Source organism: Denticeps clupeoides, chromosome 5 (assembly GCF_900700375.1).
Source record: "Denticeps clupeoides chromosome 5, fDenClu1.1, whole genome shotgun sequence".
NCBI classification, from domain to species: domain Eukaryota; kingdom Metazoa; phylum Chordata; class Actinopteri; order Clupeiformes; family Denticipitidae; genus Denticeps; species Denticeps clupeoides.
In genome coordinates this window covers 27,582,885-27,819,979 of record NC_041711.1, presented here as the reverse complement: position 1 = coordinate 27,819,979, position 237,095 = coordinate 27,582,885, and the positions used below count along the sequence as shown (strand labels likewise).

The 237,095-nt window shown below is 42.5% G+C and overlaps 15 protein-coding genes across 48 annotated transcripts; 10 read left to right on the top strand and 5 right to left on the bottom strand.

The window, feature by feature from the left end:
- The first annotated feature begins 2,078 nt into the window (after positions 1–2,078).
- Positions 2,079–9,538, top strand: brd2b (bromodomain containing 2b). 3 transcript variants are annotated; one of them, XM_028979328.1, is made up of 12 exons: positions 2,079–2,195; positions 3,017–3,320; positions 3,404–3,541; positions 3,617–3,764; positions 3,858–4,042; positions 4,237–4,689; positions 5,715–5,843; positions 5,960–6,223; positions 6,347–6,588; positions 6,695–7,011; positions 7,109–7,237; positions 8,232–9,538. In XM_028979328.1, the coding sequence occupies exons 1-12, from the start codon at positions 2,164–2,166 to the stop codon at positions 8,354–8,356; spliced, it is 2,466 nt and encodes an 821-aa protein (XP_028835161.1). In that variant the 5' UTR covers positions 2,079–2,163; the 3' UTR covers positions 8,357–9,538. The 3 variants fall into 3 exon arrangements, with proteins under 3 accessions (XP_028835161.1, XP_028835160.1, XP_028835159.1); XM_028979327.1 differs by having other exon boundaries at positions 8,229–9,538; XM_028979326.1 differs by having other exon boundaries at positions 3,404–3,764; positions 8,229–9,538.
- Positions 9,539–10,553: 1,015 nt separating this feature from the next.
- tap1 (transporter 1, ATP-binding cassette, sub-family B (MDR/TAP)) lies at positions 10,554–16,277 on the bottom strand. Its single transcript, XM_028979181.1, has 13 exons — positions 15,871–16,277; positions 15,286–15,642; positions 15,008–15,200; positions 14,408–14,522; positions 14,172–14,302; positions 13,607–13,812; positions 13,286–13,483; positions 12,967–13,095; positions 12,432–12,620; positions 12,134–12,307; positions 11,538–11,697; positions 11,326–11,462; positions 10,554–11,237 (listed from the first exon to the last, which is right to left on the bottom strand). The coding sequence occupies exons 2-13, from the start codon at positions 15,607–15,609 to the stop codon at positions 10,977–10,979; spliced, it is 2,217 nt and encodes a 738-aa protein (XP_028835014.1). The 5' UTR covers positions 15,610–15,642; positions 15,871–16,277; the 3' UTR covers positions 10,554–10,976.
- An 830-nt stretch (positions 16,278–17,107) lies between these two features.
- On the top strand, positions 17,108–23,114 carry notchl (notch receptor, like). 3 transcript variants are annotated; one of them, XM_028979180.1, is made up of 11 exons: positions 17,108–17,388; positions 18,094–18,238; positions 18,331–18,657; positions 18,857–19,083; positions 19,350–19,665; positions 20,063–20,235; positions 20,484–20,542; positions 20,620–20,749; positions 21,748–21,845; positions 21,928–22,259; positions 22,345–23,114. In XM_028979180.1, exons 1-11 carry the CDS (start codon positions 17,337–17,339, stop codon positions 22,853–22,855), a joined length of 2,370 nt encoding a protein of 789 aa, XP_028835013.1. In that variant the 5' UTR covers positions 17,108–17,336; the 3' UTR covers positions 22,856–23,114. The 3 variants fall into 3 exon arrangements, 2 of the variants coding, with proteins under 2 accessions (XP_028835013.1, XP_028835012.1); XM_028979179.1 differs by having other exon boundaries at positions 18,857–19,101; XR_003749723.1 differs by lacking the exon at positions 22,345–23,114 and having other exon boundaries at positions 18,857–19,101; positions 21,388–21,845; positions 21,928–21,974.
- Positions 23,115–23,237: 123 nt separating this feature from the next.
- Positions 23,238–27,842, bottom strand: LOC114789792 (pre-B-cell leukemia transcription factor 1). Its single transcript, XM_074933623.1, is given in 9 exon segments — positions 23,238–23,948; positions 24,531–24,625; positions 24,814–24,955; positions 25,041–25,176; positions 25,284–25,474; positions 25,860–25,919; positions 25,921–26,105; positions 26,460–26,533; positions 27,509–27,842. Coding segments are annotated over 9 exon segments (1,203 nt in total). The 5' UTR covers positions 27,748–27,842; the 3' UTR covers positions 23,238–23,867.
- Positions 27,843–28,345: 503 nt separating this feature from the next.
- gpsm3 (G protein signaling modulator 3) lies at positions 28,346–31,849 on the top strand. 4 transcript variants are annotated; one of them, XM_028981295.1, is made up of 6 exons: positions 28,346–28,709; positions 28,892–28,972; positions 29,299–29,845; positions 29,960–30,116; positions 30,713–30,963; positions 31,297–31,849. In XM_028981295.1, exons 3-6 carry the CDS (start codon positions 29,303–29,305, stop codon positions 31,435–31,437), a joined length of 1,092 nt encoding a protein of 363 aa, XP_028837128.1. In that variant the 5' UTR covers positions 28,346–28,709; positions 28,892–28,972; positions 29,299–29,302; the 3' UTR covers positions 31,438–31,849. The 4 variants fall into 4 exon arrangements, with proteins under 4 accessions (XP_028837128.1, XP_028837126.1, XP_028837127.1 ...); XM_028981293.1 differs by having other exon boundaries at positions 28,347–28,709; positions 28,858–28,972; XM_028981294.1 differs by lacking the exon at positions 28,346–28,709 and adding an exon at positions 28,752–28,775.
- A 1,208-nt stretch (positions 31,850–33,057) lies between these two features.
- dnase2 (deoxyribonuclease II, lysosomal) lies at positions 33,058–36,301 on the top strand. Of its 2 annotated transcripts, XM_028980048.1 has the most exons (7): positions 33,058–33,142; positions 33,248–33,371; positions 33,744–33,897; positions 34,214–34,307; positions 34,490–34,654; positions 35,256–35,483; positions 35,568–36,301. In XM_028980048.1, the coding sequence occupies exons 2-7, from the start codon at positions 33,277–33,279 to the stop codon at positions 35,993–35,995; spliced, it is 1,164 nt and encodes a 387-aa protein (XP_028835881.1). In that variant the 5' UTR covers positions 33,058–33,142; positions 33,248–33,276; the 3' UTR covers positions 35,996–36,301. The 2 variants fall into 2 exon arrangements, with proteins under 2 accessions (XP_028835881.1, XP_028835880.1); XM_028980047.1 differs by having other exon boundaries at positions 33,140–33,371.
- Positions 36,302–36,386: 85 nt separating this feature from the next.
- rgl2 (ral guanine nucleotide dissociation stimulator-like 2) lies at positions 36,387–51,555 on the bottom strand. 7 transcript variants are annotated; one of them, XM_028980040.1, is made up of 20 exons: positions 50,965–51,543; positions 50,416–50,599; positions 45,547–45,594; positions 44,618–44,695; positions 44,377–44,543; positions 43,814–43,867; positions 43,498–43,691; positions 42,403–42,512; positions 42,062–42,277; positions 41,059–41,162; positions 40,757–40,841; positions 40,517–40,576; positions 40,319–40,405; positions 40,017–40,049; positions 39,606–39,727; positions 39,178–39,258; positions 38,956–39,049; positions 38,293–38,532; positions 37,605–37,719; positions 36,387–37,478 (listed from the first exon to the last, which is right to left on the bottom strand). In XM_028980040.1, exons 2-20 carry the CDS (start codon positions 50,572–50,574, stop codon positions 37,297–37,299), a joined length of 2,229 nt encoding a protein of 742 aa, XP_028835873.1. In that variant the 5' UTR covers positions 50,575–50,599; positions 50,965–51,543; the 3' UTR covers positions 36,387–37,296. The 7 variants fall into 7 exon arrangements, with proteins under 7 accessions (XP_028835873.1, XP_028835874.1, XP_028835872.1 ...); XM_028980041.1 differs by having other exon boundaries at positions 51,274–51,543; XM_028980039.1 differs by having other exon boundaries at positions 50,416–51,543.
- Positions 51,556–53,084: 1,529 nt separating this feature from the next.
- Positions 53,085–62,840, top strand: phf1 (PHD finger protein 1). Of its 5 annotated transcripts, none has more exons than XM_028981799.1 (15): positions 53,085–53,330; positions 54,987–55,065; positions 55,163–55,244; positions 55,556–55,642; positions 55,876–55,970; positions 56,209–56,357; positions 56,606–56,701; positions 57,148–57,216; positions 57,519–57,642; positions 58,274–58,341; positions 58,554–58,685; positions 59,348–59,426; positions 60,544–60,659; positions 60,829–60,912; positions 61,121–62,840. In XM_028981799.1, exons 2-15 carry the CDS (start codon positions 54,988–54,990, stop codon positions 61,377–61,379), a joined length of 1,518 nt encoding a protein of 505 aa, XP_028837632.1. In that variant the 5' UTR covers positions 53,085–53,330; position 54,987; the 3' UTR covers positions 61,380–62,840. The 5 variants fall into 5 exon arrangements, with proteins under 5 accessions (XP_028837632.1, XP_028837631.1, XP_028837633.1 ...); XM_028981798.1 differs by having other exon boundaries at positions 54,984–55,065; XM_028981800.1 differs by having other exon boundaries at positions 53,085–53,334; positions 54,984–55,065.
- A 4,107-nt stretch (positions 62,841–66,947) lies between these two features.
- On the top strand, positions 66,948–142,599 carry syngap1b (synaptic Ras GTPase activating protein 1b). Of its 13 annotated transcripts, none has more exons than XM_028982135.1 (22): positions 66,948–67,064; positions 86,775–86,911; positions 93,078–93,183; positions 107,248–107,342; positions 108,910–109,031; positions 111,578–111,731; positions 112,376–112,474; positions 113,601–113,840; positions 114,261–114,596; positions 115,050–115,194; positions 115,314–115,458; positions 116,279–116,515; positions 116,668–116,869; positions 119,619–119,821; positions 119,917–120,130; positions 121,000–121,578; positions 121,982–122,431; positions 122,536–122,706; positions 124,801–125,012; positions 129,624–129,696; positions 131,698–131,759; positions 139,814–142,599. In XM_028982135.1, exons 1-22 carry the CDS (start codon positions 67,043–67,045, stop codon positions 139,929–139,931), a joined length of 4,122 nt encoding a protein of 1,373 aa, XP_028837968.1. In that variant the 5' UTR covers positions 66,948–67,042; the 3' UTR covers positions 139,932–142,599. The 13 variants fall into 13 exon arrangements, with proteins under 13 accessions (XP_028837968.1, XP_028837965.1, XP_028837959.1 ...); XM_028982132.1 differs by having other exon boundaries at positions 120,958–121,578; XM_028982126.1 differs by having other exon boundaries at positions 107,248–107,699; positions 120,958–121,578.
- A 494-nt stretch (positions 142,600–143,093) lies between these two features.
- On the top strand, positions 143,094–158,419 carry smg5 (SMG5 nonsense mediated mRNA decay factor). 2 transcript variants are annotated; one of them, XM_028981525.1, is made up of 23 exons: positions 143,094–143,856; positions 144,570–144,668; positions 144,881–145,004; positions 145,805–145,961; positions 146,795–146,884; positions 147,009–147,098; positions 147,369–147,447; positions 147,595–147,720; positions 147,814–147,882; positions 148,011–148,222; positions 148,632–148,769; positions 149,135–150,016; positions 150,103–150,272; positions 150,368–150,443; positions 150,911–151,086; positions 151,580–151,738; positions 151,977–152,036; positions 152,636–152,795; positions 152,945–153,035; positions 153,166–153,240; positions 153,334–153,472; positions 158,124–158,214; positions 158,307–158,419. In XM_028981525.1, exons 1-22 carry the CDS (start codon positions 143,792–143,794, stop codon positions 158,205–158,207), a joined length of 3,321 nt encoding a protein of 1,106 aa, XP_028837358.1. In that variant the 5' UTR covers positions 143,094–143,791; the 3' UTR covers positions 158,208–158,214; positions 158,307–158,419. The 2 variants fall into 2 exon arrangements, with proteins under 2 accessions (XP_028837358.1, XP_028837357.1); XM_028981524.1 differs by lacking the exon at positions 158,307–158,419 and having other exon boundaries at positions 158,124–158,218.
- Positions 158,420–160,290: 1,871 nt separating this feature from the next.
- paqr6 (progestin and adipoQ receptor family member VI) lies at positions 160,291–174,084 on the top strand. Its single transcript, XM_028980034.1, has 9 exons — positions 160,291–160,428; positions 160,919–161,011; positions 165,155–165,405; positions 166,111–166,238; positions 166,465–166,670; positions 170,077–170,203; positions 170,633–170,729; positions 171,288–171,432; positions 171,587–174,084. The coding sequence occupies exons 2-9, from the start codon at positions 160,990–160,992 to the stop codon at positions 171,865–171,867; spliced, it is 1,257 nt and encodes a 418-aa protein (XP_028835867.1). The 5' UTR covers positions 160,291–160,428; positions 160,919–160,989; the 3' UTR covers positions 171,868–174,084.
- Positions 174,085–176,284: 2,200 nt separating this feature from the next.
- On the bottom strand, positions 176,285–193,780 carry ntrk1 (neurotrophic tyrosine kinase, receptor, type 1). 2 transcript variants are annotated; one of them, XM_028980031.1, is made up of 17 exons: positions 193,293–193,779; positions 190,242–190,316; positions 189,518–189,589; positions 187,739–187,807; positions 187,474–187,628; positions 187,217–187,359; positions 186,978–187,116; positions 184,872–185,204; positions 184,719–184,736; positions 183,044–183,102; positions 182,851–182,953; positions 181,340–181,504; positions 181,078–181,208; positions 180,675–180,847; positions 179,244–179,484; positions 178,714–178,872; positions 176,285–177,910 (listed from the first exon to the last, which is right to left on the bottom strand). In XM_028980031.1, the coding sequence occupies exons 1-17, from the start codon at positions 193,484–193,486 to the stop codon at positions 177,725–177,727; spliced, it is 2,415 nt and encodes an 804-aa protein (XP_028835864.1). In that variant the 5' UTR covers positions 193,487–193,779; the 3' UTR covers positions 176,285–177,724. The 2 variants fall into 2 exon arrangements, with proteins under 2 accessions (XP_028835864.1, XP_028835865.1); XM_028980032.1 differs by lacking the exon at positions 184,719–184,736 and having other exon boundaries at positions 177,725–177,910; positions 193,293–193,780.
- Positions 193,781–205,028: 11,248 nt separating this feature from the next.
- On the bottom strand, positions 205,029–206,114 carry LOC114790367 (type-4 ice-structuring protein LS-12-like). Of its 2 annotated transcripts, XM_028980380.1 has the most exons (4): positions 206,046–206,114; positions 205,760–205,819; positions 205,531–205,654; positions 205,029–205,367 (listed from the first exon to the last, which is right to left on the bottom strand). In XM_028980380.1, the coding sequence occupies exons 2-4, from the start codon at positions 205,803–205,805 to the stop codon at positions 205,166–205,168; spliced, it is 372 nt and encodes a 123-aa protein (XP_028836213.1). In that variant the 5' UTR covers positions 205,806–205,819; positions 206,046–206,114; the 3' UTR covers positions 205,029–205,165. The 2 variants fall into 2 exon arrangements, with proteins under 2 accessions (XP_028836213.1, XP_028836214.1); XM_028980381.1 differs by lacking the exon at positions 206,046–206,114 and having other exon boundaries at positions 205,760–205,927.
- Positions 206,115–207,060: 946 nt separating this feature from the next.
- On the top strand, positions 207,061–209,676 carry rbm8a (RNA binding motif protein 8A). Its single transcript, XM_028980379.1, has 6 exons — positions 207,061–207,218; positions 207,642–207,701; positions 207,801–207,878; positions 208,118–208,254; positions 209,051–209,187; positions 209,298–209,676. Exons 1-6 carry the CDS (start codon positions 207,152–207,154, stop codon positions 209,341–209,343), a joined length of 525 nt encoding a protein of 174 aa, XP_028836212.1. The 5' UTR covers positions 207,061–207,151; the 3' UTR covers positions 209,344–209,676.
- Positions 209,677–210,192: 516 nt separating this feature from the next.
- otud7b (OTU deubiquitinase 7B) lies at positions 210,193–235,530 on the top strand. Its single transcript, XM_028981667.1, is given in 12 exon segments — positions 210,193–210,378; positions 226,794–226,989; positions 227,353–227,523; positions 227,680–227,907; positions 228,502–228,603; positions 228,923–229,050; positions 229,147–229,253; positions 229,401–229,528; positions 229,768–229,919; positions 229,922–230,124; positions 231,085–231,169; positions 231,264–235,530. Coding segments are annotated over 11 exon segments (2,871 nt in total). The 5' UTR covers positions 210,193–210,378; positions 226,794–226,904; the 3' UTR covers positions 232,746–235,530.
- Positions 235,531–237,095: the final 1,565 nt, after the last annotated feature.

The following is a 237,095-nucleotide window of genomic DNA, read 5'->3' as shown; positions in this document are numbered from 1 at the left end:
TAAAACCCCAAACTGCCAAGGTGCTACTGAGCAAAGCACCGTCCCCACACACTGCTCCCCTTTCATGGCTGCCCACTGCTCACCAAGGTGATGGGTTACATTTACACTTGACATTTATCAGCATTTATCAGACGCCCTTATCCAGAGCGACTTACAATCAGTAGTTACAGGGACAGTCCCCCCCTGGACCAACTCAGGGTTAAGTGTCTTGCTCAGGGACACAATGGTAGTAAGTGGGGTTTGAACCTGGGTCTTCTGGTTCACAGGCGAGAGTGTTACCCACTAGGCTTTTTTTTAATTGCAGAGGACACGTTTCATTGTGTGCTCTATTAACTTTTCTTTCACAAGTTCGAGATGTACTGTTGTATGCATTTAAAATGTGATTGTTTCTAGTGGTGTACATTCCATCTAAAAAAATATCCCCATTACCTATTTTTTTCCACATTTTATGTTCAACCTGGATTAAATTAATTTTCACCCCAAAATTCCACACACAGTACTCATTAAGCAATTATCTCCATAATTAACAAAGATGAAAACATTTGCAAATTATTAAAAAACAAAATAAACAGTCATGGCCAAACGTTTTGAGAATGTCGCAAGTAGCACTTTTGTGTGGCACAAACAATATTTTTTTGCTGGTCCTCCTCAGTGGTTGCACCTACGTGCCAGGGATGTACCATACCACCATATTTCCTTTTTCGATCCGAAGTAAAATTCAGGTTGATAGATACTGATACTTTATACAAAAACTAAATGTGTTTGGAAAATAAATAAAAGGGGGGGACCACTGCTCTAAGGCTCTGACAACAGTGAATGAACAGGTTATAAACGTTTTGTGTCTCCGTGAAAATGACTCTGATGTTAAACAATATTTCTGTGTGGCATTCCACAAAGTCTCTCATGCCCCACACTTTGAGAATCACAAATCACAAAATTAACAAATAACTTGATTAAATTGATTCTGGTGAGGCCCTGAACAAGGAAGTGATGTTGTTAGTGAAGGCCCGTCTTGATGAGCGGCCGGACAGTTTGCGAAACGATTTGCAAAACTGGTTGCAATACAAAATGCATTTTTTTAAGAAACATATAATAAAGGATTGCATCAGCACTTTGGACATTGAATTGCCATTTGCAAAGTGAATTGCCATTTGAATAAATGTGCAGAAAACCCATTGCAAAATAGAATGCAAAATAGAATGAAAATATCAGAGAACTAAGGTTGCCTTCAGAGTAAAATGATTCAGGAGAGTGTAGGTATCCGTGGCCCTGCGATGCTACCAGCTCAACTCAACACGGAAACGAACGAGTCATTTTGGGAAGTGGATCGGTTCGGAACGGTCCCTTAAAAGATTAGTTTTGAACAAATCATTCGCGAACGACACAACACTTGTCTTGGCCCTTCAGTGGTGGAATAAACCTCCCGTAGAGGTCAGAGCAGCACGGCAGCTTATGACCTATATCTTCAGACAATGCTTAGACTAACTTGTAAACGCTTTATTTTAAGAAAAACTACAATAGAGTACATAAAATGACTGTATTCATAGTTGGGGTCCTAGTGAACCACAACTGGTTACTTTCACTGATGGCCACCTAAAAGCACGTTGTAGTTCGCTCTGGAAAAGGGCATCTGCCAAATGCCGCAGTGGTGGCCTAGTGGTTAAGGAAGGTTGTAATCAGAAGGTTGCTGGTTCGAATCCCAATCCGCCAAGGTACCACTGAGGTGCCACTGAGCAAAGCACCGTCCCCACACACTGCTCCCCGGACGCCTGTCATGGCCGCCCACTGCTCACTCAGGGTGATGGGTTAAATGCAGAGGACAAATTTCACTGTGTGCACCATGTGCTGTGCTGCTGTGTATCACGCGTGACAATCACTTCACTTTCTTTCTTTCTAAATTTAATTGTAACGTCCACCGCAAATGACGCTTTCCTAGTGGGACACGATGCGGACACGATGACAGACAGCAAAATAAACCAATTACATTTTGGAAGTTGGTGGCGGCAGATGAGGCCCCGCCCACCACCGAACGCTTGATAATTGTCCCACCGGAAGTGACGCGTAGTTAGTCACGGCGCGCCGGGAAGGAATGAGCTGGCAGTGAACTGCGGCGACGAACGTTGCTGGGAATTCGGGTTAAGTTGTCAATCCGAATCCATCCCGATGGAGGCGGCGGTCACTTCGCCTCTGGACAGGTATCGCTCGGAAGGCTTTCCGCGCTCGCCTCCGATTACGCGTGTTTTCGTAGCGCGTGGCAAGAAATCGAATCTCTTTGTAAAAATCTCGGCGTCTGCGTGGAAGTCGCCGCGGAACGGCCTGTTTTGTTTCCTTTAATCCCATAAAAAAAAAACGTTGTTCGGCCCCGGGTGGAAAACCAGGCTGGCCCGCCCGTCCAAACTACGTTGCCGCCATTTTCCTCCCGTCGGCATGGCGACTGTGGCGGCGGCGGCGACGTTCCCGGGATGCGGGGCCGCGCGTCGTCCTCCGCTGTTAATTGGCGCGTTGCCGTCGCGTCGCGTTTACGCGTGACGCTGCATCGGTTGTAACCGTGGTGACGCAGCCGCTGCCCGCGCGTCCGGTGGCGCGTTCACGTTCGTGTTTACAAACACTCCGTCCATGTGACGACCGGTTCGCGACACGACTCGGCGTTACGAGTCTGCTGCCACCCACGTATGCTTGTATTTAACCATTTTTAGCCTCAGATATGTTAATGTCTAGCGATGTGACTTGGCTTGTGTATTAGACGTTTTCCGGCCATGTGAAAGTGAAGGGATTGTCAATGTGATGCTGAGCACACGGTCCACTGCATTTAACCCATCTCCCTTGGTGAGCAGTGGGCAGCCATGACAGGGGAGCAGTGTGGGGACGTGGCACCTTGGTGGGTCCAGATTCGAACCGGCAACCTTCTGATTACTGGGGCCGCTTCCTTAACCGCTAGGCCACCACTGCACCCTAATGTGCTAGAATTCCATTATTATTCCTACAGTACAAATTCTGGGTTTTTCATTATCTGTAGCTGCTCCCTGGGAACAGGCCTGTCTCCCGTTGGTGGCCTGGAGATGAGCGTGTCCAGCTCAGGGAAGCGCATTCGTAAGCCCTCGCTCCTGTTCGAGGGCTTTGAGAGTCCAGCTTTGCTTAATGCACCGCCCACCCCTGGGCCGACTCTGCCCTACCAACCCCCTGTCAGAGACCCAAGCCGGCAGGGCCGCATGACCAATCAGCTGCAGTTCCTCCAGAAGGTCATGGTGAAGGCACTGTGGCGCCACCACTTTGCTTGGCCCTTCCATGAGCCTGTGGATGCCGTGCGGCTCAACCTGCCGGTGGGTGACCGTCGCGTCCACGTTTCATTTGCAAATGAAGCAAAATTTGCATTTTAGTTCTTTTAAATTTTTTTTTTGGACAGGACTACCATAAAATAATCACACAGCCAATGGACTTGGGCACAATCAGGAAAAGGCTGGAGAACAACTTCTATCGAAACGCTAGCGAATGCATAATGGACTTTAACACAATGTTCACCAACTGCTACATCTACAACAAGGTAGGCATGCGTCAGCAAAGCCAGCTTTTTTACTTCTGCCTCCTTTTTGCCGACTTTGCTTGTCTCTGTTTGCAGCCGACAGATGACATTGTGATGATGGCTGAGACTCTGGAGAAGGTTTTCCTGCAAAAGGTGTCTCAAATGCCAGATGAGGAGATGGAATTGCCCCCTCCAGCGCCCCGCAGCAGATCATCCAAAAGCTCGAAAGGCCGCAAGAGCAAAAGTAAATTGCTTGTGGAGCGTAAATAGATTTGCGTGGTACTCGCCAGAATCAGAAATGTGCGCCTCACGTGGGGTCCCTGCCGTTCATTTCCAGGTGGATTAAGTTCAGCTCAGCAGGTGCCAGCTGTGTCTCAGTCTGCTTACTCGTCCTCCTCACCCGACATGGCCGACTCGCGCTACTATACACCTCCGCCGCAGACGATGCCAACCAAGAGCCTGCCGCCTCCAACCGTTCTCGGGGGCCCTGGCATGCTTGTACTGCCCCAGCTCACTGCCAAGGTGACTGCTTTGCTGTGTCAGAGTTTGTCTTCTGACCAAATTAACCCAAAGGGTGTCTTCACTTTGACATTTTGAAGGAACCACTGCCTTTTTTTTTTTTTTTTTTAAATAAGACAAATTTTAATTTTCTTCTTTTATTGTTTGGCCTAGAGTTCTCCTGTCATTAGAAAAATCTCTTTATTTCCCTTCCACAGAAGAAGGGTGTGAAGCGTAAGGCGGACACCACCACCCCCACCACCGTGCCATATCCAATGGCAGTCTCGGCCACGGCTGCAATGGGCGGAATGGGTAAGGGCAGAGGACTGGGTATGGATGGGCAGCTCTCCCTCATGCCCATCTCTGTGGATTGCCAGGCCGGCCTGGAGCCCGTGCTGCCGGGTAAGATCCTGGCCCGTCGGCGGGAGAGCGGCAGGCCCATCAAGCCGCCCAGGAAAGATCTGCCGGACTCCGTGCGACAGACCCAGCTGTCTCGCCGCGGGAAGCTCGGCCCGCAGCTGCGCTACTGCAGTGGAATTCTCAAAGAGCTGCGCTCAAAGAAGTACACTGCCTATGCCTGGCCCTTCTACAAGCCTGTCAACGCCTCCGCGCTTGGAATTCATGACTACCACGACATTATCAAGCACCCAATGGACCTAAGTACCATCAAGGTATGAAGAGTCTGGAATCTGATCTAAAGCATACGGTTTAACAAGTGTTTAAAAATGAGAGAAATTCGTTGGTTCTCAATCTGATTACATGACACAACCTCATTGGGCACATCACCCAGATATTCATGGCGCTGGTTCCCCGTGATGCCCTGAATCAATTTCTAGCAAGGATCTCCCAATACGATACGTATCATTATAAAATTTTATCACAATATATTGGGATGCTGCACATACTGCCATAGTTCACTGAAAATGTTAAAACTGAGATGAAGTACAAGATACTGAGATTCGTCTGTCATGTTTTGAGATTTCAAACATTGAGGTGCCTGAAATGCTGAGTAATTCTGAGCACCCAGCTGTACGGTGCCATACAGTGGGAGAGGGGATTTACAGTCAAACTGTATGGCTGGTTCTCTTCTCTGTTACAAAAGAAAATAGCACCACTAGGTTGACTAAATTTGCATAAAAAAAATATGGACATTTGATGTGCCTGTATCAATAGAATATCACCACGTACAATATTGTGGTATATTGCTGTATTGATAATAGGTGGTAGTAGCCTAGTGGATAACACACTCGCCTATGAACCAGAAGAACCGGGTTCGAATCCCACTTACTACCATTGTGTCCCTGAGCAAGATGCTTAACCTTTCCAGGGGGAAACTGTCCCTGTAACTACTGATTGTAAGTCGCTCTGGATAAGGGCGTCTGGTAAATGCCGTAAATGTACTGAGATAACTGAGTGTCATGTAGGTCTGCACCCGCCTACTAGTTCCCAGTTGATAACGAGATAAAACCCGAAAACAGAACATTTCTTGTCTTCAGTTAACTCAAAATGTGCGCTTATCTGAAACGTCTATGTACATTTTATGTTCTCACACTTTTAATTGAGAAGCACCGCAGTCATGCTGAGCTTGAATGTTAGTCCTCATCTGTAATTTGCTCCGTATAATTGCTTGTAATGCGCTGAAAATGCTCGTAGTGTGGGTGTCATGGTTGTAATTAAAGCCCTCCCTCCCTTCCAGAGAAAGATGGATGAGAGGGAGTATAACGACTCTCAGCAGTTTGCTGCTGACGTCAGACTCATGTTCTCCAACTGCTACAAGTACAACCCTCCTGACCATGAAGTGGTAGGCATGGCCCGCAAGCTTCAGGTACTCGACGTTTATTAAATTGCTCTGCCAGATTGGAGCTTTTCGTGAACTCGTTGAGGATTTTTGTATTGCGCTGCTGTGTGAACAGCATCCTTCTCCTGTGGTCCCATCCTCAGGATGTCTTTGAGTTCCGCTTTGCCAAGATGCCTGACGAAGTTCTTGAGGAGGACATGGTTCCTGTCTCTGTTGGCCGGGCAATGGGGTTGCTGGGCAGGCACTCCTCCTCCACCACCTCTTCCTCGTCGTCATCTTCCTCGTCGTCGTCCTCGTCTGAGAGTGAGCCTAGCAGTGAGAGTGAAAGTGAGGGCAGCCCAAGTTCTGACAGTGAGGAGGAGCGAGCTCAACGACTGGCCCAGCTTCAGGACCAAGTCTGCACACAGGTACCCTGCTGCCTGTAGAGTAAATTTCACACGCACATCTTGGTATTTTCATTAACATCAGGCGTATGATTTCCACAGTTATGAATCATTGACCGCTGTGTAATAATGTGCTCCCACCCACAGCTCAGAGCCGTACACGAGCAGCTGGCCGCCCTGTCGCAACCCATCATGAAGCCCAAGAAAAAACGGGAGAAGAAGAAAGACAAGAAGAAGAGGAATAAGAGCGACAAGCGAAAAGTGAGCCGGAGAGGCGCGCTGGAGGACGGCGAGAATCCGGCCAGTCTCCCCAAGGCCAAGTCGAGCCGAGCAGCTCCTTCCTCTCAGGGCAAGAAGGCAGCTGCCAAAAAGAGCAGCAAGAGCAACAGGTGAACCGTGATGACGGAAACTTCCTCCTTCCTGCCTCCTGTCCATTTAGAATTCGAGTGATGAGGGGTTTTCATGTGGTCTTTCTCCCCCCCATCTGTATGGCAGGAACTCCAAGAAATCGCACGTGGGACATGCCGCTGCTGCCCCCTCTATGCTGCCGCATTACGACTCTGAAGAGGAGGAGGAGGGCGGCAGCCCCATGAGCTACGACGAGAAGCGGCAGCTCAGCCTGGACATCAACAAGCTGCCGGGAGAGAAGCTGGGTCGCGTTGTCCACATCATCCAATCCCGCGAGCCCTCGCTGCGTAACACCAATCCGGAAGAAATTGAGATCGACTTTGAGACGCTCAAGCCATCCACACTGCGTGACCTGGAGCACTATGTCATGGCATGTCTGAGAAAGAAACCACGGAATCCCAATGGTAACTTCCCTGGCGGTGAATGTGTTCATGTAATTGGGGAAAAAAATAAAAGTTAGTTTAGACAATGAAACAACTTGAGAAATGTTTGTATTCGCAGTGGTGAAAAAGACTAGTGGTGGGAAGTCAAAAGAGGAAATTGCTCTGGAGAAGAAACGAGAGCTGGAGAGGAGGCTGCAGGATGTCAGCGGCCAGCTCAACTCTGGCAAGAAACCCCCCAAGTCCAAGGGTGAGAATTTTGCCATAAACAATTTGGGACTAAGTACAAAGCGTAATTTCCAGACCGTAGAGCACACCTATATAGGCTGCACCTACTCATAAAAGAAAAATAAGTCGCAACTGTCCCAGTTTAAACATGAGATTTTACAGGAAACGTTTTTTTTTTTTTTTTTTATATAAATGCTGGTAATATCCACCACTACATCACAACCATTCTTTTAACTGTACTAAAGTTGTATTAGAATAGAATAGCCTGAAGGTATGCAATTACTCAATCACATTTTCTCAGCGAAAATACAGGAAAAGCAAAAGTTATTGATCACTATTCCATGCAGCACCTCTATTTTCTTTTTTGACAGCCGTACTGATTTGCTTTTTAACTGGCTTATCTGAAGAATTAAGTGTGAGTGAGTTTGCCAAATCCGTTTCATTCATCCGTTGCACTCTGACCTGTTCAGTAATTCCATTGGTCTCTTTCAACAAGGTTAGGAAGCTAGTTAGCCCATAAAAATGTGTAAATTATCTGCAGTGGGGGAAAAGTAGCGGCTTATATGCCGAATGACGCTGTTGCTCTCACATCCACAATGTTTTTATGACCTCTGTAGCCATTCGTGTTGTGGCAATGCGTGAGTATGTTCCTTCCTCTTTAAAGAATATTTAGATTAAATTGTAATTTTCTTGTTGTCGAACTTTGTGTACAGAATCTACAACAGAGTGAATAAAATAGATGTATTCATAGTTGGGGTCCTAGTGAACCGGAATTGATCTCTTCACCGATGGTAACTTAAGCACGTTGTAAGTCGCTCTGGATAAGGCCCTAAATGTAAAATGTAAATGGTGTGCTGGAGGACTGGGTTTGGAGCTTCATTCAATAATTTGTATATATTTATTAGAGCCGTTGTGTGAATGGAGTCACAGAGTGCGTTCTGTCTAGACTGCTCATGATTTTCGCCCTCTTGATGGTGTAATGTGGGTTGTTTCTCCTTTTATCTGTTCACCAGTAGAACAGCCCAGCAGTGAATCTCATCCTGTGACGTCTCGTCTTAGCGCCAGCAGCTCCAGCTCTGATTCTTCTTCTTCATCGTCATCATCCTCCTCCTCCTCTTCAGACACCAGTGACTCTGACTGATAGGTCATGGCTAAGGGCTGTAAAAGACAGGAACATCTCAGGGACCAGAGGTTGCTGAGAGCAGCTTGGGGGAAAAACAGAGGAATAATTTCCTTCGTTCCTCCATTCAACCCTGCTTCTATCTGTCTGCTTTGAGGAAGACAAAAGCAGATATGGCCTTTGGATGCTCCCAATGTGTGATTTGTTACTGTCTCACATTTCTGTGTAAATTGTACAGATATTATTATACTTTTTTCTTTTATAAAGAAGCATTTTACAGAAGCAGCCCATAGTGGGAGACTTTAAGGAGAGACTGTGGTTATGGGATCAGTTGTAATAAGCTTTAAAGTAGCATCTGCAGGATGTGGTGCATAAATGGATATTAGTTTTGTTTTGTACATCCATATAGACACTTCAGCTTTTTTTTTTTTTCCTCTCCATTTTTCTTTAATAGTTTCAGTTGACCACTTTGTGGTTATTAGCCATCCTTTTACATCCGTGGTTAACTGATGTGACACTCACAGAGTAGTGGCATCCTCCCTTAGTTTTCAAATATTTTAGGGTGGGGAAAACCTCTCCCTGTTGTAGCGCTAGGTTTTTTTTTTTTTTGTTTTTTTTTTTAAATAGACCCCTGCAATATGCACGTACAACAGGGCTGAGCAATTTCGCCTCAGCATGATGTGGTGAGATGTGTGCGTTTTTAATGGTATGAAGACTACAGGAGAATAACACTTGAACTCTTCTGCTACGCAGCAGTATGAAGGGGCATATTTGACTGTTTTATTGTCCAGCCTTTTCTCTCCGTAAAACAAATTATATCCTACTTATCACAAATGGGCCTAAATAGTGGCCTGTTGAACGTTGTTGGTATTAAACATTTAAAAAAAAAAAAAAATCTATATCTTAAAGGAGATGTGAATACTTCGTTAAACTCAGGAGAGATCTTGCTCGCAGAGGTGCACATTAACAACGAAACCTGCAGAACCCATTTCAAATGCATGTGACATAGTAGAGTGTTGCTCATGTGGCCAGTTGTGGGTTGACCCTGCCCACCGCCCCAAAGTTTTCTTTGGCTTCTAATCCGTTCTTCACGTTTTTTTCTCAACATCGCTGAGCTTACGAGTCAATACTGTACCAACCCCTTGCTGTGGCTACAAAGCATTATCTCTGAGCTGTACACATTAAAGAGATTTGTTCCTTATACGCATGTATTGTCTATTTTGGTATCTGGAAAGAGCAGGGCGCTTTTGACACACGCATGTGAAAGAACCCATTGCTTGCATGTTTTATAAGTGGTGACACTGAGCAAAGCACCGTTTCATGGCTGCTCACAAACGGTGATGGTTAAAAGCAGAGGACTGTGCTTGCTGTGCTTCACAATGAGACACAATTCCAAGTTCTTCCCCAATAATAGTTTTTTGCAGCGATTGTACAGATCCCAGAGAAGAATGTTGTAATGATGCGAGGCGCAGTGCCCATTCACCGTGTCCCTGGAGCTCATTAGGCAAAACTAAGTGAAACTGATGCTGAACGGCTTCCGACTGTCCCTGTCGAATGCAGCCTCAGCTCATGATTCATGGAGCGCTGATGAAGTCATTTGCGTATTAGTAGGCTTCACCATCTGTGTTAGGACATAGCTCAGATATGCTTTCCCATTTCTTTCATTTCTCATTTTTAAGTCAGGTCGGAGAGGAAGTCTACAATTCTTATTGCTGAACATTTGGTATGTATGAAGAAATAACAGTTTACACTGCAACGTGTATATTTTATGAGTTTTGACAGGTTTATATTCAGATTTGTTAAGTTTTAAATCATTTTAGCAGTCTTGGATATTATCTTTCCAAAGCAATTGTGTTTCTTGGTGGAGCCAGCAGCTTGTTTCACTTCACTTGACTGGATGCTGCGTCCACATCACTAGGCATGTTAAATCAACTGTGGTTTCATTGAAATTGGCTGTAAAAATAACAAGTTATTGTTTTGTTTCATGAAATAATCTAGATTTTTTTTTTTACCCTGGTTCACGTTGACCATGGTGTCAAATTCAAAACTATGACAATCTGACCCTGGCTCTGGTATTTATGGAAAGAAGAAATTCAATACAACTTCAGATATCAAACAAGGACACGTATGCAGCATCCAATGGATTACAGTTCTCAGAAAGCAAAACCCTTTACATTCAAGGGAGGCCAGATAAGAAAAGAAAAATTCAAGCGGGTGATACAATTCTACATTTATTGAAAATGAGAGATGGGTGGAGAACAAATCTGCTTGGACAATATGATGAATCTGAATATCTGGGCTCAAGTGACAAATTTGTGATTGTCACCGCAATCACGCTAATTCACTGCGAAGTTCATCAGTTGATTACATAGACATAATTTAAAGAGCATTTCTTAGTATTCATAAATCCTTTTAATAGATATATTTAAAGATTATACAAGATATTTAGTCTTAAATTCACAACAAGTTAAAAAGCTATACAGAACTGAAAAATATAAATATGAATATATCAGCATTAAAACAGGTAAATGATAAACGTTCTATAAACACCCAGTTGAGAAACACCTAATGTGAAATATGAATCTGTGCAATACAGACCAAAAGTAATGCCCGGTTTCAAAGTACGATGTCTTACGGCCTCTTAATTCACCCCAGTAATCTCAGATGACCGCTCCTCATTGTCGACCCCGGTGTTGCGTTGAAAGGGCATGTTCTGCTTCCGCACCAGCTCTGCGTAGAGTCCATCTTTCTGCACCAGCTCGTCGTGGGTGCCCTCTTCCTTTATCTCTCCCTCTTGGAGGAAGATGATGTGGTCGGCCTGTTTCACTGCGCTCAGCCGATGAGCAATCAGCAGCACAGAGCATTTTTCAGTCTTCCTCAGGTTGTCCAGAGCCTGATGCACCTATATGAAGACGTGAACACAGTACAGCAAATATCCCAGACCAGATTTTCTGATAATGCTAAGCCCAGACCATGACAAATCTTCTGACCTGGAATTCAGTCTCTGTGTCCAGGGAACTAGTGGCGTCGTCTAACACAAGGATTTTGGGGTGTCGAATGAGGGCTCTAGCTATGGCGATACGTTGCTTCTGCCCCCCAGAAACCTTGTCTCCTTTGGACCCAGCGTCTGTAAAAGCCCAGTCAAATTTTCAGCAGGATCCATCAGATATCAGGCCCTGGCCTTGTGATTTCTGGAACATACCTGTTTCATAACCATCAGGCAGCTGACTGATGAACTTGTGAGCGCTGGCCAGTTTGGCTGCCCTGTATACCTCCTCATTGGTTGCATCCTCTTTCCCATATTTGATGTTGTCCTTCAAAGAGCGGGCGAAGAGCTTTGGCTCCTGGCTCACCACGCTAATCTGAGTTAGGACATATTTGTTACATTGCAATAGCATTATAGCAACAACAATAACCTTATGACCAAAAGCACATATAAATACACATCTAAAAAGTCTTTGCAATTTAATCTCCTCTTTAATCCCTTGTGTGTGTGTGTGTGTGTGTGTGTGTGTGTGTGTGTGTGTGTGTGTGTGTGTGTGTGTGTGTGTGTGCTCTCCCCGTGGTGGGGCTGGTTTCCTCCGGATTCTCTGGTTTCCTCCTGCTGTCCATGTAAACTATGTGAAATGGTGACTGATGTCTCCATAGGTGTGTGAGTGAATGGTGTGAGTCTGTGTTCTGTAGTGGTCTGCCACCCCCCGACCTGCATATTTTTTATGATATTCCTATTTTTGGAATAGTATACACTTTTAAAACAAATGAAAAAAAAAAACTTATCACACAGGAAAGTGACAGAACCTTGTCATGTAAATACTGGATCTTGTAGCTCTGCAATGATTCTCCGTCTAAAAGGATGTCACCTTCTTTAGGTTGGTAAAACCTCTCAAGCAGGTTCACCAAGGTGGACTTCCCACCGCCAGATGGGCCTACTACTGCGGTCATCTGACCAGGCTTCAGCTCCAGAGACACACCCTGCAGAGAGAAAGATCTTTCTCTGTAACTGCAGCATGTATAAGTGGACAGAAAGCATCAACAGTCTTACAACTCTGTTACGTCACATTGCGGCTTTGTTTCATAAAACCTTCAGTACACTTGCCTTTAGCACAAGTGTGTCTGACCTCTTCGCATAAGCAAAACTTATATTCCTGAAGTGGACATGCCCCTTAATCTCCTGAGGAGCCAAAGATCCCTCAGGAGGAACCCGAGGCTCTCTGTCCACATATTCAAAGATCTTCTCTGAGGCACCAATAGCCTTCTTCACATGGGGGTAGTAAGACATCAAGACCTGCATGTAGTAAGAACAGCAAAAAATGTCTGAAGCAGCGCAATGAAACTGTTTAAGTTAAGTTTGTTAAGTTCGTTTAAAATTTTACTCAGGGATTGCAGCAAAAGTGCAGCCATTGCAGCTCTCTGCATGCTTCTCTTTCTATACCACAGCAACAGGGATTCTGATGTCTGATTCAGTAGTAAATATTACTTCACATGCTTCTAATGAGATGATTTAGATCTGAAATTTTGTGTCGTAAGATTAGACTTTAAGAAACATTCTAGAACAAAAACGAATGACGCCAGCCTTCACACAACATTCTATGGTCAATATGAGCTTTACTTATAACTTCATGGTTCCATACCTCCACTGCACTGGAGAACTGGAGCTCGTACAGCACAAAGGACACCAGATCTCCACTGCTAACGGTACCACCGGTTACCAAGCGCCCACCGTAGTAGAGGATACTAACTTTCAGAGCCAGGCTGGACAGCTAGAAGGAAGCATTTAAGACGATGACACTCATTTATCTATACCACAGGGTATAGACATTCAGTTTGCATTTTTATGTCATCAGAGCACCTACTTGTGTTAAAATGACAGGTATACCATCAAATCTGCTTGTGAACTCAGTATTGTTTGCATTTTTTGTAAAAATGTTATATTGGTTGTGATGAACTTACACTGTTGGTCCATGTGGAGGCAGCGTAGGCTGCTGCTTCTTCTTTGTTGAGAGAGTATGTCTCCTCTAGCCGCTTCTCGTACCGCTTTGTCTCACCGTCCTCATTTGCAAAACTGCGCACAGTCTTCATTGATGAAAAGGTCTCCATGGCAACATCATTAGCCTTAGCAAGTGATTCTTGGACCTTCTTCGACAGTGACTAGGAGACAAGCGTTACATCACTAGTCACACGACAAGACAGATATGCATTGAATAAAGTCCCAACATGCCAAACACTTCCAATGTCCCGCTTCATTCGAAAAATACAAGCAATAAGGGTTACCTGATAGAACTGGCCAGAGAGTTCCGGAACAACCCAGATGACAGGCAGCCCCAGTGCAGTGAAGAGGGACAGCTTCCAGGACAGATTTACCATGAAGCCAAAGAGGAAAACGACCCGCATGAAGTACCACATGAGCAAGCTCAACTTCTCACTCAGGGACTCACTCATGGTGTTTGTGTCCGTGGTGATGCGTGACACAATGTCACCTGGAGAACAAACGAGTGCCAGCTGCCTGAAAATGTTCAGTGTGACGATTGTACATTTCCCACTTGTGGGACTAATGAAGGATCATCTTATAACACTGATCCATGACAGGTTTTAGGATACCAGATTGGCAATATCTTATTGAATGTAAAGCACACCTTGCATGACAAATAACAAGGGGACAAATGTATGTTCCAGTTACCTAGCAACATCTCTAAACCCAAAACACTGCTTGATACATGAACATACATAAGTTGGCTTTCAACATCACTCAGGAACGGATCAGCTCATCTTATTTTAATAAAATTCACATTCTATCATTCCCTCTGCTTGTATTATCCTGGTGAGCATACTGCTTTACCTGTGTGGGACACGTCAAAGAAACCAATCTCTTGCTTCAGCACAGACTGGAAGACGTGGCCCTGGATGTACATGTGTATTTTGCTCATGGTGACATTGTAAATGAGGTCACACACAAACTCGCACACAGCGCTGTGAGCAGAAGAAGGAAAGGGGGGCAGCAGTTATACTTGGACTCTATTAACTGTTGTGGACATTATGTATTACGTACGTATGTTCAGGTACGTGCGCTCTCACCTCATGACAGTGATGACAGACATGACCGTGATGGCGTAGGTGAACGCTTCAGGCTCGTCTTCATTCATTATCCAGTCTGTCATTTTGCCGGTGTAGTGAGGAATCGCCATCTCACCTGAAATGATTACATCGGCAGCATCGGTATCGTTTGAGTCCCACCCCACGCGCAACGTCCCAGGATGAACTCCTGATAGAGGGTGGTAGTAGCCTAGTGGGTAAGACACTCGCCTATGAACCAGAAGACCCGGGTTCGAATCCCACTTACTACCATTGTGTCCCTGAGCAAGACACTTAACCCTAAGTTGCTCCAGGGAGACTGTCCCTGTAACTACTGATTGTAAGTCGCTCTGGATAAGGGCGTCTGATAAATGCTGTAAATGTAAATGTAAATGATACGGATTAAGGGGTCACAGGGCGTGAACTGTGTTGAACTGCGTGGTTCTTTTGGTTCAATCAACTTTCACTTTCACTTCAACACACTCTTGATATGACCCAGAGCCAGGATATCTGCGAACCGGGGGAATTACGACGACTACAGCCCGTAAGCGTGGAAGTTTACCACTTTGTAGAGGTGTGTAGAGGTGATGAAAGGTGACCTACCCAGCGATGAAATGGTAACAAAGCAGACGACGGCTACAAAGTGCTTTGTGTATGGCTTCATGTAGCCCAGCAGCCTCTTCAGAGAAGCCCCGTTCTTTTGGGCCGGCACTTGCCATTTTTCCGCCAGGAGAGATGGCATGTACCGTTTCCAGAACAGGAGCGCCACAGCTACCACCGCATAACCCTGCAGCAACTACACACCAACCACAAGTTATTCCATCACTCGTTATCATTCCTCAAGTCCTCAGCACTTAGTGGAAAACTACATAAACACACACCCCCTGCCATGAGTGCCACCCCCAAAGAAGCTCCACGGCAGACTGTCCTGTGGCCCAGAGGAGGGTTATGTAGACCGGGGAGAGGAAGCTGAGGACTCCCACAGTCTGCCTCCCCTCGTGGCTCTTCATCCACTGCGGGCTGCCTGGAGAGGTGAAGATGAGGAGGTGGAGGACACAGGCCCTGAGGATCCCACCACCCCAGAGGGCTAGGAAGGGGTGAGAGGTCAGGCGTGGGGACAGCTGGGCCACGCCCACCACCTGCGCCACAACCACGTCCACGGCCAGGCAGAGCAGGAGGGACGACAAGGACGACATCTTCCGCATCCCGCCACGTCCCGACACGACCTGCAGCCTCGACTGTGGAGCAAAAAACGAAATGAATGAAAGCCAACAACAGAAAATGTCTTGGGTTGTTTTACTTTCACTTTCTAGTGTAAGGCGCACAAAACGGGTTTATTTGTAATATTTGGTGCTATGTCGGTGTTAGAAATGACGATAGGTCACACTGCTCGAGTGTAACACTTGATCAGGTAATTGGTGAATAATTAAAGTTAGAAGCACCACACGAAACGCCGCGAAACTTACTGTTGCACTGAGCTGCAAGATTCGCACCGGCCGCAATAATAAAACGTCCGAGAAAAAGCTGATGAACCGACGCTCTCCGTCGAAGTCTCGTTACTAAAAAAAAGTCCGGACTTTCCATCGGGTACCAAGCGAAACTGAAACTGTGACACTTCTCTCTTTACGATGACATATTCACGTGGGATTTAATTTTTCTTCCATTTGGATCATTCATATATGTATTTCAAAATCAAAAATAAAATTGCATGCATCATCAAAACTGAGGACTCCTAAAAGCACGAAATAAGAGTCTACACAACACAGTAGGCGCATAAACGCAGATTTACAGCAGCTCTGTAAACACGTTGTTCCAGATGATTTGCAGATCGGCCACTCTCCTCGGCCGCGCCACACGCCCCTCCTCCGGTCCCAGAAATCGCGTTTAGAGTGCGTGTATGGAAGACGCCCACAGCGGATCCCAGCGACAACGTTTTAGAGCGGATTCCCTTCCTGAAGCAACTCTTCCTATTTAACCGGGCTTGGGACCGACACCAACAAACGCACGGTCACATCTGTCCCCAGTGGCTGGGCTCTTTACTGAGATGGAAAAGTAGTCGATTTTAGTTAAAGCGACCCCGCTAAAAATACACCTGAATGCATTTTTCTAAAACAAACGTTTATTTCCTGGTGGGGAAAAGAAAAACAAGGAACTTCTTAGGACCCGGAAGTGTGTGATCTAACCTGTGACTGACAGATCGGACAACCAATGAGATCGCAGCTTTCAACAACACGCGTAGAGACCGAGTGTGTAGACAAAAAAAAGTACCTGGCTGCGTTAAAGCGCGACACTGTGTGGAAGAAAACCGAATCGTTTTACTAACCCTTTCTACAGAAATCCGGCCCTTGATTTTATTATTTATGCCATTAGAAACTGCAACATTTAAAAATGCACACTATAGATACCATGGCCATTCATTAAAACTGGCGTTAACCAGTTACGGAGGGCAGGTCCTCCACCTTTCTTTTTTCCAGGTTTCATAGCCGCTGATGCCTGGAGTTTGCTTGTTTGGGGAGGTTAAGACATATAACTTGTAATACCATCCAATGATAATAGATATTACAATGTTATTATAATGTTTTGATTAGTTGAGGAGACTGAGATATATTTTTAAATGTTGCCATTTCCTGTTACCTCATACCATGTACATACAACACATAAATATGCTCTGCTTCTATTCTTTTCCACACAGTGGCAGGAAGTTGTCCAGATATCCGCAGTGCTTCTGAAAAAAGAATGAAAGCGAGGTCTGGGGTGGGTGTTGATAGGGGTGTAGGCATGAACATTCACTCTGTTCCTAAAACTTCAGACCACAGTACTCGGGACCTAGACGAGACACACTTGCACACAAGACAGAGCAAAGCTGCTAAACCCTAACATTTTGGAGCAAGGAACTAGTGTGTACTGGCGCAAGGCACTCTTCTCTGGCTCCATGCAGTTAAAACTGACAGTACTGGTGGGCTGCTTCATTGCCATGAATCAAGGTGAGTCAGAATGTCACTTTATTTTATTATTATGTAGTAGCCTAGTGGGTAACACACTCGCCTATGAACAAGAAGACCCAGGTTACTACCATTGTGTCCCTGAGCAAGACACTTAACCCTAAGTTGCACCAGGGTAAGGGTGTCTGACAAATGCTGTAAATGTAAATGGATTGTCAAACTTTCTCATCATGTTAACACCATTTGAATTAAATGCAATTTATAATCATTTTAGAAACATTGTATTCCTGAAGAGGAAAAAAATGTCTGGGCATTGCTTATACCGTTCTTGCTCTGATTACAATGCAGCCGCACTGAGAAAACTTTATCTCTATGTTCTGAGACTTTGCTACATCGACGGTTCTTCTGCACTTCACACACCTGCCAAGCCTATTGTCTTCCTGCAGAACACGCTTTTATTGGCACGGCAACGACCTTCCAGCTTCATCCACCCTCCTTCCCATCCATTTCCTGTTTCTGTTCGGCTCCCTGGGAAACTTCCTGTTTGTGTCAGACCCCCAATTTCCTGTTTCCAAGGAGGTTAATTCAAAAGACACACTACCTTGCTTTAATCAAATTGTTAATGGCATAAAGCTCTTCTAATGACAAATGAAACTTCTAATGCTACTGAGACAGTCAAATATTTGTGTTATTTTTAGAAGCATGGTGGATCTTATTTCAGATCAACTTTTCTTTTTTTCTGCAAAGCTGCAACCTCCACAAATCCATGGCACCAGTGTAAAGAAAAATCATGTGCAACAAGGTTTTCAGATGGAAAATGTGACCTTGACTGCAGTGAACCGGAATGTTTGAGAGATGGCTTCGACTGTGTCAGAAATAAAGGAATATGCAGGTAACATGCTCTTTATATGGTCAAAGTGAGAAGCTAGAAAAGTAATTGATATGTCGTTCATATCCTTTATTTCATGTGTTATTTTCCTTCAGACATGAGCACGTTGTCTACTGCCGAGACTACTTTGACAACTCACACTGCGACCAGGGCTGCCACAGCCCCCACTGTGGCTGGGATGGAAGTGACTGTCACCATAGCCCCATCTGGGCAAAAGGCACACTGATCCTGCAAACAAAAATCCCTTTCCTGCTGGGTGAGTTCCCTAAAAAAGCCATGCTCTGGGCGGTCAGCACGCTGCTGATGACCACAGTGAAGCTGCGAGGTTGGGCTCCATTCCAGCACGACCTTGACCTCTACAGTCTGCAGCCTCAGCAACTTGCTGACCTGTTGAAAACTACAGGGTCGTATGCAATGAACGGGTAAGTGCACTGTTTCTGTTTTATTCATTTCTCTCATTGAAACATGTTTAAATTAATATTGTAGTTCCAGCATTACTTAGATCCTACAAAAATCAATCAGTACAAGAATAAAAGAAAATGCTGTAGTCTATTCATCAGTTAATTAATAATGAATAATTTCTGCAGGAAATCATGTTTTATTCCTTTCCCATCACAACAGATCTGTGCTGTTTCTCCAAGTGGATAACCGCCCGTGCTCCCAGCTGCCTGATCCCTGCTGTTTCCCATTTGCCACCGGGGCGGCTGACTACTTGCAGGCAAAGATGTCATCGGACCCCTTACCCTCTTTCCTTCCCCCTGAAATACAGGCCATACTCACCATACGTGGGGTGAAAGAGGAAATAGGAGACAGAGAAGTGGAAAAATCGGACAAAAAACCGACCACAGGCAACGAGAAATCTGACCGTATGCACCATGCCTAATTCACACAGCCATCATGGTCCTGGAGTCAAAATCCTGCCAGGTATTCGTGTCCACATCATGTTCAATCAATCTTAGCTGACGGATTACATACAAGCAGGTTACCTCATTATTACATGAACACTCCAGGACCATGATTGCCTATTCCTGACTAGTTTTAATTCGCCATTGTGCAGACAGGAAGTATTACTGTATTAAGAACATTGTTTTCTTGCTTGCTTACCTCTGTACAGATTCACCGCCGTGGTTATGGCCTGTGGTCGGTGTAGGCATCGGTTTAGGACTTGCTGTTGTGTCAGCGGTCCTGCTTGTGGTCTGGGTGAAAAGGAGAAGGCAGCCAAGAGACGAGGGAGAGAGGGTCCGCCACAGGTCCACAGCAACCGACAGCGACAGCAGGACCAAGGTCTGGACCCAGCGTTCAGATACGAGGAAGGAACGGGGACAGGGAAGAAAAGACAAAGAGAAGAACGGGGGGAGGAGGAAAAATAAAGGCAAGGAGTCAGGGAAGAGGCGCAGAGAGCCGCTGGGGCAGGATTCCATCCGCCTACGGTCAGTTCTCCATCTTATTGTGTCTGTGGGATTTTGTTTCAGCAGGTGGCTTAGAAAGCATCTAGATGGCAAACTCATGTGTAAATGGGGCAGTGGTGGCCTAGCGGTTGAGGAATCGGCCCCGTAATCAGAAGGTTGCCGGTTCGAATCCCGATCCGCCAAGGTGCCACTGAGCAAAGCACCGTCCCCACACACTGCTCCCCGGGCGCCTGTCATGGCTGCCCACTGCTCACTTAGGGTGATGGGTTAAATGCAGAGGACAAATTTCACTGTGTGCACCGTGTGCTGTGCTGCTGTGTATCACATGTGACAATCACTTCACTTTATTTTATTTATATTTTATTATTATTAAATGCTAAACACGAGTCGAATATTATATTCATTATATTCATTTCAGACCTTTAAGAAAAGATCTGGACATAGCAAGTGACACAGACATGACCCAAAGTTCCATGGAGGACGTTAGCATGAGGGGTTCACAAAGGCAAGACACCTCCATCTGTGACCACCGTCCACAAGAACAGAAACATTTCAGGCTCTCTGGTGGCCACCATCAAAGCCAAGTTCATGGTAAGTGTCTGTCTAACTGCTGCTCCCGTCGCCATCTGATTCCGCCCCCTCACTTACACACACTGCAGCCCTTCCTGTCATTGTCCCACTCAACCCATTTATAATCTTACAGTCACAGCGTCCCCGCTAAGACTGCGTGCATTCAAAATAAAGCCCTGTCTCACGGAAATGTTGCCAAGAAAAGCAAATGCATTTCACATGTATTAAAACACATTTTTAAAAAAGGGATTATCTTTGTTCGTCCACAGCTTCTCCTAGAGGCTGGGACCGAAACGCAAGCGCTTCACCTCAGAGGAGTCAAAACCCGGTGAGGTTCCCCATTCGTCACACATTTCAGCATGGCTGAAGGGTAACACTTCAGCTGACCGGAATCCTTGTTCATAGTCCAGCCCAGTCCAGTGGTGCGGTCCTGACGGCTCGGTGGTCCTGATACGTGCTGTGCGGAGTGGACTGGATCGAGTGGTTTTGGAGCTGCTAAGGGCTGGAGTTCCTGTCAACAACACCGATCACACCGGTACGACTTCCCTCGTCCATTCTCAACAACCGAAATGCAAACCACTGTGTCAGATTTCATATAAACACAGCTGCCCTGTATTAAAATAAGCCACGTGAGGTCATTCTGGTTGTGTAATTTCCCCATGATGAACAACCCCACTGCTGCATGGTAGTAGCCTAGCGGGTAACACACTCGCCTATGAACCAGAAGACCCAGGTTCAAACCCCACTTACTACCATTGCGTCCCTGAGCAAGACAGTTTGAGACCTTGAGTGTCTCCAGGGGGACTGTCCCAATAACTGCTGATTGTAAGTCGCTCTGGATAAGGGCGGCTGATAAATGCTGTAAATGTACCATGACTGTGTAATTAAATGTAACAAGAACAATGACTTAGAATTTAAGTTATGTATCATTTTGATCGGTCCAGCCTGTGTTGGCTCTAGCTGACCCTCTGGGTTTTGTAGCTGTGCAGGGATTTTGCAGATGCACCATGCAACTGTGCAGTTGTGTATGTGTAGTAGGGGAGTTAACCTGCATAACATGTTCTGCCTCTCTCTGGTTCCCTCTCATGTCTCCTGCTCTGTTCTGTGCTCCTTCTCACACATGCACTGGTGAACCCCCCACCCCGCTGCTCTGCACTTTTCTCCTCACACCAGCACCCCTGCTCTCCAACTCGCATTCAGACCAGACTTAATTTATGCCGTTAATGTCCATGTCCATGTACATGTACAGACTGAACCTGCTTTGCTTCTTTTCTCTTATTCGCATCTGACTGATGGATGAGTTGCTGTTCTGTTGTTCTAAATTCCGACCCTGTGACACTATTTCTGATCAGTTGTTCACTGTAAAAATTACATGCCATGAATCGCACAATAAATCCCCTTTCACTATTTCTCTGACCACCATGTTTTCTTAATAATTTTGGCTCCCATGATTCATTGCTGTGGTCCTCTATTTCCGGATTTCTTCCTGCCACACTGATCTTTACTCCACTGTAAACCCATTCCTAATGCCAGGTAGATCTGCTCTCCACTGGGCATGCTCAGTGAATCACCTGTCCATGGCTCGGACACTCATTCGGTATGGTGCTGCTGTCAACCTGCAAGACCACAAGGTACCAAGAGTATTCTTCAGATTTCATGAACAATAAAAATTATGACAAGAGAGGTAACAGATTTAATGAATGCCCCCTGCAGGGTGAGACACCTCTGTTTCTCTCAGCAATTCATGGCTGCTACGACACCGCCAGATTTCTGCTCATCAGCGGTGCAAATCAGGATTTGACTGATCGCAGAGGCCGACGCCCACATGACATGGCACGAGAGGGAATGCATCATCAGGTTCTGGAGCTCTTATTGGCTCACAGGATGCAAAGAGGGCCTCTGCCTGTAGAGCCAGCCAGTGAGGTCTTGTGGGACGATCGTGGCTACCTGTACTCACCCTGGGCTGGAACTCCATGCCTTCCTGGAAGAAGTGCTTCCTTTTCTGGGGTCATAGGACACAGACAGTTGCCATCGCCTCAGCCCAGGTAATGCACAGCCTTGTGTAGCCACTTCGTAAAAAGTCGATGTTGTTTTAGGATTTGTTGACCTATTTTAATTTCTATTTCACAGTGAGTGGTCAGTAAGTCCACAGCAATGCGACTCTCCCCAAAATTGGCACCCTGCATCCAGTCAGTCTACAACAGCTTTGGTCACCCCAAGAATCTTTGGTCGTCCACCTCGGCCAATCAGCACTCTGCAGGAAGTGACCTCAGAAGCTGAGGAAGAGGACAGGGAAGCAATAAAAGAAGCCCCTCGAGCTGTAACCCCTCACTGCCTGTCCCCTCAGCCTGCTCCGCGACAGCGCTCCTTCTCCTGCACCCAGAATGCCCTGCAGCACCGTTCCAGCGGCAACCAATCACAGCTGCTTAATGCAGTCTCAATAGAGAAGCCACCAACAGAGCACACGGAGAAGCTAATGTCACCACTGTCTAAATTCCCTCCCAGCCAATCAGAAAATAAAGCAGCAATTAGTATCCCCCTGAAGGCTCAGACAGACTCTGAGAAGGAAATGGCAAAAAACTCCAGTCAGAAGAGTGATAAAGTCAAAAGTGATATCAATTCTGCACAGTGTGCCCAGTAAAAAGGAAAAATGTTCAACTTTATTTGTTTAAATTATTTCATATTTTGCTATTTTTTCTCCAATTATTTAAAAAGAAAGTCTTCAAATGTTTGTGTTTAAAGTAAAGTGCAACAATGCATTAGGTATTTAATTGGCAAATTTAGATGCCATAAATATCATGATCAACATTAAACAAATCTGACCAAGGACACGTCTATAAAATGAACATCTGTAAAAAAAAAAAAACAACATACAAATAAAAACTTTGCAAAATCTAAAACGACCTTTATCGTTATTTAAGAGTGTTTAAAACCCACAAATACCGCACATTTCAACAGTTCCACATCATGAGCCTTCAGCTTGCAGCTGTGGTCCACAAACAGCTCCATTCATAGCAGCCATGTGAATGTGTACACAGACAGTCTTTATTGTAAAAGAGGTAGAGAATACAGGTGTTTCACTGTACAGAAAATGACAGCACTGTTGATATACTCATTCAAACCATTTATATGGACAGCAAACACACCTCGTTCAGGTAATAGATACACACACATGCCCAGTAAAAAAAAATATATGCGCGCACACACACACACACACACACGGAAAAAAAAAATCTTTGGATTTATCTCTATTGTCCCCTTTGCAGATACATTTCTAACTTAGCTTTTCACAAACAAAAGGTAATAATAATTATATCATTAACAAAAACAGTCATGATGCATTTCCCCCTGCTACCCACCAAGCACCCAAATGTTGCAGTAACTAGTAGTTGTAGCAAAATAATCAAAGCATAAAAAACACTTTTCAAAGCCCAACCCCCACGCACTCCATCATTCATTCGTGCTTACAGCCCAAACCACATCCACAGCTCAAGCATCAGTCATGAAGAACATTAACCGACTTTAAAGAGCAAAACTAAAAAATATGGTAAAAACTGCAATGCAATGGGGAGAGAATAGTAACCATCATTCTTTCTGTCTTACATCAATTCTATTCTTCACAACTGGACCTGGACCGGAGAGTCACTGCTCCTTCAGTCAGAGTTCTCAGAGTGGTCACTACCGGGTGGAGTAGCAGATGGAGGAGTGTGCTGCTCTTGCCAGTTGCCATTAGTCTGAAACACAAAGAACAGTAAGATTTTGTTATTAATTATTCTTGACAGTTGTGACTGCAGTTCAGACAAGTTCTGAACAGGCTAGAGGACCGATGCAACAGTGTTACAGTTACTGTAATATCCAACAAATGCCAAAAATTTACAGCTTTTTTTAGTAAACATAGGCACAAATGTTAGTTCAATGCAAAAGAGTTATGCCAGAAAGCCTAATGTCATGTGCACCCAATCTAAGAGTTGGTGAGGGATGACTAAGGCAAAATACATCATGCATGTATTAACTTCCTCACCCGGCTCTCTCTGGGACTATAGAGACTGTCTGAGAAACCGGAATGAGATAAAGAATCCTACCACAGAGAGAGAGGAGAGGGGAGTTTAGACAGAGGTTGATGAGAACATATACAAAGTCTGGCCATTCCTTCAGTGGAAACCAATTGGAAGTGAAGTGATGTGCGCTGACACGGAAAGAACCAGGAAATCACTAGGGTTCAACTGCACATGCAACCACCACTGAACTGGGATGCAGTGGAGATGTTTCCACAGGCAGTGCATGATCACAGAGATGGCATGTTATACATGGGCTACCTGATTTCCCATGTGGTAGGCAGACTGCTCTCCATTCATTGGTGGGACTCCTAGGAAAAGGTCAGCTGACCCCGAGAGTGAAAAGGAGCCTGAGCCTGAGAGAAAAGTGGAAAGGAGCAGACGCCCTCACCAGTTACCAAAAACTTCTCATGACTGGACAACGTGTGTTGCTATGGTTGTCTTTTGTGAGATGCTAACATGACAGTTTTTTTTTTTTTATTGCAAAAGCAGAAGCAAACTTTAAAAAAAAATGTATATTCCACCACCCAATGTAGAAACTAACCAGTTGAGTTGGGAGTGTGAGGAGAGTCTTCGTTCTGTGTTGCCCCCATGGCAGTCTTCATGGCATAAATATTGGCTTCTTCCTGAAACTTTCCTATGTTTTTCTTGTAACGGATTCTCTTGTTGCCAAACCAGTTAGACACCTGTTGGCGTGAAAATCCCAAATGAAATCACTGCAAAATATTAGTCCAAGGAGCATGCAAATTATTTGCAAGATGTTATCTATACCTGTGATACTGTGATGCCACATTGCTTTGCCAGCTCCTCCTTGGCCTCCTCACTGGGGTAAGGATTGGACAGGTGGGAGTAGAAGTACTCATTCAAGACCTCTGTGGCCTGCTTGCTGAAGTTACGTCGTTTGCGCCTGGCAGTGTTGACAGCAGACATGATGAAGGAAACAGGCTCTTGTCTGGGATCAAAAGGCACCCCAACAACGGAAAAAAAAAAAAAATAAAAAAACCTCACACACACCTGGCATCCAGAAACCGGGAGCGCAGAATCATGACAGCCTCGCAGGTGCTCTGCTTGAGCTGGGTCTGGATGGAGCTGAACTTGCGGTGGATGATGGCCACCATGCGCTCGATCTCCCGTGGTGACACGGGGCGGGTGCGTGACTGCTCCCGGAGCAGGTTAACCACGTGTGTAGTGAATTCGCTGCAGGCCTGTCAGATACAAATCCGAACATATTAATTTTTAATAAGTTGTCATAATTATTAAACATTTATTTATGTATTTACTATTAACCAAAGAGTATGAAAATAAAGCAAATGTTTGCCTTTAATTAATACAGTACCATGACCAACCAAAACAAATGCATCTTTACAGAACTATCCAATGATTTAATAATTGCGTCCATTGCACTTTCTTTGCTTTTAAACTTTTGTGCAGTTTTAATTTTTCATTGGTCAATGAACATCGCGGAATGTCAGAAACCACATGAGAAAGTCTGAAGGCACTGCCCAATCAACTCAGACTGTATTCAATTCTTCGGGTCTTGGGGTACCCTCCAAATATCTGTCTGGCACAACTGTTGGACAGAAAATATACCTGCTCATATTTCTCCAGCTCAGTGTGATATATGTTCCGAATCTGGCTCAACTTGCTTTTTGTAGTCCGAGTGCTCCAGCGAGCTGTCTGGGGACATCCCGCCTGAACTTGTGGCTGCGGACACCGCAGCTGCTGCTCCGCCTCCTTTTTCTGGCCCAGCAACCCCCTCAGCCAGCAGCATGTTATCCAATCGCACCAGCTGCGGGTCCTGTGGCTCCTCCTCCTGGGCATTGCGCATTGACAGACCTGGAACAAAAGTTTGGCCCCGTAAATAACTTTATGCACACATAGCAATATGTACTAAACGTGTATGATTTGTCGTAATATGAAAGCGATCAATTACAATACAGAGCAACTCCACATATAAAAAAAAATGTCCTTAGAAATATTGCTTAGCATAATACCCTTATTAACTCATGCATATTTACTGGGATATCAGAGCTGTACATATTTAATATGAACAGCTCGATGTAAGGACGTTTTGTTTTTTAACTTGGCTTGAAGTGATACTGTGCACACTTACCAAACGCTCTGTGTCGTTCCTGTTTATACGTAACGACGTTTCACGTCGCACTAATAACATAAATGGAAACCACTCACCAGTCTTCTCCTTGATCTCACACAACACGCTGAACAGCGCCGGCTTCATTCGATGACAATTCAAAGCATGTTTTCTGTTTGGGCGCGAACAGACAGAGAGGTGGCGGTGAGGCCGGCGACAGTGGCGCAGGAGTTCAAAGTCAAAACGTGGACCTTTAAAGTTTTAAAGCGCTTCTGCACGTCGTCGCCTCCGGTCCTGCCGCGACCCGCGCAGTGAGGGGAGTTCGCGCCGAGTTACTTGCCCTGAAGTTACAATCCCACAAAAAAAAAAATATATATATATATAAAAATATATATATATATATCGCTAATGGCTAAAGTCGCGCTTTTACACGGACAACAACTGAAGAGTTACCACAGCGAACAATCTTCTCCGCATATACTATTCACAAATACGGTCCTTTTTTTTTTTTAATATACACGACTATACACACGCCGGGAGTGTGAAATTATAAAACACCAGCATCGTGCCAATGTTGTCGTTGATGTCGTCCGACGAATAACAGTAAACTTGTACCAAATCGCACGCTTTCGTTTTCAATGGATCGCCTGTTGTGCATCAGGGGCGAATCGTTTCCTTGCGACAAGTGTACAAGTGCCACGATACAACGCGCAATTACCGCGAAACTGTGCGGGATTAAATTAATAGCGCAGAGCTACAATTTACGTTTTACTTGTGTGTAAAAAAAAACACCGCAGCCCCGCTAGCGCCTTGCGCTCGTCGTCGTTAGCACTTCGCTGCTAAGGTAACGTTAACAGCAGCGGGGGATAGTTTTGTCTACGCGGTCGTTTTAGCACAATAGCGCCGAAAAAGAACGTCTAGAACTCACAGCGTGACCTAAAGTTAAAAACGTCCACAACCCGAGCACGTTGCTGGCTCAGTTTAGCCCGGAAAGGCTTTTAGCTTCGCGGCGCTAACGCAGGCTAGCGGGCGGGCGAACTCCCAACTTTTCCCGTCTCTCCCCGAAACTCTCCAGCCGCGGACGCGACGCCGGGCGCGGCGTCCGCCGGGCGGCCCGCGGCGTGCGGGGTGCGCGTCCGCGAATTACTTTGCCTGGGCCTCGTCCAAACTTTGGTCGGTGATGGTCATGATCTGCTGCAGGATGTCGCCGATGTCCCTGCGTCCCTCGTGTCCATTCTCCGCGCCGTCGAGGCCCGGGTCCCCGTCGGACCGGTGGTGGGAGGGCGGGCGCGCCGAGCTCAGCGCGTGCATCCCGGGGTGCGCGTTCAAACCGAGGCCGCGGCCTGGGCCTGGGCCGTTGGCCGCGGTAGGCTGCTGCTGTAACATCCCGAGCGGTACATTAGCGGAACTGTACGTGGCCGTGAGATTACACAATCCGCCCAGCGGAACGTCCACACGCACGGTCCCCTAGCGATTGTGGCTGAAACGGTTGATTACATTGCCCCAGGTCACTACGTCATGGTAACATAATAATAAGCATAATAATCATTATAATAATAAATATACGGATATTGGCACAATTGTGTAACATATCTGATTATGCCATGTATAGTGAAATACTCTTAAACGATGAGTTGTAGTGAGGACTGTGATCAAAATTCACAGCGCAACATAGAATTAAGTGGTTTCATTCACAACTGCATTCAAACTTGAAGGAGTTCTCAGAGGTGTTTAGCACTTGTTGGGGTCCAGCTCACCCCAAACCACCTCGACTGGGTTCAGGTCCGGTGACTGTGGAGGCCAGGTCTCCACTTTTTGTTAAGTACATAACTCCACATGTGTTCATTCGTAGCTTTGATGCCTTCAGTGAGAATCTACCAACGTAAATGGTCATGAAAATAAAGAAAACACATTGAATGAGAAGGTGTGTCCAAATTCATGCATATGGACTTTTGAACTACATTAAAACTTTGAGTAATTTTAAAATATTAACCCAAGATTGTTGTGTGTTCAGTGGTGAACACAAGTATACAGATAATAGAGTCTAGTCTCAGCCCACTTTCTTGTCAGACTACCTCTGTCTGCTTCGCTTTTAGCTGCAAGTCAACAGGAAGTCTGCTAAACCACAGATTTCAATGTGACACAAACGTCTAGTTTCAACACGCCGTGCGTGTCCGACAAGTTCAAGCGGATTAAGATTCTTGCCGAGCTCAACCCCATCGGCGCAATACGCTCCACATCAGTCATTTTTCATCAAATTCTTTCCCACTGCTCTATTGTGGACAATTTGGAACTGTATGCCTTTCAGTTAGATTAGTACGTTCCTGGAGCTCGACAAATACGGGCGAGTAAGTAGGGGTGGGTCAGGGTAGAAGTGAGGAACAGGAAGAGAGAGAGCTGTCAGCGAGAAGGAGGTGTTGCAACTGCATGTTCGTTTTACACTTGTTAAATACGTTTGAAGGTTGTTGTTGTTGGCTTTTTTTTTTTTTTGATAAGTAAAATGAATGTTGGACTCGGTTCGTTTGTGGAGGTGATGACCATCAAAAGCAGATGAGACGGTCAAGTGAGAGAGAGGAACTGCAAGCCATCTACAAGTGAAGAGTGGGGGAAGGTAAGCACCGCTGCATTACATATTTTACATTAGTTACTGATTAATGAGAGAGGTGTTCATACTAAAGTCAACCGTAGTTAGGAATGGCTTAGATTGTTATTCGGTTGGCCTTCAGCAAATAATTACATGCATACTGGGACATTAACGTGGGATTTCATAAAATGGGCAACTGAATCGTCTATGGCAAAATGTAATAAAAAGTTCATCTTGTTACAAGTGTGACTTCCGAGCTTATTGTATCAAACACGTTTTTAAGCATATTAAACATGGTTGGACAAATACATGTCTCTGAAATGTATTAAGTTCTCTGACTCGATAATTGGCAGAGCAATGGAGACGAGCACTGGGACCACAGGAGAGGAGCGTTTCGGGCCCCTTGTCATCGTGGAGGAAGGGGATGACACTCTGGTCAGTGTGCCAAGTGTCAAACATCTGCCACAAGTTAAAAATGAGGACATGGGAAATGAGAGAGAGGGGAGGGCGACCTCAGCAGAAGATGGAGAAGGTAGATGGAATGTTGAAGAAAGCACTGAGAAAACAGAACATATTGAAAACAACTCGGGACTGGTTGTGGAAGACGTGGACTCGGATATGCCAGAGGAGGTGAACGCAAAAGTTACAGACGAAGGCAACGTTGAGGGCAAAGAAGACGTGACACAATCGAATGAAAACTGTCCAGATGGACCGAAAGAAGATGAAGCAGCTCAACCTGCAGAGACGAACATGCAGCTAGGACCAGAGACAGAAGGACTAGCCGTCACAGCAACAGATATCAAATCAAAGGAAGATAAACTACCGGATTCAGACGCTGAGTCAACTCGACTTAATCTGAGGCCAAAAGACACTCTGGATCCAGATGATGCCTTGAAAAAGGTAAAACAGCAATGTACCAGAGCTGAAACCCTCAGAGAAAATTGTACTATGAATGTATTGCTCTGTGACTTTGGCGTCGGGTGCATTTCCAACATTTTCATCGATTCTTCACAGGTAAACAGGTTAACCCCTGATTTCCCAGATGCGTTGTATGAGCTGCTGTACACGCTGCAAGAAGGACGGAGACTGAATGACCAGCGCTGTTCTTTCAGACTGAAACAAAGGAGGAGGTGCTATTCTGAGCCCAGCACTCCGCATCACAGTAACAGAGGTGAAGATCCACTTCACAGATTTGCAAGTTGTGAAAATGCAAGACAGCAGATGTGCCAGACGTCCTCTTAAATAGATGCATGATAATAAAACAAAATCTCACATACACACACTACTGTTCGAAACACTTCGGCATTTCAAAATGTCATTTTTGTTCTAAAACATTTTTTTATTAATTAAAATAAGATAAAATTGGTAATAACTCATTTCCAGACATGTTCAGCATTGTAAACTACCATGGTAGCTGGAAATGTTATGAAGGGAAGAGGAGCATAAATGTAGAGAGGCCCATTATCATCGACAATTAGTCTGCAAGTTTGTCAGTTTAAAAGGTTCATCATTAAGGTTCATTGCAATTATCTTACTAGATTTGAAGATCTTAGCACAGCTGGACAGGTGCACTGATAAAAGAAACAATAGAAGTCTGCTTCACACTGTATGTGATGCATCAGAAAAGTCTGACTATAGATAATTTTTCTGATATATATATATATATATATATATATATGTGTGTGTGTGTGTCTGTGTGTGTGTGTGTGTGTGTGTGTGTGTGTGTGTGTGTGTGTTTTTCATTATTATTTATTTTTCTTTGAACAGTGACATTCTGCTCGATGACATCCCTACAGCGGGAGGAGTTCTTTGAACTGTTGGCCACATCTCAAGGCCGGCGGCTGGATGACCAGAGAGCAGAGCCTCAGAACATTGTGTCAGGCTCTCTCCAGGCAGCTCCAGCATCTCAGACCAAAACCTGGTTGAGGAGGAGCAGCTGGAAGGCCTTGGAGGTGAAGAAAGTCAAGTCTGGCCCAGCTCCGAAAGAAGATCTCTACAACATGATTCTGACTTCACAGGTGAGTATCAAACAATTTGTACCATTTTTTGGAAAATGGAAAAACAGAAAAGGAAAAATAGATAAAACTAGATACATACTCCATTATTCGTAATCCCTCTGAAAGTTTAACTTATGCCTAATATAAAAACAGATGACAATGTATGGTGTAAAATACATTAATGATTCTTGTTTTACAAGCCATTTTACTGGGCTGTACAGGTTTGAAAATGCATTCGTTTTTATATAACTGTCTCACATTTATCACAACTACACGATAAATAAACCTTTTGCCATAATTGTAAATCACTAGTAAATTAACACTTGAATGAAATTCTTCTCATCTTCCTCCCAGGCCCAGGGCAGACTGGAGGACCAGCGGAGTGCAGCTCCTGGTCCAATGGATGATGAGGATTTCTTTTCTCTGCTCTTGAGAGTCCAGGGTGGAAGAATGGATGAACAGAGGACTGAGCTCCCTGTAGGAGTTAAATACTAAATGAGGTCCTTTTAGAGAATATACAAAGATATACATTGCAGGACAGGCCTTTCTGTGCATTTTTTATTGGACCTACCTACATGTATATTAACTTATATTATCTGAACAGCACTTTTTCCCTGGTTGCTTGTAATGCTACTTCATTTTAAAGCTCGCTTTTCAAACTCATAACTTGCTCAACTGAAGCTTGTTGTTTGCTCAGCAACCAGCATATCTAAGTGTTCATGTTGTACTATTAGCACAAGTGGTCCAGAATGAAATGTTGTGTATTCTGTTCTTTTTGGGCAGGGCATCTCTTGGATACTTTTGTAAAATCTTGTTATTTCCTGTGTCTGATATTCTTTGAGCCTTTTTTCCTTGCATACATAATGTAAATAAATAGATTTCTGTAAAATAAAATGTAATCTGAGAACTATGCTTAATGTTTCTAAAGGGCACATGTTTTACAGGCAAATAACAGTTTAGATTAAATGCTTATAAGTTTAACTGCAGTAATGTCAGCATGTTGTTATCTTATATTTAGGTTTAGGTCTGATGAAAATGATTATATCTACTGATTCTACTGTTTCACTTGTTTTGTTAGTAAGTGAAGTGTTATGGAGATTTCGTTTTTGTACCTTTTCTTTTTAAAACTTGTTCCATTACACGAAATCAATATGTACTGTATTCATGCAGACTCATATTTGCTTCAGCACTTTTGGCTGTGAGCTTTGAAAATAAATATGCAGAATAAATATGATCTGCTGAATAAATGTTGTTACCATAACTATCCATATTGTAGAGAGGTAATGTTAAATATATGTACTCTCTCAGCCACCTCTGCAGAACTTGTTAATTGCTTAGGAAAGTGAATGCTACAGCAGATACAGTGGTCACACCACACCTTCTTGTTGCATGGCACAAAGGAAGACAAGAATAAAGCAAGAAAGGAAAATAAAGCAGAGAAGGTCACAACTTTTTTTTATACAAAAATCTGAAAGTGAATGACAGTGTCGCTGATTCACGGTGGACATTTTGAACAGTGGGACTTGAAGCAGGCCACAAAAGTGTGACACTGAAGTGTATAAAACACAGAAATTCAAACGAATGTGTATCAATCCATTTATAAAGTAACGTTATAGTCTAGCACTGGCCTGTAAGATCAGTGTCTGAATCAGAACAGCGTACGATCACAACACAGCATTTACTGAGTGCAGCCAAATTCAGAGAGCATACACGCCCCTCCCTTCCTTAAATCAGCATGCCATTTATGCTTATTACAGTCCTTTATTTTCTAATGACTGTCAGTGAGTCCTCTTAAAGCAACTTGTACTGGTTTACTATACAGCACAACATGGTGAATAAACTTTACAAACCATTCTCAATCACGATTTTCAATTGTTATAATACAGATATATAATGACATATTGTCCCGTTTGATGCAATGCTGCATTTCTTGTGGGGTTGGACCGACCCCCATGCAGGTGCTGCACTTTCCCGCTGCCTTTAAAAGCCTAAAGAGTTCAATTATATTTAGACAAAATGTAAACGCGTAAGCCGCTTCCAGCAAACGCAGGGTCAGCTGACCTGATGCGGTCTCTTAACACCCGACATGTGATTTTGTGAAAGTATCTGCTGTCACGTGGTGCCGCTCCACAGACTTCAGTATAAAAGTGTCGCCGGAGCTCCAGCACTCATACAGAATAATTCCTCTGATTAATCGCAGGTAATTTTTTGAAGATGGGAGCACGAGTGACGACCGGATCGGTACAGACACACGCACAACGTTGAAGAAAGAAAAAAGTTCGCCTAATGAATTTGTTCCGCGTAGGTCTGTTTGAGGTCCTCGCCTCCTTCAGGATGATTGCGCTGGTCCTGCTACTCCTTCATCAGCCGCTAGGGGGAGTTGCGGCCCCGGTGTCCTGTTACAATGACGACGGTGGCGCTGTTGACTGGTTAGTGGCCTTGTCTGGATGTACAGGAGATGTGTGCAGGAGATGTGTGCTGTTCTGTGCCTGAGCCTCTATCAATTGGACAGATGTGAAATCATGTCTTTTTCTCACTTAAATTTTAACCATAAAATTGTTTGAAATGTTTTTCCTTTTCTTTAATGTCACGGGTTTCTTATAGGCAATGGAATATTGGTAAATGAAATCCTAAATACGAAAATGCTTATACAGCAACCATGTGGTCTCTGTTTCAGTTACAGCATCTAGCAGCATAAAGAACCACTTTTACATATTATTTACTGATCGTAGTTTTGAAATGTGGATTAAGTAAAAAATGAATTTTTGGTGATTGTTTTCTGTTTTCTTTTGGTTGAATAGGTTTTATCTTTATAAACTTCCCCGTGGCAGGAGCCATGGCGAGGGTTTAAAATACCTTTTCATGGAGCGAGGGAGCGAGGGATGGACGGAAGGGAAAGGGCTGGTGAATGACAGCACAGGAGCGTTGGCGAAGACGTTGGGGCCATTATATGAGGTTTGCTTCTACTCTTTGTCCTACCTGAAACCCGCTCCCCCATTTACTGACAGAGGAAACGCACAAAAGAAGAATTAGGTTGCAGAACAGAGATTTCTTTGTGGTTAGATTAGTGATATTTCTGTTTGCTAGAAATCTCATCTGTTTTTCAGCGATGCTACAACGTTATTGTAATGTTTTTAGTCCACCAGTGATGGATGAGGGTATGAAAAATCAAACTGTGCAAGAATATGCAAATAAGAAGCACAGCTGTGCATCACACAAGCTATTAAGAGAGTGTGTGTATGTGTGTGTGTGGGGCTGTGTGTGTCTTCAGGACAATGAATTAGCATACATATTGTACAACGATCAGCCACCAAAAACACAAACTGATGCAAAGGATGAGGAAGTAGGCAGCGGCCACACTAAAGGTAACCACTGAAACGTGGAGGTTATTTTACTTTCTCTCCACCATTTCTGCATATTTATTTAACTGAAGAACTTCCCCAAATTTCTGGTTTCAGTTCTCAAAATAGTAATAGCACTATCATGTCATGAATAATTTTAGTTTGTGCTTGGCCTCGGCTTTGTGTTATTCTGACTGTGGCTCTAGGTGTTGTCCTTTTTGACCAGACCCAAGGATTCTGGCTGGTCCACAGTACACCCCTGTTTCCTCCAGCCAAAAGCAAGGGGCCGTACTCATACCCCAGCTCGGGAATGATCAATGGACAGAACTTCCTGTGTGTCACCTACCCACTAGAGCATTTTCAGACGATAGGTAATGAATTAAACATATACATTTGTTTATTCTCTGAATGTCTTCGCGGCCAAAATTGTTGTCATATGCTTTAGTTTTCATCAAGATGCCGTTTTTAACCCCTCCATAATGAACGCTGGATGTCCATGTGGCCAGATAATAAAAGGGATTGTAATAGTTGATTGTGTTCCAGGTTGGAAATCTTCCAAAAGTCACTCAGGCTGCAATAGGAACTGGTACAGCCATACCAGCAAATCCATGTGGCGCTGTTGCCATAGTTACAGGGGGAGTAATCTGTCTAACTGGCAGCGTAACCATAGTGACAGCCATCTTCACACTGTGCTGTATTTGCTCTGCACCTTGTTGTTCCTGTGATGTTTGAAGCAACTCTACTGTGTCATCGCTGATGTGGGCTTCCTCTTTTAATGCAGTCACAAAACTAAAAGTGTCACTAGGGCTTTGTCTTGTATGATATCTACAGTAATTTCAGCGGGCAGCCATAGAGAACCTTCCACACACAAAATTAGAAATCAGCATGTCAAGGTGTTACATCTCCGCACCTTGGGTGCATGATGCAGATGGATGAGCAGCTATATTGTCACACTCATGTGGGCTTTTACAGGCGACCAGTTACAGATAAACCAGCCACGCGTGTATGACTGCCACATTCCCGCCTCCCTGGCCTCCTCGGTGCCCTCTCTGCAGGAGCTTTGTAGACAGAACCAGAGAGAGAATGCCAGTGTCAGCACCCACCACTCTCACATCTCATCAGCCAATCGCAGCATAGCCCTCACTTCATTGGCAGGAACGCAGTTCATCAGCTTTGCCAAAGGAGCAGACTTCCAAAACGGTACGAGCTAAATGTACTTCATGATTCACCTTCACTCATATGTGTGTGTGTGTGTTTGTGAGCCATATTCTCTCATGGGAGCAGATCTCTATCACTCCTGGGTCGCGCCAACTCTGCAGTCGGACCTGCTGGTACAGTTCTGGAGACGGACCAGGGGAGTTCTGCCCTCTGACTGCACACTTGGCTGGAAGGTCCTGGATATTCAGCTTGTGTCACCAGGCCAGGGCTACACCTACAGAGCCACACAGGACCACTCCAAATGGGCCGTCAGCCCAAACGCAGCAGCTTGGGGTGGAGCAGGGAGTGGGAGTGGCTGGGTTTGTGTTGGGGACATCAACCGGGACCGGGCAGAGGAGAGAAGGGGAGGGGGGACGGTGTGCCTTCAGGACCCTGTTGTGTGGAAGGCCTATCGTGCCGCCGCGCTTAGGTGCTACTCCTGCAAGGGAGTGGTGAGTGACTGTGGCACTGCAGTGAGAGAGATGGAACTTCAGGGACAGACCACAGGACATTGAGCATACAATACTCGATAATTACATTTTCTATATCTGCTCAATGTGTTTTAAATGATTGAGTATGATACATATTATATTGGATTATTGACTGGCATTTCAAATATGGCCAGTACAAGTACAAAAACACAATGAGAACGTGAAACGATATATACTCTTTCAATGTTTCCCAGATCAATATTCTAGGGGGTTTGATTTTTGATGTTTTGTTTTTTATGCAACTAAATGCAGTTTGTACCAGTACTTAAATTAAATCTTAATTTCTGCATAATTTTGTTGAAACAATTTTTTTTCTAAATAAAAAGTTAATTGTAATACAAAACTGTTTATATAGCCCTAACCCTATATGTATAGACTGCATATATTTGCTTTCAGTTTCTGACTCACACTCAGCCTCTATCAAAAACACAACTTTATTATACATCCACACTAAGAAGTACATGTTTGATGGTATAGTGCATATAGTGCGTGATCGTGAGTAAGAAGTCTTGTTCTGTACAGAACTGACAAGTGCACGACTCAGACTTCGTGAAGCGTGCAGAAAGGCAGGGACACCTGAGAACACAAGGCACTTGATAATTCCAGACTACGAGCAAAGGGTAAGCAGACACTCAGCATACCAGCAGCATATCCCCTCCTCCTGGCCCTTAATGCCTTTGTCTCATCTGAGACATCACTGGCATATAGTCAATAAAACCAGGGATCACCAGAGAATAACGTCTAAAGTCTTTGAACAGGATAACTCCTGTTAACACAGACAAGTCACTATATATACATGAGCTTATCTTACTCTGAACAATAAGATTTTTTAAATTGCAGCAGACATTCATAGTGTTCTCTCTTAAATATATTTAGTAGAAATATACTTCATTCTGTTTGGGAATAATGGTTTTCCTACAGCCATTAGCATATTGGGTGTTCTTTGTTGAGTTTTCAGGCCTCTTGGTTGAATAGTCACTAGTGCAACGTTGAAAAAGTCTGGAAATGCCTGACGTACCTAAGTCCTCAATATTGGCTCTCTGTAATTCTTTACGTATTGCACTTGTGCTACAATGCAACCTCTGAAAGAGAGTGAAACCTATATGTGCTATGTAAACTGAAATTATGCAATAGCGCCTTCTAAGCTGCAAACATCCACTTTGGATGTCTGAATAGAAACAGGGCCTTAGAAATGTCTTTGTTAAGCTGCTCCACCAATGTTTGGCTGCTCTTGAAACATACATTCATTTTGAAATACATTTTGACCTTTGGATTTGGTAAGAAGTACTTGGACTGTGGTTGTAGAAGAAGAAAAAATAAGGCTGTCAAAAGAGAGTCCGGACCAGTTTGCGTCCCTTGTCTTTGATTCGTGGGAAAGTAGCGCTGGGTTCTTTGCTGTTCGAGGAAGAGCCAAATGGTGTGCTTCCCCCTTGCCGCCGCAAAAGGAACTCATTGCTGGCTGGAGTCATGGCATAGAATACATTACCCAATGCAGGTATAGTCAGTTCTAGAGCATAATGTGAAAAGAGCATAAAAAATAATGTGAATTATTAACATTTCAAATTTGATGATAAAGCATAAAACCAGTTGAATACTTCCATTAAAATGCACATTTGGTAACAACAATATCTACCTTTTCCTTCAGGTAGAAGCTGTATCAGCTCGTATTTGGCAGCTTCTTTGGTGTCTTGGTTATGTTTCTGTAAGGCTGAGATGATTACTGAGGGAGCTTTGTCATTACTTGTCACCTAGGGGAACAGAAAATCAAAATAATGTTAATTGCACATTCCATGCTAAAACATATGATACTAGTAACTTGCTGATGTAGCAAATATGTGAGGAATAAACCACAATGAGGTACGTCTTGCATTTATTCCATTATCACTAGTCACAGTAGCCTAGTGGGTAACACACCTGCCTATGAACCAGAAGACCCAGGTTCAAATCCCACTTACTACCATTGTGTCCCTTAGTAAGACACTTAACCCTGAGGGTCTCCAGGGTAACTACTGACTGTAAGTCGCTCTGGATAAGGGCGTCTGGTAAATGCTGTAAATGTTAATCCTGGTTAATTAAAAGAGCTATTGAATTCCTTTTTGATTCCTTAGGGCTAATTTATTAATTGAGGTCAGAGATTAACCTTTACTTTACTTTATTTTACTTTATTTTGCAGACGCATTTATCCAAAGCGACTTACAAGAGGAAGACACCAGCAATTCTTGTTTGAGAGCCCTGATAACTTGTCAGATTAACCGACCTTTGCATTAAGCAATGTTAGTTAATACCCTCTAATCAGAACTGAGTATAATGCCAGAAGTTACCATAATGCTTCGGTATAAATTTCCATCCTGTAAATCCATCCGTATCCTAATGATTCGGATATCAGGGCCCACACTTTGATTGCTATTGGTGGGATTGTTGCCACAGGAGACAGAGCGACGGTGAGATTTCACAGTGGTTGGTGAGGATGGTGTTGGGGTCAGTGCAGAGTTTGTGTGGTCATTAGGTGTGGGAGGAGAGGATTCCACATCCAGGCATGAAACAGAGGGTGACTTCATATGCTGGAATAAGAAGCAACAATAACAACGTTAGCAACTCAGGATGGTCCATGAAATCACCATCCAGTTCAGAAATGAAGAGCTGATGAAGTGAAAATGAAGTGATTGTCATTGTGATACACTGCAGCGCAGCACAACACACGGTGCACACAACGAAATGTGTCCTCTGCTTTTAACAATCACCCTCGCTGAGCAGTGTGGGGACGGTGGTTTGCTCAGTGGTACCTTGGCGGATCGGGATTCGGCAACCTTCTGATTACGGGGCCGCTTTCTTAACCACTAGCCCACCACTGACCCCTGTGCTAGGCCACCACTGACCCCTATGTCATAGTGAGGACATACTAGTCAAATGCAGATGATATATATATCTCATATATGTAATTACAGTGCATTGTGAATCAGTGAAGCTCAGATCATTCAGTATACCTTTGTGAGTTTGGACAAAAGGTGATTGACAGGAGAGGGGAAGTCAAACATGCCATCATTTTCAAGTGCTGCCCTGTTCACGGACATGCTAGCACTAAGAAAGACAAAAATATGAACGCAATATGAACATTCCATGCAGTGTTCCACACATTGTATCTTAGTAATAAGGATGACCCCTAATGTACAGTGTATGTCATGTATACTGAGAGAAGGTGACATTACTCTGGACATTGGGTGATGACCACAGTGGGACGTGCAGGGCTTGGATCACAAGGTGCTTCAATCTGATTGGATAATCTGTAACTGCAAACCAAACACACTGGAAATGATCTTTTAATGAAAAATTATATACAATCCTCATATACTAAAACAGTACAGTGCATCTCCCCACAAGTACTGAATTCGGATCTTGATAGTACTGATGCATGTGGGGTGGTAGTAGCCTAGCGGGTAACACACTCGCCTATGAACCAGAAGACCCAGGTTCAAATCCCACTTACTACCATTGTGTCCCTGAGCAAGACAATTAACCCTAAAAATGCTCCAGGGGGACTGTCCCTGTAACTACTGATTGTAAGTCGCTCTGGATAAGGGTGTCTGATAAATGCTGGAAATGTAAAATGTAATGTAATGCATGTGTAGGGACTCACCACTCCTCCTCGGTCAGTGAGGGCACACTGTGGTACCAGCGAAGGAATGTCTCGTCTGTAGTGAAAGTGCAGTTTTTACAGGACGATTGCAGTAGTCGGATTTGAGCCAGAACCTCAAACTCCTGTTGGTGAGAAAAACATTAACTTGCCTTAATAATACAAATGATCTTGTTTAAATGTTCATTAAAATTAATGAACTCATATTCAATTCTTAGAATGCGCTCGTACTTGCAGTAAACTGCAACAAACAGTATGGCCATGAGTAAAGACCACACAAACCACATCATATATTCAATATGGTGAATAAAGGATGCATTATACTAATGCAACATAAAATCCATACTGGATATTACTTATCAGTAAAGCATTTTGTCAGGTGGGATACAGATTCATTGTATATGTTGTACATACCCTTCTTCTTTTATCAAAGTTTATATAGCCATTCTGTCAAAAACAAAGAAAAACACAGTTGATCTGCTATTTTAAAAATATGGATTTCACCATACTGTATTTTAATTTAGTTTAGTTGACAGATTGCTGAGGCAACATAATGTGTCTGAGGAAAAGGTAGTCACATCTTCTCCACTAAACTAACATCAATTCAATCAAGTCATCAGAACAGTGGTCATGGGTTTATTTGTCACTAGCTGTGAGTGGCCCTTCTCATGCACACAGTGTGTTGCCAGGCACCGCTGAGAGTGCAGATTTCACACCTCCAGTTTGTCCTTGACTGCAGTGTCCAGCATGGTGAGGTCAGTAAGAAAGATGCCCAGGTAAGGCACTGTGCCCTGAACACTCGTCTAAAAGAGAGAATAAAACACAGGCTATTAAATTACAGATATATGTGATTTATTAGATGCTCATTAATCCCCTCATGGGCAAATGCAATCTGAAATAAATAAACATGTTACCCCAGTATTTTTCCGGTTATTGATCCTAGAGTCCTGATTAGCAAATTTGGATGTTCCCTCCTGGGAAAAAAAAGACTTACTAGTCATGTTCTGTTACATTTTTTTAAGTATTGAAAGTACAAAAAAAAAACATATTTATCATTACAGTACTTGTAATACTTGTAATTTATCACATTGATTGTAATGAATCAAATTAACTACATTGCTACAGCACACACAAGCCAATTTTGTGTGCCTCACCTCTTTAAGCAGCTCCCGGCTCTGTGAATAGTTGTCCTTCTCTGAGAAAATAGATGACAGCTCCTCATACCGTCTCACCGCTTCCCTGTGCATGTCAGAGCAAAAGGAGGATAAAGTTCCACTTCTCTACCCTACTACAACGGTCAGCACTTCACTTCTTCTCAACCCCGTTTTTCTGATTCAGCAATAAATGCTCATGTGCTTCAGCCCGGGCTTGACTGCTGCCAAACTAAATACAAAACAAACTGACCGGTCACATGTCAGCATGAAGAATCATACCAGTAATACTTCCTTCAACAGACCTGTCTGTTTCCTGCCACGTCCGCCTGAGTCTGTGTATTGGGTTGCTCTGCAGAGCAGAGATGATGGCATAGAGAGAGGAAAAATTTTTCCTGGCCCGGCAAGCCTGTGAAAAAGGTATGGCAGATGATTTAATTAGCTTTGTATATAAATCAGTAACTACGTGCAATAAAAATGAGTCTGAATTTATGGTTGTGGGTAATCAAGATAGAGATAAACTAAGAGTTTGCAGTTGAACCCAAAAAACTGCTCTGGTCTTAAATTATTAAAATACTTGAATGTAGTACATTGTCTCAGTTTAGTGCCATAGAACAAATCATGTGAGATCAGGAGATTTCCAGGCAGGTTCCCCTAAGCCACACTGCAGATTTGCACAATAGGACAATTGTACACACCACTCGCTGTGTTAGTAGTATTATTGTTTTGTATGACAATTATTCTTGGTAGCATAACATTCAAACCAGCTTCATCATATCTCATGTAATCTTGTAAGTCCCTTTAATCATGTGCACATTCAGCCTCAATGGGTGGAAGCAAGCTGCAGGAAGCAGCTGATCCATGAAACAGACTTTAGTGCTTTAACTGCTGGCTAAAGAAAAGAACAGGTTCCCAGGGACGCAATAAATTACCTAGTTTTTGAATTCATAAGCAAATAAATGTCTAACATGTATGAAGCTGAGCCTGAGCCATTGAGTTTGAAAGAACTGGACCGCAACATCAGCAAACCAACTTAAAATTACTGACAATGTATTTTAAAAAGTGCTTTTCAACCAAAAACATTCTATTGCATTTTATATTCACTGCCATAGAGCCGATTTAAAAAGAAGATTTATTTTCTGTTGATGTGCTTTAGTACTCTTCATAACGGACATTTTAATATAAATAAAAATACAGTATCAGCAAGTGATCAGATATTATAAATATAAGCGTAGCAATTTCCATTGTGCTGTATTTGATCAGTAAACAAAGGTTTCACGTTATTAGGACTATGGATTTTGTGCTTACCTCTGCCACACTGATCCATTTCTCCAACAGCCTGGCTCTCTGCTGACTCCGCAATTCCTTGATCCACAGGCAGGAGGCTCTCACTGCGTTTGCCAGGCGGTTAAACTGCCGTACTGTCTCCTTAACTGACCAGCACTGGCCCTCCCTGCCTTTCTTATCCCTCTGGGACCAGAGGGAACCCAGGCAGTGGTACGGCACCAGCTGCAGAAACAGCTCCTGAGAGATATGCAGAAGAACAGACACACAGAGGGACAAGAGAGATAAGCACTTATGTTACAGGGCACATCTTAGCACAGTAAGCATTGAGAAAGTTGTCAACTTAAAAGTTTGACAAGACTCACCGTCTCTATCTTTGTGAGCTGTTCAGCAATCACATCGGCTAGGAAGCCCAGGATTGTGGTGGCATCAAATTGTGTGCTGTCACTTGTATAGTTCATATTGTTGCTCCTGTCTGGAGAAAGGAAATGGCTCATTAGCTTTCAACACTGCTAAATCAGTAAAAAATATGTTATAAGAGTATTTAAGAGTAAGCAGTAACATGTAATTATTAATACTCAAAATTGTGTATAATTGTCATTCTAAATTGAATGTATTTATTATTTGAGAAAATACATTTATGTATTAATTGATTGTTTTTGATATTATGAAAACTTTTTCATCAAACAGATTCATAACTGAAACAGCTATTAAGGATTATGACACGTACATAACTATGTCATAAGGTGTCATAACTCTATGACACAGACAAATAGGATTAAGGACACATATGCACAAATGCTGGTCACCCAGCTCTGACCACATCATCAAGTTTGCCGATGACATGACCGTGGTGGGTCTCATCAGAAAAACGATGAGTCAGCATACAGAGAGGAGGTGCAATGAATGATGGACTGGTGTAAGGTCAACAATCTGTTTCTGAATGTGGACAAAACTAAAGAGATGTTTGTTGTCCACCCTCCACTGAACATCGACGGATCTTGTGTGGATTGTAGAACCTCTCCTGAACTCTCCTGAACACCAGCTAAACAGCCTTTACTTCCTGTGGAATGTAGCCCAGTTTGTCTGTTGCACACATGCACATTATGTCAGGATGTAACTTTGTTCAATTGTTTAAATGTTACATGTAGCACCAGGTTCCGGAGAAACGTTGTTTCATTTCATGTACTGTCTAACATGTATATAGCTGAAATGACAATAAAGCTCAACAATAACTTCAACTACAATGACACATTCTTTTTCCAAATATCTGCAATTACTTCAAATCAGAATTCTCTGACCACGTGCCTCAATAAATACAACAGGCTGTCTGTAATCAGAAAATCCTGCTAAAGATGGGGTAACAGTGATGTGACTGTTCTGATTGTCCATGGTCTCCTCAACAGGTACGTGAAAGTGGTGGGGGTTTGGCCACATGTGTTAAGAAGTGAGATGCTGACCTCTGGGGGGGCTACAGAGCAAGGACTTCTCGCTGAGTTCCTCAGCTATCTGCAGGACACGGCTCTTGAGCTCAGAGCCAGGTGAGTCAGTAGGCAGAACGGGGGCCAAACACAGCAGACATGAGGGGTCCGGCAGGGAGCAAAAGTCTTCTGGATACTCTGTCAGCCACGTACTGAAGACTGTGCATACAGCTCTGGGTCAGGAACACAAAGGGAATAACTAATTGAGAACTCAAATCAAATATTACAGCATTTCTCACTCGTTTATACATATGTGTTCACAAATTAAATGTGCTCATTCATTTGGTAGTCCTACTTGTTGAATGCATGTCTTAGGTGACTCTTGGTTTCTCCAGGAGGATGCTCCAGCCTATCTCCAGCCCAGAACAGGATTAACACAAAGAGAAAGAGAAATAGAAAGTAAGAGTGAGAGCAGCTATATTAAGAGACAGCAGTCCAAAGCATTACAAAGAATAACAACATGCAATACTTTCACACATGAAATAACATATCCGGAAAAACATCAGACTTGTATAACATTTTTTTTTCATTCCCACTATTTTTACATAACATGAAAGTAATGGTTGTGTATTCCTACATCACTGTGTTTAACAGGTTGCTATGAATGTAAAAAGTTGTGATATTTGTGACATGCCATTTGTCTGTAAAGAAGTTGTTTTATAGCGGGGTTGTAGATGTATTTGAATTGTGTTATCATAGATCCAAAGCTTCCAGTGCTTGTGGAAATGGGGTACCGCATGTTAAATATTAAATACATGAAACGGCAGTTTGGTAATAAATCCAGGTTATGTCCATTAAGCAATGTTGCTTTGACTCACTACTTTTGTATTTGTTTGACTGGCTGAATGAAATCTGTACCTGTCTCTCAGGACATTCAGCACTCTCTCTGTAGTAGTAAAGGAGCGGTATGTGGAGAGGAAGATAGAGACAAAGGATGAGTCTCCCATGGAGAAGGCATGGAGGAGGTGAAGGACCAGCTTCTCTTCAGTGCCTGCCTTCACACACTGGGAGCGGAAGACATAGGGCTGAGAGTAAAAGAAGATATAGGCTATTATTATCCAGCAAAGAACACTGAGTCAATAAACGGATTCTGTCTTACCCGTGAACTGGGTGTATGCTGTGGTTTCACCACTACTGTGTAAATGATACCATCCTCTTCCTCTTCAAACACAGTAGACTTGGAAAAGAAAGATCACAGAAAACACATAGTTCAGTACAAATTTGAAATACTGTACTTTTTAAATTCATATCTCTATGAATCATGGTTTTCTAACATTCAAGTAGATATTTTTATATTGTTACATTTAATTTAATTTAATAATACTAATTTACACAAAAAATTTATCCTGCCTTAATTGGACCAAACAAATATTCTGTCAATATGGAATCGTAAAATCATTCAGCTGTCTCATCGTCACTGCGCCATCTCAACCTACAGCGCCATCTACAATAGTGGAGATTGTAGTCGCATGCTCATTTCTGCTGACCTTGACAGTACCACCCGGTGGACTAAATTTCTATAAAAAATATATATATTTGATGTCCCTGTATCAATACAATATCACCACATAAAATATCATGATATATTGCTGTATCAATGTTTTCTAATACCCCTACTTTAAAAGATATAACTGAGTTCTGTTAGGCCAGTTCCCAGTCTGTCAGTTGAAAGAATCACTAGTCTATACAAATAGATCTGGATGTCAGAAACTGTTTATCTGGAGAAAATATGCAACTGTATTATTCATCCACTCTTCAGGTACTCACATTGATTAGCAATGTTTCAATTGATTTTGAATGTTTTGCATTGGCTAATTGCTGCACAATGGAAAGAAAAGACTGGTAAACACATAAAGATGGTGAAATACAGCAGGCAGCTTTATTTTATTTGTTGTCGCCAATAAAAAAAACAATGAATACAGCCTCACTTTCTGAACTGAAATTTTTGTTAAAATCTGTTTTGATGGGTTATAAATCTACGTGTTGTGTTCATTTTTGTTGGATTAGTATGAGAATCAGAAGACTTACTAGATCCAGTGGACAGTACCACGTGGTTTTCATGGGTGAAAAATCCGCCTGAGGATAAAACAGAAAGTAGAACTTTATTTCATAGTATGTCAACAGGTATTATGCAAGAGTGTGGGTGTATGAATATAATTTTGACTCATGTTGCAATTGTGAATCGTCTTGTTGGTTATGTTGTATTTGATGCTGTGTTTCATATTGTAAAGGCCTTCCAGGGTCTGAATTTATTCTTATGCTATTTTAATCATCTGTACTATTATAAATGTAGAATAATGCTCCTAATAACCTCTATTATAAGTTATATATACTGGTAGTGTTAGAAATGTTTTCAAAATCAACTGCAGTGCGTGCTTGAGAGGTGCTGGAGGCCAGAACTGGCAACACAGCAGCGAACAGCCAGCGGCTCAAAAGCTCGGAGGACAAAGGCACTTTATGCAACGACTCCTATAGCCGAAGGCGCTAACTGTGATTTTCCATTGTCAAAGATGCATGAGAACAAGCATGATATCATTGTGTAAGCCCTAGCTCAAGCGTGACATCATTGCCCAGCGACCTCTCCATCTGTATAAACGCTCAGTTACCGTACAGGCCATGACAACACCAAATGAATGACCTGAAGGCTTTTAACGCGTCGTGTTCGAACGGAACAAATAACGCTGCCGCAAACGCACAGTGGCCTCACTGCTTTGTTGGAAAAGTCCAGATAATATATGCAAGATCATTAGTGTAAGGTTCAGAGAGTAGAGGACAACGAGACACATAAGCATTCTGAATGACCCGACCCGGCTATAACTCCAGCGCTACCAGTCCTGTTTCTTACCCAGATACACTGCAGAACTCAGAACACTCCGAATGAAAGGAAATCCAGGTCATGTTCGTTTTCTATGATAATGAGTTCCTCATCTTGGCATGAAGCGGTGGTGCTGTGAACAGCCGTTAGCTCTGTCTCCCTCATGCTGCATGCAAATCCAATATAAAAAGCCCCCCCCCAATGAAATGTAACAGTACCTTTCCACCCAACAAGCCCAGACAGGCGGGGAGCAGCCAACTTCCTGGAAATACTTCAAAAGCGGTGAAAATAGAACATCCCCTCCAGTTCCTCTCATCGGCCTTCTTCTCAGCGTCCCTTATTCAGGCCCTAGCTAATTTCTTTCCCCTGTCATCGGCCGTGTTCTCGGTCTGTTTTTGACACACGCACACTAACGCACCTGAAGTTGTCACTAGTCCCACCCCTCGTAGCCACATCACATGGTCACACCCATAACACACACAAGTCAGATGTCCTCCGGCTATTGGCTGAACTACACTTTCCGCCTCTCTCTCTCTCTCTCTCTCGCTCTCACACAGAAACACACACACGGGACACGGCCGACTGCGCCACACGATAAACCTGTTTGACAGTTCGCCTGAAAGAGACTAAGTGAGCGACAATTACAGGGTTCAGCCTTCCACGGACCTCGGCTTTCCGCTAGCGGCTCTGCGCTAGCTGCGAAACTCCACGGCCCTGGCACTTCTTACACTCTCTCCATTCCGGGACAGAGTCCCGCAAAGAGCTCCAAAGTAATAAAACCTGGGATTTAGCTTTGTTTGTTTAACCCCAGTGACACAGAAAGCAGAGGGTATGTTTACACGCAGATGACCGAAGGCGGCACTCCAATCAAGTTGGTTCATATCTGTGTTGATAGCAATCTATGTTGTGACAAGAGGGACTTTATTAGATATTACATTTCAGACAGGCCCATTCCACTGCAGCAGAGTCATGGCCGATATGGAACATCATCAGAATAACATCAGAAGGGCTGAAATCTGTATGCAATAAACACACCAACTACTTTGACTGTTGTCACAAGTTTCTGTCATAGCTTCTCGACTGTTCCAGCAAGTTATTAATGTGTGGGAACTGCTTTTTTTCCCATGTTTTCCTGACATTCCTGATCGTAGAATGAAAATAATGCAGAATTAGATGAGTCTTAAGCGTTCAGCAAAGTTTTGTCTTTTTTGTGTGATGCTTTTAACATTAGACCAAATCCTTTGCGACACTTCAGCCTTTCCTGTGCTGCTTCGCATCCACAGGGCTCTTTCCCCCCATGAGCAGGAAGTCCATAATGAGAGTGGACAAACACAGGAAACAGGAACACGCAGCCCGTGTCATGCTGCTGTATTTCCCTCAGCGTTCAGTAGCTTTGAGCCTCCCACACTGCCACCCTGCAAACTAAAACTGAACAAAATCAATCTCAGAATTTTCATCTGTCACTCAGCTTTGAATTTTGTCCCGATGTTTACACATATGGACACTTTAAATGACTTTAGGTGTAAGACTTTAGATGTTCTGTGCTTCTATTTTTGCATGTGCACCAAAAATACATCTTAGGGAGGTTTGTGTAAAGGCACCTATTGTTTTTGGCCAATTCTTTCACTTATTCTTTTCCCAACCCTTCCTTCCGTACTCTCCAGCTCTTCTGTTTACCCGTGTTTCTTTTCTCATGCTTTCATCCATCCACCGAGTGCATGCTAGCTTGGCAGAACATCCATGCCGCTGTGGACTTCATTAATCAGAGGTGAAAATGTATCCCGGCGGAAGCCCTACCAGCCGCTGACAGATCATTGTTCGGAGCTGTACGTATGAAAGCAGCCTGTTTCGTCCCAGACGGAGCAAAGCCGGGGTGTACGGTTCCACCCCCACAATGACCAAAACCGATTCAGCGAACCCCTCTGAGCCTCCGGACACCTGAGCGGGCCGCTGATACAAAAGAATAAGTGTATTAGAAACGGCCCCCGTTGCATTATTTACCAGAATACTGTGAGGGGATCATGTGACGCTACGCCATGAGGAAGCTAGCAGAGAGACCTCTCTGAGTCAGTGCGAGGTCTTTTTTTAGGCTTCTCGAACCAAAGTTACATATTCATTTTAAAGAACATAAGCATACAACTTTCAGTGATATAGCCGAGGCACGTTTTAATACGAGTGTGTTGTGAGTAGACGTTATATTTTAAAAGCAGCAAAAGTAACTCCTTCTCAAAACTGATGAAAAGGACGCGAGCAACATTGACCGTTCAACCATGTCAGGAACATATGACCAAAGCACAAACTCAAATAAGTGCTGCAAGGAGCTTGTGCGATTTGAATTTTAAAAACAAAATGCTTCTTGGAAAGTACCTCCTCTTAAAGCGCTTTGTCCCCAAGGCTTTCTGAAAACCACCCATCTGCATCTGTTTACTCAAGGCAGTACCAAAGGCCTACTTCGATATCCTTACATAAATCTTCTTTCACATTAGAAATAAATTGGCAAAAGAGCCCTATTTTCCTGCTCGACGGGGCTGTGGGATTGAGTCCACGGTTCAGACTGGGACTCGAAATCTAGAAGGTTGGACAATTTGAATTAGGCTTTATCTGACTTGGACCAATCTCTAATGTACATTAGCGTCCATCCACCTTTCCATTTACCCTACATGCTTATTTCAGCACAGGTTAAAGAATATCCCAGCAACTACAGGCGTAAGCGCAGAAATGCCTGAATGGTGTAGTGACCCAATGTAGGGGATGGGATGATTTAAAATGTGACTTATGTCAAGATGTATAATAGCTAAATTTGCATTAGTAAATTGTTTATACCTACGCTATGAGACATATTATGTACAATATATTCCCATTTACCCTTTGTTGTCTGAATGTGGAACATAGTTTAAGCAGAAGAAGCATGGGCAGGGAGCCTAAGCCTTGGTTGCAATGGTGGCAAACATTTTTTAAACCATGTGCATCATGAATGATATGCTTTGGACATTTGCCAAACAGTTAAGGTCACTGAGGTCCCCTTAAGCAAGGTACCGTCCCCACACACTTCTCCCTGAGTGTCTTTCAGGTCTGTGTATAGAGATTGTATGTATACAGATTTGAAGCAATCCAGGACTTTTGCTGGGACAATTCCATGCTACATTGTGAAAAGTTCCTTCTAGGATCCACACTAAAGTATTCTGTTACATTCCAACCTTTTCATTAGTGTAGTTTGTCTGACTTACACTACTAAACCTAGCAACGTCCCGTATAAATGTCGCACATCATGCATAATATTTCTTTACAGTACTGTTTGCAGTTCGTTTTTAAAAAAAAATTTTTTGTGACGTGATTGCCATTATGATGCACAGCAAGCACAGCACACGGTGCACAAAAGGAAATGTGTCCTTTGCCTTGATCACCAATGGAGGGCAACCACTGGCTATAATGTACAACTCCACCTTTCCTCAGGTTTACATTTACATTTACGGCATTTATCAGACGCCCTTATCCAGAGCGACTTACAATCAGTAGTTACAGGGACAGTCCCCCCGGAGCAACTTAGGGTTAAGTGTCTTGCTCAGGGACACAATGGTAGTAAGCGGGACTTGAACCCGGGTCTTCTGGCTCATAGGCGAGTGTGTTACCCCTAGGCCACTACCATTTGATTACGCTTGGTTGTATTTTAGTCACTATTTAGTCACTATTGCCTAGCTCCTTACCTACTGTAACGCGGACTGGCTATACAGGGTTATTTTAGGCAGAGAACAGTGACCCCTCTCAAACCGTGCAGTCAAAATGTTAATTACGGTGGGAGGTACGTTTTATTTCCCCTACCATGAACTCATTCACCTTACTTACATTTACAGCATTTATCAGACGCCCTTATCCGGAGCGACTTACAATCGGTAGTTACAGGGACAGTCCCCCCTGGAGACACTCAGGGTTAAGTGTCTTACTCAGGGACACAATGGTAGTAAGTGGGGTTTGAACCCGGGTCTTCTGGTTCATAGGCGAGTGTGTTACCCACTAGGCTACTACCACCCGACAGCAGGCTTTTTACAGAACCGTGCCAGGTGTGATGTTGTGACGGGCCTGACCTGTGCTGGGTCCGTGTCCTTGGAGTCCACCGCTCTGCTCGTGTCGCTGTTTGAGATCCCTTCGTCCGACTGCAGCGCGCGGTAGCCGATGAGGGGGACATCTCGGGATCCCACTCCGGGCAGGTCCACCGCGGCCGTGCGCATACTCCGGGGCAGCATTGTGTGTGAGTGTGTGTGTGTGTGGCTGAAGGGCAAAAGATGAGACCGGAGGATATTCAAAGCGTATGCAACGACACACTGAAGTGCTGCTGCGCAGAGTTCATTTGTTTACATCATTTACATTTCCCCTTTGCTGCCAGCGACAAGTTCGAATTTGAATTGCGACCCCTCCTTCCCCTTCCCCTTCCCCTCGGGGGTATTTTGATTACCGTGTAGATCCAAATCTTCTACGGGAACAAGTGCCCTCCCCGAGTTATTTACACAGAAATATTTCCACCCAGCTCGATTTTTTGTCGTGTTTAACGACGGGCCCCTGCCTCACACCGGTCGTTTAAAGAGGACCAGCCGAACCAGGAGTTCCACGGAAACCCCTTTTCCCGGGACCCTCACCGCACACTCCAGTCGGGCGCCTGGTTCCGAGTTCTCTGAACGGTGTCTGTCCACGCTGAAAGATGGCTTCCACTGACGGGTCGAGTCACACCCGGCCGAGCGGGACGTTCCCTCTCACGACGGGAACACAACGCCGCGTCGCACGACGGAAATGTTACAGCGGACTTTCGCGGCACTTTAAAAAAAAAAAAAAGCCCGAGAGCCGCGGCGGGGGGAGAGATGACGGGATCGCGGCCGGGCCGTCTCCTGCCGGACCGCCGCCCGAAGTTGCGCGACGCGGCTCCCCTTTCCCGGTCGGGCCGGCGGTACCTGCTGGCGGGCGCCTTCGCAGACGCGCCTGGGGAGGGGGGGGTTCAGGGCCCCTCGCCCTCCATGTCTTCGGCTCCCCGGCAGCCTTTTATCGCTCGGTCGCAGCGGCGCGGCGCGGCGCGTCCCTCCCTCCTCCGGTCCCTGCCCGACAGCCAGTTCCTGTCCGCGGCTGGGTCGAGCTTATTCCGCTTCGCAGCGCCCGATCTGTCCGTCTATACACGCGTCACATGCAACACATGCACACCAGCAGCCGCGAAAAGCGCCGAATTACCGAAAGGCGTCGGTCCGCGTGACGCGCAACAGGGCAGCCAATTAACATGCTATACAAATCATCTTACATCATTCCCTTTCATTTCAATAAACGCTGTAATTATAGTGTCGCAGCAATTTGTTTGTTTTAATATTTTTTTCAAACGAAAAGCAGCAACAGCGATCACGCTGGTGCAGTGTGGAAACAGTGAAGTGAAGAAAAGTACGGATGAGATGCAGGAAACAGGGTTTTCGAACCCTGTTCGGGAGCTTTTCAGGAGGCTTGTTTTGATGCCTGGTAAAGGGACACAGGAAAACAAGAAACGTGTTCAGAGTGTGTTTGGTGTGTCGGTGGCTGTCACGGGAATGAAATCGTGACAGCTGAGTCTTTGATGTGCGTGCTTTAAACTTGTCTGAAGCTACGCTGCCAGTCAGGTGATTATCAGAGACTAATCCGCGACACCATGGCAACAGGAATAAGAGGAAAATAGATTCATAAATCAAAATGTTCAGCCATACAATGGAAATGCCAAATATAACAGTGCCACAACACAATTACATGCATGCATGCAACAATATGGAACACTTAGGTATGCATATGTAATAAGTAATCAGCTATGTTCACTTGATTCTGCATGCATCATGACTGTGGCCCTGGTGACCCACAACAGCGCTGGGAATGGGGGCGTCCTTCTGAACCAGGGAGCAATGGATGAAGGTGGCCTGGTGAATCTTGCTCACTTGAGGTCAGTTGGGTTCGTGGTCGCCACAGCAACCACCACCGTAACAACTAAAGCTTCAGGGATTTTCAAATGGACCAGCAGCATCATAATGGACACGTAATGTACACCACGACAACGGGCTACACTTTGGACTTCTCTATATCTACAACTGTAGGACTCTTCTTGGAGAAATCATCACCAACCCGGCACTGACACCACTTGCAGGCTCACTCTACCCTGGAAGGGCATCCCTCTCTGTATCACTCCTTCCCAAGGTTTCTTCCTTTCTTCTTTTTCTCTCTCCTTATGTTTTTTGTGTGTTTTTTGTGGTGTGCAGAGGGGTCAAGTGTGGGTGGTGTCAACTGTAGGGCCCGTCAAAGTCCATTGAGACATACTGTATGTGATTTTGGGCTATATAAGAAATACATGTTGTTGTTGTTGTGGTTCACTATGAGGAGCAGCCAAGCTGGCACAGGCAGCGTGCTCCTCTGTGAATTTAAAAAGTGTAAGAGGTAAAAGTTTTACCTCTATGGTATAACCTTGCGTTATAATGTTAAAATGTATTTGCAGATTTATGCCAAGCTAAACGCAGTTTCATACAACCGATGTCAAACTCTGGAGGAGGGGGATTTTCGGTTCAACATCCCCTTCTATAAAAACGAATATAGCCTTAATTGTCTTCAGGCAGGTGAATGATTTATATTAAAAGCTAAATTCGTTGTTGTTGTTTTTTCTGGAAGTCGTGCGGGATTTTTAAAAAATCCAGCTGCACTCTTCACTATAAGCGCCGCCTCAGCGCCACCTAGCGTCCAGGCCGCAGACGCGCTCCCTCCGCTCGGAAACGAACCCGTCCCACAGTAGCCATTTTACTGACACCGCGAACGCGGGCCCGCCACGCCGCCGGCCCCGGAGGGCCGAGAGCGGCTCGTTTTTTTTCCCCCCTCGCTCCTCTCTCGACCGGCGAGCCGGCTGCGCGGACGGCGCGTCGCGCCCGCTTACCAGCCAGCCGCGCGGCGGAAGAGAAAACCCGGAGTGGAGCTCGACTCGGCGGCTAGCAGCGGAGACGCGGGACCCCCCGGTGCACGGGCAAGTAGGAGAAAGTCCGCGCAAATGTTTTCTTGCCCCGTTTAAACGTCAACGCCGGCGCCGGCGGAGCGACCGACGGGCTCCGTCGTTGTTTGGTCCCTGGAGATATTAAAACGGGCCCCGCTCCGGGGTTTGGAGGGGAAGCCATTTTCACATTAGCCGTTGGCACAAAACAAAACAAAACCGTTTTATTTTACGTCACCATTTTTTTTTTTTATCAAGAAGAGGTGAAATACGTGTTTTTTTTTTCAGCCTTCACAAATAGGCTTTTTTTTTTTCTCTTTTTTTTTCTAATGTAAGTCGTCCGCGTTGTGCGCGTGTTTTTAAAAAGATATTCAGGAACTTTAATGGGGAGTCCCTGACAGGACTCGCCGTCCGGTGAATAAAAGCGGCGGCACGTCCACGCTCGTCCCGGGGACGGGAAGATGGCCGGAGGGTGGGCTCGCCGAGCACGTTGCTCCGCGGGCGGAGACGCGTTTTTCAAAAACTTTCCCTCCAAAGTCCGACCGCGGCGCGCACGTCCGCCGGACCAATTATCGCCGCGGACCCCCCCCCCTCTCCTCTCCCGCTCTCTCCCTGCCCACTCCCCTCTAATTAGCGGCGCTTATTAACCATTAATCGCCGCCGCCGGTGGGGGAGCCCCAGCAGCACGTGGGGCCCCGGCCGGAGACTTTTTTTTTTTTTTGTCCTCTCCCCCCCCTCCAACGCGGACGGGGCGAACCGTCGCCGAAGTGCGCGCCGGTTTCCGCTCGGAGGTGCAGGGTGTGGGGGTCCTCCGTCTCCCTCCCTCCCTCCCGCTCCATCTCCCTCTCTCTCTCTCTCTCTCTCTCTCTCTCTGTGTTTTATGTCTGCGTCACAACAAGTCGGCCGAGAGAGAGAGAGGCGGAGATGATGGCGTCTCTGGCGGCTTGATTCTCACGCCGCCCCGACAAAAAAAAAAAAAAAAACGGGCTTAATAACATTAAACGGGGCGCGGGGGAGTGGGGGTCGGCAACCTGACGAAACGGCATCGCGGGAGCCAGACAGACGGAGAGACGGACAGACGCTGACGGCTTGACTGACGTCCCCCGTCTTTTTTCCCCCCTGACTCCCGCGCATACGCAGACGCAGAGGCGGACAGTAATTGACGCGGAGGGGGGTGGGAAGGAAGGAAGGAAGGAAGGAAGGCAGGCGTTTCGTGTCAAGTGACCCCAGCGGAGAGGAGTTCGACTTCACAGGTAGCTCCGGTCGCGCTAATTGATCGGCGCGAATCGTCGTTTTGGTCCTGGCGGTGGTTGTGGTGGTTGTTGTTGTGTCATGTCTTCGCGCGTATTTTGCGGCGGGGGTGGACGACATCGCTGCACGCACACCGACAGATGCATAAAGACCGAGCCCGCTTTTAGCGACGACGCGCAGACGCCGCAGGTCATGATTATGGTGATGATGATGATAATAATAATAATATTATTATTATTATGCGGAGCGGCTCCAACGTCCTTCTGCCATGAATACTTACTCCCGTCATTCACCTGCGCTCTACTGTATACCGTCGCCATGCTCTTAGTGTGAAGTTAACCCCTTTGTCCCGAGGCGCGGTGAAGCCCCTGCAGCTCGGGGTTCCTGGGAGGGTCTGAACAAGTTTTCTCTCTCTCTTTCCCTCTCTCCCGCACGCAGCAGGATGGGGGTAGTTAGCGAAGGGGACGATGTTTTGGCCCGGTGGAGTGATGGGCTGTTGTACCTCGGCAATGTGAAAAGAGTGAGTCCCATGCAACGTTCAAGTTTCACAGAGCAGCAACTTAAATACAAGTACCAAAACAGCCGTGTGGTTTATTTTTTTTTTTTCCCCCTCACAGGTAGATGGAGTCAAACAGTGCTGTTTGGTCCGATTCGAAGACAACTCAGAATTTTGGGTTTTGAAGAAAGACATACATTCATGTAAGTGGCATCACTGGAGAGGCTGCAGCCAGATTAATAAAATATTTTACACGAAAAGGGTCGTTTTGGTGAAAGGCCATTTAGAAGTCTGATCGTTCTTCTTCGGTAATCTCTCAGTAGCAGTCCAGGCGTCACGGAAATCATTGAGGTGCCAGCGATAGGAATCAAAATAAATAATGCTCACTCCCCCCGTCCCCTGCCTTCTGTCTCTCCACCCCCCCTGTCAAATCCTGCATTCTTTACTCCCCACTATTATCATTATCACTGCCATCTATTTATCCTTCCCTTCTCTCGCTCTGTCACACCATCAGTCTCTGTTGGAATAGAGGAAGTTTGCTGTGTCTGTGATGCCCCGCCTCTTAAAGAGCCACTGGTAAACTGTCTCAAGTGTCGCCATGGTAAGCAGACATTCTGATTTCCCTGTGGCTTTGTGAATTATGGACGTAACCGCGGACGCGGCGTTTTCCTTTTGAAGTGCATTGTGCGTTTCATGTTTTTCCGGAGTGTATGAATTTTTCATTTTGTTTGGTTCAGTCTGTGGCCTAATTGTGTGCGCAGGACTGTGTGGCATACGGCATGTAGAGGTGGTTCAGACCAACTATGGTTTTAAGCAAATGTTTTTAAATTGCAGGCTATCATCCACAGTGCCATACTCCACCTATCGAACCTGAGGCCGACAGTACTTCCTGGATTTGTCGCCAGTGTGTCTTTGCTGTTGCCACCAAGGTTGGTTGATGCAGATTTGCGATTTTATTATACTCCCCAGAATTTGTTCGTTTTTCCCCTTGCCTACTCTGATTTCTTTTTTCTTTTTAAAAATGTTATTCAATTGACCCTAATTAAATCAACATTAATGCTCCTTCTCCAGACGTTCCTTGCAGACATTTTTTCAGTGAAATGCCCTTATGTGACAGGAGAGTCTGAGTCTGTCTTCATTAACATGACAAGTTGTGTTGTGTCTCAGAGAGGGGGAGCCTTAAAACGTGGCCGTTTCGCCAGACTCATGCAGCTAATGAAACTGCGGCTGCCCTATCAGCTGTCGTCGTTGGACTGGGACCCACAGCATCTGACCAACCAGCAGCAGTGCTATTGTTACTGTGCTGGACCTGGAGAGTAAGTCCTGATGTCCGCGTTTTTTGCATAAGAACTGCTATACATATAGCCGCCCTTCCTGTGAATACCTTTATGAATACTCCTGAAATGACTACTCCTGAAGTCTGTAGTATATTGAAAACCGAAGGCAAATTTATTCAAATTGTGTTAATGTCTGCCTGGGTTATATTATTCAATATTATGCACCTTGAATTGACATCAGTGTTCAGCATTGTGCTAGACGTGTCATTACTTTCTGTCTGCTATAGGTGGAACCTGAAGATGCTGCAGTGTGGCAGCTGTGGTCAGTGGTTCCATGAAGCATGTACACAGTGCCTGACTAAACCATTACTGTATGGAGACAGGTGAGACTCACTTGCCCCCTAAACTATTGTTGGAGACGCATGGCATCAAGGTCGTAACATGACATTTCTCAAATGAGCCCCATGGTACAGTGCTGTTTTTAATTTGCGACAGATGGCTTTGGCTGTTAGCCTTCTGGTAGCATCAAGAAAAATTGGACATATAGTCAGGGTTTGAGCAGATTTTTAATTTTTCCCGCCATTGGCAGTTCTGGTTTATGTATCACAATTTGAAGAAGCATCTAGTCAATAGAGAGCAGAGAAGGAAAAGCCTCAGATTCAAAAGGTTAGCAGTCATTCAAAAAAGGCATTTTGGTTTTTCATTCCATTTACTTAAATGCAATTGATGCCTTATTTCTCGTTTTGCTGGGGCATTGTGCCTTGCCACGGTGCTAAGGTATATTAATGTGGTGCCATGTTTTTTTTTTTTTTTTTTACTGCTCTGTAAGGTTCTATCAGTTCCAGTGCTCTGTCTGTACAAATGGACCTGAGACAATTCAGAGGCTACCTATGAGCTGGTAAGGTCAACAGAATTTTAGAAAAGTACTTTACATCTAGCTAGCATGCGGCATTGGAACGCTGAAATGTAGATGAAATTTTATCACCAGGGTAGAATCTGTTAGAATACATCAGCATTCTTCTTTGTAAAACTTTATTATTACTGTGATTCACTCCAAAAGGACTAGGATTAATGTTGATAATTCTACCATGTGGCATGATTTCTAATATCAGATAGTTTTTTTCCTAATGTCTATGTCCTGTGGTATTGAGTGATGGTCAGCTGTGTTTCTGTGTGCTTATGGTCTTTTTGTCCTTCCAGGGTAGATTTGGCCCATTTGGTGCTTTATCACCTTTCTCTGTGCTGCAAAAGGAAGTACTTTGATTTTGATCATGAAATCCTGTCGTTTGCGAATGAGAATTGGGAATCCTTGCTTTTGGGCTCGGTAAAGTATCATGCTATTATCAGAATTGTGTTTCAGTGATACTCCACTGGCTTAAATCTAATCTCATACATTTTTCATTTATTCATTGCTAATTATATTATTTAGTACCTCCTACATCACATAATCGTTCCCAAGAAGATGCAGACTTGTTCAGAGAAATGTACCAAATTGTCACCTTCTGCATTTTTCATCATTAGGTTCACATTAAGGCCACTTTTATGTTCACCTGGAACATTCCTGCGTGTTTAAACACCAAGCTCAGTATCAGTCTCATGAGATCAGGCCTCTTCTTCCACCTAGCTTTTGGGTTCACACAAAGTTCAAAGGATAGTTCAGGGCATTTTGAATATTTCCTCCAGCCATTAACATAGTTTTCATCTTTTAATTTGCTCATTTTTATGTGAGCCGGGGGACACCAGTCAGGGGAATTACCTACAATTTGTAATGTAGCATGTAGGTGGTTAACAAAGTGAAATGTGACCTTTGCCACTTACACTCTTTCATTCTTTTCTCTCTTCTTTTGTTACTGCTTGGTTACTGCTTACCCATTTTTATGCATCCATTTATTTATGTAATGTATAATTACCATTAAATTCTTATTGTTTGGATTTTTTTTTCCTCTGTCCTTTAGCTGTCAGACACACCAAGACAAGATAGATGTCACAATCTTCTCAATGCACTGAATTCCCATAAAGACAGGTGAGGCTGGATGCAACGTGCGTTTTACGTGCTGCAGGGAACATTTACCAAAACATTATCTAAGCACCTGAGTATTTTGTTTTTCCACGTCTGTATTCCTGTTGTCACAGTGGCAGATATGTAACGCACAGTTCAGAAACCCAACATGCATCATAAGGTGGTGCAGTTCTATTGGACATCTAATTGTGCTTTCACATTTTTTCTCTGTGCAGGTTTGTCTCTGGTAAAGAAATAAAGAAGAAGAAATGTCTGTTTGGACTTCAGGTCCGAGCACCTCCACCACTGAGCTCTGACACGTCACCCCTCATCGCTGACCCTCCTATTAACATCACACACAGGAGAAGGTGAGACAAAGATCATCACCCACAGCATTTATATTGTCATAAATTTGTCATTTAGTTTTACATTTTATATGGCTGTGTATGTAATGCTTTAACATGACCAAAACAAAAGCAGAAAAATACATTAATACATTAGTCTTAAACAAGTTTTTAGAAGGGAAGTGATTGTCATTGTGAAGCACAGCACACGGTGCACAATGAAATGTGTCCTGCTTTTAACCATCACTTAGTGTGCAGTGGGCAGCCTGAAAGGCGCTTGGGGAGCGATTACAGGTCCTCTTCCTTACCCGCTAGGCCCAAAATGTTGTCTGGTTTCTTCCTGGTTTTAAATTTTCAGCCAAATCCTGGGCAGCAGTTTGGTCACATAAATATTAGTATTTAATTTACAAATTCCTGCATCAAATCCACTAGCAAATGAACGTCTGAAATACCACTGAATGAAATATGTGTCCAAGATTCTTCTTCTGCTCAGTGTGGGTATGGGTGTCCACTTTTGCTATTGAGTACTTTGATATTGACTAAGAATCTCCCTGCTTTTCCTCTTCTCTGTTGTAAACGACGAGCAGCAAATGCCTTTTCTCCTTTTCTGTTGTATGGATTTGAAAAAAGGAAAGGACTTGAAGGTCGTTGGCTGACTCTCTGATCCTCTCTGCTTTGTGCTTTAGCCCTTTGTCACTGCCGTGCCAGAGGAGAGCGTCGGGTCCGGAGTCGCGTAAATCAAAGAGGCGCATCATGGAGACACAGGTCAGTGCCTCTGTCTGCAGCTGCTGCACCATCACAGCAACACGGGCAGGTGGAGTAGCAGCAGCCCTCCGCATTAAAAATGAGCGCCATTCTCACATGGAATCGACCTGTCTCTATGTGGAGGGATGTCATTATCCTAAAGCTCCACCAAGTTTCTTTTCCTATTGGCAAGGCACGAGAACGGATCTGTTAACAAAGCAGCATTTTCACATCCAGTCGTGCAGCCACGCACTTGCCTGAACCAATATCAATCTTATTGCTGACTTGAAATGGACTTGATATGATGAAAATGGTGAAAAGCACAGTCCGGGAGCCAATCCAAGCGCGCTTTGCACTCGATTACAGTTTGGCCAGGTGGCTGTGTCAGTTTGACAGTGCAGCAATGATGGAGCGGCGTAGATTTAAAGTGGCACGGCACAATCAATGTAAAGCACAGACAGGCTACAGACACCGGCCCGGCACGCCGGGAAATCATTCGTGTGTCTGGTGCAGCTCTTCCTTCTGCGGAGGAAAGGTGGGAACAACAGAGTATTTAAAGCTGTCAGCTTCTGAACGCAGGGTAGAGAAGCTCAAAACAGCTTGCTCGGGAGACTGCAGCGGGCTCCGCATCTGCAGCTTCAACGATGTGCATTTATTAAAGCACGTTTCGCCAAGGTGACAGCTTCAAGTAGCTGTGCATCATGCTGCCACGGCCAATTTACATGGGCAGAGAGGGAGAAATACCACAGTGGTTAAACGCGATTTGGTTTCCAAAAAAATACTTGTGCAGTCTATATTAATCCATGTTTCAATGAACTAAAAATTATTTTAAAATTATGTATTGAATATAATATTTGATTGTTTCATTGTAATTGTGCAATGAAAAAAAAGAATTCTGATTATTATGAAGGTTTCTGTATTTAGCCTATTTTCAGTACAGTAGCATAGTAGATTTAATCTAGCATTAAAATTTGGATGTTCAAAATGTAATTTTATTGTGTGTTTTTGTCCCTTGTCTGTCAGCAAAGCTTTTCCCCAGAAACCAAACAAACCAATAAAGCAAATAATGAACTGTCTTGAGTAGATAATGGCAGCATATGTGCGTCAGATTGTGGCTCATTCTGCTTCTTCTGTCCAGGCCTGTCCACAAGGAGTTCCAGCCAACCCAATAGATCTAGTGCCATGTTACCATGGCTATGTAGGTGGGACGAGCCTCTACAACCCCAGAAAAACAGAGGAGGAGTTGACATTGGGGTTTGTATTGGGTGCATGGAATTGAGTGTGTGTGTTTCCTCTTTTGTTCTTTGTGCTTGTGAACCTTTTTTGTTTGTGTTGTAATTTGATTTTAGTTTGACTGTAATCATTGATTTGCATATCTTGTTGATGTTGTGGTATATGAACATGCTCTTCAAATTCCTCTCAGATCTCCCCCTAAGCGGATGTTTGCCCTGTATCACCCCTCTTATAATGGAACTCAGTCACTGTCCAGGACTCTGCATCACTACAGGTCTGTGAGTATGTGCCCCGTTCAGAGCACACACATTTTTAGACACTAAAGCAACAGTCTACAATGTGAGGGGGGAAATGGAGCAGTGGATTCATGAGTGACAACTCTGAGCCATTGTCCCTTTTTTCTTTTCTTAATATTTTTTTTTCCCCCCATTCGTATGATCCACCTTTTTCTCTGTGTATCTCTCTTCCCCCCCTCTCTGCAGTGTGGAGGACCCATGTAGACTTCCACCTCCTTGCCTTCCTTTTTCCCTGTCAACCTCCCACCAGGCCAGCCAGCGACTGGAACCATGCCCCTCACTCTTCCTGCGTGATGTCACTTCCTGTTCTAGTGGGGTTGGTGGAGATGCTACAGCACAGAGGTCCTGGGGAGGGGGTGAAGCTGTTAGAATTTTGGCCAGGCGAATAACGCCTGACGGAAAGGTCCAATATCTCGTTGAGTGGGAAAATGTGAGTGTATACTAAGCTAATAGAAGATTACGATGGGCTGTCAAGATGCTGCAATGGCCGGCACTGATTGGGAGAAATACGCAATGATTAGTACTTTACTTGGAATGAATCTGCACTGATTCTGTGCTGTTCAGAAGGTCCAGGGCAAAAACATTTAAAATTCAGGTTGAAGAAATATGGCAACTTGATGTTTTGTAACAATACTGTGACTTCACCAGGTTTTCCCCGGATTAAAAGTACCTTTTCAGATTAAGCCTTCATCAGTTTAATTGTATTTTGCTTTGCTTACAGGGCAGTGTTTTGGACATTCACTAGTGATGTTATTCATAGGTTCACTCCTATAAAATGCTACATTATTACAATTTTATATACCTCCATATTGGGTGGTTTACTTTTGTTCAGGTCAGAGATATTGCCCCTCTAATAAAAAATATTTCACCTCATTCAAAATATCCAAACCATTGTAATAGAATGTTTATGGATCTTGCAAATGTTAACTGAGGGAGTGTCACACTATGCATATCCTTAGAACAATTAATAATATGAGACTGTTGGAGATTATACTCTTGGATTATATTAGGTTAAATGGGCTTCATACAAATTGTTTAAGGCCTAATGGTAAATGGTAAAATGGCTTCAGCATTCAAGAGCGAGAAAACACCGTTATATCCCTGATTTTCTACCTGACGTTTGCATGCTCAAAGAAGATTTGTGCACCTTGTATTTAGGGTGGATTGCAGTAGAGTTCATGGTTAAAATTTTGGTTTGGGATAAATGGTTAAACCTTTCAATTGTTTACAGAAACCGAAAACAGTGTTCTTAAGGTGCTTGTCAAGTAATGTTTTAGTTTGCAGTTCTGAAAACAAGAACATGTTCATAAGGATATTCAAATATTGGATTTTAATATTCATGAATAGTCCCAGTACAAACCATTAATGAAGGAAATTTTGATGCCATCAGGCAAATCACAGTGGACTACCTTGTGGACTGAACATGCTGTTGACTTGAAGCATCAGTGCATGAGGAGTGTGCCAGTCCATTCTGCTGATGCTAGATTTAGAGCCGTTAAAAATGAACATGGCAGTAGCTGTTCAATGTAGAGGGGGTTCAACCATCGCTCGGTGGATGGTTATGAATGTATTTGTGTGTGTGTGTGTGTGTGTGGGGTTTTTTTTTTGGTTTTTGTTTTTTTTTGGTTTTGTTTTTTTTTTTTATTCATGGTATGTAAAATATACATGTAAAGTGCTTGTTAGATCATAGATGGAAATATATATATATATAAAAAGTTCTATATATCACACGTCAGGGTTACATTTCAAATCACAAAACAATAATCCAAGAGGCTGTAGTCTGTTTATTTTGTTGTCAAGTCTACAAGTTTAATTTTGATGTATTCCTTGACTTTTGGTCAAATTACATTTATACTGTATATGTAATATAGGGTCACACATGACAAATAAAAAAAGTTACAACTTACATTTATAAAGCTTCTGAGTTTAACTCGACTATGAAATTCATTTTAGTTTTAATGTTCACACATTCACATGCATTCACATTTTTTATCATGTACATATAATGTTTTATTAATCCTTATGACATTTTCTTACTGAAACGTAAATATTGATTTGTACTTAAAGTAACTGCAGTGTTCTAAAATCAGCAAGTATTGGGCCAATTTCTGACTTATGTCAGATTTTACAATGTTAGGTCTTAGTATCCAGACCACCAATAAACTTTGTCTGTGTACAAAGCCCTTGACCAGCCTTAACCTGTTTAGTTTATTTGTGCATTATGGACTGTTGAAATCTTTTGACATTTTCATACAGTAGTCAGTGTACAACTTATATAAGAGCTTAAATTTACTGTCCCCTCAATAACCAAACACACAGCCATTAATGTCTATGCTGCTGGCAACAAAAGTGAGTACACCTTTAAGTGAAAAGTCCCTGTGTTCATTTTACAAGGTGGCAGGTGTGTTAAACTTGGTCTTCGCACTCTCATACTGGTTCAGCATTGCACCTCATGGCAAAGAATTATTGCTCTACAAAAAGATGGCCTGCCAACACCCTGAAACAAAGCTGCAGCATGGTGGACATGTCAATCTCAGAACAGGCCTCGCCATGCTATACCAAAGAAGATGAGAGCACATGCTCAGCATCATGGCCGGAGGTTGTCTTTTGAAAACAGACGTATGAGTGCTGCCAGCCTGTCAGAGTTCAGGCTATGCATCACACACTGCATCAGACTGGTCTGAATGGCTGTAGTCCCAGACAGAAATGTCTTGTTATAAGCATGCACAAGATGCCAAAAAACAGTTTACTGAAGACAAGCAGACTAACATGCAAGAACCATGTCCTGTGGTCATGCATGTTGATGGTATTGTCAAGGTTTGGGGCATGAATGCCAAACTGTAGCATGATGAAGTGAAAGTGAAGTGATTGTGAAACACTGATAACAACCCCGAACACACCTCCAGTATGACCACTGCCTTGCTAAAGGAACTGAGGTTAAAGGTGCTGGACTGGCCAAACATGTCTCCAGACCTAAACCTTATCGAGCATCTGTGGGGCTTCCTCAGACAGAAGGTTAGACACTTTGTGCTCCTCCGTGACATAGTCACGGACGAGTGGAAAAGGATTCCAGAGGTAAACCTGTTAAGCTAGACAGTGAAATCCATGCCCAAGATAGTTAAGGCCCTGTTGGAAATTAATGGTGGCCATACAAAATATTGACACTTCCACTTGTTGCCGGTGATTTAGACATCAATGACTGTGTGTTTAGTTATTCTAAGAACATGGCAAATTTACACTGTTATACACGCTGTATACTGACTACATTATATCAAAGTGCTGTCCCAAAGAAAGACATAATGAAATATTTACAGAAGTGTGAGAGGTGTACTCACTTTTGTGGGATATTGTATTTAGTATTTTTGTAGCAGGAAAAAGTGAAGTGTATTTTATGAATCTGCCTCTTTTTACCTTAATGACGGCTTTTGTTGACTAAAAAAGCTGCGTGGTGAGATGACTAGCAGTGAATGATAAGAAAGTGTTCAGCATAATAAACCTTCAGAACTGTTGGAAACCATCGCTGATGTCTCACTTAAGATGGTTGAGAGAAGCCGAGGGTGTGAAATGCAGCCATCACAGCAAATGCTCCCTGTTTTGTTAAACTTTTTGCCTGGTCTGCGTTTTGTTCATTATATAACCTTGCATGTGATGTTTCATAGTCCTGTGTCTTCAGTATTGTTCTATATTGTAAAAAAATTCAAATCCATAAATGAGTAGGTGCGTTCAAAGATGTCAAAAGTGTAAAAAAATCAAACAGTTAATAAATTACAGAACAATATATAAATGAAAGACAACACATTGTGCGACGTTAAGATATCAGTAAATGGCAGCGGAACTCCTGACTGAGTGCTTAAGGCATTACAGAAAAAAATACGATTTTTTATTGATTACCTAGAAAATGGCTGGACTTGACTGCCTGGAGACTCACTGCGTGCTTTATATGTGCAGTACAGGCCAAAAGTTTGGTAGATTCTCACTGAAGGCATCAAAACTATGAATGCACACGTGTGGAGTTATGTACTTAACAAAAAGTGGAGACCTGGCCTCCACAGTCACCGGACCTGAACCCAGTCGAGATGGTTTGGGGTGAGCTGGACCGCAGAGTGAAGGCAAAGGGACCAACAAGTGCTAAACACCTCTGGGAACTCCTTCAAGACTGTTGGAAAACCATTTCAGGTGACGACCTCTTGAAGCTCATCGAGAGAATGCCAAGAGTGTGCAAAGCAGTAATCAGAGCAAAGGGCGGCTATTTTAAAGAAACTAGAATATAAAACATGTTTTCAGTTATTTCATCTTTTTTTGTTACGAATGAACATTTTGATGCCTTTAGTGAGAATCTACCATGTAAATGGTCATGAAAATAAAGAAGACACATTGAATGAGAAGGTGTGTCCAAACCTTTGGCCTGTACTGTATATTCCAGCGTTTTAAAGTTTATTTAGCACTTCACAGTGATTTCAGCGCTTCAACTAGGGTGGTAGAAGCCTAGTGGGAAACACACTCGCCTATGAACCAGAAAACCCAGATTCAAATCTCACTTACTATCCATTGTGTCCCTGAGCAAGACACTTAACCCTGAGTGTCTCCAGGGGGACTACTGATTATAAGTTGTTCTGAATAAGGGAGTCTGATAAATGCTGTGAATATTCAACTATCTAGTGCTTGTTTATGATGAAGGAAACAAATAACTTTGTAACTGTTGAAATGTGTAAAGAAAAGAAAAAGTGCTGGGTCTTCCTTCATTCCTTGCTTCAAAAAGGGACGCGCAATTAGGCAAAATTCCCACAGTCTCCACCGACTGACAAGTAAAGCCCTGTCTGGGGTTCAGGTCAGAGATAATCTCGTAACAGCGTGAGAATCTTATCAGAATCTGGCTCAACGTGGCCGAAGTTCACGTCAAACCCATTCGGCGGATGGGTGCAGTGGAAACGTTCAGCCGCCAGGTGGCGGCCGCGTACGAAGACCCGACACCGCGGCGACCCACTCCGGGAACAGGTGAGGGTGCTCTTGGCTGCTCCGACCGCCATCTTGGCTCCGTTTCCCACAGTGGCACCGGGCACCAGCTTCCTGGTGGTGCATCTGCTCATGACTTATGCGCGTACTGTGCGATCAGCAGGGATCGCCTGTTCAGAAAAACAACAAAAATGCGGGCTCGAGGACGTATTACTTCAATTCCGTCCAGAGACAATTTCATCGACGTTCAGGTCAACGTGTTACGAATTTAGTAAATCACGAGTTTACATTTATTTCTACAGCCGTCAACAAATTCTCTTGCGATCTGACTGAAAACAGTGTGGAGTTGGGATTAACCTTTGTATTTGGACAAACTTTGGAGGAACGCGGTATCCTTTACGTGTGCGCCGCAATGCTAAATTGACAGATCTAACCAGTGACCCCAGTACCCCTTCAGTAGAAACACGATTAATGTCGATTAAGCCGGTCACACGCCTCACACATTCCAAACTTCCACTCCGCCCTCACTTGTCGAGGAGGTAAAGATGGGCCGTGATGTAGATGGCATCCATGCCCCCCCCCCGCCCGTATCTATAGGGCGTGCGTGCGTGCGCGCGAGCCGCGACCATCCGTACTCGGAACGTTTAGGGCCGGAGAGGACGGGGGACACGCAGTGCATATAGATGTAGCCTCCCTGGGAAAACGGACACACACACACACACACACGCTCGCTCACTCGGCCGCCCCCTTCTCTCTCTCTCTCTCTCTCCCTCACGCGCGCGCGCGCGCGCGCTCGCTCTCTCGCGCGCTTTCCCCCACGCCACTATCACGGCGCGTGTGATATATTTCTGAAATGTTATCTCGTGCCATGGCGCGCACATTTCCAACGGCTCTCTTTGATCGTGGATTATAATTATATAAATATATATATATATGTATATAAATATATATATGTATATATATTTTGTGGGTATTTTCCCCCACACTGCACCCTCGGAATATTTGCTGAGCGTCGACTCCAACTGGGAACAAATCATTTTCATTCTCTGATTTTTTTTTTTTTTTTTGAAATACATATTTTGTTTTTTTTTGTTTTTTTTTCCGCGCGCCGAGAGACTGTCAAAACGCGACGAACCCGTTCAATGCCGTTGGAACATGTCCTATGTTCCCTTCCAAGGTAAGAGAAGTGATATATTTCACCACCGCATCCCTCTCTCTCTCCCTCCGCCTCTTCCTCCGGCTCCCTCTCTCCCTCTCTCCTCCCTCTCTCCTCTCCTCTTCCCGTCTCCTGCGCTACGGTTCCTCCGGCGCCGAATTTAGCAAATGGGCGCGATAGAAGCGACGTCGGCGCTCGTCGTCCGTCGCGCCCGCGGTCGGCTGAAGTGTCTCCCCGTCCAGCAGGTCGTGTGGAAGTTGCGTGGCGTGGCGTGGCGTGGCGTGGCGTGGCGCGGCGCTCCCCGTCCTCACCGCCGGACTCCGTGTCCGTTCAGCCCGCGTTCCACCCGTCGCCAGCATCGCTGCGGGCTTGGACCAAAACGCCTGTTCTCCGCCGAAGTTGGGTCGTAAAAATAGTTATTTCCGGTCAGCGCAGCTGGAAGCTCACCTGCCACCCCCCCCCCCCCCCCCCCCCCCCAGCTAAAGTCGCCGGCGACGTCTGTCGCCTCCGGGTTGCATAACGTTAGTGGGGACCGTGATCTGGAACTTGATCCCACTCTGGCCTTCCGAAATCCCCGAACCAACGGCCCGCCCGGTACCGGCTGAGTTACTGCATAATAATGCCAGTTTTACCATCCCACACCATGGGACTACCAAGCCGGTGGGCTTTTCTTTTCACATTAGTGAATTTGGAGTCTTTGCCCAGAGTTTGTCACTGGAACCATGGCTGAGGACGGCACAGTCCAATGATAAAACACTGCAGCGCTTCCCTCGGTGTCAGTGGGCACGTCTTCACACATTCTGTCAGCCCAGGACTGCACACACCGGCACTTTCTGGATATATGGGAGATCGGGGGTATAAATAACTAATGTTGCACTCTGAGGAGACATTTGTATTCCTCGACTTCCCATTTCGACCAACGCCGCACTGCCAATTAAAGAGCATTTCGCCTGTGAGTTGTAATTCGTTGTAGTGGCCGTTATAATATGTGGGGAGGAGGGCGCTGGGCACAATTCCTTATTTCAGAATGCACTGCATAGCCAATCAAAGTTCAACTGGCCCTTATTTGCATGCTTATTAGCATATTCATTATACCACAGGAGTCTGGCCTCATGAATAAGCACAGAGGGGTGTAGCGGCCGGCCAGCAGACTTGTTATGCATATCATTTGGCAGGCTCTCCGTGACCTTTGCTCTCTCCTTCAGGTCAACCGAATGCCAACACAACCTGTTCAGAGAATAGTCCTCCGATTCACTGTGCATCGTAATGAAAGTTGTGACATTGAGTCCTCTTCAAGGTTGCTTGTGAACCTGTTCCAAGGCTCCTTTAAGGATCCAGAAGTAGCCGATGTGGGGTCTGCCACAGGAAATCAGTTCGACTTCCTCACTATCACTGAGTTCTGCTGAGCGGAAGCTGCCCTGCCAGCACTCTGCTCGGAGAGCTTCAGTGCAGATATGATGAAATCTGCATACGAATCCCACCAGCACTGGGGAGTGAGGAGAATTGCTCCTTATTCTCGACCACATCATGGGCCTTAATTCAATTCCGCGGCCGTTCGGCTTGACACGCCGCAGCCCTGTGGAGAGGAGTCAGCGATTTGATTGAGCTTCGCTATTAATTTCTGCCAAAGGTCAGCAAAGCCCACCTCTCACCGTGAGTCATATGCCTTTCAGCCAATGAACAGGCTTTGTTCGAACGATGAGTCTATAAATGGTTACATTCTAAGAGTGTAACTGAATGCCCGAACACCAAAACAGGTTTAGCCATGCTGCAGTTTAGGTGTGAATGCAAGCATTTTGTAGTTTTGTACTCCCTGGATGCGGTGCGCACTTCCAGTTGCGAATAACAGGGGCTTTTATTGCTTGGCTCTATTTGTGAGGGATGAGTTAAAAATCTGCTGTTTGTCATTTTCACTTTTCAAATTTCAGGCACATTTGAAAAATATTATTTCTGTGCGATGATATGACATTGAGGTAATTTTCACAAGTTTGATGTAAAGGAAATTTAATTTGATGGCTCTTTCGCTCTAAGGCTTTGTTTTAGGTAATGACTATATATATTGTGCCTTCTTTGTAGGGCTGCTACTAATGGTTATTTTAATAATCGATTAATCTGTCGATTATGTTTTTATTACTATTAATTGGGGATTCATTTCCAACCATTTTTTCAAAAACAGAACTAAAATCTTTAGAAAATGCACAAATATTTACATGTACAGCATTTATCAGACGCCCTTATCCAGAGTGACTTACAATCAATAGTTACAGGGACAGTCCCCCTGGAGACAATCAGGGTTATGTGTCTTGCTCAGGGACACAATGGTAGTAAGTGGGATTTGAACCTGGGTCTGGTTCACAGGCGAGTGTGTTACCCACTAGGCTACTACCACAAACATGTTGCTCCTTCAGCTGTTATAATAATAATAATAATAAAATAAATAAAAATGGAGCTGCCACCTGAGCTGCCAGAGCAATAAATAATTTCTAAAAAAAACAAAAGAACGCTACATATCAGAAAATTTTACAGGATTCGTTTGAATGTCAGAACTTGTTCTCTAAACTACACTCGCAGATGCACATACTTTTGCAGATGAACACACTCACGAGCGCTCACACTGACACACACACACACACACACACACACACTTTCTCTCTCTCACTCCCTTTGCTCAGACACTTTTCATTACAGTGCATAAAATGTGAGCATGTCCACATGCTCCTGGCTCAGGCTCACGCATTACTTTGAGGCTTGCTGCCTGCTGCGGAAAACCGCCGCTCAGATGGTGTTGATGTGGCAGGGAAGCAGAGGTAAGAAGTGATTGTGAAACACTGCAGCACAGCACACGGTGACACGACGAAATGTGCCGTCTGCTTTTAACCCATCACCCTTGGTGAAATACTGCGTAAAAGGGGAGCAGTGTGTGGGGACGGTGCTTCGCTCAGTGGCACCGTGGCGGTTCGGGATTCCGATTTGACGATTTGTAGTGGGAAGAGAAATAGGGCGGGTCAGACCAGACGTCTGCTAAAACAGACCAGGCTCTGGAGCAGGCGTCACGTGTGATCTGTTTTAGTGCGTATAAAAAAGCCCACGTAACACGTGGACGTGTTGAGCACATGCACAGACCATCTCTTGCTGCCTGCTTTTTTCATAAAAAACGTGTGTCTTTAGCGTAAAACGTTAAAATGCAGGCCTTGTATACCATATGGCCTTGTATCTTTCCTCTACCTCTGCCCTGTCTATGAGGGACCAAACTCTGCAGGCATCAGTGCACTCAACAAAAGTTTTTTTTACTAATCAAATGTGTCCGCATCGCGCGGCACAACGTATTGATTATGAAATTTGTTGGCATCTCTTTTAGTAATCGATTTTTATCGATTTAATTGATGTGTTGTTGCAGCCCTACTTCTTTGCGCTAGGAAATTAACAGTACAGTCCTCTTAAATACTGCTTTCCCCATTAAATCAGTGAATATAAAACATGTAAATGAATGTGACTATATTTTCTTTTAAATATATATCTAATACATTTTGTCACATAGTAATCATGTACCAGTGGTTGATAAATCATAATAAAAATGATTGCACCTTATTGCAGATAAAATTTATGCTATTAAATTAGGTCCTAGAATCAGTATTCAATGTCTATTGACACTGGGTAACAATGTAAAATTCACTCTGCCAAAACACGTAGTAGTAGCAGTTCAGTTTACTTAAATAGTAGCTGGTTTAGAGCACACCATAGTGCAAATGAACACTGGATTAGCCGGACGTATCATCATATCCAGTCTTGTTGGTTTTGTATTGTAGCTACAGTGCATCTTAAAAGTTTTTTTCCAACATTTATCATTTACCAAGAAGAGCTTGTGACTTATTTTACCAGATGCAAGGAATGTATTTACAATGCAAACAACAGGATCTAGTATGTTGTTATGAACAGATTGCAAAACATCAGTTTGCACCATTGGCACTATGACCAGCCATGAAATGTTTGCTAAAGAAATGTAACATTACTGTGTCATTAGTTAATTAGGGAAAAGTTAATTAGCTTAATACTAAGTTACAAATGGCTTCGTAATACACATTTAAGAAGTTCATGGATGTTTTAATCACCATTCTGAAAATACAATCTTTACTCTGTAACTATTATGTAACCATAGTAACATATTTACTATAGAGCCTTTAGTAGCATATTATATCTTGTCAACGTTAATAACATTTAATTAGCAATTTTTTGGAAGTGACCATGGTGTGAGCAAAATAATCCACTCCTTGACATGTATTAAAATCACTTTTAATTTGTGGCATGCAGCCAGCTTTTTCATTTAATTTCTTTAGTTCTCTGAGACACGTCCTACAAGTTGGATGAGTTGCTTGCCGATGAGCTGAATGGCTAAATTCTGGCTCAAGTCAGTGTTATTAGATATGGTTAGCGTTAGCCATGCTAATTGAATGGTGGCGTAGCTGTAACATATGGTACCTTTTAAAGCCTATGGAGCTTTTCTCGCCGCTGACAGAAAGGATAGCTGCAGATTCATTTACTCCACCTACTCTTTGTTTAAAATATCATGTCCCATTATGTTTTTATTTCCACTATAGTTAGCTGTGTGGAAACTAAATAACTGCTGGCTTGATGTTTATGCTGAAGTGACCTCAGTTAGGAGGCTTTTAGTCTCTGTACTAGTGAGGGCAATTTGAATGTTATTTGTGAATTTAGGGATTTTAATACCTTCCTTTCAGATTCCACTGATCTTAGGCCTTAGGGAACGAAGGAGTAACTTTAGTCTCACAGACGTAGACAAGGAGCAGGAGCCCACAGAGGACCAGGGAAGATGACAGTTCCAGAATCAGGCTCCAGACATGGCGGCATCCTTTCAAAAGCGGTCATGAATGACCATGTTTCTGGACTAATTGTAATGAGATCACCAGTTTCAAGCAGCATTGCTGGTTGGAGTAATGGGTGCTGAGACAACAGGACTGTTGTTTAAAGGTAGTTACCAGGATTGAGTGGTCTGCATTTTATTTGCTACTGTAAGGGTGTACCCAAATTTCATGTGATATATTTCCTTTTATTTGAAGGATTATACATTTGCAAAGTGATCAGGTCTTACACGTTGCACTAAATACTAAAGAATGTTTTCTCTTAGTCAGGGTGTCTGTCTCAGTATTATGTTAAAAGGTATGTGTGTGTCTGTGTGTGTGAGTTAGTACTGTGACAATATGCCAACTGAGCCCAAACAGAGATAGTTTATGATTACATGTTGTAGTTCCATAAAATAGAATCATGATGCAGACCTCTTTAATGTGCTGTTACAAGTGCAGTCTGCTCTCATTACCTTACCAATGTAGCAAAACTTAAAACTTAACACTATAAATCATTTGTAAATTGTGAAATTGTATTCATTTTAGGCAAAAGCACGGTTTTAAAAATATCCCTGTTGGCTTCTTCAAATGTAAATTAGTTTTTATAGAAACATTATTAAAGTTCACTGCCTGGGTTCCAGAAGGGATTACACACAAATAAAAATGTTAGTTTTTATTGCGAAGATACTAGCAAGCCGTAGCTACTTCTTTGTGCGTGCTTGTTTGTCCTGCTTTCCAATCATGTGATCACACTTGCGGTAAAATGAAATCTAACGTAATTATCTCAAGATGGCAAAAACCCTGAGCTTGCAGACCCTCCCGGGACCCTACCAAAAAAAATAAATCCAAATTTAAATGGTGGATTTGGAGAATTGTTACAGCCGTACATGCCACCCATTATTGTAGAATCATACCTGCCTAGCAGAATGCTGACAAAATGATTCCCAACAATGGTCTCTCTGAAAATGTTGCGTGGCTTCATTTTTGCCAAATATAATGAAAAGTGAAGATGAAAGAGAACAAAGAATGCAAAGACCATGGGTGACCATGTTGTATATGTGGGTGGGAGCATTTTACAGTTTTATCGCTTTTAATGAACTTTTGGGTTAATGACTCAGAGTATTATTTGTTCCCTCCAAACTCAATTTTGTTGTATTGATACAGGGGTCTGTAATTCTGTCCTAAATATCTCAAAATTCAACAAAATTCAACTTTGACAGTGCTTTAGAGGAAATTTTAAGGCATCAAGATATATAGCATATCGTGGCTTATGGTAATATTACAGTATTACCATAAATTAAGGACTAAAGAGTGCACCTACACTGAAAAAAATGAAAGGCAAAGGCATTTATATGTACCCTCAACTTCACGCCCATGTAGTTGTGACATAGGCATGAAGTTGAGAGAACTTAAAAATGCTTTGCAGACAGTTCCCTCAATTTTTTTACGTTTTCCCAACTTTTTTTCCCGGTGTAAATATAGTCTGCTCCTACAGATTTAAATAAATAAATAGTACAGGTGTCCCTGTTGAATTAGAGATGAGATATTAACAGAGCAAGATGTTACAGGAAAGATTTTAAATACTGGTAATAATATAGTATATAGCCTGAAGGTATGCAATTATTTCGTCCCTAACTTGCTCTGCGAAAATACAGAAAAAGCAAAAGTCATAGATCAGTATCGCCATCGTCCTCCTGTGCACTCGAACCTACGTGCAGCAGCTCTATTTCTTTCTTCGACAGCCAGACTGATAGCTTTTTACTTGAAAGTCGCATCACATGCAGTTCTTAATGTCTTTTTCATGATGAGAGTCTGTGCACAAAGCATAAATTGGCTGATCTGAAGAATTAAGTGTGAATAAGTTTCATTGGTCCACTGTGACCTGTTTGCTTATTTCATTGATCTGATAGAACAAGGTTAAATGTGTTAGCAGCAGGAAGCTAGTTAGTAGGCGAGTGTATTGGCAAGGATCTCACAATACGATATGTATCACAATACACAGATCACGATGCAATTATAGAATGATATTGTAAGGTTGAGGCATTATGCGTGGTTCCCAGAGTGCATTACATGCCCAGTTTTAGTTAGGGGTGCTAGCTGTCGTCTTGTAGAAGACATGTTGCGTTAATGGGCTTTGGGGAAAATGTGTGTTGGGGTTACAAGTGATTAGATAACTTAAGCTTGCTAAATCAATCTACCCAGCTGTACAGTGTAATCTTCAGGAGGGGGGGTTGTTCCTTATGACACTAACGTATATTGCTATATACTACAATTTATATTGTAATACATTGGTAAATATATTTCTTATATATTATTATCAAAAATATAAAATATATTTATGAGGGTATGAGTGTAAAATAGTTGTTCCTTCGAGCAGGACTTTGGCCATTTACACTAGAGTTGAAAGCATAGAATTTACTGAGGAACATACTGCCAAACTCTAAGGCAATTTGTGATTAAAGCTAAAAGTCAAATATTTGGAATGGATACTAAAACTTAGAGCCACCAAAACTCCATGTTGTGCTTGCAATCTTTATTCAGCGGTAAAGCAATAGAAAAGTATTCATTTTCTCTAGTGGAGAATGTCCAGCCTCTTTTCTGAGAAGACTGAAGTGCAGCTGGGTCATTCTATCTGAAAGTGATCGAAAGAAAGATTACGTTTTGGAATTGCTCAGTCACTGTCTTGACTATAACTATATGATATGCAATGGCATGACAAGAAATAGAAAAGGTGGCACAAGAATGGCACTACATGCATAGTAATGTTAGATTAATGAAACCAAACACAGTAATTGTATAGGTGCATTTAAAACCACATGATGAAAATCACAAAATGTAGAGGATGTAATGGTTTTAGTGAGAATTGTGGTCAGTAAACTATCAATTTTTGCTTGGTGAGAATTGTGGTCAATAACCTGTCAGTTTTGGTGGGTGAGATATGTGGTCAGTAGACTCTCAGTTTTCAGTCTGTGAGTATTGTGGTCAGTAAACTGTCAGTTTTTGCTGGGTGAGAATTGGAGTCAGTAAACTCTCAGTTTTGGTGGGTGAGATATGTGGTCAGTAGACTCTCAGTTTTCAGCCTGTGAGTATTGTGGTCAGTAAACTGTCAGTTTTTGTTGGGTGAGAATTGTTGCCAGTAAACTGTCAGTTTTTGCTGGGTGAGAATTGTGGTCAGTAAACTGTCAGTTTTTGTTGGGTGAGAATTGTTGCCAGTAAACTTGTCAGTTTTTGCTGGGTGGGAGTTGTGGTGAAAAAATGTCAGTTTTTGCTGGGTGAGAATTGTGGTCAGTAAATGCGCAACTTTCACTTTCAGATAACATCACTCATGTTAGACGGTGTACGGAAGTACATTTCTTATGGCAGTCCATCTTACTGGCACTAGAAAGGACACTTCACGTGGAGAGGTGATAATCAGGGAGAGTCAATACAGCAGGCATTTCTCAATACATACTGATATCATTCATCAGTACAGTTTCATTACAAAGTTCAAAATTATACAAATATACAGACTCTTGGGCTTCATCAAGGGAGCATCAGGTGGGGTCTTTTGTGGACCTATATCCCAGAAAGCATTTAGACCTTTTACATTTACAGCATTTATCAGACGCCCTTAAGTTGCTCCAGGGGGACTGTCCCTGTAACTACTGATTGTAAGTCGCTCTGGGTTAAGTGTCTTGCTCAGGGACACAATGGTAGTAAGTGGAATTTGAACCTGGGTCTTCTGGTTCATATGTGAGTATGTTACCCACTAGCCTACTACCACTCTAGGCCACTACCACCATTTACACCTCCATTGTGCTGTTATTGATTTAAAAATATAAAAAATATTCACTTAAAAGTAATACGGGGAAGTGGTTGGCCCAGCAGGTAAGGAAATGGAGCCATAATCGTAAGCTTGCCGGTTCGAATCCTGAACTGAGCAAAGTACCATCCCCACACACTGCTCCCCGGGCACCTTTCATGGCTGCACACTGCTCAACTTTCTATTCATATAAGTGCTAGTTTGTAAGTGTTGTTGATTGAATCATATGTGAACTTAATAAAAATCCTGATTTAAGGTATATTTTTTAACCCCCATTTGCACTGTATGCCAAATGGCACGTTGCTCATTTTCTCGCTGCATGCCCTCAGAACAACAGATTTTTCTGAGTTTCATGCTCCAATGAGTGCTGTTTAGGGGTGGCTAAATGCATTGATAGCATGTTGCTATATTTGGTGTGTTATTAGATTTTAATGAAACCTCACATTTTAGAAGTGTCTTATTGCTCATCTTGGACATGAACACTGCAACGTGGCAGGTGCATTTGTTCATTGAAGGGGTTTTCCACAAGGGGTTTTTGAACTTGTCCACAAGGCCCTATACAATTTTATCTTAGACCCTCAGGCCTTAGATCTCGATTTCAAGCCAGTTGGCCCAGTGCTTCTATCTCCATCACATGCTCTTAATGGGCCAGGTTTTCCCAGTTTATGTTTGCATGTATGCACATGCATGTTAATCTGGTGCTCCTGCCCTGTGTACTCTGTTCTGTGTCTAATTCTTGTCTGCACTGTGAGCTTATCCAGTCTGGCAGTGATTATTCTAGTACTAATACTTTTAATCTTAGGGTGCATCCAACTAAGTTTGCATCTACAACTATACTGCGTCAGTATTAAGGCTCCTTCAAATGCATAAAAATTTTTCTTTTGTTTCCTAAACTGTGGATGAGCCATCATATCTACCCCAACAAATGAAGGCCTTCCAAGGACATGGTCCAGCCTTCATAGACAGTGTTCCTTGAGGAACGAGGTATATGCTTAGTTTCACTTTTGGTTCTTCTGTCATGTTTCCAGTTTGGTGGATTAGTAAAGTGACTGTTCAGCACCTGTGCCTCACGGCTTCTTAATATGACCGCAGCAGAATTTGCATCACTCACTGTATTAAATTAGATGCTAATATTTCAGCTTATGATATAATTGGTTAGAAATGAATATAAAATAAAATATCATTAAATCACTTGAGCGTTGCCTGGAGCTGAGTAACCATTTGTACCTTGGTTACCCAATCGCTGAGAGGCAGAAACAGTGCTCAGTTAAGACTCTTTCTTAAGACTTTAATGGCCATATTTATGGGTTTTTGACCTTGTAAAAATGTTTATGTTACAGTGCTACTGTATTTTTAATAATCAAATATGAAAATACTGATATTGGAAATATGTTTCCACATCTACACATATAGTACAGACTATTCAAAAGCAGGTCAGTTTAATGTGGCCAGAGACTGACCAACATAGGCAGCCCAGCATACGAGAATCCTTCCAATGACACTGATCTCTGTGATGCTGGATGTCTCTCTGGGCTGTTGTGCAGCGTAAAGGAGAAGACATAGCTGACCGTTCAATAGCTCCAACATACTTTAATATAGGAACTGTGTATACATCTCATTTTAATAGCTATTAACTGGAGATTTAAATATACTTTACAATAGAAAATGTTGAGAGTGGCTTTGTGTCTGTTGAATGTGAGAGTGTCTTAGCTCTGAAATGGCAAGATGAGTGCCATCTTCACGTTGTTCTTTGAGTTCTCTGTACCTGCTTATATATAAGTGACTGACATGTTACATTTTAATATTGTATTACATATTTAGCCAATTTGTTATTCTAGCGTTAGATGGGTTTAGCATTTTCTCCATGTATTCATGTTGGTATTTACTTGGCCGCTTCTTTTTGCATGTTTTCACTCTGGGACATGGATATTATTCGTGTCTGAAAATGTTTGGACCACTGATCTGAAAAATATCTGGAAAATGAATAAAAACATATAAACGGTCAATGATTGGCAATGTTTTGACACACAAACAAACTCACATTAACCTTATGAATTTACATGAAATCAAAATAAATATTTGATGTGGGATAGGCTCCGGCATCCATAACCCTAGTGTGGGTTACATGATTATTGAAAGTGAGTGAGTCTAAATAAATGAATAGATTTCAATTCATTTTGCAATAAGTAAAATAATGTGACAGCAGTAGTTTTTCCTTAAATTATGTCAATGTAATTTTAATACTGAATGACAGAATGATACAGTATTTAGTTGGCATTATTCATAACTTGATTAATCTTTTTCTTTACAATTATACATTTTTCTGACATGTCGCATGCTAGTCAGGTTATTGTCTAGTTTACCACAGGAGAAGGCTCTTATCCAGACCTACTTACAATCAGTAGGTACAGAGACAGTGGTTTAAGTGTCTCTGGTTTAAGTGTCTTGCTCAGGGACACAATGGTAGTAAGTGGGGTTTGAACCTGTAACTTTGTGGTCATCTGGTTCATAGGCGAGTGTCTAACCAACTAGGCTGCTACCACCCTGCAGTGTAGACAGTTGAGCTAGCTCAACAGCAGTGAGGGCAGAAAAAAATTACTCTTATGTGTGCACAACATAAGAGTCTGTTTATTGTTTTGTCACGGGTGAATTGTAAATATACAATTAAGCATAAACAAAGTTGGCTCTCTAGGTCAGACTGTCTATGCGGCACTAGCTGAAAAGCTGGGTCAAGTCTGTTTTATTCTGATCAGAATTTAGCTCACATTAATAAATCTTGAATGAAAGCTCTACAGGACTGTAAGCATTAACCACGCCTGTTGGGGGGTTGACATCCCTGGCTGTCTTCCCTCTCATACCTGAAATGGCATTTTTCTATGCAAATGCACAACCAATTAGAGCAGAGTTTATTAGAGCTATGTAATTTAGTATTAATGGTATGATGTGGTTCATATATCATGTAAATTTTTAAACAGCATATCCTGATGTCAATGTTTTGTGCACCTGTAACCCACTAGACCAGTGATTTACACAGTGTTACCATCTTGTGTGTATAAAGTTTACCACACTAACCTGAGATGTGCAATGTCAGCAATCATGTTACATAATCACATGAGAATCAATAAACTTGATTAAGACGTATGTAGACCGTTCCATGCAAAATTATGACACAAACTGCATGCACAAGCATGGGGAAAAAGAACAAGAAGAATCACGCTCTGGTGGCAAAGTGAATGTGAACCCAGTCTTTATTTCCAAATCAGTATCCTGCCTACTAGTATTCCTTTGTTGTTGCACTTTTTTATCGTAGCAAAACACAAACTGTAAAATGATCATAATAAATGTACAATGTACGACCACTGGTTTGGAGCCACAACCAAAGCTCTGTTTTGCAATTATCAGCCCAAAGTCCTACGATGTACACCACTCATATTTTTCAGAGTGCTGTTCTCAGGATGAAAGCTAGTTTTATTATTTTGAAAGCCTTGTTGATCACAACTCAGTTTAATCTACAGTGAATGGCCCACCCTGTAGTGACTCAGGTTTCTCAGCCAATTTCCAGTTCTGGCAGCCCATATGTTGCTGCCCAGGAAAAATGCATGCTGGCCCATAGGATATGAGAATTATAATAATAACAAATAATGATAAAAATTAAAATGGTTCCTTTTGATGGTTAGTGGACTTCTGCACATAATAAGTTGATACTGATGAAACAGCCTAATTTATCAATGCCAATCTTTAAACTTCAGTATAAAGTGATGGAAATGTTGTCTAAAGCTGCTGAAGTTTCTAGTCTCTTGTAGATTAATTCATGTTATCTGCATTGACAGAGAACTGTTTTCAAAGACAGGCTGCAGTGAACCAATTACCAGCCGTTGGTAGGGTGATACAAAGCTCCGTCATTCAGATGTTCTTGACCTGAAACCCGGCCTATTATCAGTTTTCTGTTGATTTCAGATCAACAACTGCAAATGTAATTAGTAAAAACTGTCATTTCATGTGCATTTGCTTTTATATATTATGCTAAGTATAATATGGTCATATCTAAAATAATCATTTGATATGTAATATTAATTCCTGAATTTTATTGCATCCTGGACTTACCATATATGATCATATCAGTATTTTATTTGATGTATCTTCAAAAAAGTGAAACATCAGCGTTGGGCAGTGCTGGTGATTGATAATTTATGCACACATCATTTGCAAAATTATTCAAACCTTCAAACCAATAAAAAAGCATAAGACAACAATGTTTTAGTGATGTTGCCGATCCCTCTGTACTGCTGCCTAAAAGAGGCCAAGCAAAGGCAAAAGACTTACAGAACTGTTGAGCCACAAAAGAAACTCAAATTCTTTGACACGTTCCTCACAAGGAACCCATGCAGCTCCACAGACTGTAACGGCGACAAACAAGTGTGAAGTCGTCGCTCTGTACTCATCATCATAAGCACTTATTTAAAACTTAATTTAAGGAGGCGATATGAATAAACAGCATCTGGCAGCCGTGGTTATTATTCTCCTGTACTCTGCTGCCTGGGAAAGTGCCGCAGAAGAAGGCATATGTCCATTCCTGTTAGCAAGACTAAACATGTCACAACTACCTTGAGGTAGTGTTTGAGCTGCTGCTTTAAAGAAGCATACTGACATCAGTCCCTGGAGTGGAGGCAACCCAAGCACACACAAGCACACATGCACACATATTCACCATGGGGCAGTGTTGTGGCCATAAGGTCATAATGATTTTGCCGGTGTGTCCTGTTTATATGTGACGAATCATAAAAGTGCAGTCCCCTGCTGAACTAAAGTCGGTACTGGAAAATGATTGGAATACAAAGATATTAGTGACTGGCCATGTTAAAAACTTTATTATTCTCCCTCGTTGCAGGATATATGTGTTTATGGCTGTGAGCTGTGGGACTTTTCAAGGTTAATGTCATGTTTACTTACACTCGGGTGGTCACATGTTGAGTCTGATGTTGCTTCAGAGGAAAACAGCAAAGTGCTGAAACAGCAGAAAGAGCCCAGCTCACACTGACATAAATATAGCTGAAATGTTGGTTAAAACTCCATCCTTGGATTTGTGCAGGTTGCTGTGTTCAGAGCCTGGTGTAAATGGTGACATTCAGAGGCCAAACATGGCCCTGCATGGCACAGTCAGCCATCTGCTTTCTCTAGGAGGAGCACACACTTCACTAATCTCACAGGTAACCGGTCAGTGAACCCCCCATGGCTGCATATTCCATCATGGACAGACCCTGGTGGAAAATGAGGGGGAAAACAAGTTATCGCAAGAGATGCTGTCACGGTTGCAGGTGTCGCCGTGGAAATGGAGGACGGAATCACTCGATTTATACACATAAACGGGGATTTAATACAAACATGGAAACAAAGCAGGCATTGGATAGGAAACATAACACACGCAATGACCAACGAAGATAAGATACAAACATGGCAGATTTATACAGATAACAGCAGGTGCAAAAACTCAGCAATTAGGGGAGCACAGTCCACAGTAATCTCTGGTCCAGACTCGGATCCGGAGCACCCCGCATAGCCAGTCCATGACAGATGCATTATGTGTTGCTATCACACATTATAATGATAGCATAAACACTGTATGATTTTAGACTTATCCACATGACACACACACCCATCTGTCTGTCTGTCTGTCTGTCTGTCTACGGGAGATGGTTAAAGGTGTATGTAACCAAAACTGCCCGCTGGGTAATAAAACAATGACACAGTTCTCAGTCTATCTATGGATTGAGGACAGATAATTATAATTATTTTTTATCTCTTAGGAGCCAAAGCTTGACCTGCTTTCTCTCCATGGAGCAGATACACACATGAGGACATGCAAGAACATACACACAGGTTTACAGCAGAAAGAAAGGGAGGCAAACAGATGCAAGCGATGTGGAGCTCTTGCATAGAGTAAATCTATGTATGCTTACAGAAAATGAATTTCCATGCAGAAATGACAGCAGAGCCGCCGTGAATGGACTGCATCTTGGATCCGCAAAGCCTATTAGTACACATTCACAGCCCAGAGTGGAATGGCTGCGTAGCCCAATGTAATATTCCCAGTGAAGAACGGGGAGAGGGGGGAGAGGAGAAATGCTGTGCTGTGCAGTACTAATAACCAAACTTCATTAAGCTACTGGCACTCGCATTCTGCTCTGCTGCTTGGACTGGCTGGAGGCACCGTGAGAGAGGAGAAAAATGCGGCGTGTGAAGGGTGGATGGTGAAGGGAACATAACCTGGTGTCTCGTGCAGAAGAGAGAGAAGGAGTGAGAGTGTGGGAGACGCAGAGGAGCGATGGAGAGAGTTGGAGAGCAGAGGAAAAGAGGGGGAAAGAGAGAGAGAGGCTGAGAGGGATGCAGTTATGGAGAGAGGGGGCTGAGAGACAGATGGGTAGAGGAGAAGGAGGGAGAAAAAGGAGGAGAGCAGGCAGCCAGTGAGTTTGTGGGAAAGTTAGAATTCGTGCTTGGTTATGATATAACGTTCTAGGCTCTATTTTTACATTTTGAAAATACTACAGGAGCCACTGAAGCACGTCTGGAAATAGACCCTCAACATCTCCACCTCTCCACTTAACCAAATTTCGAAATGCGGGTATAGTAGGAGAATCGCTCTTTTATTTTATTCATTCACCCGTTTCTTATATAAATACCTATACATAGTGAGGAAGGAGGGAGAGAATGAAAGGCAAGCGAGAGGGAGGAACGAAGTCAGTATTTCATGGATGGCTAGGTTGCTATGGGAACAAGATGTTGGCTCCTTTTTCCCAAAAAAAGTGTTCTCCTTCCCGCTCTTCCTTTCTAAAACCTTCGTTTATCTTGCTTTCCTTCTTGGCTTCATCAGTTCTTTTTCTTCTTCTCTCTCTCTTTCTCTCACCCTTTTGCACACACGCTACCCCCTCTTTCTCCATCACTTCACTGCTCTCCTCTCCTCTTCCCTCTATCAGTCTCATGCCGTCTCTCACTTTCCCTCTCCCACTCGTTTTAGCACCCTCTCTCTTCCTCTATTCATCTCTCTCATCTTTCCTTCCTTCCCTCCCTCCCTCTCTCTCTGATCATCTCTCTCTTTAATACTCACTTATATTCTATTCTTTTCTCGGTTGTCATGGCAATAGGCTGGGGGCGTGAGGGAGCGAGAGAGCGAGCGCGAGTGAGAGTGGGCGTTTCGGAAGTGACATCTCTTGGGCAGTAACCTTGTTTCCTGTAGCTGGATTCGGGGACGGGAGGGGGAAGTGTGAGTGTGCATGCGCTGGCAACGGGGTGGGCAGCAGCGATTCGCAAAAGTGCAGCAACAGTGACGCCGTGTGGACGAGCGAGCGGTGGCCCTGATGAGGCAGCAGCATCCGGCGTCCCTGCCAGTCCGCTGAGCTCGGAGCTGCCGTCTGGAAGGGCTTCCGGCCGAACGCCGCGTGCGGCCCATCAGCTCGCCGGATCCGGGTGGGGATAGGCGAGCTCAGCCATCAGGCGCCTCCATTATTCATCCCCCTTCAACTTCAATTAGCACTGCCATGCTTAACAGCCCACCACACACTTTAATTTAACTGAAGGTGAGCTGGACCATCTGCTCTTTCAGGCCCTTCCGTTTATCTTTGTGACATCGCGTGACAGCTACCTGACATTGAAGACATCTTTATGATCTCCTGGATTTAGTTTTTTGGCAGCCATGCAGGGTTGTGCTCTGTGCCTTGACCCCTTTCTCTGGCTTTTATCATTAGCTTTTATCGTGCCATAATAACATGGCTTGGTGCACCTCAGAGACTACTGGGCATGTAGGAACACATGAATATGGAACATACATACTTGGCTCTATAGCTTGCCTGGATAGAGGACTCTGCTTGTTTGTACATTGTATGCCTGAGGCATCAGTAGATATTGTGGGATTATTTTTAGCGCTGTGTGGAGTGCACCGATGTGAATAAGCAGCCCTGCTCCTCTCGGCTCCTTTTAATGACAGTGCTGAGCAAAGCTGACCGGTGAAACATTTTGCTATTAACTAATCCCAAGCCACAAAAACATTGTGGAGATGTGAACGCCGTGATATATTATCTGTAGCCGGTCTGTGGGGTAGTACAGGGGCTGCAGCATCAGCATTATGCTCCGTTCACAGTAATAGCCCTTAATGCCCCGTGTGAGAGTTGACACCCAGCAATTCAACCCAGCTGATGGTTTATTTTTAACTCGTGTGTCTCCAAAGATTTTGAAGGAAATATGTCACTCGTTTCACTGAATTTTTACAGTCTGCTCCAAATACTGGGCTTTACAAAGCTCCCTGACAGCAGCTTCAAAAGCTATTTTGACCAATTTTTAATGGGCAGAGAAGACATCTTGGGCCCTATTTTAGAACCGGCACTCTAAGCATGGGGCTTGTCCTCAGGATTTATACAAACAGACATCAATCCTGTCGCCAAAAACGCAAAACGTAGTGATATTTCATTTTAAAAGGGGTGGGCCCAATGAGTGAGTTATGTTTGGCAGTACATGCTCAGCCTGAATGACTTAAACCTGGCCCGTCAATACGCCACATGTGTAAAGAATGTGTTCCCTCCTTTAAATATTTAGTTATTTATTCATCCTGAGGACTTCACACGAGTGAACAAGCCCCACGCTAATTTACTAGGTTTTTTTTTTTTATCGTTATTTGTCTCCTTAAGTGTCTCCTTTCTTGTTCCATCAATTGCCATGCTTTCTTTTAATTGTTAGCGTAGCTTTTTGTTCAAAACAAATCATCACCTCATCTATACTGCAGCCTGTGCCCAGCATGCCGGGCGATCACATTTGGGAAGAGTTGGATGTGACAGGCAATTTTCAAGGCAGAAGTGATTTAATCTGGCTTAGTTTCAGATGGACAGCATGGCGCACGGTTGTGTGCATGATGGAGCCTTCCACAGAGAGGAAGGAACAAATCTAGTCACCAGGGACTCATATTCACCAGCAGCACATACCAGCACAATCTGGAAAGAGTTAAAATACTGTACTGCATTAGCGTCAAAATGGCTATAAATACATTCTATAAGTGCGTTTATTGTTAATTGTGTTTCATGTGACTCGTCCAGTTTCACACATGTGATGTACATATTTTGCCTTCTTAATATTTATGTTAATATTTTGACATAAATCACCTATGATTCATACATGATCTATCACAGTGTGTCAAATAGCATGTGATTCAATACATTCTTGTCCATGCAACATTGTGTGCAGCTCTAAATACTGAAAGCCTTGCACTGGCTATGTGAGTCATGATCACAGAAAAACTATTTGCAATGAAGAATATATTTCATTAAATATAAGTCATAGTTTTGTCATGCATAAAAGTCGCATGAGTCATAGATCATTCGTCAGAGGCGGTGCGAGTGCATGTGGATGATATATTTTTCATAGTGATCCTATAGAAATCCTGCAGATTTTGATGAGTACAGAATGTTTTCAGGATGAGATGTTTGGGCTGTGCAGATGTACATTTTATAATTCCCGTTTTTGCCTTGCTGAGATGTCATTTGTAGAGATGTCGAGCAGTGACAGGATGTGACAGGAATAATTAGTGAAGGCAAATGAAGGAGTGAGTTAATGGAGGAAGAGAGGGAGAGTTGGCTATGCCAGCGTACGCCTGGGGAGTTTTGGCCTGATGGTGTCTCGCTTTCCTCTTTCTTTCGCTTTTTTCCCCTCTTCTGTTTGCCTGGGTGTTCTACAGATTTAATCAGAAACTTCCATCATCTCCACTGATTGGTTCCAACTTTGGTTTTGACCACCGCTGAGTTTCTCTCAGCTCTCTGTTCGCTCTCTGTTTTGCACTCTCCCTCCTCTCCAAAGGGCATGTCCATGCAGAGCAGGAGCTTCTGAAAGGCTGCCATCTGTCACAGCAGTTAGTGGCCATGCAAAAGGTCAGAGGTCAAGCCTGTTGTGTGTTGTGCTGCTGTGAGGGGGGGGCGGTTTGGGCTCTGAGCAGCACGCACTGAGGAATGGAGGAGTGACCGTTTGCCCGCATCCTGCTGTTTGTCATATAAATGCGTACTGAAGGGCTGGTGAAAACATGCCAGTGGACAGTAGGATTACAGTAGGATTAAAATTCAGGAGGATTCTCCTGAAAGAATATAGTAGAAGGACCAACATGGCATGGCTCTTCATCCCTCTTCCAAACGCAGTTGGATCAAAGTTATATTGATTGGTGAACTGGACAATGTTGTACATTCCTGACACTGAACCACTCATGTCTCCAATTGAGACATGATTGTCATTGTGAAACACTGCAGCACAGCACACGGTGACACAACGAAATGTGTCCCTCGCATTTAACCCATCACCCTTGGTGAGCAGTGGGCAGCCATGACAGGCACCCGGGGAGCAGTGTGTGGGGACGGTGCTTTGCTCAGTGGCACCTCACTGGCACCTTGGCGGATCGGTATTCGAACTGGCAACCTTTTGATTATGGGGCCGCTTCCTTAACCGCTAAGCCACCACTGCCCCCTATATGTTACCATCCCTGTGTATTCCACTAGAATAAAGAAATGAATAGCAAATAAATAAATAGAAAGAAAGAGTTTTAAATTGACCAAGTGTGTGAGTGTGTATGTGTGAATTCCTGCCCTGCACCCAGGGACCCAGCAGGGCAGTGCGCACTAAAGGTACTGCATAAAAGTGATTTGAACACTAGATGTAGTGTTACATTGTGTTGTTAACACTTTTTTTTTTTACAAGGTATGTTTCAATGGTTTATATGTTTTGTGCATTGAAATTGTCAAAATTTTAGTCATGAGTGGTGTATGTGCAGGGATTTTGTCTGTTAATAATGTATTGTGTGCTCTGGGTGTGCATTTTGTTTTAATGCACCAGTTAGATCCTCAACTCATCTGAACTCTGCTATTGTGTTGCTGACATTGCCTGGTTTTGTTGATATTATTTATGAGTCTTAACCTTTCTTTGCTCATCCATTCACATTCTTCCTGTTCCTAAACCAGCATTGTGTCACCTCTCTTTTTCAAACAGATTGAAATCTGACCAATGAAACACCCTTTTTTTCTGTGTCTCTCTTCCTTCTCTGGCACTCAGATGCAAGGTATGCTGTTCCTCCCTCCTATCGTTCCCACGCCCCCTCCTTCGCCGCTCCCTCCTACGACCATCCAGGCTGGAACCCGCGTCTGTGTGTGATCTCTGGAAATCAGCTCTACATGTTGGACCAGGAGGAGGTACTGTGGAGCTTTCCTCCATCTTTCCAGCCAGGACAAATACATTTGCACTTCACCTTTGAGCGAGGTTTCCCGCTGACAAAAGTTCGTCTCAGCTCAGCAGTTTGCTCTCTCTGTAAACCTGAGTTTGCCTGCATTTTTTAAGGCTACTTATTTATGGCTTTTCAATTCATGTATTTATTGCTGATCAGTTTGTGAAGATGTGCACAACAAATGTGGAATGGTGTCATATATTCTTACATGTTAAAGGGAAATGAATTTAGCCATTGTTGCAGAGTAATAGGAGTGGTTCAGGAGCTTTGCTGAGGCCACCAGCAACAATTCAATGGCTCGGACAGGCCCAAATGAGGTCTCTTTTGTACATGAGCACTGGAAACCTCCAAACTGCATTTTCAACTGGTTGCACGGGTGCCAAGATGTTGCTCAGACCATCACAGTGATGCATGCTTTGGTAGGGTGCGGGAAGCACAGCATGGTATCTCACAATGACCTTTCATGCTGATGAAACCCTGGTTTCGCATTGATTTGAAGACTGACAGTGACTGATCGTGGAAAAACATGGACAAATACGCACTGGGTGATAAAGATCTGAAATATACTTGTTTTTGTGGCCGACTGAAGAGTTTATCCTCACTCAACATTCAAGTTATGTATTTTCTTCCAATTATGCCTTATTCCCTTGCTCAGAAAAAGAAAAATGCTAAAATGGCTTGCCAAGTATACTTTGGAGTCCATTAATATACCTGGGCAGCCCAGCCAAGAAATGTCTGCGTGTGGGAAATACTGCAGTGAGTACCCATGTTGGAGGGGCACAAAAACAGCCAAATAACGGTCACGCTCTCACATGAGTGGGAGCATGTCCAGTTTAAACTTGCGTCCGTAGTCTGGCGCCCCAGTAAAAAGATTATTAATCAGAAGCTCATTCCCATCTAATTGTTGCCATTTTGCTGGGCATTCGGATACGGCTACACAGTGAATAGATCTGAATCAGTTCTGACAGGCTAATAGCCATCACCTCTGTGAAGAAAGAGGGCTTTGAAATATTCATGGTTGTCAGTCATCTCCAGCCGTGGCTGCAAAGCCCCCCCCCCCCCCCCCCCCCCCCCCCCCCCCTCCCCCCCCCCTCTCTGTCTCTCTGCATCTCTGTCTCGTTCTCTCTCATTCACACTTAAGCTCTCCCTCCTGCACTGACGAAAAACCTCAGGGTCCTCCCTAAAATGGCTGTGTGCTTCCATTCAAGAAACTCCAGTCGTTGCTCCACACCGGACTGCTAGCGCTGACAGCCATCAGTGTTTTCTGGCTGTTTGGATCTGACTGTCGCCAGGAGGCCAGGAAGCCGGATTACACCCCAACCCGGCTTTGCCTATAAATAATGCATCTGCAATGTCCTCCCAGTACAGTTTTATAGTGGCAAATGTCATTCTAACCGCATTACTGGTATGTGATTAGGGTAACAATATACTCACTAATTTTTAAGTGGACAAATATTGATATTACAATAAGAACATTCATTTTTTTTCTTTTATATATAAAGATATTTTAAAAATACCTTTTTATATTTTGAGAATAATCAATTGCTTGCATAATTTAATACTATTGTTAGTTATTTCTCAACTACTTGACATGTCTTGCTGTCTTCTAATGATGAATTTCATATCTAATTTCACGATATACATTGTTATATGACGTGATATAATGTTTCGGGTATATTGCCCCTTCTCTGAATTTGATGAGAGTCTAGGTTTACTACAAAATCTAATCCTAACTCCATTACTGAGAACAGGAAAGAGTGGCCCACACTCGAAAATGAAAAAGAAACTCAGAATAGCAGTCGGCTCCAGTGGTGTCTTGGAAGGAATGAAAGAACATCAGTCTTATGTAATGCATACATATTCAGTGCATTTTTTAAGCAACAGTCTGTAGTGCCAACATAAATGTGGCTTTTGTGTGTTTCTGCTTTACATAAAAGGGCCTGGAAGATTGCAGTCTTATTACCATGCTATTAACAGTTGCCTCCTCTATGCACATGTCCTTTGAAATGGAACTGCACTAGGATGTAGTGCTAATTAAACTGCTAATGAGCGATCATTACATGGACAAACAAATGGCAAACAGACAGACAGAAATCCACATTAGACATCACTGGTGATGCTGTGTGCTGAGACCATGTTAGAACACATGATGCCTTGCAGGCTTTGAATCATATGAATGAATGTATTTCACAGATAACGCGTCTGGGATCACTGTGTGCATATGTCCAAATGCTATTATTGGCCATGACTGCAAATTGAATCATTACTCTGGACAAAGTCTATGAAGTGCCTTGGTAGCTTAGCCTGTAGACACTGCTGTCACAGTGCATAATGCACGGCCAAGGGAGATGATGGCGTTTTTCACAGACATGACCCATGGGAAGACACATGGAAACCAAGGGTACATGCAAAGAGCTGCGAGGATGAAAAGCCACATTTTAATTGACATAATCATTAATTAAGTAGGTTAAGGCTCTTCAAGGCATTCTTCCACTTAATTAAATGAGTACAGTATATTAGATATAGGATTTATAATCCTAGATCTATATTAAATAATACAAATTGTCATATATATGACATAAATGTAACTGGCCATTTTTTTCAGGAAATATCTTTACAGTTATTTGGGGGGGGTTTCAAAAGCATATCGTTATTTTTTTGTTCTGCTCTTCTGACCGCAGGAATTCTTCTAGGAATGCTGCTGCCATACTGTATCTCATATCTTCAACCCCCACTTTCATTAAAACATCATTTACCTCATCAGTCACGGTTTAAGGTGAAATGCTTAAGCCACCTACCTGATTGCTGATTGGGTGATGATTGAATGCCACCTGCTGTGTTGTGAAGAGCAAAAAAAAAGATGTTGGTGTCTTTTTTGCCATGTTCATAAATAATTGTGCAATTATTGCTTTTGCGCTAATAATTAATAAATAAATATTCACATTTAAGCTGAACATTTCAGTATCATCGGCATTCTCAACATTTACTGCTATCTGCACTCAACTTCGAGTGTTTGGATTCCACTGGTAGTGTATTGTAAAAATAGAATTAATGTGTCAGGTACTGTGATTAGATCGTGAATATTTTATTAGAATTTTGTTCAGTGAATAGTGCCAGTGTAACAGAATTGTGTAATTAAGCCATTTAATTGCTTCTGTAGAGTCAGGCAATATATCATTTTCACTTATTTTAAGCAGCGGACTTTAAGCCATTTAAATTCCACTCAGAAAACAGGAGTTGTGTAAATTCTGCCTCATCGAGACGAGAGCGTTTGACAGCGCGCGCTTACTGGATCAGCAGATTTAGAAGTCAGGATTATGTCACGATTATTTCCCCCTGCATTCTGACTGGCCGTGTTTCCCGGCTTGTCAGTTTCCCTCCGGCAGTGGCGGTGAGGTGTTCTGCGTGACAGACAGGCTGTGTGGTGTGGAGGTGGGGGGCTGGGGGGGGGGGCGTCTTTAAGGTGCGGTGAGTGCTGTTCGTCCGAGGGGAGGGGTGGTTGGCAGTCCACCAGGCGGGCAGACAGCAGACAGGAGCGGAGGTGGGCGCTGCGCCGCGGGCACCGGCCGGGCCTGCGAGCCGGTGGGGGGCCGTCAGAACCGGAGCTCCGACGCTGATTGATTAACGCCTGTTAAGGCGGAATGGATTATCCACCTGCACCTCTCTTCCTCTCCGCCCTCTTTCTTTTCCTCTAACCCTCTCTCTCCATCTCTCGCGCTTTCCCTCTGCTCCCTTTCACAGCTGGGCCTGTTTAAGCAGCAGTGACATATGGCTCTGCCACCACCCGTCCCCACATCACGCAACTTCGCGTGCCAGGCCACAGGCAGACCCCTTTCCCTTAGATTTACGACTCTCGCTCTTCCCCTTCACTCCTCTGCCATTTGTCTTCATCCAGCTTAGCAAAAACAGCCATGGCACTCCCTTTGTGGAGCGATTACTCCTCCCAGGAAAACAGATATGGAGTCGCCTTCTGAGGAGAAGGTGAAATCAAAGGACTTTTTTTTTTTTTCTTCTCATCCCACATGTTTGGTGTCCCTCGGTGATTCCTGCCAGATAACCCTGAGCTCCGGTAATTGGGGGTGGTCTTGCAGCTGCAACTTCCCACTGGCTTTGCACACTGGGGCCTGGGTGAACCTGTGGTCTTCCCCCTAGCAGTCAAGTCTATGTGTGATGCCCATTCAGATGCCCTGTGTGGAGCAGCCTGCTAATGGCCATACATGAAGGTTGATGTCGGTCAGAAGACCTATGACACCTGAATTTGGTTGCTCCAGTTCTTGTGGCCCCCCAGCATCTGCCTCCTTTCCAGCACAGATGGTCATGGCTGGGACCGAGGCAGCCAGCAGCAGGACTGGACCTTCACCCAGATCCCACACCTGTGGTTTAGCCTCACTGTGAGGTTAAAATAAAAAATAGGACGCCCTTATCTGGGAATCAGATAATTGCTTTCTTGCATCTGTCACGTTCAGCTTAGTTTTTGCCTGCATGCTCAACCCCAGTGGACATCAGGGTCCGTGTTGGTCTCATGTACAGGTCAGGCCACAGACTTCGACCCAGAGTATCTGGAGTGGGTCCACGTTGGCCTTCGCCACCTTCTGACTTCCTGTGAGCGCACCACCACGATGGTGTGATTTCCGGTCCAGAGATTTGACCTTATTTCTTCCCACTTGTTATGATTGGTATAAATCGCTCCATGTCTTTGTTATGTAAAACCCATTCCACACCATGGGGTTGGTTCTATTCATAATCCTTTTATTTATGGCATTATCATAGGTTCCACTGGCCACACATTATGGCTACGTGCATCCATTGAATAAATAAAATAAATAAATTCGATGATTCTTCCAATTACTGAGAGGTGCACCAAAAATCCACAAGAGTAAAAAAAAGTTTACATCTCTGCTTAGACCAGGATACAAATTACAGACTAATGTGTACACCTCAGCATGAATAACATGCCATTATATAACTACAGGGTGCAACTAGTACTCTACACATTGAGTGTAAATGGCATACGTTGTTACTTAAGAAGAAGAAAAGAAACACTACAGCACAGCAAATGGTGACACAAGGAAATGTGTCCTCTGCTTTTAACCATCACCCTTGGTGAGCAGTGGGCAGCTATGACAGGCGCCCGGGGAGCAGTGTGTGGTGACGGTGCTTTGCTCAGGGGCACCTCAGTGGCACAATGGCGGTTCGGGAACCGGGATGTATTTGTTAAACACTTTGTCAATACCTTGACAAACTAGCTTCTGACATATTTGAAGTATCTGTGGTGTATTTATGGCTTCTTAATGAGGAAAGTTGTAATGCATCTCTTCTGTACAATGTCACTCCACCACATAACAAAACAGCCTGATGACCCTTAGGGCTTTAACTTGAAGGTGCGCACATGAAGCATATGGACAGCATACTGTATTTAGGTCTGGGAAACAATAACGAAGCTCGTCATAAATAACACTCCCGTTTTCCAGGACAGCAGCAATTACATCCACAGCTTATGTGCTTATCCTTTCAGGGGTACGACACCGGGGACATGAGATCCTCTCATTTCACTGTCACTTTGGACACCGCGTGATTTAGTGAGTGTTGCTGACACGCATCTCCCAGTCCCTGCAGCGGTGGCTTTGGCGCTGAGCGCCGATGACAGGGAACGCACCTGTGGGACTTGTCGTTTGACCCACTTGTGCCCTGTACATTTATCACCTGAGCCCTTAGGTATTAAGCTTTCCTCGCTCCCCGTCCCGATCCCGCTCCGCTCTGATCGCATCTTCCCATCAGATATTGTCCCTGAAAACAGAGAACGCCCAGTGTATCCTTATATTGCCGACAGAACGTGTTCCTGCTCTTCACACTGATATTTAAGGTCTCTCAACTCTGGCAGATACCCAGAGGTTTCATTTCTGGGAAGGTGTTCTTGAGACATTGCTCCTAAAGGAACGTGTTACACACCTCTGTGCTTTTATTTTTGCCACCAGTTATAATTTAGAGGTGCTACTGCAGAGTAGTTTCAATTTATTTTTCCTTTTCTTTTTCCCTGGGTGCATGTTCTGGTTTAGTGCCCCTTCTGAAACATGTAAATCTTGGGTGCCATTTGTGCCCAGTCATGAGCTTTCCTCTCTTTCTGTCTGTCTCAGGTTCACCCTTTGCTGATGCGCGAGCGGCGCTCAGAAACGCACAGGAACAAGCTGCTGCGCCGGACAGTCAGCGTGCCTGTTGAGGGACGGCACCATCCTGAGATGGGTGAGTGGAGACTGACCGCAGAGCCTCGGGAAAACAGGCTCAATCCTGGAGCTGCGCTTGCTTGTACTGGGTGTGAGAATTAGCCAGTCGAATTACTATGAATTAAATAATAATAATAAAAAAAGGTACAACATAGAAACAGATTATAATCTAATATTTAGCTATACATATATTCAGTTAGGTTTGTAGCCATGCATGGTTTGACCAGGTTTGATGGCTGGGTGAGAAAAATCTCTTTTAAATACTTAATTAAGTACTTAATTTAAACATTAATAATTAAATAAAGACATTTACTCAATTTACTCTATTTTACTCAATTTCAGCATGACAAGTTAAAACCGATTTAAGACACCCTGGGGAAAATTTTCTTAAGACTGTTTTTTAATTAAAATGAGCATATTTCACATCCTACCGTGAAGTCATGCTATTTTGCCATTAAATGCTAAAAATGCAATTAATTCTGCTGAACTTCTGTCCCCTGCTAGCTAATAGCAGTTCAATAAAATAGAGTTTATTCATTGTAATTCAATATAACAATGAATTGTTCCAGAACACAGTAAAAAGGTATATGAGCCAAAACATTATGATTACTTTTTGCTAATCTGGAGATCCAGTTTTGTGCCCCAAAAGTGTGCCCAGAATGAGAATGGCTTTAAAAGTTTGAATATTTAGAGTTTTTATGGGTGCTGTGTAGGATTTCTAGTAGTGAGATTGCAGATCACAACAAATGGAATCCCTTGCATAACGTGTGGGCTGCACTATATTAGATTCAATTTGGGTGGTAGTAGCCTAGTGGGTAACACACTCGTCTATGAACCAGAAGACCCAGGTTCAAATCCCACGTACTACTATTGTGTCCCTGAGCAAGACACTTAACCCTAAATTGTCCCTGTAACTACTGATTGTAAGTCGCTCTGGATAAGGGCGTCTGATAAATGCTGTAAATGTAAAAATGTAAATACAACCTGTCAGTTAATGTAAAATGTTAATATGCTCTTTAGCTCAACATGCTGGTCTACATGGAAGAGAAGTATTTCCTGTAGATGTACAGCGCTCATTCTAAGATTACAACAAGACAACGATATTTACTATGTTCCATTTATGCAAATAGAGCTCACTATTGTTCTTGAGTCCTTCAACAATTTATAGAATCACAGATGCATCCTTAAGTTTATTTCACAATTGCCAGAGCTATTCTCAACATGCTACCCCTCTGCCCTTTATATTTGTAATGTTGTCCATTTAGTGCCTGTGATTAATAGTAATAGTTTGTTACAGTGAAGCTATAACCCCCACATTTGTGACTAGTTTTAAAGAGATTAATAGACATTGCCTTTATTATTAGTATTTGCAGTCTTTTTCAAAATTGGAAACTGAAGGTTATGCTTTGGTTGTCAGTGGTTATGAGAGTAATAGTTTGAGCTAATTATTCACACAAACATTCATGGAATCGAAAATGCAGTGCAATATTGAACTGTTTCATATCATAATTAAAACATTTCTGAACAAATTTTATTATTCCATTATTCCATTTTCTATTCGTCTTGCATTAGGGTTACACATATTGTACTTCAATGTTTTCAAAGCTGAGTTTTGTAGAACTTTTGATAGTAGTTAGTATCTTTTTCAGACAATGGATATTTCTGCCTTTTAAAGCAGCCATTTCACTGGTCCTTCTGCTAGGCATACCTGCTGTCATTTCTGCCTGTTTCACATGCAGCTTGTAGAGATGATTGCAGTTATTACTTCAGGCAGTTGGAGTACATTTATTTAAAGTGAGTATTAAATGCAGTGCTGCATTTACACATGATTAGATTTCAGCAACTAAATTGTCCAGTTAAAGTTGTTAAATATATGTTTTACTTCATGTTCTTTTTGTGCATAATGCCTGTTTTATGCTGATGCGCCGGTGATTTTTTAATACATATTTATCAATGATTATGCTTGTTTAAATGATTAAGGCATAAAGTATTATTCATTATCTTATGCCACCTTTTTAAAATAAATTGTTTATGTGGAATGATTTGATATTTTAGGAACAGGCCACTGGATTTGTTGAAATCTCCTTACAACAGCAGATACCATTTCAGGGACATTAAACTGCCATGGGCAATTTGTCACCATCACCGAGAGAGTAAGTCAAGGTTGGTAGTAAACATCAGAGAAATGCGTTTTCGCTTGGCACCTCTGTTGCCGATGGATTGACATAAATGAGGAACATAATCTCAATATACTGCATATTATGTTTTATGAGTTTAAGCCATGCGGCGCTTTCCGATGATGTGAGAACTCCTAGCTTGAACAACAAACAATGCAATATGAGTCTGTTTAATCTGGACCATTCCGTAGTTTTAGAAGGAAATGACTGCCCTAATTTTACTGACACTGTTCCAGCGGGTCTCTGCTATTGCTCTTTTAAATGAAATTTTGCTGCACAGTTGAAAAATGTAACCGTCGTATTTTACCACAAATTATGGTTAATGCCTCTACCCCACTTCCCAGACCCCTTTTTTCTGTATGGACAATCTCACCGCATTAATATTTGATTTAAAAGGAAAACATTAATCTTCCTGGTTGGTGGCTACAGGCAGGCTGACACAGTTACTGTATTTTCTTAAGATCTACATTGACTTCCAGTAAATGATCCAGAACAAAAAGCATGTTGAATTATAGATTTAGACGATGGAACCCCTTTAAAATCCTTTAAAACAACATCTCTTGCCATGAGCGGCATATCCTGCACCTTGGGTGATTATTTTTTGCCAGGGTGGCAAAAAAGGATAATATTAAAGCAAAAGGATCTGTCCAGCATGACAGATAGCCACACTCTGTGTAAATGTGTCTATTACTAAAGAGAAGTCTTTGTTAAACGTGTCTAATGAAGTTTAACGCTGTGCCATTGTTTATCGCGTTTCTCGGCGTGATATGCTGAAGATTCTCTACTGCAGGCCCTCGAATGTATTTTCAAAGCTGCACTTGGCCTTAGGAGAGAGCTGCTGAATCATCACGATGACGGCCTGGTAACACACAATGAATACAGATATGAGCTCCTTAGCTGTGCTCTGTTTCTGATGCATGTGGACAAGGACCCTGCAAGTTTGCAGTCTTCAGCATGGATGCTTTCTTGCATTCGCGGCCGCTTGAATTTTAAATTACGTTGTAGTCTCTGCAGTGCACCTACGCTGATATCACAGGGTGTCTGTAATTTTTCATTACCAGCCTTTATAATGCAATTATTTATTGGCTTAATGATAAAATGACGCGTTTGATTAATGCATTTGTGCGATCAGCATTTCATGAATTTTCATTTTGCTTCATGCTTGATGGAATAGCGGCAAAATTAATTACATAGATGCCATAGTGCAACAGCACTCTTGGTGAAAGGCACAGGCGCAGACACACCGACATCTCAAGTCATTACAGATATGAATTATATTGGCTGCTGGCTTAATAAGGCCCATTTGTTTTGCTTTTGTTTTGTCATCACCACCTAGGGAATGTGATTGTCTGGTGGTGCGGGAGGATCAAATTTTTATTTCCGCCGACTAGTGCAACCCATTCTCCCACAGCGCATCTGTAAAATATACTTCAGCTCTACCTGCGTGAAAATTGGAATCCTTGCTTCGTATCCTGGGGCCAGAATGTGTAAAGGGTGGGTGGGATGTTTGGCTTGGCTTGGATCGGGGTCCCGCTGGCCCCGCGCAACTGGCGTGTTAAGTCAGTTCACACAAAGGCGTCTGGCACCGGTCCCCAGGGATCGCCTGTGTCTCCGCCGGAGAAACCAAAGCTGGGAATCTGTTTGATGGTTTCATAGCAAGAAGTGGCAACGTCATATGCAAGCGGGATGCTTGCTTTTTTTTGGCAGCGGGGGTTTAACCAGGGTTCACCAGGAGTGAAAGTTGTCCCACGCATGTAGGTAATTCCTCAGCCGGACGCCATCGGAAATCCTGAGCGGCGGAACTGTTTGATTGACTCCGTCCCTAAGGCTGCAGCAGCATGGGGCACGCTGGATCCAGGTATTCTTGAGCCTTTCAAGTGGCAAAGTCGTCCTCTTCGCTTTGGTCCTCAACTGAGTGGAAGATTAGGCGGAGAGAGAGTCTGTGCAGAGAAGGACGCCCTCAACAACTCAACAACGGCGTGGAAAATTCTGCCCGAGCGCGTGTAATCGCTGATGTGGGAAAGGGCACCATTAGAAGATGCGGGGGCTGGCCACCGATCCCCGTTTCTGCACCACGGTGGGAGACAATCCCTTGCTTTCCTCTGTTTATTTGTGTCCAACAGTTGTCTTGTCACAGGACACCCTGTTGCCCTGGTTTGCCTTGGGGGGGAACCCGTAAATACACAAGAACGGCCATTGCTTTTCCCGTTCAATGCAAGCTGCGATTTCTTCTGGCCTGAAAGATGCAACAGGCCCAGTAAAGTTGCTGGATGTTAAAAAAAATTGCTTTTGTGTAAATCGGCCACACCAAGATATTTATTGTCTTAGTGCAGTGAGCAGCACGCATAGCCAGAAGCAAAGTACCGCTATTCCTCTGACCTTGAGCTGTTCCTTTATCCTGTTTGAAAGCATCAAGTGGCTTCAAAAGGAGGGAAATAAATGGATTAAGCGCACAGTTCCCCCTGTTTGTTTTATCCCTGTTTGCTCAGGGCATTGCAGAGGTTTGGAGAAATGTTTCTGTAGCACAGTGCCTGTTATAATAATTCAAATAAGGTTACATAAATTGTAAAACGAGGGGTTGTGCATTACAGTTATCATGGATTTTATTAGGCGTGACACCAAACAATGTACAGACTCTGATGACATTCACGTCCAAAATCGATCCAGTTGATTTTAATGAGTATATGAACCTCTAAACCTCTAAAAGAAGTTATGGATCTGAAGTGCATAATCGTTTAACTGGTAAAGTCTAAGAATGGTGGATAATACTTTGGTCTGGTTATAAAAACATACAGAAAAATGATTGACAGTCTACTTGTTGACATTGTTGCTAGGCAACAATTTTTTTTTTGCCAGCAGTCACACAGCGGGTGAAACAAGGTAAGGTGAAATATTTAAAGGGGTGCGGTTCTAGAACACCTCTCAGCCAATCACAACGTGCGGACTGTGCTGTAACATACAATTCCATTTTTTTTCCGGTCACAGGTGTGCGGCTGTTGAATATTTCATCACAGTTTTGTGGGAGTCTGTGATCAAATCTGGAAAAGACCTGGAAATATTCAATCATTTGTATTCTGTGCAGTGGTGTATGGTGACTTTTATAGACACACACACACACACACACAGAACCACCACCTCGACCACTTTTAACAGAACTGACAATAAACATAACAAATGTGCAGTAAAAAGGAAAAAGCACTTCTGTGGTAGACAATGACGCCCTCAACTCCAGCTAAACTATTTTTGTGTCACAATATGTTGTCGCAAACTTCTCCAACTTAATGCAGATGTTGCAAAAAGAAGCCAACGTCAGGACAATGAGATAAATCATGTGTCGGCTTGTTTTATCACACTTTTTACGGGAGTTATTCTTTTCACACCCTCAACCTAGAGTAGCCAAGTGGGTAACACACTCGCCTAAGAACCAGACAATCACAAAGTCACAGGTTCCAACCCCACTTACTACCAATGTGTCCCAGAGGAAGACAGTTTGAATGATTTCTATTGGAAGCAAAAATTGGTTTCAATTAAATCCAAATATTGCTAGTGTGTCTCTATTAATTAGGACATTGCATATGCACTTAATAACTTGTTCATATGATGTTTACTTATTTTATTTTTGGGCTCCATATGTTTCACTTGCAGCTCAGCATGTGCAATGTGATGCATGTAGTATCTTAACTGATCTCAGGACTGCAGAGCAGTTTGAAGTTACAGAGAATTTACACGCAGAGACATTTTTAAAATGCTGCTTGACATACCCCAGTGGTCAAAGAGAACGAAGTTACTGAAATATTCCACAGACTAAAATCCTACTGTGGCTTCAAGAGATCCACGAATGAATGGAATTAATGCAAGCAGGCAATTATTTTATTGGACATCAGGCAAAGTGGAGATTTGGTTTCACTGGACAGCATCTGCTTTTAGAATTGCTGGAAACCCTGTACGGAAGAACACTGCTGGATTGTTTAGAGGAACGTTCTAGCCCATTGATGTCCGTGGAGAACAGGTATTGGAATATAAACACTGATCAGTACGTCACTCTTGGGAATCCACATGCACATATCCATGCTTCAAATGCCATCGCCGGTCCAGGGTGCATCTCCTCCCCCGGACCCTGCGACGTTAACCCTTTTATCTGGTCAGCAGGGTGGTAGTAGCCTAGTGGTTAACACACTCTCCTATGAACCAGAAGACCCAGGTTCAAATCCCACTTACTGCCATTGTGTCCCTGAGCAAGACACTTAACCTTAAGTGTCTCCAGGAAGGGGGACTGTCCCTGTAACTACTGATTGTAAGTCGCTCTGGATAAGGGCAACTGTAAATGTCTACCCCCAGTCCGCGGCCTCCTGCATCCGAATTTGCGGGTTTGTCAGGCTACGTAACGCTCAGCGCCCACTCGCCGCATGCAGACGTCGAGCCGGTCAGCCAGCGCGTCACGGACGCGTCCCGCGGAGACGCGGCTTGTCGGAGCGCGTTTGCGCACGGACCGCCGCTCGTTTTGCACGCGTGGACCCTGCGCGTCTGCGTCGTGCTCGTGTCCTGCGCGTGTGCGTGTGCGTGTGCGCGCACCCACCTCACCGCGACCTTGGCGACGTGCCCGGCCCAGGTGGCACCGTGCACGCTTCAAGTGTGTCCTCATTTCGATACCTTCGTCCCCTCTCTGCACGTCACCTCGAGTCCCCACATTGTCCGCGCCCCTCCAGTCGACACGTTTCTAACGTTTTCGCTTCTCTGCAAGGCCGGATCTAATGTGTAGTGTTCTTTTTTTTAATCATTATTTCTTCCCTGTCACCTTCACTCCCCCACTCACCTCGTCTCTCTATTACAGCCCGCTAATCCTGCGTCACGCGGAGCTCGTCTAATAAGCAGAAGAAACCACGCACCACGCCCCACTCGCCTCTTCGGGACAGGTCACCCGCGATGGCGGGACGGCCCGCGAACCGATAAAGATGTCCTTCGGACATGAAAGCATCGCCACGCACCGACTGCGGAGCCACGGCAGGTTCTCTTTGACACCGAATTTCTCTCCATCCGCAACCGCGGACATGAGTAGCGAGCGGAGGGACGAAAAAAACGGAGAGACAGAGGGGGACATCGCGTGTTTAGTTGTTGGTTTGTTTTTATTCACAGGACTTTGAAATGTTTGCTGCTCACATTCGCCTCCGCGTAATGAAATGGATTTGGTGCGACATTTTTTTTTTTTTGGGTTGTCGCTGTTAAATGTACCCCTCTGCGTCCTCTGGGGACGGGGAGCCGGTAAAGTCGAAAGCAGCTTCCTCTGCCGCGCTGCGCCTCGAACGACCCAGCCGGCGCGCCGTTGGCAAGTAGCAGCAAATGTCCCCTTTTTAGCGACAAAGTTGTGCGCCATGCGCACGACACCGGGCGCCATTTGGACTGCCTGCCATTGCTGGGTCGGGCCACGGCGTCGAGTTGTCGTGGAAACGTCACCCATGACGCCCGGGGCCCAAGCGGCGCGTTTCCGGGCCACCAGGATGTCGCTACAGACGTTTTTTTTTTTTTTTTTTTTTTAGGAAACACGATGTGCGAAGCTATATGTCACGGAAGGATGAAAGAAAACGACGAATAGTTGGCTGGAGCACCTGAGTCCTGGTGTGTGATGGCGTGCGCGCAGATTTGCAGCATTTACCAGACGCCCTTATCCAGAGAGCCTTACAGTCAGTAGTTACAGGGACAGGTTGGGTGTCTTGCTCGGGGACACGCTGGTAGTAAGTGGGATTTGAACCTGGGTCCTCTGTTTCATCGGCGAGCGTGTCACCCGCTAGGCTACCACCACCCGGCCGATGCGGTCGTATGGTGCGTGGATCCGTCTCGCACAGTCGCTCGCGTCTCTGTGACGAATCTGAGAAGTTTGTGTGCATCGGTGTGTGTTTGTAAAAGCAGGGAGCGAGAGAGAGAGAGAGTGAGAGAGAGAGAGTACTTTCCATCACTCCCCAACCCACCCACCTCCCCTCGTCTGCATCTCTGCCAGCGCGCAGAGAGAGAGAGAGAGAGAGAGGGAGAGGGAGGGAGGGCGAGAGAGCGTCGACGTGTCCGCGTCCACCTGAACGCCACAGACCCTTCTGCCACCGGAGCGCGCGCGGGCGGCGGCGGACACGGGCGGAGCTCGCGGAGGGACCCGGAGAGACCGAGGCGCGACGCGAATTCCGCCACACGCGGCCCGCGTGGCCGGAGACCGAGCCGGAGCGCCGCCGGTCCCGTCGTCGGGGGTGGAGATACGTGGATTTATTTCCCACTCTGGATTAAAAGGCGATGGCGCCGCTTTCGCGGTACAAGTGACCGGGAACGTAAAGGAAGGGGGGGGTCCTGCGCGTGTCGGCACACGCAGCGTCACGAAGGCGCACGCGCACGGGCTGAAGTTCGGCGTCTTACACTCTGCCGCTTTTTATTACGAATTAGCTGATATATCAATATATTTCCTTTTTTTTTTTTTTTTTTTTTAGAATTGCACCAATATAAAACTAAGCGCCGCGCATAGACTCGGAACAAGAAAAAAAAAAAAAAAGAAACACAAACACAAACCCCCTGAACCGAAAGATGAGAGAGCTGCGCCTCACAGCGTCTTCTGCAGGTCACCCGGGGAACGGCAGCGGGCGCGGGGGGGTCGGCGGCCGGCCGGGCGGGGCGCGGGGTCTCTGCGCGGGGCTGCCCGCTGGCGCGGTGCTGGCGCGCGTGGCCGAGGCGGCGTCGCTCCCGCGGGCGCGCTCCCGCGGCTCTGCGTGATCGGTGTCTGGCACGTGTGGCGCGGGGACGCGCGAGCGGAACCGGGTGTCGTGGGAGACCTCCCGTGGTCTCCGACCCCAGACCGGTACACGTCAGCGCTGGAAGCTGCTCTGTGTGAAGAGTCGAGGCGTCAATGGATTCATCATAGTGGCCTTTCCATAAAATAAAAAAATATATATATATCTATATATATACATTTATAACATGTGTGCAGAATCGACCGAGGTGGATCACCGCTAACAGCATCACTTTCATGGCGTGTACAGCTGTGCCCAAAGAGCGACACGCACAGACATGGACACCTACATGCCAACCAGGGTCACCAACACACGAACATAGTCAGTGCCTATATTCGACCGAAAGCCATTTGCTTTTGCACGTAGACAGGAAATAATCAAGAGCCAAGAGGACCTGGACGCACTTTTTTTTGTCGTTTTTTTTTGTAAAGTGTCCTGGCAGCTGCTCCGTGGCCAGGAACTTTAGGAAACTGAAACAGGACGAGCGGAAGGATTATTGACACTGGAATATTACAAGACCTGGAGGTAGGAGCAGGAGTGTGTCTTTTGCTTCCATTGTCATAGTCGTGGCTGATTAGGGGGCGAGGGCCGAGCCCCCCGACGTTGCACGTTGTAGCGGCTTCTCTCGCCAGCCGAGGACTCCGCTCCGTCGGAATTGTGCGCATGTTCTCGCATGTTATGCAATCGCAGGTTTGGCAGTGGCTGCACTCCTTGTTTTGCTGCCTGGGCCACCATTTGGAGGGTGTCAGATTCCCATTGATAGCAGTCAGTGGGAGCGGATCACCAGCTCTGTGGAGACAGTGCGTCATGTCTGACAGTTACCAGTGAAGGAATTGAATATGCTTAATAACTGCTCTAAACAACTCGACAAAACTTTCTACGAGGCAATTAAATAAACACGGTGCTTCCATAATTTGTGGATCCATTAGAAATAAACGGTGGTACGACCAGTTGTGTTACCCCTGGCAGATTTAGAGGGGCCTGCATGTTCTTGTACGCCCTGATCCCTAAAATGAAGAACTGCACATTAACATCAATGATCTATAGCCGGAGTAACTGTAGATACTCCGGGAACCGTTACACAGTCCCAGGCCCGCTACTTGCTGCTCAGATTAATTGTAATAATCTATGTGTTCGTTCAAGTATTAGTGTTTAGTCTGAAAAATAAACCTTTTATGTTAAGGGACCATCTTTTGTGAGCGGTAATCTGTGAAAGTTACTTTGACTTGTTAATTTTCAAACGTTAAAGAGCTCTTCGTAGATTAATAAACATCACAGATGAGCTACAAGATGTGATGCATCTTAGATATACACTTTAAAGGCCTTTTATTCTGTCTGCACAATGCAAAACCCACAAAGGCTAAAGGCACTTTAGACACCCACATTCTCCATCACTGTATTTACTGCTCTCTCTCTCTCTCTTTCCCTCTCTCTGTCTCTTCACCTCTCTCCACCCCTCTCTCCGCCTCTCTCTCCCTCCCCTCTCTAAAGGACTAAGCTGGAAGCTGTTACCACCCACACACTTCATCTTTCAGCTTGACATCAGATTTACATTCAGAATAAAAAAACTGAGTGCATTCACAGAATCACACACACACACACACACACACACACACTACCACCCACTCACACGACTGCACATGCAGGCACACATGCACTCTCATTCTCCCATCCTCTTCCACTCGCTATCTCTTTCTTTCTCTCATGCGCACTATGAAAGGGACATAAATAGTCACATTGTTTCTGTTCCTGTCCCCTTTTCCTGGGTCGTGGCCTCGTGTGCCGCTTGCGACGTCGTTACAGTTAGTATTTTTACAAAAAAAGTGGCTCTGTGTGTAGCGATCTTCATACGTGAGCGCGGTTCCCAGTATTCCTTCACTGCTCTGTCGTGTGTCTGTGCAAATCAAGTGTAAGGTACTAGGAAATGTTGCCATGGAAACTAAATAAAGAGCATGGATTTGGATCAGAAAGGACCGACTGAGAAATTGAATTAAATGGACCTTTAGAGGCATTTTTTTTCTACCATCTTAGTGTGGCATAATTAAAAGAAGTGAAAAACGCTGCCTTGTTACCACTTTTTTTTTTTACAGCGAGCACAGTCGATGGGGTGGGAGACGGTCGAAAAGGAGGCGCTTTAAAACGACTCCGTCCCCTCCGACCGCCCTGCTTCTGCATGCTGCATGGAAGCATTGTGTGCATTGTTCATTACAGCGGAGCGTGGAGTACGGTTTGTAAAAACGTTGTTGGGATGCATTCGTCCAGGTGACGGAACAGCTGCCCTTTGAAGGTCCCTCGCTGTGGGTTTTGCTTTTTCAAATCTCCTCCAACTTTTTTTGACCTTTCTCAAATGCTGTAAAATCCTGTTTACTGACTCATAACTTGCTTTTTCTTATGGTCTTCAAAGCTGCTATTTTTACAGTGCTTTGATGCAGCAGGGAACACACAAACACACATACACATTCATGTGTTGTGTGTGTATATGTATATGTATATATGTGTGTGTGTGTGTGTGTGTGTGTGTGTGTGTGTGTGTGTGTGTGTGTGTGTGTGTGTGTGTGTGTATATATATATATATATATATATATATATATAAAGGATGCTCCAATCAATAAACTTATCATTATATGCCAATATTCCTAAATTGATCAGCGTGCTCTATTAAAGGCCGTCCTGAAACGCCGATCAGATGACACAAATTACATGCGACATTTCAGTGTACGACACATTTGCTATAATGTTGTCACTGCCACCTTTACAAGGTGTCTGAAAGAGACAATAAAATCACTACATGCAACTTGTGTGAAAAAGAATTTCCTTGTGGTGGAACATTGACACGGCATTGACACATGCTTTTATCTCATTGGTAGTGTAGTCTAGTTTTTAATCTTCTTCTTTAATGAAATGATTTAATTAAAGGTCTGGTAATCAATCTGCATGTTTGGTTTGGTAACAGAGACCGCGTTTGTGATGTCCGCTGACAGTTTTATTATAAGGACAGAAACCAGAGGTCAACAGAGGAGGGGGGAGGAGATGGAATCTTGCACTCAGTGTTGTCGAAAATAGGTATTGAGGAGGCAAATTCTCTTTTACGAATGTTAAATATTAAGTAAATGAATCAGTTATGTGAGTTTTGTATGTGCAACTTTTGTAAATTGTCCAGAATGAGCTAGTAGGGTAGGCCTACTCCTTAGCTCAGCTTATTTCTTGTTTGCTTCTTTTTTGTAATGTTAAGTGTTGCCTTACAATAAATAAGTTTAGGTTATTTATAGTTTTACTTGTCATATTTTTTTTAAAGAATGACTGATATTTTTGAAATGGATGAAAAACCATTTGAGGCCGTTGGTCAGTACAATTGGTGTGATCGGTGGATCGTGATTCCAGTGATGGCCTTTTGGCCCCAAAAACCCTGATTGGAACATTGCTAATATATGAAACTAGATAGATGGGTACATGGATAAAACGTACATCTGATGACCACAGAAGGCTCTTTCTTGCTTTAGCCACAGCACACCCCTGAACTTGCATCACTGATGATATGTTGCTAGGCAACCACAACTTGTTAATGAACATTGTTACTTGGCAGAAATGTGTTTGTGTTGATTATTTTTTGGAATAAATGACATTATTTGTTGCAAATTAGTGCTCGTGATTGTGCAGGGTCTGGCGGTTTATGGCATTAATAACTCCACGGTGTGGTGTGAAGTTCATCGCCCCGGCTGTATGTAGATGTTAATCTGGCCGCGTGTGGCTGACTTTGCGGCACTGGCTGCTCCATTAAGAGCGGCTAATTAGCGTGCCGCATGCAGCGCGTGTCTCCCCCAGACGTGGAGGTATGGGGTGGAGAGTCTGCGCCGTTTCGGCGTGTGCATGTGGGCTGCTGTGGGCAGGTGGAGATGTGGTGGCGCCCGAGACTCAGCCCCCTGGTGCGCTGTGCAGGGTCGCAAGCCTGTTCGCCCCCGCGGCCCAACCGGGTTATCGTAACAACGAGTCGTTGGCATGCAAGCACGGAGATGGAGCCGGGGGGAGGGAGCAGAGGCAGGGTGGGGAGCGCAGAGACAGAGGAAACGGGGGGAACAAATGAAGGATGTGGGGGGGGGGGGAGGTTTGTCAGGATTTTTAGTAGATGAAAAGATGGTGATGGTGAGAGAGAGAGAAAAAAGGAGAGAATAGAGAGGGAAGGATATGAGATGCAAGCTGTGGAGGGTAGATGGATAAACGCTCTGTTTGAATTATGTAAAATAAGCGCGTGGGAGAAAATGAGCAAACTGTACGTGTGTGAGAGGGAGAGAGAGACGGAGAGAGGGCATCGAGCGACAGGGAGAGAAAGAGAGTGTGCAGTGGAGAGTGAGAGAAGCAGACAAAAAGCTACGGGAGTCAGCAGGGCAGAAAGAGAGAGGCACGGAGCAATGGTGAAAGAGAGGGAATAAGAGAATAGAGAGCATTTCTAGCCCCAGCAATGGGGAGTTTAATGATGATCTACTGTGCTGAAGTCGAAAAGCTGTAGATGAGAGGAGGCTGTCTCGGTGTCTCCTGCTTTAGAGGACATGCACAGTAAACCGTTCCCTACTGACATTAATTATTCTGTTTGGCGGTGGGTTTTGTTTTCCTAAATCCCTGATAATTCACTGCATACTGCTGTCAGCGGCATTTACCGTGGTACATCCCTGTCCATCAGAGTGAAAAAGAAGGGGGAGAGAGAGAGAGAGAGACAATTAGAAACTGCCTCAAGCATATCAGTCCATATCTTGCTTTGTGTGTAAATGCTGACTACACACAGATACAGTAAACCATGCAAACACACACACACACACACACACACACTAACCCTGCCCTAAACTTGTACTTTACACAATTATGTTTCTATTACACATAAATGCTACTATTACTAATATTCTTCTCCACACTGAACTATGTTTGACCCATGTGAACAATAATCTGTTTTAATGAAAACTGTACTTTTTTAAAATTTATTTGTATTTGAATTTTTATGTTTTTTTTTTTTTCATCGCACCCTGCACCACTGCCATAATGTAATAACATTAATTGCAAAACTCGTAAGTTTTACAATTTTGCGTGAAAGTTTTTTTATAAATGTATTCTGAATCTATGCATGGCGTGATTATGCCGCTCTTTCTCCTTCTCCAGACCACGCTCGCGCCAGGCGGAAGAGCATAGCGACTGGGAAGCTGCCGAGCATGGAGACCCCTCCCACTGCCCCCCCTCAACCCTTCCGACAATCCGTGAGTACCCCTCCCTCCCGGCCTTGCTCGCTCCCCCCCTCCCTCTCTCTCTCCCTCCCTTCCCCATCCCCGCCCCACACCTGCCGCAGGTCTGCCGGAACCCCGCCTCTCCCCCGTCAGACCCTCCCCCTCTCCGTCTCGCCCTCCCTGTCCCCTCACGCCCGCCCCCAGCCGCGCAGGAGGGCGCCCGGCACTCCTCCTCTTCCTCGATCGCTTCCTCTTTCTCCCTCCCTTTCTCTCACCCTGCCTCCCTCACTCCCTCCTTCTCCTCCTTTCTCTCTCTGGGTGGGGGATTGGAGGGTTGCCGGTTCGAGTCCAGGGGCAGGAGCCTTTATTTCGCCTCTGCCTTCTGTTGAGGTATGTGTATGCAGCCAACAGCAACTCAGTGCTGTGCGATTCACTCCCATGTACGCGGCGACAGAAGTGTCAGACACATTAGGCACACTGTATTAGTCACATAATTCCAGCCGCCGAACTGGCCCGTCCTGAAAGTTGATTCAGAGACTCATTGGACACATTAAGGTAGTTTTGTTTGCCTTGTTCTTTTGACTTTAGTTACTGCATCAATTAAAAACGGTTACAGAAAGACAGAGGAGCTGTCTATGGTGCTGATTCGTGGCGCGTTCGTTGGAGACGTCTCTATGCATCACACTGCGATTTCCATTGCTTGGTGTAGTGTGGAGATTATTATAGTGTCTCTGTTCCAAGTTGCTGCTCTCCGAATCCCAGCCAGGGTCAGAGAGATATTTTCAGATGTGTGCTGAGTTCCGACAGAAGGTATTGAGGAACAGAGTGGGGTGGAATATTGATTGCCTGGCCCATGCGAGCAGAGAGAAGCTTTGCAGAACTTTCACCGAATTTCGCATTAAACACACAGCACCGGCAGCTTTTATGGTGCAGTGTGAACAAACTGCGGCCAGTTGGCGGAAATTTCACACTGCCGTCTGAAAGGATGAGTGAGGGCAGTACACTGCTCTTTATTGGACGTATTGATTAGCAGAGAAACAGTGTACAATGACAGAACACCAAATCAGATAAATGCAGGTAGGGATTGATTATTATCACTGCCCAACTCTCAACATGAATGCGGCGTGCCAGTGATAGTGGACGTTGTAAATGCTTTAACGTCAGTGCCTCTAACAATGGGATCTTGCTGCTGGGTAAATTTACAGTGGGAACATAATTCATTTTGCAGGGTTTGGGGGGAAAGTACCTGAGGTGCCTCGTTTTGAAGAAACAGCTCAGCTGACAGATGAAATGGAACAGAAATGTGGACCAACACTCCCCACTATTGGTCATTTAAAAGAAGTGCACCAATCGCCTGTTCGCAGCTCGCACTCCCTTACGCTGTGTGTCATGGTCCCAGTCATATCGTGTTCTGCAGGTCTTAATGATGCTCTGTTTCATCCTTTCTCACTGCGTTCCCCACTACATGTTAAGAAACCTACATTCATCACATTAAAAGATGCTTTATTACAACATGTGTTATTAAAATGTGAACCATTTTGTGTTGATTTAGCAAATGTCCTGTTTGCCTCCATCTCACACATTTCCTCTGTAAACCCAGAGTTTCCTGAGCAGAAGACTGAAGGGATCCATAAAACGGGCTAAGAGCCAACCCAAACTGGACCGCACCAGCAGCTTCCGCCACATGATTCTGCCACGGTTTCGCAGCGCTGACCAGGACAGGTACCGTGAACCTGAGCTGTAAAACAATTCAAACCACGTTCACATCCTTTCAAAGATAATAAAAAAAAAATATATATATATATAAAAACAAATGAGAGCGAAATGGCCGCGCACCGCTGCCAGCCATATGTGAGTGATTCATCACAAACAGCGTTTGGACGCCATTCAGATTTTCCTGAGGTCAGAGGGATCTCAGAGGGATTGAATTGTTTCTTGGCCATGAGGATAAATGAAGTTTTATGTGGCTATGTGTCAAATGATGGCAATTAGAATGCACACGCTGTCCCTTCATGGGTCTCAGTGTTACGAAGGCTGGTGGGTGGTGGATATGATGTCTGTTGTTAGGGAAATCTCACGTTGAGTGTTTAATCTTCACCTCTTGTCCAGATGCACCTGCGCTGCTTTCATCATATATTCATGCAAAGGACTGAGCGCACCTCGTACGTGGCCGAATGAAAGGCCAGGTCAAGGGTTTTTGAAGTCTGGGGTATTTTGATCTACGTTTGGACTTCAAAGTCATGTTATCATTATTTCCTTTTCAAAGAAGCACGTATGACCTTTAATAGGCGACCTCGCTGAATATCTTTATGACATGGTGTATTAACACCAGTAATATTTCGTCACAATGGGTAAATGTTATGTTGGGCCACAATTGCCAACCAAAATTACCGACAAAGATGACAGCCGACCTCTGGACGGCGGCTCCCCGCTGTGACATACAACAATCAGCTCAACAATATTTTTTTTTTTTACAAATGTGTTGGTTTTTGCACAGTAGGATATGAAATTTATGACGCTTGTGTATTTTTGTAATGAATATTCAGCCTAGTCGGTGTTTGTGCGCGATGACAGTACAGGATTCATGTTGGTGACAACAGACCATTTTGAAAAGGCACAAAGATAAAAACACACAGCAGGGTTCATTTTCTGGTTCACAAATGGTCAAAATGAATTTCTCCCTAATATCATATTCTCTGCATGACGTGGCTAGATGTTTATTGACAATTGGGTCCTTTTTCACAGTAGTTATGCTGGCTGTTCTCAAAAAAATGTTAAAGTAATGCATTGTTGTAGAAAAATGTGAGCAGGAAGTTTCATTATTGTCAAGACTCAATGCTGCCATCTTTACTCACTTTCCTATAACCTTGCTTCTCAAACTGTGGTACATGTACGATGTCCTGGTGGGACATCAGACTATTGTTATTCATTTTCTCAGATGCTATGTGTCTAAATTAATATTCTTAATCTCCCATATCCTCACTTGCTCATTAATAAACAATTCACATTGGGAATAAAATGACCACCTCTTTAAATGAGTTCAATAGTCATATGTAATATATTTTGATTGTACTTAGGGAGCCAAATATTTTCTGAGAAGGCACTCATTGTCCCCTATAAAACCGGGAAGTATGAATAAAGGATCATATTGGCATCCACGTTGCACTGTAAAAATAGACAGTATTACTCTCTTGTGTGTGTGTGGTGATCGTGCTCCTGTGTCTGTGGTCTGCACCTCCCTCTGTGAATCTGACCTCTCTACCTTTCATTAATCGTTCATTTACTGCAAGGCTGTCCCACTCTCCGTCACGCCCTCCCGGTTGATCAGCCTTCCTGCTTTACCGCACACTCTCCTCCCTAGCTCATTTCTTCCAGGTCTTCCTCTCACTCTCTCACGTGCTCCCTCATCCTTTGCATCCTTCTTTTCCCGTAGTTTACATAACAAGTTGATTTCCTCGGAGAGGTCCCTCTTTTTCTTGTCCCTGTCACTCCCCCACCCCTTTCTCTCTCTATTTCTCTGCCTCCCCCACTCTCTTCCTTTTAATTCTCATTCTGACTCATTCCTTTGGGTCTATTTTTAACCCTCCCTCTCTCAACATGTATGCCTGCCTCTCTCCCTGTGTCTCGGTTCTCTCTCCCTCACTGCTCAGTATGTATTTAATGATCTGCGGTACACATTATCGGTGAATGTACACAAAAACACTCAGACAGGGAGATCGCAAGACACTTGGATTCATCAGGGACACAATAGTAGGGATCTGGCGTTTTCTTTTCATTCTTTCTCTGCGTTACGATCTTTCGCGTTCCCTGCTTCTCTGTGTAATCTGTCAGTGTATGTGTGTGTGTGTGTGTGTGTGTGTGTGGATGTCAGTCGCAGAGAGTGATGTTAGCGCATTCCTGAACTAGTGTACAGACAAGTGCAGGTGAAACTGTATGTGTTGTGTGGTACGCTGTCTCTTTCATAGACATAAATGAAGCATGGTGGGATGTTCAGGCAAGATGAAAACCACTCAGCTTGTTCAGAACTGAATTTATAGATTTTTTTTCAATTGAAAATATGATATTTTTTGAGGCCAGATATGACGTTACTGACACTGTTCAGTCAGACTGCAATTTTGGGCGAAAAATTGTTTACATATGAATTGAAAGTGTATATTTAGTCCCTTCAGATGAATTTGTGGGTTCTAGCATGTTCTTCCCATGTTTGTCCTACATTAATTCTCTTATTATCGTTGTTAACACACTCCTTCACCTTTGGGGTCTCACAGGACTCGCCTGATGCAGAGCTTCAAAGAGTCTCACTCCCATGAGTCCTTGCTGTCTCCCAGCAGTGCTGCTGAGGCCCTGGACCTCACGCTGGACGAAGACGCCATCATCAAACCCGTCCACTCCAGCATCCTGGGCCAGGAGTACTGCTTTGAGGTGGGGCTTTATGTGTCTCGGGGCTCAGAGCCTTCACGCTGGTTCTGAGCCTCATATTTTATTCTGTCAGGGAGAAGAGTGTGCAGATTGTAGTATTCCCCTTTAATGCCATCTTGAGTTAACCTGAGTAGAAGGTTGTTTGGTGTTTTGCACAGCGTTGCACGTGCATGCTCCTTTCACCTTTCACACCCAGAAGTGTCTAATAATCAATGCAAAATGTTCCTAGTCCAAATATGAATATACTTCTATAATATTGCTGTATTCACACAGTATTCAAAAATGAACCTCAGTGTGGCGTGTGAAGCCATGTAGTTATAGATGATACTGGATTCCTTTTTATATATTAACACTTGTGTTGTGTTGTGTTGTGTTGCTGATCTGGCACAGATTACCAGCAATTAGCATTAAAGGGGCCACATTTTCTGGGTTAAAAATTTTGTTGAATCTTGAACTTATATCTAAAAAAACTCATGCAGCCATGTAATCAACAAGAGAGAAGCACCTTGTTCAGGACGAAACACACCTGGTAACCTGTTTCCACAAAAAATTACTTAAAGATCCCATGATGTTGGGATTCCGGTCTGCTTAGTGTTTTCTACTCGTTGAAGGCAATGGATGTTGATGATAATTTTTGATAACTTCAGGTGACAACTGCTTCAGGAACAAAGTGCTTTGCGTGTCGCTCAGCCGCAGAGAGAGACAAATGGATTGAGAATCTACAGAGAGCCGTCAAACCCAACAAGGTGAGCCCGGGAACTGATAAGCGGGAGGACGGAATCTCTGCTTGACTTTCTTTTCCTCCCGTGTCTCCAGCTGTCAGCTGTAATAGCTGTGCTTTCCTTATTCATCTTTAATCTGAGTAGGTTCGCTGTTTGTGTTTTCATTTTGCTCAAGTGCGCGTGAAGCCGGTGTCATTTCCACATTCTGTCATCAGAGACGCCGGCGTTTAGAGGCCCTCTCCATATTAAATGTTTCCTGCTTGATGAACTTGATGAACAGGAGGTTGTTAAACAAAAACTTGACTGCAATCAGCCGAGTGGCCTCACTCAGGAGACTCGAGGCTTCTGTCTGCGTGCAGTTTTCTCACTCTGGGTCTCATGTCTTTACAATTCACAAAGTGAAAGCTTAAGATTGGTGAAGCTTAGCAACACACATTTGAATAGCATCTATTGTTTCCTGGGCCTAAAGCTGGGTATTTAAAATGAATATATTGGATATATAATGGATATAATGTATGCCTGAGGTGAAATCACAAATATCAATGGTGCCTTAGTACAGTTGTAAGGCTACCCGAGCAAGCTCACATGCTCCTCCTACCAGTCCCTCCTACGCCTTGTCCTGATGACGCTTGCAGCTCGGGGGTGGAATGAAAGGGTTGACTGGTGTATTGGAGGGGGGATGCAGACTGATGCAGGAGCGATGCTGTGGCTGGAACATTCAACAATTTATTTCATATACAGTCTGATCAGCTGTCAGCCAGTCAAATACAACAAAATTATGAATGCATGTGGTATATAAATGTCTAACATCTTTCTCACTACAGTTCTCAAGCCTTTCTACAGGCTAAAAACCTTTTTTTTTTTTTAGGAAATGCTTTACTTAATAGAATGTATTTAATAGAAAAGAAAACGCAATGGTGTTTGCAGGTCCCAGTGAACCAAATGATAGAAACTGGATAAGAGTATTTGTAAAATTCTGTAAATGTAAATGTACAGGGATTGCTAATATGCTGTAATTTTCCCTTCATAATCAGGATGGTGAAAAATCCATAACCAGATGAAAGCTCCTTGATTCTTATCCATTGCAACTTCTATAGTCTCTCTGTTACCTAAGAGCATGTGTTGTCCATCTCTTTGTCACATTGTACAGGACAACAGCAGGCGAGTGGACAATGTACTCAAGCTCTGGATCATTGAAGCCCGGGAGCTACCTCCCAAAAAGCGCTACTACTGCGAGCTGTGCCTGGACGACATGCTGTATGCCCGCACCACCAGCAAGCCTCGGACAGACACTGTCTTTTGGGGCGAGCACTTTGAGTTCAACAACCTGCCAGCTGTTCGCAACCTCCGGCTCCATCTGTACAAGGAAACAGACAAGAAGAGACGCAAGGTCAGGCATGAGCTCTTCCCTCTCTGTTCAGTATGCCAGTGCAGTGGATGAAGCCTCACGCTTATACTTTACTAACTGCGGGTTTAGGGATCAAGGCCACATCCTTTCAAAAAAGCACTTCACGCTGTAGAATTAAGTCACATGTAATTGAACACTAGCTATCTTTGGCATAGTAAAAATTATGGAATATTAAAAAATGTCATTCTCAGGGTAGAATCACTGAGATGTCTTAACATTTTGAGGGCTTCATTTGGCACAATCTGGCATAATAATGGAATATCTCTACCATATCTCTATCTCTATCTCTAACAGCATTGTTTGGGTCTGGGGTGCCATCAGGAATAGCCCAGCTCTAGCAGGATTGGGGGCCAAAGATGACTAGAGATGAACCATTTTCTGACTACTGTGTTCCTCTGACAGGAGAAGAGCACCTACTTAGGGCTGGTCAGCATCCCCATTTCCAGCATCACCGGACGGCAGTTTGTGGAGCAGTGGTACCCGGTTATCCAGCCCAGTGTACTTGCCAAAGGAGGGGGCGTGGGGGGAGGCAAGATCATCAATGCCTCCTTGCGACTCAAATCGCGCTACCAAACCATGAGCATCCTCCCCATGGAGCTGTACAAGGAGTTTGCAGAGTATGTCACCAATAACTACCGTACCCTGTGTGCTGTGCTGGAGCCCTTACTCAGTGTCAAGAGTAAAGAGGAGGTGGCCTGTGCCCTGGTACATATACTCCAGAGCACAGGCAAGGCTAAGGTAAGCCTATTGGAAATAGTATCTTACCACCTAACATATACCTAGTTTTGGAGAGTGAAAGTATTTTTGGACTAAGATTGTTTTTTGGATGGTCCCTGTGGGATTACGTGTTAAAAGGTTTAAGTCAGCTAGAGAAACATTGATGGATTGAATTAGGCCACAGAAAGAACAGGTATCGAAAAAACGGACAAAAGGAACACAACATGTACTATTATTTAACAGCTACAATGATTGCAAAAAGTTTCCAGAACACATTCAGAATTTGGCAATATGCACCCAAAGTCCTCCCCTTGTCCGTCCTTTAATGTATATCCTAATGCATTCAGTTGTTTTAGAAGCTGCAGTAACACCAAAGAGGGTCAAATATGAAGTTTCTCCTTTAAAAAATAACTATTTCATGTTTTAAGAGTCATGCAGTGTGTTAAAACCATTCTCTGTTGTCTTCCACACAAGGACTTTCTTTCAGACATGGCCATGTGTGAAGTGGACCGGTTCATAGACCGGGAGCATCTGATTTTCAGAGAAAACACCCTGGCCACCAAAGCCATAGAAGAGTACCTCAAACTGATTGGACATAAGTACCTCAAGGATGCATTAGGTGATGGTCATGTTTACCTTTGCAACATGCATGCAGGAGATTTCTTTGTGTGTTTGTGTGTGTGTGTGTGTGTGTGTGTGTGTGTGTGCCATCGTATGCTAACTCTCAGGTGTGTGCAGGTGACTTCATCAGAGCGCTGTACGAGTCAGAAGAGAACTGTGAGGTGGACCCCATGAGGACTCCACCCTCTGTTCTTCCAGACCACCAAGCCAACCTTCGCATGTGCTGTGAGCTGGCACTCTGCAAAATCGTCAACTCCCATTGGTAAATGGCATTTGGTTCATCAAATTGGGCTTAGGAATGTAGAGTATACAGGAGCCAAGAGCTCCAAGCCACGTCAATAGTTTCCTTTAGCAGATCATTTAAAGAGATAATGCTGTCCTTAAATTTTTGCATTTGAAACATAATTTCAATGTATGTTGATGAATATGTGTGGAAAAAATGTGAGTGTGACAAGTGAAGTCATACCATAGTTTTGACACACATTCTTTTATGGGTTTTGGATTGTCTGGGTTCTGTGGACCATAAGAAGATTAGCAGTAATTAAGGTAAAGCAAGGCAATGCTGAAGAATCTAATGAAACACCTTCCTCCAATTCCTGTTTTGGATTATTTAAAATACCCTCTTTCTATTAATTTCTCCTTAGCCTCCATTGAGTAGGTGTTTTAAAACTTTTGAGAGCGTAATGGTACTTTAACAACATGGTGAATATGTACTATTTGTAGTATATCTAATTTTCTCTCCTTTGGAGAGCTCAGGTCAGGCAACATTGTTAGAGAAAGGACAATAGGGTTAGGGACAAAGGACTCAGCTATGCTCTGAAGTTTGAGTGCGCTCGCTCAGAAAGTCAAAGAACTCCAAAGGAGTTGGTTCCAGTCACCTGGATTTGCTCATTAGCCCAATTCTTCAGGCAGGAGGCTGAACTAATTAGCGGGATCATCTGGCTCAGTGTGCAGTCTGAGCAAAAACAGCAGCAGGACGCTCTCGAGTGCCTCCACACCTGAGCCACATTCACTTTGTAAAAAACGGACACAGGTTAAGGTGAAGTGATTCGTTTGTCCACCTTGGCTCCCCCCTTCCCCAGCGTGTTTCCGCGAGAGCTGAAGGAGGTCTTTGCCTCCTGGAGGGTCCGCTGCGCCGAGAGGGGGAGGGAGGACATCGCCGATCGCCTCATCAGTGGATCCCTGTTCCTGCGCTTCCTTTGCCCAGCTGTCATGTCACCATCCCTGTTCAACCTCACACAGGAGTACCCCGACGAGCAGACGTCCCGCACACTCACCCTTATTGCCAAAGTGGTGCAGAACCTGGCCAACTTCACCAAGTCAGTCATCTGCTCTGCCTTCTGTTCTCCTCAGCACCACTAATATTGCCTGATTAAGTATCATCTGTAGGATTGATTCACCCCAAAAACCCAGTTGTTCCTGTCTATTTCTGTCTCTCCGCTCTTTCTGTTATATTCTGTCTGTGCTGCAGGTTTGGGAGTAAGGAAGAGTACATGTGCTTTATGAACGAGTTTTTGGAAATGGAGTGGGGCTCAATGCAGCAGTTCCTGTATGAGATCTCCAACCTGGACAGTGTGAGCAATGCTGGGGCTTTTGAGGGCTACATTGACCTGGGTAGGGAGCTGTCCATCCTGCACAGCCTACTGTGGGAGGTCATGGCTCAGCTCAGTAAGGTAGGACCACAGTAGACATGGAGCTGACACACCCTTTCCCTGCATGTGTTTATTGAAGGAAAATATTGCCTGCTCACTAATCCATAGCATTCATGTTTTACTGGATGTAACAAAATACACACACTTTCTGTATACACTCCAGATGTTTTGGCCTAGCATTGGATAAAATAAAAAAAACTATTCACTTCCCCTTTCAAATTTTTATCACAGCGCTGCAAATAGCTAAAAATATATAACTGACTAGACAGACTTTGGTGAATAACCTAATAACATACGATGTAAAATATATTAAATCATCTCTTGGCCTTATCACAGAAGCACATAATTAAAATTAGAGTGTATTATTTATTCAAATAAATGAAAAGGTTTTGTTACACTCGAGGTTGGTCCGAGAGGAATGAGGAACGGCAAGGGTGAACAAAAACAGGAACAGAGTTTATTCTTGACTAAAAGGAACAGAGGAGCAAAAAAGGAAGAACCTGTAGTCAGGTGCACCGTCACCCTCCACTGCCTTGGGGTGTCATGCCCGCGTCGTCTGTGTGCAGGGGACCTGTTGTGACTGGCCTAAGGAGTGAGACATGAAACATGAATTTGAAAGTTGGGAGGGAGATTTAGTTTAAATGTGACTCTGCTCTCTGGAACCACTTGTCCAGACAAGGTACTCCAGATTGTTCCCTGTCCCGTGGAGACAGAGGTGGCTGCTGAACTACTCCTTCGGAGCATGGAATACCTCTTTTGCAGCATCGGTCCATTGGAGGTTCTTGGGTTGGCCTCGGAGGAGGGATGTGAGCGGTGCCACCACAGTACTGTAGTTTTGTATAAAGCACCAGACACAATTCACAAACCCCAGAAAGCACTGCAACCCCCGAATGGACATGAGATCTGATGACTCAGTTACTTGTACCTTCGGTGCTTCCATCGACTCCCTGGGCGCTAATGTGATAACCGAGAAATGGCTCCTCCTTCATGAAGGATGAGCATTTCTCTGCCTTGCTGATACACAAGCAAACGGAGAGGACCCTTACATGCTGGGGCTGGGGTATGATGGATGTAGCACAGGTATGGGTGGAATGCAAACCCGGGCAGTACAGTCAGGGGACCAGGACATGATGGTGTGTGCGTTCCAGTTTATAGGTGGATTGTGTGTACGTAACCAGGGCAACCCTAGGATGACCTGATGGGAGAAAATGTGGCAACACCATAAAGGATAACAACTCTGTGTGATTCAGAGGGACATAAACAGAAAGGTGGCATGAAACTAAAGAATGGGGTTGGTTTCCAAGGGGAACAGAGATGGGAGGGCTAAGCGGCTGGGTAGGGATGCGATGGGTAGACACAAGGGACCAGGCGATGAACTTGCCTGTGGATCTGGAGTCTACAAGAGCAGGGAGACACACACAAGAACAATTAGCCTCACTTCCCACCGAACCCCGGCTGAAGCAATCCGCTTGTCCTCAGGAGAGGTTGACCTCTGACCTCTGCATCATGTCACTCCTGCCCAGGACCTGGAAGCCCACAACGAGCCACTTGCTACTGCCGCTGGAGAGCGATTGGGAGAGTGCCTTGAACGTTTGTCCCGAAGGTGATTTTCAAGGGAGATGGCCAGCGCAATGACGTCATCAAGGCTCCACCCCGCACCGCAACATACCATCTCCAGCCGGAGTTCTGAAGCCAACCTGGCCCGGAACATCGTGAGAAGAGCATCTTCCCCCCAACTGCTCTCTGCTGCCACGACCCGGTGGGGCTTCTGTGCCGAACGGCGCCACATCCGGAGTGTTGAGATTGACTGGTGGTGGGCACAGGGTCGCTGCTGCGGGGGGCTGATCCAGCACCTGCTGCACCACAGTGGTGAGGCGGGCGATCTGCTCCTGCTGTTCGGGTACCTTGGCAAGGGAGCCAGTCAGCCGCACCAGCTGCTGATGGTACGCGGCCAACAACACGAACGACTCTTAGTCCGCTGGCAGAGGTACTGCTGAGGCGTCCATTGTCTGGGGAGAGCGAATATTCTGTCATGCCTCATGCTTATACCTGGAAAAAAGGGCAGAGGAGCAAGAAAGGAATGCCAAGTGCGGAAAACAGGTGAAGGGCTCCATCCACTGCTCTGTCCATGGACTGTGATGGTGGGGTCTGCCTGTCCGTGACCGCTGCTGGCGGTTAACCACGTCCTATGCCGTGATTGGTTGGTCCGATGGGCTCAGGGAATCCACACAGAAATGACAATAACACCACTCCACAGCACATACCAATATTTTGGGGAAGATGATACACACAGCACAGGGAAGACCTTGGCTTTTGTTTTGGATATTTACTCCAGACTCCGGATCACACAGTTCTTATATAGGGGACCGGATGAGACAAAATGAGCCGCATCTGACACTCGTTACAGCGTGAGGATCTCACACGGTACCCACAATCCGGACGGCCTAGAAGGTGCACACCATGGGATTGGAACACGACACACAGACACAGACCCTAATACTCAGGAGAGTACATTTGTTTATAAATCAATTCTACCATTTATTCCCTTTTTGTAGCCATTGTCAGTGTTTCTTAGAAGTGTGAGTGTCCCACTTTAATAAAACATCCCAAATGAGCAAGTTTGAAATTGTCTGTTTCAGGCTCAACATTAAAAGCTTTTGGAAAACTGGATCCAAACCAGTAAACATCCCAAGCAGTCAAGGGCTCTAGTACACATGGGCTTGGATTCTTGTGGGATATTTATTTATTCTGCTTTCTTATTCCTTCCTAGGATGCTATCATCAAACTTGGCCCATTACCCAGACTCCTTAATGATATTAGCATGGCCCTTCGCAACCCCCATTTGCAGAGACAGCCCAGCCACCAGACAGATAGGCAGCAGGAAAGGCAAACAGAGCGTCTGCTCTCTCGGCCCAGCTTCAACCGGGGCGTCTCTTCTGACTTCCAGAACCTCATGATGCGAGACCTTAACAGGCAAGGGGATGTTTTCAGAGGAAGAAGACTTCTTATATTTGTGTGCTTTTAACGTACAAAAAATGCTCAAACTGCATTATGGGTGAATCACTCAGTTCCATAGATACCACCCGCTTGCCTTCCCCAACCTCCGGCATGTCAGGTGGAGGCGTTGGGGTTTCAACAAGGGCTGCCATGGGAGGGTTTGCTGATCGGGACCACCCTCACCGAGCCTCAAAAGATGTCTTCTATGTAACCCGTCCTCCGTTGGCCCGATCGAGTCCCGCCTACTGCACTAGCAGTTCTGACATCACTGAACCAGACCCCAAGGTAAGGACATGTGCTGATAGAGAATGGCTTGGTACTCTTGCTCATGAGAATAATAACTCTCTGCAAGTTGATTTTTAACTCCTGGTCTCATAGCTTTCCCATGTCTTGCTGAGGGGAAGTGGGGTTCCTGTTGGCCTGAAGGAAGATGGATTATTAGCATTACTCGTAACAGCAGCATGGCTTACCCAGATCCCCCCTCAGTTCCGACCAAGCGTAGACTCGCCCTGCAGAAGACAGCAGGATATGACCAGCGCTGTGAAGCTGTAGGCCTCTTTAATGAGCTCTAAAAACCAGTGGTACAAGCATGTGAGACAAGCATTTTTACAGTATTGTATAATGTGTGGCTAGCAGAAGAGAAGCAATGGTGTGTTCAAGCCCAGAGTCAGGCTTGTATTATGTTAGCTCTATAAAGTTTTTTGGGAGTGGTTGAGACATTTTAATAAATGCTAATTCCCATCAGGCACAGTGTGAGGTGAATAGCTGTCTGGAAAGACTCCCTTGTGCTTATATATTCTCAGAACTCCATAATGGAAGCTCTTATTGTAGCTGTCCAAAACAAAACTGCTCTCAGGGAATGGCATTAATTAGGAGTGGTAGCACTTAGGAGAACCTTCACGGACACTGCACCAGTTAATGTGACAGTCGTGGTTTCCATACGACATCTTCTGCTGGGCTTCTTTGCACTTGTTCATCAAATTTTTGGGATGTTGGATCCTGGCATACATTACTCATGCTCAACATCCCTTCCCCCTCTCTCACACAGCACAGCTAATTAAACATGGCCTTCCGAAACAAAGTGTACATAACTTCAGCCTTTCCCCCTCCAGGTTCTCAGTGTTAATAAAAGCGTTTCTATGATGGACCTCCAGGACTCACGAATGAACAGCCTGTCTAACCTGCAGTCTGTGGGGGATATGCTCAACTCCTCCCAGGCCTCCATCTCTGGCCATGGTAGCTTTGGAGGGCTCGGGGGTCTGGGAGGAGGCCTGGGAGGGCAGCTGCGTGCTGGGGGCCGCCTGTCCGCCGGCTCGGGTGGCTCCAGTATGTCCGGAGGGCTGAGGCTGAGCCAGCAGCTGAGCCAGATGGGCGCCACCTCCGACTCGTTGTCCCAGCAGCAGCAGCAGCAGGCTGCCGCCATGCGCTATCCCCTCTCCTTCCAGAACCCTCTTTTCCATCTGGCTGCTGACGGGCCTCAGCTTCACCACCAGCACAGTCGCGCTCAGCCTCCTCCGCCTTTGCTCCTGGCCCCAGAGCCTGACGCCTCGCACCCTACTTACATCCCCCAGTTCGCTCATGGGGGGTTCTCCCGAAGCGAGGACCTCTCAACGCTCCGGCCTGGGGCCCACCTGGGCCAGCCCAGCATAATCCATTCTCACAGCTACAGCGATGACTACAGCCGACACAGCCAGGCCGACTACTCCCGCCGGCAGCTCTCCATGCACATGCAGGTACATATTTCCCTGGGATTCTTATGGCCCAAAATGTCTCATTTAACTGTGAGATTCCACTATACTGACATCCAGTAGGCCGTGCCTGATCGTTGAGAGCAAGTGTATAAAAGAAATATTTCCAATGCATAAGAAAACATAAAAAGTATATGTAGAGAAATGTTTGATCAATATATTAGGGTTTTAACTTGATTTACAAACTTGGAGGTCAATCTGTTCTCTTGGAGGGGATAAAACTGTCAGAGATGTCATTTGCATGTCTTTGGTTTAGAAAATCTACTGTTTATTTCTATTAGCATATTTATACACAATTTATGTCAATATTTTACCATAAATTAATTTGATTAGCATAAAAGTTTTTAAACAAGTGTATCTCAAGATGAGAATTTTGTTCTCTTGTCAGGACAACCTCCATCAACAGCAGATGATGGGTATGGCTTCACAAACTGGCACTTCACACTCTTCCTTGGCCACACCCCCATCCACAGTCCAACCTGTCCGCCAGAGCTCCATGGCTCCTCCCCCAACCCAGCGCATGAAATCTCAGACCTCACACCAGCTGTCAGTCGGTTCGGCTGCCGCTTCCACCCCACCCACCAAGACGCGACCACCCAGTGGTAACCTGCTCCAGTCCCCGGAGTCGGGCTTTGGGAATCGGCAAGGGCCAAGGCAGCAGCTGTCTGTCAAAGACAACACGCCGCCAGGCCTTCCACATCAGCAGAGCTCCACCAGGGAGAGTCAGGGTTCGCAGGGTTCTCAGGGCGGAACACCTCAGTCCACACAGCAGTCCCAGTCATCACAACAGCAACAACCACAGCAGCAACACCTGCTCAAGCCCTCCATCAGCAAACAGGTGCCCACTGCTCAAATGCTGTCGTTTTCAGTCTGTCCGACCCTAGCTATTAAATATTAACAATGACACTTATTTAATGTTCTAAGCTCCCTCTGATTTCCTAGGGTTCTTCACCGTCCACACTCAACCCACCCACCCCAGCCTCAGAGAGGACCGTTGCCTGGGTGTCCAACATGCCTCACCTCTCTGCCGACATTGAAAGCTCTCGGATAGACAGGGAAGACTTCAAGCTGAAGGAGTACTCCAAAAGCATGGATGAGTCGCGTTTGGACAGGGTATATTTTCCTTTGAATACGTCTATTCCCTAGGGAAGTGGTTGTATCTGTGCTGATACTTCTGTGCTTGTACTTGTAAACATTAAATCCCAATAACACATCCAGTAGGATCCTGTATGCTATGTACAGTAGACTAGATCTGTAAATCTTCTCAATCCTGTAACTCTATTTCTATCAGTTTAGTCGGGCTCGGGTCGGGTCAGTTAACAAACATGAAATTCCGGTCTATAGAACTATCAGGAGGAAGTGGTGAGAGAAGCAGCAGCCATGGACGTTGGGGAGGAGGATCGAGCCCACTTGGGTCTTGGGTACTGAGCGGCTTGGGGGGGGTGTTGGGGTGTGCGCCCAGGTCACCAGGCAGGCATGGGGGGCTTCAGGGAAAACAAGGTTGGGAACCCCTCCCCTAGTGCACGCATAGCTTGGAGTTCATCTTTTTTTCTCTTCCTCATGCTGCCTCTTGCACCTGCGTTGTGCTATTTCTGTACCGTGCCTAATTATTTTGGTTGGTGTGTTTTTTTTTTCTGACAAAACCCTTCCACCCCATCATTGGCGGGTCAGTGGACTGTAGATAATGGTAAAGTTCTCAATGAGGTATTTTCGTGTCTGTTTTAGTAAGGCCCCTCGGGTGCACTTCTGCTAATTTCGGTAGATGTGCCAGTTTGCTGATGTGTTTTGTAAGCTAATGTCTCTGCTTAGGTAATTAGTGTGGGTGCTAGTGGGTCACCCCGTACATTTATGCAGCACATGCAAGTGAACCGTATTAGTCAGTTTGACATTTAAAATGAAATCCAATCTCTATGATTTCGTACAACCAACCAAAAAAGCACTGACATTTCTGAAATGTCAAACATTTGAAAAATACTTGGTTGGGGATGAAGGATTTTCACAATAATAGAAATCTTTGCACATACATTATTAGTACATTTTTCCCTTTTTTAACACCAAAAATACAGACTTAATTTATGAGGAAGTTACTTTGAGGAAGTGAAGGCATTTGAGGGTGTCCTATCTCAACTCTCTGGCCCATGTTTTACATGCAGTCACTTCAGTGGACTCTGAGGCAATAGAAGTCACCCCAATAGGCTGAGTCAGGTCTTCCCTCAGCAGTGGCTCCTTGGTGCATGGTGCAGATGTCAAGGAAACATAAGTCATGTCTATCATCTTGCAGCAGATGGCACTGGCAGCCTCATTTATGAATAATTGAAATACTGCACTTGTGTTTGAATGTGATCTTGAACAGTGAGTCACTGAAAGTAAACAAAATTTCAGAAACCGAAATTGCCCCAGCCATGCATGGGAAACTGAGCAGTCAGTTTACCCAAACAGGGTCGTATTCATTTCGTCCTCATTTAGTTCCTCAGCTTGGCTCCCTTGAGGGAAACATTAAGGTAGTGGAACACTCCCTTGGATAGAACAATCTTATGGAAGAGGACATACAGAATGTCCTTTGGGGAAAATGGTTCTGCATCTGGGAAGCAAATGAGGGTAATTTCATAATTTAAGAAAACACATGTAGCCACAGTGCAAGGGGAGTTTTAGTCCTGAATGTCAGGACTGAACGTTTATGGATCTGCATTGGACCCATTCATCCATGATTGTCATAGTCACTGTAATCACCTGGCTACCACCAGCTGAAGCCTGGGATTTTATAGATATGTAGATTGTGTAACAGAGATTAGAACATTGGAATAAATTTATTTAAAGTTAGCTGTATTTTTAAGATTAAGTTTTCTATTGTTTATTCAAACTTCATAACTATGACCTTCTCTTCTCTCACCTTCTGTGAAGGTTATAATGAAGAATGGCCTAGACAGCATTTCTGTCTTTATCATAGAAAAATATTACATATTATCTGAGTTGTTTTGTTTTAGTGCATGTATACATTATACATATTACACTTATACATATGACATTATCACACACTTCACAACTTTTTTCTAAATACTTTTAAGTACATATGTTGAGCCCCGCAATTATTATTGAATTCCACCTTAAATGATAGAAGCTGACTAATGCTGTCTTTTTCTCTCTCACACACACTTTCTGTTTCTTTCTATCTATCAAACTATACATATATCCATCCACAAATGTCAGGTGCGGGAATATGAGGAGGAGATCCATTCACTCAAAGAGCGTCTGGTGATGTCCCACCGTAAGCTGGAGGAGTATGAGAGGAGGCTGCTGACTCAGGAACAGCAGACCAACAAGATCCTGCTGCAGTATCAGAGTCGGCTGGACGACAGCGAGCGGAGGCTGAGGCTGCAGCAGCTAGAGAAAGACTCCCAGATTAAAGGAATAATTAGCAGGTAAATAGAGGGCTCGCAGATTTCAGCCAATGGGGGAAAAATGTTTATGATGCTTTTGCTTAATGTGCCATGAGGGACACCACATCTAAGAAAGTATTTCCATCATTCATCTTCTTTAATGCACACTCTAAGATGCTTTTTTATGTGCTATTAATGATGAAACTTCCATGTCAGTATATATGCATTCATTGACCATCAGCACATCGTTTTAGCATGTGCAGTTGATACAGTCAGCTAAACTGAATAAGAATGGGCAGAAAATTTTTTATTCTACAAATTATTACTTATGTATAGAAATCTAGCTTCTGATGCATTACATCTGTGTGTGTGTATGTCTGTGTGTGTGTGAGTGTGTGTGTGTGTATGTATGTATATATATATATATACACACACACACACACACACACACACACACACACATACATACATAGAGAGTTTACTAAAGCACAGCCACAGTCCAAGAATAGAAAAAAGCTTGAGAGTACTGTGAAATTGCTTTTAGCCCTCATATTTGGTTTTCAGTGTTGACTGTTGAAACTGTATAATGCCGAATCATGATTTAGCTTATGAAAACAACCGTAGATTATTCAGCATTTCAATGATTTTCTCCAGAAAAAAAGCAAACATTTTAAATAAAAAACACAAAGGTATAGCTAAGGAAAATATCTACAACAGAGGCCCACTGTCATGTCAGAGAATACTGCAATCTTAATCCGTTTCCAGGAATGAAGAAATGGAATGAAGACAGACAGGCCTGCTGGTCCCAAAAAGGAACCCCATCATATCATGAGCCCTTTTATTCTAAGGACAACTTTGCACATGATGCCCCAAAAGATAAAGCTATTGCCCTCTGGTGCTATTGCCTTTCATGGAGGTCATGCTGGCTTGAGAAACAAATGACTCGTAGAGTATATCTTGATCCTGCAGCGCTGCTTTGATTGGTTCCTGAATAGGCCTCACGTCATGATATGAGGAGTTGTTCACAAACCACAGTGAATATATACTCAACCTTCTTCTTTCAGACCATTTGAGACTAAAATATGGTCATGGATCTGGATAAAAAAAGTAATTATGTGCAAAGCTATCCTTGAAAGGAGAGGTCTTAAAACTCTGGATGGCTTTCTTTCCCTAACATCTTCAAGGAGAGCTCAGGGGAGATGCGCAACTGACATGCGCCATACCATTACAACTAACCAATGGCATGACACTATTTTCTATTTTATTTTATGACTCATAATCTTCAGTGACTCCTGAAGAATTGCAATAATTAAAATAATGGAAATTTTCATGGATCACATTTCTTGGTTTGAAAAAGGAGTCAGACTTTATGACAAAAGGAAAGACAAACGGTGCAGAAACTGCTTGCATTGCTTGCACTGTTGTGGTTTAAAGTGGGACCTATGTGGAACACAGCTAGAATATAACGTCTAGCTGAAGCACAAGATTTCTTCAGCTCTAGATATCATCACTGCGTAGGCATGTGGAATATTGAGACATCAAGGATTCACTTTTTTTTTATGTCTCAGACTGCAACAGTCACATGCAACTACATTTCCATCAATGAGTGAAAGGTTGGATTAAGAGAAAATACAGAAATGCTTACTGTAAATCTACAGGCAACAGCTAATCTCCATAATCCTGGAGTATTCATGACAGCCTTTTTTCCTTCCAGTCACATTCTGTTTTGGAAACTAGGGGTGGTGTTGCAGAAGGCAACACTTCCAACACTTGAAAATGATGATCCTGTTCATCATATTTCAGGTATCAGTGATACTTTTGTCTTGTTTGTGCAGCACTTCCATAAACCAGGTCCCTTGCTTCCTAACCAGTGTCATACTTTATTGCAAGAGATTTCAGATATGACAAATAGTGAATTTAACTATTTTTGAATATAATTATTAATCAATAATGGAATGAAATGTTTATACTTATACAAGCCATATCTATATACCCTATATAAAATGTGTACAATTGTTAATAACCTAAATGACCAATTTAGCCTGCTGCAATATCAGATGCATAGTATTTAAAATGTGCAATAAAGTGTAGATCTTGGAGAGATTGGCAATGTTACAAGACCCTGTTTTGCACTGTAGGAATATAAGAGTTTATGTGTACCATATTTATAATTGTGCGCACAAGGTGTCCAACATAAATGTTTATTCAAACATGCACAGTTTAACTGGGAGGTCCATAAAATGACAAGTGCATTTCACATTAATTATGTAGATTTAATTTCAAGGCTCAGAATTCAGCTTGCTGTATCTCCAAATAGACATTCCTCTATCCCTGACTAACCCATTGTGTATGGTGCTGTTTGTGAATTAAACATAGTTTAATTTTTTTTCCAGAATATTTATCAAAAAACACTGAGCATTGCTTAACAGTGACTATTGTTAGAAATATATTTTCTAGTTTTGACTTCTGTTGATGATATTATATGAGTGCTTTGACTTGGTTTTATTGATGCTGTCAGGTGACAGAGTGGCAAATGGTGTGTGTGTGACTTAAAGGCTTAGGACTATTGGTTATATTTGAAGCTATGGTACTATGTATAAGCAGAGGTTCACTGCATTTTCATTACAAAAAAAAGAAATATCTGAAAAAAGTACAGAATGTAGTTATTCTTTACTGTTTCATTGAAATTAATTAATTTTGTTAAAAACTATAGCAACAAGGGTCAATGTTCTGATAAGATTGTATGTTGTATAAGCAGCACTAAGCCTTCACTATGATGTTAAACTTTCTTGAGTTGAGTTCAACAGCAGTGCAACATGGTGCATACAAAAAAGGAGCGCACCAATGTAGCAAACAGCACAGCACAGTGAAGGTTTACTGTTGCCATGTTGAGTATCAAAGCTTGCGGTTCTGCTGTATCTGTGAAATGCTGACACCTTTTCCAATTTTCTTCTTCTAAGTAGCATAAAAAAAACAATACCATCATCTGTGCCTGACCAGTTTATTAATTCCCATAGTCTTACTGCATGATGGCCTAACCCAGTGGCACAAGGTAAAAGCACAGTACAGGCATTTTTTTCTTTTCTTTTATGGCTATGTGAACCCCTGTCTGATCTTTCTGAAGTTCTATATTCACATGAAGTAGTTGTCATTGTTATTACAACAGTGCCAAATGTTTCTGTCTGTACTTTACTTTTCACCTTTTTTTTTAAAATGTTCTCTCTTATTTTGTAAAGTAACACAATACTGTACATTATTTACAGAATAAAACATCCAAACCCATTGTTTGAAAATCTCACCTGTGGATTTCATTTTTTAAAAATGAACATTAAAGGGAAAATATTGCTCTGGACATTGCAAAGCACTACATAGAACAAATGGATTTACCACAATGCATGCTCTATGTGTAAGAGTGGGTCAGATGAACGTTGCTGATATTCTGCATTAAAGGACTTGTTTGACTTTATGTTTGTCATTAGGTGCATTCTTCATTTTGATAAATTACATGTCATTCAGTTATTGTCTAAGCCACTTTTACTAACCTCTTCCATGCATAGCTGTTTAAGGGGTCATTTGGATTTGTTAATTGGCTACAATGCTACATGCAGTTTATATTGTTACCCCCTCCACTTATGTTAAAATGTGTGTACCTTCTCTGAATCCTAGCAACTTTGTGCATTTTGTTTCTAAAACACTACCATTGGATTGGTTATATTCAGTGTAAGTGACATCATTTCATTGTTTGGAGAGGCGGTGCAGTGTAGGTTTCGATTAGTTAAAAATACCCAGATCTGAAAATAATGTAGGGAACATGGGAAGGACGGCTGTGGGTGAAGTGTGAAAGAGTGGTGATCTGTTGATATTAAAGCCCGCAGCGATGTGCCAGACCACAGACAATAACGAACGATGATGGTGAGCAGAGCGAACGCTTGTTCTGTCTGTCTGGCAGGGGTTATGCATCACATCCAAAACTTCCTGCAGTGTGTGGGCAGTGCCACAAAATGCAGAGCTGAAAATAGTTTTTTTTTTTTTTAATCTCCCCAAACCCTTTCCAACAGGCCCATAGCGACAGTACATCCATGGGTGCTCATTACATTATCAAAGGGGACCTCGAAAAGGTTGTAACAAGGACAGCATCCCCCATTTCCATTTTTAAAGATGGTGCTAATAAGCCTACATATACCTGCAAGCCAGTATTACTTTTTCTTCTTTCCTCTTTTACCATGTTTCATCCCCTTGGATTATTCCCTTGGGATGGCTGCGATTTTGATTCACGTAACCCATATGGAACAGGACGACCGCGCCACCACCCAAACTGTGATTATCTCTGATTAGCTTGGAAAGGTTCTGGAATCAGTACAGTTCTGAATAAAAAAAAGGGACCCAGAGCTGGAAATGGGCAGAAGAAATAGGTCTCTTGGCAGCGACTAGGAATGTGCCAATTACACATTCATTACAAAATGCAGCGTTGTCAATCCAATAAACCAATCAAGACATGGGATATGCACAAATCATCTCCCTTAGGCTCCCACCAATGCAACATCAATTCCATATGAACTCATCAGCTTCACATAAATCCTCCATATATCCGCTTTCAAATGTTTAAATCAACCATGTCTCTTCTCTCTGCCTCCCCTTTTCTCTCTCATCAAGACTGATGGCAGTGGAGGAAGAGTTGAGGGGAGGGGCCATGGCTGAACACAAAGCCCGGATATTCGCGGATCAGGTCTGTGATCTCATTTCCTCTCTCTCTCTTGAGTGTGTGTGCACTACAATGGGCCTGTGCTACTTTCATGCGTTTATCTATCTCCTTTCCAATTCTCGCCTGTCAGCCCCGTTGTCTGTGTCTCCGTTTGTTTTGGACCGTCTGCATTTAGGCACAGAGATCTGCCTTTGTTTGCGTCCGTCTACAATGATCGCCCAGCATCATGTCCGTTCATATTTTTTCTTTTGCGCTTGACTGTCAGTCTCCTTCTAGGTCATGGCTGGACTCAGTGTTGCTTTGTCACTTTCCAGGCATACGTGCTGTGTGTTAAACATGATTAGGAGATGGTCATTTCAAGCTTCAAGTGGTCCCACCATGTGATACCTGTCTTATCTTTCCAAAGGCAGTGGACTGAGTGAAGCCACGTCTCAATAGCCTCAATCCACAGCATGTCCCTTTGTTTCCTTCCTCTGATATTGCACTCAATCCTGTTGTCAATCATGTGTCTTAAGCATTCAGTCATGGTCTGTGCCTCCCTGCTTAAGCAAACACAGCCGCCTTGGCCAACTCCGACGGGCAACTCCCATGTGCATCTCCATGCATGGAAATATTCAAGCTCCGCCCTGCTGTCTTCTCCAAATGAAAGGCCTCGGCCAACATGGTTCATAGTGTACATCCCGTGTGTGTGTGTGTGTGTGTGTGTGTGTGTGTGTTTTGTGATTTGGAAAATTAGATGTGACGTGCAGTTAATTAAATTATTATTTGTTTGTAATTATTTTTAACTCCATATACATTTAAGTCCTATGAAAAAAACACTAAATTGTCAAGTAGGCTTCACTGGGTATCTGGGTACCTGGGTACCTTATTTTAAAGGTGTCCGTTATTCATTGTCGTTGCATTGTTGCTTTGTGTCACGCATGGAATCACACACTGTGAGCTGTGCGGTTCATGATCGTATGGCCGGGATACAGTGGGAGGTCACAGAGCTTTGCTTTTCACTGTTTTGTTTGCCATTTGTCTGAGTGTGTCCGACACAGATACTTCAACCAGAGCTATGCATGCCATCCTGGGACAGGAGCTCATTTCGGGTGTCACCATGAACAGGGGTCATTGTGTCCCCTTTAGCTAATAGGCTAGTTGGGAGCTGGGGGTACTAGCTTCAGTCTGGTCTGTACTCTGCATCGTGTACTTTAAAGTCCGAATGAGAGGTACTGTATTTATTTCTTTTAAAGAAGACCACTGTACCGTTTTCATGCGAAAATCACCTCATCTAAACAAAACAGGTGAATACTCACTGTCACACAAAAAGCTAAAAGCCGCATTGCATGGCAGCCATGTGTACTGAATGTTTCCACTAACATATGCCTCCTCAGTGTACGTTTTTCCCCTTGCCCGCCTGTCTCTCTCTTTTTTTCTCTTGAGATTTGCTTCATTTTACAGTACTGTTTTCTCATTCCTGTGTATATTAAACTCCTTTGACTAGAGGCCTTGCTGCCTCTATTAACACACTGAAGCTTGTTCTAGCATTGAATTGATTGTGTGCTGAAAATGATTGTATATTTATTGCTTGTTTGCTGCATTGCATGAACTGTTTTCTAACAGCTGTCCTCCAGCGTGCAACAAATTTGCTGATGGGAATCTGGGAACTTTCTTTAGGCATGCTGGCTGGAACACCGTGGCATGGTAGATGTTAAGTGTGTATGTTAGCCTGACAGCTTTATGGTGATGTACTCTATATGGATTTAACTGTGAGGTTCTAGAACTGTATGTTACCTGTATGTTCTGTTGGTTTATGTATTATTTGTGGGTGTTGTACATGTTTGTGTATGTATATGTATGTATGTATTTATGAATGTAGGTGAGGGTGTGTGCGTGTGTGTGTGTGTGTGTGTGTGTGTTCTTGCGCTCCCATCTCCAAAACACAGGCCCTTCCCTTTTCTTCCTTCTACCCTCTATCCTTCCCTGCCTCTCTCTCTATCTCTCCTTAACCCTGTGTTGATGAGATACGGTGATTTCTCTTAGGGGAGACGGCAATCCATCCTAATCCAGCCCCGTCTTGCGCCCGCCCCACCCAGAGTACACAGGTAATGCAGCAATGAGCGTACACCTACTGCTACGCATGCTTCATCCAAACATGCAGCAGCCACTCTAGTGCCCATACATCTATGGCCACAGATTTTCACAGGGAGTAGCAGAAAACGTCAGGGGATTTGGTAAAATTTGAGCTGAACTTAAATTTTTAAACTACTGTTACAATGTTATATTGGTAATATTACTATAAATATTAATTCAATGCTGTGTATGGTATAAATGGCAGCTCTGTAATTAATAATTGTGCTGGAGTTGTGCACAGACATATCCAGTAAATGACGTGCATTTTCTTCTCTATGAAAGTGTTTATGATGGGAGCATACAGAATTAACACATTCTCCACTGTGTTTCACTTTGCCCATTTCCAGAATTTTTCTGTAACTGCAGAGTTAATAAAGAAACAACTAATATTTAATATTTCCTGAAACTGTAAGAACAAATAACACATTTTAACTTTATGTAGTAAGGACTCCGGTTCCATGTAGCCCTGTGATTACACTTTAATTAATATGACACCACTGCGATTATTCATGAATATTATGTTGCAATAAATGCTAATTCCTGAAGTATGCTGAAAAATCAGAATATAACAAGCAAGGCAAATTGTCTCAGGATTTAGGTGAGTCATTAAAGCATCCTAGATATCCAGATAAAATGCCAGTGGTCATAACTCTTAATCAGAGCCAGAACTAAAATGGGCTTCCTGGGAAATGGCTCTCATAATGTGCCAAAAACCTGGATGAGCATTTTGGCAGGACATTTGGTAATAAAACAAAACATTAAAAAAATAAACACATCATTCTACTAAAATGAACAGAGCATCCAACATGGTGGATGCAGAATGATGGTGTGAGTATGTCTCATATTTGAGTTTGGTTTGGTTAGATTGCTTATCAAACTCAATAAGTAAAAACAAATGTGTTATTTGGTTATTCAGCTTATAGATGTCAGTAAACAGAAAACATCTGGAAGGGGCAGATGTGAACTCTGTAATTCTTGTAGGCTTCTCTTAGAATGCAGATTTGCAGACAGGCTGATACGAAGACTTTCCATGACCCTTCATCGTGGGAAATCATTTCTCTCCAGCATCTAAACCCCAAAACCCCTAATATACTGCAGTATAATGGAGTGATGATCTGATGATCAGTCTGATTCAATGTTTTTCCATTCTTCATATGCTTGTATCATTGTTCATGTCTTGATTTCTGTCTTTTAAGTGCACCAAACATTTTGTCCATGCTCTAAAAATCCAAAATGCAATTTTACTTATTTGAGTGCTAACGGTGACATTCAGTATTCGCCCAAACATATTTTGTGTACATTTTTTTTTTATTTCAGGTTATTTAAAACAAGCCAACCACAGTCTTGCTGTCACTCTGCTGAAAGAACCGACAGCACTGCCAATGGCTTGTCTAGACCTGTTTCATAGTGTGACACTTTATTTAGCTATGGCATCACATGACATTTAGGGAAGACACTCACGCTTTTACAAACATGCACATAGACACAGATGATAGTTGCCACCATGGCTGCGTCCATGCTATTGGCATCATCTCCCTGCTCACTGTTCCCAGTCACCCTTGATGGGCTTCCTGGGAAATCTCCGTATCTAACACCATCCTTCCCTACAAGGTTACTCTTATGTGTGCAAGGCTGTGTGTTTGTGTGTGAGGACATTTTTGTGTACTATGTATGTATGTGTTTGTGTATTCTCTGTGTTTGTGTAATTTCTTGATGGCGAGCTTGTTAAAGTGTTTGTGGTGACATTGTGAGTGGTGTACTGTTGTTAGGTATGCCTGAACAGGTATCATACATGTTAAGGGACCAAAACAATACATCACCTTTTAGTTTAATTTAATTTCTAGAGCCGTTGTTTCCTTCTTTGGGCATGCAGGTAGAATTCAGAGGAGAAGAGGACTAATTATGTATATTTTTCTAAATGTTACTAACTTCACACTACTGATTACAAACAGTTCATTTTCCTCCCTTGTCCTATGTGTGTTCTTATTTCATAGCGTAATAATATTTCCTCAGTTTAAGGCAAAATGATTATGTGCCTTACAGTGATTAGGTTTCAGGTTGACATTTCTTGACATTTCTCTTAAGCAGCAGCATTTACCGGATATTTTCCTGCTGCTTCGTTCAGAAATGAGATGCCCTGTTTGAGTCACCAGCTGCACATGTGCTCCCAGTAATACTGTGAGAAGTGAAAATAGGCAAATCCAGGCACTGGGTCAATAAGTGTGTCTAGACTTTGACAGAGATACACCACACCCGCTCCTGCTGTCACCATGTCATTATGAGTGTGACCGTTGTCAGTTTCATAGAGAATGAGGAGATCAAATCAAATTAATTTTTAACATCCAGGGTGTTCAAGGTTCTGAGTGAGAAGAGAAAAAATGCTTATTTAGGTTAAGCTTGATCCACCCTCTGTACATGGCTTCAATGGTTTCTAATATATTTCATTGGATGAAGGCCCACAAAGCTCTTGGAGAGAGATGATGCGACATCCACAAGGAAAAAGAAAATTGGCTACTTTGCAACTGTGTTGAAATGTTTAAAAATCGCAAGGCTGCAGTGAATGTAACTATGACATGAACTTGGCATAGATAACTTGTCAGCCCTAACAATGCAACTTCTACCCCCTCCCCTCCCCCACTGCTTCAACAAAAATGGCTGACCGTGATGGCTTGTACAGTGAACTTGACTTAATTAATAGCCGAGATCAGACTGGTATTGACAAAGATGTTGTTCTCCACCAGTGTAGGTAAGAATAGAAGAGAAAACCAAATAAAAAAAACATTGCCCAGTGCCTTCATCACATCTTCCAATCTCTAAAAAGCAACTCTGGGCTAGTGAGCTATTTGTACAGAAAGTGTGATTGGGGGGGCTTGCACAATGTTTTAATTTGACTTAAGTTTGATTTTATAGTTGAAATTTTTTCTGCTGTTTTTGCATTTTTACAGTGTAGGTCTGTAAATTTCTCACTGTCAAGAGAGAATCATGCATGCTAATATGTTAGTGTTTTAAATTTAGAAAAATATGAACAACATAGAATTATTACTGACAATAGTTTTTTTTTTTTAGCATCAAATAACTGTCCATTACATCATGTAATATAATATCATTGAAAAACTGAATTCAATAATCTTATATAATTGTGTGTATATATATATGTCTATATTTGAACCATAAATATACCTCGGTCCAGAGTAGAATAATCATATTGTGGATGGGAGGGAACTTGACACCATAATTGCGTTAGCTGGAAGCAAAGACCTGTGTATCTCGGCAGATGACAAGTATTCTGCCTGGATGTGAGAGTAGACAGCCCCTCTGCAATGACGGATGCAGGTTCATCAAGGCACAAACCTTACGTGTAAAAAAACAATAAGGACAACAAAGTCTTTTCATGTGTTAGGCAGAAAATCATAACTTCATCATATCAACCCCTATGCCTAAAAAAATACTAAATTCTCTCATATAGCAGTGAAGCCCACTGGGTACATGCTCTAACGCCATTTCAGATTGTTTGTCAGAATTATTATGCCCTGGTGTCTTGGTGGCTTCAGCCCCACTTCGCATGCTGTACATTGGAACTGAAGGTTATCATTTCTAGAGGCAGGCTTAAGCTCTATGGATCAATTTCTGACACTCCAGTGCCTTGCTGACTATGTGCATGTCAAAGTGCCTGTTGGCAGTGCTATCATTCAATCATCTTGAATCTAAGATATTGAAAGTGATTATTTTTATTGTAACACATGGAACATGTATTTCTGACACATGGATGCACATCATCTTCAGTGTCTTCACCACTCGGGTTTGTGAGTATTGTCTGGACAACAACACAGAAGCAGGGCGGGTTGGAGGGTATCCTCCAGGTTTTCTGGCCTCCTCCCTCCATCCAAAAGCCTGCACACTAAGTGAATTTATGACCTTAACTTGTCCGTAGGTGTGAGTGAATTGTGTGTGCGCCCTGGGCTGGCGCGTGAGGACGCATGGTGCACTGCAGAATGAATTTGCATTTACTGGGCAGATTATATTTGTATCAAATTGTTAATGAGCCTTATATACAAATGCAGTGGAATGAATCAGTGGTTCAATTTTACTTGATGTTCAGGCTACAGCTCTGCTGACAGGGACCAGTGCCACAATGAGCTCAGGTTTCAAAGATGAAAGGCCTGACTCCCAGGGGCATATGGTGCATAATCTCTGCTCATTGGGTGTGGCCGCAGAGGTAGTTGCCACTTGGCTTCTGCAGAGGTCAACTCCTCCTCGTTTTTGTCCAAGTGCAGGATGACATCTAACAGGAATCTCTCTGAGGTGGCAGAAGGGTGGGACCTTGACGAGGTGAAATTATATGTCATCATTCAAGCTGCACTCTTTAACTTTCATGTCATATTCATCCCGAAGGAAGGAATTACAATTTGAGGCTATTTCTGTGAAGAATTGCCCACACTTGCACTTCTCCTTTCATCTTTACCTTGAGCTCTACACAGGAATATTGCTTTCATCAATATTGCTGTTCATCTTGGAATATTGCGAGTTAAAATTCAAAGGAGTACAATGGCATGTGTTGTGCTCTCATATATGATGGATTTTGTGACCTTTGATTTGTTTGGTGCTCACTAGTGTTAATATAAGTGAAGGGGAAATCCAGTACTGACGTCCATTGAAAGGCAGGATGTGTGCAACATAGAAAGGCAGTAGTTTGATGGCAACACCCTGCTTTTCGTTCTTTTGTCGCAAAACAGCACTAACATTGTTTAAACAATGAACATCCAGGCTTATGCAAAATCCAGTAAAAAGGGGAGTGATAATTAGGGGCATACCCAAATCCACTCCTAAACATTAACCCCCCCAAACCTATTCCCTTTTTTCAGTGATAAAGAGGTAAGTCCATCAAGCAACAAAATAATATGAAGCAACAAAAATAAACGGATAACCAAGTTTTTGCAATGTTATAGTAAGTTGCAGGCATGTAGCAGATGCACCACTAGTAGTTCGTCATCTAGACCAATATTAAATTTAGCCCCAATCCCACACCCCCATCAGATTATGCAGTAGTATAAATGACCGTTCTTTTTATATTACCATGGCAGTAGGGGCTAAACCTCTTCTTGTCTCATTTATCAACTCCTAGCATTAACCGTAAATTTTCTCTTACAGTGTTGGGAAGGCTCTTTGTTGTGGTGATGCACAGTTCCATATATTTCCACTGAAAGATAATAATAATAAAAAAAATTGAACCCAGGTCTATCCCATTTTACATGTCCTTCACCAACTTTGTTGGAGGAGGGAAGCATACTGACCTGTTTGTCAGCCCCTTAATTTTAACCCCTCCCTTTTTTCTGTGCCCCTCTTTGTCCTCCTTTGCGGTGCATTTTGTCAATGTTCCTCATTCCCTTTCTTTTAACTCATTTTCCTCTCTCTCCCCTTCACCACCCTTCCAAATCCCCTGTATCTTCTTAAACCATTTCCTTCACCTTTTTTTTTTTACTAATTTTTGTTCTCCTCCTTGTGACCTATATCTACATGTTTTGATCTTGGTTACATTTACCACTGCATTGATCTGCTTTTCGTGGTAAATTTCTTTTTATCCCACTCTCCTCACTCACAAACTTTCATCCGTCCAATGCATTTTATCTTCTTTTCTCTTCTTTCCTACATTTCATGTGTATTTCCTTCTATGCTGTCTCATCGTGTTCTTAAAACTTTCCATCTGCCCCTTCCTCTCATGCCACCTGTACCCCACTGAATGCCCCCCTTTCCTGTTTCCCTTCCTTTTTCCCGTTTCTTCCCTTTCTCCCCCCTCTCTCTCTGTCTTGCTAGGAAGAGCAGCTTTCCTCCCTGGGTTCTGCAGACCCCGGTCTGAACACTGAAGGTGGAATTGGAGGAGGAGGAGGAGGAAAAGGAATTGCGGCTGCTGCTGACTCTGGAGTCTATTCCTTGGGCAACCCCTCTGACAAACATCCCTTCCGGAATGGAGTCCTGTCATCCATATCAGCCCCCTCTCCTCTTTCCCCTCCTCACCCCCACCTCAGCCAGAATGGAGAGCTCCGTGGCAACCAAAACGTTTCCCCAGTGGCTCCAGCAACGCGTCTGCACCAATGAAATCTGGCCTAGCACGAGGGGGAGCAGGTCAATAACAACACCAAAACAAATCAGACAGTGCGAACGGCAAATATAGTACTCTTCATTTTTAATTCCCAATTATTTTGCTGTGTTCAAGCCAGAGAGAGAAGAATGTTGTGGGGGGGGCGGGGCAGCACACATTGTACATATAACATTTACACAGTCAAAATAAGGGCTTTAAGGATCAAATATTGCGTGGTCCAAATACGGTTTGGTTATTATCTGCCTTTTGGGACAGGTTCATACTGGAACATGAATTGGGTGATTTTAAGAGATAATCATGAACTATGTGATACAATTTAGCATTTCGGGGAGCTATCATTTCAAACCCTTGATTATGTGGACAAATGTCCGGCCATTTCCTGTCCTGTAGATGCCAGCTATAAAATTCATCTGATGATGATGTGATCACGGTCTCTGGCTTCCCTAGTGCCTTTCAGTATGTTCAAACAGGGTTTTCAAATACGGTGCAAACAAGTGTGTTAGCAGTGAACCACGCAGGAAGAAGTCCTGGGCAAATCCATTTTGTGGAAAAGTACTCGTGGTCGACAAAATTGTAATTAAGCAAGCTTGTTTCGCCTAACCGGACTTGTGCAATGTTTTCTCTTCTCAATCTCAGAACCTGTGTGATAACAACTGGTGCTACCGAATCAAACAGTGCCATTTCCAGAGCAAATGCGTGTGTGTGTGCGTGTGTGTGCCATACACTGCCTCTCATTTCACTTGCTGATCACGAGTCACCATCCTTTCCTGGTCTGGTGTTTACACACTTTAGGTGTGCACGTGTACGTGTGTGTGTGCTGAATTCATTAAGGGAGTGGAGTATGAAGTGGACTCTGTCAGGTTCATATTTGTCCCTCAACCAAAAAGTCGCAGGAAATACTAGTTAGGTATGTGTAAAACTAGTATTGCCTGCAACCCCCTTAGGAAAGTGTGGTAAATGATAAATAAAATGTACTCTTTTCTGAGAAAAGGCATCCAAAAAAAATGTAACCCCTCAACACCTCTACCCTTCTACACAGGGTAGGCTGTGAAAGGCCGATCTAAAAGTTCTTGATAGATACATCCAAAGAGTCGCCACAAACATGCCATACTTCTCACAAAACTGTATTATTCCTGTCCATCGAATGTACTGCGTGCTCACTATGATTGACTGCAGTTATATGTTGTCCATCTTGTGTTCCATTTACGTACTGTCCATTATGCTGTTTGGGTATCTCATTTAAATACTTGTTTTTGATTTGCACTTGCAAAAAAGTAATGAGCATATGCACATGGTTGTGTTGATACAGCTTTGTACATCATTTGCTTGCAGTTTTATAGGAAGCATAGCGGCTAGCTCATCACTCCTATAGCCTTCATAGCATTGTTGAGAAGATACAGTAAGCCTTACGTAACTCGTAATAAAGTCTCAAGCAGCACACTCCAAGTGGAGCATTTAAATGTCAGCGCTGTGGGACTGGGCTAAACATGGGCACATAATGAAAAGTCTGAATGATTAATTCCACATGGAAACCTTTTAGCTATAATACATATGTAGGGCAAATATGTAGTCAGGGAGAATGGATGAGCTGGTCACAATTTTTGAAAATATGATTTATAATGACTGAGGGCTATTATTTTAAGTGACCTGTGCTGAATCTAGTAATAACTAAAGGAATGGTGCATCTACAGTGAGACTACAGGGTTGATGATGAGCAGGGCCATGACTATACCTCAGACACAGATTTGAGAGACTCAGGTAAAACAAACCATTGCCTCACAGCTGAACACACACGGGCAAACAAATACACCCTTGACATGAGTGGCTGCCTCTGGGTGAGTCCATCAAACACAAGCAATGCTTGGCTAATAGCAGTCTACCAAGCACCTCCCCTGTTCTTCTCTCTCTGTCTCCCTTTTCTCCCTCCAGCCACTCACACAGCATCGTGGAGGACAATCTGGAACCTAATTGGCTGATGCAGCCAGGGCACTACTCAGGATGGCCTGGCCTTAATTCCAGGGCACTATCTCATGATTCACTTGGTTGACCGAGGGAGAAACTGAGGCTCTGACTGATGTGAGTCTCAGAGTCACAGTGACTGCAGTAGTGAAGATGTGCCACAGAACTCACTCCCTCTCTAGTTCCCGTTTGTCTCTGATTGGACTACTTGACTTTTCTTAATGAGTGGCCTCTATGATTGGTTATATTAAAACGCCAATCTTTACCTTTGCTGGCTTATTCATGTGAAGAATAACTTCCCATGTTGGACAAATGGCTCAGGCATTAATGGTCATTTAATGTCAAAATGTTGAAAAAGGTGCAACTTCAGAGAGGGAAGTTACTGCAGTAAGCTACATTTCAAAAGGTGCTTGTTCTTTTCATTAAATTATTCTCTATATGATATCTACATTTTCTTGTGCTACTGTCATTATATATTATTCCAGCTGGAATTCATCCTTATACAATCACCTCTACCTTTAGCTCATTATCTTTGGTTTAGAGTCAACTAAATATGCACAGCCTTTACTCAACAGACTCTGATAAAAGGGAAATATCTTCTTCAGTGGAATATTATGGACATGCTTTTATCATTTGTACTGGTATTATATTTCCCAGTCTTTAAATACTTTCATCAGGACGTTCCAAGTGCAGATATATGCACATACGTTTTCTTTTTTAAAAAGACAAGTTCTGAGAAAGTCTAGGAATGATCCTTTTGATCAACCAGTTACTCCTGAGACAATCTTCTGGAACAGCAACCCTTTTGAGGAGAAATTTCTTCCTTGGATTTTCAAGAAAACAAAAAAACTGACACTTAGAACTGTTGTGTTACCTGCTCCCCCCACCCACCTTCCTGAGAATCTGCAACCTAATGTGACTCCTGTGCCTGGTTCACTAAGAGAGAAGGGGGCTTCAATTGATTTTTGTTTTTTCCGACCTTTTTTGACAATCGCCATGGAGCTCTTCATTTGCAGATAGTTGAATGCTGAATAAGGAAATCCTTGTCTTTTCTGGAGGATTCTTGCTACGACTTTCTTGTTAATGTAGATTGGCTGCAATGCATTTGTTAGTGGAACAAAAGAAATCTGGAGCCAAGCTTCTGTTTAGAATTTTTTTTTTGTATGGACTCCATAGACTAGCAGCCTGAATATTCCTCTTCTTCCTATTTACTAGATAACAATATTTAAGAGAGAGTTTATTAGCCTTGCTAAGTTGTGGGTGAATGTGTGTGTACATACAGTGTGTGTACAGTCTTTGTGTATATACTGGACGTATGTGTATATATGGTATGTGTCTGTGTATATACAGTTTGTTTGTATATGCAGTGTACAGAATATTTTTTTTCTGTACTCTTATCTCTTTCTTTGTTTCTGAGAATATGTGTGATGAAAGCCGAATACCTAGCAGACAAAGAAGTTCACAGAGGCAATTAAAAGACAAGCGTCTAGGCACTTTTTTCTCTTGCACAGACCAAACATCAAGTCTGTCAGTTACCATGTATCACCCATAGTCTCCCACTCAATATGCCAGTCTCTGGTTTTGCACTCATTTTCTTGCTGATTGAGGCAATTTATGGGAGACGGGTGACTGAGCAATGTCTGTAAATATATATAGTCGGTTGAAATTTCATAGATGATTGTTGAGACTGAATTCAAGACAAATCCTGCCATTTGATATTTAATTTCCGACTTTTATTTATTTTAAGAAGACTATGTTTCATGTTCAAAATATTTTAGGAATGTTTGAAATTTGTAGTTTGATTAACTCCATTATAAAATGCAGCCAAATCTAACAGAGTTTGAGAAATATGCAAACAGAACATTTCAGCACTTCTTGAAAAACAATATCAACACTGTCATCATAAAACTATTTTTTCCATTTTAGTCTTCTGAAATTAAAAATCCAACAGCAAGATTTGTCCTATGTTTTACCTCAATAAAATCAGAAATTTTATTTAGGATGTGTAGACCTAAGATGCACTGCACTGACAGAATTTATAGAATATTATAAAGTATTTTCATGTACTTTCATTCTCATTACATTTACCCATTCTAATTATTACAGCTCTTTTTTTAGCTTTTAAAAAATGTGTTTAATGCATTTCACTTCAGTGCTTTATTATATGGATGGGTTGCCCAGGCATTGTGGATTGATTTCTGCAGCCCCTAATAGATTTCTTTTTATTTGTATTACCACAACCCATGCTGTTTATTAAGCCACTCTGTTTTGTACAGGGGATGTATTGGATTCCCTTTTTATTTGCTACAGAACTCCTCCATGGATGAGACTGCAATTTTTTAAATATTGTTTTGCCCTTGTGCATGTATAGTGAACCATAAAGTGTGCCTCCTTCTAATGTGCCCTCATTTGACATTATCTGCCCATAAACCACATGTCCATGCTCCTTAACAAGCCATAAGCACCCACCCCTTAAATCTCTGTTTTTAAAGAACAGACATTTGAGGACATTTTGTATATATAAATGGAAAGAGTGGTATTTCAGAGTGCATTGCCAATGTACATGGATTTGTTATGAATGTTTATTATGATTATGATTATTATTGCTATTTTCATTTCATAATTTTATTTGATGCCGTGAATAACAATTCCTTCATTTCATTTTTGAATAAGCTGGAATTTATATTTTTCAGGTGGGTGATTCATGAAAATAATTAAACAAACAAACAAACAAATAAATAATTGAATTCCTAACACATTATGTCATGTTCACTTTTATTGCGTGTTCTATGATGTCTTGATTTGTGTATTATGCACCTTTTCAGTGAATTTAAAAAAAAGACATTCTGATTTTCAACTGTCTTGAGTAAGAACGCAACTTCAGAGCAAAGTTTACAGAAGATGTCACACTGATGAAGACACTGATCCATGGAATAGTTTGTTATTAACATATTAACGTTTTTTATTGACACCAATCAATTTTAAAGCAGGGTGTTGATCCTACTTCCCTTTAAAAAATTGCTTTTAATTTCATTATATGGTAGTTATTGCTTTATTACTATAGAAAAAAATTGGTTTATGTCTATAAACATTTTAATATAAATATAAGAAGGTATTTGAATAGAAATAGACTAGAAACTAAAAAATACTACGTTTTTAAGTGTAGTGAACATTGGACTTTTTAATTCTACATGGTAGAACGTACCCACAAGATCGCAAGAATAAAATGCAAATCGAAGCGAAATGTAAAAAAATGCACTTGAATTACCAGCAGCGTTTTAAATAACAGACGTCGTGAGTTGGAAGCAATGCGACGCTATGCGGTGCCTGGCGTGGGAACGTTACTAAACGTTTAGCGAACGCTGCGGAAATAGATGGCGCACAACAAAGCATGTCTTCAAGGGCCGAACACGCTTTTAGCCGAGCGCGTAATGTAAGCGGCCGCACGGCTCGCTCGGGTCCCGTTCTCGCTGCGTTCCGAAGGCTCGCCACGCCGCGATACCGGTTGAAGGTGTCGCCGCAGATCTCGCGATACCGCGGCGGCCCGCTGTTTGGTGTGGAGTGATGGCCGCTCTCAGAGCGATGCCCGGAACGGGGGACGGCGCTGGAAGCATATCGGGGCGTGACGGCTGACCTGCAGCGACACCGACAAGCCGGACGCGTCCTCGCCTATCCAGTCTCCGAGCGGATGGGCTGAAGAATTTGCGCCGAGCGACACGGGTTATAAGTGGCCAACGCAACAGGGAAACTAACCAGCCTGCCAGCTAGCTAGCTAGCTAGTCTACTCCACTAGCTAGCTAGCTAACAGTCAGTCAGCCAGCTAGCTTAGAACAACCTTGCCAAATTAGGGACCACTGTTTTGGCGAGGCCGGGAGCGGCGGCAGAAGAAAGGCGGCAGGCCGGCCGGCCGGCCGGCGGGCTCTCGGGAAGGTCGTCACCGCTGCTATTATGAGTGGACCTGGGCAAGACAGTGAGCCAGAGGCTAAAGTCCTTCACATCAAGCGGCTGTACAGGTGAGCGGGGCCGACGTCCAGAGCCTGTCATATCCGCGGCCAGTGAACGCGTGTGAAGAAGCCGGGCGGCTAGACGTGGCCGCGCAATGCTAGGTAGACGTCTTCCAGCACCGCTGGCGAAGCTTTAGTGGTTAGCTTGCTAGCTTTGGTGCTAGCTAGAAGGCTACCTGAAGTAGTCTGCTCAGTTAGCCTGGTCACGAAGCCCTACGTGGTTCACTTTAGGATTGTGTGAAATGGTCGTTTTGCTGTCGTCACGGCTGTAATCGACGCTGAAATGAAGTGGGCGCGGACGTGCAGGTGCACACGGTAACTTCTAAGGTGCTGCGGAGGGAAACTGGGCGTCGGTGACACGCCGGAATGGGGTTTTTACGCGGACCCCCAATATTCCGCCTGCAAGGTGTCCTGTGGCTAGAAACGTGTTACTGCTGTGATCTATAGACAGACAGCTTGATTAGATTGATTTGTTCAAATGATTTGAACTGTTGGATGAATATTACAAATACAGGAAATTGATGGTAAACTGAATATAAGAGTATGGCTTATTACTTCAATATGTGCAGGTACCACGTCACTGAAGTAATTACAGGATATACTCACTGAATTAGCAACAACCACCTTTTTGATGAGATATTCAGCACCTCAGTATAGAGATTTAACCTTTTCCTGCTTCTATTTTATTGCCTTCCTGACAGCTTTTTTGTATTTTTGCTCAGGGCCGTGGTGGAGTCTGTGCACAAACTAGATGTTATTATTGGGAACAAGTCATCGTACAGGGAAGTGTTCAAACCGGAGAACATAAGCCTGCGGAACAAGTAGGTTCTTTTGTAACTGGTGAATTTGAACACATCATAAGCCTATGTAAGATTTTTAATTGCTATACTGCTGTACAGACTGCACACGTTCATTGTGATTTTTCATGCGGATCTCAAGTGCTTTGCAGTGCGACAGGAGAAAAGTGTTCAAACTGTAATGTCGGATACAGACTTTATTTGTGATGCTTAATTGAGATGTCACATGTGAACAGACTAAGAGAACTGTGTGTGAAGCTGATGTTCCTGCACCCTGCTGACTATGGACGCAAGGCAGAGGAGCTGTTGTGGAGGAAGGTTTATTACGAGGTCATCCAGGTCATCAAGACAAACAAGAAGGTTGGTGTTCTGGTGACTTGAGTTTTTCTGTGTGACTATGTACTTTAGAGAATACCTGAAATTACATTCACAGTATTTATCAAACACCCTTATCCAGAGCGACTTAGTCAGTAGTTACAGGGACAGTTTCCCCCAGGAAAGGTTAAGTGTCTTGCTCAGGGACACAATGGTAGTAAGTGGGATTTGAACCTGGGTCTTCTGGTTCATAGGCGAGTGTGTTACCCACTAGGCTACTACCACCCACACACCCCAAGTACCCAATGTTCTTTAATTAATCAAGGAAGTCAGTCTACTGATTAAATAATAAGCAGTCATTACATTGTTCTCTCTCGCTCTCTTTCTCTGTGTGTGTGTGTGTGTGTGTGTGTGTCTGTATATGTGATGCACAGAACATTTTGATGACATAAGTTACTTTATCTCACGTCTTCTCGTCTCTCTGTATATCTGTACAATATATAGAAGAGATGACAATAAAGTTTACTTGAAAGTTTACTTGAACTTTATCTCCCTAACTAGTGGTCAGAACTATGAACAAGTACTGCCTTACTACTGGGTAGTTCAGTGTAAAGTTATTGCAAAAGCCATACAAGCTGCAAAACCTTAAAAATTTTTTCTTTAGCATTTTGGTTTCATTTTCCAGAGAATCGCTATGTATGTGCATGTGCCAGTTTGTTGGTTTTAAAATAGCAGCACTTTTTTACATTGGTGAGGTGAAGTCACTTGTCAGTTGAGGGTCTGAATATATGTATATTTGTACTAATTTTGTCTTTCTTCTGTCTTTTTTTTTTTTTGTGGTTCAGCACATTCATAGCCACAGCGCTCTTGAATGTGCTTATAGAACTCACCTGATTGCTGGAGTGGGCTTCTATCAGCATCTATTGCTATATATACAGTCCCACTACCAGCTGGAGCTACAGGACTGCATTGACTGGACTCATGTCACTGACCCCCTCATTGGTGAGAAGATTAGTGCGATTCACAAAAAAAACGTGTGCCTGAACAGTTTAAGGGTAATGATTGTAATTGTGTAATGACAGCCTGTCTATATTTGCTGCATATCTCCTAATACTGCTTTGTATATCAGGAGAATGTCAAGTGTTCCCTTAATTTTACTTGGGAAGACAAGGCAGTAATAATAGTATGGCCTGGCAGCCTATTAATCCTTGTCAATTTCCTTGTTACAATGTTATGGACCCCCCAGTACACATTTATCAGCTGGCCTAATCTAACCTGGCTAAACAGGCTGACTTGAAAGAAGCCTGCATTGATTGCCTGACAGTCAGTATTTCCCTGTGCATTGTTCAGTAGCTCAACTTGGACATTTTATCAGACTACTGTCTGGCCCAGAATAAATGCATAGGCAGAAAATCTATTTATTGGCCGATGTATGCCTGACTCCAATACAACAGGTGGCATTATCAGCTTGTTCCTATTGTGCCAGTTGGCCTATTACATCACAGACAATAGTGCCTAGTCAGGTTGGATTCTCAGTCACATTATCTGGAAGTGTTAGTCTGACTCTGAGAAGTTTGGTTTAGTGCGATTTCAATCGGTGTTGCACGTTTATGCACAATAATTCTATTTTCTCTAACATCATTGTAATATACTGACATATAACACATATCACCCTTGCATGTCAGTTTAATTGATATTGAAGGTTTGAAAGTTTGGTTATTACACATTTGTACACATTACACATTTTATAAGCAGTTTAGTGGGTAGGTATATCCTAATATGTTCAAAATATTATAATATCTGTGCTGTTAATAATGGTATTCATTCTCTCACAGGGAGAAAGAAGCCAGTGTCAGCCTCTCCGAAAGAGATGGAATGGGCTCAGATGGCATGCCATAGATGCTTAGTTTATCTGGGTGATCTTGGTAAGACCAGAAAACATAATGCTTATCTTAAATTTCTTTGTGGGATTAGTAAAGTGTCTGTCTGTCTAGCCAATAAGGTTTTTGAAGCATTGATTACATTGAAAACATAGAAAATCATTTGCAGCACGGTACCAGAATGAGTTGGCTGGGGTTGAAGCAGAGCAGCTAGCCGAGCGCTTCTACCACCAGGCCCTGTCTGTTGCCCCTCATGTTGGTGAGTACAATGCACATTCTAACAGGAAGTGGCTTTATTAGCATCATTTTATTGTAAGCTATTGTATGAAATATGTGTGCCAACATGGCAGGATTAAAGCACACTGTTCTTATGTTACGGAAGCATGTATCATCTGTGAGGGAGTCCAAGCTTCCTCAGAATTTGCAGAAACCAGAAATAGCAGTGCTTTCATGTTGGTCTGCTTTTAGTGTGTCTGTATGCATCTGGTGTGTCGTTCAGTGTAATGAGTTGTTTAATTTCTGTGTGCAGGAATGCCTTTTAATCAGTTGGGCACGTTAGCAGGGAGTACATTTTACAACGTTGAGGCCACCTACTATTATTTGCGCTGGTAAGAAGCAGATTCACACTATATTCTTTAAGCCCCTAAGGATGTCTCCCCTCTTGCTTGAAGTTGTATGTATAAATAATCACATCATACAGAAGGGTCACATTGCGGCCCTGTGTCTTTACATCTGATTTTTTTTTTTAATTGCAGTATTCAGTCAGATACTCCCTTTGATGGCGCGTATGGTAATCTGAAGCGATTATTCGACAAGGCAGCCAAGATGTACCACCAGGTGAAGAAGCAGGACATGAAGAAGCTTTCACCATCGCGCCAGAGGTGAGCAAAAACAATGAGTGGGAAAAACCTGACTCATCAAAGGAAGCATTTAGTAAATAATAGTTATTATAAAATTGTGTTTTTGGTTTCTAGGTCTAAAGACATCAAGCGACTTCTGGTTAGCTTCATGTACCTCCAGAGTTTATTACAGCCCAAGAACAGGTCATTTGAATCTACTCTGTTATTTATATAACACAGGTTCTGGTGTGAAATTAATCAAGAGCATTTAACATGATCAAATTTTGAAATATTACTTCTACAGTAACAGTGGCTTTCCTTCCTGTGTGTAGTCTTGTAGAGACGGAGCTGACCTCACTGTGCCAGTCTGTGCTGGAGGACTTTAACCTGGTCCTGTTCTACCTGCCCACACCAACACATGCATCCCAGTCTACAAGTGAGGAGGAGGAAGAACATGACACCAGTTGTAACATCCTGCCTGACACCCTTGTCTTCAAGATGGTGGTGACCTGCCTCATGGTGGTGCATAGCCTGAAAAGAGGAGGTCAGTCCAAAGACGTTTGCAAGTAGGCAAACCGATGTGACCCTGTCCTAGAGTGTTTAAATGAATGATCATATGCTGCTAAAAAAGCTTGGTCTTATTTTGGTGTTAGAGTTCATATTGTGGCCTGACACTTACATTTACATTTACGCCATTTATCAGACACCCTTATCCAGAGAGACATACAATCAGTAGTTACAGCAACTAAGAGTAAAGTGTTTTGCTCATGCACACAATGGTAGTAAGTGGGATTTGTACCTGGGTCGCCTGGTTCATAGGTGAGTGTGTTGCCCACTAGGCTATGTCCAAGGCTACATTTTGTTTTGAGATGTAGACTTTCATGTGACCACATTGTGAAGGTTTTAACTTCTCATTTATTTTAACGCATTTTATTTTACCAATTTAATTCCAGGGTCCAAGCAGTACAGTGCATCTATTGCCTTCACCCTGGCTCTCTTCTCCCACCTGGTGAACCACGTCAACATACGTCTGCAGGCAGAATTGGAGGAAGGTGAGGGACCAGTGCCACCTCTCCAGTCTGACAACACCGGTGAGCCAACACAACAGCATCTGTAATATTGTTAAGGAAGCGGCCCTGTAATCAGAAGGTTGCCGGTTCGAATCCCGATCCGCCAAGGTGGCACTGAGGTGCCACTGAGCAAAGCACCGTCCCCACACACTGCTCCCCGGGCGCCTGTCATGGCTGCCCACTGCTCACTCAGGGTGATTGGTTAAATGCAGAAGACAAATTTCACTGTGTGCACCGTGTGCTGTGTATCACATGTGACAATCACTTCACTTTAAGAATCAGTATTTAGTGTAACCTCAAAGATCCTGGTGTTCTTAAGGCTAAAACTAAATTCTTATTGGTGGTGAGAAGTTCACATTTCTATGGTCCCATTTTTTTGTTTCTAGAGGATGCAGACCTGAAAGAGGGGAGTGGAGCCATGAACACAGAGCAAAGGCCTTTGCAGAATGGCTCATTGGAAGATGATGAAGAGGAAGATGATGAGGAGGAGGCAGAAGAAGATGAGGAAGAGGAAAAAGGCAATGAAGGAGGACTGAAACCATGTGAGCAGAGTGACAAGGTAAAAAGAGCATCAGCCAAGAAACTTGGCATAGAGAATCAAAAGCAGAAGAGGAAGTTCTCTAGGTTGTCCATGCTGCGACGCCGACGCTGTGCTCGCAAGGAGGATGACAGTGACCTGAGTGAGGGGTTTGAGAGTGATGAGGAGGAGGAAGATGAAGATGATGGGGGCGGTGGACCTAACGGAGGTTTGGGAAGCACAGGGGCTACTGAAAATTCATCTTCCCAGAGTAAGGACATCAGGAGGGTTCCCCTTGGGGAGGAAGGCAGCTGGGAGAGTGGCTCAGAGGAAGAAGGGGGCACAGCATTCGATGTGGAGACGGACTCTGACATGAACAGCCAGGAATCTCGCTCTGACCTGGAAGACATAGAAGATGGTGAGTCTACTGGCCTAGAGGGGCAGGAGGAAGGGGAGGAGGAGGAGGGCCAGAGGCAGACCCCTAGAGAAGATGGTTCCATCACCCCACCAACCTCCAATGGGCCTCTGCTGTCCAACGACTCCAGCATCAGCAGCAACCTACAGGCCATGTCTTCCCAACTCTTCCAAGCCAAGCGTCATTTTCGCCTCGCACCCACATTTAGTAATGTGCTGCTCCGCCCACAGACCACCCCCAGTCCTGCCACTGATCTTTCCACAACGCAGACTCCGCCTCACACTGGAGACCTATCCACTAACACAGGTTCTGGTACTGCCAACGGCAACGACAACGGTACACTTTCACCAAGACTTCATTTTACCTCCGCAGGCTTGTGTAGTTGTCTCCTAATGTGGAATGTGTGGTTTGTTCATTTTTAGAGGTGGACTCAGATTCTGAGGGCAGTGTTCACAGCAGCCAGTCAGTTCGCAGTGAGAAGACACTGCTGGAAAGGCTGGAGATTTTGACCAATCAGGGCCTTATCCAAGTAGTGAAAGTTTTTGTGGATTGGCTGAGGACAAACACTGACATTATTGTTATGTGTGCTAAGGTAATTATTGTTATGTGTGCCTTAATTTTGGTATTGAAATCCATATGTGTTATACAGATGTTACATATGCACTGTGACTACGTCTCCCCTGGCAGAGTTCTCAGAGCCTGTGGAACAGGCTGTCTGTGCTGCTCAACCTGCTGCCTGATGGGAGCAAGATGCTGGAGACCGGTATGTTAAAGGCAGCATGGACAATGCTGAATTAAAGTAAAATGTTGCCATTTGGATGTTCCATTCTAATTAAACAATCCATTTTCTCCTATCAGAATGAAATTGCTTAATCTAAATGTAAACATAGTCCACTCTTACATGTTTTTCCCAGGTTTGAAATGAGTTAAGATTTGTACTACTGAGAGCACTATTTTTTTAAATGTTAAAAGATGTCTGTTTATTGTATACACTACGCTATTAATATTAGATACACTATCAACTTCCCACACAACCGTGAACCTGGAAATCTTGTCATTTCTCACGGAAAAATCTTTTCACTTTCTGAATGTCTGTAATTGGATATTGCATTGCATTGTTCACCAGTGCAATAGACTTTTTTTTTTTTGGTGTGTGTTCTAGTAAGTTCATCCAATGATGCTGGGTTTTAATATTTATTTTAATATTTATTAATATGTCGGAATGGACAGATCTTGGCTGGAGTCCAGAAGTACGGCAGCTGGTGAGTGAATGTGAGCAACCAGGACTGGTTCAGACACTGCTGCTACCAGAGGATATTGCCCTGCGCCACCTGCCTGCCCTTAGCCTTGCACAACGCCGCCTGGACCTCAACCGACACCGGGCCGCACCCAGCCCCCTGCAGGAGGTACTATTTCCCTCGTTCTCATCCAAACTGCTGCATGCTACACAGAAAATATAGCATACAGTTACCCAAATACATGTATACGCTGCTTCAAAAATGTCTGCTGATTTTAATATGCTGAGCTGTTGGAATTCTTTGGCATGATGTTTTTGGAGGAGCTTTTAAGTGCTGCTGCCTTGAAACACTGGTGCTGCACATATTGCAAGTAGCTGTTGAACTTGTAGCAAGCATGAAATATAGAAAACAAGAGCCTACAGTTTAGCTGTAGAGATAGTCACCTGATCCAGTTATTTAAGTCATTATTTGACCGATACCCGATACACATATTGGATCAGTGCATCCGTAACTAAAGCTCCCAAGGTTTAACACTGCTTTGAGTATTTTCAGGTTTTGAGCACCATAGCTCAAATCCTAAAAAATTTTATCATACTCCAAAAAATGTTTTACCTTCTCTTGCCTTCTAAATGTCACTCTTCCTGCTTTCCCTGTTCTCCAGAGTGTGGTGCGCTTGTGCTGCATTCGCAGTTTTGGCCACTTCCTCACCAATCTCCAAGGAAACGTGCTGCAGTATAACTCAGAGGCAGGCATTTTCACCAGCATTAGCCAATGGGAGCAGGATAATCTGGTTCAACAAGCAAAGGCCCAGTTTCGCATGGTGAGTCAACAGGCTTGTCAACTGTACTTTACTGAACTCCTAATCAGGATTATATATATTTTTGTTGTGCATTGTTCACTACATTTGGTTATTATAGATAATTTTTTGCAGGAAACCAATTTGAATTCTGTCACGAAAGAGTTGTTTTTATCACATACCACCTAATGTACTGTGTGAGCTGTTCTTTTGGTTCATTTGAGTGAGCAGAGTTGACTGATGCTTTGTTGCTGTCCCACAGGCAGAGGAAGAGGCTCGCAGGAACCGATTGATGAGAGACATGGCTCAGCTGCGCCTACAGGTCTCTTTATTGCATTAGCCATTGGCTTGGAGATACTGCATATGCATTCCTATACATTACAAATGTGGGCCGCCTAACTAAACTCAGTCCTGAATGTAATGCATCTCAAGACTACAGACGGGCCAAGATTTACAGCTTTTTTTATATTATTTTATAAAATAATACATATAAATAATATATATAAAGCTTTGACATATAGATTTAATATACTCTCTTTGTTAGTTTGAGCTAACCCGTTGTTAGATACAGAATTATCGATCAACGCATTAATTTTTACTGTAATCAGGGGCTGACACAAGCAGAGATATAATTGTGTTTTTCAGTGAAAGACAATTTTCATATTAGAGGAGAAGACTGGGGGGGTTTCATCTTTGCAGACGTGTTTATGCTTGCATGAGTAAAAAGACTTGAATTGGTGTAAGGCAATATCTTTTATAATTGCCTATACCATCACCATTCAGTAATACCAACAATGTTGGTCTCGCATGAATTGGTGAGAAAATTAAGTGGTTATCTGAAGATAACAGAGAAAATAAAATATCTGAATCAATGGCCCTTTAGGGCTTCCATAACATCAAGTTATATTGTTTCTTGTGCAGTTGGAGGTGTCTCAGCTAGAGGGCAGTCTTCAGCAGCCCAAGGCCCAATCCTCAATGTCTCCATACCTGGTACCTGACACGTCGGCTCTCTGCCAGCACCTGGGCCTCCTCAGGCAGCTGGCGGGCAGTGGCTGTTTCATTATAATCATTCCCCGCACAGGTTCGCACAGCTGCTCACCACTCCACTCTCAGATCTCTACTGTCACTACTTTCCTGTTTTAACTGAATACATAAATTGCTGAGATAAACAAAACAACTTGAAATAAATGAAACATACTTCAAAATCTGTATAAAAATGTTTTTACACAGTGATTGATGGTTTGGACATGCTAAAGAAAGAAAATGCTGGAGCAAGAGATGGAATCCGGTTCTTGGAGTCAGAGTTTCGCAAAGGAAACAGGTACAGTGTGTGTTAAATGTGGCACAACACACTGTGATGCACAGCTCTGTGAGAGAGATGTAAGGTCTTGTGCAAATCAGAATATGTTTGTTGAGTCTCTGGGTTTACTCTGGTGCTTGTTTTGACACAGGTATATCCGTTGCCAAAAAGAGTCTGGTAGGAGCTTTGAGAGGGATAAGGTCAAGCGGCAGGACATTGAGGCCTGGTAAGATGTGCATCCCCCCAAGCACACACTTCTACTCTTTTCTGATTCTTAATCTTGAAAAGGCTGTTTTTGTATAATTTTTTTTTGGAATAGGCACCTATACAAGATGCTGGACAGCTGTCGGCAGCTTACCGGCTCGCAGAGCAATGGTGATGAAGATACGGCAGGCATGGTGACCATTCTCACCGGCCACTCCATTGAGGAACTGGCTGCACGTTCAGTCCCTATGAAGGTTAGAGTTTACTACAGCAAGGTGCACTGCAGAACACACTACACACTTTTCACAACATGTTCAGAAATTAAAATTAAATAATTAGAGGTGGGCATAGATTAATTTTCTTAATCTAGATTAATCTCACTGTAATCTCTGAATTAACATAGATTAATCTAGAGTAAACAAAATTAATCTAGATTCTAGATTAATCTATTAATCTAGCTTCTAGATTAATCTAGATTAAAATGGCTCATTTTAATTCTGCTGAAGGCATTCAGAATATGTGTGCTACCCAAATAATGACTAAAAGTAAGTCTTTGAGAACTGGTTTCTCAAGACAGGTGGCGCATTAGACCAGGGGCTCATTTCCTGTTTCCAAAATGCATCACAAACTGCTTGAGAAAGCTGTTCTACTATGATAATTAGTGATGAAAACAAATTATGTTCAATAAGAAGTACTTGTGTTTACCAACTGTTTATTCAGTTAAATAGCTTCATTTATGTTACCACGTCATGTTTGATGTGGTAATTTCACAGTTTGAAGACTCGTTCTCACCCCCTACAGTGCAATTCGGCCAGGTATACATCCGCGCTAAAATATCAAGGTGAAAGTCATCATAGTGTAGCGGTTCTTCTTCTGCGTTGTGTAATTTTTTTATTTAGTTTCTTGAACCACAAATGATGAGCTGACATCCAAGAGATTTTCTGTGCAAAGTGTATTCTGTACAAAAAGCAAGGTCGCGTCAGAACATTGCGTCTTTCTGCACCTCTCTCTGCAATATACAGTATTAAAAGAACATAAAAAAATATTCACAAAATAACACACATGCAAAATATTCCTAATATGTACTTAAATTAAAATGAAATAAATAACTTTTTGCACACAAACCCCACGCACCTCTCACAGCTCACGCCATGTGTCCAAGAGACCTGAACCGGGTCTCAGAAACAAAATAAAAGTCTTTAGGAAATAAGAAACTAAAAGACACAAGAAAGAAGAAATATACTTATAAATCTAGTGTAACCATTTAACTCCGGCACAATAGCTTGCGTAGTATAGACCCAGCTCCCAACCCAACTTTGTGAATAGATTAACGGCGAAATATTTTTTATCGCCCGATAAGAGTCTCACGTTAACGCCGATAACGGCCCACCACTAGTTAAAATATGTACCCTTTTGGAATTTTATGGTTTTCCTACATTAATTTGTCATCTTCCTGTAGCTGTGGATCGTTCAGGAGGAACCTTAGCCCATTCTTTCAATCATATTCTTTGGACGTGTCTTAAGCAAGTCATTCCATAGCATCTCTATTTCGTTGAGGTCTGCGCTCTGACATTCTGTTGATGTTTTAGGTCATTGTCCTGTGGCATCACCCAAAATATCCAGTTTTTTAACTAGATCAACTTATACAGTTAATGTTGGGGTGTACAGACACCCTCACATTATACTGAAGATTTTTTTTATTCAATTGGGAATATGGCTGGGTGATTTATATGATCTCAATCAATTATCATTGATTTTGCTTTATCTCAATGATCAGCTTTGGCCATTTTTCACAATCACAATAAAAATGCCAGAAATTGTGTGTCTAAGTTTTTTTTTAAAAATGGAGAGACGTGGCTGCCAGGCATCTCAGGTCTCCCATAGGTTCTGGGAGTCTCTTGCATATTGATAGCGTCTCCCTGATGCCCATAAATTGAATGGAATATACTGGAAACTAGAGCAAACAAAAAAAGAGCATGCATTCAAGACCACACAGTGAATATCACACACTTGTAAGAAATATGACCCAATGAGAGAGCGAGAGAATGTGTGTACGTATCAAAATAAGATTTCAGTGTATCCTCCACCATTCACTGCATGATTAAATGCAGTGCCCTTTTTATGTCAGATTTAGTCCAAATAGTTCAATGTTTGCCTAATCATTTCACATAAAATTTTGCCAATAGCGCTATTTAGTGTGGGCATGCCCTTCATGGTGTTCCCCGCAGTCTTCAGGCATGCAGTAATGTTTTTAGTAAGCAGTGGCATTCTTCGTGGCATTCTGCCATAGACACCCTGCTTGTTCAGTGTTTTGCCTACTGTACATTCCATGAACACAGATGTGACTTCAAATCTTTTGACCTTTTGTTTCTGGGTTGTTTCTTACCTCATCGAGGTTTGCTCATCTGACCCAACAAAGCTGACAGCTCCATTTCCCCGTCCATCCAGAAAACTCCACCCAGCCCTATTGGCTGCAAAGCTACAATATAATAAATGATATAATCAACCTCTCATCCGTCTTGGTTTGCGAGCCCTTTTTAATGCCTTGTTTCCATTTGTCAATCATCAATGAGTCACCATGCGCAGACGTCAAAGTTCACCAAACTTTGCAACACCATATGGAGAGTTGAATATTGTTAAACTTTGACATTTGTGTTGTGACTCATTGATGCACGACCAATAGAAAAAAAGGTTGATTTATAGCAATTTAAATCAACTATCATCTTACCATGACACAGTGAGGAATACTTTTGACCATGTTAAAAAAAAAAAAAAAAGAATAAGTGAGCCCAAAAGACCTGCGTGCATCCAGGAGGAAGAAATGCTCAGCACTTATTCTGACTGGATTTAGAGCTTTTCTTTGTACAAGCTGCTAGGCGGAGTCCACAGTACAGCATGCCTATTTTTTACTTACTTACTAATGACAATGCACCTGCTCATATATTCTGTTGCAGCGTAACAGAGAGGGTGCCTAACCACTCACAACACTAAACTAATGTAATACCTTTCTTTAATCTTTATGTCTGATATTTATACATCTGGTGTGGGCATGGCCCATCTGTCAAAAATGTAAAAATCTTGCCCACCTCTTCTCTGAAAGGATCATATGCGTACACTTCTTGTGTGGTGCAAACTCGAAACATTCAGTCAAAGGAGCTCTGGTCCACACCTCCAAACTCAACAGGCCTCCAGGTATGCCAACACAGAATCCAATTAGCTTTTTTGAGCTCACAAACCCGCTAGCAACAACCTCAATGTTTTCAATAAGGACGTGAGCGTTCATATATATATATTTTTGTCACGTTATATTTGTCAATACCCTTGACGTTTTAGTGCAAATTCATGCAGAAAACAGAAAGTTCAAAAGGGTTCACATATTTTATCTTGCTGTTGTATATGACAGAACAAGAATTGACTGTAGACAGAAATGTTTCCATTTACACCTCATGACCTGTGCGGTTTTCTGTGGGATCTCCAATGTCATTTTTTTATTTTTAATGAAAATGTGCTTTTTAGAGTACAAACACACTGTCTCACACATCGGGGTCTCTTATTCCTATGTACATGTTATATTATATCATATATTTATGAAACTCCAAAATGTTAAAAACTAAATAAATAAATGAAAGTGGGGAAAAACACAAAGTGATTGTGAAACACTGCAGCGCAGCACAACACATGGTGACATGTGCATTTAACCCATCATCTTGGTGAGCAGTGTGTAAGGATGGTACTTTGCTCAGTGGCACCTTGGTGGTTTGGCAACCTTTCAATCATGAGTCTGTTTCTTTAGCTGCTAGGTCACCTCTGCCCCTAAACTGTGAAATAAATGAACATATTTTGATATGCAGCTCATTATTTTGAAATATTGACATTTTTCCCAATGGCCTGTTTATGAAGTGTCAATTTAGGTCTTCTGCTGCAATGTGTTCTCCTATGCACTAAGTGGCGAAATAAAACTTAAGCATGCAAATAAAGTTACACATGTATCGTTTGTGAATGTCATGGCTTCAGGAGAAAAGTCAGTTTCTGTGCTACTCAGAGAGGTTGCTAATCACTTAGATCAGTGGTTCTCAACCTGGGGTCCTCAACCCCCTGAGGGATGGCGTAGAGATCGCACTGGGTCCATACAATTTCATTTGATCTGAGGTTAAATAAAAAAATTTAAATCCCAATAACACCCTCAATTGCATAATTATTATAATCTTATAGGCTATATAGACTAGTCACGTTGGGTTCGTACTCAATTAATTATTGCAATAGTGTGCGCAAAAGACAGCTGTGCTTTTAAAAAGCCTCATTGAGTCAGTTTTTTGACTGTTTGAGCAGACGTGCACATTTGTGGCCTGCTGTAGGTCATTTTGCAGGGTTCTGGCAGTGTTCCTCCTTGCACAGAGGTAGAGGTGGCAATCTTGCTGCTGGGTTGTTGTCCTCCTTTTGGCCTCCTCCATGTCCCCTGATGTTCTGGCTTCTCTCACTTGTGTGGGTTGTAGACTCCATCTCATGCTACCACTAGAGTGAAAGGACCACCAGCATTCACAAGTGACCAAAACATCAGCCAGAAAGCATAGGAACTGAGGAGTGGTCTGTGGTCACCACCTGCAGAACCACGCCTTTATTGGGGATGTCTTGCTAATTGCCCATAATTTCCACCTGCTGTCTATTCCATTTGCACAACATGTGAAAATGTGGAACAGCTGGCACGAACAGCTGTTCCGGCCCACCTATTTTGTTACGTTCCCTTGTGTTTAGTTCCCTATTAATATCTCAAGAAGTACATTTCAGTGTTTTGTTGTAGGGTTGCTAAGGGCCATGTTTCCAAAGCCAGTTAGTAGTTGGCCGAAATAGTCCTGATTGGTTATGCGTCACCATAATAATCCACTGTTAATTGTGTGTGTGTTACAGGCGGCCATGGGCGCCGTGGCCACCGCGGGAATGGAGATGAAGAACATTGTTGAGTTTTACAGACAGTGGAAGGAGATGGGCTGAGACTTAAGTGGGTGGTGGTTGACACAGTGGTCAGCTGACAACATGTTCACTCCCTCTCTCTCTCCCACTCAATTGATCTGTTTGTATCTGCGTCTCCAGGGGGAAAAAAAATACTCAAAAGAACACGAGGCACAAGATGAATGAAGGAGCGAATGGAAGAAAGCGAGGGTACAACAGAAAAGCGAGAGCGGGAAACACGAGGGCTTTTTTTACAAAATAAACATGAAAAAGGCACCAAAAAAGAGAAATTAAAAAAATGCAGATCTTTGGTCCCAGCCGAAGGGGAGTCCAGTTTGGGATGAGAGAGAGTGATGCACCTCAGAATAAGTGCCCCTGGTTCAAAACCAGGCATATACTGATGAAATGAGTCTACACACGTTGAGAGAGAGAAACCCACATGAGCGCCTGACGTCTGAATATTATAGAGCAACATAAATTTCCCCTTCCCCTACCTTTCTTCTCCCGTGTCTGTTTTACAAATGGAGGGTGGCACAGTGTCTGGCCTAGATAGATGTCTCCTTCATACGGCTACAGCGAGGGTTTGATAGAAACCCGAGAGTGAGAGAATTTATCCTAGATGAGGAGCAACCTCGAACCTGTCCAAAACAATGCCTGGACAACCGTGTGACTTTTTCAGATCATCACTTTGGGGTGGTTTTCTCTCCTGTGTGGCTTTCCCCGCCTTTTTTTTGTTTTGTTTTTTCCTCTCTTGCTGTGTACTTTTTTGGACCTGTGATTAATGTATTATGTTATCTGTATAAAGAGAAAGACATATGTATGGAAGATTGTTGGTTTTATTTGATTTTATTTTTGTATGTTGTAGTTTCTTGCTTTTGTAAACTGTGCTGAACACACAAGAACGACGAAACCAGGTCCTTGTCTGACAGACATTTGTCAGATTGTCTGTAAACGGCTCACTAGTCTTTCTGTTGCCTTTCCTCATTTTTTTTCTGGCAGAAAGGTGAGAAGCACAGAGGTGCTCTGAATTACCATCACCAGTGCTTGGCTGCAGCTTGTCAGTAGAGGCTGTGCTGAAAACGGCAAGAGCCGAGCGTACGGCTCAATCGACCCGAAATGTCCTCATCTTCTGTCCAGTCATCATTAGTGCTCTTCAGTAAAAGAACAGTTTTATGTTGTTAAAAGGAAGCCCATCTATGAGTGAGTTCACGCATTAAACAAATAAAAAAAAAAACCCTTTCATTGTCTTCATTTATGAATGCCAAAAAGCTTTTCCAGAAGAACGTGTGTAGTGGGATCTCTCAAATTGAACTCTACTGTACGACGAGTGCAATATGAAATGCAGTTGAGAAATGTGAGCTCCAGACCCCACCCATTATTCAACACTTGCTCCTTTACATGGGAAATTGCCTTTCTGTTTCCATGGCAGTCATTACATGTCTATTATTTCTTGAATTTCGACACCGATTCACGGTCATGCTCACCGCATCTGGATTCGACTACAAGAATATTGTCATTTAAATGTTTAGCATTATTGTAGCGAAGTGTTTAGATCCCCCCCCCCCCCAATTCATAAAATAGGAAACGTATAAAGAGCATGTCATGTTTTACACAGAAGTGTGCATGGTCCCTGCCCCTCCAGTTGAATGTGTGGGGCCGCGCCCTTTCGTACCAGCATCCCAGCCCTCACATTGTATGCTTTTAACTGGGTCACTATGTCCCGTGCCCCTCGTGACCTCGACCACTCCGGGCCTTCAGCCCAGACCTCATCACGGCACTGTGACTGGTGCCACCCTCGTGGACGATGGCGGAACGCACCCCGTGCCCAGATGAACCCGAAGGCCTTGGTCCAGGGGGCTTGGGGGGGGGGGGGGGGGGGGAGTGCCATCGATGCAGAAAAGCGAATCTGATTAATCACCGATTAGTAAAGAAAGGAAAAAAAAAATGAAACGCGGCCAGCACATTTTTGGCGAGGATGCCGAGTGCCGAGCGGAGGGAGAATCCGGGCCGTCCTCCCCCGACGCCCCGCTCTCCTGATCCAGAAAACAACGATTCTTTTCTGTGTCCCCGTCCAATGAAAAGTAGCAGTGCGTGCGGAGGGTGGGATTTATTGCGTCTTTTTCCGCGTTTCTGTGGTGGGGTTGGGTTGGGGGGGGGGAGACCCGCTCGCTGGTCCTACTGCGACTCCTCCGCGTCTGTGATCCCGGGGATGGGAGCGCCGTCGCGATCAAATGAAATTTGGCACGGAGCGTAACGCCGAAAGGTAGGATTGTGCGTGTGGGTGCGTGTTTCCCCGCAGCGCAGACCCCAAATCCTTCGCAACTTTCCGCTTCGACCGTGTTGAGTGTGTGTCCCCCCCCCCCCCCACCCGAGAAGCCACGACCCGTGGCCCCGTGGACGTGCTGCTCTCGAGGAAACCTCCCCGATCGGTCCGGATAGGAGCGCGTTTTATTATTATTTATTTTTTTTTACTTTTACCCGCGCCAGTAAATATATAAATACACACAGGACGCAGGCGACGTCCAGTACGCGGAAACGGAGTAAATTTAGCCCCCAGCCCCCGGTAAAGAGGGGACGTTGCTGGCTTTATGGAACTCAACACGTCCCGCGGTGGCGCGCGCGCGCGCTCCCGCGTTCTTTCCGCCTTGCCGGTCCGAGTCCACGTGAGCTGGCGGCGCGCTTCTCACGCCAGACTGTGTGTGTGTGTGTGTGTGTGTGTGTGTGTGTGTGTGCGTGTGTTTTTTCTCCCTCAGACCAAACTTCTCCCTTTGCGCGCCCCTTCTCACTCTGTCATGCCGGACTCCCTGACTGCTGACCAGGAAGAATGAAGAAAGTCTCGGACCAGTGTACGTACCCGCCATGCTTCTCACGCTCTTTAATCCCTCTAATGTGTGGACGGACCGTGTGTGGAGACGTCAAAAAACGATTTTTTTTTTTCTTAAATAAAGAACCGGAGACTCTGGTTGCGTTCCGGGTTACCTCACTGATCAGTAATTCCGTTCCTGTAATCCTCCTGAAGCGACACATGCTGCTGGTTGCAGAACAGTTGTCATCTTCTCTACTTTTGTAAGCTTGTTGCAGCGGACCTTTGCAGTGCTTTTCGGAACATGGTGTACAATCAGATCATTTTGCTGACAACGGGCCATTTAACATCTATATCTGGGATATATATATATCCCAGCGTTCATAGCGTTCATGCATATATATCTGGGATCATTTCATAGTTCTGCCCTGTGACGACATTCTAAATCATTTTGTATTTATGACTGGATAGGGGTTGTTCATAAATTCTAATAATAAGATACCAAGGTGACTTTGTTTTTTGGCACGCACGGCAGCCAAATGCTTTGTGAAGTTACTCGCCAGACCTGCCCAGGTTGGAGCAGGTGGAATTTTTGCCTGAAGTACAGTCACAGTTCATGGACATGAATGACAATATCGTTTTGGAGTTTTTAGTCCTTTTAGTCCTAGGACTAAATCTAAAATACTTTGTCACACAGTTATAATAAACTATTGTTGTTGGGTTTTTTTTTGCAAATGCTTTACTAATGAACAGAAGACGTCTGCATATCCTTAACTCTCGTCACGTGTCCTTCGTCACTTGGCTCAGGAGATTCTGTATCGCGCCCTTGCAGTGCTCTTTTGTATCGCGCCCTTGCAGTACTCTTTGTTGAACAGCCTCTCAACGCTGGTGCTGAATTTCTTCCATGACTGAGCGCGGACTGATTGGACCCTATATCCCCTTTGTTACCCTTTGAACCACTCCTCTTCTGACGTCCTCTGAATCCACTTGTATCATGTCGATAATGGATCACTTTTTAGAATTGTATTGTAATAAGCAAAACCATAGGGTGGTAGTAGCCTAGTGGGTAACACACTCGCCTATGAACCAAAAGACCCGGGTTCAAATCCCACTTACTACCACTGTGTCCCTGAGCAAGACACTTAACCCTAAGTTGCTCCAGGGAGACTGTCCCTGTAAATACTGATTGTAAGTCGCTCTGGATAAGGGCGTCTGATAAATGCCATAAATGTAAATGTAAATGTAAAACAGGATACGTCAGAGCTGGCCTGGTACTCTCATCTCACTCCTGTTAAAGGTCTATATAGCCATCATATTTGCATCTTACACCTGATGCTTATTGGAAGCTAGAAAGAATATCGATATATAGCAATATATCGTGATCTTTTACGTGTGATATTATATCGATACAGGTACATCAAATATCGATATTTTTGTACACAAATTTAGCCCACCGGGTGGTGCTGTTGAGCGTTTTCTTTAGTGACGTCAACAGAGATGAGAATCCGCGTGCAACTGCAACCTCCACTCCTGTAGATGGCGCTGTACAGCTGGGTACTCGGAGTTACTTGGCATTTCAGGTTGCAGCATCTTGTATTTCAACTCTGTTTTTACATTTTCAGTGAACTATCGCAGTATGTACAGTATCACAATATATCGCGATATAATTGTATGTGATAAATATCGTAAGATACGTATCGTAGCGAGATCCTTGAGAACACTATCGCAGTCATTTTGAACGTGTTTGTCATTGCAGGGTCTCGTTTTGGCATTGTTCTTGAAATTTGTTTAAAAGGATTGAAAGAGTCTGCACACACATTTTTACGAAGTCTCCCTACGGAAACAAGACAGGCTCATGTTGGTGGGGTGCAGGCATAGAGCTCTTGTTGTGACCTCCTTGCAATAAAGACAGCTATTGAGGGAAAGCATGTGACGAAATCACAAGCCAGAGAAGAATGGCAGAATTCAGGTAGGGGAAAAGTTTTGAATATTGCAAGGAAACATATCAAGTATTCAGAATACACATTGCATATTGTTACAGATTATATAATATAAAAAAAATTGTCCAAGTTAGTGAAAAAAAAAAAACAGAGTAAAGTTTATTTTAGTCAAACTGGTAAAACAGGAATTTCCAAAGCAACTTAACAAGACCTACACATGACACATGTCACAAACGTGCCTGTACATGAGTCGGATCGGGGTCGGAAGCAGTGCTTAAAAAAAAAAAAGCTAAACACTCAAAATTATAAAATGGCTCCTATTTAGCCACCAGCTTTTACATGCAGCATGATGTTATTTCAATGATGTGGCAAATAATATAGATTAATATATATAGAATAATATAGAATCTAGATTTTTTTTGGACCTTAGCAGCAGTACAATATTATGTTACAACATCAGGCAATCGCACTTTATGTACACTTACAAATAGATTAAATAATAAGTAAATAATAAAACAATGTCTTCTAAATGAATGAAGATATTGTCTGCTCTACAGACAATATTTGTCTTTTACAGTTTTTAAAGTTTAAAATAGTGCATTCTAATGAATATTATTGATTACCTGAGACATTATTTATCTTGATTTTGCAAAATTTTATACAGTTTTGGAATTAAAGCCTGAAAAGCTGAACCTGATGTGGAGAAATTTGCATGAAGACTGCTTTGTAACTTCAGTTATGTTGGGAATGGTGCTTCCTGTTTGAGTTTGCTAGAGTTGTGTGGAAGGACTCTCAGCCATAAGTGGTTAATCGCAGTTTTATGAGCGCCATGGAAACATTGTGGAAGTCACCATCAGCAATCCTAAGCATTTGTGCATGGAACTGGATTGTCACACCAGACTGTTGCACACACTGAACTTATATGGAGACGCTATAGTCTTTCAGGCTGCGGGGTGCACTCCGTGCACTCAATGCACTTATATGTGGAACTATATGTGGAACCTTGGGAGTAGCTGACATGTGTCCTATGCTGCTGCTGTACTCACAAGCATGCAAGATGAATGGCTTCCAGAATTAGCCCTCAATGTTCAATCATGCCAGTGCATATTTCCTAACTAGTGGGTCAGCATAAACTTCATAAACTTACAGTCGAGCAGAAAGTGAACAAAAGCAAAATTGTGAAATCACTCTGCATTTTTTCTTGCTTTGACTTTGACCTTTTTTTGTTTGACTTTGTCTTCATACACATGGTAGCTGTGAACTGTGCAATGCCCTCTATGTTATCTTGTTGCCATGGTTTAATTCAGCTGTATCATCTTGCCATCTGTTTAGTTTACCATATTTTGCAGATAAGATGTATTAAACTCCTACTTGAACATAAACTAGAGTCAGATTTAGAGTTTTGCCACAGTTTACACAATGGCAGAACAAACACTGAAACCAACTATAAAAACTACTCCTTCTTCCAGGCAGCTTTACATTTCCACTGAAAAAACAGCCTAAGGCTTTCTCACACGTGATCTTGGCCCTGGGGATTTTTTCAGGGTTTCACTCCGTCCCTTTGCTCAAGTCCTCTAGCATGGGAGGGAGTGTGGGAGGCCTTTGTTCTGCATTTACATCTGCTTTGTGTTCCAGCTGCTGGTCACTGGCGTAGCAGTATGTCTCATTTTCATATAGAACAGTGTGTACCAGCTCCACTCTCTCCACAGCCTTCACAATGCACACTTTGTGCCGGTAAAGCGGGAAATTCCCACGTTGCCTCTCGAAGGACATCTTCTCTGCTCTTTGCCTTGTGTGCAGATTTGTGAAACTGCAGCAGAATGGATATATTTTAGGTTGGCATGGAGTCTGGGGGCCTTGCAAGATAAATCAGTTCCTTGTCCTATCAGGCATGTGCCTGCACGTTCCTCCTGGATTTGTATAGATTCTGTACATCCGGGTTACTGCAGAACTGCAAAAATTTCTTCACGGTGCACTGGATTTTTTTTTCTTCCAAACATAAAGGTAGGGTTATGGTTAGGGAAGAAAGGCACATTTGAGATCTGACAAGGGATTGGTTATATCAGCGTCTAGTGTGCGCAACAGCCCGGACTACATGATCTATAATGGCTGAAGAAGGCTTTCACATTTACATTTATGGTGTGTCTGAAATCTTTTATTTGAGAGAGGTGGAATGAAGTGTGCAGAGGCCTGGAGAAACTTGGTGGTAACGCAACGTCTTTTCTTCCCCTGTGCTGGCTCTGCAGTGTTTCCTGTGTGGTGGGGCAGCCGAGGGGACCAGAGCTGGGGCTGGAGCTGGGGCTGCTGTTTAAAATGGGAGGCGAGTGAAGGGGGCCAGCCCCCCGGCTGCAACTGTCCCGTCTGGTGTGTGCTGTGCCGGGGAGGCAGACAGCAACTCTGGGAGGCCTGCCAGAAAGGGAGGAGGACATTCCGGCTGCCCACAGACATGCTGAGCCTCAAGCTTCCGCAGCTATTCGACATCCACCAAGTGCCCAAGGTGAGGGGGCAGCACACCCTGCTGGGAAACTGCAGTCTTTTGCTGGAATTACAACATAAATTCACATGCATGGTGTTGAACGTGTGGAATCACTTTCATGCATGATCCCCTCCCCCCTCAAACTAAACAAATGTAGGACAGACTGTTAAACTTTAATTTTTTTTTTTAAACTAGCAGGATTAAGGGATTATGGGATATTGTGTATTTGGAGTTTTACCTCCTATTAAGATGTTATTACTGAAAACAAACAAAACAATTATTACAACATTGTTGCTTGCTCAGCTGCAGTGACCTTAAGGTTCTCCTGAACTGCAGTAACCTGGTCAAGGGTCCACACCACTAAAAATCGTTTAAATGGTCACATCTGCATCATTTTACTCACATTATGGTACAGATACAAAGTAATTCAAAATTTCAGGCGACTCTAAATTGTCCATCGATATGAGTGTGTGAGTGGATAGTGTGTGTGTGTCTCGCGGGAAAACGCGGTTAGGGAAACGAGTGAGTATTATGAACTGAAAAGTAAAGAGTACATTTTTATTGAAGAAGGTAAAAGAAATAAACCGAATTAGAACACTTAGGTCTCTTTCTAGAACTAAAGAACAGGTGCCGAAATCAGGTGGTGTTAGTCGCCAAGGCAACTCGAGTCACTAGAATGCACAGCCTTTCATAATAATATTCCACTGCTCCACATATACCTTGCAGGTGTTTCAGGAAGATGGCATTATCTCTGGCTATCGTCACCCCCGAAGCTCCGCCTTGGACTGCATCCTCAGCAGCTTCCAGATGACCAATGAAACGCTGAACATTTGGACCCATTTCCTGCCTACCTGGTGAGGAAGCACCGCTGATTACAGCAATGGCATCTGCTATAGCAGAAATTGATCCTGAAAGTCCTTGTTTTCTGTTATCGTCCTAATCTTTTATAGTGATTCATTAACATTAGGTTTCAGCCTTAGAATAAAAAATATATATTTCTAAACACATCAAATCTCTTCGTGGTTATACACATTCTTTTAGGAGTCTATTTTGAGTGGGGCTGCTGTTTCATGATGGCAGGTACTTCTTGTGGAGGTTCTGCAGCCTCTGCACTACTCAGAACTTCCTGACGGACAGTTACACATGGCCTCTTCTGGTCTACATGCTGCTCATCTGCCTGTACCCCTTCACCTCCAGCTGTGCCCACACCTTTAGCACCATGTCAGCTGAGGCGCGCCACATCTGCTACTTCTTTGACTACGGAGCCCTCAGCCTCTACAGTCTGGGTATGAACATACAGTGTTCTAAATTAATGGGAGCATTCAATTAATGGTTCTGAAGAGGATCTCTAAAGCTGCACGTTTACTCACTCACCATTCACTACATCCAAAATATATAATGATAAAATATTTCCTAGACACAGAGGACAGATTTTGTTAGCGTGTTCATTTGTGCAATACAATAAAACACAATACATACATGAGAAAGGTGTCGGTGGTACACTCACAGATTGGCCTAGCAGGTAAGGAAACAGACCCGTAATCCCAAGCCACCAAGGTGACACTGAGGCCCCCCACACACTGCTCTTTCATAGCTGTCCACTGCTTACTAAGGTGATTGGTTAATTGCAGAGGACCCATTTGATTATGTCACTGTGTGCTGTGCTGCAGTGTATGACAACCACTTCACTTTCTTTTTCTTTTCTTTAGATTGTGACTTCACTATGAGTCTTCAACTTCACAGCTTTTTATGAACACTGATATTTACATGGATACAAATGCAAATGTGGTATTCTTGCAACACATCTGTTGCAAATGTAGTGCAAGGCTTTACATTTTAAGCACACAAAACATGTAAGCCTGTCTGTTTCAAGAAATGCTACATCCCTAACAAGAAGGCTTTGGCCTTATCCGACATTCTATTTGCTGTGGAGTAGGGCTTCTAGATTATGGGGGAGGAAGAATCATAATTGTGATTATTGTGGTCAATATTAAAATCATGATTATGTAAAATAATTACACACTGACCTTGGAAACACTGACTAAACATGACTGCTGATCCTCACCCCCTTCTACCATGTTTACTTGTGCTGACTTTTTAAAAATGCCACCACCACAATTTTAGGTGCAGAACCTAATGTGTTAAAATAATGTTAATTATAATCAATTCTAATTATAAACAATTACATTGTTTTGTGATTGGAGATTGAAAATCTATATTCAATTAAATAAAAAAAGGGTTAAACTCCAGCATAGAAAGATATGTAATGCTATGATTACTGGTACTGCACAAATTTGAAACAGGACTTGCCCTTATGTAATGTTACAGATACTGGAGATTGGTGTTAATATGTAGGCTGGTCTTCATTATGTGTTGCCAAGCCCTGTCTGAGACCCACCATGCTGCCTGAGTGTGTTGGAAGCCTCTAACATACCTGTAGTCCCTGAACAACATCAGAAGCCAGCAAATTCCATTCCTCTGTAACCATATGCTCATGAACAAATACACAGAATTAATCACATACATGATCATTCAAACCAAATACTATAGTCAGGTGATATACATTCAAAAGCTTCAATCTATATAACATATATGTTTAGTTAAAGATTTACAACATGCTGTAAAATGCAAGGTATTCCATTGGGAAGTGGGTATAAAATATGGAAATAAGCCTGACCAGCCCGGATGCATAAGTGTCAGGGAAAAACTGCTGGCAGTGCTGCTGAATTAGGAGATGCTGTAGGAACACTGAGGCCTTTGTACTGTAAGATCTTCAAAGGAGAGGAAGCAAGTGCTTCTGGGTAAATAGGAAGCCGGGAAAGTGTGCAAGTTAAAGAAGAAAGCACAAGGGTTTTCAGTACGGTTTAGAATTCATTCACAGCTTGGACAGAAGATGACAGTATGCTTCATTTGATGAGATATTTGGTTATGGAAACTGAAAATAAAAATTGATGCACAATGACAACCGTTGTGCCCATACCAAAGAAGTCAAAAGAAGTCCCATTGCACTTATAGCCATTATGATGCAGTGCTTTGAGAATGAGAATGAGAATGAAACATATGAAGAACCTCTCTTGGTGAGAACTGCTCCTCTCCGGCTCAAGTGTCAAGAAAGCCCAGCAGCATCTTTACAGGAAAACCCACCACTCACCACCACCACCACCCATCCTCACCACCTTCTATAGAGGGACCATTGAGAACATTCTGACCAGCTTCATCACTGTAGTTTGGGAACTGCACTGTATCGGACAACAACACCCTACAGTGGATAGTGAGGACAGTTGAGAAGATCATTGGGGTCTCTCATCCCTCCATAATGAACATTTACAACACACGATGCATCTGGAAAGCCACCAGCATTGTGAATGACTCTACACACCCCTCACATGCACTTTTCACCCTCCTACCATCCGGAAATATAGCCCATAATCTAATACAGTATGTCTCAATGGCTTTGACAGGCCCTACAGTTGACACCACCCCACACTTGACCCTTTTTGCAAACAAGATAAAACTCCACAAAAAAAACTAGGAGAGAGAAAAAAAAGAAAGGAAGATCCTTGGGAAGGTGTGATACAGAGAGGGACCCCCTTCCAAGGTAGAGAGAGCCTGCTATTGGTGTCAGTCCAAGGTTGGAAATAATTTGTCCATTTGAAGATTTGCAACTGGTCCATTTGAAGATCCCTGAAGCTTTAGCCTTTACGGTACCGAAGCAATCGAGAACTCAATGCCAAACTGAACAACAGCTTCTCTCCACAGGCCATCATACACCTGAACACTGAGGGAATGGACTGATATATATACACACACCACACACACACTACCTCTTCTATGTTTATGTTGCACATTTTGCACAGCAGGATCTTTGCACAATTTTTTTACATGGGACATAGACATAGCATTACATTATACCCCTTTCCTTACCTTACTTTTACTTATCTTACATTACACTCATTTTGTTTGTCTTAAATGTTAGTCTTGCGCTGTCTATGTCCCATGTCTGTACCCTTGGGGCAGTGGTGGCCTAGCGATTAAGGAAGCGGCCCTGTAATCAGAAGGTTGCTGGTTCGAATCCCTATCCGCCACGGTGCCACTGAGGTGCCACTGAGCAAAGCACCGTCCCCACACACTGTCATGGCTGCCCACTTCCCACTCAGGGTGATGGGTTAAATGCAGAGGACAAATTTCACTGTGCACCGTGTGCTGTGCTGCTGTGTATACATGTGAAAATCACTTCACTTCACACGTGCACTTTATGTAGCCTGCTTGGACTATGTTGCAAATGTACATGCCTGTAACTGTCTTAATGCTATATGTAGCACCGGGTTCCGGAGAAAAGTAGTTTCATTTCACTATGTGCTGTCTAACCGGTATGTAACTGAAATGACAATAAATCTCACTTGACTTGACTTGAATTGATTTAATTAGCAGCTAATTTATGCTAGTTGTAGTTTTGTTTCTATTTGACACTCAAATCATGCAGAGAATAACATGACAATTTAAGCTTTCATTAACACATATACATATACTTGTCCACTGTATGAGGTTACTTGCTGATTAACATAGTTGGCAATCTATATGACTGTACAGATTATGTTCAAGATTCAGAATTAAGAATGAATTTTTACATTCTCTTGAACTGTCACTTTACTTAAATATACATAAATGTTTGTTCTTTTTTTTTTTGCTTAGGTTGTGCCATAAGCTACGGATCCTATGTGATGCCTGACTGTTGGATTAATGGCTGGCTGCACCTGTATTTTGTCCCAATGGCAATTGGCAACACCTTGTTCTGCACTGGCATGTCCTGCTATTCCAGGTAAGGACCTCGTGAAAAAATAATGAGAGCCTCTTACTTGAATCCATGTTTGGAAAAATGAGTCATTGTTCAGTTCAATTAGTTCAAAGAACGGCATTAAATTCCTTTTCATTTGTTACAAGTTTAACAACGTCAACTGGTAAATTATAAGGAATGCATATAAAAAGAAGTCTAATATTGCTGCATTCTACAAAAATGTGGCTCTATTATTATCCATTAATTAATCATTTGGTGTCAGTTTCTGAACAATTCTGCCCTCTAAACATGATGTAAGGACGTTTTGTAATCACTAATCAGGCCTTAGTAATACTGGCCAACAATTACATAAAACAAATCCTACTAATCTAGATTTCCTCGCAATTTTATTGTATTCAGGATAAAGAATAATCTACAACTTAACCTGTCTGATCTACTTGCCTTCTTTTGTAGGTTTGTGGAGTTGCAGTTCCCAGGCAAAAGCAAAGTTTTACGTACAACAGCATTTGTTGTTCCATTTATCTTCGACACCCTGCCACTTTTCTACAGAGTAAGTGGAATAGTGTAAACATGAATTTATCTCTGTAATATGATCAGGCTCTCTCAGCCACATTGACTGGGGATGAGAGCTGATTTTCACATTATAGTTTATGGGGGGCTCCAATATATGGAGGGCTTTAACAGCACTTGGGGAGTGTTTTTCTAACATCATATAAGAATGATGTCTTCAGGATAGACAGAAACGAAACAGATAGAGACAAAAAAGGACTGACAGATGCTTTTTGTTTGAGTGTTATTGACACCCATTCTGACACAAACTTTAATAATGTGTTGCACAAGCTCAAGTATGTTGCCTTCCTCCTCTGTTTTCTTCCATTTTCTCCCTTCATTAGCTCCACTGTCAGCTTTTTAATTCAAGAAATGAGATTGTCAAACACTCCCCACTTGCTATATCCAACTTAGCACCCTTGAAAATATACTGTACTGATGATGCATGCTGCTGAATGAGCAGGATGGATGGATGGGGTTGGGATTTAAGGTTGGTTGACATGTACATCAGGAGAAGAGTTTTGTGGATTTTTGTATGCTTTATACTGTGTTTTTGCAGGTACTTGTGAGCTGTTGGGGCAGCTGTGGCCTAAGTGAGGCCTTGTCCAACCACTGCTACCACCTTATGTTCGCCTTCCTCACCTGCTTCTTATTTGCATCGCACCTTCCAGAAAGACTGGCTCCGGGGCGCTTTGACTATATTGGTATGTGTGCTGATCTTTTATCTCACCTCGATAATCTGAGTTATCCAAAAATAAATACAATATCGCTCACAAACAATTACAGAATTGTGTACTAATTTATCAATATTACGTGTTTCTTTTTGTGTTGTTTCATTTCATTCACTTCCTTTTCCAGGACACAGCCATCAACTGTTCCACATCTGTGCTGTGGTGGGCACCCACTTTCAGATGGAAGGGGTGCTTTCAGACATGTCGTCCCGTAGGCCGTGGTTAAACTCCAACACAGCCATACCTTCTTTTCTGGAAACGGTGGGAGCCCTTGTTTTCGGTGTCCTTCTCAACCTGGCCGTCATTGGCCTCTTCGCCGCCAGCCTGCCATGGAAGCCACAGTGCAGCACTTCGAGTTCCAGCTCCAGCCATTCTCAGCAGTCCACTGATGAAGGCAAGGAAGATTAAGGACTAGCTGACCCATCACACAGCCTTTTTCAACCACAGAGTGCCAACATCAAGAAGCAGCAGCCATATGCTTCCCAGAGCAATTATTCGCTTTTTAAAATCCTACAAGTCAACTTATAATCTAACAACATTTATATGAAGATATTAGAAAAATGTTATTAAAATAACAAACTAGTGTATAAAGCTGAAAACCCAGAGATAAAGCCTTTAACCTGGTGGTGTTTGTGTATCCAAAAAGGCTCTGGGCTGTATGAAGCACTTTCCTACACTGAAGTGCCTTTCAGAGATAGTGGGTTTTATTTCCTTAGAAAGGAAAATAGTGTATAGCTCATTGCAGTATGAAAAACTGGAACATGTAAATATCTGTAGTCTTGCATTTGGCCAAGCAACTGCTCTTTTGCCCGGCTCAATGAGGTACTTGGTGGAAAGAGTTGGTGAAGTAGCTTGATTTACCTCTTTATTAGGTTGCAAACATGTCAAATATTAACATACATTCTTATTATGTATGGAGCCAGATCAAACCACTAAATATTCTTGAATTTTATACTTCGAGATATTTCACTGAATGGTTTTTGTAATTCAAGAGCACAGGCAGGCAGTGAAAAGTTGCATCTTGCTAAAGGATGTTTTAGTTACAAGATATTGCATTTTATCATATTTAGATGTGTGTGTGAGAGAGAGAGATCTTGCATTTCAAATATCTCCAAATTGGGATGCCCAGTTATAAACTGGGGTTGTAGATTAAATCAAACAAAACTTTGATTCCTGTAGTATTCTGCTATGATAGAATGCTGCAATTTTACCCTTTTGTTTTGACCCTTGTTTGTGAAAAATGAGTCTTGACAAAACTAAATGTAGACTTCAGGTGTTTAATATTTCCTGTAAGCCTTGAATAAGCCTTGTAAGCCACCGTGCGGTTGGTCTGTGCAACTCTGTGAATCCTACCTACAGTACCGAAATCTCTCCAGGATCCTTGCAGGTTTATTGCACACAATACTAGTTACCAATTATCCATAAAAAAAAGAACTTTAACTGTAATAACATACGCATATGTTGTTGGTTGATTTAAAGGTGCAGGTTGTGTTTTCTAAAAATTTGTAATACTGCACCTCTTAATTATATTTTTAAGCATTTATGTAGGTTATAATTAATGACAAACTGACACAGAATTCTGAATTTCTTTTCTTTGTTTTATGAAGTGAATTGTGATTAACATGTTTTGTACTATTCTATCTGGTCCCTTCTACGAAACACTTTTACAGTATTCATTTTACTCTAGCAGAACAACAACACATATTCTACTTTAAATTAAATTTTTAGTGCAGATGGTTCAAAGGATTGTTTGTGGGACAGAAACGAAGCTGTTGTCCTGAAAAGGAGTTGAGGGATCAGTAAGTGATGATAGGGTCTGGAGATTAGTAGTTTTTATTTGTGTGTGTTTGTGCAAATTTGTCCTGTACGTGGCTTCTAGCTGTAGTCTGACAGAGATTCTCTCTTTCTGGCACTCTGCTCATTCGAAATAGCTGCACTTTTTCAGGGCTTTATTCAGTCACACTGTTGTTCTGCTGGTGAGCTCTAATGGCCATGAGCTGCACAACAACCTGGTTGAATTAGGCTCTCAGGCCAGGACGCTGTTAGATCTCGACGGAAGGCTGTGGAGTGGGATTTTGGATGGGATGTTCCTAGTTTGGGCCAAAAGAATGTTTTTTATGATTCTACTCAAAAAAGCCTACCTCAACCAAATGGTCCTCCAATTGAGGTCCTTAAATCCAAAAGCAATGAGCTTGTTTCAAAGTTTTCTTTGAAAATTCCATGTGACCGATATTTTTTTATGTGGCCTACAGAACATATGACCAACAAATTTTGGAAATGTTGATGGTCTAGTGTATTCTCAGGTCTCAGGCAAAGGTTGTGAGAACTTTTTGATGAATAAATGTATCATTTATTGATTTCTTTAAACTTCATACCTTTTTAAAAAAATGAATCTGAGAAAAGGCTTTGATGTTATAGAAAGGATATTTGGTCAGATAGCCTTTAAGGAATATTCCAAAGGATTTTATTTTTTGGTAGTAACAGCAACTGTAATCCAGATTCTGTGAAAACTGGTGTTGGTCAAATTAGCAAAATTATTCATGTTTACATCCTAAAACTGTGTACTGCCATTTTTACAATGTAATGATGTCATTTGAAATAAAAACAACTAACCCGTTTTGTTTATTTCATGCCAGTATGTGCATAATGAAGCACTTCTACTTACTGCCATTATTTTATCCGGTTTTGAGTGCTGAACACTTCCCAAGTTAAAGTGTTTAGTATTGAACTATTACCCTTATTACTATTAACTTTCATTAATCCAGTAAAAATTTAGCATTAGTGTAACAAATTTCATGTAATGAAACCTGTAGCTCACTGAAAATATAATGGATGTGCCATATTTTACACAAAACATCAGCCCATCAGTTGAGAGAAAAAAAACATTAGAGCTGTACATGCATGGAATACTTAATAATGCTGACGTCAAATATTTACTAAAAAATTAATACTAAAAGTGTGTATCAATAAATACACACACACACAAATACATACAGCAATATATATATATATATGTATGTGTGTGTGTGTATATATATATATATATATTGCTGTATGTATTTATTGATTTCATTTCTGTAATCAGCCTCTTACAGTAAGTAGCTTAGAGAAATATCAAACAGTCTCTGGGGAGCTGGTGTAGCATGTGATCAATAGAGGGCATGATTGCACAAATAATGCTTATTTGCTGCAGTGTTCAGGACCAAGCATCCATTTTAGAGCAAAGCTCTGTTCATTTTCTTTATTTGCATGTCAGAAATGCGTGGAAAAAAACTCACATTTGAATATCAAATAGCTATTAACACGTAACTGGTCTGTGACCAGTGCAACAATTATGTACATCCAATTTGCCTCCCAATTGTATGAATGCATTATTATTATTCACAATAAGTAACAAATACAAAAGGTAAGTTATAATTTCCTACATCTACATTCATTTCTGTATATTTTGGACCATAATGCAAGGTAATAACAGAAAAGCAAACTTTGAAAAGTTTGTGGTGATCTGTAACTGCCTCGAATGAAACTCAATAAAAGTCGTGGGCCAGACTGTGTGCCCCGAGAGACCTCAGCTCAAGTAGTGTGGGGAAAAGCTTTGTGCCAGTGATAGCATTACTCAGGATCCATTATATGAATCCCAGGGGCCTTCGCACAGAGAGTGGGGGCAAAATAATTGTGAGGAGGAGAGCATGTTGGGCTTGCGTATCTGATGTGTTTTTGTGTACAGATCTTTCCCCTGCTAGTCATACAGAATGAGATAATACTGGGTTGCATTATAACACAGTGGGGAGATGGTCCAGGAAGTTCTTCTCCCTTTTTAAGTTTCATGAATTTAAAGAAGCTGAATTCCATAAAAATGTGGAATCATGATTAACAGTTTTGCATATTACATTTAAGGTCAACTTGAACACTGCCTGTAAAATTCGCCAAAGTACCTGTGATTTATTTATTTTTTTGGCCAGGGGTTTCTTGTAAAAGTGTCAAATAGTTTGAATTGTTGTTTGGTCAAACATTAAAAAGACCAGATTTTACCCTTACCTCCATCTGTTACATTCTTCTGGGATCTCTTGTCATGTCTCCCCATCTGTTAGTCCTCAAAACTTTGCCTTATCACTCATGGCCATCTTGGGGGCGTGGTAGTAGCGTAGTGGGTAACACACTCGCCTATGAACCAGGAGACCCAGGTTCAAATCCAACTTACAACCATTGTGTCCCTGAGCAAGACACTTAACCCTTAGTTGCTCCAGGGGGGGACTGTCCCTGTAACCACTGATTGTAAGTCACTCTGGATAAGGGCGTCTGATAAATGCTGCAAATGTAAATGTCTTACTCCCTATTACCAGTTTTATGAAAGGTGCATTTGAAACACAGACTTGCACTTGCAGCAACTTCACTGATTTGATCAGGGACCCGAAAAAAAACACAAGTATGATGTCCTGTCACCCCCCATCTCTACTAGTGTTACATGTGTCATTTTTAGTTTCTGCTGAAGTGAGTGTGATCAGCACAGGGTAAAATCTATACAGAATATTTTTTAGATAATTGATTAGCTTCATTTCAAAGCTAACTCAAAACTACTTTTAACCAAATGTCCATTGACCTTGATGTGTTTATAATAACTGAACATCAAACTACCAATTTTGGTTCCATATTTTACATACAGTATTTTTACAGAAATGCCGCAAGCATCTGAAAGGGAGATGGCAAAAATAGATCTAATACCATTTACTAAGTTATGAAAATGGACATCTTTGGCATGACTGTACACACTAACACTGTAACAAGATGTTCCTAACATGCACAGAAGCTACAACAGAAACAGTTCAACATTTATTCAGATGTTGGCATCTATTTTACAGTAATTACAAACTGATTACTAGAGGTGGACATTTCAGGGACAAAATATATGACTTAACATCAAGATTCTACTTCAGAAGTGAGCCCAACGATAAATCCAAAATTCAGCTGCTAAGGTGAATATTGGGATCAAAATCTTGTTTTTGTGAATTAGAAATGCCCACCTCTTTTATAACAAGCTATTATATTTGAGAAGAGTATTAAAAACATGGATTCCAACATCCAGTAAATACTGTTTTCCAACAAAGCACTATGACAAGCAATATAAAAGTATATTTTGTGAAGTAATGTTTACAAACGTTCATGTTGACCGTTGGCTCGTGACATATTCAATTTCATCAGTTCATTTTTATAAAACGCTCCTAATACTGGTGCCTGACAAGGGCAGCATCAGTGCAAGACAAGTTCCCTTTCAGAGAGTGTCCTGCTGTAATGGAGAGAGATGGCTGTTCTCAAACAGTGCTTACAGTATGGGGCCAAGGACACTAAGAATGCAAGCTATAGTACCATTCAGGAACCTCACAATTCTAGAAAGTGGCTTGAAATTATTTCTTCACTGAATTATTTTTGAAGAAGGAAAAAAAGACTGTAACAATACTCGTTTTTTTAAAGAGTCAGAAAAAGAAACAAAATATGATTCTCCACAGATCATCCAGTACTACAATACTCTCTGGTTCATCAGAAAGGCCTGCAAATTGTTTGTCACCAATCCATGAGATATTCATTGTTCAGCACAAAACAAACGGTTCAGTCCGTGAAGAGGATGGAGGCCACAATGGAAGGACAATGAGCCTCTTCAATGGAAAACAGGAGACATCTCCAAGACATGCAATTATTTCACAGCCACGCGTAGATAACTATAATATATGGTCATTCAAATTCTCTTGACAAACACAGCAAATGAAAATGTCTGAACTGCAGTCAACTTGGCACAATATGTAAAATGCTCAACTCAATTGTTCTGCTTAACCCAACATAAAATGCAATTTTGAAAATAACAATAACTTTCTTTTAGTTGTAAGGACACATTCATAGTCAATAATAATACATCAATTGATTAAAATAATACTGTCACACATTAAATACATTGTTTAAAATAAATTATTAACTTATTGACTCTTTAATAAGTGAAACTCAGGATATTCCATTGCTCTGTTTCTGTTTGTGGTCATGCATGCTTTTCCTCTGCATACCCATCCCTACTTTTAACAGTGGAAAGCTTGCTGTGCTCTCAAGGGGATCTTGAACTTCTACCAGCAGATAATATGAGCCGAGACTAGCAAAGACAACTTCTTCCACCAAGCTTCCTTAGTGCTAGTTATGGCAAATAAATACAGTTCATATATCTATATTTCCTGGAAAGACCCATTCCCACAAGAATTCCCTTCTTCCAGTTTTCAGTGGGCTTTTACTCTAGAATGTCCAGGTAGACTGGAGGGTTCTTGACTAGGGCGACCAGACGGTTGTAGATGTCCTTGATGACGAGCCTCTGCTGTGGTTCCCTTTGCCAGCAGCCCTGCATGAGAAGATGTACCTCTTTGGGGCAGGTGCGGGGTCTCTCCAGCTCCCGGCCCTGTGTTATGCACTCTATAGCCTGCGGGGAACAACAGAGGAACCAGCCATTACTCTATTTACAACAATGGAATTACTCAAGGCCTACCGAAGACTCCTGCAACATATTTTAATATAGATCTAATTGGGCAGGCTATACACAATTAAACCATTGTCCATTTTAAATAAATCACATTATTCAACATTGTAAATAATGACTTCTTTGCCAATCAATCACTGTCAATCACTTTTTTTGGAAGCTACTTTCAAGTCAGCCTTTAAGGAGGCGGTGACCTTAAGGCACTGTTTAATTCAATTATATTAAGAGGTTCTTAGCAGATGAATTATTTAAAAATGGGCTTTCAATCACAGCAATAAATTAACAAAAGATTCATATTGACCCCTATCCAAATGTCTGGGACCCCGTTTCAAGCACAGATGGAGTGTCATAGACAATCTATGTGCACCCCCATAATTAGACCCCTCAATAATTGGGCATGTCCATCATAAACCAGCAAGGATTAGGTTAACAAGGTTTAACAACGTTGGCCCAGGGTGAAGAAGAGGCCAAATCAGATTAGGATTGAGTGAATGGGAAAAATGATCTACCCCCAACTTGAAAGAAGAGAGGCCTGTTTCCTATAATCGTGCAGTTGTGGTCACACTGAAGTCAACTTCTTAGGGCTTCATCTAAAAGCCCAAGTTCACTCATGCCTGTATTGATCCTACTGCACAGTGTTTGGAATCACTTGTAAATATTTTTATATTCTTTACTCAAAACTGCTATACAATGATGCAATATAGAGATAATCTCAACACTTCACAGATGTTCACAGCTGCCAGTACCTCGCTGTTGGAGAGTTGATACCATGGCTGTTTGCCGTATGTAAAGATTTCCCAGAGCACTACACCAAAGCTCCAGATGTCGCTCTCTGTAGTAAACTTCCTGTACATGATGCTTTCTGGAGGCATCCACCGGATCGGCAGCATAGTTCGGCCACCAACCTATCAGAGGGAGTGGAAGGGAGGTGTTGAAGCAATAACATGGGCAACGACTGCCATTGTTGGCCCACTTCTGTAATGTTTCAAATACCTCTGAAACATAAAATTGATTTCCCCTAACAACAGAATCATGAGGATTACCATCTCACCGAGTGTCATGCCTCAAGTCTTTTAAATATAAGTTCCCATTACCATGTACAAATGGGACTAGTGATACGGCTGGCTTTCACTGTATTCAACCTCTTTTGCTATTAACTCATGAAATGTTGACTTGCGTGCATCCAATTCAAATGATTTTTGTCTACCTTCATCAGCAATTTTTAAAACAATATAAATTATATAGCCAAAATGCAATTCCCGTTCTAGGAGCTTACCCTGTAGTAGTCTGTGCTGTAGATGTCGCGTGACATCCCAAAGTCTCCTATCTTCACCACTAGACCTTCTCCTACTAAACAGTTCCTTGTCGCCAAATCTCTGTGGACGAAATGTAATGAAGCCAGGTAGACCATGCCAGAGGCAATCTGGGCTGCGATATGGAGCATCTGGGGCAGAGTTAGTTGACCCATAGGGGGTATCTTGACCTCGTCAAGAATCCTTGCATCTGGACCATGAGCCCTGAGAGACAGAAAGAAGGCAAAAAAGGTCACACCACTGACCTCCACACACCCCACTTCACAGTCATCTACGAGGGCCACACACCAGCCTTTTTGCTGAGAAAGTCTATTGTTTGTTTTGCTGGCCATTTCCAGCAGTCTAATGATGGGTTAGCATGCAACTTCATAATTAGAATATTATTCAATAGCAGTAACTTAATTGTTAGCTATGAATGCTCTGCTCCAACCATCCACTGTACATTGTAAGGTTACCATTGTTACCTCAATCACGTTTCTGTGCATCTTGGTTGACATGTGTCCATTCATCATAATATTACGCCTCTACTTTGTCACTTGCCTGCCCCTCCATTATTTCCCAGGAAGTCCAATATGTTATCACTATTAGTTTAGAGGGCAGGTGGTAGGGCAGAGACAGCTGCTGCTGTGACTGGAGTCACAACCACACTGACTACTGGAAATGTGATTTTCACCTCCCCATCAACATGCACTGTCCCTACTTCCAATCTGGCCTCCTCAACACCTGGCACACAGACTCCATCTGAGATTGATATGCCTCAGACTTCAATATCGGCAGAGCATATGGCCAGTCTAAGAAACCCCTCAGAGCCCTGTCTTCTTTATTTGTGAACTTTATAAGCACTGTAGACTTCTGCATATTATCGCCTTTTCCAGTATTGCGTGGCAAGATGGTTTTCAAGTTGCTTGAATCCAGTGACTGCGGGCAGAATGAGTGAGTGCATTTGAAAATTGGAATCACTTTTTTTAACAGAAGTTACGCTTATTGCATTTCTGATGCATCTAAGGCATATGGACAAAACATAACACTCCTGAAAACCTTCTGCACTTTCTGTTTGAAAACTGATTTAATACTTCTGTCCATGACATCCACACATTTTAGGCCTTTATATGGTGGTTTCCTTTTCATGGTAAATGGTGAAGAAATATTATGTGTAAGAACTTTTTGTTTTGTGTCTGTCCAATAGATATTTGGTACATAAGTAAGTGGCCCCATAATCAGAAGTTTGACGGTTTGAATCCCGATCCCCACACACTTCTCCCTGGGGCGCCTCTCATGGCTGTCCACTGCTTACCAAGGGTAATGGTTAAAAGCAGAGGACACATTTTGTTGTGTGCACCGTGTGCTGTTTTTCACTTCATTTACTTCATTCACACATGGCTTTTAGAAGTTACCTGAGGAAGCGGTTCAGGTCCCCGTGTCGCATGTACTCAAAGACCATGGCTAGCGGTTCACCATCAGTGCAGACCCCATAGAACCGTACAATGTGCTCATGCTGCAGGACAGTCAGTAGCTCTGCTTCCCGCTGGAAGTCCTGCCTGGTGGACTCGTTTGCATCTTTCAGAGTCTGAGCAAATGAGCAATGAACAATGTTTGCAGTTAAGAGTTAGCATTACAGTACAGTAGAGGGACTGCAATCCCCAGACATGAGCAGCCCTTGCAATGTCATTGTACAGCTGCACAGACCTACAACATGATATTAATGAGTATTAACCAGATTCCTGAGGTGGATACATGCATCTTCAACATAAGAATTAATTATTTGAATTGCACACAAGAAAGAAAGGAGGTGCTTACCTTGATGGCTACCAGCATTTTGTCACTGTCAGGACTTAGGTTGGCACATTCAGCCAGATAGACTTTGCCAAAAGCTCCTTCTCCAAGTTCCCATTTCAGCACAATGTCCTGTCGTTTTATGTGCTGAACACCTGCAAATATGCATTTTAGGATGACATAATGACTTATAATAACAGAGCAGCAAACATACTGAGCAAGATGTGACAGACAGATGTGCACACAGTAATACACATTTTTAATAAAGTAAATATGGAAGACCTACACATGTCTTTGTCTTTGATGATGCCGAAGAAATATTGAGGGTTTTCTACAAAGCTTGACAGGCCAGAATCTAGTGGCCCCTCATCTGATGAAGGGGGACTAGCTCCAAAGTTCATGAAGCGGAGGGACACGGCAAGGTCATCCTCTGTCCCCAAAACTGATGAACCTGTAACAGAACATGTCGTTCTCAGCAAAACATGAACTTTCAGAGCAAATGAAAATATATAAATACACATGTGCTCATGTGCTCATTCGAACATTTTGTACAACTCTGATATAACTTTCCCAAACAGAACTTGACATTGTACCACTTGCAGTAATCATGACCATTGTCAATGGGCATTCAGGTCTTTACAAGAAATGACAGGGAGCGTATTTGAAGTCTATTACTTGGGTTGTTTCTGACAGTAATAAAGGCAATTAGAAAAAAAAATATTCCAGCCCAAATCATAAAGACCTTCTAGGCAATAACCACAGAGTCCCTGGGCCTAGCAGAATGGATCAACAGTGGGAATAGCAAGCGGGAGGCAAGAGAGGCAATCAGGCCCACTTAGGCACTTTTAGAGGAGCCCAAGTGGACCTGAAAAGCCAGGATCCATCAGTCTTCTTTAATAGCCCTTTCGCCGGCTGTGGCTCCTGATGCTATTTACTTTGCATGCTGTAATTAAGACCTGGCAGCACTCTGCCTAGCTGACAGTCTGCAAAGTTACAGCTTAGTGGAAATCATATGTTGCAAGCTTCTGTACATTACTTAAAAAAAAGAGAACACAATGTCCGCTGTTGAGCCACTTTAGACACTAAAGCATGATAAGGAGGAAGCATTTTTTTTATCACTCAGTGTTGCCATCTCCTTTGAGGACTGATACAACTTTGGATTAGCATTTTGAATGTTCTTCCACTTGAACTATAGCTATTATCTTTTATCCATTGCTAGATTGATATGGGGCGTATGGCTTAGTGATAGAGCATTTGACCGCAGACCTTTACTTAGGTCTCAAGTTCAAATCCTGGTGCCCCCTTAAAGAGTACCTCTTAATTTAAAAAGAAAATTCTTGACTAGTTTGAGAGTAGTTGTGGCCTAGCAGATAAGGAAACAAACCCATAATCAGAAGGTTGCTGATTCAAATCCATTGGGGTGCCACTGAGCAAAGTAATGTCCCCACACACATTCACCAACATTTCATTGTTGTGCAGTGTTTCACTTTCTCTTCAAATGCCCCTCTCAGAACAATCTACTTAATGCAAAATGTCACAGTCACCCATGTTTTATGATTTTATTACCATTTTCATCTGAACAATTCTTGACCAAATGGCTTCAGTTGCCTGTCATCAGTGCTCTCATTTATTAGGGGGAGACCCCACCTCCAGCATTCCTCACAATATGCAGGACATAGTTTCCTTTACATTACAACAGACACCATGCAAACTGCCTGGCCCCATAGCTGACAGCGATGAAAGGAGATATTAGAACATTACACATGAAGAATGTGAACAGGGTTCTGTCACACTTACGGTGTATGCCAAACTTGGAGTGCTGACCACACTTGTTAATGACCAAAACCATGATGAGGAGGAATGTACATGCAAACACTGCCAGACCCACGGCCACAGACACCTGAGCACAGAGACATGTGAAAATCGTGAAAGAAGGTTAAGCAGGTCATCTATAAGGACACGTCTGAACTGATGTCAAGAAGTCTCTTACCCCAAAAACCCGACTCTCTAAGTTCTCGGGGACATTCTCTTGGGATTGGTTGGTAGGTGCTGATGAGAACACATTTAATCAGTGCAACTCACAAACTTATCAAAGCACAAAAAGCTTATGGCACAAAAATATTCACCATACACTCATATAAAAGAAAGGTGGGGCAAAATGTACTTGGCAGCCACCAATTGTGCAAGTTGAGAGGTGTGTAATTTTCATCATAGGTACACTTCAACTGTGAGAGACAGAATGTAAAAAAAAATATTTTTAAAGAATTCATTTGAATAATGGAGCAGAAAATAAGTATTTGGAAAATAGTGGAAAAGTTCAGCTCAATACTTGGTATTGTAACCTTTACTTTGCAGATGTTTTGGGGCTGAGCACAGATTCTTTATTGGATTGGAGACTAGTTAGACCACTCCAGAACCTTTAATGCTTTTTATATAGCCACTCCTTTGTTGCCCGGGCAGTGTGTTTGGGATCATTCTCCTGCTGGAAGACCCAGCCATGTTTCATCTTCAATGCTCTCACTGATGGAAGGATGTTTTGGCCCAATATTCCATGATACATGGCCCCGTTCATCCTTTCCTTAATACGTATCAGTTGTCCTTTCCCCTTTGCAGAAAAGCAGCCCCAAAGCATAATGTTTAAACCCCCATGCTTCACAGGTGTCCTTGGGAGGCAGATATGGTCAGTGATCTTGTATTTATTCCCTTTTGTAATAATTGCACCAACAGTTGCTCTCTTCTCACCAAGCTGATTGCCTATTGTAGACTGGCTTGTCCCAGTCTTGTGCAGGTCTACAATCTTGTCCCTGGTGTCATTAGACAGCTCTCTGGTCTTGGCCATGGTGGAGGTTGGAGTCTGACTGTTTGAAGGTGTGGACAGGTGTTTTTTTTATACATATAACAGGTGCCATTAATACAGGTAACCAGTGAAGGATAGAAGCGCTTCTTGCAAAAAAATGAACAGGTCTGTGAAGGCCAGAATTCTTGCTTGTTTCTAGGTGCTAAATACAAAAATTTTTTTTCCTGTTTTTTTTACATTCTGTCTCCTAAAATTGCAAATCTATCTCATCTTTTTAAATAGGACAACTTGCACAATTTGCCCCACTGTACTTCAACAAAAGGAAAATAATATAATTCAGTGTGCTTTTAATTCTTCTACTTTGTTCAATTTCAGCCATTTCTTGGTGGATTTGCTAGTGTGTATAAGATAATTATCCTTTTGTAAGGTTCATCTTTACTTCAGATGTGATTTTCAAATACACTTTAATATAATACAGTTTTCATAGTTGACCCAATCATCATTTGTTGTTCCCTGGCTGTATAAATGAACACATAATTTGGTCATCTCTATATTGTGAAAACTTGACTGATTGAAGGTATTCTAATAAATAAAGATACTGGATTTGTGATCAGCTAACAGATTTAATCATTAACATAACAAAATATTTCACTTTGTGTGTAATGAATTTAGCACATAAAAATGGTTAACTTTTAGAATTAAATTAGAAAATACTATATACTATACACTATATTTGAATTTCTGAAAGGCTTGTTCTTATATATTGAATATTCAATCGAGTTCCATGGGATGTTGGATTGTTTTATATATTTGCATGGTCAAAAAAAATGTCTACATAGAATTTTCATGAAAATTCCAAAACACTTACTTGACTCATCAGTTAGGACTGGCATGAGGAAAGAACACGTCTGTTAGTAATATGACACAAGATAATGCCTTCATATCCTGATATGCTCCACATTTTTATTATGCCATGGATTATATAATGTAAAATATATTGTCCATTCTGTAATATGCTCACCAGGTATAATACCCTCTGGGTCAAATGAGTCGAAAGGATTGTCCATGAATATCCCCATTGCTGTTGCCTTGTCGGTACCCAACTTGTTTTCTGCTATCAAAGTGTAGATCCCATTGTTGAGATGGGTGGGCTTGTTGAGGAATAAGCAGCCATGTTGCACAGAGCCATCTTCTGAGTCTGGTATGAATTGGGTGTAAGTATACCGGTTCTCTTTCAATTGTGTGCCATTGTATAGCCAGTGAATTTTGGGAGAAGGGTTCCCATCCACCGCAAAAGGGAAGCACCAATGATGCTGTGGCTCAGCGTCCCTCAGAAACAAAATTTTTACTTCGACTGAAAGTAAAGAGAGGGAACATCGCAATCAGAATCTCTGTTTAACATAAATACATCCATGTTAAATGCATGCATTGACTGTCTTGATGAAGCAGTTGCCATAACATGACACCAGAGCTAGTAATCTACACAGAAGCATGCATTCTGATTGCCCAATTAAACTACATCTTATTGTAGCCGTGTAACATCGAATATGTGCATGTAAGCATCATCCAAGTTGCCATGGAGGGATTAACTTTATTAAGACTTGATATTTAATATAATTTGAAAAATATCAAATTATTTTGTAGATCAGAAAGAAATCTGAATTCTCTAGATTACATCAGGGGGAATTTATACCCTAAACATCTCCTGCTGCTTCATGTTTCTTGATGCAGATGGCTGAGAGAAGCACAGTTCTGTTTTGTAAAATTCATGTCAGCAGTATTATAACATACCATCTTCCATAATTAACCATTTGGGAACCCAGAGTAGCCAGTGTGATCCCAATCAATGTGTTCCATCTGTACCATAAACCTGTTGACCTGGCATAAATAATGAATCCTCAGCTTGTTATGAGACCTGACCACAAGAGGTACCTGGAAGCACACTGAACATGAGGTGCAGGAAATGGTTCGTTTAAATCGAAGAACATGCTGATGTAAGAAGCACATTCGCTCCTCTATGGCCATTTCGCTGCTATTAACCTATGACCCTCCACAAGAAAGTGCTTGGCAAGGAGGATACATAGAATTTATGTCACACTCCAAAAACACTCTTGACAATGTTAGGCAACTGTGACTCTGGTAGGAAGACTAGGTCAAATTTTGCAAGTTGCCAAGAACTTCAGTAAAGTGAAGTAAAATGAATAAAAACTTCTGGCACGTAAGTAGCACCTTGAGGAGTGTGTGGATGAGATCATTGGCAGGAACCAAATCCACTAGTTGTTGTGGAACGCCCAGCTGATTTGAGTGGTAATTATGAAGTGGCAGTTAATGAGACTCTGTCCACCAGAGGACTCGATGCTGATCAGTACGACTACACTGCCACTTACTGCCTGCCAATCCATCCTGACAATTATGTGTTCCGGAGTATGAGGGAGAGGTCCATTAGCAGAGCTCAAATAAGATCTTGACGACTGTTATCCCATTTTCCTGACATTAATTATCTGTCCCTCGATGGTCATAGATTTGTCTCAAGTCAAGCTGTCTCTTTATTTGCAGATTATAGAGGGATAAAGGAGTTGAAATGTTATATTGTATTATCATAGATGCACAGTCAACAGTATGAAGCTGTGCAATATTTACATAGAAGGGGAACCACAGTTGAGGAATGGCCTGTCAGTCAGTGTACGGGATTCAGACACAGTCTCAGGGTTTAAATCTAAAATGAAAACTCATCTGTTTACTCTGTTACACTCAGTCTGTTACAATCCCGACACTCATGATTACGACCACTTTAATACACAGACACCTAGTCAAGCATAGACAGTGTTCACTCTACCCTGAAAGGGGGTTCCTCCCTGTTTCACTCCTTCCCAAGGTTTCTGCCTTGCTTTTTTCTTTCTCATAGATTTTTTTTAGTGTAGTTTTTCCATGTGCGCAAAAGGGTCAAGTGTGGGGGGTGTCAACTGTAGGGCCTGTCAAAGCCCTTTGAGACACACTGTATGTGATTATGGGCTATATAAAAAATAAATTTGTTGTAGAACGCATGTATGTGTATTATATATGTTTTATTGAACAAATATTTAGCTGAACCAACTCCAGAAATATAGACATAAACAATTGAACTTACACTCAATGTCCAGGGGCACCATGGCTGTCGCAGGCCCAGCACGGTTCTCTGCTTCACAGGTCAGGTTATGGAGATTGTCGGCTGAGGAGACGTTTACCAGATGAAGAATGAGCCCTTGGTTGGTGCCCCCGATCCTTAACTGAAACCAAGTAGTTCAGAAAAAATTGTATGTATTCACAGCATGTGTGACTTTTCAGTGTGAAAACTATAGCACAGATAAAGCAGAGATAATTCAGTACCTCGTGGGAGTTGTAGGACTTGAGCTGTTTTGTATGCCATTTAACTGTGGGTGTAGGCACACCTGTCACCTCACAAATGAAAGTCAGATTACCTCCCTCCTGAATTGTCACTTCAGAAGAATGGATTGTGACTTCAGGGACACCTGTCAAAAAAGTCCAAATACTTGAGAATTTTCCTGCTACTATATTTATAAAAAAAACAACAACAAAAAAAAAAACAGGCATCTCCAGGAAAGAGACATGAAGGGTCCACCTACTACAATTCTCTATCACCAAGGTGTCCAGCTGCTGGAAGGAATCATTTGAGACACACGTCAAAGGCTGGTTATCCAGGTCACCCCGTCCACCCAGTTGCCACTGCTGGAGCCAGTGATGGTCACATGAGCAGTCCAGAGGGTTATCCTTCAAAATTCTGTGGGTCAGAGTGAGAAAGCGCTTCTATATCCCATGTGATGTTTTGTTTTCATTTGCTTAAAATAGAATGTGTGCATATAACGCAATATGAAAATGAACATGACTTACAGGTTGATCAGGGGAAGATGATGGAAGGCCCTCCAGCTGATGAGCTTTATTGAGTTGTAGGCCAAGTTCCTGTTATAAGTCAAACATTTAACATGGTTTGACACGTTCTACAGAGCAGTTTCACAAAACTGTCTATGAGTTCTCTGATATTGTCACTTAATTTATAATCCAGAAGGTTTACATCTTACATACAATCAGCGTCTTGCTGGCATAACTTGTACAAGTTTAGCAAGATTCAATTAAATTTACTAAACTATATATTTTAAGATTTTGCTGTTAAACTGTTGCAGTTGTATCACAAATCTGAAGTGGTAAAAAAGACCTAATCCAAGATATTATAAATCTAAAATGTAAATGTTTATACATTATACTGGACCATGTGTTGTAGGCTTAAAGATCTTTCAGAAAGCATTTTAAGGCACACACTTTTTGAATTGTTGTGATTGCCATTGGCCACTGGACTCACACAGCCAGTGCCTGTGCACCTGATTAGTGGGTCCTGATCACTCCCAGCCACCGCTCATTAGGCATGAGTGATCAGGTCCCAGAAAGAGTGGACTTTTTGGCCATCGTGCCTTGTTTTTTTGTGCGTGTTTAGTAAAACACCTCTTTTTGTTGAGCTTCTGTGACTCATTCACCTTTGCACTGGGAGACATGACAATTGTCATATTTGTGATTCTAGCATGCTGTAATACTATTGGAGCAAAACAAAACCTTTAAACACAGAAAAATGACAGTCGACAACATTGGGTAAGACTGGTAAATTACTGCTTTTTAAGGGGAGGGCGCACATTTTTTTCCTGATCGCTGAAGTTTGATTGGTTGTCCTCCCAGACCTATCTATTACTAACATGATGCTACTCTGGCTGGGAATAGCAGCTGGTGCTGTTTTGCAGGTGGGGTTACTGCAGGACTCAAAATGGCAAAAAGTAAAAAGAAACTCGGAAGGATTTTGGAAAGAGGTGCGTCTGAAGAGCGACACCCCCCCCCCCACATTTTGGATTGCATTGCTTACAGTAGCACTCACTGTGACCACACTAACCCCCCCCCTTCCAGCTAGCCCCCATCCCCTCAGAGAAAAAGCTCCCGGACTTTGAGGCACATCTGTTCCACTGCTGAAGCCTCGGTGAAATATTGATTAAGCGATAATGGACCCTTAGTGGAGTGTATTTATTATGCATCAGTTGTCAATAATACGCCAAAGAAAGCGAGTAAAAGGTGACTGGTGGATGTCTTCTCCAATTTCTACAGACCCCCCCCCCACCAGTGTTCCCCACACTGCCCCTTATCTCTCGGTATCTCTCAACCGCTTTTTCCTCAGAGCAGCAACACAGGCCATGTTGCCCTGACACTGGAGTAATGATTACAAGATGGTGGTGATAAGGGTCAACAACACAAACAGATCTGACTCGCTTACTCACCAATGCTCTCAAGTCAATGATGTAATCCTGACAAAATACTGTGATTGGAAAATATTTCATTATCAACTTAAAAGCTTCTGATTAGATTTTGTACATATATATGTGTGTGTATACATATACACACACACACACACACAAGTATATATATATATATATGTTATTTCAAAATAAACTTTTATGCATTTTAAGGTCACCTTAACGTTAAACCTTAAACTAAAAAGCAGCCAATACACTTTAAAACTTGTTGAGCCATTGGTGAAATGTGAGTGTGAGTGACTGACAACTACAAATTGCGCAGACAAAGCATGACAAGGACAAGAGACAGAAAGACAATCCTTTGTAAAGACAAGACACTTACACAAACTGGAGCTTGAGGTTGAACTGGAAAGCATTATCAGCGATGTGCATCAACCCACAAGATGTCACTGTGCTGTTGAGTTGAGGACAGGGTGGGGGTTGGGAGTTGGGGATGATGGTTTGGGAACACAAAAAATGAAATCTTGAGCCAGCATTGGGAAACACAGTGGAAGTGCTTTATATGATCTGAGATCATATCAGAGCTGTATGGATAATGCACACAACAGAAAGCAATTAGCGCAGCATGGATTTCAGGAAGACATCATAATGTGGACAAATCTTTATAGATATTTAATAAACAAATATTGGAATGAATTAGAATGGATGATTATTTGCTCTCTTTAAATCCTGAATCGAGGAATTTCTCTCTTTTCAAATGATTGTGTTGAGAGAAGTCTGTGTTGATAATCTCAGCATACAGAGCACTCACACTCACACTATAAATGCAAATCGGTGTGGGGTACAGGCACAAGGGCATGAAATAAAATTATTTTAATAACGCTAACAGAAATAGGACACAACAGCCTGAAAATATAAACATAACAGAAAACAGAAAAAAAATCTATTTTTGTTTAGTTTTTTTAATCCATTCCATGAACATCCTTGGATCCTTGCTTGTAGATTGTAAATAACACAAGGATTAAATGTCGATTACAGTGTCAATACATCAGTAATGTACTGTTTATAAATTCGTCTAATAAATTAATAGCCACTAAGGTACTTACAGGTTTTTCAGCTCTCTGTAATTGGCGAGGTCTACATCTGTGATGTTTTCCAGGTCGCTCTGGTTTTCAATATAGCTGAAGAATAAACCAATGAGAGATGCGTTTTATATGAATCTGGGGAATCTGGGGATGAAACTCACATCTTTTCTAAACAATAGTCTGTTTTACATATTTTGTCGGAAGCAACTGCCTTTACTTCACTTTACTTTACTTAGCAGACGCTTTTATCCAAAGCGACTTACAGGAGGAAGACACCAGCAATTCTCATTCTTTTCTAAGAGCCCTGATAACTGTCTGCTACTATGAAGCATTTCTGTAATGAAAAACAACTCAGTGCTTTATTTTCTTTATTTTAGCTTCAGTTAGCCAGTGTCATGAGTATATCTGTGTCATTCTGTACATTTACAGTTGTGAATTCTTGTCCGTATTGACAGGGAAAATCACCACTGCAGCCTTTTTTTGTGTTAAACAGCGCATTATTTTCACACTTGTTTGACTCTCATGCAGCAGACACCTGACCTGATGAGGAATGTGGCTGATTATCTTATTACAGAGGTGCAGCAGCAGCAGCAGCAGTAGACCAATTCACTGTTCCCAAGAAATGGCGAGAACAAATCCAGACTGCCATGTATGTTTCTCTATATAATTACACAAATGATATGATATTTTGTGCAATTTATGTAATAACACCATACGAGTGAATCTGAATGGAGATGCAGAATTGAGTGCTGCAAAGACAGCCATGAGATGCTATTGTTTAAACCTATGCCAACCCCAATATTGTGTCAAAAACTCCCTAATCAAATACAACATGACAGCCAAGAGCCGAAAATATATATTAAATAGGACAGAACTGACATTTGCAGGGCTCGATGGACCAGGGAGACACCCATAATAGTAGATGCTGCATGTTTCATTCATTTCTGGAGCAATTGTTGGAAATTGCTGTGTTTAGATGATCTCTACCCTCAGCAGCCCCTATGCTGCAGAGAGAAAGTATAGCATGCAGTCCTCTCCTCACAATTACTTTATTTCAGAGAAGTATGAGCCAATCATAACTTTAAAAGCGATGCTCTGCACGACCTTGATCTTCACATCTCCTATACTTTGCTCACTGCCTTTTCCATATCTATGCTCAAAAATTTGCTTATGTTATTCCCACCTATGAATTTGCTCCCACCACATAATAAATAAGTAAATTCAAGGTCTTTTTAGACAGAAATAGAATAAATATGTATACAAGTAAGTCTGCTTTTAGTTCAGGAAATGTGGTCAATTCACAAGGCAGCAGATTGCAGGCACTTATTTAATTAAGAGAATCTCACAGAAAATTCTTCAGAAGGATTAAAATTAGTTTAAATCAAATCACCAAGGGTGTTGCTAGACCTTTGTTTTTTACGAGGACAAGTCATGTGCCCCAATATTGATCTGTTGTGTCCAGCTAATATCTCAAGTTCGAGTTTTATCTGGTGCACGTCTTTGGCATTGAATTCATTTCTACCAACAATATGGGGGGGGTAATTCATTTTTTTACATGAAAAAAACAGCTGAGGCGCGCGCCCTGCTGAACTGAATCTTCGGCAACATGAGCTTGTCAGCACACAACTCGACAAGTAACAGAATCAAAGGATGGATGGTAACACGATCGAACAAATGTTAGAGACTAAAGAAATAAAGTAGATGAATATGTTTCAGCAGCAGCAGTGTGGAGCGAAATGTTGCGTAGACTTCAGAAACATTAATTAGCAAAGTTTATGTCAAGCCACGCCCCTGCAAATCACATTGTAGCAGCACCCACCCATACTCGGTGTCAAAGAGGCAACCTTCTGGAGATTCTGTGACTGGACTGACGCCACAGCAGTATATATGGTGGTGTATATGGGTGCATATGGAAAGTCTGTAAATGGCCTTCCAGCTATAAAGCAACTATGAATGGCAAGGGAGCCAATAGACCATGAATTGTTTCCACGTACTGTGATATACACACACAAATAATTTCTTGTGTGACTTAATTTGCAGGTAAACTAAACTACAGCCTCAACAGGCAGAAATGTTTTCTCTAAAACAGTTGTTGTGAGAGAGAAGTGTGCACATCAGTTAATGCAGTTTATTGGTGCTCTTAGTAAATCGAGCCATGTGCATAATACAGTATGGCGCACAAACAGATATTTATTTGTGTTTGATTGACCTGCAGAGCTGTAATGTAATTACAGGGCAGGTGGGTTGGGACTCATGCTTATTGGATTGAGCCAAGTGGGCAATATTTCATCTATTGTTCTCTCAGCATTGGTTGGCAATTCACAAAATTGAATTTCTAACTTGATGCATGATGAATTCTGCTCCTGGTTTTGGAATTAATGACTCCTTGTTTGTTCCCGGTACTGCTCATGTTCCTGTGCACTGCCCCCGCTTCACAAACATTGCGAGATGTCATTTACAAGCACAGAGTGTTCCACACAAACACGTGTTGATGGAGCAGTGGTGCTTATCGATCGGATGGGTTAGAGTAAATGTGGCCGCTGTGCGAGGCTTCAGTGTGCTGCATCTAACCAACTACTCTAATGTAGGAGATTTCTGAAAACTGCTCACAAGGTAGTAGCATGAAGCTGGTAAACACTCCAGATTGTACTAAATGTAAATATATTATAAACAATTAAAATATTATTTTCATTACATTCTTTAAGCAGCTTCACTGCACACATAGTAAGGTCTGGAAGTGCTCAAAAATCAATACAACTGCATTATCATAAATATGAATTATCATAAACATGCTCATTTAGAACAAAATGCAATGAATCCATAAACCCATAGGTGTCTCCACTGGTAAAGTAAAAGACTCCAGTCATCATGACGCAACTTTGGCTACTTTGGCTTTGACTTGTTGTGTCAGGGCACGATTCAACCAACGTCTTGCTTCAAATCCCGCTGAGAAGTCCCTCAGAACATCCCAAACATCTCAACTTCTTCAACCATATCAGAGCAAAATTAAGGGAACAAGTCAGACCGGACATCACTGGCGTCTCGTAGCTAAACAGATGTAGCTGGACTCACATTTCGGTGATGTTCTCACTCTCTTGGGCTGCGAGTTCCGGGATGGCGGAGATGCCGGCCTCCCGGTCCAGGCACTGCAGCATGGCATAGAAGCAGCGGCAGCCCCTTGGGCACCCGCTCCATGCTGGCATGGCCATGCAGAGGAAGGCGAAAGCCAGGGCCAGGGGCAGTCCCATTGAAGCCCCTACGGCCATGCTGGACCAAATGGTTCCTCAGATCCAACCAGGTCCACAGGGGGGCTTCCAGCAGGAGCAGTTGAAGTGTCTCCTCACTAGGCAGGCGCTCAGGGGTCTGATCCCAGCCAGGCGCTGTGGTATTGAGCTGCAGCAGGAGCAACAGTAAGGCAGGTCCCCTGGGGAATGGTGGGCTGTTGCCTCCTCTCCTCCTCACTCTCAGTCTCTCGCTCCTTCTGCCTCCCAGTCAGGGATGGAGGGAGGGGCAAGGCAGTCCATTAGTTGACTCTCGGTGAAAAGGCAGAGGCGGTGGTCACCAGACACCTCTGTGAGACAGTGAGAGTGAGGGCGAGACAGACGGTAGAGAGACATGGGACAGATATGGGGAAAGTCCATGTCTGAGTAAACTTCTGATTCAGGCAGGGAGCAGCTATGCAAGCAGAAGTGAGAGAGCAGCTGACCAGTGTTGTTACGTTTTCTGGACATTTTTGGGTCTGGACATCTGATGGGAATGGTTTTAATCACTTATTTGTCATTATCAAACTTATTTACCCCCATGGCTGCTCATGATCAGCAGGCCTGACAATGAAGCCACACTTAACAAAGTACATGGCCTCCAGGGCTGGAAGTGGACAACAGTGTCTGCTGTGGGCTTCATTCTTCCTCCAGCGGTAACCCCCAGTCAGTCGCTACACATATGAGTAAGGTCGTAGTGCCCTGACCACAATTAATGGCAAGAGCTGACAAGAGACTTTTTTTTTCAAGTAAGCAGGACAGGAACACATCCTAAACTCCCATCTAGGGGAGTAAGGCAGGCTTCTGGTATGAACCGTCCTTTTTAGTCAGGAAATGAACTCCTTGTGCGACAAGAGCCGGACTGCGGCATTCAGAACCTTCTCACTCGTTTTAGGTTTCTTTATTACGGTGGCCATGGCTGCTTATTCGCATCATACACGGAACCAGTAATTATTTTACATCAAGGCCACTCTCTGCATTTCCTATATGTATATTGCCACTCACAGTTTTGGTAAAGGAGGCAATATTGAAAAAAGAAAACATAAAAGCAAAGGGAATGAGGTGCTGAGGCTTTTTGCAAGAAAAGAACATGGCAAACGCCTAACAAAGCTCTCTTTTATGCCTCCAGCCTTTGGATAATTTTTTCTTAATCAGGGAGAGTTACATTTGGGAAGCCTCCTCACTAATAAAAGGCTGAACAGGATATGAAGAGTCAAACAGCCAATCAGAGCAGTGTCTAATTCAATTATGCATTCTACGCCTACACAGCAACAACAGTTATTACTCTCTTTTCTTCATGTTTCAGTAGAGCTACAAAATAGACAGGAAAAAGAGTTTTTATTCTGTGGTTATGAAGAATTAAGGATATTTTTCAACTTCTAATATGAATGGGAGATGGGTCTGAAGATTCCAACAACATGATGTGTCCTGTTGCAAGCATTGTAAGAGCTATTTTCTTCTGCGCAGCCTGTCTAAAATGAATGATAAGTCGTGAAAAGCCTGTTCAGCAAATTCATCGAGGGTCAATGTGTAATTGCTGTCTCAATGGTCTATGCACTATGATTTGCAATGACCTTGGCTACCATGACTTTTTGCTCATAATTGTGTCATCAGTCAGCGGGTCAACTCGAATGTTTCTGATCAGAGTGCAGTCACCTCACTGGTTTGAGTGCAGCAAATCTTACAAAGGTCAAGAGATCTATTTTGAGATAAATACATGAATAGGAAATGGGAAAAAAGCAAGGTGACAGTACATTAGCTGCATTAGCACTACGTGCTGACTGAGTCTCTTCTTGTCCATGACTCCATGCATAAAACTCACCAATGCATTAAGCTTATTTAAAATGTTCCGATTAATAAAAGCTTATGAAAATGGGAGGATGGGAAGGATCAGGTGAAGGGATGTATGCCTGTGAGACACTGAAACAATGCTCAATACACTTCAATTTAATGCCTTCTGATAGAGCACTATGAGAGGGAAACTCAGTAAAAGCCCTTTTGGACCTGCTACAAGGAAATGCTTTTACACAGACAGTGGTTAATGTATGGAACCACTGCCCACGTTCCCTCACTGTCCACTGCCCTTGCAAATTAGAAAGTGTAAGTTCAGTCCAGGTACACAGCTCCTGAAGATTTTGTATTTATTGATATGTCCATTTTGTTAGGATTTATAGTTGTCATTTTGAATTTGCACGTTTGAAGTGTATGCTGCCACCATCAACGCTGTTTGAAATGGGTTCCGTTTCACTTGGCTAAATTGGATTCAGTTAATGAGAAATGTTCTGCTTGCCAAAGAATGACGTGAATGCAGGGCTGAGGAAAGCATGAAAAAAAATAATAACCCTGTGATATAAACAAACATGTCACCATTTAGAATATTGTGATTTAAGTACTAATTTTCATGCATAAATTTTCAGTTATTTGCAATATCATTAAACCTGTGATGAATCAACTTGACATATTTGTTTTCTACAGATTAATTTCAAAATACAGTGTATAGGGGGCTCTATAAGAATACTTTGGTACTATCTTAGGGTTTATGGTACATATTTCTTACGAAGGAATGCAAAATGGCACCACTGTTTTTGGAACAGCAAACATCCAGCTGTTATTTACAGAAGTGTGTCATATGTAGACATGAAAAACTGCATGAGCAGCCTGGACATTTGGGCATCTTCCTCCTTCAGTCATTAGATGACAAAGGAAAACAGGGGTGTCGGGTGTTACCTCCTCTGATTGATCAACCCCCATCTGCCTTCCCCATGCGGTCTTATTTTCCATTCGCATCTCCTCTGTACCAGGAAAATAAGCTCATCAACACCCAAATAGTAATATGCAGACCAGCTAGCCGTCTGTGTTAGTGAAACTCACTGGGGTAAACCTGCTATTGATTGGCGCTTGCTTTCTCTGGGTTTGGGTAATGTAATAAAATCCTGGCCCTCTCATTAGGAGCGTTCTCTTGGTCGGCTGGGGATACCAGAATCCTGTACTCATGTAGATGAGCCGAAACCCAAGGAGCTTGCGAGAAGAGCTGTTAGCCCAAGACTAATGAAGCTCACAACCTCCCCCAGCTCAGCCCACTTTTTGGGAGGAGATCAAATGATATTTGATTAGGGAAATCATGAGTAACTGAGCTTTTATATCATTTATTAGTACTAGTAGCTTAGTATATTAGTAGCTCTAATTTAGAATAGTATAGTATTAGTAGCACTAAAATAGTATAGTATAGCATAAATTTCCCACTTTTGAGACTAAGAAAGGATCATCTAATCTTATCTTATTATCAGTTCTCATTTTTTGAACATTTCTGTCATGGTACCTAGAATGTGATGTTATGAGATAATGACAGACCTTATGTTCCTGATGATGCTTTTAATGCTAGTAATACAACTAGTAATACAAGCAGCACTGCTGCTGCTATTACTATTACTATTACTAACTTTTAAATACAACACTTTCCACAGCACTCTCTTATTAACCCTCTCCACAGTACTATAATAGTAGCACTCACAAAATCAGAGGTCAGGGTCAAATTCATTTCACATATGATGACCCCTGATAGACCTGAACAATCATCTATTCACCCATTCATTCATTTTCATCCTATTGTCAGGTTTTATTTAGTTCCTGAACTAAACCAGTTGCCACCAATTAAATTTGCATAGTGACTGAATTAACAAAACATTATGAATTAAACATAATTTTATTCACAAGCATACGACTAGTATTTTCTCCAGATGTGACCCACGACAAACAGCATGTTCAGAATTCTAAATGCACCATCACAGTAGCTCCGCCGAGATTTGCTTCTCCACCTCAGGTCCATGCCAAGCTGTGTTGTTGAATGGGGATGGGCTTAAAAATGGATGCTTGCTCTGCTTCTAAAACCTCAGGTTTGTATTTCTCAAGCAAAACCTATTTACTCTATTTACTTGTTACACATTTGTTTAGCTTTTATAATAAATTAATTTACAAGATGTGATCAGAATATTCATTTTAACATATTACATTTAACACATTCATATTACATTGAATATCATGGTTGTAGTAATTTGCTTTTACAATTAATAAGTGTTTTGCTGCCAGCTCATTTTATTAACAACAGATGAGGCACATCATACAACGATGGCAACAACTGCTGTCCGGCTGCCTGTCATATCTGGCCACTTCGGCTGGAGAGGGTTGGACCTCGCCTCTTAAAGCTGCCAGTTTAGTAGGATGGATAGGCTTGGTGCATCTGGGAGAGCGAGAGCTGAAGACCGGAAGCGTGGTGGTAATTAGGCCAAGATTGATGCTTGTTTTGTGAACCCAGTGGTTCACTCACACTTCAGATGGCAGTATGACAGAATGACAACCTGGCAGTAGTACAAAGAGGTGGTCTATGCCAATAGTGCCCGCCCAAACTATTTCAGTCTGGTTGTGGCCTGAGGGACCATGCTGCCTAGCAAGTCACCTCTAATGATGGTTAAGATGATGAGAGGTAAGAATGACATTTACTGATGACAACAATATGTTACCGATAATTAAACATTTGCCACGACTATAATATGAGCCATATTGCACTCACAGTGAGAGCATATCGAACCATTGTTTAGAAGCATGGCATGATTTATGCTGCACTCTGCATTATGCACATGGAAATATTTATCCATGCTCAGATAGGATGATCAAACAGACTTGTTCTCCATGCCTTTGGTTTAGCACCCAAGTTTTAAAGTCTCACCCTTCTGTTTGCCGACAGTTTTTGACCCCTTAAATATCCTGTCCAAACATTGCTCTCTCCCACGTGACTGACTGAAATGACTGGGTCAGAACCCAGGCTACTCTACCACCGACAGATCAATAACTCCCGAGTCCAACATTGATCATGTCCACAGATAGCAGCGGCGGGTCAAGTGTAGTTTCCACATGTTCGTGTAGTTGCACACAGGAAGACACAAGACGTGACTGCTGTGGAAGAGTCCGGATGGAGCTCCTATCTCAGCGCACCACCCTTCACATCTCTCCCCCTATGCATCTCATTTCTTATTCAGAGGCATATAAACAACTGTGAAGTCACACGTGAGAAAGGAGGGTTGGACAGAATTGGCAAGCGGGAGAAAGAGATAGAGAGTGGAAAAAGGAGCGAGAGAGAGAGAGAGAGAACAAGAGATGATTTGTGGGCCTCTCTTGTGTGCTAGCGTTACAAGAATGGCCCTCCAGGGTAGCATGAAAAGCCTCTTGATTGTTAGGAGTGGTAACATAATATTGGAGCTCCTTGCCCTGATAGATTTATTTACATTTCAGCGCCTGGCCCTGGACTGAGAGAAAAGAAAAATTAGCAGGAGGGCATCAATATTTTGCAGATATGATCATGCCTGCGGTAGCGTTTGAATGCACTAATCCTCACCATGCTGCAGCTTCACCTCAGTATTAAGGAAAACATCTGGGTGTTTAAAAAAAGACAATATATATTCAGTGGATGCTGAATGGTGTCCAAAATGCCGTCTTCTCCAAAAAGAACTGTGAACTGCTATTGCTAAGGATCATCTGCTGGTGCTACTTCCTGCCGCGTCCGCGAGAGAAGAGACTGAAAAGCAGACAAGGTGAAGCTATTAAGGCAGACAAGCATCAGTCCTAAGTGGGACAGAGAGCCGGGGAGAGGGAGCAGAGTAGCAGGTCTCATTTAGGATAGTGGGTCTATTTGGCCTGGCGACCATTAAATATGAATTAAAAACCACACAGGCCTTTTTGCCTCTGAAATGTCATTACAAATCTTTATGGCAAGCGATTGTTGAATAAGCAGTTTGCAGGGCTCCCCAGGGTGGGAGCTGGAGGAGGCTGGGGGTGGTGCAGGGCAGCTGTATGTATTACCAACAGATAAGTCTGGAAAATAGGGAGGGATAATAGCTGGTGAGATGGAATTTACATTAAGACCCCTAACTGAGTGAAACACTTCAGGGCCCATCCTTGCACTGAGAGAAATAAATAAATAACATTGTTTTGGAGCAGGTTCGCATGGTCACCACTATATCTGCTGACAAGGCTTGGGTGGGTGCAGATTAACCTCTACAAATGTTTGCAAATCTGGCATAGGTCTCTGTATTTGGGTGCCAATTGATTAGGCAGTTCAGTTATTTCCATATTTAAATGTAAATTATATTTTAATATATATATAAATATACATTTATTATAGAATCAGAGAAGCAGTCTTTAAAGCAGATTACAAAGGCAAAATAAAATTTGTGAACATATTTTAATTCCATCAATTTATGGCAATGCATCATCTGATATCTGAAGAAACAAGGAAATTTGCAGCGCAAGTTCATGCAGAGATACAACAACAACAACAACATTTATTTCTTTTATAGCCCAAAATCACATACAGTATGTCTCAATATTGTATAGTGTATAAAACCCAAGGTAAAACATTATTCAAGTAAAAATAAACCTCCACTCGCAAAAGTATTTGTATTCTAAAGGACTTAAGTATTAAAAGTAAGAGAACTGTGATTTTTTTCATAAAAAAATAGACTGTCATTATTCTGACACCGATACCTATTAAAATGATCATAATCATAAACAAGATTAAAGAGCAGGCAGCATTTAAGAGTAATATACAGCAAGATCGAATTTAATATATATTTTCTAATATAGATTGTACATATTTATTTCCTCACAAATTCAGAAAGTTTTTGTTCACATTGTTCTCCTAGTTGTGTAACGTTCTGCTTCACTTGTACAAATGTGGATGACAGCCAATAAAATGTAATATTCATGGAAAATGTATGTATTCTTGAATAATTTGGAATACAGTTCATTTTCTGAACTGTTATGGACTACGTTAATTAAAACATTTAGTATTTTCGTGCAACGGTGAATATTTTGAGACAGGGTGGAGTGCAGCTTACCCTTGTAAGTTTTTCTGCTTTACAAAAATGTTTCATGTGTTTATTAATTTTTATGCTTTATACTCAAATGTATACAAAATGCACTTTTCAGGCTAAGTAGAAAGAATATACATCCTTGATTGATATTAGTCACCTTATCTATGATCGGATCACTTATGTTGTTATGTGTGTTCATTGAGGTCATAAATAAAAAAATTTATTGTGACGATTATGGCACAGAACAGAACCAGTTATATTTTTGTAATAACAGAAAATGCAACAGCAGCTCAAATCTTTTCAAACATGTTCACTCTTTGTGTGAGGAAAATGTACGAAAAATACATCCTTTCCACAAATTAAATGTAGTCCATTGTGTCACCATTTTGTTATGCCCCATTCATACCATACAAATGGCTATTGCATTCTTCCCTTTTTTACATGAAAAATAATGCTTCTAGTTAATATCCTTTATAATCTTAAAATATTGTTTCCTGCTGAGGCAAACCTTCATTCTCTCAAAGGCTTGCAAAGTGCACCTGCCTCCTTAGACTGCACAAAAGAGCAATCTTTCACAGTCAAGCCTGTCTGTTCAGTCCACAGCCCTCTGCTATTTTCAAGAATGCTCTCTAATTCACCTCCACTTTATAGCTGAACCCATCACTCATATGCATAAAAGAGCCACAGTCGCACTCAGGCCTGGTGCGTATGTATTAGAGCAATTTAGTGTAATTTGAATTCTGCTTCTGGTGCCATTGTCAAGATCTGTCTAAAACTCTCCAGGTTCCATGTCAAACTTGGCTTTATTAAAGTCTTTTTGAAAGACAATGTTAATGGACTGACCTTTAATTAATGAAAGGATGACCTCATAATTGCCATTCATTTGCCAGGGAAAATTAAATTTCTTCATCACACATGGAGTAAAAAGAAACTTTAATAATAACAATAACACTTGGTAATGGCACATGTGATGGACTTTGACTCTTCAGGTATGACCTATACAAAAATGCCCACTTTACAGTTTACAGGGCTTAAAAATTACCAAATTATTATTATTAGCACAAAGTGCAGATTTGAACAAACTTGATTTTGTTTTCAGTCATTTCTGCTTTAACATTTCCAAACGAATACTGTACTTTTGATAATTATAACATTACATTTGACAGTTTAATGTACATTTTATTTTAAATGAAGTATGCATATATATCATGTGGAATAACCTGTGTCCTTTAGATACATCTCATTTTTTTCACTGTGTAGCCCACTTAAGGGCCTTTGGTTTCTAAGGAGGCCATTGTATTTCCTTCATTGCCTAGCAACTACCGCCAAGGCCAGCACTCTATTGTTCCCAAAGCAAAGCACCTGCATTGATGTTTTCTACCTCAAATGTATGTTATATTTCTAACTATATTTCGTAATTCAGTGACCAATAGTCAGGAAAATATGAGCATATACTAAAAATTTGACTATATGTAATCTCATTCAGAAAATCTGTTTTTAAAAGGGAGCTTAAATAGCATATTTGGACATGCAGTTGCAACTGAATGCAATTTTCCACTGTTTTCTTAATATATATATGAAAATTAAGCAAAAATAAAGAGGAATAAGGAAATATAATGCTCCTGCAAATGGATGGCGGGACTTTTATGTTGAAGGGTTTTCCTAGTAAATTGTCAATGACGTCATTTTTACACAATATCCTTGAATAGCACCTGTGTGTATGGGGGGTTGTCTGTCAGCTTTGAGTAAAAAGCATAACCCATGCCTACAAAACACATCCATCAGACTCCAACCCTGCACACACAGACAGTCACGGTCCTTTTGCCTTACAGGCCAAGGAGACCCTGTAGTTTTTCATTAGAAAAGAGTCTGTGCAGCAGCATTTATTATTTGCTACATCGGGCACTGGACCACATGTTCATTCTAGCCAGGTTTTATAGCCTAAAATCCTCTTTTCTGTTCTTGGCTGGCAGTGGGGGCTTCAGTGCAGCAGTCTACATTTTCTTGTTTTCGTTCTAAAGGGCTATTCAGGTTTTTATTATATGCAAGTGCTATTCTGGAAGAAGAAAAACCTCTTCTTCGTGTGAAGTGATTCTTCTGGTTGATCACGGTGAGTACCATGTTTCTTCTAGGCTACATGAGTGTTTGCATGACCATTAAACATAAAAAGGCCAGTCGGCTGTGAAATGTCTGCAAGTGTATGTGAGTGCCACTTTCTTGTTGTAACACAGCAATGTATCAGCTGCTCACCTCATCCATTTTTGGTCAAACACTAGCTAAAAAATTTTAGTATCTATATTTTTATGCACCTCTGTTTAATGTTTTGTGAGACTTTTCATGATTGCACACATTTACATATAAAAATTCATGCAGTCTGTCATGCACAGTGTAAGATCTTACTGTCATTTACTGTGCCTGATCATGTAATTATGTCTTCTGCTGCTGAGTCCTCCTGTGACACGATGCATGTTTCCTTTCCTGGTGTTTTTTTTTTTATTGTGATGCACTGTCATTTATAACTAAATAACCAAAATAAGGGACATGTCTTCATTAGGACCTACCTTTGGTGTTACACTGGGAGCTGAGACAGAAATGGAATGTCTTCATTTAGTCTTTTAATACAAGGTCAGTTCAGAACAGGCAGTGCTTGCCTCAAAGCCGAGTAACCTTCAGATAAAAGGATGAAGAGTTGTTTTGCTGCGAGGAGATAAGTTCCATTTGATGGAAGCGCTGAAGTTCAGTGACAGTTGCGTCAAATAGAAAGGAACACAACAAACACGACACAGAGGCCTTAGTACAGTCTGTATCCTGGCAACGGTGGACCAAGGCTAAAACCGAGAGAAGCTGCTCTGTCCTTCTTGTCAAATAATGCAGTCAGTATACTGTTATCAATTAACAATTATTGTCATTACAAATTACTGGATTATATTATTATTATTATGGATTGTGTTGTTATATTTGACATTTTCTATTGATTAGTGGAATCATAACCTTACAGGGAAATAATTGCATGATGCTGTTTTATTTTATTTCACACTGATAAAGAGAGGAAGAAGGAGTGTTCATGTTTTAAAGTACTTAACCAACATTCTTACAAGTAAACACTGCATTTGGATTCATTTGATTCCTGTCAGCTCCTGAGTCTCTTCATCATTTCACCCGAGGTCCTTAGCAGGGTGGAAGACTAGTGATTTTGTTGTTCCTCTTACATGAGTAAACAACAAGTCATAGTCTGCCTCACTGCTGTGAGACAAAACCGTCTCTCCACGTTTTCACTCCATAGGTACGTATTCTGCCCTCTGTTGGAGGGACACATGCATGTAAAGTTGTGAAATGAATTTTGGATTTTTGTTTAGGTCTGCAGTATGACAAAATGGTAATATCACAATAGGTAATATCACATTGAACCCCACAAATAGGTCAAATGCAAATAATGTTATACCAATTTAAATCTGCAAATTATACATGTGAATAATATTGGTTTGATTTACAAATGAGTTTTAAAATTAAACATACATTTTTCTGTCAGAACTGGCAGCTGTCTTATTAATCACCCACGGCTGATATGCGCTGTTTAATTATTTATTAATTGTTCATCCATTATACCTTCCTCATGCCAAACAAAGGACGTGCTTAATTGGATAAAAAAAAATTTTATTCATTAAATGCCTATGAGAGCCTGTAACCATCAAACAAAATGCATTTGCAAAAAAATAAGATGTTCTTATGGGTGAGTACACACCCTATGCCCCGTGACCCCTATCTCAGGATGGGCTCCGGCAGCTGCAGGGAATTTGAAATAAACTGATTGAGTGAGTGAGTGAGTGAGTGAGTGAGTGAGTGAGTGAGTAGTAATGGACATGTTTCACCTCAGCATACTGACATGCATGTTAACACACATCGACTTTAAAGTCTAGGTGACCTTACACACATCTTATCTGCACCCAAAAAGACCATCCATTTGGAGGTAGTGAATAACTCCTAGTCTGGATTACATAATCCAAAAACCTTCTGCAGCTCTTTATCAGTGAGTCTGGATGGATGTAGGATACTGATAAAACTGAGTAAACATGTTGCGCCAGCTTTCAGTCCTCAACAACTTGCCAGCAGGCACGGCAAAAGGTGGTTGCCGCATTTTTCGCTCTACCCTCTCGTCTGCTATTCAGTTTACTGTCTGAATATTTTTATCTGGCCAGTCCAACCTGCTGGTTGAACCAAAATAGTTGTCTGGATTTTTTCCTGCAGTTTGGATAGAGCAAATAAAACATTTGTCTCTATGTAATATCCTTTGTCTCTATATAATTTAAGTTTGTTCTTCACATTATGTTTTATGTTTATGATATTCTATGTCTCATTTAGAAATAGTTTTAAATTTATGTGATTTATATTATACATTTATATGATTTCTGCTATTCTTTTTAATCACTTTTGCATTGTAGCATGTAGCCAGGCTTCGCTACTAGTCCAAAAAATAAAGCTTGTAGTCTCACACCTAAATAGGAACATTTTTGTCATGATTGGGTGCACCTGGCACCCAGCGGTGTAAAGGTCTTGTTGAGCAGCCCATCCAGGCTGCGGCATCGTCACATCCGCGAGCTGATGGGCGAAGGAAGCGCAGAGACATGCTGTGAACAATGATTTATTAAACACAAACAAAATGGCACGAGGGCCAAAAACAGGGGGAAAAAAAGAGGAAAAACACAAAAGAACCCGCAGGCGTGTGGCGAATGCCAGAACTGAAAACAACTAAACTCATAAATTGCATGGTTATAGTCTATCAGAGTGATATCAGTTTCATCAAATCAAAAAAATAATAAAATCATTTGTTTTTCTGGGCTGAAGCAGGAACCTTTAACATCAATAAATCCTTAATGGAGTCTGTCAGGGGTTTGATCTGGGACTGAACAGAATCTGCTAGGGGCTTGACCTGCTCCTCAACTTTGGTGGTCAGGAGCTGAACCTGTTCCTTAATTTTCTCTGCCAGTGGCTGCACCTTTGCCTTTCCACTCTCAAGGTAACCCCTAATGAAACACAGAGACACATATCATATACATGTGGAGCTACATGTAGAGCATTTTTTAATGGTTTGTTATGATAAATAATGTAGAAAATTTCCCCCTTTTTTGTAAAATATATGTATCTTATATTAAAAAATGGAAAAAAATAGATTGAAAGGAAACTCACCTGCTGGTCTCTTCAAGAGACTTCAGCATGTTGACAAGATCAGTGGTGCTTTTGGGGATGTAGGAGTTGACAATCTCAAGATAGTCTGACATCTTGACAGGACCATTGTCCGATGACTCTGTGCCTGATGAAGCCACACATATGCTTGGTCTTGGTCATTAGGTCACTTGTCATAGTGTGAATATATGTATATTTGAATAATTTGAGTCAAATTTTACTGGATAAATACCATGAGTGATAGCCAGCACAACAAGTGTGACAAGTAAAAACTTCATTGTGCCAGATATACCTATATTAAAGAAAGAGTGTAGAATGTGTGTATTAAAGAGAAAAGACTAATGAATGACAATGAATAAAGAGCAAATAATAATGAATGACAATAAACAATACATTTGGATTCAGTTGTGACTGTTTTTTTTTAAATGAACAATTATGCAAACATATATTTACTTTTTATATATTCTCTTTGTTATCATTTACTGCTTTAAACTGCCTTTAAATGTAGAAACACTCACCTTCAACACTGGGGATCTTGGATGTGATGGCACTTTGGCTCCAGAAGTCCAGTTTTTATACTATTTTAGAGAGGCTGGGTCAAGCCAGAGCTGACGGTGAATAGATTAAACCACATGATGAAGCTGACCACATAAAGACATTGGTGAAAGTTCAAGCTGACCGAACCTGCTTTATTTCTATCACTGGGACTATCAAAGTCAATAATCAGTTACACTGCTATATTACTATCCACAACATGCAACAATTTTGATTTATTATTACTGCATTGGTTCTGACAAATGCTGCCAGGGAATGTGAGGACAAGGACACAGAAATGAATCAAATGGGTGAATGATAAGCTTTCTATCACTCAGCACTTAATATATTTTATAGGGTAAAGAACAAGTAACCACTGCAAGCCTGATCAAGTGTTTTTAAAGATGTTTAGATTACTTAGCCAAACAGTTGTTATTTTTTTGATTACCCAACTTTTTTTTTCTTCTATTTTTATATCTGATGTTGATTCATATGCAGGTTTCTTATTTTACTTAAAACAGGACCAGTGCACCCTGCTCTCAGTTGGTGTGTATATAATTATTTGGTCAAAGTCTATAACTGCATGGTTGCCAACTTTAGTCATTTGGCTGAGGACACTGGTTTCCAAGACGGGAGCAGGCGCGTGCACGAGGCGTTCGTGCACGCGCATCGGGTGTTACGTTAGATTCGAAAATAATAAAAAAGATGCACTTTTTTCAATTAAATGGAACTGGATTTGGTCTGATATGTGTTATGTATAACCGTGTTATAAGCCATGACAGTTATTACTGGGCAAGTATTTGCTGTTTTGAATTATTGCCTAACTGTTCTTAAATCTATTATTTCGCTTTGTGATATTTGTGTAAAAATGTTACGTTATTAATTATGGATACGTATATTTGTGGGGTAATAATGTAGATGCGTCATTTTGAAAAACCTCTGACACTGAATCGTCGATGTTGCGTCTTTATTGCGACTTTATAATTTGCACAAAAGGCGCGCGAAGATTACCCATGATTCAGCGCGGCGTTCTCCCTCGCTTCGGCCATTGCTGCTTCTCCTCTGACGACGGAACCGAAGCACAGGCGACATGGCGGACGTACTCGATCTTCACGAAGCTGGGGGCGAGGATTTTCCAATGGATGAAGATGGCGATGGTATTTTCTAGGTTCTAAGAAGGAACGAGCGCTTATAACACGTAAAACTCCAAATTCGAACTGTGCCGTAACCTGGGCTTCCTTTGATGAGTGGCGGCCATGCTAAAAGCTAACTGCGCGAACTGTAAACTTTTACCACGTTATAGGCCATTGTAATTACAGCGTTAATTTTTTTTCATTAAAAAAAAAAAATAACTGCGGCGTTAACGTGACCAGATAAGATTCACAATAATAATACGTTTAGCGCTCTAGCTACTCAAGTATATAGCATATAGGCTAACGCTAATTGTGTAGCCCTCCCAACCGGCAGCGTCCCATGTGCTTGTGGCGTCTTACTTTGTTCCAACGTTGCAGTGAAGACTGCATTGGTTGATTTCTCATGAGATGATCGCATGTTGATTTTTTTTGTTTGTCTGTTCGTAGAGAGTATCCACAAGTTAAAGGAAAAGGCGAAGAAGAGGAAAGGACGCGGTTTTGGGTCTGGTAAGTTAAGATGTTTAAATGAACTAATGTGTATCGCTATCACAGCTTGACGTAGAGCCTGGAAAACGTGAGATGGTATTAACGTTTCATTTTTATTAGATGAAGGTGCCAGGTCCAGAGTCAGAGAGGACTATGACACCGTGGAACAGGATGGAGATGAACCTGGCCCCCAGAGATGTAAGTGATTGTGTGTGTCTTGTGCCAAGGTATTCAAAACTTAATCTCAGCCATGTTTCCAGGCTCCTATTATGGGCTAATGTGATCAGTGTGTGTCAGTGCATCACATTTATTTTTATACTTTGCATGCCGCCTTATTTATGCTTTTGAGTTAAGAAATGGAAGACAATGTTGTTAAATGTAGTTGTTGTGCCTGTATTTATGTATTTCTATCCTCTCGCTTAATTCTGTGGTTTCAGCTGTTGAAGGATGGATACTTTTTGTGACTGGTGTGCATGAGGAAGCCACAGAAGAAGACATTCATGACAAATTTGCAGAATATGGTGAAATTAAGAACTTGCATCTCAATTTGGATCGAAGAACAGGATATCTTAAGGTGAGTTTTTTTTTTTTTATTATTTATTTTTTTTTAAAAAATCCTTTTTGTATGCATTGGAATTGTAGATTTGGGGTCCTTGCTTAGCCTTAATTGTTCCTTGTCCTTTAATTATATAAGCTAGGGGGGAGGGTAATTTATCTGTGTTTATTAAATAATATAAAAACTATTTTGACTATAACAGCATGTACATAATTATGTGGGAATCAGTTTTAGTATTTATCAGTAATTTCTGTTTTTACAGAAATCATAAATGATATTCCACCTTTCACATTCTCTCAGTAATTTTTTTTTTTTTTTTTTTTAAGAATTGAGGAATTTCCCAAATGATTTATAGGCAGCATATAATATGAATGAGAAAAATGCTGCTGTGTAATTTAGATAAACTATCTAGTCATTTTGAATTTTTTTTTTTTTTTTTTTTTTCCCAGTTTTTGTGAAAAGCTGTCAACTTTTAACCTTTTCCCCAGGCTGATGGAAAAAAAGATGTCCCCTATATGATGTACAGGGTTTATTTATTATCTGAACAGTGACTCAACATGAACGTCACTGTAATATATGCTTCTATTGTTCATGTAATTAAGATATAATTACAATTTTCTGATTAAATGAAGATTATAGGAATATAATGTTCCCATTCTAATGTGAAAATGTGCAATTAAACACAAAGCCACAAGGTGGGAGTATCTTACCATTAATTACCAGATACTGCAGTTTCCCAGTAATACACAAGTAAACCATGACAGTTTTGTTTTTTTGCTTGCTTGTTAATTAACGCATTTCCGAATATTTACAGGGCTATGCACTGGTGGAGTATGAGACGTATAAAGAGGCCCAAGCAGCTATGGAAGGGTTAAATGGTCAGGACCTTATGGGCCAGCCAGTCAGTGTTGATTGGGGATTTGTAAGAGGACCTCCTAAGAGCAAGAGAAGGTGAGATTGATGCAAATATGTATATATGCACTTATGACCAAAATGTTACGATTCCACGTGTAATTTATAGTTACTGCCACCTTTTCAATTAATACCTTGTCCTTCTGCAGGGGTGGCCGAAGACGCAGTCGAAGTCCTGACAGAAGACGTCGCTAATTTTCAGATTTTTTTTTCCCATTGATTCATCTGTCTGATTTGGTTACATTTGCCTTTCAAAGCTGTTAATAGGCCTCAAACAGATTAAGACAAAATTAATCTCTCCAAGGATCTATATTTTAGAGTTGTTTGTTGTTTTTTTCATTTCGTAAGCCATTGGTTGATTTTGTGTAGGTTGAGTGCTTGCTTATGTTTCTTTGAGATTCAGACTATACTTTTGTAAATTGCTGAAAGCTGTAACAGTACCAACATTTCCTGTGTATTGATACTCTAATGTATGTCTTGTTTCAATTAATCATTTTGCTTCTCAATAAAATAAAATGGTTAAATGTAGTTTTGACCTTAAGCTTTATCTGTTAATACATTGGGAAATCATTCAAAGGTATTCGTTCTTGCCATGCATGATACTACACCAAAAAATTTTTTTAAATAATTTATTTCACAAAGGTCTTTTTTTTCACACATTAGTACGTAGTGCCTTGCGTTTGGGGTTTAAAGATAAGGTGTAAAAATGCACGTTTATGGTGTAGCTGATGGTTTTGACTACTCTGTTTCACAATGACGACATCTGAGCTGCTCGGATTGTGCTCAGTACCCTCTGCTGCGCTCTCATAGGTCCTGAAAAATCGATAGTCACTTCTGTGCTTTCCTGCAGCCAGTCACCGTATCGGGCTCCATTCACCGTGCCCTTTCCATTCGGCGTCGACGCAGTCGGGCTGCTCGGAAGGGTTTCTCGCCCTGTGATTGGCCAGGAGCGTGGCTGTCAAGCCGATCTGGCCCATGATTGGCACGTCGGAGCGCTAAGTTCGCAGATGTGGGCGGACTCAGTGGCGCCTTGGTTGACATTGTTGTTGTGGGAGTGAGAATTTACTTTGTCGTCGGGGTGTTTTCACACAGACTTGTGTCCGTTTGCGTGTCCATATCTGGACACAAACGGAGCAAATGTCAGAAATGTAGAAGGCGTACATTTGAGCATTCTTCAAGGGAGAAAACTTGTACGGGACGATGGAAAACATTTGTACAAGGCCGTTCAAGGTAAGCAGACAAGGGGGCTTACACTTAGCATGCTAGCTAGCAAGCTAGCCGTGTGTGCTGTAGCCAGGTTAGTTGAACTTTTTTTACCACCGTGCACCTAAAGTGACCGCCTGCACCGGAGCCGTCTGTTACTTCGAAGGAAGAGCCACCGCTCGTATGCGTGCGAAGTCCGGGCGTGAAAATACCCAACTCTTTGCCACTAGTTGGCTAGTGTGGCTAACGTGGTTGTAACTTGCAGCATTCAACAGATCCAGTTGGTCGGATGCTGATGTTAGCCACGCGGCTAGCGAGGCTAAGGCAGTGAGGCGGTGCTCTAATCAACTTTGGGGAAAACTTGCTGGAAATCCGAAACGTTTCCCAGAAGAAGCACAGCAGGCTGGCGGCGTCTGCGTCCCTGGCCGGTACCTGCATGTCCCCCTCGGGTTGTAGGCAGCTAGCCAGCACGTTAACCAGTTTGCGCCTCGGCGCAGCGCAAGCTAAGTGCTGGCTGCGTTTGTCTAGGTGGTCGGATAACTGAAGCCCGGCATTTATGTGCTCTGAAACTCGAGCAATGGTGTACACTAGAGAAAAAAAAAAAAAAAAAAAACTGCAAGCCTGGCGAATGTACAGAGATGCATACTAGCTGTAGTTTACTCGGTAGTTCAGTGTATTTTGTTAGTGGACGCCCGAATGGATGCCCTCACTGCATCACTGCGGGTTTTTTTTTTATTTACTGCTGTTGGTCACCACGTTAAGACTATATGAAGTCCCAGTCGTTTCATCTTTAATTCAGTAATATTGTATATGCTACATTCGCTGGATACACACGCCCTCAGTCTCTTACACAGACTTTACAGTTAACCTTATACGTAATTTAATAATCTTAACCTATAGTCACTTAGGAAAGTGCCTTTAACATGCATTATTTGTGCAGGAGTATAATTACTCCGCTTCTTGCAAATTGGGGCTAAGGCCATCAGCTGCTGTTGCCAGCATCCCTGCATTGTGAGGGTAGCATTTCACGGGCCCTGAATTATTCAGTCCTTTATTTACAAGACCTTTGTTCAGCTTGTTGTTCGCTGTGTGCCACTAAACACAAAAATATATGACAAAAATACGTTTTAGTGCAGATTTGTTCTGATTGGTTCTTCTGACATTATTTAGAAAACCTATTTTCCTTTCTTGGAAAGTATGCTATCCTTTAAGTGGTAAAATAAGGCTTGCACTGTTTCCCCACACTGCAATACGGGCGTTTTGCTTGTTCTTAAATATGCCTCTATGCCTTGTCTTTGGTCCTAGCATTTGTAGACGCGCTTTAGGCTTGGTTAAGTTCATATTAGGTTTTGTCGTCTGCTTAAGGGCTGTACATTAGGCACTGTTACAGCATATTGATAGGTGATTATCCCACCTATCTATTAACTTAAGTCAGTTTTGGCTGTCTAATAAGAACCCTGGTTAATCATGACTTGATCCAGCTAACTGAGAAATCCTGTTTTGAGGAACACTCCCACTTTATTCACTTTAAAGCTAGGGTAATTGTCTCTGGAACAAAACAAGCTGATATTTTGCTGCAGTCGTTGAGTAGCTGATCTGAAATGGGGGCCATTTAAAACACAAATGTATGCATAGAGATTTGGTTATGCACTGTATATAAAACTGTATATAAAAAACATTAATGTTAGCACAAGATTTTTCAAAGTATGGCCAGTTTTCCTTCATGGATCTAGACATGTATGGTTCATGAGCACAGAACTTTACTTTCTGTCATCGTTATTCCTTCGTTCTGATGTGTAGATTAAGACTTTTGTCCACAATCCTAAAAAATGGATAACAACCTAAAACATGAATGCAAATTTACAAAAAAGCTTTCAACAAATTAGAACAGGCTAAAGTCATAAATTATGGCCTGGCTTAATGTGTTATAAATTATGTTTGTTACTTATAGTACACTAATGCAGCTTATTGACCACCTGTGTTTGTGTGTGGAGAGAATGTGAAAGTTGGAATATCACAGTGTAGCTGCATGCACTCTACAATGCATTTATGGTTTCTTTAAGTTATAACTTGGTTGGGATGCTTTTTCACTTTTTGAATCGAGTTCTGTGAATTGTGCATAGTGGTCTGATATGTTTACTTCCTTAATAATAATAATAATAATAAAACAGTTTTGAGCAAAATTGTAACTAGTTGTAATTAAAATAAATGTCATTGATTGTTAATGCAGGCAAGCATTTGTGTGTGTAATTGTAGTCTGGAGTGAAAGGTAAAATGTGGTCTTTGTATTCAATCGGTTTCTTGAAATGTAAATGTTTCTAGTAATCCAACTATATCATCATTAGCTGCTGTTACTGAGTGTGTGTGCAACAGAATGTAGTTTATTCCATTGGAGTCTCTTATGTAAGACCCTTGTTTAAGTAATGCAGTGAAGCATATAGTACACATAAGACCGGGAGTCATTGCTTCACAAAATGTAATATTTTTCAGTGGGTGCACATTAGAGCATAATTTTTTTTTCCCCTTTCCAGATGAAAATATATATATATATATATATAACAAAAAAAAAACCACATACATACATAGATATGAGATGTACAAAGGACAGCTGGAGATGGTGATGTAATATATAAAAGTTAACAGCTGGGATTCCGCATGCAAGTTACAATTTGTCATGTTGACAAAATATGAACAAGCATAATGTTATTTAAGTATTTTTTAAATGTAAACTCTACAGCTGAATACAGAAAATACCTAAAGTTTTATACGATCGCTCACATTATACAAATACCTGGTATTTCACTGGTCTTATGGATGTGACTAAAGTCTACTTTCAGTAGAAATGCCCAGATATTCTTTTATCTGGTATACAATTATGCTATATGTTGATGTATCTGTAAAAAGTTTATTATACAACTTCCTGCTGCAGTGCCTTTGCTACAGACACGTTACAGTTACATTTAAACTTACTTATCAAATTATGTATCGCAATATACCATCTGGGGTTCAATCTATATCGCAATATGAATTTTAAGCCATATCGCACAGCCCTAGTTGATTGTGTTATTTCACACATACACCGAGAACTGAAACCTCACGACCGGGAAAATCCAAAACATGGAAGACATTACAATACTATAACAAAAAACGGCATTATCTCTAGTTCTCTTTTCCTTTTATTCAGTCCGATTTGGCGCAGTATGGCAAAGTTTTATATTTTCCTCCTCCCTGCGCACGTCACCATGATGAATAATAATCATCCTGCTGGCCCAGTTCGACAGAGGGTGGCGTGCGACATGTTCGGTTCCGTGTGAGGCAGGGTTTAGCTGCTCATACAGCTGGGAGGGATCACTCGCACTGCTAGATCTTTAGGTGTTCGCTAAGATCGCCTTCTGTCATATCATTTGTGCAAAAAAATTTTTTAATGGGCAAACCATAAATCACATAATTTATTAGTATTTTGGGATCCCTTGTAGATGTTTAGAAAGTAGAAGAATGTTATTATTTAGAATGAAAATTATATCATAAATTATAAAATTATATATATTAGTTAAGGGTATTCATGCTGTGGCGGTTCATTGGATTGAAGTAGTAAAAAAATATTTATTATATTTTAAAACAAGACCCCTTTACCTGAATAGATTCCGGTCACTTGCATTATAGGTTTGGGTATTTGAATAATAGCATTAATTTTTTTTCTCAGTGGTATTATTTCACTTTCACCAGGGACCCAACCAGCTGGAGAAAAGAACTTAACTGTTACAAGTTGTCTTGGTGTAATGCATCTGAAATTTTAATCCTGTCCTGCATGACTCAACAACCCTTGTTTTGCTGGAAGCAGGACACATGCTTTTCCGCAAGACTCTGCGTACTGTCTGGAAGCTTCCAGGACACACTTATCAGGTTTATCCATGCCCCTTTGTGTGTTTGGCTCACCCTCTGAGCTCACCCTGTGAGTGTCCTGAGCTTCATTAAGTACATTTAACATACCTGACTCACTTAGTTTGAAGAAACACTTTGTGAAATATATCTTTAGTTCAAGGCTCATTTTAAGTTGTTTTTCTTGCCAGGTGCACTAAACTAGTTGGTTCCCCATCGGCTGTCTGCTTCTGTCTCATCCATCGTAAACATTTGAAGATGGATTCTTTGGTGAGTGTAGTTGAACATTTTAAATGGTTTTTTTCGCAAGGGGTCTGGGAAACAGCTGTTGAGTATGAGGTGAAATGAGGGAAGGCAGGGTGCGATTCCGGTTTTGGTTACAGTCCACGGCCCAGTTGGAGCCAAGATGCTCCCAGAGGAATCCTCTGGCCTTTCAAACAGTGTCAAATTAATAAGTAAATAGATTGTATCTCCAGGTTAGTGGGACACTTTCAGGACAACTTTTCTGTTGAATATTCTTTACTTTCTTTGTCATGTCCCCACTTTCCTGTTCATTTATTAAAAATCCTTTAGGTATGGATGGGGATATATGTCCAAGAGCAGATATGTCTTTGCTGACACATTATGCTCTTGGACACTGTGTTCAAAACGTGGGAGGCTTTTTGCCCTGGAAAAATGTGCCAACCATGTGATGCCAGTGGTTTTGTTACAGAGAAGCATCCCAGAAATGGGCAGATCCAGAGACACCTCTTTATGAGTTTATGGACAGCAGTCTGAGTGGGATTGCCTTTTTATTAGATACGTAAAACACCAAATTCTGTTTCTATGTGAGCATTCAGTGGTGGTCCTAGAGGACCGTGTGGAAAGCATGTTTGTCACAAGGGGCGAATCTTATCCTTTTCGCTGCAGTGCAGATACAGTCCATTGGTAATCCACTCCTCAGGAGACTTTTGCGTGGGATGACATCATAGAGATTGACGTAAAGCTGTCCGCTGCGCTATCTGCCAGACTAGCGGCACGTGGGAATTCACATGAGTGTGAGACAGCGTTGTGGCTAATGCTTGCTTGGCAGCTGTGTTCGCTGCATAGATGCTGTGTCAAGCTCATGTGGCCTTTTTCCCTATATTATTAACTGATTGTCTGTTTGACACATGCTGCCATTTACTATGCTTTTTTTGAAAAGAGCCCTAAATAAGTTATTTCTATCTAGCTTCTGCAGTCTCATCCAAATTAGTCACCCTGAACATTTTCTTTCTGAATCCTGGAAGACCATAAAATATTGTACTGCTATAAAAACATGTTTCAGTTGTGACTGGAGCATTGAAGTCGTTATGCATGCTGGTTTTTTCTCCCAAGGGAAGAACACACAGAGAAGTGGTTATTGTAAAATGTCATACTGTTCCTCAGGGATGATGCATAAATGAAATAAGGATGCTAATTTCCTCTTTTTACTGAAATGTGAGTTATAAAATAAAGAGACTGTTTCTTTACAAACCAGTCTTGACTGATATATTGTTTGCTGAGACACACTGACAACTTAATAGCAGCAGAAATACCGTTGCTGTTGACATTTGTTAAGCTAAAAAAAAAGCCCTTTAAATCTTAAGTGGGGTTGAGGCAATAACAATAAGTGCTGGTTCAGAATACCTTCTGTTAAGCAGTTTTACCCGTAACATCTCATGCCATGTTTAGCAGAGTTTGATTTGGCCATCATTTTCAGGAACTATGGCACATTGTTTATGGCAGCCAGTAAAAACAGACCTGGTGCTATCGCTAGACTCCAGACCCTCTCTCAGAGCGAGCTGCTGCTCCACAGCAGTCACATGCTCCCAACCTGACAAGCTGCCAGCCTGTGGGAGTGAGCCGCGAACGTGTCAGTCGACAGAGAAAATGAAGCTTTCGGCCTGTTTGGAAATCCCCCCATTGTGTTCAGATGGTTTTTATAACAAAAGGTCTGATTTAACCTTGAATGAGAAGTATTTATAAAACCAAATGGTTTGGCATTTTTTGGTTTAATATTTTATTGATGTCTAGTCTATGCTTATGTATTTTTTTTTATGAATAGCACCATCAGTAATCCATTAAAATGGTAGTAACATCATTTGTTTTACAGAACTCCATTCCTTTTCTTTGGTCTGTAACAGGGCAGATTAATTCGTTTAGCTACTCTGTCCAAAAAAGTTGCATTTTGGAATTAACATCGCAAATAGTCAAGGGGTCAATTGAACCTCTAGAGCACTTTAACAGCAGTTCTACTGCACCAAAGTGTGTACAGGCATGAAAGGACATACAAATATACAGAAGAAGTACAAAGTAGTATACATGGATAGTAAAAGTAAAAAAAAAAATGAAAATATGGGAAGGCTGAAGAAAACAACATAAAAATACATAATAGCTTTAAACCTTAACATTATGGAGGTCTGAAGAAAACTAACTTCAAAATACATGGGGAGTAAAAACATTCTGGTAAAACTGAAGAGAATAGATGACTAACCCTCTATTTAAAAGCAGAGGTTGTAGGGGTGGGCAATATATTGAATGTACTCGATGTATCATGGCTTGTTCCATGTGCAATGTAGTAAATCAAGTACAAATCCTGACATTTATTGTTAAACAGAGATAATTTTTTGAAGTTCAAAGCTTCTTTTTTTCTTAACCCTGTTGGAAGATGCACATGATGTACATGGTCATGTAAAAGGAGTCAAGAAACTAAAACCACTCCAAATGGAGATCAATGAAATGTCTCTAATGGGGTTAAGGGGTGTCCAGTTCTTTAGTAAAACCTGGAATGTCTAGAAAACCCATCTCAGCGGAAAATTATGATCTGGGATTCAGTGGGTCTCATCTGGGTTCAGCAACATTATGTGCCATTTTTTTTTTTTTGCCATTTTAAGATGACCATGCAGGGATAGGGCTCTAATTAAATATGAATGGTTCAGGGAGCACGAGACGTCACTTTCACCCATGGCAACTGCACAGTCCTGTTATTAATATTTTGTAGTGAAAGGGAAGTGATTTTTATTGTGATGCATAGCTATGCATACAGTGCACACAACGAAACGTGTCCTCTGATGTGAACCTTCACTGGTCTCACGTTTCGATTAGATTGTCCATGCCTCGATTATGGGTGCATTGCAATACATCCCTTTTTCTTTCTACATCGCATGTTTTTTTTTTGTTTTTTTTTAAGGTCTCGTTCAACTGTGTGGATGCTATGATTTGAATGTGCAGAAAAAAGGTGCCGCATTCAGACTGAATGCGGCATGCGCTGCTCTCACCATGAGGTTCATGGCTCAGTGCAAAAAGTAGGCGTGGTTTTCTAAATGCTTAATAAGACTGTAGTATCGTGTTGTAGATCTAGGGTGGTAGTGGCCTAGTGGGTAACACACTCGCCTATGAACCAGAAGACCCAGGTTCAAATCCCACTTACTACCATTGTGTCCCTGAGCAAGACACTTAACCCTGAGTTGCTCCAGGGGGACTGTCCCCTGTAACTACTGATTGTAAGTCGCTCTGGATAAGGGTGTCTGATAAATGCTGTATATGTAAATCATCTCACATGTCTCCATTCCTGCTTTGTGTGTGTGTGTTTGAAAGAGACAGACAGAACGCTGCTTTTAAGCCATGGGTGCAATGAAAGGTGCCCGGGGATCAGTGTGTGGGGACAGTACCTTGCTCAGTGGCACCTTGGCGGTATTGAACACGCCACCTTTGATTGCTGGATCTTATACACACATGTCTGTGCTTCATGATTCATAATTTTGTCTGGGCTGATGGATATTGTCTATTCATATTCATATTCTCTCATTTTCTTCTCATGAACCGTTGTTGTGGTTCACATCCTTGTTTTGGTTCGTTTCCTTTCTTACTCTCTTTTACAAAAAATCTGCACGTGGACAGTGGTTTTCTTTAAACTATGCAGAGGACCTCTGGTCAAAAGAGGAGGTGGAGGCTGATGCTGTGGCCGGGCTGTGTATTTGACCTGCGGTGTCTCTGTGTGGTGCACCATGCTAAATGTCAACAAGAGGAACTGAAGAACTCTCTGTTTTCCCAGCACGGGTCATAGAAACACAGTGCCTTCACCCTTGCTCCGACCTCTGGAGCTCCATCGCTGGGAAACAGCTGCTCGTTCTTCCTGAATCCTCGCACACTCATCCCTTATCTGTGTCACGGCGGGGCAGTGACATGTCGTGGGACTTTTGTAAGGTGTGGCCTGAGATCCCGTTATTTAGAACTTGCCCGTCCATCCTTGCTTTTTATTGTGCTTCACGGTTCCGTGTTTTCTGGCATGCCGTTTTTTCCCTCATGGCTATGTTTAGAACTTGATTGTGTATGGCTATTTCAGGAGAAATAGGCGGTTCTAATTCTGGCCCTTTGCAGATAAGGGGTGTGTGTTGGTGTCTGTGCTGCTGTGGTAGCCAGCATTCCAAGACGTTTCTCTCATCCTCCTGTTATAAGAGATGTGATGCAAGGCCTGTGATGTTTCACTTGGTCAGACTTTAACCTTCTGGAGAAGTCAGATTAATTTGCACTCATTCATGTCAAGATGCTATCAACATGCAAGTTCAATCTCTACAAGCAAACTCTCTCTAGGATTCAGGCCTTTCTCTACTTTTTATTTCCCCCATCTTGGTTTGGTCTAAGAAGGTGCATTGTGCATCCCTTCAGGGAGGAAAAGAGGACCTCTGCAGATGGCCAGAGCCAGCCCTGAGAGGAGGGAGGGAGGAGAGGTTATTTGATGACTGTGGCTTTGTGCTGCCACTCCTTGGGGCAGATGGCATGCTGCAGTCTTGGCCAGAGAGGAACGCTCTTAGGTCAGCGCCGAATTTCCAGATCCCCTACCTGGCCAGCCTTGTATCCAGGGCGAAATTGCCTCCCACCCTCCATTCTCTCCACCTCTGTCTCTTTGCCTTATTTGGTTCGCTCAGGAGCTGCACGTTTTTTCTTGTGTTTATTCCTCCTGAGCTGCTTCATAAATATTTTTCTTAATTAGAAACTAGAGTGTCATTTATTTCTCTCTCTCTCTCTCTCTCTCTCTCTGGACACTCTGCTACACATCGGTCCTCCTTTGTTCCTTTTTCTTTTCCTTCGGTTACAGACTGCCTACGGCCGGGGGAAACTGCAGAAATATTGATTGATGAGAGTGGGTGAGCGCAGACTTTGTAAGGAAGGCAAATGGTGAGACGTCGGGGCCTGTTTGGCATATTCAGCTTATTTAAACTGCAAATGGACAATGTTTCCCCAAACTGATTAAGAGGAAAACAGCAAAGTAGTGGGGGGTCCAAAAAGATCCTGATGAAACCGTGGTTGTCGCATCATTCTGTCCCAGCCCTGTTCTGTAGTTACATAATTTTCTCTGCCTGTAGGCTGCCGCAAATGCTGATGCGATGCTTATGGCATACTAGCGTACTACAGAATACTCAGCAGCAGCCTCCTTATATTTATCTGGCTCGACAGAAGACCTTAAAGCCATCAGGGACTCTCTGAGAGGCCTGGGGAATGGCCTGGGAATCTGAGCCATTGCTTGCTAAGAGACGAAGTACTGCGGCAGTCTGACACCCAAAGTGGGTTATGGGCCGAATCTCAGCTTCTCTCCTCTGAAGGGCCCAGCCAAGGTTCCTCAGCAGTGGCAGGAGGGGTTATGTAATAATCCCATGGAACTTTGATTAAAATGATTACCACAGTCCTGACAGCTCGAACAGTTAAAGGGCTAGAGATTCATTATACACCATTGTTTGACTTTCTGTGCAGCTTCAGTTGATAGGATTTTGTTTTGTTAACATGAATCATGAATGTGAAAGGTGGATATTCACCCTGTGGATTGATAACTTATGTAGAGTAAAGGTTTGTGTTGTGTTTTTTTCTTCCATTTATAACAAATAATGACAATGTGAAAAAAAAGTTCACTTTGTGTTTTGGCAAATTTATATATATATATTAAAAAAAAGAGAAAGCATGTGTAAACAAGTATTGAAAGCCTTTGTCATGAAAGCTCAAAATTGAGCTGATTTGCATCCTATTTCTACTGATTTGTCTTTGAGATGTTTCTGCAACTTAATTTGAGTCCACGTGTGGGGAAAAATGTTGATTGGACCTGATTTGGAAAGTCACATACCTGTCTATATATGGTCCCATAGTAGACAGTCAGTAGTAGAAAGTCAAAGGAATTGTCTGTAGACCTCAGACCGAATTGTCTCTCAGCACACATCTGGAGAAAGTTACAGAAATTTTTCTGAGTGTAGGGACCATCATTTGTAAGTGGAAGAAGTTCAAAACCGTAAACTGAGCAATCAGGGGATAACGGGCTTAGTCAAGAAGGTGACCAAGAAGCCGATGGTCACTGTCAGAGCTCCAGAGCACCTTCTAGAAGGACAACCATCTAGGGCCCTATGAAATCAGTCTTATTTTTTCCTAAATTCCATTTTTTTTCTCCATGTTAATTCCTTGTTTTCCGTTATAAACATTTATTCAGCTAAAAACTATGTGTTTATGAAGTGGATGGAGAAAACATAATCTGCAATATGACATCACTTTTGATCACTGTTTAACAAACTACATTTACTCTTTGCTTTTGTGAACCATTTACATGTAAATAATACATGAGTGATTTGGCTCATGCAGGTTTGCTTCTTTTCTCTGTTTCTGAAATGACTTATTGACTGTAAGTGGTCATCACATATGTTCTTACAATAGAGCTGCTCTTCCGATTTAATAAAAATATTTTGGGTATTGTTCCGCTCTTAAACCTAGCATTTAGAGTTGAATTCTGTCATTTTTGCATATGTTGTATATGTGCACACATGCATGGAACCGATTGGGCAAGTGGTCCGGAGTCGACACTGACCCCCTTTTCACTATCGCGGAAATCTATCAATCAGGACTGTATGTTAGAGTGGCCAGATGGAAGCAACTCCTTATTAAAAGGCACCTGAAGGACTCTCAGACCATAAGAAACTAAATTCTCTGGTCTGATGAGACAAACATTGAACTCTTTGTGAATACCAGGCGTCACGTTTGGAGGAAACCAGGCACTGATCATCACCAGGCCAATACCATCAATACAGTGACGCACGTGGTGGCAGCATCATGCTGTGGAGATGTTTTTCAGCTGCAGGAACTGGGAGACTAGTCAGGATAGAGGGAAAGATGACTGCAACAATGTACATAGAAATCCTGGATGTAAACTCGCTCCAGAGCGCTCTTGAATTCAGACTGGCGTGACCGTTCATCTTTCAGCAGGACAACGACCCTAAGCACACAGCCAAGATGTCAAAGGAGTGGCTTCAGGACAACTCTGTGAATGTCCTTGAGCGGCCCAGCCAGAGCCCTGACTTGAATCCGATTGTAAATCTCCATTGGAGAGAGGTGCTGCAAAGAGGAATGGCTGAAACTGGCCAAGGATGGGTGCATTGAAAAAGTATTGAGCAAAGGCTGAGAATACTTGTGCATTCTCAGTTTTTTTTTTTATTCTTAATAAATTTTCCCGAAACCTCAAGTAAACCTTTTTTCATGTTGTCATTATAGGGGGGTGGTTGTAGAATTTGGAGAGAAAAAATACATTTTGGAATAAGGCTGTAACATAATGTGGAAAAAGGGATGCGCTGTGAATAGTTTCCAGATGTATTGTAGAATTCGGTAGAAAAGGAACAAGTAATTTCTTTCATTAATTTGTTTGCCATTTTGACCTCAGCACCCATGTATTTCTGGATCCCTTTGTTTCTGTTTTTTGATCCCCAGGGCAGTGATGTCCCGCCATGTTCCTATGTGACACCTTGTTCAGAGACTCCGAAGGCTGACGCGGCTCCTGTTGAATACTAAGCGGGCAGAGAATGAGTCGACAAGTTCCTAGAACCATGTGAGTGGCAGAGGACCTCGATCAACTGCTGCCATCTGCTCCCATTCTGTGCTCTGGCACTGCTTCATTTGAGCTTACTGCCTGAACTGCTGTCCTGCATGTCAGTTTCAGTATAGCCACCATTGCGGTTCCTAGGCTTTCTCTCAGGCTTTCAAATTGTGTGTGGTGTTTATGTCCCCTGTCTGTGTCTGCCATGTGGATGTTTGGCAGAAGTCTCGTGTCAGGAATGCTGCAGGTTGGCAGCTGGTGCGGTGCTGTGGTTGGCTCTGCCACCGAGAGTGAATTAGATTTGCATGGTCTGGCACCACCTGGTGAATGAGGCACCTCATCAAGCGGCCAGAGCACGGAGGTCAGGTTTCACTTTTGTTATTGCCAGGCATCTCCGTTCCACATTTCATCTTATCTTTACAAGGAGATCCTCCGCCCTAAATGGCCTTGGCTTGTTGTAAACAACACGCTGTTCCCACCTCCCCAAACAGGCTCTTACTAGCTGTTTCATGGTAACTTGGGCGCTTGTGTTCCATTCCCTGTAACTTATATGACTGAGCACAACAAGCCCCGCACTTGATGGACACAACCGCACTGACCTCGGATGTCTGTCTCTATGATCCCAGGCATCTCAGTGCACCCACGTGTTGGCTGCAGTGCACATTATGTAACCAGACAAAAGCCTGGCTGGGCTGTGCACAAATCTCTGCTCCGTGTTGGCCACCACCCTTTTGTGCTCTCTGGGTGATCAGCTAGGAGACTCTGGCAACAACCATTTTAAAAAGCAGCCGTCCTTCTTTACCTGAAACGAGGCCTGTAGTCACACGAAGCCCTGAGAAAATGTTGGTGTTGGCTAGATGATCTGCAATATTTATGAGGTGACATCACACTTAGCAGGGTATTAACCCTATCTGTTCTCATTGATGCGAACAATTTCCTTTTCTACAGGGCACCATTACGGTGTGGCAGGTGGCAGCTTTGTTGCAGATTGTTTTCGTGTAGCTGTTTTCGTGTAGGATGGTGGAAGGCTTCATAAGAAACAGCATACCAAGATCCTTCTATCCACCAGTCTGTTTTTACTGAAGGTCAACCTGCAATCCTAGCAGTTGTTAAAAAGGGTGATGTTGTTTTTATTTTTTGCAACCTAACATGAAATACAGGACTGGAAAAGTGAAGGGTCCAGTGTACCATGAACAAAGTTCATCTACAGATTGTCAATTTTGACAAAAGGTGTCCGCTCCAGTAAACAATCAATCTAATGAATTAATTTGGGGGAATAGTTAGTCAGTGGTGACTTTCAGGAAACGTCTGTCCTTGCCTGTCCATTCCTGTCGCCTCCCACCTTTTCATGGATTTTCGTTTTACAGTCAGCTATGATTTGATGTTGGTAATATCCATATGTACATGGATACACCAAAGCCATTAAAAGGACAATAAAAATATTTAATCTTACTAGCTAGTTTAATTGTGGAACTGGATGATTGCATGTTTTCTGGAGTTGATGGGCTAAGATCCTCCTGAGGCAAGTGTGCTGTTGTTGCCAGGGTGGTGCACAGGGCCTGAAAGGCCTTTTCATGTGGTGACTTTCCTTCCCGTGTAAGACGCGAACAGATTGTCTTTGTGTGGTGGGGGAGCTGGAAAGGGAGAGAACTCATGACTAATCAGCCGTTCTGGTGAAAAGTTCACTGAGTCAGAGCTGTAGGAGGAGCAGAGGGTGAGGGAGATGTAATTGTGTGTTCAGCAACATCACCTAAAAAAGAGCTGAGGACTGTAAGAACAGGTCAGGCCTGTATATTCCTGCTAGCAGCTTTTAGGCTGGTCTGGTCTTAGCAAATTCGCAATGTCAGTTTGTCACGCCTCCTCTTCCGTTATGAACGTGTCACTGCTTGCGTCAGTTTAGGTGATATTAACTATTGTGTTTACACGTAGCTAGGGGTGTGATGCTATCTGGTGATGTAAAGTTGTTTCATAAAGCAGCACCCGTGATTTCTGATATAAACTTACGGGATGCCCCCACCTCTTTTAAGACATCTGCATGGAAATATTTGTCTGTTCAATAGAATTCTATCATCAGCTTGGGAGGTGAACTCATGTCCAGCATCCCCTTCACTGCCCTCTGCTTTGTCATTCTTCTATTCTTCTCCGCCCTTTCCACAGCTGCGCTCATACGTACACAGTAAAGGTGTCAAAGGTGATGTCATGTGCTGCTGAACTGAATTGTGGGTCTGTCGTTGCATGTTGTGTGTTGCAGACTGTAAAAACGTCTGATGTGCGGTGCGAATGCTAGCTAAACAGTTGCGTTAGGCCCGTCGTGTTTTCGTGAGTGAGAAGGACTGGTTGCTGCTGCTGTGCTCCTGGCATGGCCGACGTTCCTCACCATCAAGTGTTGATCTAAATCCTATCTGTGTGGGGTTTACATTTACATTTACTGCATTTGGCAGACGCCCTTATCCAGAGCGACTTACAATGTGCTTTCAAGTTACCATCGATGAAGAGATCAATTCTGGTTCATTAGGACCCCCAACTATGAATACAATCTGTTGTAGATTCTGTACACAAGTTTGACAATAAGAAAGTTACTAATTAATCTAAATATTCTTTAAAGAGGAAGGTCTTGAGCTGTCGTTTGAAAATACTCAGTGACTGAGCTGTTCTGACCTCGGGGGGAAGATCATTCCACCACCGAGGGGCCAAGATGGAGAAGAGTCTAGCTGAATGTTTTCCTTTTACCTTTAGCAATGGAGGGACCAGGCGAGCAGTACTGGAGGCTCGGAGAATACGCGGTGCAGTGGGAGGTGTAATAAGGGCACACTGGAACTGGAACTGGAATTATGGTCCCAATGGAACTGGAACTGGACACTGTTTGGCATCACTTGTGCAAAATTGTGTACTGTATGATCGAGTAAATATTGCTAATCATTGTAATCAACCTCAATTTTTACCGCAGTCTCATAATGGCCTACACCTGCATGATACGTATTATGCGCAAATGATTGTTGCAAACCTTTACCAAGAGACCAAGGCAAAGGTTGTACAGAAAAAAATCGCCATAAAATGCTTGGACTATGATCAGTATGGCAAGCTATATTAGAATTACAGCCTACACAATCAATAGTGACTGTGAAATGGAAAATGTTGTGCTGCAGACTTGCCTACTATTCAAGTCTCCCACATAACAAACATAGGCAGCTTTTTTTAAAACTTGTTCTCATGAACCCAATATCATGACCTGAGCTACATGTATGGTCACACCTTTACCCAAAATACATTGTTCCATACCATTGGATTCATCCCATTAATCTGTATTATGTATAAGACTGGGGTGAAATTCATTTACATGTGCTGATACTTAGATTAGTTCAAGACCTTTATTGTCACTATACAAGTACAGCGAGATAACGTTTGGATCAAACCAGCAGATGCATATTTAAACTAGGCTTACATTTACATTACATTTACATTTACAGCATTTATCAGACGCCCTTATCCAGAGCGACTTACAATCAGTAGTTACAGGGACAGTCTCCCTGGAGCAAGTTAGGGTTAAGTGTCTTGCTCAGGGACACAATGGTAGTAAGCGGGATTTGAACCTGGGTCTTCTGGTTCATAGGCGAGTGTGTTACCCACTAGGCTACTACCACCCTTATTCATCAGCTTATTCATCAGAGATAAGCAAATAAACAGTTTGCTTGGTGCTGTTGGGCGGTGCCTAGTCCAGTCTATTGCATCAGGCTTTTGTAGATCTTAATATTAATTATGGCAAGAAATCTCATAACGATTTACCTGTGGGTGTGGCCATTGTAAATGTCACATTGTAAATGTCATAGCAACTGGATCATAGCAAAATCTCTAGATTTTCATTCATCCGGTTTTAATGGTTATATATATATACACATTTCAAATTGATTTAAATATGCTTATTTCAGTTTTGTATTTTGTAATTTTAAGCAAAAACATTTATTGAAATGTTTAAAAAAATGCTTCATACACAGAACAAAAAGTCCTGTATAATCTACTTTCTTTTAACAAAAAATGCTCTTTTAAGTTTATTTTAAGTGAATACTCACTTCTTTCATCAATTTCTGTATTGTATTAATTTTGCTTTGTTGCACATTCTCGAACACCATTAAATGAAACTGCTACAGTTTAGGCCATAGGCCCTGGGAAATACATCAATGTAAATGCTGCGTGATCTGATCTGCAGGGAAATATACTTGCAAGTGACTTGCCATAAATGAGAGATCAAATACATGTGCGAAGCGACATCGTGGTTTTTCAATCAATTGTGCAGCCCTAATAAATACATCCTTTTTTCTTTTTTTTTTTTTGGAAAAAGGCAGAGCTCATCTTCTGCTTCTCGGTGGGGGAGGATCATGTACGGTGTGAAGAGTCAGGTTTTAAATAGCACCGTGAGGCTGCTTTTCTGTGAAAGTTTTTCCTCCTCAGCATTATTGGCCAGTGAACTGAGCAGAATGAATCCTGCTGTGCTAGTCATGGGAGGGACATGTGACCAGAGGGGGCAAATGCATCTCTGATGATTCACTGTTGCAGGTTCATAATAAGGGAAAGTAAATAAGCAAGATATGTAGGAAAATCAAGATGTGCTGAGGATTTTCTGGGGGTACATCGGGACCCTATGAACATAATCAAATAAATCAAGGCTGCAACTGTAGTCTTATCTAGTTTTGCTCATATCTTTTTTTTCTCTTGTCCTCTGTAGGTGTGACCTGTGAGTGAAGTAATCATTGAAGTGTGTCCTAGTTGGAGGGGAGTCTGGTGCCCTTTGTTTTCTCTCCTAATGTCCCCCGCCGCATTGTAAATTCATGATCACATGACCTTGGATATGGACGCAGTCCTGTCCGACTTTGTCCGTTCTACTGGAGCTGAACCAGGACTGGCCCGAGACCTGCTAGAAGGTAGACTATCCCCTCCATAAGTCTCTGTTTTTATGTTTCATGTCCATAACAGATGTCAGTGCAACTTAAAGCAGTCTGAGAGATCCAGTTAAGGGAAAAAAAAAAACATTTTAAAAACTTGATCCATATGCTGTGAAATGAAGCCAGGACTAGTCCAGCCCACGTTGCCTAGCAACGCATTTTGCAGATAAGAAAACGGTTATAAATGCATTGTCTGGCAGAATGCTGTGCTGACTTGTGTTTGCATAGGTAACGGACTGTATGGCCTTACCTATGATAAACTGTCAAGGTCTTGATTGCCTTATAACAGCATTCCCAAAGAATGCACTATTATTTATAATATGGCCCAATGGATTTTCACAGGTAAAAACTGGGATCTGACCGCTGCCTTGAGTGACTTTGAACAGCTGCGTCAGGTGCATTCTGGAAGCCTGACATATTCTTTTGAGGAAGAACGAGAATTTGCTTCCTCAGAAAAGGAGATGGCAAAAGTTGCAAGGCCCCTTCTTCATCGTCAGGATGAAGTGGTGCAAGGTAAGACTATTTAACTGTGTGTAATTGCCTGAAGTAAGAAATTCAGATTCAAGATTCATTGAGTAGTCAGTACAATCTAATTCCATAAATTTTCACAATAACGATCACTTCACTTTTGAAGAGAAAAAAACAACAACATTTTCTTACCCTTTACAGCCAGTGAAAAGCGCCTTTCCAGGGGAATCTCTCATGCCAGTTCTACTATTGTGTCCTTGGCCCGCTCCCATGTGTCAAACACCGGGGGCAGTAGCAGCGAGGCACTTTTAGACACCCCTCTCTGCACCTTCCAGCTGCCTGACCTCACTGTTTACCGGGATGATTTCCGCAACTTTATTGAGCGAGACCTCATTGAGCAGTCGATGATGGTGGCATTAGAGCATGCAGGTGAGTCATCACTGCTGTTCGAGTCCTCTGATTTCTTGGTGGTTTTAAATGAATTACATGGGGGGGGGGGAAAATAACCAATATTGTGTTTTTATTTTTTATTGAAAAAATGTAATCTGTGGGAAATTTATCCAAATGTGTACAGCATGTAGGAACCAATATCCATGATCGGAATAATTCTCCAGTATACTCAAGAGAATATCCTGACTCAGACTCATTAAGACCAGAGTTAATCTTAAACAAAATTATATCCAGTTGTGATAAGATAATACAACCATTAAGTAATGGTGGGGCAGGTGACTTTACATTCAGTGCAGTTGAACTTTGGCCATTATTCAGTTTATATGTTACTTTAAATCACATTAGAAGAAGAAAAGTATACTCCAGCATTCCCGATTAGCTCACTCTTAGCATGAAACATAAAGTACACACTTATTCCCACCTATTACTGGCATGCTTTGGTTTTCTTTTGACCTTTTTTCATCTGCATAAACAAAAGGCTCAGACATTTGAGTGATCAAACCAAAGAGTTTTACTGCAACCCCCCCTTTAAACCAGAAGTGTGTGCTGAAGCTTAAATCCTGTTTTGTGCAGGGAGATTGAACTGGTGGACACGGGTAGGACCTGGCTGCCAGAGTTTACTGCCTCTGGCGACAAGTGGAGATGGAAACTGTCTTCTGCATGCAGCATCACTTGGTAAGTGTGAGCACAGTCAGCAATTCAGACATAATGAGTTTCACACAGAGAAGTGTGTAATGCATGCTATTTATGGTCAGCAGCACCAATCTGTTTAGCATAGCTAGAGGATGTACTGTTGGACATTAGTTACAGTTGGTTTACTGTAAAAGTTACAGTACAGTTTAAAAACCACACCTCAAAAATGTCCCATGTCATCTTTTTGTTTTGTGAATTCATGTCTGGCCTGATTCAACCAACACAAAATGTTTTGTCATAGCTGGCATCCCTTTGTGGATTTGTCATATTTTGAATTCTAATAAAAAATGTGTATGCACAGGGATGTGGGGTTTTCACGATCGTGACCTGATGCTTCGGAAAGCACTGTATGCGCTGATGGACCACGGACAGGAGAGAGAAGCCCTCAAGCGTCGGTGGAGGTGGCAGCAGACCATGCAAAACAAAGAGGTAGAACGTTGTTGACATCCACTATACTTTTCTTTTGTTTTGCGTGTCACAGGGTTTCTTGTCGGTGTAAAACTCTAACACTGTGTGTGTAAACAGTCAGGATTGGTGTACACTGAGGAGGAGTGGCAGAAAGAATGGAACGAGTTGCTCAAGTTGGCATCCAGTGAGCCCAGAATACACTACAGCACTAATGGCAGCACTGGGTATGCACTGCTTTGTACAGATATTTTTTCTTTTGTGTAATGTAGGTGAGATGCTAATTAGTCTTGGTGTTTGCCAATTAGACATTTCAGCTTAATAAGAATAGAAAAGGTGGTAACTGGTATTTTTCTGACTGATATTTTGGGCAGGGCGGAGACATCAGAAGAGCCAGTGTATGAGAGTCTGGAAGAGTTCCATGTGTTTGTGCTGGCCCATGTGCTGCGCAGGCCAATTGTAGTGGTGGCCGACACAATGCTGCGAGACTCCGGGGGAGAGGGTAAGACCTTCTTGAAAAGCTGTTTCCAGAACACAGCTTCCATTGTTGTTGAATAGCTCAATTCAGATGTGTGTGAAGCAGAGCATACACAGATTATAGCTTTAATGGGTTTTTGCTGCATGGTGAAAAATTGCCGCAGGTGTTCCTTTGATGACTGGCATCGTTTTTGTCTGATGATAAATGGGACAGAATGTACTGAACTTGTTAAAGGACTATACACCTTTACATTTTTCCACTAGCTTTTGCACCAATTCCATTTGGAGGCATTTATCTACCCCTAGAAGTACCAGCCATCAAGTGTCACCGTTCACCCTTGGTGCTAGCCTATGATCAGGCCCATTTCTCTGCTCTTGTTTCAATGGAGCAAAAGGAGGGCTCCAAAGAGCAAGGTAACACCCCTCTTTTTCTCAGAACCCCCATATGACATATAATGTGAAATATTCTAGAATGTCTTATTTAATCCCGACCCTCTGTTCCACAGTGGTGATCCCTCTAACTGACTCGGATCATAAGATCCTACCTTTGCATTTTGCTGTGGATCCTGGCAAAGACTGGGAATGGGGCAAGGATGACAGTGACAATGTGATGCTCGCAAGGTACAAGCACAAAATGGCCAGAATTTTGCCACAGTATATTAGATGTGATGCCTGAGAAGTGTCTGCTAATATAATGTCAAGCATGACCTAAATGAGGAAAGACTGCCTGATAGCACGTTTTGTGTAATTATTTCTAACAACCAGAAGAAAGAATTGCTTGTACAACAACAACAAAGTGAAGTGATTGTCACATGTGACAGCACAGCACACGATGCACACAGTGAAATTTGCCCTCTGCATTTAACCCATCACCCTGAGTGAGCAGTGGGCAGCCATGACAGGCGCCCGGGGAGCAGTGTGTGGGGACGGTGCTTTGCTCAGTGGCACCTCAGTGGCACCTTCGGGATTCGAACCGGCAACCTTCTGATTACAGGGACGCTTCCTTAACCGCTAGGCCACCAGTAGACATCCTAAACAGTCACTTTTAAAAAAGATATTTGGGACCACATCTGCTACCAAATGAAGAATGCAGATAGACAAGCAATGCTATAATTCTGATTGGCAAATTATTGTAATTCGTGAGCCCTTCTCCACATGCCATCACCCACAGGCTGCTGTGGTCTTTCATTCATGTTCCTTTTTGTTTTTAATTTGCCAAAAGCCATTAATTCCCCTGTCATGCTTAGAGGGGTCCGAGTAGGGACGACCCACAGGACTTGGTGTCGCTGACAGGGGATTGGCCTCTGCTCCAGATTAGTGACACTTGACAGTTAGTGGGGGGATTATCAGGCAAAGCCTGCTCAGAATAGGGCAGTGGGAAATGCAAAAATAGCACAGAGCAGGACAAGGGATATTTTTAAATAGATATATATGAACGTCAGAGGCTTAGTCATTCAGTAGTTGCACCCATGCATTTTACATAATTTTATATTATATAGATATAAAATTGTATAGATAGTGTGTTTTTGTGCTTGATCGAATTAATCATGTCTATATCTCATTCTTTTGTTTCTCTTCTAGTGTAACCCTTTCTCTTGAGGCAAAGCTGCAACTTCTGCACACCTATATGACAGTAACATGGCTACCACTTCCTTGTGAGGTACAGGTGAGCTTCCTGGGATAGGTACAGAGATAGGTTCATAATTCCATTTAAATATATGAACACCTGGATGATTAGTCTGTGTTTTCTGCGTGTACAGCAAGCACCCTTGGCCCAGCCAGAATCACCGACAGCCTCAGCTGGGGAAGAGGCCCGAACACCGCCTGACTCTGGGGAGTCTGACAAGGAGTCGGTCAGCAGCAGTTCCAATGGCAATGGAGACAGTAGTGGAGCTGGAGCGGGCGGGGGCTCCGCTAAGACTAACGGTGGCTCGTCTAGCACGTCCAGCTCCTCCAGCTCGAGTGGAACAGGTACCGTGAGCAAGGAGAAGAGCAAGAAGGACAAGGAGAAGGACAAAGACAAGAAACGTGCTGACTCAGTGGCCAACAAGTTGGGCAGCTTTGGTAAAAGCCTTGGCAGCAAGCTGAAGAAGAATGTGGGTGGTCTGATGACTGGCAAGAACGCAGGAGCTGGCAGTGGTGCCAGTGGTAAGGGAGACACTCTGGAGAAAAAGAAAGGGTCCCTGAGGGGCCGTAAAGGCAGCAAGGATGGTTCCTCTACACAGACGGGCTCAGAGGACTCTAGCAAAGGCTCGCCCTCCTCCAGCAGTGACAGGCAGAACTGCAGCGGCAGCTCAGGTGACGGCGACCCATATAAGTACAGCACAGATGTGAAAGTGAGCCTGGGCATCTTACGAGCGGCCATGCAAGGCGAGAGAAAGTTCATCTTTGCTGCACAGCTCACCACCAGCAACCGCCAGCCCTTCCAGGAGGAGATGATCCAGCGCTACCTTTCTGATGCAGAGGAACGTTTTCGAGCCGAACAGGAGCAGAGGAGGGAGGCGCAGCGCAAAGGCAGTGCACCTCTGGCCACCACAAATGGCACCCAGCTAAAGAAGGATGTCGGAGCTGGAGTGGAGTTAAGTTACCGCAGCGGAAGCTATGATCCCAAGGAGGATCTTGTGGACTGCTCGGCCGTGTCATTCAGCAGCCTTCAGCCCTCCGCCTTCAGCCCTTCCATGTACTCAGGTGTGGTGCCCATCCCACGGCCCACCTTCATTGACCAGACCCCCGCCCCTCTCCCGCAGCACCTGCACATGCACGGCTACATGGACACGCGCCGGCAACTGGCAGGTGGCTCGCCGTCTTGTGTCGCATCCTCCTCCTACCCTGGCCTGCCTCCCTATGCCACCCTACCCCGACACTGCCCGGTGGCACAGGCCACCCCCCACTCCCAGTATCATCCCCCGTCCTCTGTGGCCAGCCCGTCACGCATCAACTCCTGCTTCTCAAGCTACCATCCAGAGCAGGACCTGCCGGACTATCCTCTGGAAGCAGTTGAAGCTGGGTACACCAATGGCTTCCGGGACATTCACGCGAACTTGGACGGTCGGAATGGGCCACCTCCGGTGAGGCACTACTCTCTGGGCAGTGCTGGGGGGCTGGCCAGCTTGCAGTCCAGCCGCTGCAGAACACCGAGCTGTAATTACTACGGACACCCTGAGACGGGTAACTATTGCTCGTACTGCTACCGCGAGGAGCTGAAGAGAAGGGAAACGGAGTCATCCATTCACAGGTTCTGAGGAAGGTAGTCCGGGTGTCTCTTTTATGCTCTGTCCATACGTGGAATTCGCAAGTGTCCCGGCGGGGTCAGTTCCGCTTCAGCAGCAAAATGCCATGGACATTTTGAACCGTGAAGAGGAATTCCCAGTGTTGAGGTTTGGGATTGTATGCATTAGTGACATGGAGGATGTTGAACTGTAGGGTACATTTTTGCTGTGTCTGGAGCAGGCGCTGGGGTGTAAACTGCCCTTCTCTCTCTTTCACCCTGTCCATCTTCCTCTCCAGCCCTGTCTCACCTCTGCTTTCATACTTATACGTTATCACAGATGCCCCCTAGTGGAGAGAATGTAAAACAAGTATTTTGTTTTTATTCAAAGCACACTTTGCTTCATATTCATCTTCACAAACCCAGGTATGCACTAAGCACAACTAGGAAGATCATTTAATCTTCATTAATGCAGACAGTTGTCCAAAAAAAAGCAGGTTGGTGTGGGTTTGAAATGGTCCTTGTTTGAATTTGTGCAGAATTGTAAACAAAATTATATTCTGTGGTTCTCACTGGAAAATATCTCAAACCTTAACCTCATGAAATTTGATGGTCAGCTTTCATTGAAAGTCATGGTTAGCCATTCAGATCAAACAGCAAACTGGCCTGTCGAGGGTTGTTCAAAATGCAATGATCTGTTTGTCTTGACAAGTTTACTGACACTTTGTGTATGTAACTTAAAATGAGTTTGAAGTGGTGCTTCAGTTTCATCTCAGTTTCACAGTGATTGTCCACGTGTATGGACTCTGTTCATTCAAACTGCTGCCATTACATGTCATTTACTCATGAAAGGCACTTGGAGGCAAAAGAGCCAGATAAAATCAACTCTTGTACACCTGATTGTAATCCTTACTCAATAGCTATACTGTACACACATTGTCTGTCATGTGTGTGTCAATTGCTTGGATTGGTGTTTTTCTTAGCTGGTACAGGATGTTCATTCCCTCTTCATTTGAAAGTCACTAAAGAATTTTATTCTTGTGCTCCATAGAATAATATGTAGATTTGCGTCAGCTAAATTTTTTCACCTGACCAGTGAAACATAATAATAATTTTTTTTTTTGCTGTTTGGCATATATAACGGCAGGTAATTGTTGACTACAATCCACCTAATGTTAGTCTAATCTTAAAGGGTAGGGCTGGGTGATATTTCTCTCCTTTTTCACTGAAACTCAGATTTGGAACACTGTAAATGTAGTCAGTGTATATATATTATGTGACCGACAGTCTTAATAATAGTTATAGAATGTTTTATGATATACCAGTATTGTACTTCAACTTGACTATATGAATACTCAAATAATGCTTAAGATATCTTGCGCCCAGCCCTACTTCACAGTCTAAGGCTTGTATTTTAAGAGGTCATGTTAAACCTACTCACATTTAATATTTAAAGAGTTTTCAAAAAGTTTCATCTGTTCTTTAAACATGATGTTATTTTTGTTTCATACATGGTAATCATCACACCAAAACAATCATGGGGCTAAGTAATTATCAGAAAAGAAAATATACTAAACTGAGGAGCTGCAAAATTGAACAATAATTTTAGTGCTTTATGTTTTGGGATGTTGGACCCAACATTCAAATGACCACACCCATACTCAACAGGTTTCCTGCAAAATCTACAACTATACAGTATTTAACTTTGTGCTAGTCTAATCCAGGACACATTCTGACCTCTGTATATAGAATAGGTCACTAGGCCTCTCTCTGCACAAAGTGAAGCACTTTTCTTAAGTCCTGAGGTCGTGTGTGTGTGTGTGTGTGTGTGTGTGTTGATGTTAGACTGTTATGTCCTCTGCGTACTGTCTGGACTTCAGACAGCGGCTTCCACAGTGCCAGATGCATCGCCCCCACCTCCTGAGGAGAATTGGGCTTTTGTTAAGATGGCATCATTTTTGCTGTTTCCTAGTTGCCTTTTCAGTCTCGTCCCTACTTGCAGCGTGTCATTCTGAGGCTTTGTTTGCATTTGAGAAACATCTCCTTTTAAAGCCATTAACGAGTTGAACTGAACAATCTCTCCTTTTTTTATACGAACTGCTTCTGATGCCCCTGCATTCTGATTGCCTCAGGGCAGGCCACAGTTGTTTTTGATGCTGCTGCCATACAGAGAAAAAAGCCAGACAACACTTAACCAATAGGAACTCTTTTTCTCTCAGATATGTGCTAATAAAACACATGAAACCATAAACCTGAAAGTATAATATGTCTTAAAGAAGGTCAAACATGAATTGCCATTCTGTACACTGGAGAGCAGGTTGTTAATTTAGCAGTGAAATGGCATTTGGCTGTAAATATGACAGTATATTTACTGTATTTATCTCATTAAAACATTCTAGAGTGGATCTGAACCCATTGTTGTATCCTTAACAGTCAGTACTCTGAAATGGTAAGTCAGCAATGACTTATTTCTGGCAATACTAACATGCACAAGTAAGGTGAGGGGCTGATTGTTGCATAAAATATAATTTTTTATGTACTGTGTAAGGCAATAACATGCTAAAGACAGCATTTCTGAGCACACCTTGGTTTTTAAAAGGTTCTTCTTATTTATTTGACATTCTGTGCCGTGCCCAGAGGGTGGCAGGATTGCCTTGCCGCTTTCCCGAATGTTGGGCAACAAGTGAACATGGTGGAATTGAATCTTACTGTTTTATAGGTTGTTGAGCAATGTAAATAAATGATGCTGGCCTACTGTAAAAAAAAAAAAAAAGTCTTTATTTTTTACCCATCAGCCAGCTATCTAGTGATTTCAGACGGTGGCCATTTCTCATGGCATGCTCAACCTAACACCTACGTTCCACCTTGCCCTCTACCAACCAAAGTGTCTGTGTGCTTCTGTGTGCGCTCAAGGCATTTTGTTCTACTTGTTCAAGTATTTCAGCTCGATGGAACAACCAAGAGGGCATGTTCTAAAGTAATTTGTGGCTGACGCGTACGAGTGTTTTTCCTCCTTCCAGTGTTATCGTTGCTTACATTAACAAATCCATTTATTCAGAGAATGGAAAAGCAAAGGGGGAAAAAACACACAAGCATTGGACTTCAAGACTGCAGACTTTTTTTTCTTTTTTTTTTTTATCTGAAAATAAAACGAAAGGTTGTACAGATGTTTTGAGTTATTTTTGTAAACCAAAAGTTTTACAGTGTTTTTAAAGATTAGAATGTATATTGTTAGATGCTAAATAGAAAGGAAACCAAACAGTTGTACACCTGGATTTGCGATGGGGGTCAGTATTCATTGGAATGGATTTTATTTTTCCCCTTTTCTCTCCTGTTTATCAGGACAGACTGCAAAGGAGCTCTCCATCCAGTTGGTTTCTTGTGAACAAAATGAATTTCTAATTTCATTAATGAACTGGTAACAAAATGGTATGATTTTGAAATTATATTTAATTTTTTTTTCCATTTTTATTATTTTTGGTTTTTGAATGTTTAATTTTGCTGAACTAGGATGTTCTTTCTTGCACGGCTTATTGTCAAACACAGAAGCCTCACTAGATCTCTTTGTTTAATCAGCAGTTCATGACACATTAACACATTACGATTTCATGTTGACATTAATATTTGTATGTCTGTTTAGTGGACATTAATGTTTTTTTTCAGTTAATTTATTTTTGTAATAGTCAAGCTGATCCAGTGCATTTTTATATCTCCTGTTTTTACAGATTTGACCGTCATATGTTCCTGCTTCTGTGGAATGCTGTAATTTGCATGGAACTGAAACTGTTGCATGTAACAGGTTCTGACCAATTTAACAAGACTTGTGCATTATTTTGGCTGACTGGGCAAATCTTTGATTATTTGGCCCTTTTTGGTTAAAGGTGAGCTCAGGCTGTGTGGCAGTGCAATCTAAATAGAAAGAACATCTGATTTTGTTAGGTTTTTCTTTTTTTTTTTTTTATTTGCACAGTTTGAAATAAAATTCTCATTGCATTTAAACACTAAACACTTGCAGTTATATTATTTTTTGTTGTATTTTATATATATATATATGTGTGTGTGTGTGTGTGTGTGTGTGTGTGTGTGTGTATATATACATATATATTGTTGCTCCATATCAGATCACCTACAAGAAAATGATGATTTAATGTTGTTTAATATAGAAATTATTTTGGGTGTAGCACATTTGTTTTTAACCAAAAAATTGCCAATAGCTTTGTTCTAAACCAGATAAGTCAGTCAACTAGCAAGTTTTGTGGGTTCTAGGCATGTATATCAAAGACAAGTAAAGATACATTTCTTATAATGCAATGCAGACATTTATTTTTTTGGATTGTATAACCAGTTTAAACCATCTGAGATGTGACTCTGTGGCTCTAGTTAC

Coding starts and splice junctions, on each gene's coding strand:
- rgl2 (XM_028980039.1), bottom strand. CDS start 50,574: ATGCTGCCCCGGAGTATGCGCACGGCCGCGGTGGACCTGCCCGGAGTG. Junction 40,050..40,318: donor CAGTCAAGGACAAACTGGAG/GTGTGAAATCTG, acceptor TGTTTTTGACAG/AATGGCTATATAAACTTTGA. Junction 37,720..38,292: donor ATTTATACCGAAGCATTATG/GTAACTTCTGGC, acceptor CTGTTCCCCTAG/GTGACAAGTAATGACAAAGC.
- rbm8a (XM_028980379.1), top strand. CDS start 207,152: ATGGCGGACGTACTCGATCTTCACGAAGCTGGGGGCGAGGATTTTCCA. Junction 208,255..209,050: donor GAAGAACAGGATATCTTAAG/GTGAGTTTTTTT, acceptor GAATATTTACAG/GGCTATGCACTGGTGGAGTA. Junction 209,188..209,297: donor CCTCCTAAGAGCAAGAGAAG/GTGAGATTGATG, acceptor GTCCTTCTGCAG/GGGTGGCCGAAGACGCAGTC.
- paqr6 (XM_028980034.1), top strand. CDS start 160,990: ATGAAGAAAGTCTCGGACCAGT. Junction 165,406..166,110: donor ACATCCACCAAGTGCCCAAG/GTGAGGGGGCAG, acceptor TATACCTTGCAG/GTGTTTCAGGAAGATGGCAT. Junction 166,239..166,464: donor ACCCATTTCCTGCCTACCTG/GTGAGGAAGCAC, acceptor TCATGATGGCAG/GTACTTCTTGTGGAGGTTCT.
- syngap1b (XM_028982124.1), top strand. CDS start 67,043: ATGTCCTATGTTCCCTTCCAAG. Junction 109,032..111,577: donor CGCAGCGCTGACCAGGACAG/GTACCGTGAACC, acceptor GGGGTCTCACAG/GACTCGCCTGATGCAGAGCT. Junction 125,013..129,623: donor ATTAAAGGAATAATTAGCAG/GTAAATAGAGGG, acceptor TCTCTCATCAAG/ACTGATGGCAGTGGAGGAAG.
- phf1 (XM_028981799.1), top strand. CDS start 54,988: ATGGGGGTAGTTAGCGAAGGGGACGATGTTTTGGCCCGGTGGAGTGAT. Junction 59,427..60,543: donor GGCGCATCATGGAGACACAG/GTCAGTGCCTCT, acceptor TCTTCTGTCCAG/GCCTGTCCACAAGGAGTTCC. Junction 60,660..60,828: donor GAGGAGGAGTTGACATTGGG/GTTTGTATTGGG, acceptor AATTCCTCTCAG/ATCTCCCCCTAAGCGGATGT.
- smg5 (XM_028981525.1), top strand. CDS start 143,792: ATGAGTGGACCTGGGCAAGACAGTGAGCCAGAGGCTAAAGTCCTTCAC. Junction 147,099..147,368: donor GTCTGTTGCCCCTCATGTTG/GTGAGTACAATG, acceptor TTCTGTGTGCAG/GAATGCCTTTTAATCAGTTG. Junction 148,223..148,631: donor GCATAGCCTGAAAAGAGGAG/GTCAGTCCAAAG, acceptor ATTTAATTCCAG/GGTCCAAGCAGTACAGTGCA.
- dnase2 (XM_028980047.1), top strand. CDS start 33,229: ATGAATTTGTTCCGCGTAGGTCTGTTTGAGGTCCTCGCCTCCTTCAGG. Junction 33,372..33,743: donor GACGGTGGCGCTGTTGACTG/GTTAGTGGCCTT, acceptor TTGGTTGAATAG/GTTTTATCTTTATAAACTTC. Junction 35,484..35,567: donor AGGAGCAGACTTCCAAAACG/GTACGAGCTAAA, acceptor TCATGGGAGCAG/ATCTCTATCACTCCTGGGTC.
- brd2b (XM_028979326.1), top strand. CDS start 2,164: ATGGAGGCGGCGGTCACTTCGCCTCTGGACAG. Junction 4,043..4,236: donor TGCCCCAGCTCACTGCCAAG/GTGACTGCTTTG, acceptor TCCCTTCCACAG/AAGAAGGGTGTGAAGCGTAA. Junction 7,238..8,228: donor GAAACCCCCCAAGTCCAAGG/GTGAGAATTTTG, acceptor TCTGTTCACCAG/TAGAACAGCCCAGCAGTGAA.
- tap1 (XM_028979181.1), bottom strand. CDS start 15,609: ATGCGGAAGATGTCGTCCTTGTCGTCCCTCCTGCTCTGCCTGGCCGTG. Junction 14,523..15,007: donor TGTTACCATTTCATCGCTGG/GTAGGTCACCTT, acceptor TAATCATTTCAG/GTGAGATGGCGATTCCTCAC. Junction 13,813..14,171: donor CTTTGACGTGTCCCACACAG/GTAAAGCAGTAT, acceptor TTTGTTCTCCAG/GTGACATTGTGTCACGCATC.
- LOC114790367 (XM_028980380.1), bottom strand. CDS start 205,805: ATGAAGTTTTTACTTGTCACACTTGTTGTGCTGGCTATCACTCATG. Junction 205,655..205,759: donor TGTGCTGGCTATCACTCATG/GTATTTATCCAG, acceptor TGGCTTCATCAG/GCACAGAGTCATCGGACAAT. Junction 205,368..205,530: donor TCTCTTGAAGAGACCAGCAG/GTGAGTTTCCTT, acceptor GTGTTTCATTAG/GGGTTACCTTGAGAGTGGAA.
- gpsm3 (XM_028981295.1), top strand. CDS start 29,303: ATGGAGACGAGCACTGGGACCACAGGAGAGGAGCGTTTCGGGCCCCTT. Junction 29,846..29,959: donor CAGATGATGCCTTGAAAAAG/GTAAAACAGCAA, acceptor GATTCTTCACAG/GTAAACAGGTTAACCCCTGA. Junction 30,117..30,712: donor TCCGCATCACAGTAACAGAG/GTGAAGATCCAC, acceptor TTCTTTGAACAG/TGACATTCTGCTCGATGACA.
- notchl (XM_028979179.1), top strand. CDS start 17,337: ATGCAGTTAAAACTGACAGTACTGGTGGGCTGCTTCATTGCCATGAAT. Junction 20,543..20,619: donor CTCAGAGGAGTCAAAACCCG/GTGAGGTTCCCC, acceptor CCTTGTTCATAG/TCCAGCCCAGTCCAGTGGTG. Junction 22,260..22,344: donor TTGCCATCGCCTCAGCCCAG/GTAATGCACAGC, acceptor TCTATTTCACAG/TGAGTGGTCAGTAAGTCCAC.
- ntrk1 (XM_028980031.1), bottom strand. CDS start 193,486: ATGGCCGTAGGGGCTTCAATGGGACTGCCCCTGGCCCTGGCTTTCGCC. Junction 182,954..183,043: donor TAGAGAGTCGGGTTTTTGGG/GTAAGAGACTTC, acceptor CTCTGTGCTCAG/GTGTCTGTGGCCGTGGGTCT. Junction 181,505..182,850: donor CTCCAAGTTTGGCATACACC/GTAAGTGTGACA, acceptor GTTCTGTTACAG/GTTCATCAGTTTTGGGGACA.